The 288,358-nt window shown below is 41.8% G+C and overlaps 2 protein-coding genes, 4 long non-coding RNA genes and 2 pseudogenes across 22 annotated transcripts; 6 read left to right on the top strand and 2 right to left on the bottom strand.

The window, feature by feature from the left end:
- The first annotated feature begins 26,026 nt into the window (after positions 1 to 26,026).
- LOC134220974 (histone H3-like) lies at positions 26,027 to 26,602 on the top strand (annotated as a pseudogene).
- A 21,387-nt stretch (positions 26,603 to 47,989) lies between these two features.
- On the top strand, positions 47,990 to 179,091 carry LOC134219594 (tyrosine-protein phosphatase 10D). Of its 11 annotated transcripts, none has more exons than XM_062698370.1 (14): positions 47,990 to 49,122; positions 148,505 to 149,030; positions 149,501 to 149,545; positions 155,479 to 156,579; positions 156,645 to 157,076; positions 157,687 to 159,117; positions 159,326 to 159,343; positions 168,516 to 168,753; positions 168,879 to 169,065; positions 169,130 to 169,387; positions 169,452 to 169,710; positions 169,772 to 169,891; positions 177,550 to 178,377; positions 178,552 to 179,091. In XM_062698370.1, exons 1-13 carry the CDS (start codon positions 49,033 to 49,035, stop codon positions 177,972 to 177,974), a joined length of 5,130 nt encoding a protein of 1,709 aa, XP_062554354.1. In that variant the 5' UTR covers positions 47,990 to 49,032; the 3' UTR covers positions 177,975 to 178,377; positions 178,552 to 179,091. The 11 variants fall into 11 exon arrangements, with proteins under 11 accessions (XP_062554354.1, XP_062554353.1, XP_062554358.1 ...); XM_062698369.1 differs by having other exon boundaries at positions 159,323 to 159,343; XM_062698374.1 differs by lacking the exon at positions 178,552 to 179,091 and adding an exon at positions 177,225 to 177,335 and having other exon boundaries at positions 159,323 to 159,343; positions 177,550 to 177,568.
- A 53,838-nt stretch (positions 179,092 to 232,929) lies between these two features.
- Positions 232,930 to 269,418, bottom strand: LOC134220733 (GTPase HRas). Of its 5 annotated transcripts, none has more exons than XM_062699832.1 (6): positions 269,212 to 269,361; positions 268,673 to 268,935; positions 266,130 to 266,691; positions 240,246 to 240,386; positions 240,067 to 240,182; positions 232,930 to 240,006 (listed from the first exon to the last, which is right to left on the bottom strand). In XM_062699832.1, exons 3-6 carry the CDS (start codon positions 266,266 to 266,268, stop codon positions 239,830 to 239,832), a joined length of 573 nt encoding a protein of 190 aa, XP_062555816.1. In that variant the 5' UTR covers positions 266,269 to 266,691; positions 268,673 to 268,935; positions 269,212 to 269,361; the 3' UTR covers positions 232,930 to 239,829. The 5 variants fall into 5 exon arrangements, with proteins under 5 accessions (XP_062555816.1, XP_062555817.1, XP_062555818.1 ...); XM_062699833.1 differs by having other exon boundaries at positions 268,765 to 268,935; XM_062699834.1 differs by lacking the exon at positions 268,673 to 268,935 and having other exon boundaries at positions 269,302 to 269,418.
- A 2,405-nt stretch (positions 269,419 to 271,823) lies between these two features.
- On the top strand, positions 271,824 to 273,075 carry LOC134225730 (uncharacterized). 2 transcript variants are annotated; one of them, XR_009983314.1, is made up of 4 exons: positions 271,824 to 271,901; positions 271,966 to 272,196; positions 272,261 to 272,820; positions 272,912 to 273,075. It is a non-coding gene; the product is annotated as an uncharacterized LOC134225730 (long non-coding RNA). The 2 variants fall into 2 exon arrangements; XR_009983315.1 differs by having other exon boundaries at positions 272,261 to 272,838.
- Positions 273,076 to 278,754: 5,679 nt separating this feature from the next.
- LOC134223249 (uncharacterized) lies at positions 278,755 to 279,803 on the top strand. Its single transcript, XR_009982494.1, has 2 exons — positions 278,755 to 279,489; positions 279,621 to 279,803. It is a non-coding gene; the product is annotated as an uncharacterized LOC134223249 (long non-coding RNA).
- Positions 279,804 to 281,620: 1,817 nt separating this feature from the next.
- On the top strand, positions 281,621 to 282,240 carry LOC134226801 (uncharacterized). Its single transcript, XR_009983560.1, has 3 exons — positions 281,621 to 281,763; positions 281,856 to 281,964; positions 282,040 to 282,240. It is a non-coding gene; the product is annotated as an uncharacterized LOC134226801 (long non-coding RNA).
- Positions 282,241 to 284,002: 1,762 nt separating this feature from the next.
- Positions 284,003 to 285,538, bottom strand: LOC134221245 (uncharacterized). Of its 2 annotated transcripts, none has more exons than XR_009982283.1 (5): positions 285,445 to 285,538; positions 284,904 to 285,363; positions 284,530 to 284,839; positions 284,337 to 284,470; positions 284,003 to 284,248 (listed from the first exon to the last, which is right to left on the bottom strand). It is a non-coding gene; the product is annotated as an uncharacterized LOC134221245 (long non-coding RNA). The 2 variants fall into 2 exon arrangements; XR_009982284.1 differs by having other exon boundaries at positions 284,904 to 285,345.
- A 1,001-nt stretch (positions 285,539 to 286,539) lies between these two features.
- LOC134225967 (ubiquitin-like protein 7) lies at positions 286,540 to 287,826 on the top strand (annotated as a pseudogene).
- Positions 287,827 to 288,358: the final 532 nt, after the last annotated feature.

Below are 288,358 nucleotides of genomic sequence, written 5' to 3'. Positions count from 1 at the left end.
TAATTCCGGGATTAACATCCGCGGAACTTCCTGGACAATTTTTCGGAAGATTGATTGAGGGAACTTCTGGAGGATTTCCTGGCGCTTCCAAAATAATTGCTGGAGGTACTTGCGAAACAATTCCTGGAGGAACTTCCGGAAGAATATCTGGACTAACCTCTGGAGTAACTCCTGAAGTAACTTCTGGAGGAATTCGTGGCATAATTTCCGGAGGAATTCCTGGAGGAACTTCCGTAGGAACTCTTTAAGTAACTTCCGGAGGCTATTCTGGAGGTACATCCGAAAGACCTTCTGGAGAAACCTTCTGGAGGATTTCCAGGAGGATCTTCCAGTGGAATTCTTGGCAGAACTTCCGAGGAATTTTTGAAGGAACTTCCGGAAAAATTTATGGAGGAACTTCCTGAAGAATTTCTGGAGGAACTTCCGGAGGACTTCTTTGCGGAAGTTATCGGAGAAATTCTATGGAGAATTCCTGTTGAAACAACCAGAGAAATTTCTGAAGCAACTGTCACAGGAATTTCTGTAGTAATTTTCAGGGAAATTCTAGAGGAATTCCTTGAGGAACTGTCCGGAGAAGTCCTGGTGCTATTTCCGAATGAATTCATGGATGTACTTCCGAAACAATTCCTGGAGGAAATTTCAGAGGACTTCATGAAGAAGCTTCCGGAGGAACTCCTGGAGCAACTTCCGTAGAAATTCTTCAAAAGAATTTCTGGGGAAACTTCTGAAAGAATTCCGGGAGGAAGTTCCGGCGGAATTCCTGGAAAAACTTCCTTGGAATTCCTGAAAATTTTCCGGAATAATTCCTGGAGGAACTTCCTGAGGACTTCTTGGGATTCCTTCCGGAAATTCTTCCAGGAATTCCTCCGGAAGTTCCTCCAGGAATTCCTCCGGAAGTTCCTCCAGGAATTCCTCCGGAAGTTCCTCCAGGAATTCCTCCGGAAGTTCCTCCAGGAATTCCTCCGGAAGTTCCTCCAGGAATTCCTCCGGAAGTTCCTCCAGGAATTCCTCCAAAAGTTCCTCCAGGAATTCCTCCGGAAGTTCCTCCAGGAATTCCTCCGGAAGTTCCTCCAGGAATTCCTCCGGAAGTTCCTCCAGGAATTCCTCCGGAAGTTCCTCCAGGAATTCCTCCGGAAGTTCCTCCAGGAATTTCTCCAGAACTTCCTCCAGGAATTTTTCCAAAAGTTACTCCAGGAAGTTCCTCCAGGAATTTCTCCGGAAGTTGCTCCCGGAATTCCTACGGAAGTTCCTCCAGGAATTCCTGCGAAAGTTCCTCCAGGAATTCCTCCGGAAGTTCCTCCAGGAATTCTCCCGGAAGTTCCTCCAGGAATTCCTCCGAAAGTTCCTCCAGGAATTTCTCCGGAAGTTCCTCCAGAAATTCCTCCGAAAGTTCCTCCAGGAATTGTTCCGGAAGTTCCTCCAGGAATTCTTCCGGAAGTTCCTCCAGAAAGTTCCTCCAGGAACTCCGCCAAAAGTTCCTTCAGGAATTCCGCCGGAAGTTCCTCAGGAATTTTCTCCAGGAATTCCTCAGGAAGTTCCTTCCAACATTCCTCCGGAAGTTCCTCTCGACATTCCTCCGAGAGTTCCTCCAGGAATTGATAGAACTTGCGTATTTCGTGAGAACGGCACAGCTGTTCCATCTCCTCCTAGCTTCTTCCAGGTGGCGTTTCTTCTCCTGAAAAAGGCGGGTTTGTTTTCTCCGCTTTCGTCTATAACGTTCCACGTTCTGCCGGGTACTTTGCTGCAGGGCGACCGCCCGCACTGCGTCTTTTTCCTTCAGAATCTGTCTGCACTCTTCGTCGAACCAATCGTTCCGTCGAATTCGTCCCATTTATCCGACGTTGTTCTCCTCTGCGTCGTTAATGGCTGCTTTGACTGTATTACAGCAGTCCTTAAGAGGGGCCCCATCGAGCTCACCCTCTTCCGGCAACGCTGCCTAGAGATAAGCCGGTGTGCGCTGAACTTCCCAATAGTTGGTCTCAACTCCTCCTCTTGGCCAACCTGAGCGTTCAAATCTCCTATGATGATTTTGACATCGTGGCTTGGGCAGTTGTCGTACTCACGTTCCAGCTGCGTGTAGAATGCGTCCTTAACATCATCAGTGCTTCCAGAGTGTGGGCTATGGACGTTGATTATACTGAAGTTGAAGAACCGGTCTTTGATCTTTAACCTGCACAGTATTTTATTGATCGGCCACCACACGAACACGCGCCTTTGCATATAGCCCATCACTATGATCACTATGTACTTACGAAAGGCGGAGACGAGCCAGCCTTGGGTTGAAAGTCTCCCTAATAAAGACACACACAAAAAAACTTACTTATGAATCCCTGGAGGAACTTTCGGGAGGATTCTTGGAAGAACATTCGGGGAAATTACTGGAAGAACTTCCGTGGATTTCTTGGAGGATCTTTCGGAGGAATTCCTGGAGGATCCTCCTGCACTATTCTGGTGGACTAGTTGGCGAAACTTCCGAAAGAATCCTGAACAAAACTTTCGGAGGAATTTTCTTAAAACACTTTAGAATGTTTTTTGCAGGAATTGCTTATGGGACTTCCAGGCTTTCTTGAAGGAAATTTCAGAGGACTTCCCGGAGGAATTTACGCAGGAATTCCTGGAGGCACTTTCGGAGAAACTCTTGGAGAATCTTTCGGAGGAATTCGTGAAGAAATTTGCGGAGAAATTTCTGGAGAAATTATTGGAGAAACATCCACATAATTCCTGGAGAAACTTTCGAATGAATTCTGGAAGGAACATTCAGAGGATTTCCTGATGATACCCCCAAAACAATTTCAACGAAGAAATTCTTGAGGGAACTTCCGGACGAATTCCTGAAGGAACTTCCGGACGAATTTCTAGAGGAACTTTCGTACGAATTTCTGAAGGAACTTCCGGAGGAATTCCTGGAGGAACTTCCGGAGGAACTTTCAGAGGACTTCATGAAGAAGCTTCCGGAGGAACTCCTGGAGCAACTTCCGTAGAAATTCTTCAAAAGAATTTCTGGGGAAACTTCTGAAAGAATTCCGGGAGGAAGTTCCGGCGGAATTCCTGGAAAAACTTCCTTGGAATTCCTGGAAATTTTCCGGAATAATTCCTGGAGGAACTTCCTGAGGACTTCTTGGGATTCCTTCCGGAAATTCCTCCAGGAATTCCTCCGGAAGTTCCTCCAGGAATTCCTCCGGAAGTTCCTCCAGGAATTTCTCCAGAACTTCCTCCAGGAATTCCTCCGAAAGTTCCTCCAAGAATTCCTCCGAAAGTTACTCCAGGAATTTCTCCGGAAGTTACTCCAAGAAGTTCCTCCAGGAATTCCTCCGAAAGTTCCTCCAGGAATTCCTCCGGAAGTTCCTCCAGGAATTTCTCCAGAACTTCCTCCAGGAATTCCTCCGGAAGTTCCTCCAGGAATTCCTCCGAAAGTTACTCCAGGAAGTTCCTCCAGAAATTCGTCCGGAAGTTACTCCAAGAAGTTCCTCCAGGAATTCCTCCGGAAGTTCCTCCAGGAATTCCTCCGGAAGTTCCTCCAGGAATTCCTCCGGAAGTTCCTCCAGGAATTCTCCCGGAAGTTCCTCCAGGAATTCCTCCGGAAGTTCCTCCAGGAATTCCTCCGGAAGTTCCTCCAGGAATTCCTCCGGAAGTTCCTCCAGGAATTCCTCCGGAAGTTCCTCCAGGAATTCCTCCGGAAGTTCCTCCAGGAATTCCTCCGGAAGTTCCTCCAGGAATTCCTCCGAAAGCTCCTCCAGGAATTCCTCCGGAAGTTCCTCCAGGAATTCCTCCGAAAGTTACTCCAAGAATTTCCTCCAGGAATTTCTCCGAAAGTTCCTCCAGGAATTCCACCGGAAGTTCCTCCAGGAATTGTCCCGGAAGTTCCTCCAGGAATTCCGCCAGAAGTTCCTCAGGAATTTTCTCCAGGAAATCCTCAGGAAGTTCCTTCCGACATTCCTCCGGAAGTTCCTCTCGACATTCCTCCGAGAGTTCCTCCGGAGGAATTCCCGGAGGAACTTCCGGAGGAATTCCTGGAGGAACTTCCGGAGGAATTCCTGGAGGAACTTCCGGAGGAATTCCTGGAGGAACTTCCGGAGGAATTCCTGGAGGAACTCTTGGAGGAATTCCTGGAGGAACTTCCGGAGGAATTCCTGGAGGAACTTCCGGAGGAATTCCTGGAGGAACTTCCGGAGGAATTCCTGGAGGAACTTCCGGAGGAATTCCTGGAGGAACTTCCGGAGGAATTCCTGGAGGAACTTCCGGAGGAATTCCTGGAGGAACTTCCGGAGGAATTCCTGGAGGAACTTCCGGAGGAATTCCTGGAGGAACTTCCGGAGGAATTCCTGGAGGAACTTCCGGAGGAATTCCTGGAGGAACTTCGGAGGAATTCCTGGAGGAACTTCGGAGGAATTCCTGGAGGAACTTCCGGAGGAATTCCTGGAGGAACTTCGGAGGAATTCCTGGAGGAACTTCCGGAGGAATTCCTGGAGGAACTTCCGGAGGAATTCCTGGAGGAACTTCGGAGGAATTCCTGGAGGAACTTCCGGAGGAATTCCTGGAGGAACTTCCGGAGGAATTCCCGGAGGAACTCTCGGAGGAATTCCTGGAGGAACTTCCGGAGGAATTCCTGGAGGAACTTCCGGAGGAATTCCTGGAGGAACTTCCGGAGGAATTCCTGGAGGAACTTCCGGAGGAATTCCTGGAGGAACTTCCGGAGGAATTCCTGGAGGAACTTCCGGAGGAATTCCTGGAGGAACTTCCGGAGGAATTCCTGGAGGAACTTCCGGAGGAATTCCTGGAGGAACTTCCGGAGGAATTCCTGGAGGAACTTCCGGAGGAATTCCTGGAGGAACTTCCGGAGGAATTCCTGGAGGAACTTCCGGAGGAATTCCTGGAGGAACTTCCGGAGGAATTCCTGGAGGAACTTCCAGAGGAATTCCTGGAGGAACTTCCGGAGGAATTCCTGGAGGAACTTCCGGAGGAATTCCTGGAGGAACTTCCGGAGGAATTCCTGGAGGAACTTCCGGAGGAATTCCTGGAGGAACTTCCGGAGGAATTCCTGGAGGAACTTCCGGAGGAATTCCTGGAGGAACTTCCGGAGGAATTCCTGGAGGAACTTCCGGAGGAATTCCTGGAGGAACTTCCGGAGGAATTCCTGGAGGAACTTCCGGAGGAATTCCTGGAGGAACTTCCGGAGGAATTCCTTAAGGAACTTCCGGAGGAATTCCTGAAGGAACTTCCGGAGGAATTCCTGAAGGAACTTCCGGAGGAATTTCTGGAGGAACTTCCGGAGGAATTCCTGGAGGAACTTCTGGAGGAACTTCCGGAGGAATTCCTGGAGGAACTTCTGGAGGAATTCCTGGAGGAACTTCCGGAGGAATTCCTGGAGGAACTTCCGGAGGAATACCTGGAGGAACTTCCAGAGGAATGTTGGAAGGAACTTCTTGAGGGATCCCTGGAAAAAAAATCATGAGGAACTTCCTGAGGAATTCCTGGAAAAAAATCGTGAAGAACTTCCGGAGGAATTCCTCCGGAAGTTCTTCCAGGAAGTTCCTCCAGGAATTCCTCCGGAAGTTCCTCAGGAATTCCTCAGGAAGTTTCTTCCGACATTCCTCCGGAAGTTCCTTCCGACATTCCTACGAGAGTTCCTCCCGACATTCCTCCGGAAGTTACTCCAGGAATTCCGCCGGAAGTTCCTCCAGGAATTCTTCCGGAAGTTCCCTCAAGAATTTCTTCGAATAAATTGTTTCAGGGTACCACCATGAGATCCTCTGAATGTTCCTTCAAGAATTCATTCGAAAGTTTCTCCAGGAATTTATGTTAATGTTTCTCCAATAATTTCTCCAGAAATTCCTCCGCAAGTTTCTTCACGAATTCCTTCGAAAGATGCTCCCTCCGAAAGCTCCTCCAGGAATTCCTCCGCAAGTTCCTCCGGGAAGTCCTCTGAAGTTTCCTTCAAGAAAGCCTCGTAGTCCTGTAAGCAATTCTTGCAAAAATCATTCTAAAGTGTTTTAAGGTCACTCTGGACGGAATCCAAGTTTAAAAGTGCTCGCGTTTTCGGGGGCACACCACTCGATACGGAAGCAACTCACAACTGTCATTTTTATTATTTCACGCATGCTGCGACGCAGCAAGACTAAATCAACAAAAATGACAGTTGTGCGCCGCCTTCGAATCGAGTGGTGTGCCCTCGAAAACGCGAGCAGTTTCAAACTTGGATACCGTCAGGAGTGACCTTAAGAAAATTCCTCCGAAAGTTTTTTTAGGATTTATTCGGAAGTTCCGCCAACCAATCCCCGGGAATAGTGCAGGAGGATCCTCCAGGAATTCCTCCCTAAGATCCTCCAGAAGATCCTTCAAGAAACCCACGGAAGTTCTTCCAGAAATTCTGCCGAAAGTTCATGCGGGAATACTTTCGTATATACATAGTGATCATAGTGAAGGGCGATATGCAAAGGCGCGTGATCGAGTGGTGGCCGATCAATGAAAGAATGTGCAGGTTGAGAATCAAAGGCCGGTTCTTCAACTTCAGCATAATCAACGTCCATAGCCTACACTCCGGAAGCACTGATGATGATAAGGACGCATTCTACGCGCAGCTGGAACGCTCAGGATGGCCAAGAGGAGGAGTTAAGACCAACTATTGGGAAGTTCAGGAAGGAAGATCTCGAAGCAGCGTTGCCGGAAGATGGGGCCCCTCTTGAGGACTGCTGGAATACAGTCAAAGCAGCCATTAACGACGCAGAGGAGAACAACGTCGAGTAAATGGGACGAATTCGACAGAACAATTGGTTCGACGAAGAGTGCAGGCAGATTCTGAAGAAGAAGGACGCAGCGCGGGCGGTCGCCCTGCAGCAAGGTACCCGGCAGAACGTGGAACGTTATAGACGAAAGCGGAGACAGCAGACCCGCCTTTTTCAGGAGAAGAAACGCTGCCTGGAAGAAGCGGCGAGGAGATGGAACAGCTGTGTCGTTATCAAGAAACACGCAAGTTCAATCAGAAGCTCAACGCATCCCGCAAAGCCGCGAGCCGAAATGTGCAGGGATAAGGACGGGAGCATCTTGACGGACGAACATGTGGTGATCGAAAGGTAGAAGCAGCACTACAAGGAACATTTGAATGTCGCTGAGAGTACAGGCAGTGAAAGTCAAGGCAGCGGAGGAGATGACTACGTCAGTTCAGCGGACGATGGAAGCCAACCAGCCCCTACCTTGAACTGGTAAGCTGGTAAGGATAGTATCGGAGATGAGCTCATCAAGATAGGCTCGGAAAAGCTAGCCACTTGTCTGCACAAACTGATAGTCAGAATCTGGGAAACTGAACAACTAGCGGAGGAGTGGAAGGAAGGGATTATATGCCCCATCTACAAGAAAGGCGACAAGCTAGAATGTGGGACTTTCGAGCGATCACATCCGTAATGCCGCCTACAAAGTGATATCCCAGATCATCTTCCGACGTCTGTAACCACTAAAGAATGAGTTCGTGGGAAGTTATCAAGCCGGCTTCGTTGACGGCCGCTCGACAACGGACCAGATCTTTACTGTACGGCAAATCCTTCAAAAATGCCGTGAATACCAGTTTCCAACGCACCATCTGTTCGTTGATTTCAAGGCGGCATACGACAGTATGGACCGCGTAGAGCTATGAAAATTATGGAAGAGAACAGCTTCCATGAAAAGCTTACCAGACTGATCAAAGCAACGGTGGATGGTGTGCAAAACTGTGTGAAGATTTCGGGCGAACACTCCATTGCGTTCGAATCGCGCCGACAAGACAATATTGTGTATCCGGAATAAATTTATACCGCTTTTTATACCGAAGTTGGATTTTTCTCCAAATACAGGCAACTTTCCCAACTTCGGAAGTAGTGCGCTGGATTCGCCTAAAGATGCGCTAAACAACGCATCAATTAGTTTGGCAAATAAAACTTCGGAAGAAAGTTCGGTTCGGAAGTCCCGACTTCCGAATTCTAACTTGGTGCTACGCCGACAATACAAGGTGATCGACGTTCGTGCACATTGCGCTAGAAGGTGTCATGCGGAGAGCCGGGGTACGATTTTCAACAGATCCAGTCAATTTAAGGTTCCCCCAAACACACGCGACGCGACAGTCGCCACGCGATTCTATCGCTTGGCGACAGCGATTCTGTCGCCGTTGGTATGGAAGCGTAAATAGAACATTGCCTGCAGCGACCCAACGATAGAATCGTGGCGACTAGTTGTCGCCGTCGCGGCGATGGAATCGCTTAGGTTTGGGGGAGCCTTTATTTGGTTCGCCGATGACATGAACATTGTCGGCCGAACATTTGCAAAGGTGGCAGAACTGTACACCCGCCTGAAACGTGAAGCAACAAAAGTTGGACTGGTGGTGAATGCGCCAAGACAAAGTTCATGCTTGTGGGCGGAACCGTGCGCGATTTGTAAGTATTCCGCTCGGTGCTCCGGACGACGTTTCCCGCTATTTTTATAATCACAAACATCCGGATTGCACCCGGAGAATGTGCGGGTGACCCTTCCCGTGCTTCCCATAATCCTAAACATCCGGATTGTCTGATTCCTGCAGCGGAACAACAAATGCATTTTTGGAACTAACAAATTCCTGCTGAAAACATTAAAATTAACGCGAGCGGATTCCCCCTCCGTCACGCAAACTAACCGAGTCTTTTGGAGTGCTTTTCCGGTCTTTCCATACACAAATCCATCCAGATCGATCTGCCCCTGCACCGGAACACCGATCGCCTTCTGGAGATCAACATTTTTTTGTCGAAAATGAGAAAAAAATCCCCCCGCGATTTGTAAACAAAATGTTCCGCTCGGTGTTCCGGACGGCGCTTCCCGCTATTTTTATAATCGTGCGGGTGACCCTCCCCGTGCTTCCCACAATCCTAAACATCCGGATTGTCTGATTCCTGCAGCGGAACAACAAATGCATTTTTGGAACTAACAAATTCCTGATGAAAACATTGAAATTAACGTAAGCGGATTCCCCCTCCGTCACGCAAATTAACCGAGTCTTTTGGAGTGCTTTTCCGGTCTTTCCATACACAAATCCATCCAGATCGATCTGCCCCTGCACCGGAACACCGATCGCCTTCTGGAGATCAACATTTTTTTGTCGAAAATGAGAAAAAAATCCCCCCGCGATTTGTAAACAAAATGTTCCGCTCGGTGTTCCGGACGGCGCTTCCCGCTATTTTTATAATCGCAAACATCCGGATTGCACCCGGAGAATGTGCGGGTGACCCTCCCCGTGCTTCCCACAATCCTAAACATCCGGATTGTCTGATTCCTGCAGCGGAACAACAAATGCATTTTTGGAACTAACAAATTCCTGCTGAAAACATTGAAATTAACGCGAGCGGATTCCCCCTCCGTCACGCAAATTAACCGAGTCTTTTGGAGTGCTTTTCCGGTCTTTCCATACACAAATCCATCCAGATCCATCTGCCCCTGCACTGGAACACCGATCGCCTTCTGGAGATCAACATTTTTTTGTCGAAAATGAGAAAAAAATCCCCCCGCGATTTGTAAACAAAATGTTCCGCTCGGTGTTCCGGACGGCGCTTCCCGCTATTTTTATAATCGCAAACATCCGGATTGCACCCGGAGAATGTGCGGGTGACCCTCCCCGTGCTTCCCACAATCCTAAACATCCGGATTGTCTGATTCCTGCAGCGGAACAACAAATGCATTTTTGGAACTAGCAAATTCCTGATGAAAACATTGAAATTAACGCAAGCGGATTCCCCCTCCGTCACGCAAATTAACCGAGTCTTTTGGAGTGCTTTTCCGGTCTTTCCATACACAAATCCATCCAGATCGATCTGCCCCTGCACCGGAACACCGATCGCCTTCTGGAGATCAACATTTTTTTGTCGAAAATGAGAAAAAAAATCCCCCCGCGATTTGTAAACAAAATGTTCCGCTCGGTGTTCCGGACGGCGCTTCCCGCTATTTTTATAATCACAAACATCCGGATTGCACCCGGAGAATGGGCGGGTGACCCTCCCCGTGCTTCCCACAATCCTAAACATCCGGATTGTCTGATTCCTGCAGCGGAACAACAAATGCATTTTTGGAACTAACAAATTCCTGCTGAAAACATTAAAATTAACGCAAGCGGATTCCCCCTCCGTCACGCAAACTAACCGAGTCTTTTGGAGTGCTTTTCCGGTCTTTCCATACACAAATCCATCCAGATCGATCTGCCCCTGCACCGGAACACCGATCGCCTTTTGGAGATCAACATTTTTTTGTCGAAAATGAGAAAAAAATCCCCCCGCGATTTGTAAACAAAATGTTCCGCTCGGTGTTCCGGACGGCGCTTCCCGCTATTTTTATAATCGCAAACATCCGGATTGCACCCGGAGAATGTGCGGGTGACCCTCCCCGCGCTTCTCACAATCCTAAACATCCGGATTGTCTGATTCCTCCAGCGGAACAACAAATGCATTTTTGGGACTAACAAATTTCTGCTGAAAACATTAAAATTAACGCGAGCGGATTCCCCCTCCGTCACGCAAATTAACCGAATCTTTTGGAGTGATTTTCCGGTCTTTCCATACACAAATCCATCCAGATCGATCTGCCCCTGCACCGGAACACCGATCGCCTTCTGGAGATCAACATTTTTTTGTCGAAAATGAGAAAAAAATCCCCCCGCGATTTGTAAACAAAATGTTCCGCTCGGTGTTCCGGACGGCGCTTCCCGCTATTTTTATAATCGCAAACATCCGGATTGCACCCGGAGAATGTGCGGGTGACCCTCCCCGTGCTTCCCACAATCCTAAACATCCGGATTGTCTGATTCCTGCAGCGGAACAACAAATGCATTTTTGGAACTAACAAATTCCTGCTGAAAACATAAAAATTAACGCGAGCGGATTCCCCCTCCGTCACGCAAACTAACCGAGTCTTTTGGAGTGCTTTTCCGGTCTTTCCATACACAAATCCATCCAGATCGATCTGCCCCTGCACCGGAACACCGATCGCCTTCTGGAGATCAACATTTTTTTGTCGAAAATGAGAAAAAAATCCCCCCGTGATTTGTAAACAAAATGTTCCCCTCGGTGTTCCGGACGGCGCTTCCCGTTATTTTTATATTCGCAAACATCCGGATTGCACCCGGAGGCTTCCCACAATCCTAAACATCCGGATTGTCTGATTCCTGCAGCGGAACAACAAATGCATTTTTGGAACTAACAAATTCCTGCTGAAAACATTGAAATTAACACGAGCGGATTCCCCCTCCGTCACGCAAATTAACCGAGTCTTTTGAAGTGCTTTTCCGGTCTTTCCATACACAAATCCATCCAGATCGATCTGCCCCTGCACCGGAACACCGATCGCCTTCTGGAGCTCAACATTTTTTTGTCGAAAATGAGAAAAAAATCCCCCCGTGATTTGTAAACAAAATGTTCCGCTCGGTGTTCCGGACGGCGCTTCCCGTTATTTTTATAATCGCAAACATCCGGATTGCACCCGGAGGCTTCCCACAATCCTAAACATCCGGATTGTCTGATTCCTGCAGCGGAACAACAAATGCATTTTTGGAACTAACAAAATTCCTGCTGAAAACATTAAAATTAACGCGAGCGGATTCCCCCTCCGTCACGCAAACTAACCGAGTCTTTTGGAGTGCTTTTCCGGTCTTTCCATACACAAATCCATCCAGTTCGATCTGCCCCTGCACTGGAACACCGATCGCCTTCTGGGGATCAACATTTTTTTGTCGAAAATGAGAAAAAAATCCCCCTGCGATTTGTAAACAAAATGTTCCGCTCGGTGTTCCGGACGGCGCTTCCCGCTATTTTTATAATCGCAAACATCCGGATTGCACCCGGAGGCTTCCCACAATCCTAAACATCCGGATTGTCTGATTCCTGCAGCGGAACAACAAATGCATTTTTGGAACTAACAAATTCCTGCTGAAAATATTAAAATTAACGCGAGCGGATTCCCCTCCATCACGCAAACTAACCGAGTCTTTTGGAGTGCTTTTCCGGTCTTTCTATACACAAATCCATCCAGATCGATCTGCCCTGCACCGGAACACCGATCGCCTTCTGGAGATCAACATTTTTTGTCGAAAATGAGAAAAAATCCCCCGCGATTTGTAAACAAAATGTTCCGCTCGGTGTTCCGGACGGCGCTTCCTGCTATTTTTATAATCACAAACATCCGGATTGCACCCGGAGAATGTGCGGGTGACCCTCCCCGTGCTTCCCACAATCCTAAACATCCGGATTGTCTGATTCCTGCAGCGGAACAACAAATGCATTTTTATAACTAACAAATTCCTGCTGAAAACATTAAAATTAACGCGAGCGGATTCCCCCTCCGTCACGCAAATTAACCGAGTCTTTGGAGTGCTTTTCCGGTCTTTCCATACACAAATCCATCCAGATCGATCTGCCCCTGCACCGGAACACCGATCGCCTTCTGGAGATCAACATTTTTTTGTCGAAAATGAGAAAAAAATCCCCCCGCGATTTGTAAACAAAATGTTCCGCTCGGTGTTCCGGACGGCGTTTCCCGTTATTTTTATATTCGCAAACATCCGGATTGCACCCGGAGAATGTGCGGGTGACCCTCCCCGTGCTTCCCACAATCCTAAACATCCGGATTGTCTGATTCCTGCAGCGGAACAACAAATGCATTTTTGGAACTAACAAATTCCTGCTGAAAACATTGAAATTAACGCGAGCGGATTCCCCCTCCGTCACGCAAATTAACCGAGTCTTTTGGAGTGCTTTTCCGGTCTTTCCATACACAAATCCATCTAGATCGATCTGCCCCAGCACCGGAACACCGATCGCCTTCTGGAGATCAACATTTTTTTGTCGAAAATGAAAAAAAAATCCCCCTGCGATTTGTAAACAAAATGTTCCGCTCGGTGTTCCGGACGGCGCTTCCCGCTATTTTTATAATCGCAAACATCCGGATTGCACCCGGAGGCTTCCCACAATCCTAAACATCCGGATTGTCTGATTCCTGCAGCGGAACAACAAATGCATTTTTGGAACTAACAAATTCCTGCTGAAAATATTAAAATTAACGCGAGCGGATTCCCCTCCATCACGCAAACTAACCGAGTCTTTTGGAGTGCTTTTCCGGTCTTTCTATACACAAATCCATCCAGATCGATCTGCCCCTGCACCGGAACACCGATCGCCTTCTGGAGATCAACATTTTTTTGTCGAAAATGAGAAAAAAATCCCCCCGCGATTTGTAAACAAAATGTTCCGCTCGGTGTTCCGGACGGCGCTTCCCGCTATTTTTATAATCGCAAATATCCGGATTGCACCCGGAGAATGTGCGGGTGACCCTCCCCGTGCTTCCCACAATCCTAAACATCCGGATTGTCTGATTCCTGCAGCGGAACAACAAATGCATTTTTGGAACTAACAAATTCCTGCTGAAAACATTGAAATTCACGCGAGCGGATTCCCCTCCGTCACGCAAACTAACCGAGTCTTTCGGTTCCCTTTTCGGTCTTTCCATACACAAACCCACTCATATCGGTATGGCCCTGCACCGGCACATCTATTGTATTTTGGGAATGAACGAATTTCAGTTGAAAACAATAAAATAAATCACCGGTCAAGCCATGCGCCACTTTCTCACCCATGAACCATCTTGGTGCGATTTGACTATTTCTTGCACCACCCAGGAAAACCGTGCACCACTTTGCCATCCCATCCACCATCTTGGTGCAGCATGCGCCACCGTGCAGAACCATGCACCATCTGGTCAAACCGTGCACCACTTTGCCATCCCATCCACCATCTTGGTGCAGAATGCGTCACCCTGCAGAACCATGCACCATCTGGTCAAACCGTGCACCACTTTGCCATCCCATCCACCATCTCGGTGCTGCATACGCCACCGTGCAAAAACATGCACCATCTGGTCAAACCGTGCACCACTTTGCCATCCCATCCATCATCTCGGTGCTGCATACGCCACCATGCACCCCATCCACCATCTCGGGGCTGCATGCGCCACCGTGCAGAACCATGCACCATCTGGTCAAACCGTGCACCACTTTGCCACCCCATCCACCATCTCGGGGCTGCATGCGCCACCGTGCAGAACCATGCACCATCTGGTCAAACCGTGCACCACATTGCCATCCCATCCACCATCTTGGTGCAGCATGCGCTACCCTGCAGAACCATGCACCATCTGGTCAAACCGTGCACCACATTGCCATCCCATCCACCATCTTGGTGTAGCCTGCGCCACCGTGCAGAACCATGCACCATCTGGTCAAACCGTGCACCACTTTGCCATCCCATCCACCATCTTGGTGCAGCCTGCGCTACCCTGCAGAACCATGCACCATCTGGTCAAACCGTGCACCACATTGCCATCCCATCCACCATCTTGGTGTAGCCTGCGCCACCGTGCAGAACCATGCACCATCTGGTCAAACCGTGCACCACTTTGCCACCCCATCCAAACCGAGCACCACTTTGCCATCCCATCCACCATCTTGGTGCAGCCTGCGCCACCGTGCAGAACCATGCACCATCTGGTCAAACCGTGCACCACTTTGCCATCCCATCCACCATCTCGGGGCTGCATGCGCCACCGTGCAGAACCATGCACCATCTGGTGAAACCGTGCACCACTTTGCCATCCCATCCACCATCTTGGTGCAGCCTGCGCCACCGTGCAGAACCATGCACCATCTGGTCAAACCGTGCACCACTTTGCCATCCCATCCACCATCTTGGTGCAGCATGCGCCACCGTGCAGAACCATGCACCATATGGTCAAACCGTGCACCACTTTGCCATCCCATCCACCATCTCGGTGCTGCATGCGCCACCGTGCAGAACCATGCACCATCTGGTCAAACCGTGCACCACTTTGCCACTCCATCCACCATCTCGCCACCGTGCAGCCTGCGCCACCGTGCAGCCTGCGCCACCGTGCAGAACCATGCACCATCTGGTCAAACCGTTCACCACTTTGCCATCCCATCCACCATCTTGGTGCAGCCTGCGCCACCGTGCAGAACCATGCACCATCTGGTCAAACCGTGCACCACTTTGCCACTCCATCCACCATCTCGCCACCGTGCAGCCTGCGCCATCGTGCAGCCTGCGCCACCGTGCAGAACCATGCACCATCTGGTCAAACCGTGCACCATTTTGCCATCCCATCCACCATCTTGGTGCAGCCTGCGCCACCGTGAAGAACCATGCACCATCTGGTCAAACCGTGCACCACTTTGCCATCCCATCCACCATCTCGGGGCTGCATGCGCCACCGTGCAGAACCATGCACCATCTGGTCAAACCGTGCACCACTTTGCCACCCCATCCACCATCTCGGGGCTGCATGCGCCACCGTGCAGAACCATGCACCATCTGGTCAAACCGTGCAGCACATTGCCATCCCATCCACCATCTTGGTGCAGCCTGCGCCACCGTGCAGAACCATGCACCATCTGGTCAAACCGTTCACCACTTTGCCATCCCATCCACCATCTTGGTGCAGCCTGCGCCACCGTGCAGAACCATGCACCATCTGGTCAAACCGTGCACCACTTTGCCATCCCATCCACCATCTCGGGGCTGCATGCGCCACCGTGCAGAACCATGCACCATCTGGTGAAACCGTGCACCACTTTGCCATCCCATCCACCATCTTGGTGCAGCCTGCGCCACCGTGCAGAACCATGCACCATCTGGTCAAACCGTGCACCACTTTGCCATCCCATCCACCATCTTGGTGCAGCATGCGCCACCGTGCAGAACCATGCACCATATGGTCAAACCGTGCACCACTTTGCCATCCCATCCACCATCTCGGTGCTGCATGCGCCACCGTGCAGAACCATGCACCATCTGGTCAAACCGTGCACCACTTTGCCACCCCATCCACCATCTCGGGGCTGCATGCGCCACCGTGCAGAACCATGCACCATCTGGTCAAACCGTGCAGCACATTGCCATCCCATCCACCATCTTGGTGCAGCCTGCGCCACCGTGCAGAACCATGCACCATCTGGTCAAACCGTTCACCACTTTGCCATCCCATCCACCATCTTGGTGCAGCCTGCGCCACCGTGCAGAACCATGCACCATCTGGTCAAACCGTGCACCACTTTGCCATCCCATCCACCATCTCGGGGCTGCATGCGCCACCGTGCAGAACCATGCACCATCTGGTGAAACCGTGCACCACTTTGCCATCCCATCCACCATCTTGGTGCAGCCTGCGCCACCGTGCAGAACCATGCACCATCTGGTCAAACCGTGCACCACTTTGCCATCCCATCCACCATCTTGGTGCAGCATGCGCCACCGTGCAGAACCATGCACCATATGGTCAAACCGTGCACCACTTTGCCATCCCATCCACCATCTCGGGCTGCATGCGCCACCGTGCAGAACCATGCACCATCTGGTCAAACCGTGCACCACTTTGCCACCCCATCCACCATCTCGGGCTGCATGCGCCACCGTGCAGAACCATGCACCATCTGGTCAAACCGTGCAGCACATTGCCATCCCATCCACCATCTTGGTGCAGCCTGCGCCACCGTGCAGAACCATGCACCATCTGGTCAAACCGTGCACCATTTTGCCATCCCATCCACCATCTTGGTGCAGCCTGCGCCACCGTGAAGAACCATGCACCATCTGGTCAAACCATGCACCCCATCCACCATCTCGGGGCTGCATGCGCCACCGTGCAGAACCATGCACCATCTGGTCAAACCGTGCACCACTTTGCCACCCCATCCACCATCTCGGGGCTGCATGCGCCACCGTGCAGAACCATGCACCATCTGGTCAAACCGTGCACCACTTTGCCACCCCATCCACCATCTCGGGGCTGCATGCGCCACCGTGCAGAACCATGCACCATCTGGTCAAACCGTGCACCACTTTGCCACCCCATCCACCATCTCGGGGCTGCATGCGCTACCCTGCAGAACCATGCACCATCTGGTCAAACCGTGCACCACATTGCCATCCCATCCACCATCTTGGTGTAGCCTGCGCCACCGTGCAGAACCATGCACCATCTGGTCAAACCGTGCACCACTTTGCCATCCCATCCACCATCTTGGTGCAGCCTGCGCTACCCTGCAGAACCATGCACCATCTGGTCAAACCGTGCACCACATTGCCATCCCATCCACCATCTTGGTGTAGCCTGCGCCACCGTGCAGAACCATGCACCATCTGGTCAAACCGTGCACCACTTTGCCACCCCATCCAAACCGAGCACCACTTGGCCATCCCATCCACCATCTTGGTGCAGCCTGCGCCACCGTGCAGAACCATGCACCATCTGGTCAAACCGTGCACCACTTTGCCATCCCATCCACCATCTTGGTGCAGCCTGCGCCACCGTGCAGAACCATGCACCATCTGGTCAAACCGTGCACCACTTTGCCACCCCATCCAAACCGTTCACCACTTTGCCATCCCATCCACCATCTTGGTGCAGCCTGCGCCACCGTGCAGAACCATGCACCATCTGGCCAAACCGTGCACCACTTTGCCACCCCATCCAAACCGAGCACCACTTTGCCATCCCATCCACCATCTTGGTGCAGCCTGCGCCACCGTGCAGAACCATGCACCATCTGGTCAAACCGTGCACCACTTTGCCACCCCATCCAAACCGTTCACCACTTTGCCATCCCATCCACCATCTTGGTGCAGCCTGCGCCACCGTGCAGAACCATGCACCATCTGGTCAAACCGTGCACCACTTTGCCATCCCATCCACCATCTTGGTGCAGCCTGCGCCACCGTGAAGAACCATGCACCATCTGGTCAAACCGTGCACCACTTTGCCATCCCATCCACCATCTCGGGGCTGCATGCGCCACCGTGCAGAACCATGCACCATCTGGTCAAACCGTGCACCACTTTGCCACCCCATCCACCATCTCGGGGCTGCATGCGCCACCGTGCAGAACCATGCACCATCTGGTCAAACCGTGCACCACATTGCCATCCCATCCACCATCTTGGTGCAGCATGCGCCACCGTGCAGAACCATGCACCACCTGGTCAAACCGTGCACCACTTTGCCACCCCATCCACCATCTCGCCACCGTGCAGCCTGCGCCACCGTGCAGAACCATGCACCATCTGGTCAAACCGTGCACCACTTTGCCACCCCATCCACCATCTCGGGGCTGCATGTGCCACCGTGCAGAACCATGCACCATCTGGTCAAACCGTGCACCACTTTGCCACCCCATCCAAACCGTGCACCACTTTGCCATCCCATCCACCATCTTGGTGCAGCCTGCGCCACCGTGAAGAACCATGCACCATCTGGTCAAACCGTGCACCACTTTGCCATCCCATCCACCATCTTGGTGCAGCCTGCGCCACCGTGCAGAACCATGCACCATCTGGTCAAACCGTGCACCACTTTGCCACCCCATCCAAACCGTGCACCACTTTGCCATCCCATCCACCATCTTGGTGCAGCCTGCGCCACCGTGCAGAACCATGCACCATCTGGTCAAACCGTGCACCACTTTGCCACCCCATCCAAACCGTTCACCACTTTGCCATCCCATCCACCATCTTGGTGCAGCCTGCGCCACCGTGCAGAACCATGCACCATCTGGTCAAACCGTTCACCACTTTTCCATCCCATCCACCATCTTGGTGCAGCCTGCGCCACCGTGCAGAACCATGCACCATCTGGTCAAACCGTGCACCACTTTGCCATCCCATCCACCATCTTGGTGCAGCCTGCGCCACCGTGCAGAACCATGCACCATCTGGTCAAACCGTGCACCACTTTGCCATCCCATCCACCATCTTGGTGCAGCATGCGCCACCGTGCAGAACCATGCACCATATGGTCAAACCGTGCACCACTTTGCCATCCCATCCACCATCTCGGTGCTGCATGCGCCACCGTGCAGAACCATGCACCATCTGGTCAAACCGTGCACCACTTTGCCACTCCATCCACCATCTCGCCACCGTGCAGCCTGCGCCACCGTGCAGCCTGCGCCACCGTGCAGAACCATGCACCATCTGGTCAAACCGTTCACCACTTTGCCATCCCATCCACCATCTTGGTGCAGCCTGCGCCACCGTGCAGAACCATGCACCATCTGGTCAAACCGTGCACCACTTTGCCACTCCATCCACCATCTCGCCACCGTGCAGCCTGCGCCATCATGCAGCCTGCGCCACCGTGCAGAACCATGCACCATCTGGTCAAACCGTGCACCATTTTGCCATCCCATCCACCATCTTGGTGCAGCCTGCGCCACCGTGAAGAACCATGCACCATCTGGTCAAACCGTGCACCACTTTGCCATCCCATCCACCATCTCGGGGCTGCATGCGCCACCGTGCAGAACCATGCACCATCTGGTCAAACCGTGCACCACTTTGCCACCCCATCCACCATCTCGGGGCTGCATGCGCCACCGTGCAGAACCATGCACCATCTGGTCAAACCGTGCAGCACATTGCCATCCCATCCACCATCTTGGTGCAGCCTGCGCCACCGTGCAGAACCATGCACCATCTGGTCAAACCGTGCACCATTTTGCCATCCCATCCACCATCTTGGTGCAGCCTGCGCCACCGTGAAGAACCATGCACCATCTGGTCAAACCGTGCACCACTTTGCCATCCCATCCACCATCTCGGGGCTGCATGCGCCACCGTGCAGAACCATGCACCACCTGGTCAACCTGTGCACCACTTTGCCACCCCATCCACCATCTCGCCACCGTGCAGAACCATGCACCATCTGGTCAAACCGTGCACCACTTTGCCACCCCATCCACCATCTCGGGGCTGCATGTGCCACCGTGCAGAACCATGCACCATCTGGTCAAACCGTGCACCACTTTGCCACCCCATCCAAACCGAGCACCACTTTGCCACCCCATCCACCATCTTGGTGCAGCCTGCGCCACCGTGCAGAACCATGCACCATCTGGTCAAACCGTGCACCACTTTGCCATCCCATCCACCATCTTGGTGCAGCATGCGCCACCGTGCAGAACCATGCACCATCTGGTCAAACCGTGCACCACTTTACCACCCCATCCAAACCGTGCACCACTTTGCCATCCCATCCACCATCTTGGTGCAGCCTGCGCCACCGTGCAGAACCATGCACCATCTGGTCAAACCGTGCACCACTTTGCCATCCCATCCACCATCTCGGTGCAGCATGCGCCACCGTGCAGAACCATGCACCATCTGGTCAAACCGTGCACCACTTTGCCACCCCATCCAAACCGTTCACCACTTTGCCATCCCATCCACCATCTTGGTGCAGCCTGCGCCACCGTGCAGAACCATGCACCATCTGGTCAAACCGTGCACCACTTTGTCACCCCATCCACCATCTCGCCACCGTGCAGCCTGCGCCACCGTGCAGAACCATGCACCATCTGGTCAAACCGTGCACCACTTTGTCACCCCATCCACCATCTCGGGGCTGCATGTGCCACCGTGCAGAACCATGCACCATCTGGTCAAACCGTGCACCACTTTGCCACCCCATCCAAACCGTTCACCACTTTGCCATCCCATCCACCATCTTGGTGCAGCATGCGCCACCGTGCAGAACCATGCACCACCTGGTCAACCTGTGCACCACTTTGCCACCCCATCCACCATCTCGCCACCGTGCAGCCTGCGCCACCGTGCAGAACCATGCACCATCTGGTAAAACCGTGCACCACTTTGCCATCCCATCCACCATCTTGGTGCAGAATGCGCCACCGTGCAGAACCATGCACCATATGGTCAAACGTGCACCACTTTGCCACCCCATCCACCATCTCGGTGCAGCATGCGCCACCGTGAAGAACCATGCACCATCTGGTCAAACCGTGCACCACTTTGCCACCCCATCCAAACCGTGCACCACTTTGCCATCCCATCCACCATCTTGGTGCAGCATGCGCCACCGTGCAGAACCATGCACCATCTGGTCAAACCGTGCACCACTTTGCCATCCCATCCACCATCTCGGTGCAGCATGCGCCACCGTGCAGAACCATGCACCATCTGGTCAAACCGTGCACCACTTTGCCACCCCATCCAAACCGTGCACCACTTTGCCATCCCATCCACCATCTTGGTGCAGCATGCGCCACCGTGCAGAACCATGCACCACCTGGTCAAACCGTGCACCACTTTGCCACCCCATCCACCATCTCGCCACCGTGCAGCCTGCGCCACCGTGCAGAACCATGCACCATCTGGTCAAACCGTGCACCACTTTGCCATCCCATCCACCATCTTGGTGCAGAATGCGCCACCGTGCAGAACCATGCACCATATGGTCAAACCGTGCACCACTTTGCCATCCCATCCACCATCTCGGTGCTGCATGCGCCACCGTGCAGAACCATGCACCATCTGGTCAAACCGTGCACCACTTTACCACCCCATCCAAATCGTGCACCACTTTGCCATCCCATCCACCATCTTGGTGCAGCATGCGCCACCGTGCAGAACCATGCACCATCTGGTCAAACCGTGCACCACTTTGCCATCCCATCCACCATCTCGGTGCAGCATGCGCCACCGTGCAGAACCATGCACCATCTGGTCAAACCGTGCACCACTTTGCCACCCCATCCAAACCGTGCACCACTTTGCCATCCCATCCACCATCTCGGGGCTGCATGCGCCACCGTGCAGAACCATGCACCATCTGGTCAAACCGTGCACCACTTTGCCACCCCATCCAAACCGTGCACCACTTTGCCATCCCATCCACCATCTTGGTGCAGCATGCGCCACCGTGCAGAACCATGCACCATCTGGTCAAACCGTGCACCACTTTGCCATCCCATCCACCATCTCGGTGCAGCATGCGCCACCGTGCAGAACCATGCACCATCTGGTCAAACCGTGCACCACTTTGCCACCCCATCCAAACCGTTCACCACTTTGCCATCCCATCCACCATCTTGGTGCAGCATGCGCCACCGTGCAGAACCATGCACCACCTGGTCAACCTGTGCACCACTTTGCCACCCCATCCACCATCTCGCCACCGTGCAGCCTGCGCCACCGTGCAGAACCATGCACCATCTGGTCAAACCGTGCACCACTTTGCCATCCCATCCACCATCTTGGTGCAGAATGCGCCACCGTGCAGAACCATGCACCATATGGTCAAACGTGCACCACTTTGCCACCCCATCCACCATCTCGGTGCAGCATGCGCCACCGTGAAGAACCATGCACCATCTGGTCAAACCGTGCACCACATTGCCATCCCATCCACCATCTTGGTGCAGAATGCGCCACCGTGCAGAACCATGCACCATATGGTCAAACCGTGCACCACTTTGCCATCCCATCCACCATCTCGGTGCAGAATGCGCCACCGTGCAGAACCATGCACCATATGGTCAAACGTGCACCACTTTGCCACCCCATCCACCATCTCGGTGCTGCATGCGCCACCGTGAAGAACCATGCACCATCTGGTCAAACCGTGCACCACATTGCCATCCCATCCACCATCTTGGTGCAGAATGCGCCACCGTGCAGAACCATGCACCATATGGTCAAACCGTGCACCACTTTGCCATCCCATCCACCATCTCGGTGCTGCATGCGCTACCCTGCAGAACCATGCACCATCTGGTCAAACCGTGCACCACTTTGCCATCCCATCCACCATCTTGGTGCAGCATGCGCTACCCTGCAGAACCATGCACCATATGGTCAAACCGTGCACCACTTTGCCATCCCATCCACCATCTCGGTGCTGCATGCGCCACCGTGCAGAACCATGCACCATCTGGTCAAACCGTGCACCACATTGCCATCCCATCCACCATCTTGGTGCAGAATGCGCCACCGTGCAGAACCATGCACCATATGGTCAAACCGTGCACCACTTTGCCATCCCATCCACCATCTCGGTGCTGCATGCGCCACCGTGCAGAACCATGCACCATCTGGTCAAACCGTGCACCACTTTACCACCCCATCCAAATCGTGCACCACTTTGCCATCCCATCCACCATCTCGGTGCTGCATGCGCCACCGTGCAGAACCATGCACCATCTGGTCAAACCGTGCACCACTTTACCACCCCATCCAAATCGTGCACCACTTTGCCATCCCATCCACTATCTTGGTGCAGCATGCGCTACCCTGCAGAACCATGCACCATCTGGTCAAACCGTGCACCACTTTGCCATCCCATCTACCATCTCGGTGCAGCATGCGCCACCGTGAAGAACCATGCACCACTTTGCCATCCCATGCACCATCTTGGTGCAGCATGCGCCACCGTGAAGAACCATGCACCATATGGTCAAACCGTGCACCACTTTGCCACCCCATCCAAACCGTGCACCACTTTGCCATCTCATCCACCATCTTGGTGCAGCATGCGCCACCGTGCAGCCTGCGCCACCGTGCAGAACCATGCACCATCTGGTCAAACCGTGCACCTCTTTGTTATCCCATGCACCATCTTGGTGCAGCATGTTTCATCTTACCATTTCATGCACCTTGTTGCTACGTTCGCACGTTGGTAAACTTTGACACGCATTTCTATCACACGACTTAATACCCAACATGTAATTTCCTCTGATGAAGACACAATCCCTGTGTCGGAACGTGGCACAATATACATTTTTCGTAACTCGTCCAAGGCTGCGTAGCCTTTTTTTAAAATAATTTTTTTATACATATCTTAAACTATTTTATTATTCCCAATACACTCTTCGGGTAATTTTTTTTAAAATTATTTTTTTATAGAACGGGGCAAGTGCCCCCTTGCCCCCCCTGTGCACGCCAGTGCTTGACGATGAAGGGAAATGCGTGGCAAACAAATTGAAGACGAGCTCTGTTTTGGCGGCAAACTGTCAATAGTAATGCCAACGGTTGATGCGATTTCGTTGTACATTAAGCTATATGATTTAAAGGGTTTGTACTGTGGCCAGTGGCTATGCAGTTGAAGCAGTATGAAACAGATTTATACTGACGATGGAAAATGCTACACTGTTAAAAATTCTGAAAATTACACGCTGTGGAAATATTGGAACTCATATTTTTGTGTTCAATAGCCTTTAATTTCACATCCAACTTTTTCTTGCACGCAATATTGGATACAAGCTCCATAGTAAAGACGACCTGTGATTTTAAAAAGTGATGGAAAAATGAGTCGAATGGAATGGAGCCTTTTTGTTACATCATATATGCTGTAACATTTTTATACTGTGTAGTTATAAACCGACTATGCGTAACTGTAGGTACAGACATCTTACAATGCAAGTGCCAATTGAAAATTATAGGATGTTGTTACAAATTGAATGTTGAAATGTACGATGTTGTCGACAATAAGTAAACTGCTGTTTCAAGCTTACCATATCTGTTAGTCTATTCGAGATTGGGAAACACTTTTATCAAAATGAGCTATAACACATGCATATAAAATTTCTGTAAAAACACAACATTTAGAAGAAGACAATACCTTCAATAGTGTATGTATATTGTTACACGAATCTAACACTTTCGGATGTTCCAGAATTTCTTTCAAAATACGAATACTGACTTATTTGAAATGCAAAGATGTTCCCTCCCTTCAAAATTAGTCTATCAACAATTATTGCTATTAGTTTAACAATGTCTTTGCCATTAGATAGCTTTCTTGTACAACTAAGTTCTCTTGTAGGCAGTTTAGTTTCGTAGAAAGTTTATTTGCCGAAGGAAAAAGTAAAGACGGAGATGCTATAGTTTATATACACTCCCACCATTTGCTACCTACGAAGTTTTATGTTTTTCTTTGCTCTATTTTAATTTTTGCTTTTGTAAAAATATGAATGTATGGTGCACATCCAGTCTATGACAATAATGTCCAAAATTTAGCATTGATGCTCACATTTGAGTGAAAAGCATGATACATTTGAATCATTTCTTTGAGAAATTGCATTTATCCAATTCATTTCACACAATTCCGAGAAAACTAAAAACTGTTTTAGAACAATTTGGTATCGAATCTTTTGATTTCAGCTGTATCACTGATCAATAATTTTAGACAAAACGCCCGGGGTATTTTCAGTTCGTAAACTGCAAGTAGTACACCATAATTGATCGTCAAAGTGAGTGTACGTATATAGTTTCTCAAACAAACGAAAAAAAAAAATCATACGTTCTCGAACAAAAAATTTAATTTCGTATTTTTTTGTCAGAATACGTATTTTTGAACGAGGATTCAGAACATATAAATATTTCATTTTGGCCAAAAATGTCACATATGCAGTTTCTCAAACAAACGGTTCATTTTCTTTTAAACTAGATGAATACTAGTTTAGTCATCTAGTTTAAACGAAAATATTTCTCGCTTAACTTTTCAAAAGGACCTAAGTAACATTTTTTTCATGAATTAATTTGAATAGCGCAATCAACAGAACAACATGAAAGCTATTGATTGCGCTATTCAAATTAATTCATGAAAAAATGTTACTTAGGTCCTTTTGAAAAGTTAAGCGAGATTTCATGATTTTTTCCAAATTTGTTAATCAATACTAAACTTTGGGTATCACTAAAATCACAACTTTCTAGTGAAACTGGTATATTTTGCTGAAATTAGTCAATAAAATCTTGAATTAAAATCATGTGAGACAAAATAAATAAAAAAAACATTATAATTTTTAAATGAGTGAGCTTGAGAACGTATTATATGTGCTAGAATGGCAAATCAATGAACAATATAACATACCAATCTTTCGCAGTCTTCTTCCAACTCATTTTTTTGGATGTGTGTCTTCTACCTAATCTTCAAAAATAAATATACGAGAAAGGATCATTCAGGTAACTAGTGTTCCCTTTAAAGATCTTCTGCAGTAGGGAAGAGTGTACATAAGGCAAAGCAATGCATCTGCTTTGCAGCTGCACAAATCGCACAGTTCGTGCCCCTTTTTAGATCCTTCCAACAAACATCGAAAATCCTTATAAATACCGACACATCTTCCCTTCAGTGTCACTATATTTCTAAACTTCAGTCAGGATAACACCACTCCACCAAATCAATACGGAAAATGGCTCGTACCAAGCAGACAGCACGTAAATCCACCGGAGGAAAGGCTCCCGCAAACAGCTGGCCACCAAGGCAGCCCGGAAGAGCGCTCCCGCTACCGGAGGAGTGAAGAAGCCACATCGCTACCGCCCTGGCACGGTGGCACTCCGAGAAATCCGCCGCTACCAGAAATCGACCGAGCTGCTCATTCGCAAGCTTCCTTCCAACGGTTGGTCCGCGAGATTGCCCAGGACTTCAAGACGGATTTGCGCTTCCAGAGCTCGGCTGTTATGGCTTTGCAGGAAGCCAGCGAGGCCTACCTGGTGGGACTCTTCGAGGATACCAACTTGTGCGCAATCCACGCCAAGCGAGTGACCATTATGCCAAAGGATATTCAGCTGGCACGTCGCATCCGTGGCGAGCGAGCTTAATCAGGCAAATTGAATTTATTTTACAACCAGAAACAAAATATCGTTTTCTTTTTCAGGTACTTTTTTGCAAATGGTCCTTTTAAGGACCCCGATTTAATGAGCATAAAAGAGTTATTTTTAAATAATAATCGCTTTTCCTAAAATGGAAATTGAAAAGTCAAATGTAATATAGGTAATTACCATCAGAAATGTTTTAAAAAAATATTTTTTTCGGGATACGCGTTAATAATTTCTCAACACAACTGCACCGATTTTGTAAAACATTTGTATGTGTTTGATTAAATGAATTTCAAATTTATCAGTGAGACTCGTCATTCCAATAGTGACTTATGTTATATTTAAGCAAAAACATTTCATTGTTAGAATAATCGCTTTATCATTTTTTTAATTTGATCGTAAACTAGTTCATTGAACAGAACTTATCGATTACAAGTTACAAACTTAAATTCCATTCTAGTAATTCAGCTGGATTTATTTCTGGCTTAAAAACAAAAAAAAACTTAGGAATATTCGATAAAATAATTAATCAGTTATCGAAAAAACTAAAATGTTGTTTTTGAAAAATTCAATCTCTGAATTTCTTATTTCAAAACTTAAAATGATAATGAATCATAATCATGAAAATCAGATTTTGCTACAGATTATTACAATCACCATTAAAAATTACAATCACAGGAAATTTGTTATATAGTAAATCACTACATAGGCACATGGATTGATTCTCGATATTCAAGTCCACCAGAAGCAATATTGATTATGGAATATAAGTTTTTAAAACGTGTTCAGAATGTATAAATCGAAATAACTTTCTGTAAATATTAATATATAACAAATTAGTCGTAGAACGACACATATTGAGCGTTTTGAATGCTCCACTTTGTATCGAAAATAATTACCATCGTAACCCGATTCCATAAAATACACCGTTTTCTAGGATGTGTATGTCACCTTTTGCAATCATATACCTACACGAGAGCGTTAATGAATACAATCTCAAATTGATGATTGAATTCAATATGATTGAATCATTCAACTACAAGATTAAAGATTATGTTTAGGGATTAAATTAATTTCTGACAATGATTAACGGTCATGACCAAGCTACCAAATTGGGTTATTCAAAGGTAGAAAAGTTGTATGAATTCAAAGCAGAATTTTCATAAATTAGAATTGCAATAGGGAAACAGCAAATATTCTCGGCAAGCTAATACCGTGAACGGAGTCCCTACCGGAAATTCCTATCGTTACCCTATTAAATTTAAAAAGCTAGGGGAAAAGACGGCTTTGGCAGGTTTTGTTCTATTATTGTCAGGGGGGTTTTTGTTAACCAAATTTTATGGAATTTAGCCACAATATTCTTTTATATGCAGAGAATGTTTAGACCAAATTTGAGCATAATCAGTCATAAAAAAAACCCTGACAATAATAGAACAAAACCTGCCAAAGCCGTCATTCCCCCTATATCATGTTGCGATGAAATCATGTTTGGTTCCCTCCAAGCACTAAAAGCTTAGGAACTCTACAATGTCTACACCGTAGAAGAGCTGTAGGAGCTATCAAGCTCGGTTGGAAACTCAAAACGATTTATTGAATTCAATGTTTGGTGCAACATCTTCGAATTCATAAAACTTGATCACGTGTTCGTTTTTATGGCAGATTTCAATTGCATGCAATATAACTCAACATGTATATGCTGTAAGATATAAGGAAGAATAGTGCAAAATGAGCATCACAAAATAAGCGTCAACTACCTTCATGTGTTTGTTAAGGCTTCATAAAGGTGGCCATGCGTCTTTGGATCTACCTTTGCTACGATGCCTTGCTAAATTCCTATATTAAGCATTTGCCTCCATATTTTGTGTTTAGAGTACTAGCCACTTGACTCGCGAATCTTTATTGGCGAATAAAGATTACATGAAGATAAAAGATAAAATTTGGAGAAAAAAATGACTCCGAAGCATACGGAGACACTTTTGAAACTCTTCTAAATTCTAGAAGCGATTTGATAAAAAAAAAAAGATTAGCAGTACGGGGTAGGGCTTTGCTTATATTGTGTGATAAACGCATTATTTCCATCTTGAATTTTATTTTGTGATATTGATTACACTGCGCAACACTGGATCGCTCTTCAAGATTAAACCAAAAATTAACTGAAGTTTGGGGTATCTTGTGAACCCTCAAGGGTCCCCTGGGCAGAGAATTTTAAAAAAGGAGCACGGCTTCAAAATCCAAGACGCAATTTGTATATCGGGGCAAGTTGAAACGGTTTTTTCAAAGTTGAAAACAAATATTTTGTATATGGATATTTTATATGCATCCTTTCAACTTGCCCCTCATATCGGGGAAATTCCAGAAAACCAAACAACGCACTACGCTGAATAGTTCCCCGATTGGTTACCTCTGAAGGAAGACCACTCGGATGTCTTTTCAGGATGATTCATTATTTGTGCGCTTGATAAATCGGGAGGCCAACGGATATCATAAGTTAGTTTCAATATATTCTGGGCAATCCAAACTGTCCTTGAGTTCAAGACTTGAGATCTACAGCTGCAAAAAATATTTTTTTCTGTACTGAAATCTTCAATATTCATTCAATTGTATCCATTGCATCTCTTGGGCGGTCGACAGATGTCGTAAAATAGTTTTGTGATATTCTGGACAATCCAAACTGTCCTCGAGTTCGGGATTTGAGATCCACAGCTGCTAAGAAGCTCTTTTCGGCACTCAACCTTCAATATGAACTCAATTATATCCATCATACTTCCCTGGAGGTCAACGGATATCGTAAGTTAGTTTTAAGATAGTCTGGGCAATCCAAACTGTCCTTGAGCTTGGAACATGATATCTACAGCAGCAAGAATATCGTTTCTCAGTAATCAAAGCTTCAATTATATCCATTACACGATTACACCTCTTGGGTAGTCAACAAATATCGTAAGATAGTTTCGAGATAGGGGCCCTCCTTAGCCGTGCGGTAAGACGCGCGGCTACAAAGTAAGACCATGCTGAGAGTGGCTGGATTCGATTCCCAGTGCCGGTCTAGGCAACTTTCGGATTGAAAATTGTCTCGTCTTCCCTGGGCCTTTTATGCCTTATATCGTCGTGTTTGCCTGATATAAGAATGCAAAAATGGTAACTTTGCTTAGAAACCTCGCAGTTAGTAACTGTGGAAGTGCTGAATGAACACTAAACTGCGAGGCGGCTCTGTCCCAGTGTGGAGATGTAATTCCAATAAGAAGAAAGAAGTTTCGAGATATTCTGAGCAATCCAAACTGTCCGTGAGCTCGGGACTTTGAGATCTACAGCTCTTTTCGGTACTCAAAGCTTTAAAATGTATTCAATTATAGCCATTACACCTTCTGGGAAGCCTACGGATATCGTAAGATATTTTAGAGATATTCTGAGTCATCCAAACTATTCTTGATTGCAAGACTTAAAATCTTAATCTGCTTTTTCGCCACACAAAGTTTCTAGATGTATTTAATCATGTGCAGTACAGCTCCTGGATGGTCAATATACATCGTAAGATAGTTTTTATCTATTCTGCATCGTCTGAACTTTTCAGGACCAGCGACGTGAGAGGCTCTTGTTTACAAAAGCAGTTTCGCACTTTTGAATTGTTGGTGCCGATATATTGGAGCTTTGAGTGACGAAAACCCCAAGTAACCATTAGCACTATATTTCACCTTTTCGGCAATATAAAGCTATATAAGTCAGGCTCTATAAGCCAGTATAAAGCATGTTTGCACTGTGACAGCGTTATAGTCGCACATATGAGTTTTTTTTATATGCTTGTGGCTACCTGGAAAATCTGCTGCTGTGGATCACAAGTTCTCCATTCAAAGACGGTTTTGATGACCCATGATGTCCCAAAACCATCTGATCATATCTCCTGGTCTTCTGGAATATGTTATGGACATGCTTGAATACATATCCAAGCTTATAGTGTCGAGAAAAGCTAGTGTCGTGGCTGTAGATCGCAAGTTCTGAACCACTCAAGGACAGTTTGGATGACTCAGGATATCCCAAAGCCATCTAACCATGTCCCCTGTTCTTCACAAATATATGATGGATGTGATTGAATACATATACAAGCTTGAAGCGACGAAAAAATCTAGAGTGGTGGCTGTAGATTGCAAGTTCTGAACTTAAGGACGGTTTGAAAAACCCAGGATGTCCCAAAACCATCTGACCATGTTTACATACTAAAGCTTCTAGTGCCGAAAAAACTAGTTTCGTGATTGTAGATCACAAGTTCTGAACTCAAGAACGGTTTCGATGACCCAGGATATCCCAAACCCATCTGACCATGTCTCCTGATCTTCTTGAATTTCAGAAAAAATATTTAGGCTCTTTTAGTGGAATGTATTCAATCGTCTAAGACGAGTTAAGTAACTCCTTTTAATTCCACCAATTATTATAATGGTGGAATTAAATGGAGTTACTTAACTCGTATTAGACGATTTCTTGAATTTGTTATTGATATGGTTGCTATATCCAAGCTTGGAGCGACGAAGGAAGCTAGAGTGCTGGTTGTAGATCGCAAATAATGAACTTAAGGACGGTTTGGATGACCCGGGATATCCGAAAACCATCTTGCCATACATCCTGGTTTTCTGGAGATTGTATGGACATGGTTTACCAAGTAATATTTTTCGGTTTATAACGCTCTTGACGACCATTATGTGCTCTACAAGAGTGCCTTAAAACCTTTGTAAAACCAAAATATTACTGGGTGTTCGGTTATTAGATCGACGCACCCCTCGGCGGAGCATGCACTGGGTGGTTTGCGTAACCACCCATCTTGAAGAGGTTTCGGCGCAGCGACGGCGCCATCCTTTGAGGGAGAGTTTCCTACTAGCCATTGAATGGATCGGACAGGGTTCGAATTTCCGAGGAAATAAATCCAAAATATATGTGTAGTGTTTAAGTAGAATAAATGTAGTTTCTGTTAAATAAAGTGTGTTTAATAAGTCAATGTAATGTGATGTGTAATGTGCTATGGACCTAAAGCAAATAAATGTGGAAATGTGTAAAAGACGAAGCCAACCCAAAACCCACGAATAAAATCCTAATCCGTCGCCCAAGATTGTGTCCATCTCAGCCCTCAGGATCGCTTTGACAAGCCACTAAAAAGATACAGTCCACATCGGAGGTGGAGGGCCAGCTCCCAAACACTGGGGTTAATACATATCCAAGCTTCTAGTGGCGAAAGAAGCTAATGCCGTGGCTGCAGAATGCATGTTCTGAACTCAAGGACGGTTTGGAACCCAGGATATCCCAAAACCATCTGACCATGTCTCTTGTTCCTTAGGAATATGTTATGGATATGGTTGAACATAATTCCAAGCTTCTAGGAGCGAGAAAAGCTAGTGCCGTGGCTGTTGATTGCAAGTACTGGCCTCAAGGTCAGTATGGATGATCTAGTACATCCCGAAAAAATATTTTTCAACTTGTCCTGTCATTTCTCCATTATTAATCACTAAAACAAATGGAATATATCAAACTTACTGGGTAATACTGCTTAGGAAAATTTGGTCCTGGAAGGGTTAATTTATCGATATTTTGTGAGGTGGACGGATTTCGGTTAGCATCCTATCATGGCTATGCTGTTCAAACGATATGCTTTACAATACAAATATGCAAGAAAGGGTGTTCCAGATCAGTTGTTCCCAGCATGCATACTATCATGGGCTGCACAGCTACTTTGATCTTTTGAAGCAGGCCGCAGAATATTAGCAGCATTTAGTTCTTATTTCATATTGAATCACTAGTCATTAGATGAGTTAGTACTATCCCATTTAATTCCATCACATGATTATAACTTTACAGATACGTATATCATCCTCAACAGAGAGGCCGTCTTCAATGTATTGTACATGCTTCTGCTTTGTTCCTTTAGGGACCCCAAACTCTTGAAGCACGAGCTAAAATAGAAGCTAAATAGAGCTAAATAGAAAATTTCGATTCCGATCAATTTCTTTCAGACTGACCATTTCCAGAACGCCATACAAACTTTGGTTTTGGATTGAAAAGCTGCTTTGAAACAGGGTTTTGCAATCCAAAACTAAAGTTTTTTTGGAGTTTTTCCAAAAACTTCTTCACTCCCGATCATAAGGGACCACAAACTTTATTTTTGGTTACATCTTGAAACGCGGTCTAGGAAAAAGAAAAATCAGATTTTTCAAAACTGATCAATTTCTTCTGGAGTAAACAAAATTTTGGATTACAAAGCCGGGTTCCAATTTTTTTTCATAAAATTCTTCTCTTTCGATCATAAGGGACCACAAACTTCAGTACCTAAATTTTGGTTGCATCTTGTACGTTCCAGAAAAAAAAATTTTAAACATCTTCAGGACTCCAAACAAACTTTTGGATTACAAAGCCACGTTCCAATTTTTTCAAATATTTCTTCGCTTTCGACCATAAGGGACCACAAACTTCAGTTAATTTTTGGTTCTTTTCTTTCGATCATAAGGAACCACAAACTTCAGTTAAATTTTGGCTGCATCTTGAAGCGCGGTCCAGGAAAAAGAAAAATGAGATTTTTCACAATTGACCAATTCCTTCTGTATCAAATTTTGCAAGAACTGAATGAGCATAATAGATCTTCATCGTGAATGGTGCATCTAAATGCACATTACTGTTTTTCGATGTTCCTCCATATATTTTTCCATATAAACTTCCAGTTTTAGCACCGCCCAAACGTTGACCGATTTGGCTGAAATTTCGTCCAGAGCTTTAGGGCATCAAATAGAACGGAATAAGAGGGCGGCCCATTAAAAAAATAAATATGTTTTTTCCATACTATTTTGAGCCTCCCTGAAAGTTTGCAGAATTCTAATTGTTTTCGACTTTAACTCGAAGAGATTATTTCCACTACTTTGAGTTTATGCTCTTGCTAGGTTTACTTACATTTGAACACAAAATATCAGCTTTATCTCCGGATTTCTCCATTGAAAGGAAACAATTGTAACTGCTCAATTGAATTGAACTCCAAAAGTGTAACAACTTTGAGAAGTAAATGTTAACAACAATAAAGATTCAGGAGGATACACTCCATGATAAATTCATTTTCGAAAAGCTCCATTGCGGGGGTACTGGTGCTGATTATGCATTTTGACTTGTTTTACAAAGGCTTTCTTTGTCTCCAACAAATGAGCAAATGGGCTTGTCTATGTGGGCTGCTTCTCCGATACTTTCATCGCACTTGTATCAGGTCGTGATGATCTTCGTGGCTTGTGGCTTCGTGGCCGAAACCTATATAAAAGTTCATTTAATCATCATACAATGTTCTGTGAAAATGTTCTGTAGCATACCAACTGCCGTTTTTGCAATTCTGAGGTCAATCGAGCAATCAGAACCAATTTCCAGATCGCATGAGTGACGGATGTGCATTTTCCTATACATTTTGGCTGAAATCCCCATACAAACTTCAAATCAAATGCGCCAACTTATGCAACAAGCGATTGAGCTGAAATTTTCAGAGATTGATTTTCTCACCCAAAGACACAATCCTGGGGGGTGCCCCGTGGAATTAGACAACTTTTTGTTTCCTGGGCCAGTCTACTGACCACGTAGGAAACATGCTGCTTAAAGGTGAGTTTTGAATCTAGAATAACTCCCAGATCCTTAACTTGATTGACTCGTTCAAGTTCTGTGTCATACAAGATATACTTGTGAATTATTGTTTCCCTTTTTCCGCGAGAAAGAGATTACTGAACATTTAGATGGGTTAACATCCATTCGGTTACGCACGCACCAACTTGCAAAGGCATCCAGTTGGCGTTGGAGAGAGTGACAGTCTTCAATGGAACAAATTCGGAGATACAGTTTGAGGTCGTCTGCATAGCAGAGCCGTGGTCCTTTGATTGTTAGAATGGCGTCGTGACTACCCTGAGGAATGCCTGAGGTAGCGGCAAAATGGTTCGACTGATGATCTCCAATAACCACGGTAAGGCTGCGACCGGTTAAATACGACTGGAACCATCGCAAGAGAGAACCATTGATTCCGAGGTGATCCAGTTTAGCAATAGCTATGCGGTAATTCAATTTGTCAAAGGCTGCTGTTAGGTCGGTATAGATAACGTCCGTTTGACTGCGATCCACCATGCTGCTATTGATGTAGGACAGCGGTTCTCAACCTTTTTCTTGAGAGGTACCCCTTCATGTGTTTGTATTCATTGAGGTACCCCCTATTTTAATAACCGTAACTCATAAGATTATCTCATAGAGTGCTTTCGAACCTATTGAAAAGAGACTTTTGAGCTTCTTGAAATGAAGTTTCTGACCCTTTTGAAAGTAGGCTTCCAAGCCTTTTGAAAGAATAATTCCGAGCCCCTCAAAAGGGAGTTTCCGAGGCTTTCAAAAGGAGGCTTCCAAGCCACATGAAAGGGATCATTCGAGCCTTTTGAAAGGAGGCTTTGAGGATCTTGAAATGACGTTGCTGAGCCGTTTGAAAGTTGACTTCTTGAAAGAAGAATTCCGAGCCACTCGAAAGGAAAATTCCGAGACACTTGAAAGGGGGCTTCTGAGCATCTTGAAATTGGGCTTCCGACCCCTTTGAAAAGCGGCTTCCGAGCCACTCGTGATTGTTGGCTAAAAGGATTCCGAGCCCCTCGAATGGAGGATTCTAAGCCCCTTAAAAGAAGGCTTCCGAGCCTCATGAAAAAGGGTTTTCCCAGCCTCTTGAAATGAGGCTTTGGGCATCTTGAAATGACATTTCTGAGCCTTTTCAATGCAGGTTTCTAAGCTTCTCGAAGAAAGAATTCCGAGCCCCTCTAAAGGAAGTTTTCGAGTCACTTGAAAGGGGGTTTCCAAGCCCTTGAAAGTGAGCTTCTGAGCCTCTTGAAAGAAGGCTTCCGACCATTTCGTGAAGAGGCTTTCGAACCACTTGAAAGGGGTCTGACTGAAAGAAGAATTCTGAGCCCCTTCGAAAGGTGGTTTTCAGCCGTTGCTGAGCCTTTTGAAAATAGGCTTCAAAGCTTCTTGAGCAAAGAAACCCGAGCCCCTTGATTGGGTTTCTGAGCCACTTGATAGTGGGCTTCCGAGCCTCTTTAAAGGGGGCTTCTGGGTATTTTGAAAGAGGGCTTCAAACCATCTGGAAAAAAGGGGATTGTGACCCTCTTAAAAAGAGCATCTGAGCCTCTTGAATGAGGGCTTCCTATCTGGTTTGAAAGGGAGCTTCCGAAAAGAGGCTTCTGAACCACTTCAAAGGGGGCTGACTGAAAGAAGAATTCGGTTTTCGAGTCTCTTCAAAGGAGGCATAGAGCATCTTAAAATAACGTTGCTTAGCCTTAGGCTTCCAAGCTTCTCCAAGGAAGAATTCTGAGCCCTTCGAAAGGAAGTTTACGAACCACTTGAAAGGGGGTTTCCGAGTCTCTTGAAAGTGGGCTTCTGAGCCCTTTGAAAAAGGGGCTTCTGAGCCTCCTGAAACTGGGTTTCCGACCATTGTGAAAATAGGCCTCCGAACCACTTGTGGGCTTCTCCAAGGAAGAATTCCGAGCCCTTCGAAAAGAAGTTTCCGAACCACTTGAAAGAGGTTTTCCGAGTCTCTTGAAAGTGGGCTTCTGAGCCCCTTGAAAAGGGGCTTCTGAGCCTCTTGAAACTGGGTTTCCGACCATTTTGGAAATAGGCCTCCGAACCACTTGTGGGGATTGGCTGAAAGAATTTGGAGCCTCTCTTAAGTGGGGGGGGGCTCTTAAAAGGAGGCTTTCGAGCCTAATGAAAGGGGAATTTCGAGCCTTTTGAAATAACGATGCTGAGCCTTTTAAAAATAGGCTTCCAAGCTTCTCGAAGATAGAATGCGGACCCCCTTTAAAGGAAGTTTCCGAGCAACTTGAAAGGCTGCTTCCGACTCTTTCGAAAAGAGGCTTCCGAACCACCTGAAAGGGGGCTGGCTGAAAGAAGAATTCTGAGCCCCTCAAAAGGAGTTTTCCAAGTCTCTTGAAGGGGTCTTGCAATGAGGCTTTTGAACCGCGTAGAAGAAGACTTCCAACATTTTTTTTTTTTTGATAAAAGCCTTAATCCTAAACTACAAATTTAATATTGGAAGAATGGAAGAATGGAAGAATGGAAGAATGCTTTCGAACCGCGTAGATGAAGATTTACGAAGATGAAGATAAGCTACCAAGATTTCTTTTTGAAAAAAAAAATCCTTATGCCTCAAGGCTTCTGAACCTTCAAATTTAATATTTTAGTTAAGAAGTATATAAGTAGATTGTTTTTGAAGATATCTTTGATCTTTTGTACCACGGTCCTTCATACACTGTGTTGGCTGTGGTGGACATGGTTCGATATGTTTTAATTTACTAATTGCTATGCAAATTATGTTCAATTTAAAGTCTTGGAATATAAATTTATACAATTATTAAAATTTTACCAATAGTTTTTTTTAAATTAGAATTGTAGTTCGTCCGCCATTACGCAATTTCGTCCGAGGTACCCCCTGGGGTCAGCGAAAGTACCCCCGGGGGTACATGTACCCCAGGTTGAGAACCGCTGATGTAGGAGGTAAGGCACAAAAGATTTGTAGCAGTGGAACGTCCGGGCATAAATCCATGTTGGTCGTCACTAATGTATGATTTACAATGGGCGAGTAGACGTTCCATGATGACTAGCTCGAACAACTTAGCAACAGCAGACAATGAGGTGATACCACGGTAATTTGCAACGTCCGGTCTGTTACCTTTCTTATGAACAGGGAACATGTGCGCTATCTTCCAACAAGACGGAAAAATTCCTAACGTAATCGAAAGTTGGAAAACATGGACTAACGGAGTAATAATGCCATCGATGTGCGTCTTCAGAAATACGGAAGGAATTCCATCTGGTCCGGGGTTGTAGGATGCTTTCAGTTTCAATGCAGCTTCGCGAACTATTTCAAAATTGATATCAACCATGCTCATAGCTTGGCCGGAGATAGTAACGGAGCTCATAGCATTTCGTATTTGGTCTTCTGATAATCTTTCATTGCTGAAAACACTGGCGAATTTTTCTGCAAACAGTCTACTGATGTCCTGAGAATTAGACGCCAAAATTCCGTTAAGCGTCATTCGCGAAGGAAGGCCAGATTCATTACGTTGCTCTTTTACGTACTTCCAGAACTTTTTAGGATGTGTTTTCAACTTCCTTTGCAGTCCACGCTGATACTGCGAGAAGCAACTTTTGGCAGTCCGTTTGTATTCGTGATTGATTTGTGCATAGTGCCGTTTCAGTGACAATGTACGGTACTTTGAGAACTTCCTTAACGCTGCTCTTTTATACGACTTCAGTCGTCGCAGACCACTTGTTTGCCACGGTGCGTGGGGAGGGTTATTCTTCACTATTTTGGGAACATGTCAAGACAAAATTTTCAAAACGACTTATCTGCTTTTGTAAACAAATATTCAAACGACGATTTGACGAATCTGATAGCTTTCCCACGCAAACCAACACCATTAACAGGTAGCGGAAGCCTTCACCTACCTATTGATGGTGATAGTTTGCGTGGGAGAGCTATCAGATTCGTCAAATCGTCGTTTGAATCTTTGTTTACAAAAGCAGATAAGTCGTTTTGAAAATTTTGTCTTGATGTCTGTCAATGATATACAGGGGATGTCCAAAATAACTGGGATAGGCAAATTTTGGGCATAATTAGATGTGTTGTAACTATGTCAAATATTATCCGATTTGGACAATTCAGGGATGCCTGAACTAGAAATTTAATGTAGTTTCACCATATTTTCATGGAACCGACCATGGCCATCGGATACCGGAGATATTCCGGGTTTTTCGAAGGTAGGTTCAGAACCGTAAATTTGTGGTGGGTATTAGGATAAGTGGTGGTTAGAAACAGAATAATATTAGTAACCACAAATAAAGTAGGTCTCTTTCTGATTGGAACCATATGTTGAAATTCGAAATCGGACCAGTATCAAGTGAGATATGGCCATTTGTTTAGAATCGGTGCCGATCGGGAGTTTTAAAAGGGACCAGGCCACAAATTCATCTGAATCAAGCTTTTTGACCGATCTTCCATTATGATTACATTCCAGAAGTCTTCTGTCACGTCTAGAATGAAAAACCAACCAAAAAGACGGATTCTGAAGTCGCTGTGGTGCCCCCGGGGAACCCGTAGAGGGGACATTTCAGTTTTGGTACCAAAGCTAGCCATTCGACGGTTCGTTTTTCATGGTTTTCTATCAGGAAGTGAGATATGAGTATAAAATGGATCATTGATGGCTATGACCGCTTCCGGGACCTACGGATTGTCCCCGGGGAACCCGTAGAAGGGGACATTTCTGTTTTAGCGGCAAAACTGGTCGTTCGACGGTTCGTTTTTCATGGTTTTCTATCAGGAAGCGAGGAATGAGTGTAAAATGGACAATTGATAGCTTTGACCGCTTCCGGGACCTACGGATTGTCCCCGGGGAACCCGTAGAAGGGGACATTTCTGTTTTAGCGGCAAAACTGGTCGTTCGACGGTTCGTTTCTCATGGTTTTCTATCAGGAAGCGAGGTATGAGTATAAAATGGACAATTGATGGCTTTGACCGCTTCCGGGACCTACGGATTGTCCCCGGGGAACCCGTAGAAGGGGAAATTCCAGTTTAAGCGCCAAAACTGGTCGTTCGACGGATCGTTTTTCAAAGTTATCTATCAGGAAGCGAGGTATGAGTATAAAATGGACCATTGACGGCTTTGACCGCTTCCGAGACCTACTGATTGACCCCGGGGAACCCGTAGATGGGGACATTTCTGTTTCAGCGCCAAAACTGGTCATTCGACGGTTCGTTTTTCATGGTTTTCTATCAGGAAGCGAGGAATGAGTGTAAAATGGATAATTGATAGCTTTGACCGCTTCCGGGACCTACGGATTGTCCCCGGGGAACCCGTATAAAGAGACATTTCTGTTTTAGCGGCAAAACTGGTCATTCGACGGTTCGTTTTTGATGATTTTCTATCAGGAAGCGAGGTATGAGTATAAAATGGACAATTGACGGCTTTGACCGCTTCCGGGACCTACGGATTGTCCCCGGGGAACCCGTAGAAAGGGACATTCCAGTTTTAGCGCCAAAACTGGTCGTTCGACGGATCGTTTTCATGGTTATCTATCAGGAAGCGAGTTATGAGTATAAAATGGACCATTGACGGCTTTGACCGCTTCCGGGACTACGGATTGTCCCCGGGGAACCCGTAGAAGGATACTTTTCTGTTTTAGCGCAAAACTGGTCATTCGACGGTTCGTTTTTCATGGTTTTCTATCAGGAAGCAAGGTATGAGTATAAAATGGACAATTGACGGCTTTAACCACTTCCGGGACCTATGAATTGTCCGTGGGGAACCCGTAGAAGGGGACATTCCAGTTTTAGCGGAAAAACTGGTTAATCGACGGTTCGTTTTTCATGGTTTTCTGTCAGGAAGCGAGGTATGCTTATAAAATGGACAATTGACGTTCTTGACCGTTTCCATGGCCTACGGATTGTCCCCGGGGAACCGTCGAATGACCATGAAAAACGAACCGTTGAATGGCTAGCTTTGGTGCCAAACCTGGAAAGTTCCCTTCTACGGGTTTCCCGGGGACAATCCGTAGTCCCGGAAGCGGTCAAAGCCGTCAATTGTCCATTTCAAACTCATACCTCGCTTCCTGATAGAATACCATGAAACACGAACCGTCTAATGACCAGTTTTTCCGCTAAAACTAGAATGTCCCCTTCTACGGGTTTTTCGGGGACAATCCGTAGGTCCCAGAAGCGGTCAAAGCCGTCAATTGTCCATTTTATACTCATACCTCGCTTCCTGATAGATAACCATGAAAAACGAACCGTCGAATGACCAGTTTTGCGCTAAAACAGAAAAGTATCCTTCTCCGGTTTCCCCGGGGACAATCCTTAGGTCCCGGAAGCGGTCAAAGTCATCAATGGTCCATTTTATACTCATACCTCACTTCCTGACAGAAAACCATGAAAAACGAACCATCGAATGACCAGTTTTGGCGTTAAACAGAAAAGTCCCCTTCTACGGGTTCCCCGTGGACAATCCGTAGGTCCTGGAAGCGGTCAAAGACGTCAATTGTCCATTTTTTACTCATACCTCGCTTCCTGATAGAAAACCATGAAAAACGAACCGTCGAACGACCAGTTTTGGCGCTAAAACAGAAGTGTCCCCTTCTACGGGTTCCCCGGGGACAATCCGTAGGTTCCGGAAGCGGTCAGAGCCGTCAATTATCCATTTTATACTCATTCCTCGCTTCCTGATAGAAAACCATGAAAAACGAACCGTCGAACGACCAGTTTTGGCGCTAAAACATAAGTGTCCCCTTCTACGGGTTCCCCGGGGACAATCCGTAGGTTCCGGAAGCGGTCAGAGCCGTCAATTATCCATTTTATACTCATTCCTCGCTTCCTGATAGAAAACCATGAAAAACGAACCGTTGAATGACCAGTTTTGGCGCTAAAACTGGAATGTTCCCTTCTACGGGTTCCCCGAGGACAATCCGTAGGTCCCGGAAGCGGTCAAAGTCATCAATTGTCCATTTTATACTCATACCTCACTTCCTGACAGAAAACCATGAAAAACGATCCGTCGAACGACCAGTTTTGGCGCTAAAACAAAATGTCCCCTTCTACGGGTTCCCCGGGGACAATCCGTAGGTCCCGGAAGCGGTCAAAGCCGTCAATGGTCCATTTTATACTCATACCTCGCTTCCTGATAGAAAACCATGAAAAACTACCCGTCGAGCAACCAGTTTTGGCGCTAAAACAGAAATGTCCCCTGCTACGGGTTCCCCGGGGACAATCCGTAGGTCCCGGAAGTGGTCAAAGCCGTTAATTGTTCATTTTATACGCATACCTCGTTTCCTGATAGAAAACCATGAAAAACGATCCGTCGAACGACCAGTTTTGGCGCTAGAACTGGAATAGTGGAATGTCCCCTTCTACGGGTTCCTCGGGGACAATCCGTAGGTCCCGGAAGCGGTCAAAGCTATCAGTTGTCCATTTTATACTCATACCTCGCTTCCTGATAGAAAACCATGAAAAACGAACCGTCGAATGACCAGTTTTGGCGCTAAAACATAAATGTATCCTTCTACGGGTTCCCCGGGGACAATCCGTAGGTCCCGGAAGCGGTCATAGCCATCAATGATCCATTTTATACTCATATCTCACTTCCTGATAGAAAACCATGAAAAACGAACCGTCGAATGGCTAGCTTTGGTGCCAAAACTGAAATGTCCCCTCTACGGGTTCCCCGGGGGCACCCCAGCGACTTCAGAATCCGTCTTTTTGGTTGGTTTTTCATTCTAGACGTGACAGAAGACTTCTGGAATGTAATCATAATGGAAGATCGGTCAAAAAGCTTGATTCAGATGAATTTGTGGCCTGGTCCCTTTTAAAACTCCCGATCGGCACCGATTCTAAACAAATGGCCATATCTCACTTGATACTGGTCCGATTTCGAATTTCAACATATGGTTCCAATCAGAAAGAGCCCTACTTTATTTGTGGTTACTAATATTATTCTGTTTCTAACCACCACTTATCCTAATACCCACCACAAATTTACGGTTCTGAACCTACCTTCGAAAAACCCGGAATATCTCCGGTATCCGATGGCCATGGTCGGTTCCATGAAAATATGGTGAAACTACATTAAATTTCTAGTTCAGGCATCCCTGAATTGTCCAAATCGGATAATATTTGACATAGTTACAACACATCTAATTATGCCCAAAATTTGCCTATCCCAGTTATTTTGGACATCCCCTGTATGACAGTATAGAGTAGAGTGGGGCAAGAGTGCGCGTGGGGTAAGAGTACGTTTTCGATTTTTTGAAGTAATGAAAAAAGATAAACTAGCAGCACTGCATCAGTTTGATAGGTTTTCTGGCCAACTATTATCATGTGTAATTGTAAACGATTTGAATAAACAACAAGGGAGATATGGAGTTAGATAACTTTTTGATCATTTTTCTAAAAATAATTGGATTTCCGCAACTAGTATTTCATTACCATAAATACGTTCAATCAGGTGAACATTATACCATTTCGATAACCTATTGTATAGAGTACTTTATGCTACAGAACACCAATCCGGTTGGTTTTCCAAGAAGTCAAAACCATTACTTGAAAAACTTTTGGGACTGTGGGGTAAAAGTACGCAGGAGCCGGTGGGGCAAGAGTACGCATATGAATCTTCAAGTTATGATGTCAAACCCGTATCTCTGGCCGAAATAAGACTTCTTCCAAAGCGTAAAGATCCACAACTAAGAAAAAAGGGACAGAATTTGAAATTATCACAAGTTTTTAGGATAAGTTGAAGTAATTCGGTGTTAGAAAGGACTTGGCGAACAAAGCACTGAAGCGAAATAATGAAATTGTATTAGGACTTGTTGTACACCTAAACATAGTACGAAAACACAATTTCATCTAAATGATAATTTCATTTAATCAAAAGTAGCATTCATAAATTACGCAACGTTTAACTGGGAGGGGTTGCGAGATGTGTGAGGATCCATATAATTTTTAGAGGATTCATACAAATAGTGTAAGATAGGGGGGGGAGGGGTGAAGAAATAGCCAAATTTTACGTTACGTGATTGGTGGACTTTCTTTAAGGAAAATGCCTCTGTATACGCCACGCGTAACCTGATAAATATATTTTTACCTCTGTAGTTTTTTGTATATATGAAAAACAATGGTTTTTCGTATGACATTGCACATTTTTAGGACCCCCTCCCCCTTTAAGAGTTACGTAATCTTTAAACATTCCCTAATATATGTCCATTAAACGTCAATTAAATGTTATTAACTCTTATTTGTGTTAATATATACTTTAAGCACATGATTGGAAAAATGCGTACTCTTACCCCACCCGATGCGCACTTTTACCCCACCGGTGGGGTAAGAGTGCGTTTTTCACTTGTCTTAAAATAAGGGTTCTACTAAAACGAATCTCAATAATTTCAAAAAAAATTCCACTGGGCAACATAAAGGAAGAGTATATGAATCATCGACACTGATTTGATATGCAGAAGCTTGATTCATAAGGGCCACATGATCGATTGAAAACTAAGTGCGTACTCTTGCCCCACTCTACTCTATGAGAGAACGTTTCAGCTGCTCGGTCGACTTCGTCATTGTCCAGAATATTCGCGAAGTCGAAGCAAATTCTGCTCTTCCCTCCTATGGGAAATCCCATTGCTATCTGTCAGAGTTTGAGTGAAACATGGCCGCCATCTCCTCCTCTCTGTTGCTCTACTGTAAAAACCCATAAAGAACTGTCATTGTTTGTGTGAAGAATTTTGCTTCGACTTCGCGAATTACCCCAGTCTAAACTAGACATGAGATTTAAAATACTGCGATGATCAGCTTTTCTGAAGTCATAGAAGAATGAAGCGGAGGAGGTATCGACATAGTTTTCTAAGTTTCGGTGTAGAGAAACCAGCAGAGGAGGATGGTGGTTAACTAGTTTTACCAGTGGTGATGTATCCGTGTGTTGCTCTTTTATTGATATTATTATTAATGAGTGTCCTTATAAGCTCATAAGCTACCTATACATCGACTTTTAAATAAAATTATACTTAATTTGAAATATGTCATTCCCAACATTTGTCGTTTCTGTATGTTTTCATCATTTACCGACTGAATTTCCCCAAATGTATCGTATGTTTCGCTCTATTTCTATAATCTATCATATATAAGACACGATGCCGGTGAAATCCATATCATAAAGCATCAATTTTGCTCAGCAGCATTGAATTGTTAAATAGCATTTTTTATACATCTTACTTGTTCGCCATTTTGATTAAAACATGGTTTAATTTCAAAACATTGAATGTTTAAGTAGCGGATGATTATTATTATAAATATTATCATGACAAAACAATATTAAAATACGTTAATCGTGTTTATAATAAGAAATTTTATAGAAAAAAAATTCGCTGTACGCTCAATTTTGTCACATCTAATAGACGTATTTTGAGATTGTTTTCAAATAAATGAACTTTACAAAAGGAAATTCAACCATTTTATGTACGCATACATTGAATGAAGGGATGAATATTGAAATGTATTAAAAACAACCGAGCCAACAATTAAAATTCCTTTGAATTTTCGAATATATTCATCTAATTCATGCTGTACGCTCAATTTTGAGAGTGACTGTATATCTTTATCGTCTATCGTTTTCAATTGTTATTAAAACTAATTCTTAAAACTCTGCGTTTATTTCTATGATTTGATGAGATGATGAGCTTTTCTTGCAATGTTTTTAATTATCTTATTTATCAATTTGAGAGGCCATTTAATTGTTGGCGACATTTTCAATCCATAATCAAAGTTTATATTCAAGCTGTTGCAACCAGCGGTGTTAGAAAATCGCTTCTAGCGACCAACGAACATGTACACAGCTTATGTGAGATATATTAGCATCATGTTCGTTCGATTGCCATCGCTGGTTGCAACATAAAACATTGCCAAATTCAACGATTTCGTAATTTTAAAACCTTCGAACCACGTTGGAGATAATCTTCATCACCTCTATATAAAAATGAGTTTACATTTCCTTATAACTCACGAACGGATGAACCAATTTGTAAGATTTCCCCACTAATAGATTCTTTTTGTGATGAGTTGTGTTCATGTTCTATGAAAACAAAAAAAAATATGGAAAAGTTGAAAAAAATGAAAATTCACGATTTTATCCTAGGATTTTATGAGTTCTAAAAAAATATGGATATCAAACTGAAATCGATCTAAAGTGCGACGCTGCAATCAAATCAACTAAGCGATTGACAGTCAGGTCGAGCAAGATCGGGCAGATTTTTCTAGGATATGATGAAAATGCTGTTTCACATTTTAAATGTTGACATTGAAAACAAATTCAGAAACGAGTGCATTGAAAGTTAACAACATTGAAATGTTTTTATCTAAGTTAAAATAAAAACTAAATTGAAATTTGCTTTCCAAAATAATTCCCTGATTTCACTGAAATTTCCCTGAGGATTCCAGGTTTTTCCATTTTGATAGAAATCCCCTGAGTATTCCCGGTTTTCCAGGTTTTTCTGAAGAGTAGACACAGAGTACAGCAATCCATACAAACTTTGGTTTTGGATTGCAAAACCCAGTTCCAACGAAGCTTTTCAATCCATGATAAAAGTTTATATGGAGTTCTGGGAATAATCAGTCTGTAAGGAATTGATCAATATCGAAAATTTCTCTTCAATTACTTCACTAGCTCGTGTTTCAAGATGCAACCAAAGTTTGAAGTCCCTAATGAGTGAAGTAGAAGTATGTACAGGACATTGAAAACGGGCCTCTCTGTTGAGGCCGATATGCGTATCTGTAAAGTTACAATCATGAGATGGAATTAAATGGGTTAGTACTGACTCTTCTTATGACAGGTGATTCATTATGGAATAAGATCCAAATTCTGCAGATATTTTGCGGACTGCTTCAAAAGATCAAAGTAGCCGAGCAGACCATGATAGTATGCATGCTGGGCTGGAAGCAACTGATCTAGAATATCTTTTCCTGGCGTATTTGTATCGTAAATCATATTTTTTTAATAGCATAGCCATGATAGAATGCTAATGGTTCAACCAGATGTAGATGACTACCAACGGTATGAGCTCCAGAACAATTTGGAGTGCCTGGAACAATTGCGCAAGGCAAAACTGAACTGTAAATAAGTAATTGCACTTATTCTGCGTCTCGTATGAGGTTAGGCGTGAAGCGAAAATTGTCTATACCCCCATTTGAATAACACAGTTGTGTCACGCGAGGCGCGCCAAATTCTACAATTCTCGAGTCATTCGAGACGCAGAATAAGCACAATTATCATGCTAAATCATTTTGTCCCCCGACCAGTGGCGTAGCCAAAAAATTGGTCTAGAGGGGGTTTTCTGAACATTTTCTTTTCGAAAAAAAAATTCTTCTAAAAATTTGGTCTCTGGGGGGGGTTTTATGCCCAAAACCACCCCCGTGGCTACGCCACTGCACCCGACAATTACCTAACGTATTCGGCTGGTTCCCTTTCCGATGTCACGAGGACACACAAGTTTTTCATAGAATGAATTATGAACGAGACTCTTTACCTCAAAATTATGATTGAAAATGTGCAAAATGTTGTGGGATGTTCTGAAGAAATGGACCCTGAGCATGAAATCCGAAACAAGCACCAATTGAAGGTGGCTCTAATGGACGAATGGAATAAAATATCATTCAAATATACATAATAGTTGCCATATTCAATTCCCAACTACATAAAAGATGTTGTTAATGCCAAAGAACTGACTACGGATTACTAAAAATTAGTTTATGAAACATTCTGTGGATTAATTGGCTAATCCGCGAATACTTTTTTCTAAGCCTTTTTGACACTTTTTATGTTAATTGCTGTTTTTTTGTACACATAAACATAAACGAGCCTGGTGGTCTAGTAACTACCGTTTCTGCCTTATAAGTAAGGCAAATCCTGACCCAACGACAGTACATATACTGGATATACAAAAAAGCGTGACAGAGGGGGAGGGGGGTTCTAGAAATCTCGAAAAATAGTGGACGTCATATTTGAATCGCCCTTAGTTCTTTCTGTGTTTCACGTTCTACCAAAAAGGATTCATACTGTTACAGCCCTCAATACTAACAATTCCAAAAACCTACCGTGGCACCTATGAGATGTCGTAGAGTTCTCTGCATCTTTCTTAAGTATACTCCTATAGAAGGTATCTAACTAACCATCCTTCCCCTTCCTCAGCATTCGCAAGGTCGTGGCCAGAACAGATCTCGACTATTAGAGAGTGCATTGCTGATAAAGTGATGCTACTCTCATACAATAGTCCAGGCTTATACCACCACGAATTTGTGCGAATTGCTCAATGCGTGGTGTACGAATAAACCAACAACGTTATAATCTATGTGGATCAATAATACAAATAAGGCACATTGTTAACTTTGAACGGAGGAAAAAATAGTGAAAAGAAATTGAGATCTCGTGGGTTTTGTTCATGAACCTCCTACCGCGAATACTTTTTTCACGTGTTAGATTTTGATAAATTGCCAATTGAATAGGAAAATAAGAAACATCTAGATTTGTTTACCACTGAAATGTTACATTATACCACTTTACTTCAACAAATAAAAGAAAGATCAGAAAAAATGTTTATGGCTCTTTTAGTGGAATGTATTCAACCGTCTAAGACGAGTTAAGTATTCTCCATTTATTCTCCAATTATTTTCGATATCTCTGCAGATACGTATTTCGACCACACAGTTGTGGTCGAAATACGTATCTGCAGAGATATCGAAAATAATTGGTGGAATTAAATGGAGAGTACTTAACTCGTCTTAGACGGTTAAAAGAAAGATGTTTTAATTTTTTAATATAAAACTTGGTTCAATATGGTTTAAAGCAACTTGCTCACATGGTGAGACAGAATAGAAGTGAGAAATGAGCGCGAGACAAGTGTCATTCACGATTCACGAACGTCAGCTATGCAACTCCTACAACATGTTTGACGTTTGCACTTGGCTCGCTGCTGCTCGCTGTATCGCAAACATTTGCAGCGAGCAATCTTCAGTATGAGAGTAGCACGAGAGTCGAACTGAGCAGGTCCGTGTTTCGTCCGTTCGTCCGCCGTCGTCGCGAAGAAATCTATCTGTAAGCCCTGTGGAGGTGCAGAGTGAAATCTACATCTGCTGGCACACACATTGAATTTTGTTTTATGTCGTTTCGCTGCCAGTTGAAAAATTGTGTGTATCCAATTCGTCACCGTCGTCATCAACATCTATATGTGATATGCTTGCGTGTGCCAGCTAAGCGTTTTCGTCCTTAGTGCATACAATTCTTCAGTGAATCTCTGTTCATCGCTTTAAGCGCCATTAAAGCACCTTCGGATAATAGTTTTTGCACAAAATACTCATGGATATAAGTACGTGACCCCATATGTAGACAACAGGCCCTGCCAGTCGTCGAATAGGAGTAACTGTGAGGAAATTATGGCCCAAGGCAATTACTCTGCGTGGCGACACATCGAATAGGTTGAGGTGACGGATGTGTGTATGAAATGAAGCAAAAGGAAAAATGAATGAAATATCAAATTTCAAGCTGCCTGTGTGCTACTATAAACGTAGTTATATGTTCAAGTGACGGGGCCGCAGGGAGCAGTAAGTGAGCGAAAAAATAGTGCGAAACAATGAGCGCCACAATTGCTAGCACGATGATGAAGAAAAGTGAAAATTCATTAAATGGAATTCGCATGCTAAATCGTTTTTACGGGCAAAATCTGTGCAGCTAGCTAATGCTTTTGGCGTAAATAGTGAATCCCCTTCTCCTTTATGTGTTTTTGCGAGTTCAAATCTTCCCCACCATTGCGTATCTCACGCATCACCATCATTCGTCGTATCGCTCTACAGGCAAGGTGCATTGTAAATCTGTTTGAATCAATTTACAAGCATATTTTGTAATCAATCGGAAAAAAGAAGTTATCACACGGAAAATCCAAGGGAAGGAAAGTGGAAGTATAGAAAAAACAAAAAGGAGAAACACAATTCCATCACACATATACACGCATCTCTAAGTCGCTGTACAGATCTATATATAGCAACCGCATAAACATGTATTCAACTGCTGCCATATTTGGATATAAAACATCGGGTATCTCGCTCGCGCTTCTGCTAACAGCATTGATTTCCACGCTGATACAGGTAAGGTGTTCATACCATCTATCTACCATTCGGTTTCGCATTCTGATATAATTTTTATTGTTGTTTTCAAATCGATCGCTAGCTCTATAACGACAAGTTTGGTTTGGCTTTTATTGCCTTTTGTATTAGACCGTGATTCAATATTAATTAGGGCTTTTAGTAAACCAGTCATTTTATTTATGAATACGGAAGGTAATGTTAGTCTAGAATGTAAAGTTGGCTCATCAAAAAGCTCAGCAGTAATACATCGTTTTGTAGAGAAACATTTATCACTGCTTCTTTAAAAAAGTGTGTCTTGCATATTTTAGTTACTCTACTCTAGATTCATGCACTTCTTCAACAAATAAGCACGATAACCTTGCGTGAAATATAACTTTGACATGTTTTTTTAGCAATCACATAGACTGGCAGGCTGTACAAAAGTTTATTTTTCGCTTTTTTTATTAAATATTTTTTTATTAAATATTTTAGCATTTATATTAAATTTAACTAAAACTTTTTGGGACAATATTAGGAGCACTTGTTGCACAATTTCATCATACGCTATTAACTAGAAGCCTACCTTACGGCTTTTACAAACGATTTATAGTGAATAATGCAGCCCTTTCACGGACTGAAAACCATCCGCCACCAGAGGTTAGATAAGGAACATTTGCCGAATATAAAGTTCATTTAACTCGAGACTTTTGATGGCTTATAAAAGAGATTGTGCACAATTATTGTTGTTTTGCCTTTCGCGTATACGTAAAGGCTATAAGATCATTTCAAAACAGAACTTTTGCTAGAAGGCTTGGAGTCTCATAGTGTTATATACCAATCGACTCAGCTCGACGAATTGAGGTGATGCCTTTGTTTTTTTACAAGGGTTAAAGGCATTGGCGTAACTACAGGTGGGGCTAGGGGGGGCTATAGCCCCACCTAGAACTAAATTAGCCCCCCCTAGAATTTTTGCCACTTTGCACGAATATTGTACTTACTAGCTCTCTGATCATATATAGGCGTAACTGACAGGAATAAGTTTTCTTCATTCACATCTCTCTCTTTACGAAACATTGAATTTATTTTAACAAATTTTCGAACTTCAAACAATGTTACATCTTTCGATTGGAATGTTAAACACGAAAAATAGTACGCTCCCTTGATTCTCCAGCGCCAGATATCATTACTTTGGAAAATTGGAGTAGAAACAGTGGTTCCATGCCGATGCAATGCTGATTGAATAAATAATACAATAAGCAACAGACTAAGAAAACAAATACAATTTCTAAAATTTGGATTGGATAAAGAAAGTTCTAGTGGCATACTGAACTGTCTGTATGATCTTAATATAGACAGAGCATAAAATGCTGGACAAATAGTTTATGGAACACAGGATGCTTAGCTTATCGGCATATTTCTAAAAAATCTTGATTTAAAATTGGTTTTCTCAACAAGTATTTATTCTTTAAAAATTTTAAAGTTTTTACAGAGTTTTGCGAACCTAGCGTGTTCATAGTTTTTAAAGATGCATGGCCTTTCTGAAAAAAATATCTAAAGAATCCTTCCGCAAAAGTGAGAGCCAAATACTACGTATCATATGTCTGTATCGATCCAGATATTTTTAAAGCATTTCTTTCTGTAGCTTTGAATGGTAATTTGGGAGATTTTTCTGCTATTTCCAGAAAATCAATTAAAAGATTCCAGATAATCTTGAGTTTTCAAGAAGAGGTAATAAAAATTTAAATAAGAAAGAAATTGAAATTCTTTCGGATGGATAAAACTCTACAGGCGTCTCACTACCCAAAAAGCAATTTAAGTTGAATAAGCTAGTTTTTTAGCTGAACAAGCCAAATTGTGGCGAAACAAGCTCTTTATCAGCCTCCAATGCTTGTTGGGTAAGCTCATATGTCTTTCTAATTGCATAAAGTTTTTCTGGAATCTGACTACAGCAAATTCGTCACTCACTCTCAACCTCCTGTGAAATGATGGTTCTGAGACGAATCGACAATGTACCTTTCCAATCACAATCAAAATTTTGAGAGAAATAGTAGTTTGTGCAACAAGTTGCAAAAAGATGATTTTTTCAGCACGAGTTGTACGTTTATCCAACGAGGCTTGCCGAGTTGGATAAATACTACGAGTGCTGAAAAAATCGAGTTTTGCAACGAGTTGCACACGCTATTTTTTGCAATTACGAAAAATGGACTTTAATTTGATAAATCTGTTCCAAAATTGTAGTCAAATTTTCTCCTTCTTGCCAATAAATTATGTTGCTGCGGAGAAGAATCAGATTCCATGTTACCGTGCCGCATTGCAAAGTTCAATGAGCCGTGAAGCGATAGATGTACTTGCCTTTGGAAATTTTGGATGTCATGACCGCCAAACTATTTAATTTATTACGGGGCGCATAGAATACTCCATTTGAGCACTTACCCAAGCTAATTTAGCAAAATTTAGTCACGTAACGACTGTTCTGGTGTTGGTTTTCATTATAGCACCCAAATGAGTGTTATAATGAATATTATGCAACCCATTTGAGTTGCATAATGTTCATTAAAGCATCCATTTCGTTGGTATGGAAAAGTAGGCCGTTTTATCACTCAAAGACGAACTGTAAACCAGATATTATGATCAGGAATTGCAAAAATATACTTTTTGCAATTCCTGATCATAATACCTGGTTTACAGTTGACGTTTGAATGATAAAACGGCCTACTTTTCCACACCAATGAAATGGGTGCTTTATTGAACATTATGCAACTCAAATGGGTTGCATAATATCCATTATAGCACTCATTTGGGTGCTATATTGAAAAAACCAGCATAAGATCAATAGTTATATGACCAGATGTAGCTTAATTAACTTGGTTGAGTGTTCAAACAGTGTATTCTCTGTGTCACGTAATTAATGGAATAATTTAATGGACATGACATCAAATTCTCTAAAAGCAGATTTATCTATTGCTTTATGGCCTGTCGAGCATACAATGTGGCACGATAACATGGAATATGTTTGTTTTCTGCAGCAGCATGACATTTTGGCAAGATTGATCATGTGAGTTAAATACAATTGTAACATTTTGGTACAGATTTATCACATTAAAGCCCATTTTTCGTCATTGCAAAAAATAGCGTGTGCAACTCGTTGCAAAACTCGATTTTTTCAGCACTCGTAGTATTTATCCAACTCGGCAAGCCTCGTTTGATAAACGTACAACTCGTGCTGAAAAAATCATCTTTTTGCAACTTGTTGCACAAACTACTATTGTCTATTCTGACATCAACGTCAGATGATTTGCCATCCATAGAGAAAAAACTTCTGCAGCGTCGCCAAGCGATGATAATTTGCACTTTTGAGTATGTTCGTATCGGCTCAACCTACTCTAGTGTATCTGAGAAAAACCGATTTGTTTTCAATAATGTTCCTTTCCAATTATAAACAATCAGGATTTTTTAAATAAAATATCACTTGACTGCTACTGACGCCAACGTTTCTGCAGCGTTGCTCTCCGACGAGCGTTTGTGATTCTGATACTGACGGAAACTTCCTTCAGTACCGCGGGAATGCAACCGACGCCTTTGTTTGCTATCAACCCTTTCTTTTCATAAAATGCTGGTCCTGAAAAGAGTCGATTTTCAATCCACAATTCGTCTTTCGAATCACTCACAGCAATTAAACGTTAATCCGAACCTTGCGTTAAAAATTCCTTTCTGCTGCTGTCTGATGGTCACTCGATGATTTTCCGCTAATACGCTAAGATTAAAATTTCAGCACCGCCACTGATATCCCGAGACCGCAATCGACGCCTAAGAAAAACAGATTTTCTTTTCACAAAGCGCTTTGCAAATCACACTGATAGAAGCAGATACTTTTCGTGAAGGTCTCAAATTTGAATATGCAAAATTACCTATCTATCTTCGCAAAGGACGTAATCCTACCTCAAAAATTAGCCCCCCTAGAATTTTTCGTTAGTTACGCCAATGGTTAAAGGCCATCAAAAATCTGCGCGACAGACACCTTAAAGGCGAACAGGGATGGGCTCCTCCCGCCCTGCTAAAAATGTGCCTCCCGGATAAACCGGATCCCTTATCCTCCTTGCCTCGATCCCCCCCGGGACCACGGGATGCTGCGACTACTTCGGAGGGGGCTGTGCTCATGCACTTCTTCTAAAATTCCGGCCCCTAGCTTAGGCTAGTTCGCCGACTGGCTTGCTGAGATCCACTGCTACGTTGTCTAGATCTCTCGGCGGTTGTGCCATAAACTTCTTCACTCGAATCCTCCTGACTTCCCCCGGCGTCGAGGGTGGTCCACCAGTTCCGGTGAAGGAAACTTCCGCACTGATGGTGCCCCGACTACCGGCGGCTATCGCAAGGGACGCTTTTGCGCATTGCGCCGTCTTCGTCTTCGGGTTGCAGAGGTGGTCCGACAGTTCCGGTGGTGGATGACGTCCGCACTGGCGGTGCTCTACATACCCGAAGCACTTCCTTCTTCTTTCTTCTTTCTTCAGCAGGTTGGCGGTTCGAGTGCCGAGGTCGGTCCAACGATTCCGGTTGGCAGAAGACTTCCGGTTCGTTGGCGCCCCGACGACCCGAGACCAAACACTGCTCACTGTGCTGGATTTCCCTCCAAATCGACGCTTATTTACTGGTCCCTTCTCCATCGATGCTGCAGCTCTGACAGTATTTGCGTCACGACTCTGCTTACCGCATTCCACGTACCTTCATCGCGACACATTCGCTCTGCGATGTTGTCCGCCCGTAAGGCAGGCATTCCTCTACGTACTTCCGTAAACCTTGGGCAATCGAATACCACGTGTTCTGAAGTCTCCTCTATGTTGATTCACGCCGGGCAGAATGGCGATGACGCATGGCCACACCGATGCAGATAGTGGCGGAAACAGCCATGTCCGGGCAGGAACTGTGCGAGGTAAAAGTTCACCTCTCCATGCTCCCTATACACCCACGTCGACATATTGGGGATGAGCCGGTGGGTCCACCTTCTATTATCCGCATTGTCCCACTCCTGCTGCCACTTCACCATAGAGTCCAGTTTCACCGTCTTCCTCACATTTCTGGTATCTCTCCGTTGGTAACACTCGATATCCTCTGCTAGGGTAATGCAGATTGGAATCATCCCTGCGATAACGCAAACTGCCTCCGAGGAAATGGTTCGGTACGCACTCGCGACTCGAACGGCCATTAGGCGAAACACGCTGTTCAACTTTCTGCGGTTACGTTTCGTCTTGAGCGCAGCTCCCCAGGCTGGAGCTCCGTACCTCAGTATCGAAGATGATACTGCTGCCAGAAGACGTCAACTGCTGCTTTTAGGACCACCCACGTTCGGCATGATCCTTGCAAACGCACTGACAATTTTAGAAGCCTTTTCGCAATGGGTGTCCACATGGGTGTTGAAATTCAACCGGTCGTCGATCATCACTCCTAGATGCCTCAAAGCCCGCACGGACGGTATGTTTTGCCCTCCTACGTTAATCTGGATCCGCTGGATCTCGCGGCAGTTGCTAACCAGCATCACTTCTGTTTTGTGGTGAGCAAGCTGCAGCTTGACTCCATTCATCCAGTTTTCAACTGCGTCGGTCGTCTCCGCCACCAGCATTCCTACCTCTTCCAGCGACTCTCCGGTTATCGTTAGAACGACATCATCCGCGAATCCGAACGACATCATCCGCGAATCCGACATCATCCGCGAATCCTTCACGCCTTTGGGCAACTTCAGTTTTAGAACTTCGTTGTACATAATGCTCCACAGCGTTGGGCGGAACACCTGCCGTAACCCTAATCGACTTCTGCCCCGAATTGGTTTCGTAAACCAGGATCCGGTTCTGGAAGTAACTTCAATGATTCTACACAAGTAGTCAGGAACCCGCATACCGTGCAGCGCTGCGGCGATAGCCTCCCAGCTGGCACTGTTAAAAGCGTTTTTGACGTCAATCGTTACTGAGGCATTCCACGGGGGCATGTCAGTCGATCCTGAGCGACCATTTCGAAAATATTTGAAACTCTGCACAGTTTTTCAATTTCATCTAAATCGTCATTTTTCGATATCAAATCTTCATATTGAGTCACGACTAACTTTTCAAAAGGGTGTATGTGAAAATGGTTCAAAAATGTTTAAAAAGCTGCACAGCAAAAACGGAATGTTCGATTGTTATGATTTTTTCAGCAAAGTTAGACAACTAAATGGTGATTCTTAAGAAAATGTGCACAGTAAAAAAAATTTTTTGCCTTTAAAATATCATTTTGTCACAAAACTCAAATATCTCAAAACCCTATCTTTTTTCGAACGTAATTTTTTAGGAAAACGGTCCATTATATTAGCTATCTACCATAAAAATTTGGTGATGGTAAACTAATAAACAAAAAAGTTATGACATTTCAAACATTTCACAATTTTCACATTTAGTAAAAAAAATTTTTTTCTGTGTAAGTTATTTCGAGAATTGCAGTTTGATGCAGATTTTATTGTTAAGGGACGTGATTTAAACAAGTTGTTTTCATGATATTTTGATTTAATTATTCATAGCATCTATAAGAAACTTAGACACGATCCAGTGTTGTGATCAAAAGTATTGATAGTGTCATAATTTTCATTGCACGTGACTGGCGAAAAATTCTTTTAATAGTGTTGAAACCTGTTGATAATAACGTTGATAGAAACATATCAGAAATGTTATTTTTAAGACAAAAGCTGCAAAATCAAAGATTTATATACACGTTTATATATATAGTTTACCTGCAAAAAATATACCTCTTAGAGAATAGACTTTATGATCGGGAGGAAACGGGTATCTTCAACAACAACAAATGCATGATAGGTACATACCATGACAATGCTCACGAAAAAGCAAAAAAAATACTACTACTAAGGTTGTTAAAGATCTTATAGTAATTTTTTCTTCAGTCAAGCAAATGACATCAAACTAGTCAGTAAAAACTTAAAAGTGATTTTGTTTATTGAAATATTACGAACAACATGAGTAGCCGCTTTCTCAACTGTTGTAGGCCGTTTGATGGAAAAAAGTGTTCAAAAGAGTTACGAAATCTCACCGAAAGCACCATAGATAAACTGAAAGCGACTGGTTATGCTCCAATGTCCACATTGAATACAAATTTACGCATTTGCACGTCCTGCCGTCTAAACGTTGACAAAAGAGCAATCTGTATATCATCGGTTGAGCAGAGCGCAGGAAGTTCGAAAACGACAGCAACTGAGGAATTGCCAGATGTATCGACAACAACTGAGGAATTACCAGAAGTATTAAGTGCTGAGAGCCTTGCCACCGTACCATCAGCGAAATCTGTTTCAACAAATCAATCGGAAGATGAGTGTATCCAAAAGGTCAACATCGAACGCTTTAACGAGGGCATAGCTGGGATAAAAGTGACTCTGATTAAATGGAGTAAGATGGACTACGTTTATTACCCGGAGAAAAATACCGTGAAATAAACGAAGCTGTACGAAGAAACCTCTTCAAATTAGGACCTGATGATGTGGAAAATACAGACTACGATGAGGTAATTATAAATATGAAGGAAAGGTTCTCGAATGCAGCCACGACAAGGAAAGAAAAATTATTGATTTTGTCGATGCTGCCAAGTTCGTGGTCTATTCAGGATGCCATTGATGAGTTCAAAACCAATAGAAATACAGTAAAAGAGGCAAAACAATTGAAGAATAACTGTCTTTCAACCAAAAATACTAGGTCTAGTACTGCATTAACAGATGAGACAAAAGAAATAGTAGTTCAATATTTTGAAGATGATGAAGTAAGTCGAGCTATGCCTGGTCAAAAAGATTATGTATCAGTAAAAAAGATGGAAAGCGTCAAGCAATCCAAAAACGATTAATGATGACGACTTTGAAAGAAGCGTACACACGCTTCAAGGAAATTCACGATAATATTAAAATAGGTTTTTCCTCATTTGCTAGCCTTCGGCCAAGGCAATGTAAGCTTCTTTCCAATTCAGGAACACATAATGTGTGTGTGCACAACCCATGAGAATATTAATCTTATTTTACATAGTTTGAAAAGAATCAATTTAACAAAGGATATTAAAATGTTAACTGGTAGTCTTTTGTGTGAAAATACAACATCAAATTGCTATCTACGATCTTGAAAAGAAAAAGATTTAACCAAATTATCATTTTGTTTTACTACTACTGAAGAGTACGAAATAAAGGCTTCAGAGCTCAGCGAGCAATTTAATAACGCGAAAACGATCCAAGGAACCCAAAAATTTCACTGTTTCATTCCATTGTCGGAAAATAAAATTAAAGCAAAACTATACTCAAACTGTGCTGATGATAATTCAAAAGTGTTCGATATTTTAAAAAATTTGAATAAAAATAAATAAAAAATAAGTATTAATAAACTGTTTTCATGATATCATAACCCATACCAAAATTCAAACCCAAAACTCGTAGAGTTTCTATAACAACATTGTGTAACTGCCACATTTAATTTAATACTTAGGATAATATTAATTCATTTTTATTTATTTATACATATAATATTTATACATATAATATACATAATATCGATGAATACATAAATATGGAATATCATACAAACAACTTGTTTAACTCACGCAAGGCCCTTAACAATAAAGTCAGCATCAAACTGCGATTCTCGAAAAAAATCTCATGGCAACTTTTTTTTTACTAGCTGTGAAATGTTTGAAATGTCATAACTTTTTTGTTTATTAGTTTACCATCACCAAATTTTTATGGTAGATAGCTAATATAATGGGCCGTTTTCCCTAAAAAAATACGTTCGTAAAAAGATAGGGTTTTGAGATATTTGAGTTTTTGTGACAAAAATGATATTTTTAAAGGCAAAAAAAAATTGGCAATACTGTGCACATTTTCTTAAGAATCACCATTTAGTTGTCTAACTTTGCTGAAAAAATCATAACAATCGAACATTCCGTTTTTGCTGTGCAGCTTTTTAAATATTTTTGAACCATTTTCACATACACCCTTTTGAAAAGTTAGTCGTGACTCAATATGAAGATTTGATATCGAAAAATGACGATTTAGATGAAATTGAAAAACTGTGCAAAGTTTCAACTCAATAGAAAATCATGAATTAAAAATTTTCTTAAATTTTGATGCTGTTGCTTGGAATCGCTCTACTACAGCGCAGAATCGATTGCCGCGCCTCTTCTTCTTGGCCGCTCTCTATGAAACTTCAATGACCGTCCTGATTGCATCCACCGTCGATCTGCCTTTTCGGAATCCAAACTGCTTTTCCGATAAGCCGGTCTCGCCCTCAGTGAACTGTGTCAGCCGATTAAGGATAATCCTTTCCAGAAGCTTCCCCAGTGTATCAGGCGTCGCTGGAAACCTGATCTTCGCTGCTACGACCCGATAAGTGTTGCCCCGAGGATCAGCGTCAGCTTCTCGGCATAACTCCGTGAAGCAGTTGGATTGGCTGACTTTAATCTCTTGTTTGAAGGCCGATCTAGCTTCACGAAGATTATCCTACGCTCCTCTCTGACTGTTTCAGACCTTGCTCTCTGAAAGCATCTTCTTGCTCTGAGACACGCAGCACGAAGACTAGCAAGAGTTTCGTTCCACCAGTAATTTAACCGCCGGCTTTATGTCAGCTCTTCTGCATCGAGATTTGTAGCGCCGCTGTCTGCTCGAAGTGCTTCGATAAAAAGATCCTTGTCGAAGTCCTTCGCCTTCCATTTACTCCCGCTATTCCTAATCTCTCGCCGTACCGTCGGCATTCGTGTTCCAACACTATACCGGATCGCCTGATGATCACTATGTGTATAGTCCTCACTAACTCTCCAGTTCATGTTCCTTACCAGCGACGGACTGCAGAACGTGACTTCGCAGAACGTGACTTCTCTGCGAAATGTACTAATGGTACCTTCGTTGCACAGCCTGACGTCCAGCAAACTGTAACCTCTGGGGTTAGTCAGCCTGCTTCCCCACTCCACTGCCCAAGCGTTGAAGTCGCCACCGATGATTACCGGTTTTCGGCCGATCAGCTTCTCCGTGAGTGAGTTCAGCATCCGGTTATACTGCTCCAAAGTCCATCTTGGGGATGCGTAGCAGCTACACACGAAGATTCCGTTGATTTTGGAGATAACGAAACCTTCACTTGAGCTGTCTAGCCTTTTTTTTACAAGGGAGAATGCATTTACACACTAACCCAGTACACGTGCATTGTAGTTGCCAAACTACCACACGGAAGTGTACTGGAGTGCCGGACTCGACCATACCGGTAATACCGACTAAACTCCCTTGGGCTCCGCCATCGTTTCCCCCAGGAACTACCTCCCAGTACTACTTCTGGGGGATGGCAGTACTAAACGTACTCCCTCATTCTCGCTCACACATGCACCCGTCCCATGCGAGTCTGACTTGGGTGCTCACTCTATCGCACCCTCAAACACACCCTACATACTCTGTTGCACCTCAGTCATGCCGTGTGGGTCTGACTTGTGTGCCCACCCTTCTCATGCCATGTGGGTCTAACTTGTATGCTCACCTCTCTCATACCGTGTGAGTCTGACTTGTATGCTCACCCAAACCTTTGATTCACGCTCATGCAATTCATGCTTGCACACACGCTAACGCTCCTATGAGTCTGACCTCTATCATGCCGTGTGGGTCTGACTCTTGTGCCCACCCTTCTCATGCCATGTGGGACTGACTTGTATGCCCACTAGGGTGGTTCAAAAAATCGATTTTGCTCCACAGTGCTCATCTGATTCTTTGCCATGTTCTGAGTGTCCTCTGAAAATTTGAGCTCATTTGGATTAAAACTGATTTAGCACAAGCCGTTTCAAGTTTGCATGCAAATTAGTATGGGGAAATTTATTTTTCATTATACTGTTAATGACGTTTCCCCATTAAGCGCAGGTTAAAAGAAAACCTACATAGCTAAAAGGGATACTCAACAGCTTTCACCCAACGAAAACCGCATGTTGATTAATCGTCCCAATAATTAGTGGAGCAAAATTGATTTTTTGAACCACCCTAATGCCCACCTTTATCATACCATGTGAGACTGCTCACCTCTTTCATTCAGTTCGCGCTGACACATACTACTCGAGTCATTCGACCTAACACTCCCTCTGGCATCCCTTGTGGGACATTTCGCTTAGGTTCCCACTTCTGACATACCATGTGAGTCTGACTCACCTCGTTCATGCCATATGAGACTAGCTCCATTGGCGTAGCCAGGATTTCGAGAAGGGGAGGGCAACTTTTTTGGTCTTCCAAATCGTAGTTTTATAGTAGTTTTATAAAAACACATGAATATTAACACATGAAACCAAATCCAAACCAAATCGAAACAATAATGATTAAAACAATAATGGATTTTAAATTGCGTGATTTATTGCTCATCAGATATTTTTAAATAAAGTGAGATAAATATTAACGAACTTAGTATTCAGAAAGAATATTAAATTGGCTATAACAATTATTATAAAAATCCTGCATTCTTCCATAAGTTTAAGAAAACTAGAACCATACATCTGAATTTCTAAACAAATCCTCTCTGAAATAATATTTATTATAAAATAGGCAGAAAAATCAATATGCAAGCTTTATCCAGGAATTCCTTCGACAATTGCTCCTGGCATTCTATCCGAAATTCTATCAGGGATTCTTTAGGGGAGCGGGCCATTTGGCATAAAGCCATTTGGCATAACGCCATTTGGCATAACGCCATTTGGCATAAGGTCATTTGGCATAAAGGCCATTTGGCATAACGGTCATTTGGCATAACGGACATTTGGCATAATTGTGACCAGCGTCAAAAGTAAGGGTCTTTTGGCATAACGGACACTTGGCATAACTTTTCTTTGCGTTCGCTGAATGGTGACTAAGTGGTGCGGGAAACACCCCGGAATAGTAAATATAACACCCGTCGATAACAATATTAAAAAGACATTATCCTCTCGTGGAAAGAATGCATTTGCAATGCAATGCAAAAGTAGGCGCATGCCCGGATTAGAGCAATGGTGGATGTAATCCCTTCTTTAGAAGTAGGCGTGTGGCCGGATTATGGCAATGGAGGATATGATTCCTTCTGTACAAGTAGGCGCTTGCCCGAATTAAGGTCATGGTGGATGCGATCCCTTCTTTAAAAGAAGGCGATTGCATGGATATTGATTCCTTCTTTAAAAGAAGTCGCTTGCCCGGATTGCGACAATGGCGGATGTGATCCCTTCTTTAAAAGTAGGCGCATGCTCGGATTAAGGGCATGGTGGATGCGATCCCTTTTTTAAAATCAAACGCTTGCATGGATTATGGCAATGGTGGATGTGATTCCATTTTTAAAAGAAGGCGCATGCCCGGATTGAGGCAATGGTGGATGTGATCCCTTCTTTAAAAATAGGCCCTGCCCGGATTATGGCAAATGGTGGATGTGACTCCTTCTTTATAAGTAGGCGCTAACCGGGAATAAATCAATGGTAGATGTGATCTCTTCCCCGAGTAGCACAATTCAGATTGATTTGGTTGCATTTACTCATTTTATTTTTATTCCTTTCTTTATTTGGTAGGCACTCTGTGTTACTTAACCGCTACTGTGCCGAGATTTTTTTTTATTCTTTATTATAGTGATTTTTAAGTGTAGTACAAAGTTCATCACTTAACTGTGCCGAGAGCTACTGTGGTATTCTGCAGCCAGAATCCACACAGAATCTATTTTTAGATCTTCCATTATTCATTGTTGTTGTCGTTGCTGGTCCATCTCACCGGTAGTCCATTGTGTCCATTTGTCCGTGTCGTGAATCCAATGATCGTTGCATTGTTCGGTTGCCATTTATCCGGGTACGTTGAAGGGATGCCTCAGAGAAGAACAATTTGCCATTCGTCATCAGGCAGTCGTAACGGTAAGGGCGCTTCCTAATGTCACCGCATAGGCTGCGCATCCGGCGACTGACGAGGGTTTGATGGAGGGGCTGGGAATCGAACCCATGACCATTCGCCAACTACACTACGGAACCCCCTCAACAGTTACTCATATGTGACTTGATTGGTTTTAGTAACTCGTCTACGACAAGTGTATTGCTTGAGTTTTCAAAGTTAGGCGCCTGCCCGGATTAAGGCAATGGTGGATTTGATCCGGTATTATGGCGCATGCCTGGATTGAAGCAATGGTGGATGTAATTCCTACTTTAAAAGTAGGCATGTGGCCGGAATAAGTCAATGATGGAAGCAATTCTGCCGTTTTGTTATTTCATTCTTCCGGAAAATGTCAACCATCATCATCAGTCTAAGATGCATCAGTCTAAATTTATCAGAAAAAAGCCTCGACCTAATTTATCTACGCTAAACATTGCATGAAATATCCCTTTCGCTTTCACAGTTCAAAATTATGCCAAACGTCCGTTATGCCAAATGACCCACAATTTTCTTGCAGCTCTAAATTATGCCAAATGTCCGTTATGCCAAATGACCATTATGCCAAATGGCCTTTATGCCAAATGACCTTATGCCAAATGGCGTTATGCCAAATGACTTTATACCAAATGACCCAGACCCATTCTTTAGGAATGCCTCCAGCAACTTCTTCGGCAGTGTCTTCAGGAATTCCACCATAAATTTTGCCGGGAATTGATCCGAAAATTTCACCATTATTTACTCCAAGAAAATCTTCACGAACTTCTTTATAAGTTCTGCAGAATTCCCTGCAATAATTCAAATAATTTCGTGCTGTTTCCCATAATTTTTAAGAATAAGAATATTCCGTGAAAATTCCGTAGAAAACATTCCTAAGAAATTCACGAAAAATCTTCGAATTTCTTGTGTAAATTCCATAAAATTTTCCGTGAATTGTTTCGAATAATTTCTTGTGAAAATTTCAAAGAATTTCTCCAGAAATTCCACCGGAAATTTATACAGAAATTATACCGAAAATGAAATCAACAATGGAATTTTCGGAGGAGTTCCTAGATTAATTCGCAATGAAATCCTGAAAGAATTCCGGTGGAAACTTCAAGATTTCCACTGGGAGATCCTCCAGGAATTTCTCCGAAAATTTCTCCTGAAATTCTTCCAGGAGTTCCACCGGCATTTCCACCAAGTATTTCTCTAGGATTTCCTTCGAGAATTATTCCGGTAGTTCTATTGGCAGTTCCTCTGAAAATTCTTCCGGGAATTTCGGCAGAATTGGAATTTATTTAGGCTTCTTCAGGAATTTATATAGATTTTCCACCAGAAGCTCCTCCGAGAATTTCTCTGCGAGCTCCTCAGGGAATTCTCCGGGAGGTCCTCTGATGATGATGATGGTCCAGCTACAAACCCCAACAAAGGTTTCAGCTAGACGAGATTTGTCTATAAGATGAATTCTCTTGTTTCCGAGAATGCTTCTGGTAGTTTCCTCGGGGTTCCTTCGAAAATTCTCCCGGGAGTTTCTTCAGAAATTCTTCCAGAAAACTCCTTCGAGAGTTCCTCCGGGAATTCTACCAGCAATTCCTCCGGGAGTTCCACCAGAAGCTATTCCAGGAAATTATTCAGGCTTTTTTCAGGAAATCATTTAGGCTTTCTTCAGAAATTAAGCTGGAAATTCCTCCCGAAGTTCTTCCGATAGTTTCTCCGGGAGTTCTTACAGGAGACCTTACGGGAGCTCCTCCGGCAGTTCCTTCGGGAATTCCTCCGGGAGATCCACCAGCAGATTCTACGAGAATCCCTCCGGGAGTTTCACCTGCAGTTTCTCCGGGTGTTTCTCTGAAAAGGAACTCCCGGAGGAACTCCCGGAGTAATTTCCGGAGGAACTCCCGGGGGATTTTCTATAAGAATCTCCGGAGAAATTATCAGAGGAATTCCCGGAGGAACTGCCGGTTGAACTTTTGGAGGAATTTATTGAAGAACTACAGGAAGAATTTCCGTAGGAAATCCTGGAGGAACTCTCGTAAGAATTCTAGGATGAACTCCCAAAGGAACTTCCGTAAGAATTCCAGGAGGAACTCCTGGAAGAATTCTTAAAAGAACCTCCCGGAGGAATTCCCGTAAGAACTCCCAGAGAAATTCTCCGAGGAACTTCTGGAGGAATTTGTAGATAAATGCCTAAAGAAATGCTAAATGAATTCCTGGAAGAAAGCCTGATTGAATTCCCGAAGGTTCCTACTGGTGGAACTTCAGAGGAACATCCGGTGGAATACCCTAGAGGAAGAGAAAAAATATTTCTGAAGGAACTTCCAAAATCCCATTTCCCGTGCAATTCCTGTCAAATATCGTCCAGGAATTCCCTGTAAAGTTCCTGGAGGTATTACCGGAGAATTTCTTGGAAAAACTCCTGGAAGAACTCCCGGAGGAACTCCCATAAGCACTTCCGGAGGAATTCCCACATGGAAGTCCTGAAATAATTCTTAGAGAAGTTCCTAAAGGAATTTCCGAAAAAAATATCAGAAGGAATTCCCAGAAAAATACCAGGAGGAATTAATGCAGAAATTCCTAGATGAAATCCTGAAAGTATTCCCAGATTCATTGCTGAAGAAAATCTCTGCAGATTGTTCCGAAGAAATTTCTGGAAGAACTCTTGGCAGATATCCGAGTAAATTCCGAGTGAAGTCCGGAAGGAATTCTAGTACACTTTCGCGGAAAATCTCCCGGAGAAATTCCTGAAGGAATTCCTGGAGAAGTACCTGAAGAAATTCCCGAAAAAAAATACTTGTAAGAATTTCTGGGGAAATACTTGGACGAATTCCAGGAGAAATTCATGAAGATATTTCTAGAGGATTTCTTGAAGGATATTCTGAAGTAATTGCCAAAAGAATTCCAGATTGGAATGCTAGATGATTTTGCTATTGAATGTTTGGAGGTATTCCCGGAAAATTTCCTGGAAGTAATCCCGTAGGAATTAAAGGAAGAGTTCCGAGAGGAATGCCCGGAGAAGTTCCTAGAAGAATTTCCGAAGGAATTTCGGATTTTCGAACGATTTTCAGAGGAATTTGTGGATAACTTTCCGGAGGAATTCAGAAGTTCCCAGGGGAGCTTCTAGAAGGATTTCAAGGAGAATTTTTGAGCCTGAAATGTTTCGAGTTGTTTTGAACTTTCATATATTATGGATCCTGGATGCCCTAATAAGTTTTGGGAATCTTTTGAATTTCAACCACCTCCCTAGCAGCACACATGCTTCACATAGGTTGCTGTGTCTAAATCTGATCACTCATATGTGATCAGATTTAGACACAATCAAGTTGCTGCAACCATTTTTGTCTAACTTGTGCTGCTCGGGCTATTTCTGTATATGATTGGATCGTAAAGTGCACATGTTTGAGGGAATTCATTTCATAACCCGTTCAATCTTTCCACACTTTAGGGGAGGGGCGACGGCCCCCCTCTGGCTACGCTCTTGACTCTAATTGACGAGTAAATCAATGAACGATGAAAATTTCAAAAGTGTCATGTCTGTTTGTCTGTGATACAGTCTTAATTATATCAAGATTTTTTGATCACAAATAAAGATGAAAAAGATTATACGCCTGAAAATAAAGGTGTGGTTAGAAAAACACTGAACACGCGTTCGAATAATCGATAATCCTAAATTGGTTTTATCTCATAAATCAAAACGCCCCGCAACCAACGAGGAAGAGGTCCCTACTGACCAATGCAGTATTAACTCCAAGGATTTAGAAGTTTCCGGTGATTCTTCGGAACAATCCTACGGAAATAAGATTAAGCCTAAACAATTTGTTTTCAAAGTTGTCCATAGTGGTCTTCACAACAACGATTCTGAGTCCATCTATGTAACTTCAACTTCCCCAAACGTTTTGCTGCAACTCCAAAACTTGTGTGGAAACAACAGTTCTCTTAACGATTACGGACGTTCAGCGAGGGCTGTTACGACATTTATGCATCTCCTGAAGCATGGCTCAACACTTTATCGAATTTGTTATTGTATGTTTTATACTCCGTTTACCGACAAGATCTCTTGCCGTTAAATAAAAAGAAAACTCACCGGAGGCTGCGTTCTATTAGCTGTTCGTTCAGGTACTAAGTGCCGTATACTGGATCCTCCATCCGGCCCACAAGTTGAGCAAATATGGGTCGCTATCCGTTGATGCCAAATCTGTAGAGTTTTCTTCCCGCCTGATGGAGTCAACGACAATAACCAAATTAATAAGTAGTATCTTTAGACCCTCAGCATTCTTTTTCCGATTTCCTTTCGATCTTTCACTAGTCGTACATTCCGAGAGATGCTTGCTGCATTCAGTATACTGCTGATCTCGGACACATGATGGACATAAAAAACGAAAAATATCACATTCTTGATTGTAGCTTATTAGAGAATCAAGACTTTTAAAACCGTTATGAAATCAATAATATTAAAATTAGTCCCAGATAGGACTATCGTTTACTGTGTTCATAAAAGTAATGTATCTAAATTTACGAATCTTTTTGAGCTACCAAATATTCGTATTGTAATGAATTAGTAGTCTGTGTTTAAGCAACTTTGATGGCGTTTTAAAAACTTTGAATTCTATATTTGTGTACAGTGCAATCACTTTGCTATTATGCATTAGGACTACGTACTTGTTTTATAAATGCTAACGATATGAATAATATGAACGAAAACATATTTGTCACGACTAATTAGATGTACGGCGTACTGACACATAATTACATCTAACATCTGTCATCTATTATTGTTAATCACGCTCATATCGCTAGTAAAGCGTGTTATTTCCACCGAATCATTAGTCGGTTCACTGCTTTATTAGTACGGATAGTGTCTGACTGAAGGCACATTGGTGGAAGCCACCCGTTATCTGTAATCAGAAGTAGTAAGTCGTTTGACGAGATTATTCTGCACTCAATGCATTTGTTCGGCTAATATTATTCTACTGTTATCAGCACTTACCAGACAGCCTGGAGCGGAGCGCTTCTTGGGAGCTTAGCGAGGTGGAAAGAGGTTGACCTTCAGCGAAGTATCGTGCAGGGCTGTTTGAATGCGTGGATGAGCAATGAAAGGTACCCAATTCATATATTGCCGTTGACGAGCTATCAATACCGGGTATTTTCATAAACACCTGTAGCAATATGGCACATGAAGTTATTTTATTTGCTGATATCGTTGTTATCATTTAGCTAGCAAAGGCAAATAAAACAGTCGTTATGATTTATTATGCCTACCATACGAACTGCTGTGTAATCATAAACATTGACATTGAACATCTACTTCTGGAAACCACTATTTTCTTAATATAACTCACCAGTAATTTCCCTTAATGGTAAATCTCAATATATTTATTTATTTACTAGCAGACCCGACAAACTCGTTTCGCCTAAAATTAATTTATTCTCTGGTTAGATCTCGAGTTATAAAGAAATTGGTATTTCATTTGTATGGGAGCCACGCTTTCCAAAGCGTAGAGGGGTCTCGAACCATCTTAAGAACCTTCCCCGGCCCAAAGAAGTAGTTTCGGTTCAGTAGTTTCCGAGTCTATAAGGTTCAGATAGACAGAAATTCATTTTTATGTCTATAGATTTGTATGTATTTATTTCTTAGTCAATCAGCGGTTGACAGGAACTAATGATGACATTGATGATCAGATTTCAAGCAAATAAGCATATAAACATAACATTTCACTTGAAGCAATTAACTTTGACCTCTAATTTTTCATTCTAAATAGCTGAATACGTCCGGTAAGGCTTTGTATTTTTGTAGATCTAATATGTGCGACAAAAAGTACCCCACAACCTAACTTACATGACCTCAAGGTGTATTCAACCCATTCAACCGGATTCTGTGTGCAGCACAGAGCGAGCATAGTCGGCATCAGGTTCAAATGCAAACAAACCATGCATGATATGTTTTACGCTGCCAGCAGCATGGTCTAGTCGACGGTTGTCGTTCAATATTCGTTACTACTACTGCGCTGCCGTCGTCGTACCGACATACTTCGGCTCAACAGCGCTGAACTTGTTGCACGCATTCTTCAGCTTTTTGATTTTTATCCGACTACTGCTTACAGTTTCAATAGGTTAGATTTACTTATGTGACTAGTTCAAGCTGCATACAGCGCTTGCTATTACATACTGCTAGTTTGCCCCTGCACCAATCCAATAGAGTGTGTTAGTGCGAGTGCTCTAATTTACGTGGCCGGTAGCCAATGTTTGGAAAGTGGTTCCTAATCGTATATGGTTGCAACACCGATTGGCAACTAATTTAAGTAGATGCTGTTTTGTAATCTGAAAAACTTCTTGAAGGTAAAACATCATACCAATTTCCCTGCTTTGCCATCAAAATGTCAGCAACGAAATTTTTTGAATTGTGCCCGTAGTGCTGGGACCCGTCGATATGTGTATGGTTGCTAGTGTTAGCAGTGTTGGGAAAAACATAAAATCTCAAAATCGGTAATGATCGATTCAAATCAATCATGAGTTGAAATGCACCCAACTGAACACCTGTAAAAACTCATGACTGAGATGGATCATTCATTTGAATAATCGTATTTTTTCTTTTGTTCTCCCTTGTTAAACAGTGAAAATAGTGAATTAACGTTCGTCGCATAGGATTCTTGCGTTTGTATACAACAAATTGCCTCCAAATTGATTTTGAATAATTTTTGGAACGAAACAATTTTTTGGCAAATGACTGAAACGATGCGATTTAGCATGAAAAACACTCGCTTGATACATTCCTTCAAATTGATCTTGCCTACGCAATGCGGTCGGGTCTGAGCTTGACGACCGAATGGCAAATAGCTCACACAACCTCACTTGATCAGTACACTTTCTGATGAAGAATGTGTGTAGCCGCCAGACATTCTAAATACTCACGCTCCTGTAATGTGAACGTGTACTATACACATGTGGAAGTGTTGGCTTAACAAATGGATTGCGAGTGATTTGACTATGCGTCCAATTTGGGAATCTCGAGCTCATTCAGTAGCCTCTAGGCTGCGAAGGCCGACGGAGATCCTTCGTAGCTTAGTTGGTTAAAGCACCAGTCTAGCGTACTGTAGGGTCGTGGGTTCGAGTCCCACCGAAGGGAAAGTGGTTACCTCCAATACATTTTTCAAAACATTATCTTCCACATGTACATTTTCACATATGAATTTTCATAACATTGTAAATTAATGTCCAAGTCGGGTAGTTTAATCCCCGGAATCCCCTTTTTAAATACCCCCTGAATTTTCTTCGATTTTTTGTGAATTTTTTCGTGGTGTTAACTTATTGTTTCCTTGACGCTGAAGGTCTTAAACGACTAAAACCAAAACGTGTAAAAAAAACCTGGATGTACTAGATTTCTGCCAAGTTGCTTAGCATAATTTGGCAAGAAATCATGAAATTTTTTTACACGAGTTTTCGTATTTTGAACAGAACTTTTTTCATACGGAACGCATCCCCCGTGTAGAAAAAGAATACGGTCTTTACTCATCTGAGAAAATTCCAATTTGCTAAATAAAACATTCCACAAAACGGCTTTCTGTGAAATGGGACTTCCGCCAAAAATAATTCTGAAAGGGTATAATTCGCCAAACGTCATACCACGAATGTTATATACCGCCAAATGTTATTTCCCGAAATGTTCGATCGCGAATATTTTTCAGATGCATTTTTGTTTTGAAGAAGGAATCACATTCACCACTGCCCTATTTCGGGCCTTTTGGCCTTTTTTCTCAAGGATTTACATCTCCCATTACCTTACACTTCTCACGAGAGGAAAGACCTTATATATACATACAAGACAGGAGTTCGATTTAAAATATAGACTGATGTTTACTCGCCCAACTCTACGGCGAACCCAGTATCCAGAAGGTAGCTAAAGCCGGAAGGGTACGATGGGCAGGACATGTTGCAAGAATGCCGGACAGCAACTCTGCAAAAATGGTGTTCGCTTCCGATCCGGCAGGTACGAGACGGCGTGGAGCGCAGCGAGCGAGATGGGCAGACCAGGTGCAGAACGACTTGGCGAGCGTGGGGCGTATCCGAGGATGGAGAGATGCGGCCTCGAACCGTGTATTGTGGCGTCAAATTGTTGATTCAGTGTTATCTGTTTAGATGTTAACTAAATAAATGAAAAATGAATAAATGAAATTGATATTTACCAAAACGCTTTCGATTGGAGTAGCTGCTCCCGATTCTACTAAGGAAAAGCAGAAAAACGTCCAATATTATCGAAAGATCTTCAGTTTATTATGTTCAGTATCTCCAAGAAGACACTCTTCAACGATTTTTTGAACGTTCTTCTGTTCGGACGTATACAGTCGATCGCAATTGAGGGAGTTAGAAACAGAGGGGTGTAAGTCATTAAGTAAGACATTTTGGTCAAATTTGAGTTGACTATAGCGAAAAACGCTCTGGTTTCAAAGCTTTGCGACAATATGTTGATATAGTTTGTACGTTATTTATAAAAAATGTGAAAATTTACAGAAAATTAGTAATTTCTTCTTCTTTCATACGATTTATATGAGACGACAAAATATTGAAAACCTTTGCACCCGTTTTTCCTGAAAACTTTTTACCACTTACACCCCTTTGCGTTTGACACCCTCAATTATGTGTTTGCAAGACTTATTTTTTTTCCAATATTCCATTTACGCTTCTATACCATACCAACGACGACAGAATCGCAGTCGCCAAGCGATAAAATCACGTCACGATTGTCACATCGCGTGTGTTTGGAGGAGCCTTAAAAAATATTTTTTTTTTTTTGCTATACTGGTTAGGTTCTAGTAATTTGTCTTTCTCTGTGTTCACGATCATGTGATCAAATAGGTTAGGAGTCCCTGTTTTATTTGATGACTTCAAAGTATGTTTTGTTTGCCTCTACTGAATGTTTATTAATTGCTTCCATGTGAAGCAGCAGCTGTGCGGCCATGGGCGTCCAACATGCAAGGTTTTTATTTTGCGTGCTAGACTCGAAACAGTATCGGGATGAATCTTGCATTGTATAACACTTTCTTCATCTTTTTATCACTTTGATGTACGTCCCTCGCAGGAATTTGGCCAGCCGTTTAATTTTAATGTTCTAATTCGTATTTTAACCATTATTATTTGATAGGCTTTCTAAACCTGTTTTGGTATGAAATTGTTTTGAGTTGTAAACGCATCGAAACAAATCGCCCAATGAGAAAGGTTCTCACCAGAAAAGAACCTAGATTGGCAATCAATCCTTACTTGCAAAGTGCACTGGAAAACCCCAACGCCACCAACCAGTAAACTTCTGTTTATCTTTTAAACTTTCTCCGCTGCCAGTCAATCAACATGTTTTGCGAATCAAACTAATATTTTCTACGCTGCGTGCCTTTTTCTTGTATGATTTTACATGAATTCTCCAACTGAACTAAGCTCATTGGTATGCCCCTGTGTAGAAGTGCTCGCTCGTCATAGCTGAAATTGAAAGCTGCAGTAAAGCACGCACGATTCGTTTATTCATGCATAAATACATTCATATGAACCCATATGATCCAACCAAATAGACATTGAGCGAAAGACTCGAAATCAATTGATCAAACTGATTTACCAAACACTCTTTCATAATAGAATAAGAACGACATCAACGTCACTAAACATCATAGATTGGTATATGAAACAAGGGTCATGTTTCATATACCAATCTATAATAATTAGTGACGTTGATGTCGTTCTTACTCTATTATGAAAGAGTGTTTGGTAGATCAGTTTGATCAATTGATTTTGAGTTTTTCATTCAACGTCAATTTGGTTGGATCAATGGTATCCGTAACACATATAACAAGAAAGGTGAAAGAAACACAGAAACATCAACCCCTCTCAAATTAAACAAATGTTCAGAAACCAATGTTGGTCTATCATGGAATTGTTCTCGTTCAAACTGAATACAGTATCAGACGCAAGCAGCAACAGAAAATTACACACTCGTACAATGTTTTTGAGCTTAACATAGCTAAATTATATGAATTCATTAATGCTAACACTTATGAGTACATCCGAACAATGAGGATTCTTTGTGAACATTCATTCATTATTCATTCATGTGTCCGTCGCATCGCTAGTCGCGTTTACTCTGTCTTGCCCCTTAGGGGTACATATGCCCATCGTAAAAGATCTTCATCCTGGGCGGCTGCTCGCTTTAGCCTTGACCGTGGCCCAGGTTAGATTTCTGTTGACGTCCCTCATTATCGTTAATAATCTTAAGCTACAATGAAATAGGCAAATTGCTAGAGAGTGTCCGAGTCGATTGATATATAAATCTTAAAAATCCATCGAAAGATAAAGACGCTAGTAACGTTCAAAATCTTCCCTTCCAGCGTAACGCTCTCGATTTCCAAAAATCTAAATGACACCCAGCATAGTAAAGAAAGACGTAAGTCCTACGTCAAAAATGTTCAGAAACCTGGTCTATCATGGAATTGTTGGTTGGTCTATCATGGAATTGTTCTCGTTCAAACTGAATACAGTATCAGACGCAAGCAGCAACAGAAAATTACACACTCGTACAATGTTTTTGATCTTAACATAGCTAAATTATATAAATTCATTAATGCTTACACTTATGAGTACATCCAAACAATGAGGATTCTTTGTGAACATTCATTCATTATTCATTCATGTGTCCGTCGCATCGCTCGTCGCGTTTACTCCGTCTTGCCCCTTAGGGGTACATAAGGCCAACGTAAAAGATCTCCATCCTGGGCGGCTGCTCGCTTCATCCTTGACCTGGGCCCAGGTCAGATTTCTGTCGACTTCCTTTATTTCTTTGTTGAGGCTACGTCGCCACGAGCCCCTGGGTCTGCCTCTGCTGCGATGTCCTGCCGGATTCCAGTCCAGCGCTTGCTTGCAGATTTCGTCTTCGCTTTTTCGTTGTGTTCGAGCCACCTCCATTTACGATTTCTATTTTTTGTTGATATCGATTTTGATTGCATCATCGATGGACGATGGAGCTCAGCATTCAAGATCCGAGGCCACCAAGTCCGATATGTGAAACCTTCTTCTTCTTCTTATTGGCATTACATCCCCACAGTGGGATAGAGCCGCCTCGCAGCTTAGTGTTCATTAAGCACTTCCACAGTTATTAACTGCGAGGTTTCTAAGCCAGGTTACCATTTTTGCATTCGTATATCATGAGGCTAACAACGATGATACTTTTATGCCCAGGGAAGTCGAGACAATTTCCAATCCGAAAATTACCTCGACCGGCACCGGGAATCGAACCCAGCCACCCTCAGCATGTGAAACCTAGACATCGGTTGATAAATACTTGCAGATACTGCGTTATCTCTGCTGATACACACCAAATCTCACTGGCATATAAAAACACAGATTTCACGTTCGAGTTGAATATCCGGAATTTGGTGCGTTTACAAAACTGACTGGATCTCCATATATTTCGTAAACTTTCAAAAGCAGCCCTAGCTTGATCCGTGCTCCTATGTCGATTCTGTTCCACCGTCTGACACTAACTGGCTGCCAAGATATTGGAAGTTTTCGACAAGATACAACAGTGATAGTGGTTCTAGTCCTGCTAATTCTCAATTATTATATTGGCAACTGTGAACCAATTGTTCATTAGATAGTTAACAAAATTCCCCGTAAATTATAATAGTGATGAAAATATGCGCCAACCTGATAAATTCTCTTAGCTTCATCGTGATTTCATTAAAAAATGTATTTTCGAAATGTTTATCAATAAACCAATATATCATGGTCTAAAAATTTTAAAGAAAAACCAATAATATTGCAAGAAACCAACCATCTAACCAACCCTACATGTTTGTTTGTAACTTGTTGCGAGAAAATCGATAGAAAACACACACACACTGTTTCTTATTGAAAATTGACCAGATCGGACTATGAGATCAAAAGTTTCGGCCAAAATACGATTTTCATACAAATAACACGCTAAGAAAAACTCAATCATTTTTTAGTATATCTAATGAACGAGAAAGACATAATCATTGCTGTGTGGATCAATCAGGGTTTTTTTTATGTAAGGACACACAAATGCTTATAACATTTTTTTCGCCATTGACAGTTGCATAAAACCTCCTCATATCGTTTCTATCCATGAGATTCAATGTATAACTTTTGTTTAAAAGCTGAGTGATTTTAAATAAATTAAAGCGTAAATTTGATGATTTGTATGATACAAATGTGACAGAAGGGTCTCCAGTTAGAGGTGTGCGCCGCCGCGCCACGCCGCCGCCGCCGACAGTTTTTGGCACGCCGCCGCCGCCGGCATTTTTGCATCGGCGCGCCGCCATTTAAAATTTGTCACGCCGATTGTCTATAATTTTCCACGCCGATTCAAAATTTGAATTTTCGAAAAGTCGTATAATCACTTAAGGCAATTCATTGCGGATCAATCACATAGTATCAAAGTATGTTTGTTTTTACAGATAATTGCTACAACGACTCAAATTGTTAGCGTTTGGCTTTGCGTCTAGGTGTAGTAGCGCTCGGCTTTGTTCCGCACACTGAAAGGACAATATGTGACGGGTCATCATCAGGTTCCTACCGGTAGGCAGTGGAAATTTCTGCATAATTATAAATATTATCTATGTATCTCAAATGGAAAATAAAAATGCAACATTCCTCCAGAGATTTTGATGAGAATCTTTCAAGCATATCGAAGGGAGCCTTCAGGGATTCTGAAGGCAATCCACCACGGATTCCGACAGGAATGTTCCAGGGATTCCAATGAGAACCTTATGAATATACTCCATCCTTTCAGGAATTTCGACTTCAAGGAATATTCCAGAAATTTGAACGGGAATGTTCCAGTGAATCCGACGGAAATGTTTCAGGGATTCTAATGAGAATCTTTTAGAGATTCCGAATGGAATCCTCCAGGAATACCGACAGGAATGTTCCAGGAATATTATAGAGATTCCGTCAGAAATCCTCCAGGAATTCATATTTGAATGTTCAGGAATTTCGTAGGTAATGTTCCAGGGATGTAGAAGCAAACCGTCGAAGAATTCCGGAGCAAATCGTCGAGGGACTCCGAATCAATCGTCCAGAGATTCCGTAAAGAATTCTCAAGCGATTCTGCTAGGCAAGTGGAAGTCTGCTGGAAAACTGTCACTCAAGTCTCTGATGGTTGACCACATTTCTTTGACTGCTGGGTAAGTTTCACATTTGCTTTGATTGATATTTTAGTGGCCCTCCGTTGTTGTTCAAATCAAGTTTACTTTTATGCTTTCAATTCATTTAGAAATTGCCTTTTCATAATTAAAAACAAGTGCAATTTCACTGCCACACAGGAATCATTCTCAGAAATGAAATAAAAGCTCGCTTATCTTCAACTCATTTTATATGGTAGGCTGAATATGGGAGATAACTCTTTTGTCTTCAAACTTTTTCAGTAATTTATTAGGGTATATGCTGAAAATTTATATCACTGCTAACTAAATTTTCAAATCCTAGGAGAGCTATTTTTTTCTAGGGAGGGCTATGCCCCCCATTTGTCTATTTGGTTATTTGGCGAGTGTCGTTCGGCTGAATTGATCATTTTGCCAAAAAAGCCGTTAAGCTAAATAGGTTATTTGGCATAAAATGCCAAATTATCAATTTGGCCAAATGAACTTTTCGGCTGTTGGTCGCTCTCCCATTTTCGACCTGATACAGTTTCGGCCAAACGTTTATTTGGCCGCAAATGTCGGTTTGTCAAAAAGTTGTTTGGCCGAAATGGTCGTTTGTCAGAAAGGCCATTTGGCCGAGAATGTTATTTGGCTAAACAGGTGGATATTCTTGACCATACTACCCGCTCAGTAATCATCATTTGGCCGTTTAACCAAATGACATTTTCAATCAAATGATCCTTTCTGTCAAACAACCATTTTTGGCCTTGCAACCTATTCGGCCAAAAGACCATTTCAGCTAAACGACGTGTTTGAAAAGAGTACTTTTTCGGCCAAATTCTCAGCCGTACGTTGCTTTGGCCAAAAGAAATTTTTGGCCAAACTGTTTTCCGTTGTATAACCGTTTCGCCCAAACCTTCATTTCGGCCAAATACAATTCGGCTTGATGATTTTTAACTTAACGTATTATTCGGTCTAATGGCTTTCTGGTTTTCGGATAAATGAGCCTTCTTCTTTATTAAGAATTTTCCATTGAATTTCCAAAGAATTTCATATGCACAATACAAAGAATTCCCTGTAGAAATCCAGAGAAATTCCTTCAAAAATCCGATTTTTTGTTGAAATACCGAACGGTTTCAAAGTTTTTTTTTTAATCCCGTTGGGTTCTGAATCATTTTGGTTAAAAATTTTGTAAAATTTACAGTGAAAATTCCAAATAATTTTCCATAGAAAGTTGAAAGAATCACATTCAAACTCCAATGAATTTCCTAGGTTTTTTTTTAATTTGCTGTTGAAATCCAATTTTTATGTTGATGTCCACATTTTAAACAATCTGCCACGGAAAATTTGAAGAATTTTCTGTGTAAAATTCGCAGAATACTCAGGAGCTTGCCATGGATTTTCCAAACATTTTCTTGTGAATACTTGAAACAATTTTCCTTAAAAATTCCAAAGTGCTTTCTTGGAAATTCCAAAGAGTTCATAAAACTTCATAGTAGTTGCCGAAAATAATTTTCAAATGAATATTTTGGAGAAGCGTAGCTAATTTTCGAGAGAATGTCATCAGATTTTACCGTCGAAATTCAAAAGATTCTTCCTATGAAGCCTTGAAAACATCCTGAAAAAATGCAGAAAAAGGTGCAAGAAACAAACGTAAAAAATCTTCATGCCGCCGCCGCAGCCGGCTAAAATGGCACTCGGCGTGACGCCGAAAACGCCGCCGACCAAAATTCTGAGAAACGCCGCCGCCGCCGATTTTTGGACCGGCGCACACCTCTATCTCCAGTAAGCCTTGCAATCAAATTTGTAGGATTACCAATCCGAAGATGACGAGTTCAATTCTCAATCCGGTCCAGGATGTTTTCAAGTGGGAAACATTCTTGACTACCTGGGCATAGAGTATCCATTGTACTTGCCACACAAGATACATATTCATACATTGGCGGGCATATAAAGCTTTCAATTAATAACCGAGGGAATGCTAATAGAACACAAGTTGAAAAGCAAGCCAAGTTCCATTTGGAATTTAGAGCCATAGAAGAAGAAGAAGAAGAAATTTGACAGATTTGATGATAAATCCACTGTGCTGTAAGTAATTGAAACGAAGATATTCATTGGAAAGTAAATTCAAGAGAGCCTTCAAATGAATTTCTAGGCTGATGCCTGCAATTTTGTTAATGGAATACCGAGTGCATTTGTTAATGGAATACCAAGACATAGAGACAATTAAAAACATTCAGAATGTATGAGTTTTCCTAGCAACCTATGCCGTTCAAAAATAATATTGTTGAAACATTTTTCTCTAAGGTTGAAGCCAGAGTAAACGCGACGAGCGATGCGACGCGACGCGACTCACGTAAAAGAATAACAATCATTATCAATAGGCTGTCAAATTGCACTGTCGCGTCGCGTCGCATCGCACGTCGCGTTTACTCTGGCTTGCCCCTAATTCTCATTTTTATTTTCCTTGAGCAAATAATATGCATTAGAAATAGTAAGGTGGACTAAAAAGAAAAACCTTTGTGATACTCTTTATCTAAAAACTTTACTTATGATAACTTCTAGACGTCAATATAGATATTGCTCATTTTCAGTTATTTTTCGTCGTCCAACATTCTGTTTTAATATTTTATTCCCATAAAACTTGTACATATCGGATACGAATTGACATTTATAACCTGCTTTGGCGAAGACTTTTTATACATCAAAAAAACTTTTCCTATATCAAAAGCTAAATTTCCGTTCGTTCAATGCCAATGATTCAAATACTGTCTTATGATTTCCAAAAATATCCCCGCAAACCTGTTCCAACTGCTCTATAGTTTTGCCTTGCCCACTCTCAAGGCTATAGTTTGTGGGCTTTCATACATTATATTGGCAAAGTCGTTGCTGGGGTCTGCTCTGTCAGTGAGTCGTCATTATTGATGCCATAATGTGGAGAACCACACACGTTCGCCACAAACCTCCCATATATGCAACGTGCAATCAATCAGCTCGACCAGAGTACCAGTTTCTCCACGCTCTGCGGTGCCGCGCCATCCTGTCATCGATGGACAGATTGTTCCGAATGATCTCATCCTTGCCTTCTTTCACCTTCCACGATGTCTAGCGGCGGTAGCAGCTAGATAGAGCAGCACATTGCCATTATTGATGCATCTGTGAAAAGTGGCATTGCATCAATGCTTCACGCTGCATTCCCATACGTCATCGCGCTCCGCTGCGTCGATGTTATGCCAGTCAGTCAGTACATGCTCTGGGGTTCGGCATCCATGGGTAAAATTTAATTATGTGAAAATAAAACGTCACATGGGTTGGTCCATTGTTCGTTCGTAGGTTCGTTCGAGGGCTGCTGGCATATCTATCGACGAAGAAATATTGAAAAATTTGTATACTGCGATGATATGATCTAATTTAGCACAGGGCTCATTACGACGTATTTGATTCAGAGCACTGTAGGTAGAATGGAACTTCACACATGATGAAATTCTTTAAATTACTTTGTCCCCTTCCCGTATACCTTTCTATATATATAAAACAAATCTGGCATTTATACGACCGTGCATCACTCAAAGATAAGCAGTTCGATTTTCGCTAATTTATATTCGTTTTATTCTTTTATTTACGGGGAAAAAGTTGGCATTAACATTTGAGATCGGAAAAATCGAGATGTGCTTATTTTTATTTCTTTACTTAATTAATAGGAAAAATGTTTCAAGATCGACTCAGCTCAAAGAATTGAGGTTATGTCTGTGTGTATAGGTGCACAATAAGCCTAGCTCACTTTTTGGTACTTAATATTTCTAATATATTTGTTCGCAACAAGTTATATTTGGCCAAATCAAGCTATGGGCTAAGAAGTTATGGACAAAATATATTTTCTTTAGACAAAAACGAGTTTAGAAGTCTAGCTCACTTTTATGACACTTATCCGTAATCGATTTGCTCGCAATTTGCATGTTTCGGAAAATCCTATAGGTTATAATGATTAATTATTTGCGAGTGTCTTAGGGGAAATGTTACACTGTTAAAAGACTATTATTCTTCCATTTACTTCCACTAATTATTTTTTATGTATCAAACAGATACGCATTTCGATTTCTACTTGACACTGAACATTTTTCAGAAGAAGTTTTCAAGTAGAAAACGAAATGCGTATCTGTTTGATACATAAAAATTTATTAGTGGAAGTAAATGGAAGAATAATAGTCTTTTAACCCTATGGGTTATAGCCAAAGGCGTAAAAACGCGTAAAAAAGTCAAGCTCAGTTTCATAGTACTTAAATATTCCAGTACGAATGCAACAAACTGCATTCGACGCAGAGTCTTTTCCCGTTATTTCTAAAAGAAAATTTTCCATATCTGACTATTGGCTCAAAAATCATAGCCAAAATATAACGCAAAATGCATTTCAAAAACTCATTAATTTTTCTGGCACTTATCCTTAACTGATTTACTTACAATAAGTTGCTTTAACGGAGAGTCCTATTTCATTGTTTCTTATTGAAAATGGGTCAGATTTTATTATGAGTTCAGATGTTACGGCCAAAATACAAATTTTTATTTGCAAAACGCGCATCAAAAAATTACTTGTTTTTAATTGCGTTTTAAAAAATTTTCGAGCACGATCAACTAAAGATCTGAGTAGACAGTATATTTATATGAATATATAAAAAAAATGTGAATCCGCAACTAAGGCTGATACAAACATTTAAAAACAATTATGCCCAACCACCCTACCCACCCCCTAGGATTTTTTTGCCTTAAATTAAAAATTTGAGAAAGTTACATTGGAATTTTCGGGAAATTATATAATATTATTAAATCCAAGGAGTTTTCATTTTAATATTTTTTATTATCCCCCTTGACTTTTCAAAGATCAGTAGGACCAGAAGGATAATTTGTATTAAATATTTGTAACGACCTAATCTCAATAGATTACCAAGTGTCCTCGACAAATACAGATTGAAGATTTTCTTAAGTCACGCTCCCGGCAGATAATTCTGTACTATCAGACTAAGGCCGGAGTGGCCTGTGCTGCACATAAAAGTCTTCTCGTTTCAGCTCGGTCCATGGCTGCACTTCGCCAACCACGCAGTCTTCGGAGGGTCCGCAAATCGTCCTCCACCTGATCGATCCACCTTGCCCGCTGTGCACCTCGCCTTCTAGTTCCCGTCGGATCGTTGTCGAGAACCATTTTCACCGGGTAACTGTCCGACATTCTGGCTACGTGCCCGGCCCACCGCAGTCTTCCGATTTTCGCGGTGTGAACGATGGATGGTTCTCCCAACAGCTGATGTAACTCGTGGTTCATTCGTCTCCTCCACGTACCGTCCGCCATCTGCACCCCACCATAGATGGTACGCAACACTTTCCTTTCGAAAACTCCCAGTGCGCGTAGGTCCTCCACGAGCATCGTCCAGGTCTTGTGTCCGTAGAGAACTACCGGTCTAATAAGCGTTTTGTAGATAGTCAGTTTGGTACGGCGGCGAGCTCTATTCGATCGGAGCGTCTTGCGGAGTCCAAAGTACGTACGATTTCCAGCCACTATGCGTCTTCGAATTTCTCTGCTGGTATCGTTATCGGCGGTCACCAGTGAGCCCAAGTACACGAATTCTTCAACCACCTCGATTTCGTCACCACCGATAGAAACTCGTGGTGGGTGGCTTACATTGACCTCTCCTGAGCCTCTCCCTATCATGTACTTCATCTTCGACGTGTTGATGACTAGTCCAATCCGTTTAGCTTCGCTTTTCAGTCTGATGTAGGCTTCCTCCATCCTCTCAAAGTTACGTGCCATGATATCAATGTCGTCGGCGAAACCAAATAATTGGACGGACTTCGTGAAAATCGTACCACTCGTGTCAATCCCTGCCCTTCGTACTACTCCCTCCAAAGCGATGTCGAACAGCAGACACGAAAGACCATCACCTTGCCGTAACCCTCTACGCGTTTCGAAGGGACTCGAGAATGCCCCTGAAACTCGAACTACGCACATCACCCGATCCATCGTCGTCTTGATCAACCATATCAGTTTATCCGGAAATCCGTGTTCGTGCATTAGCCGCCATAGCTGGTCCTGATCGATTGTATCATATGCGGCTTAGAAGTCGATAAATAGATGATGTGTGGGCATGTTGTATTCGCGGCATTTCTGCAATACCTGAAGTATGGCGAACACCTGGTCTGTGGTAGAGCGTTCACCCATAAATCCCGCCTGGTACTGCCCTACGAACTCTCTTGCAATTGGTATTAGTCGGCGGCATAAAATTTGGGAGCGTACCTTGTAGGCGGCGTTTAGCAATGTGATTGCGCGGTAGTTGCTACAATCCAGCTTATCGCCCTTTTTGTAGATGGGACACACGACACCTTCCATCCACTCCTGTGGCAAAACCTCATCCTCCCAAACCTTGGTAATCACCCAGTCCAGCGCTCTAGCCAGTGCCTCACCACCTTATTTAAACAGCTCTCCTGGTAGTTGGTCAACTCCAGGGGCTTTGTTGTTTTTCAGCCGGCCGATCTTCTCCTGGATTTCCTGGAGATTCGGAGCCGGAAGTCGCATGTCCTGTGCGCGTGCTCCTAGGTTTAATACCATACCGCCACCGTTGCCTGCCATATCGCCATTTAGGTGCTCTTCGTAGTGCTGCCGCCACCTTTGGATCACTTCACGCTTGTTTATAAGAAGGTTCCCGTTTATACCCGTACACATATCGGGCTGTGGCACGTGGCCCTTACGTGAACGGTTCAACCTCTCATAGAACTTTTGTGCGTTATTAGCGCGGTACAGTTCCTCCGTCTCTTCACGGTCTCGATCTTCCTGCTGGCGCTTTTTTCTCCGGAAAATCGAGTTTTGTCTGTTCCGCGACCGTTTGTATCATGCCTCGTTCGCCCTCGTGCGGTGTTGCAGCAATCTCGCCCATGCTGCATTCTTCTCCTCAACTAACTGCTCACATTCGCCGTCATACCAGTCGTTTCTCTGATACGGAGTCACCGTGCCTAGTGCGGCGGTTGCGGTGCTTCCAATGGCGGATCGAATATCTCTTCAGCCATCTTCAAGAGATGCTGCGCCTAGCTGCTCTTCCGTTGGGAGTGCCGCTTCCAGCTGCTGCGCGTAGTCTTGGGCTAGTCTACCGTCTTGCAGCCGTCCAATGTTTAGCCGCGGTGGACGACTCCGACGCGTGTTGATCACCGTCGAGAGTTTTGAGCGCAGACATACTGGAACGAGGTAGTGGTCGGATTCAATATTCGCACTGCGGTAAGTGCGTACGTTCGTGATGTCGGAGAATAATTTACCGTCGATTAGAACGTGGTCGATTTGGTTTTCCGTTACTTGATTAGGTGATTTCCATGTGGCCTTGTGGATATTCTTGCGGGGGAAGAAAGTGCTTCGGACTACCATTCCGCGGGAGGCTGCAAAGTTTATGCATCGTTGGCCGTTGTCGTTCGATACGGTATGCAGACTATCCGGTCCGATGACCGGTCTATACATTTCCTCCCTTCCTACCTGCGCGTTCATGTCACCGATGACGATTTTGACGTCCCGCAGTGGGCATCCATCGTATGTCTGCTCCAGCTGCGCATAGAACGCTTCTTTCTCGTCGTCGGATCTCCCTTCGTGTGGGCAGTGCACGTTGATGATGCTATAGTTGAAGAAACGGCCTTTTATCCTCAGCTTGCATATCCTTGCGTTGATTGGCTGCAACCCAATCACGCGTTGGCGCATCTTTCCCAGCACTATGAAGCCGTTCCCAGCTCGTTGGTGGTGCCACAGCTTTGGTAGAAGGTAGCCGCTCGATGCCCGGTTTTCCACACTTTCTGTCCTGTCCAGCAGATTTCCTGCAGCGCTACGACATCGAAGTTGCGGGGATGTAATTCATCGTAGATCATCCTGTCGCAACCTACGAAGCCTAGCGACTTGCAGTTCCATGTTCCAAGCTTCCAATCGTGATCCTTTATTCGTCGCCTAGGTCGTTGCCGATTGTATCGAGTCGTATTATCTTCTATGTCGTTCGTAATAGTTGTTTTTAAAGGCGGCTTATTGGGCCTGCGCAAACCTCCTGTCTCGTCGGAGGGCCGTCGTGTCAGGGCTGTTTAGCGTCCCACCTAACACCAGGACTTGGGCTTGTGCGCTTTGAGCGGCACACGGTCGCTTAGGCGGAGCCTACTTGCGGATACATGCAGCTTTTTATAGAGGTTTAACAGGGCCCACTGTCAAACCCCACCACATCCTAGGCAGGCGCCACAACTCGCAGATGGCCTGGGGAGAGATCGTCAAGCCCTTGGACATAGTCCCTGCCACCCCGAAATGTTAATGAATGCCAATTAAATATCACTTTTATCAGTCACTTGTTTGAAGCGAAAACTCAATAAAAACTGCTATTTTTGACCAAAAAAAACACTAAAAACGGATCGCGGAGCGAATGTAAACACCGGAACCGGCAGCATCAAACTAATATTTAGGGCGGCTCAAAAAAATTTTTGCTCCGCCACGCTCAGTCGAATATGTTTCATATTCTGGGTGTCTTCCGATGGTTTGGGCTGGTTGGAATAGGGGCTTACCGTGCACAGGTTGTTTCAGGTTTGTATGAGAGTTGATATGGCGAGGTTGAATTTTACATTATTCTGATTGTGGCGCTTCGTCATTGGGCCCTGGCGAGGGGAGTGACCATATGACTGGATGAAATATTCAAGAGCTTTAACTCCATAGACAATGCATCGAGGTTGCGAACCCTTAGCATGAAAATTAGTCTTCTCAGAAAGCATCAGTGAAACGTGTAATTCAACAAAATAGCCAGAATTTGTCTGTGATATCTATTGCACATTTATACAAAAAGTGTGACATGGGAGTGGGCGGGAAATAAAATGCTATTTTCGCGTTACGTAATCAATGGAGCCAAGGTGCGGTTTTCATTCAGCTATGTGGGTTCTCTTTTCGCCAACGTTGGAGGAGAGGCACTGTAGTCAGTGTAATGAAAGGTTTAGTTTTCATACAAACTTTAACCGGCTTGTGCTCAATCAGTTTTTGTTCAAATCGGCTTTTGGAGGACACTCGAAGCATGGGACGGAATCGGTTGAGCATGGTGGAGCTGGGTCGTTTTTTGAACCACCCTACTAATATTCTTTGTTTTTTTTTATAAATACGACACCAATACTATTTCAGTATATGACAGTACAGTACAATAACCAAACAATACAATACAGTAAAATACCAAAGCTTTCAAAGCTTTGGTTTGGTACTCAACCCACCTTCACCTTAATTGCTTTTTATGTGTGCTGTTTGAATGAACTTTTCTCGATATATTTTATGCCGAACGAGAAAGGTATCGTCACCACTAGCTAAATTAATCTAGGTTTTTATATTATTACTAGCAGACCCGTCAAACTTGGTCCCTCCCAAAACTAATTAGTTTGCCCAAACATTTGTATCCACAATTTAAGTTTCAATATTTGCTCTCCGATTCGATGTAATTTGGCAGAGAAAACGTCAAAATTTCTTTATTTCACATGCCATATTGAATTCCATTTACTTGATGAGCTCTTCGAGTTATGCAGAAATTAGTGTTTTATGTGCATAGAAGCCCCCTCCCTTGTAGAGCGGGAAGGGGTCACGAACCATCATAGAAACATTTCTTGTCTTTAAAATCCTCCACGTGCCAAATTTTGTTCCATTTGCTTGATTAGTTTCCGAGTTATGCACAAATGTGTGTTCCATTTATATGGGAGCCCCCCCTTCTACAGCGGGAAGGGGTCTCGACTCATCATAATAGAGACATTTCTTGTCATAAAAAAAAACCTCAGTGGCGTTTCCCTAACCTCAATCTACCTGTGCACTGGATTTAAATTTAAGTAATTGGTGTGCGGAAATGCATAGAATAACTAGCTTTCGATTAGTTGAAACGACTCTGATGATTTTATTTTCCATTTGGGCTGTCAAAATATCAAAATTTTTATTTTTTGGGTCAGTGCACAGGTAAAAAGTGAGGTTACGCGACGCCACTGCTCTACATGCCACATTTGGCTTGATTATTTCCTGAGTTATGTAGACATTTGTGCTTCATTTGTATGGTTCAGGACCCCTTTCTCCTCTGGTAAGGGGGCACCAGAGGGGAAAGGGGTCCTGAACCATCTTAAGAACCTTCCCTGGCCCGACAAACCCCAGTGTGCAAAATTTCACGCTGATCGGTCAGTTAGACAGAAATTTTATTTTTATGTAGGTATACTATATAGATTTTCTTGGACTAAAAAATTCTACCACCAACGCCCGAAAAGACCATTCGCACGAATGGCCCATTCTCTCGAAATATCCAAACACCCAAAAAGCATAATTGTTTTAAAAGGATAATTTCTTATTGAATTTAAATTAGGCGCAAAGTTTTACTACTACATGATTGATTGAAATTCTTTCTTACCATTTGGTAATGGTTATAAAGAAGCTAACACATTCTCTTCGCATAATGCGAGAAATTTCATGATTTATACGAAAGGAATAATACCTAGTATTGTGCATTGATTCGGGCAAATGCGAATTCAGGGGGAATTAACAGTAGTAAAAATTTGTATTGTACTAGGCTAGGTCATTTGACATCACTAATGCCTTCAAGTATGTTGGAAAAGTAGGAATCACTTTTTCTTCGTATTTATCTTTTATCTTTATTATTATTGGGAGTAGGGAAAAGCCCGTTCGAGTATTTTCTGGGAGAATCCGTGCTTCAACAGTAGAATAAAGATATAAAATGCGCCAAAGAACAGCATTCATCATAAAATAAGGCAAAAGTTAGGCATGAAGGTTGTGGCTTCCCCATCTTCACACATGTGATATCTGTGGTATTAAGCACGATTAACTAAAACATCTTAAGCTGGAGTTTCTACTTTCTCAAATACCACCTAAGAAGCACCCAAATCTTATTTTATTGTGGTGGTACACCATAAACATGCTTCATTTGAACCCTTCATACTTATAAAAAAAATCTGTCTACCTACAAATACTTTGTACCGTCGTGTTGTTGTGAAATGAAAACAGTACCGATGTTTTGTTTGTGCACCAGCCTCAACTTGGTAGGTGCATCTTGACTATATGGCCCTGCACTACATAGTGAAAACACGAACGCCAGACATGTTTCGGTACTTGACTGCTTTATTGCGATACAAACACTGTAGGTATGCATGATGCATATACATCGCATACAGGACGTGTACACGAACTCATCATGGAAAGTGGAAAACAAGGATTGTTAGGTGTACGTTTGGCCGGTGCTGTTCCCTTTCTCGGTTGATGATTGACGAACCACGACGCGACACCCGGTATGCTTCAGTCAACCACATCATCAGGGCAATACCGCCATCAATGACGCGACTTTATTTGACGGCTGGTTAATAAAGTTTTACTACGTAATGTAGCATTAGTGCATTTTGACTTAGTACCAAAATGTAAAAACCTGCTGATTTGACACCACAATGTAAAATTGATGCAGTTTCCGACACGACATCCTACAATAGAGTATATATAGTAAAGATCAGTTCACAAATTACGTAACGCATTAATGAGAAGAGGTGGCCCAACTTACGCTATACTTTGTTACACTTAATTCCTACGCATGTTTGCCGATGAATAAATTCACCATTTCTGCGGAATCTGTAATTTTATGGAACGACGCCTAGGGGAGATTCAAATATGACGTCCACTACTTTTTGGGATTTTCAGACCCCCTCCTCCCCCTCTGTCACGGTTTTTTGCATAACTAGTAAACGTACTGTCACAAAATCTTAGACCTCCTCCCCCCTAAAACTTGTGACATCATTTTTGAACGATCCCCTATTGGAATAGTATTTTCTGCTTGGATCTTCCAAACCTAGCCACTCGCAGGGATTAATAGAGGTAAAACATAAACATCTTTATTTTAAGAGACCAGGAGCAACGTAAAATTTAAAAAGGAAACATGGTGAGTGATATGTCGTTCATAGTATTTATTAAATCAAGCACACAGTGGAATTCATATTCGTAAAAATATCCAATCAAATATCGCATTTCTTGCAAAGCAGTGTGATTGATTGCGGATTTTGAGTGTTTGCCCGGCGAATCTGGGATCCTACTGGAATTTCCCGTCATAAATTTTGCACGGGAATTCAAATTTTTTTTTTTGCGTGAAGAGTATTCCCTGAAATTGGATTTATGATTGCCCCCACAATTGGCACATTTAAATTTATTGGAATCTTCTCTCACAAAACAGGCGTCCTTGGTTCCACCACAAATCACGCATTTAACATCCATGTGGCAATGTTTAGTTCCGTTACCCCACTTTTGGGACTTACGGCACTGAGTGGGGTTTTGGAAATTTCCCCAGGCCTGCGGAAATGTTCCCATGTAACACTGACATGGGACAGAATATAGGCCTTTCCAAACTTTTCATATTATTTAGTTTACTTTCGTTAAAGTGACCTAAATAAAATTCTTGAGAAATACCCCTCTGAGAAGTACCAGTGCGATTTCAGAGATTTATTTTTCATTTCAATTACTTGGACTGGTGAAAATCCAAGTAATTGAGAAATTTCAATTTTAATCTCATCCAGTGATTTATCAGCACTGGGGAGACCTTTCAAGACGACTTCGAACAATCGCTCAGTTTTGTCGTCGTATGTGAAGAATTTATGGCGCTTCTCAGTTAAATACTGAGGAAGACGTTTGCGATCGTCAAAGGATCCCGACAAAACGCGGCAGTCACCCTTCCTGGCAATGTGAAATCCCCTGAAGGTTACTCAAAATCTCATTGCTAAAGCTAACAGATACCACAATTGGCGGAATCCTTTGCTTTTTCGTATGAATCGAATCACCTGGGCTAGAGGTATATCCGATTTGGTAAATTTTATCACTTATATTAGAGTTAGAAGGAATATCTGAATTCTCCAGCTTCCTTCTATGTTTTCCGCGCTTTGGCAGGACGGTCTTGAAACCTTGTTTCTTAGAAGGTAGTGCAGAATTCAGCGACTCACCCTCTTGTTTTATTAATGCTCGTGACCTTCTAAGAGTTTGTTTCCCAGAACGATGTCCCTGCAGGATTACCACCGCTTGTCGGAATTTTGCTTCCGCAAACGGGTCCAACGTAAAACGAAGGCAAAGATCGTAACGGGATCAGTGGGTACAAATAGCGGTGAGAAGCACTGAATTCTCCAGCTTCCTTCTATGTTTTCCGCGCTTTGGCAGGACGGCCTTGAAACCTTATTTCTTAGAAGGAAGTGGAGAATTCAGTGACTCCCCCTTCCTCTTGTTTTTATTAATGCTCATTGCTGAGCGGGATTACCACCGCTTGTCGGAATTTTACTTCCGCAAACGGGTCCAACGTAAAACGAAGGCACGGGCCCTTGCAAAGATCGTAACGGGATCAGTGGGTACAAATAGCGCTGAGAAGCACTGTTGAAATTAAAATAGCTTCGGGTAGTATTAAAAACTTCCTTCCGCAAAGAGAGAAAAGAACCGAACAGCACGAAAGCACGATGAGGTCTGATGGATTTTGAAGTTGTTACAGACTTATTAAGATTTGCTTGTAATGTATTCATCTCAACAGATTTCTGCATTGCATTTCTGAAAGTTGCAGAATCTTTCAGATTTTGTCTTTTCCACGAAATGTGATAAAGTTATGTAAAAGTAAAAAGTTAAAAAACAAATTTCTTCACGAAATAAGTTAAATTAATAGTGATAGCCAAAAAGGTACAAATAGTCCACCTGACCTGTAAGGTCGAGAATACTTTTGACGGACATCTCATAAAAATTAGAACTTTTTTTTTTTTCAAAATTACCGAAATTTAAGCTCTCACCGTTTGCTAAGCTAAGTAGAGGAATTGTTCCATTTTGCATCTCGCTGAACATATATTCATTTCACCAATCTTGTCGCCTTTTTTTGCTGACATGCGTGCTCACTGCTGAAAGAATCACAAAACTGAATAACAAATCAAATACCTTTATATTGCTTGGTTTTTGATGGAATGGAAATGGGAGCTATGAGATGAAGTGCCGAACCGTTCCTCTATTTGGTATTTGCATATTATTTGCATATCCTGTCAATGTTTCCCGGAGGAACTTCCGGAGGAATTCCCGAAGCAACTTCCGGAGGAATTCCTGGAGGAACATCCGGAGGAATTCCCGGAGGAACTTCCGGAGGAATTCCCGGAGGAACTTCCGGAGGAATTCCCGGAGGAACTTCCGGAGGAATTCCCGGAGGAACTTCCGGAGGAATTCCCGGAGGAACTTCCGGAGGAATTCCCGGAGGAACTTCCGGAGGAATTCCTGATGGAACTTCCGGAGGAATTCCGGAAGGAACTTCCGGAGTAATTCCCGGAGGAACTTCCGGAGTAATTCCCGGAGGAACTTCCGGAGAAATTCTCGGAGGAACTTCCGGAGCAATTCCTGATGGAACTTCCGGAGGAATTCCCGAAGGAACTTCCGGAGTAATTCCCGGAGGAACTTCCGGAGTAATTCCCGGAGGAACTTCCGGAGAAATTCTCGGAGGAACTTCTGGAGCAATTCCCGATGGAACTTCCGGAGGAATTCCCGAAGGAACTTCCGGAGTAATTCCCGGAGGAACTTCCGGAGTAATTCCCGGAGGAACTTCCGGAGAAATTCCCGGAGGAACTTTCGGAGGAATTCCCGGAGGAACTTCCGGAGGAATTCCCGGAGGAACTTCCGGAGGAATTCCCGGAGGAACTTCCGGAGGAATACCTGGAGGGACTTCCGTAGGAATTTGTCTTGTTTGTCTTATTTGTCCTATTTGTCTTATTTGCTTTATTTGTCTTATTTGTTATATTTTGGTTATTTAACTTATTTATTTTCAATTGTTTATCTCATCCCATTCCTATATTTGATTTCAATTTATATATTTGGTATCCTCGTGTTCACAAATAGGAATACGCTTTTTCTAGTGTCACGCTAGATACAAAGTTGACGAACTTTCTACCGCTCTCATCGCTGCTGCCGTGCGCCACAAGAAAATATGCTGTTGGCTGCTCTCCCGAAATGATAACTTTTGTATTTAATCAAAATGATCGTTGGAAAAATTCAAAACTTTTGTCAGTTGGGTTTTGCAAAATTCGGTTCCTTTGTGCCTCAAATCATCGGAGAGAGGTACTGAGAAACGAAAACTTCAGTTGTACAATAGTTCAGTATTTAGAGCTTAATTCAAATTTGGGAAATAGTACGTCCATGAAATTTTGTAGGAACATTCCTTGATAAATTTCAAAGAGATTGTCAGTTGGGATAAGCGAAATTCGTTCCCAATTCCGAGTTATAGACATTTTAGTACGAAAATAGCGCTCTACCGCGAGAGAGCTTCCCTCAGACCTTAAAGGCCTTTGAGACAACTAGGCATTTCTCACACCTTCTCTCTTTATCAATAATTTCTGCATTCCATGATTGTATTTAAACATCTTTGCTAAATTCTATTTCTTTTTTGTTTTAGGTAATTCGCTACGGATAAATGACGGAACTGGTAATCAACTGTAAGTTTAAATGAACTCGAAGCTATATAAATGTTTTTCCAATAATATTCAGAATCCAGTTGAGGTTGAGATACAGTCCCGAGCAGCACAAGTCAGACAGAAATGGTTGCAGCAACTTTATTGTGACCAGTGTTGGTAAAACCGTTCATAGGGGCCATCCACAAAGTACCTCACGCCTCTAGGGGAGGGGGTTCAGAGCAGCGTGACGATTCATACAAAAATTTTAGAGGTTCGTTACGAAAAGCGTGACAAAGGGGGGAGGGGGGGTTGAAAATCCCCAATTTTTGCGTGACGTACTTTATGGATCTTCCCATAAAACTCAATCATTGAATACTTCCACGCGAACTAACTCGTTTGCGACTTCAAAGGAATGTAGCACGTCTGAGTTTTTCATGCTAAAACGGCTCATTTCACTCATTTCCCAAAACATCATTTCGCTCCAAAAAGTGTTTAAAATCAATTTGGGTACAATTTATTGTTTACACACGCTAGTGTATCTATTTTTCAATGTGTTGAACGTTAATTTACTCTAAATTAATGATTTTGTGTGTGTTACTTCTACGTAAAGTTAAACGATTTACAATAATATGGAAATGCTAATATCATCTTCTAAACTTAGACGTACATGTGTTCATGATAGAATTAGAGGCGAAAGTATAGAATTGATAGTTCCGTTAGGATACGGCAGGCATGAAGAATGTTTTTATAGAAGTCGATTTGAAAGCGAGCGGAGAGCAATATTTGTGATGGCACATATCGCACGACCTTCCTTCTGCCAAGCTCCCGTATGAAGGGGGAGGGAAGAATATCAGTGTGGAAGCTGGAAGCTGATATAATATTCCGTGTATAGTAGAAAATCGAAAACTTGTTTTCAATAAAATGAAATATCTTCAGTTATCAGACGTCGCAACTCATTTCTGATTAGTGCGCATGATAGTACATCCATGCGTGCATTATGCGCACTACTAATGAAATATTTCAAAGTGTCGCGACTCGCCGCGCAGCGCGAGTGCTCAATCGCGCGGTCCGGTTTGGTGGCGGCGCGACAATATATATATTATCTCCACTGGCAAAAGGAAAGTGGTTTGATTTGCTCATATGCCATCGCGTGCGGAAGGATTTTCTATCAACGAGTACTGTCTCCAAATTTCTAATATGACATCAGCATCTAGTCGAATAGAATTTTTATTGAACAGTTCTGTTTTCTCATTGCGTCCGTCTCGTCGCAACCAACTTGGGTGCCTCGGAGAGAACAAAGCACAATGTAAGTTAGGAAGATGATATTAGCATTTCCATATCATTGTTAATTTACTGTTAATTTACGAAGGAGAACAAAAGAAAACCTACGATGATTCAAATTGATGATTCAACTCAGCCATGATTTTTTAGGTGCTGAGTTTGGTGCGTTTCAACTCACGTTTGATATGAATCATTCTTGAGTTTTGATATTTTGAGTTTTTCCTAACACTGATTGTCTAAATTGACTTAATCTAGTCACATAACAGTTGCAGTAACCTATGTGAAACATGTGTGCAACTAGGGGTGCTAGAATGTACAGAAGGATTTTTAAATAAATAATTTTGCTGGTTCATTCAAATAATTGCGCTTCAATTGAGTTTGACGTTAGATTTGATGATTTTTATGCGGAATGATTAAATAAGTGAAACGATTAGAGCGCGATGCTTTCCTGAAGGTTTGTCTAATGCTCTGAGTGTCGGTTTTGTCTAATGCTCTGAGTGTCTTAATTTCTGATAGCATTTTTAGATATGGATTTTAGTGTCAGTATCAGGATTTTAGACTCAGTGTCCAATCTACATATTAAGGTAAAAAATACCTTCATAGCTAAAAGCAAAACTTAAAAACTTAAACTCAACGAAATCCGCATCGTAATTATTCGTTACAATAATCACGCCTTTGCTTGCAATTCAATTCAAAATTTCAAAAACAATAAAAAAAATTCAAGAATACAAAGTATTTCTTTCATCGATGACTCCTTCTTTGAAAGCATTTATTGTTCATGATCAATCTATTCAATTTTATTCCTTTTTAAACTACAAATATTTCACTCTTTATAAAGATAAAGGGGTAACTGTACCAGTTTTGGCCATATTCCTAATTTGGCCAGTTTCTCTCATAACTCCAAAAGTAAAGCAATTTTCGTGGGATTCATTAGCTCTACCAGGAGATATATCCCTTATCTTTCCTCGCTGTTGAAATTGATCGATATTTTTTGCATTTTTCAGGGTTGGCCAAATTAGGCACAAACGTGGCCAAAACCGGTACACTTCCCCTACGAACGAAAGCACGGAGTAACAATAAATTACCCAATTCTTCATATTTTTTAAAAATATTTAGAATTTTGAAAATTACTTCTAAACCACTTTTACACATGCACTGAAGTTTATTTACAATATAAAATAGCCCTGTTGTTAATAGACATCAAAAACTTTTCGAAATCTGAACAATTTAAAATTATTAAAAAAAATCAAAGTACCCCAGTTTTTGGCGTTAGTGGGTTAATGATGTAGAGCTTGCTGACGTTTGATCATCTTTCTCTTGTACGCGCACAGAATAGAGCTTGCTGACGTTTAGTCATCTTTCTCTTGCACGCGCACAGAAACAATGGATTTTGTTTTCATCAGGAAACGCTTCGGAAGCGTTTCCCGATGAAAACAAATCCTACCCCCTCCGTGCGCGTGCAAGAGAAAGATGATTAACGTCAGCAAGTCTTACACGGAAGAAAAAAAGTACCCAAAATTGAGTATTTTTAAACTCACTTTTGAGTTATTTTTTCTCTTCTCCTTCATCCACTCTTTCTTTTGTTGTCAAAAACAAAAGAGCCAAACAATCCAACGACGCCAGTTCAATACGGGAAGCCAATTTTGAGTTTTATTAGCTGAGGTCGAAATTGAGTGAATTAAACTTACATTTGGGTAAATAAATTTTCCGTTGGGTACTTTTTTAACATGGGAGTAAAGGCAAACTACTTCGACCCTACTTACTCAGTTTTGGCTTCCCGTACGGATGTTCGAGGTTGGGTGAATTAAACTCACTATTGGGTAGTTTATTTCTTCCGTGTATACTTAGAGGCAAAGGTATAAATCTCGCGCTTAGTTTCATAGGGTGGTAACTGTATTGATCGATTTCTTTTCGTCGATTTTTTCTTTTTATTATTGTAGCGAATTGCGCTAGTTTGTCGATGATTTAATGGTTTGGTGCGATAAAGGATGAATGTATTTTGCACCAGAATCAATAATCACGGTTGTAGCTTTTGAAATAATTGAGTTATTAACCAAATATAAAATCGAACGAGAGAAATCGATCAATACAGTTACGTCCCTATGAAACTAAGCGCGAGAAATACATATGATAATTCATAACTGGTCAAGATTCTGTAAAATCGCACCAAGGGCCAGTGAAACAATACTCTCGGACACATTTTCATGTAGCAAATTTAGGTTATCGACCTTCAATACATTTTTCAAATCGTAATCTTCCACATGTACATATTCACATCTGAGTTTTCAGAACATTGTAAATTAATGTCCAAGTCGGGTGGTTTAATACCCGGAACATAGACAAATAACTTTGATTGAACTGATGAATAAATTTCCGTTTTCATTCTACAAACGACATATCACAAGTCAGTCAAAAAGGCGCTTGGTGAGGTTTCGCTGAACCCCGACCAACCATATTTCTTTCGGTAAAAAATGTCATAAAAACCAATATTTAAATCATCTCATAAGTCAAAAGCGCAAATCCCAAATCTCTGGAATGTGCTACTTGGTGCTACCGCATTAGTTTGTTTGTCCCTCACAACCAATACACGTTACCATTATTGAAACCGGAAGTGTCGAACGCCTCTATTAGGAAAAACCAATCCCCTGCCAATACCATCCACAGCACCCATTCAATCGTTTACCCATGTATACATTCCATCCGAACCAGAAATATACTAACTTTATATTGTCTCCCATCCCGGATGATGGTTGTTCTGTGTTTATATCGCACAGATTGTGTCCGCTTACCTCGTGGCCAAAGTTCTCTCTTAAATCGTCAGCGGAACAACACTAGTAATAATAGAGCTAAATAATAATGCACCATGCCAAACCTATGCCATGTCTTATCATCCAACTGCCACCAACGCAACCACCCGGCAACCAATGGGTAAATAAGCTCGGAAATGGAGCGAAAATTTTAACACTTTATGGCCCCGTCCGCACCTACTTCACAATGTTTGATATTTGCTGGAGGAACATGCGCAGTACGTACCGGCCGGGAATGCTTTCCCATCCGGATATAATGTTCAAGTTTATCGTACAAACTTGACAACCCGTCAAGAGACGTCAAGTGGAATGTTGCTAGATATGATGTCACATGCACTGCTCGGTACATAAAGTTTGTTGAAATATTTTGAAAATGTAGTTGTTACGGTTTATGAAATGATAAAAAATATGTAGTTGATGTCTGTAAGTTTTTAGTTTCTCTTTTTCATAAACTCTCAATGAAATAAAATAGGTTTTCTTCTAGCCTTACAAAGACAATTGTAATTTGGAGACGACGAGTTTATCTCATGATCAGAGTTTTCGCGGATAGGAAAGATTCTCAATTTCTTGGACATAGTGAGCCAATCTCATATATCTAGAACATATATAAAAACCCAGATTAATCCACCTAGCGTTGGTGATGCCTTTCTCGTATTAGTTATATGGGGCTTATATGGTCCGATGTACCATTTTCTTCATAACTTGTAACCGCAATGACCAATCGTTATCAATTTCAATAGTGATCAACAAGGCTTTGTCCCCTGTCGAATAAAACTTGTTGCGAGATAATCGGCGAAGGATTACTATACGAAAAGTTGTCTAATGTTTTTTATAGCTTTTGTGCACACACATACACACACATACATACACACGGACAGACAGACATGTGCTCAGTTTGTCGAGCTGAGTCAATTGGTTTATAACACTATGGGTCTCAGAGGCTTCTATCAAAAGTTCGTTTTCGGAGTGAAATGATAGCCTTTCGGTACAACTTCGTTGTACGACAAAAAACCGTGATTTAGGTATACTAAAAACGTTATTGGAAGTTCGCTTTGAATCGCTTGACCCATAACCATTTCTGAAAGTCAATAAAAAAGCAAAGAATTGATTGAAACCATTGAAGATTTATACAAATTTCTGTCATTCAATACTTCTGCTGGAAGCTTGTAAAAATATTCGATAATCGTAAGAACTTAAAAGTGTATGTCATGCTTCTTAGCAATCTATAAATATTCTTGGAAAAGCAATATTTGTCCTGTAAATCGTTGAAAATTTATCAAATTATGTGAGTATTCTGTCCCCAAAGATCTTTTCAAGATCTGATTATTTTTAGAATTGATTAAGTTGCAGTCGTCTGTCACCATTAGTGAATGAGTTCGTGGGAAGTTATCAAGCCGGCTTCGTTGACGGCCGCTCGACAACGGACCAGATCTTTACGGCAAATCCTTCAAAAATGCCGTGAATACCAGGTCCCAACGCACCATCTGTTCGTTGATTTCAAGGCGGCATACGACAGTAGGGGAGACTGGGTAGACTTGATCCTCATTTCTGATTTCCGATGTATCACAACCAAAAATAAATAAACATACGCGATTTCCACACAGACTCGCTAAGAAATATAGTATTTAACTTTACTGATGTATGACAGTCCTTAAATTATTGTTGTTATTGATACACAATCGATTTTTTGGAGTGCTGTCAAAAACCGACTTTGAAAATATTCGGGGGAAATTGATCCCTCTCCAAGAACTTGAATGATAACATTAGAAAGGTGCCCTCAGATTTTTTAAATATTTTCCCTTCAAAATACGTGGAATTATTAAATCGCTGTGCGTATACATGAACGATTTTTGTTATTGAATTCGACAGCACATGCAATTTTAAAATTTGGGGAGACTTGATCCCCTTTCTATGAGATCTACGCAATAAATATTTTTTCCTGCCAACCCTTCATCAAATCCGTCAAATCTACAAAAAATTAGAAGCCTAAGAACAGATTTAAATTTTTTTGAATTTTTTCGTCAAATTTCTGTATGGGTGACTAACGGGGGATCAAGTGTCCTCATATTGAGGCAATAACTTCAAATTCAAATATCCTAAAACTTTGATGGAATGTTGACATTTTCATCAGTACAGATCAATAAGCATATTTATGGCTTGTTGCTGTGAAAAAACGAAAGACTTTGGTCATTGTTATGAAAAGTTATTCAAATTTTGCGTTGCCAATAAAAAAATCTTTAGGAAGGTCAAAACATACAAACCGCCCTGCATAATAAATAAGGTTGTCAATCCAAAAAATAACTCACCACATAAAGGTCATTTGTCTAGAGGATCTATACTAAAAAATACGCTAGAACAAAACTACTTTAGTTCTCGATAAAACAGGGGGTGATCAAGTCTCCCCGGGGATCAAGTCTACCCACCTTCTCCTATAGACCGCGTAGAGCTATGGAAAATTATGGACGAGAACAGCTTCCCTGGGAAGCTTACCAGACTGATCAAAGCAACGGTGGATGGTGTGCAAAACTGTGTGAAGATTTCGGGCGAACACTCCAGTTCGTTCGAATCGCGCCGGAGACTAAGACAAGGTGATGGACTTTCGTGCCTGTTGTTCAACATTGCACTAGAAGGTGTCATGCGGAGAGCCGGGTGTAACAGCCGGGGTACAATTTTCAACAGATCCAGTCAATTTATTTGCTTCGCGGATGACATGGACATTGTCGGCCGAACATTTGCAAAGGTGGCAGAACTGTACACCCGCCTGAAACGTGAAGCAACAAAAGTTGGACTGGTGGTGCATGCGTGAAAGACAAAGTACATGCTTGTGGGCGGAACCGAGCGCGACAGGGTCCGCCTGGGAAGCAGTGTTACGATAGATGGGGATACCTTCGAGGTGGTCGACGAATTCGTCTACCTCAGATCCTTGCTAACGGCTGATAACAATGTCAGTCGTGAAATACGAAGGCGCATCATCTGTGGAAGTCGGGCCTACTACGGGCTCCAGAAGAAACTACGGTCAAAAAAGATTCGCCACCGCACCAAATGTGTCATGTACAAGACGTTAATAAGACCGGTTGTTCTCTACGGGCATGAAACATGGACAATGCTCGAGGAGGACTTGCAAGCACTCAGGTATTCGAGAGACGGGTGCTTAGGACCATCTTTGGCGGTGTGCAAGAAGACGGACAGCAACCCTGCAAAAATGGTGTTCGCTTCCGATCCGACAGGTACGAGACGGCGGGGAGCGCAGCGAGCGAGATGGGTAGACCAAGTGCAAAACGACTTGGCGAGCGTGGGGCGTATCCGAGGATGGAGAGATGCGGCCTCGAACCATGTATTGTGGCGTCAAATTGTTGATTCAGTGTTATCTGTTTAGATGTAGACTAAATAAATGAAATGAATGAAATAAAATAAGTTGCATTTGGGACTGTAACTGTTATGATTTTCGCAACAATATTGGTAAGTATTGGTAAGATGTTCATCGATTTCGGAGACAAACTCGCTGATTTAGAGGCTACCGCTTCTACCAATAATCAGGAGGTCGTGGATTCGATCGCAGGCTCGTTCCTTTCCTATATTCTGTGTGTTTTTGCTACTACTACTACGGTTCCTACGATTATACCTTTCACACTGACAGCTCCAAACCCTCTCGTGAATATATGACAAGGTTGAAAGCCAAAACGTCGAAAGGGACATAAGGTCGAAAGGAACATAAGGTTGATAGGACAAAATGTCGAAATGGACAAAATGTCGAAAGGGACAAACGGTCGAAAAAGACAAAAGGTCGAAGGTTGAAAAGTTGGGTGAAATGCTTTTAACTTGAAACAGAAGTACACTCATCTAATACACATACACTCATCTAATCAATCAAAGTTGAAGAATGAGCAATTTTCAAAGAAGAAGTAAATACTATGAAACAATATTATGAATATCTAAATAGTTCTGTTAGAGATAAAAAAAGTTTGTTGATTTAAGAAATGAATAAAACTTGTATTGTGCGAGATTGATTATCTCGATTTCACTTTCTTGTCAATCTCGACCTTTTGTCTCTTTCGACCATTTGTCCCGTTCGACGTTTTGTCCTTTCGACCTTTTGTCCCGTTCGACGTTTTGTCCTTTTTTGACCTTTTGTCTCTTTTGGCCTTTTGACCCATTCGACGTTTTGTCCTTTTCGATCATTTGTCCCTTCGACTTTTTGTCTTTCGACCTTTTGTCCTTTCGACCTTTTGTCCCTATCCCTCCTCTCGTGGCACCTATGAGAGGCCACAGAGTTCTCTGCACCTCTGTGGTAACGCCTCCAGCCCAAATCGACATTTCCTACCCACGGCTCCGATGCGCTCTGGTTGCGCCTAATACGACCATCCATATACATAATACTTGAAACCAGTCCTTCTACAGGTAAATAAATCACAACCGATGCTTTCTTGACAATTGATAGAACCCTTATCAGGATGCTTTACTTTATCTAGAAGGGTTTTGAATCCAAAGGAGAATGAGAAAATCTCTAACTTATTATGTCTGTACATATACACTTTCGATAGGTAGCATACCGTGAGAGACGTTGTGCGGTAGCTGTTACGATAATGAACTGATTCGGGGGACTACAACCCATGATAAATTTCTTTTAATAAGCCCCAATTGCGGGGGGCACCGGTTCTGATGATGCATTTCAACTTGTTTTACACAGCTGTGCGAAAAAAATATGGTCACTAACATAAAATGAGCGAGAACAAAACGCTTTATCAAACCCCCTCGGTGGGGGCTGCCTATCCGAATCAGTTTTTCCAACTTGTATCCAAGTGCGTACAACACGCGTCGAAGTCAGACGCCGCGGCTAAACATTGGGTGGCTACAAGACGATAGACCAGCCCAAGACTACGCGCACAGCTGGAAGTGGCACTTCCAACGGAGCGTAGCGTCTCTTGAAGATAGCTGGAAAGATATTCGATCCGCCATTGGAAGCACCGCAATTGCTGCGCTAGGCACGGTGTCCCCAGATCAAAGAAACGACTGGTATGACGGCGAATGTGAGCTGTTAGTGGAAGAGAAGAATGCAGCATGGGCGAGATTGCTGCAACACCGCACGAGGGCGAACGAGGCACGATATAAACAGGCGCGGAACAGACAAAACTCGATTTTCCGGAGGAAAAAGCGCCAGCAGGAAGATCGAGACCATGAAGAAACGGAGCAACTGTACCGCGCTAATAACACACGAAAGTTCTATGGGAAGTTAAACCGTTCACGTAAGGGCCACGTGCCACAGCCTGATATGTGTAAGGACATAAACGGGAATCTTCTTACGAACGAGCGTGAGGTGATTCAAAGGTGGCGGCAGCACTACGAAGAACACCTGAATGGCGATGTGGCAGACGAAGATGGCGGTATGGTGATGGACCTGGGAGAACGCGCGCAGGACATAATTCTACCGGCTCCGGATCTCCAGGAAATCCAGGAGGAGATTGGCCGGCTGAAGAACAACAAAGCCCCTGGGGTTGACCAACTACCAGGAGAGCTATTTAAACACGGTGGTGAGGCACTGGCTAGAGCGCTGCACTGGGTCATTACCAAGATTTGGGAGGAGGAAGTTTTGCCGCAGGTGTGGATGGAAGGTGTCGTGTGCCCCTTCTACAAAAAGGGCGATAAGCTGGACTACAGCAATTACCGCGCAATCACATTGCTGAACGCCGCCTACAAGGTACTCTCCCAAATTTTATGCCGTCGACTAACACCAATTGCAAGGAAGTTCGTGGGGCAGTACCAGGCGGGTTTTATGGGTGAACGCTCCACCACGGACCAGGTGTTCGCCATTCGCCAAGTACTGCAGAAATGCCGCGAATACAACGTCCCCACACATCATCTATTCATCGACTTCAAAGCCGCATATGATACAATCGATCGGGACCAGCTATGGCAGCTAATGCACGAACACGGTTTTCCGGATAAACTGACACGGTTGATCAAAGCGACGATGGATCGGGTGATGTGCGTAGTTCGAGTTTCAGGGGCATTCTCGAGTCCCTTCGAAACCCGCAGAGGGTTACGGCAAGGTGATGGTCTTTCGTGTTTGCTATTCAACATCGCTTTGGAAGGGGTAATACGAAGAGCAGGGATTAACACGAGTGGTACAATTTTCAATAAGTCCGTCCAGCTATTTGGTTTCGCCGACGACATAGATATTATGGCACGTAACTTTGAGAAGATGGAGGAAGCCTACATCAGACTGAAGAGGGAAGCTAAGCGGATCGGACTAGTCATCAACACGTCGAAGACGAAGTACATGATAGGAAGAGGTTCAAGAGAAGACAATGTGAGCCACCCACCGCGAGTTTGCATCGGTGGTGACGAAATCGAGGTGGTAGAAGAATTTGTGTACTTGGGCTCACTGGTGACTGCCGAAAAAGAAACCAGCAGAGAAATTCGGAGACTCATAGTGGCTGGAAATCGTACGTACTTTGGACTCCACAAGACGCTCCGATCGAATAGAGTTCGCCGCCGTACCAAACTGACAATCTACAAAACGCTCATTAGACCGGTAGTCCTCTACGGACACGAGACCTGGACGATGCTCGTGGAGGACCAACGCGCACTTGGAGTTTTCGAAAGGAAAGTGCTGCGTACCATCTATGGTGGGGTGCAGATGGCGGACGGTACGTGGAGGAGCGAATGAACCACGAATTGCATCAGCTGTTGGGAGAACCATCCATCGTTCACACCGCGAAAATCGGACGACTGCGATGGGCCGGGCACGTAGCCAGAATGTCGGACAGTAACCCGGTGAAAATGGTTCTCGACAACGATCCGACGGGCACAAGAAGGCGAGGTGCGCAGCGGGCAAGGTGGATCGATCAGGTGGAAGATGACTTGCGGACCCTCCGTAGACTGCGTGGTTGGCGACGTGTAGCCATGGACCGAGCCGAATGGAGAAGACTATTATATACCGCACAGGCCACTTCGGCCTTAGTCTGAATAAATAATAATAATAATCCAAGTGCGATAGTTTTGTTTTCATGGCTTGTTATGATTCAAAGAGGTTTTTGCCTCTCTTTTATCTTATTATTAATTAATAATTATTTGCGAGCGTCTTAGGGGAAAATGTTACACGGTTTTAAAAAAAATTAGAAAGTAAAAGGAAGACATTTTTTATACCGTCTCTCTTTATCGTTGTTCGTTATCTATTGAGAACGATTTTTTTTGTCTTTATTAGCGAGAGTTTCAGCCCTAGGCTGGCTCGTCTTGTAAGAGCGATTTCTGCAAACCCTGTTATCTAGCAATCTTTTCTTAATATATTCAAGGATGTGTTGTTCAGTTTGAATTGTTTCTAACACAGAAATAAATGCTTATAACTGCTGGCATACAACAGCTTTATAGTAGAAAACTCGCTTAACTTTTCAAAAGGACCTAAGTAACATTTTTTTCATGAATTAATTTGAGCACTGCAATCAAAAGCTTTCATGTTGTTCTGTTGATTGCGCTATTCAAATTAATTCATGAAAAAAAATTTACTTAGGTCCTTTTGAAAAGTTAAGCGAGAAAAGTGTAGACGAAGTGCTTCTTCTTCTTCTTCTTCTTATTGGCATTACATCCCCACACTGGGACAGAGCCGCCTCACAGCTTAGTGTTCATTAAGCACTTCCACAGTTATTAACTGCGAGGTTTCTAAGCCAAGTTACTATTTTGCATTCGTATATCATGAGGCTAACACGATGATACTTTTATGCCCAAGGAAGTCGAGACAATTTCCAATCCGAAAATTGCCTAGACCGGCATCGGGAATCGAACCCAGCCACCCTCAGCATGGTCTTGCTTTGTAGCCGCGCGTCTTACCACACAGCTAAGGAGGGCCCATAGGGGTAGGCGAAGTGCGAAAATTCCGCAAAATACCAAAGGGTATCTGACGTAATATTTGAATTGGCGGTTAAATGATCACGTTGGAATTCGAACTGGTCATCGAGCAAGACGTGACTTTGTTCAATTAAATCAACCATCCAAATCATTTCTTTCCTTCAAACCTCAGCTTTTGAATAGAAATGATTTCAGCTGACGAGGACAAGTGCAAGTATATCTAAGGACATCGATTGAATGAATGAAAAACTAAATACTCAAGTGTTTGGAATCCAATTGACGGAGCCTAGGGCCCCCATGTTCATGACCTAGGATGTGATCTCCAACTCTTCTGAAAAGTCATTCAGAGAAAGATAAAGGTTGATTGCATAGTCATTAACGGCAGCTTCGCAACGGGCTGATAATGTTTTGTCCACGATCATATGAGTTGATGAGGTGAAGTTGTCATGAAGTGTTACGGCAGCCTTCTCAGCAAAGTGGTAAGCACGCAATCATCAGAGCCATATGATACTTAGCGGAATCGTTGAAATAGTCCTGGTTTGGGTTTCAAATTGTTTATCATTTGCCATAATGGCTTGTATTTCTTAGGTGCATTATTTTGATTTGGACAATCTTAGTCATGCAATTATATTCAGTATTGTAGTGTTTCTTCAGCTCAGGCAGACCAGAGCGTTGATACTGCTGGCGTTCGAAATTTTGCAGATGGCCAACGCCAGATCACATGAAGCAAGAAGAATCTCATACTTAATGTTGGAAGCCACACACTATGTGCACACACTGTCACTGGCTGGGGATGTTGTTATGCATGTTGGAGTTGAAGATGGCAATGATAAAATAAGTTCATGATAGTGTAATGAAAATATTTTATAATGTTTTTCATCCAAGTCTTCCTAGGACCTTCGACTGTTTCACCATGCGTCCGTATTGATTTCACCTGCCATGATGTACGGCCCACGTTGTCTGATGACAATTGACGACAAATGAGCCAGATTACAAGTCACACAAGTCAGAAATCGAAAATAAAAAGCATAGGCTTTCGGCATAAGGTGCGTTACTCTTATGGGGGCGATGTCGACATATTTTTTTTGTAGACGAATATGATTAGTTCATAGTTTCTCATTTCACAGTAGTTGCAACGAGAAGCATTTCCCGGGCAGAAGCCACGAACAGAATAACAAAACATGATATGGACTTGATTGATATAAGAGATAAAAGAACAGACAACAATATCAAAAATTTGCACCGAAATATCATTTAAATATCAATATATGCTACGGATAAGAACAAACTAATGGCACATGATATTGATTACTTATTACAAATAGCATAACTTAATCTTCTGATGATATTTTAGTGTAAAATTTTAATATTATCGTCTGATCTTTTATCTCTTATATCAATCATGTCCATATCTCATTTTGCTATCTTATCAACATTTGATATTATTGAGCTATTTTCGTCTACTCGGGTTTCGGGCTTACCATTGAAAAAAAAATCATCAGATTGAAAGTTTCGCAACACGTGGTTTTTTGACTGACTTGTGATATTTTGTTCGTAAAAAGAAAACGGAAACCATTTCATATCTACTCATACGTACATTTGTTGTAAGGTTGAGGGATATCCGATACAAATACAATTTGTGATCAATTCAATGGGATAAACAAAAGCTTGAGTTGAAAAATGGATAATTTTTGGTTGACGCTTGGTGCGATATGGCTGAACTATGGCCAATTGTGACTTCCTGAACATGTATTGTTGCATAAGAGAATTATGATCTAGTAGCACAACGTTATGTTCATCCAATATCCAATTCATCATCCAATATCAAAAAAATCCAATAACATTTTTGCACAACATCCTGAAGCCTGGATGTCTAATCATTCAAATGAGCTGCATCGAATCGGAAAAAGACGCCCATTAGCTACCATGTACACGCAGTGCAGACACACTCTATGTGTGTACACTTCACATTTACAAGTTTTTGCCTTTCTCGAACAACTAAGTGAAACCGAAAGGCCATCATTTCGTGGCTACTTCATGTTTTATAGAAGCCTCGTGTATATACCAATCGACTGAGCCTGATAAGTTGAGCTTTGAGCAAATGTCAAAACAAAAGTCAAACCTTCTTAACCGTGCGTTACCTGAGCAAAGCTTGAGAGCAAATCGATAACTTGTTATGATGTTGTGAAATCGCCGAATATGATTAATAAAGTTGATATATTTTTGGTCGTAATAACAAAACGTATAGCAAAAAAAATCTTACTGTGACATCAAATCGAAAACTAATCATGTTATCGATGAGAGCAAATCGAAAACTAATTTTGATATTGGTTCCGATAACAAAATAAGTACACAGTTTGATGTCAGATCCTACAATTTAGAAAACAACAGCAAAATGGAATCAAAATATGTAATCAGTCATGATGATTCATATTTGACAACAAATTATGATTTCAATTTGATATCAAAATCAAAATATGTTTTCTATAGGCTCTCATTATGTTTTCAGACTTTACTCGGGAGATCATACAATTTAGAAATCAACAGCAAAATGAGATCAAAATATGTAATCAGTTATGATGATTCATATTTAAAAACAAATTATGATTTCAATTTTGATATCAAATCAAATATATCAAAATATGTTTTCTATATGCTCTCATTATGTTTTTAGACTTTGCTCGGGTAAGATGCGTGGCTACAAAGGACAACCACGCTGAAGGTAGGCTGGAAATTATCATCGTGTTAGCCTCACGATATACGAATGCAAATATGGGAACATTGGTTTAGAATCATCGTAGTCAATAATTGGTCGGCAATGTCCCAGTGGATGATGTAATGCCAATAAGAAAAAGATGAACCCAGGTCTGAAAATCTCATTAATAAAGGAAAAGAAAATATAAGTCTGGTTAATTATGAGAAAGGTATTAGTACTACTAGGTGAATGAACATAATTTTCCCGCACGTCTGCATACCCATTAACATACTCAACCCACTGATTCGTGATTGCGTGCGTGTCATTCTGGTGCAACGGAATCTATTGTATATCCTTGAAATGACTTGAATCGCACTCACGAGCCTCCTCGACGGGTAATAAGGAACAATGGCAAAAATCAAATGTGCGCGCTCTTCCTTTCGAGCAGTCTGTCTGTCGGCAGAGCATTATGATTCGTACGTTGGATGTCGTGTGTGGCGCACTGCCACCACCCAGCAAGGCTTTGTCAAAGCCGTCAGGAGCCAGGTTGGCGAATAAATAACGGATGAAATCGCACACAGCATCAACAACGGTCTGCCTAGTAGGAGACGATAAGCTGAAAGCGAATGGAAACGGATACAGTGCGATAATTGTCACCATCATGTGCACTGTGTGTGCGGTTGAAGTGACTAAAACCTGTTTCTGGAAAATTTAAATTTTGTCTCAGCAGCATTTAATACAGTTTGAAGACGTAGCAAAGAGTAAGTTTACCCGATCATCGAAGCATATCAAAATGTTAACTTTATTATTTGTTAATTCAGACTAAGGCCGAAGTGGCCTGTGCGGTACATAAAAGTCTTCACAGGGATTTTTTTCTCGGCTTCGCAGTCTCTATGCAGTTAAACAACTACTTATTATCCATTTACCGACGTTTCGATGTTATATTACATCCCTGAAGAAGATGTAATATAATCGAAACGTCGGTAAATGGATAATAAGTAGTTGTTTAACTGCATAGAGACTGCGAAGCTGAGAAAAAAATCCAAGTGATTCAGTAACTCAGTCGATAGCTACTCCGTCATAAAAGTTTTCTTCATTCGCCTCGGTCCATGGCTACACGTCGCCAACCACGCAGTCTACGGTCTGCAAGTCATCTTCCACCTGATCAATCCACGTTGCCCGCTGCGCACCTCGCCTTCTCGTGCACGTCAGATCGTTGTCGAGAACCCTTTTTACCAAGTTACTGTCCAACATTCTGGCTACGTGAGTTCTGTGCGTGATCTCTCTTGTTTCATACAGCAGAACGATCGCGCGGTCGGACGAATTATTGTGTTCTGCATTGCGCGGCCGGTAATAAAATTAATCAGTTCTGTGCGTGATCTCTCTTGTTTCGGACCGCAGAACGATCGCGCGGTCGGACGAATTATTGTGTTCTGCATTGCGCGGCCGGTAATAAAATTAAACAGTTCTGTGCGTGATCTCTCTTGTTTCGGACCGCAGAACGATCGCGCGGTCGGACGAATTATTGTGTTCTGCATTGCGCGGCCGGTAATAAAATTAATCAGTTTTGTGCGTGATCTCTCTTGTTTCGGACCGCAGAACGATCGCGCGGTCGGACGAATTATTGTGATCTGCATTGCGCGGCCGGTAATAAAATTAATCAGTTCTGTGCGTGATCTCTCTTGTTTCGAAGCGGGCTTGGTAGTCATATGGCTACTGCTTCTGCCTCATACGCAGGAGGTCGTGGGTTCAATCCCAGGTCCGTTCCATTCTCCTACTTTGTATCTTCCTCTATATTTCTCATGTTCTAGCAATCGCTAGAACTGGAAATGGACTTTCATACCGTTTCCATTTTTATTCCTATACCTTCAACTTGAGTATTCTGCTAGAATTGGAAATGAACTATAGAGCTCGTTTCCTACATCCAATTAGAAATTCCATCAGTTACCTTCTCCTATCTATCACATTGGCAGCTCGTTAACCAAGACGGACCTCTGCCTCTCCAACCTAACCCAGAAATTCCAACAAATTCCGCATGAACTCGTGGCAAGTGCAGAGGTATATTCGGCTTGCAGTGGGCGAGTGATTGCATCATCATTTCCTCCCCTTCCCTACATTGACTTGCATTCTGACGTGGCAGGCGCCAGTATGACCTAACAAATGAGATCACCAGTACTTGTACATTGAAGATGTGTGCTAGTCCCAAGCAAACATCTGTTGGTTCCCTGTGCAAGAACAGCTGATCTGGTCATAATGGAGTAGCAACTACGAGCAGTCAATCAAGCTCAAGCTCAAGCTCAAGTTACTGTCCAACATTCTGGCTACGTGCCCGCCCCACCGCAATCGTCCGATTTTCGTGGTGTGAACGATGGATGGTTCTCCCAGCAGCTCATGCAACTCGTGGTTCATTCGCCTCCTTCACTTACCGTCCGCCATCTGCACCCTACCATAGATGGTACGCAGCACTTTCCTTTCAAAAACTCCCAGTACGCGCTGGTCTTCCATGAGCATCGTCCAGGTCTTGTGCTGAGAGGACTACCGGTTTATTGAGCGATTTCCGTGCCGATGGCACCGTGCTTATTGTAGCGGCTGCGTTGCCATCTTCAAGCCATCTTCAAGAGAAGCTGCGCCTAGCTCCTCTTCCGTTGGAAGTGCCACTTCCAGCTGCTGCACGTAGGCTTGGGCTAGTCTACCGTCTTGTAGCCGCCCAATGTTGTACACCGTCGAGAGTTTTGAGCGCAGGCATACTGTAACAAGGTAGTGTTTCAATATTCGCACTGCGGTATGTGCGGACGTTCGTGATGTCGGAGAAAAAATTACCGTCGATCAGAACGTGATCGATTTGGTTTTCCGTTTCTTGGTTAGGCGATCTAGGCGTGCCTTGTGGATATGTTTGCGGGGAAAGAAGGTGCATCGGACTACCATTCCGCGGGAGGTTGTAAAGTTTATTCATTTCTTCCCTTCCTACCTGTACGGTCATGTCGCCGATGACGATTTTGACGTCCCGTAGTGGGCATCCATCGTATGTCGGCTCCGGCTGTGTGTAGAACGCTTCTTTCTCGTCATCGGGTCTCCCTTCCTGTGAACAGTGCTCGTTGGTGATGCTATAGTTGAAGAAACGGTCTTTTATCCTCAGCTTGCACATTCTTGCGTTGATTGGATGCCACCTAAGCAAACGTCTGAGCTCTAGCAATTGCAGTCATGTCTGGTGTTACAAGTTTTAGAAATTCAAACAATATGTTTGGATGGTTTAGCCTTAGCCGTGCGGTAAGATGCGCGGCTACAAAGCAAGACCATGCTGAGGGTGGCTGGGTTCGATTCCCGGTGCCGGTCTAGACAATGTTCGGATTTGAAATCCTCTCGACTTCCTTGGGCATAAAAGTATCATCGTGTTAGCCTCATGATATACAAATGCAAAAATTGTACCTTGGTTTAGAAACCTAGCAGTTAATATCTGTGGAAGTGCTAAATGAACACTTGTCAGGTTAGTTGCGAGGCGGCAATGCCCCAGTGAGGGATGTAATGCCAATGAAGAAGAAGAAGATGTTTGGATGGTTTACTGACAAGACTCCGAAGGTAACAGATTCGTTCATAGGATTTCGGGAGATAAATTCGTCTATTTATGTAATTTAATTAGTCAGAGTTACGTTCATAAGTATAAAAAGGCACTATTTAGTGCAGTTTTGTATATGCACTCGGAACTACTGTCCACTAAGTTATCGTAGCAACTGACTCAGAAGCAACTAAAATATACCCAGTCAACACAAAATCGTATATGATGCAACATAAGAAGCTAAAGTGGAGGCGATATACGCACATATAGTATGGGGAAGTACCTATATCGCCTCCAATATAGCATCTTATACGGCATCATATCCGATCTTGTGTTCACTGGGTACTTAGTTGTAGTTTGAATATTCTTCTTCTTCTTCTTATTGGCATTACATCCCCACACTGGGACAGAGCCGCCTCGCAGCTTAGTGTTCATTAAGCATTTCCACAGTTATTAACTGCGAGGTTTCTAAGCCAGGTTACCATTTTTGCATTCGTATATCATGAGGCTAACACGATGATACTTTTATGCCCAGGGAAGTCGAGACAATTTCCAATCCGAAAATTGCCTAGACCGACACCGGGAATTGAACCCAGCCACCCTCAGCATGGTCTTGCTTTGTAGCCGCGCGTCTTACCGCATATGTTGTTCATTAAACAGACATAAACGAAACAGTTCATCAGTCGTGCAAGGGTAATTTTGTTCATTAATACACTGTCGTAACTGATTCGAAAGGTGGTATGTTCAATTTCCAGTCCATAATTATGTCGAATGTATCGTACGATGTTATTTAATTTTTTAAGATATTTTATGTTCCCTACTGAAACGCGTGCACATTCGTTGTTTGATTGAAATCCCTCAAATTGTATAAATTTAAAAACGCAATCCAAATTAAATGCTCGAATATGTATTAAATTAGATAGAGTTCAGTCGATCGAGAGTATTATTTGAAGGAAAAAATAATCAAGAACGTTAGAGAACAGAAATTATAGAAACCTCAAATACCAAAGGCTGAACACGATCCATATTTGTTATTTCTTGTTCAGGACGCTTAAGTGTTAAGCGCAGATAGAACCATTGAGACCAGATCACATATCCGAGATAATTTACGTTCTATAGAATTTCGTGGCCAGATCACAAAATTTCGCATTAACGCAAAAGTCATCGAATAAACACAACCACTTGTACACGCAGATTCCTGTTTTCCATTTCCAAAGCAGTCAATTATATACCTAAAATCGCAAAATGAACAAAAAGCCACGATGATGGTAAATTCCCATTCCATTATAGTAAAAAATGCAAATTCCCACACTCGAAAAAGTCGTCATGCACTGGGAGATGAGCCTCCTTCCTTCGTTGACCATATTCAGTATTCACAACCTCGACGAGCACGGCGACGACATATTCTGGAGAAAAGCACCGGAAAAAAAACCGAGACAAAACAGAGTCATGTGACGAAGCCGACGTCAATCTTCTGTGTTTTACCCCGATCCCCGGGCAACTCTTGGCCTAATCACTGTGCAGTAGAACTTTTCAATTCCAACGCTTCCGCGTTGAAGTACATATTGGTTGTTATAGGCATCAACGTTTTATAGAATTTCATTCCCCCATAGCGCAGACGGTATTCTGCGATGATATAGGCACAATGCATTACGGTTGGGACGTGTGACAATGACGCTCCCAATAGGTTCTATAGCTTCACGTGCGGAAGGTGTTGTTCATAAGCCGTGTAGAAATTTTTGCCGAGATGGAGAGCCTGGTGAAGTCAATACTCCGTAGCAAATCAGGGGCTCTACCGGGGGAGTATCGGATTATCACGTAGGAATGTAGTTCATGAATAGCCCAGTTATAGTACATGTATTTTACATGTTGCAAGAGGTGAGGTATGTGAACAAACAAAGTTCTACACGAACAAAAATGCTCAATATTCACAACAACGATCCAATCATCGCAACCATTAGTGCTGCAAGATTGATTTCAGTAGACCATACACAGAGCGGTACAATGAAACTGGAGCTTTTCGTTAAGTTTGAAGCACCGTTTGCCTTATTAGATATGTATATGATCTCAACTGTGAAGGTCAAATTAATGCGTGATTCAGCCAACGAGTAATAACGACTGTGGTATGAATTGATTTACGATTGTGGAATGACGATGATTAGTTCAATGTTTGGAACGTGTCCGAACTGACTACTTCAATACGTGTTATCACCTAGAACTACAAGCCATAATAAATTGATTAAATTACATCTTACACATTACAAGTTATAGCATCTACCTTAGGTTACAAAATAATTAAGGTTTGTTTGGTTTGGTTAGGTTTGTCTGAGAATTATGCTTATTCATAATAACAATTGGTTCTATATGTCAAATTTATTAAGACATACCTACTTAGGCCGATACAAACATTAAATTTATTTTATGTCCGACAGCTCTTGGAAAACACGAGGGTGGGGAATAAAAAAAATAACAAGGAAACGAAAAAAAAGTCCAAAATGGGAATAATTGCGTGAAAAATTTGGAATTTTAATGGAAAATGATAGCAAAGAATGTTTAGAGAAAGTAAAGAATATTAATATTTGTAATCATTTATTTATTTAGGCGCCCTCCTTAGCCGTGTGGTAAGACGCGCGGCTACAAAGCAAGACCATGCTGAGAGTGCCTGGGATCGATTCCCGGTACCGGTCTAGGCAATTTTCGGATTGGAAATTGTCTCGACTTCCCTGGGCATAAAAGTATCATCGTGTTAGCCTCATGATATACGAATGCAAAAATGGTAACCTGGCTCTATGGAGGTAGACTGCTAAAGAGATCCATGATTTCGTCGACTACGATGGGAAATAGCAACAGAGGTATAATACATGCACCCTTGTCTCACTCTTGTACTCACTCACGATTCCGTGATAAATCAGTACCAAATGGAGGGACCCTTGAAATTAAATGACCTACTCCAGCATGATGCAAAGCGTGACAGAATGGTTCTCACATGATCGTCCGAGGCGGAATCCTGCCTGCTGCCGTCGGAGAATTATCAACCTTTCCCTATATCAGAATTAGGAGAGGTAATCAAAAAGAAGAAGTTGATCAGCTGGATCGACGAGTGACTGACATGTCGCGTCTTTATCTATCATCATCATATTTGTCCTTGCTCCATTCAGGCGTCATGAAATACCGAAGAGGAATTGAATATCGCCGGTTTTTACGGGTTTCCTACCATCGTAGGCCGGGGAGTCCTCCTGCGCCCGCTTCTCATGTCTGCAGGCAGCAGCATTTGACTTACTTCCCAGACCAGCTTTTAGTTGGTAGGACAAGTATTTAGCTCCTCTGGAAATGGATCAGCTGAAAACGGAGACGATGCTTTCTTGAGGCCGTGATAAACGCAGCGCTGACATCGCGTTTGACTATCATCTTCTAATTGACGACAACGCATTGCTCGGATTCAGCGGTGTCAGAAGACGCTCGGGCGACGAATCAAAGAAGACCGTCCAGAAGATCCAGCTGTGAAGAAATCGTTCGTTGAAGTTCTTAGTACTCGGGTAGTTGATGTTCTGGAAGGTGGCGTAGAAGATAGTTGGGCAGTGAAGAATGCTTTTATCGAAATCTGCGAGAAAAACTTGGGTGAGCTGCTCACTCAGCGGAAATAATGGATTTACAGATGTAACCCGACGGAAGATTGAGGAGCCTAGAGAAGCAAACGGTGAGGAAAGTGAAGAATCAGATAAATAAAGTAGAGTCCGTCAACAGTATGTATTCCTGTAAGTCAGGAGTCGGGTGCAGCTGCAGACAGAACAGGAGGGCATGGGTGGACTTCCTGACCGATGAAGAAAGGATGGCTGCAGCAACCGGAGGTTATTGCCTCATTTGCTCTTTGACTTGGACAGCTGAAGTGTTGGTTCGAGAATTTCGAACAGCGTCTTCAAGTCTCAGCCAGTGTTCTTCAAAAACCAGCCATCCGAGGCATACAATTTGAAGTATTGACTAATGATCACGAAACGCTATATTAAAGCCTGTCCACGTTAAATTTCGGACACTTAGGTACTGTCCAATTGAATTGTCGCCATTTTTATCAATTTGGGCGTGTTCAAAATATCTGAAGGCAGCACATAAAGCAGTAAATGTCATCTAAATTGACCGTCTCAGTGGTTTGCGAAAATTTTCAAAAATTGGCTGATGTAATAGGTGTCTGAAATTTAACGTGGACAGGCTTTAGTACTGCGACGCTCATTCATGCTGAGTGAGCTCAAAGGGCTGACCGTTTGCTTTTTTGCGGCGTCTCACCATCAAAGTCAGCAGGACCATGCGGTTGAGTGTCATCGGGAACAGCACCCCAAACTTTGCAGTAGCCGGACAATTGGAAGATTTAAACATCTTGACAATCTGATATCAGCAGATAGCGAAATTTGGATCGACATGGAACCACGAGCTGGGGATAACTTTGCGAGTTATCGATATATTTGGAAACCATACCGAATGTACCACTCGATCTTGAAACGTGTTGAGTATAGGCAAAGATAACGTAGATGATGTTTAAAATTTCCAATTCGGACGACTATTCAGCCATCAAATACCGATAACAGTATGTAGATGTTCGAGAACATTAGTGAAAATGGGTAGGCCACATATTTCAAGGGAGCTTAGACGGAATCTGTAAGCAGGAGTCCCCTTAATATGCGTGATCTGATAGGATATAGAATATTTATGCAGTCAGATTGTTACTTGCTGTTACTTTCATTTGAAATACTCTTGGTGACAAATGTATGGTATATAAATGACTATTTCGTACCAAGATAAAAACAGTGATGTACATGTTTAAAATTTAAAAAAAATCGCTGAAAAAAGAATTTTTTTTTTCGCCCCCTCAATATTTTTGGAAAGTTGAAGGGGGGGGGTGACATAAAATAAATTTAATATTTGTATCGGCCTTATTAGTGAAAAAAATCAAACTAGAAAAAGGACAACAATATTAATTTTCTTTTAAGAATATTTTGAAGGACATTTAAGCTGAATGCAATCAATATCTCAATCAATATAGTGTTATCCCTCTATCGTATACAAAAAATTTCTAAAGGATAGGGGAGAACGATTTAAAATGCCCCCTTTGGACATTTACGATGTGTTAACCAATATCAACCAAAATACCGAATCATTTCGACATGCAGATATGAAATTCGCAAAGCTAGTTGCATATCACAATGGTCTCCTAATCGAAATAACCAGGTTTTCATGACTTTGAGTATACTATGCTTAGTATACTTTGAGTACTTTGAGTATGAGTATTTGAATATTATTTTAAAAATGAACCTGGGGCAAAACACACTAGAGGAGGTGCTGAATGACACTCTTGTGAACGCATGGTTGTTTGTAAACCTTATTTGATTGAACGACAATCTTATGGGCAAGTAGAAAAAAACAACACAATGTTGACTTCACTGAAAATCAAAGGATGTTTCTAAATATTTGCGCTACGTCTGAATAATGGATATGTAATACCGAAATATCCCGATTTTATCACCCTATTTGTGAATTTTGGAGTAGTAAAATAGGAAATGTGACAAAATCGGACTTTTTTTTATTACACAAATATGAGTAAGGTTACCGTTATTTCTTGTCAAAAGAGTTAACAGAATTCTTGACAGGTACTCAAAAGTGATTCACAGACGGTGAAAGTTATTTAATGCCAACCATTGTTATTTGCGGTATTACTTACACAAATCAAAAGAATGACTAAAATTTCACTCTTTGGGAGTTTACAAATTCGGATAAAAAACGTGATAAGATCGGATCGAAAACATAATAAAATCGGTGTTAGACCAAATCGAGGAGAGACAAAATCGGGTCAATTGTGATAATAATTCTCTCTCAGAAATGTACTACAATCGATTATATGAGTAATTTTATGAGTTGGACCATTTAGCCACATGCCTGCGTTGTGCACTGTTCTCCCCTATTGGTCCGAATACCCATAGTGTTTTTCGTTGTTTTTGATGAGGAGCATCTTTCACACATCACTCTACGTGTATTCTCTAGAACAGCGGTTCTCAACCTGGGGTACATGTACCCCTGGGGGTACCTTTGCTAGCCTCAGGGGGTACCTCGAATGGCGGATGCATTACAATTCCAATAAAAACTTAAATATTGAAAATTTCCTGTTCCAAAAATTTGGGAAAAAAGATCAAAAAGGTGAAACGTCGAATGATCAAATTTAAATCTTCAATATAATCTACCTGATCGACACAAAATATTAAATAATACGCTTCAAAACTAAAATCAAGAATCTAAAGGAAGCATCCAGTTGAGAGACATGAAGGTCTTTTTTCCGAAAAGTTCAGTAGTTTCGTTGCAAGAGGCTTGGAGGCCTTCTTCCAATAAGCTCCTTCCGAAGCAGCTCGTAAGCCTCTTTTCAAAAATCTTCAAAGGCTCCTACAAATAGGCTCAGAAACCTCCTTCTCGGCAGTTCAAGACGTTTATAAGTCTCCGTTCAAGATGCTAGGAAACTTCGTTTCAAGAATTTTTCAGGAATTCTTCTTTCAAGGGGCTTGGAAGCCTCGGAAGTTTCCTTGCAAAAGGTTTGATGTGACTAGGATTTTTTTTTAAAACGCCTTCAAGATGCTGAGAAGCGTCCTTTCAAGAAGCTAGGAAGCCGCCTTTCAAGAGGCTCAGAAGCTTCCTTTCAAGAAGCTTAGAAGCCTCCTTTCAAAATTCTCATTCCATAAGGTTCGGAAGCCTCCTTTCAAGAGGGTCGCATGCTTCTTGAAGCTCAGAAGCCTCCTTCCAAGAGGCTCGGAATCCTAGTTTCAAGAGACTGTCTCCTTCGAAGAGGTTCGGAAGCCTCCTTTCAAGATGCTCGGAATTCTTTCAAAATGCCCCGAAGCCTTCTTTAAAGATGCTCAAAAGTCTCTCTTCTAGAGATTCGGATGCCCCTACTTTCAAGAGGCTTGGAAGCCTCCAAAAGTCTTGTGGGAAGCTAAGTGTTGTTTTTAATATATCTTATGAAATACGCTAGGGAGTACCTCAATGAAAACATAAGTCTAAAGGTTGAGAACCGCTGCTCTAGAAACTTTGGAGCTACTTTGGAAGATGAACGAAACCCGTGGCTGTTAGTTGAATTTTTTTCCCGTTTCTTCACTTTTGTTTTTTTTTATTCGTGTGTTTATTTGGTAGGCACTCAGTGTTCTTAACCACTACTGTGCCGGGAGATCTACTGTGGTATTCTGTTGTACAGAGTCCACACAGAATCTATTTTTAGATATCCATAATTCGTTATTGTTGTCGTTGCCAGTCCATCTCATCGTGAGTCCATTGTGTCCGTTTGTCCATGTCGTGTATCCAATGATCGTTGCATTGTTCGGTTGCCATTTTTTTAATCCGGGTAACAATGGAGGAATGCCTCTCAGAAGAACAAGTTGTCCTTGTCAGTCGTCATCATGCAGCCGTACGGTAAGGCGCGTACCCCAAAACGCCACCGTATGGGCTGCGAATCTGGCGACTGACGAGGGTTTGGTGGAGGGGCTGGGAATCGAACCCATGACCATTCGCTTATACGGCGAACGTGTAGCCGACTACGCTACGTGACGCCACACTTTTGTTTACTCACTCATTTTTCGCGAAAATTATCGTCGATCAATTGAAAAAAAGGTTTGACCGCCACGCGAAAGTACAGGGCGGACTCGATTATCTGGAGTGTTGAAAAAATTTCACTCCGGATAATCAAGCCATTTTGACGTAAACTACGTCTAAGAGGAAGACTCGGATACAGGGTGTAAAATGAAAATTTCCAAATTGAGGACCGTCACGAAATCATGTAAGATTTGTAACATTAATAGGTCCTTTATCTTTCAATGGATTTTAAAGATTTATATATCAATCAATTCGCAAACTCTCCACCAATTTGCCAGTAGTATTGAAACCTTTGATTATTAACACTAAACTATAGAAAATTTTAGTTCTTTCATGTATCATACATCTCCTATTCAGCTCGTTCCAATCCTTTGTAATTGCCTACTTTTGGGGTATTATCAATTGGTGTAGGAATGGGGTGCTCTAGCTGCTAGACAGTGAGGTCCCTACTCCTTTTTAGAGTGGGAGGACTGCTAAAGCTGGGTAGTAGAGTCGGTGGGATGGTTCCTTCTCTTCTATATAGAGCGGAATGATTGGTTCAGCGTACTATATTCGGTTTTACGTAGTTTACGTCGAGCGGTCGTGTCTAGTATACAACCCTTAAATTTTTTTGTTTCAGAAACTATAACTTTTGTTCAAATAATCTTTATTTCAGTCAAATAAAAGCATAGAAAATATCGCGTTGGTTCGTGCATGGGTTATGAGTATGACGATTGTGACCACCGTTAGAGGGGTTGGGCCAAGCGTTACGGTCCATACAAAAAAATTAAAACTTTCATACAAAAAGTGGTACGAGGAGGGGAGGAAGTCTAAAACTGTCTAAATTTGCGTTACGTAATTTGTGAAAGGCCCCAAAGCAGATTCTATAGAATTTCCACATAAAAACGGTATTTCTAAGGGATTTTTTAAAATTTTCACGGGAAATTGTTCCAAAATTTGAAGAGAAATGGTTCAGATATTTTTTGGAATTTCCACAGATTTTTTTAAATTCTTTATTAACGTGTGTTTTTTTTTTAATTTTAAACTAAGTTTAACACGGAAAAATTTTCACAGAAATGTTTTCGAAATATCCGCGGAAAATGAGTGTTCACAAGAGATTCCATAAAATTTTCACAAGAAATTCTTTCTAAAAAAAATATGAGAATTCCCCAAGAATTGAGTCTCCGTGGAAAATTGTTCAAAGTGTAGTTTTCAATAAAAAAAAAAACTCTTTGCATTTCATCGGAAAATTGTTCAGAATTTTCTTAAGAAAATTCTTCAGGAGTTTCACAGGAATCTCTTCGGAATTTCCATAGGAATTCTCTTGTCATAAGACGAGTTTGTACAATCCCATTGAATTCCACCACTTAATTGTATCTTGACAGATACGTATTTCGACCTCAACAGTAAGGCCGTCTGTTGTGGTCGAAATACGTATCTGTCAGTCAGTGAGTCAATGTAATTAAATCTTATAAAATCGAAAGACCTGAAACTCTAATTTTCGGAAATTTCACTATTTTTCATCAGAATTTCTGCGTGAAATTTTTAAGTTTCGCGAACACTGCTACTAACGCAATTTCCACTGGATTTTTTTTTGTTTCGAAATTCTAAAGGTTTTTTTTTTTGTATTTCAACGTAGTCCATAAGTCACTCATCGGAAATTCAATTTTTTTTAAAGACAAAGAATCGTTTGGCCGAAAGTCATTCGGTGGAACGTCATTTGGCCAAAAGCCACTTGGCCGAATAATCCGTTAAGGCGAAAGCCATCTAGCCGAACTACTTTAAATTTCGACGAAAAATTCTTCGGAAATTCCACTGAAAGCTCTTCCTAGTTTTCGCGAAAAGCTTTTTCGAAATATCAACGGAAAATTGTATGGAAGTTTCAAAAGAAATCCCCTGGAATTCCAATTTTGTTTTGAAAACATAAATTAGGAAATTATACGGAAACTTCACTGGTTCTTCGGAATTTCCACGGTAAATTCTGCGGATTTCTGTAAATTTTAATCGGCGTGGAAAATACAATCAGCTGCGTGATACTTTTTAAACGGCGGCCCATCGCAAAAATGTCGGTGGCGGCATGATACCGTCAACTGTTGGCGGTGGCGCACACCTCTAAGAGGAACTAAGCTACGAAGGACCTCCGTCGGCCTTTTCGCAACTTAGCGGCTACTGAATGAGCCCGAGATTCTCAAATTGGACGCATAGTCGAATCACTCACATTCCATTTGTCAAGCCAACACTTCCACATGTGTGTTGGCTTGACAAATGGATTATAAGTGATTCGACTATACGCCCAATTTAGGAATCTCGGGTTCATTTAGTAGCCTCTAAGTTACGAAAAGGCCACATGTGTGTTGGCTTGACAAATGGATTATGACTCATAACTGTTGGATGAGCTGGTTTTCCGTTTCTTGGGTAGGTGATCTCCAAATGACCTTGCTAATATTCTTGCGGGGGATGGAAGTGCTTAGGAATACCTTTCCACGAGTAACTGCAAAGTTTATGCATCGTTGGCCGTTGTTCCATTAATCGAGAAGCACACTGTATTTATTATTCCGCATAAGCAACAATTTTTGTGTGATTGTTCAAATCATACATCGAACCAACACATTTTGAAAAGGGCAAATGGAAACATTCATCGGCGAAAACATATTTTTATAAGCCAAATATAGCCAATTGAGAAAGTATCTTAGGCTGTCAAATCTCAATTAACTATAATGCTGATTTTTTTGTGCAGCATGGAATACACTCAATACCTTGATGACCCCTCCCGTGGCCACCTACGAAGCGACCCTGTGCTGCTTAACGCACTAGCCCAAGCACTGATGTTGATGTGTGACTTATCACCCACAATGGCGGAAACCCGGACAAAACCTCAAAAAAAATTTCGTTCGTTTCGCAAAACTCGTATTTTTTAAATTTCACACATATATTAAATGAACATTTGGTTTTTTTTTTTAACTAATTTTATTTGCTAATTATCTAATACATGCATTCATCTCTTAGACTAGGTGTTCCGTGTTTTCTTAACACTATCATCCTTATTTGCTATGTTTCTCTTTTAGTTATTATTAATACATTTCTATTGCCTCTGGCAGTTAGAATTTTTCCTCTGGTTGAATTGAACCATGTAGGAATTACAATGTTTTCAACTTAAACTAAACTTAACCTATTTTATACTAAGGGTACAAGGAGTTAATCGTTGCAATAGAAGATTGCAACGATTTTTGTCTAAAATTGGAAATTATTTTGTTGGACATTTGTTGCAATGTCTCAATATTAGAAATTCTATGAAGTTCATTGATACTATACCACGGAGGCAACTTCAGAATCATTTTCAAAATTTTATTTTGAATCCTCTGGAGTGCCTTCTTTCTGGTATTGCAGCAATTAGCCCATATTGGCACAGCATACAACATGGCAGGTCTAAAAATTTGTTTGTAAATCAAAAGTTTGTTCTTAAGACAAAGTTTTGATTTTCTGTTTATAAGTGGATATAGACACTTAATATATTTGTTACATTTGGCTTGAAGGCCTTCAATGTGATTTTAAAAGTTAATTTTTGATCTAGCAGAAGTCCTAAATATTTAGCTTCGCTAGACCAATTAATTGGAACCCCATTCATAGTGACAATATGTCTGCTAGAAGGTTTCAAATAAGAAGCTCTCGGCTTATGTGGGAAAATTATAAGCTGAGTTTTGGAAGCATTCAGGAAATTTTCCATTTTTGCAAGTAAGTGGAGAAAATATCCAAACTTTTTTGCAATCTACTACAAATGACACGAAGGCTTCGCCCTTTGGCTGAAAGGCCCGTGTCATCTGCAAACAAAGATGTTTGACACCCTGGTGGTAAATCAGGTAAGTCAGAAGTAAAAATGTTATACAATATGGGCCCCAGTATGCTGCCTTGGGGGACACCAGCCCTTACAGGTAATCTATCAGATTTAGTATTCTGATAGTTTACAGTTTAACAGTTTTACAGTTTAATGATGTACAGAGGAAAATTAAAATTCATCAATTTTACAATCAAACCTTCATGCCAAACACTGTCAAATGCTTTCTCTATATCAAGAAGAGCAACTCCAGTCGAATATCCTTCAGATTTGTTGAGCCGAATTAAGTTCGTAACTCTTAATAACTGATGAGTGGTTGAATGCCCATGGCGAAAAGCAAATTGCTCATCAGCAAAAATAGAATTGTCATTAATATGAACCATCATTCTATTTAAAATAATCTTTTCAAACAGTTTGCTTATTGAAGAAGGCGAACTGATTGAGCAATAACTAGAAGCCTCAGCTGGATTTTGTCCGGCTTCAAAATTGGAACAACTTTGGCGTTTTCCATTTATCTGTAAAGTATGCCAATTGAAAACATTTGTTAAATAAATTAACCAAAAAGGATAAAGAGCTTTCAGGAAGTTTTGATAAGTATGTAGAAAATACCATCATCACCAGGGGCTTTCATATTTTTAAATTTTCTAGTAATAGATCTCACTTCATCCAAATTGGTTCCCAACGAAGGGTCAAAACATTCTCTTGATTGAGAATGTCTTTGAAGCTCCGTGTAACCTGATCCTCAATTGGACTAGTGAGACCTAGACTAAAATTATGGGCACTCTCGAACTGCTGAGCAAGTTTTTGAGCCTTTTCGCCATTTGTTAATAAAATTTTATTTCCCTCTTTAAGCGCTGGAATTGGCTTTTGAGGTTTTTAAGAATTTTGTTAATTTCAAAAGTGTTTCGAACTGGGATCAACTTCGAGACATTATTCTCAAAGTTGGTATTTCTCAGAATAGCGAAACGTTTTTAATTTCATTTTGCAAATCTCGCCAAATAACTTTCAACGCGGGATCGCGAGTTCTTTGGTATTGCCTTCTTCTCACATTTTTAAGACGGATCAGTAGCTGAAGATCGTCGTCAATAATAATGGAGTTGAATTTAACTTCACATTTCGGAATTGCAATGCCTCTGGCTCCGACAATTAAATTTGTCAAAGATACGAGAGCATTATCAATATTACTTTTGGTATCGAGAGGAATATCAACATCAAAATTCCTATCGATATACGTTTTATATAAATCCCAATCAGCTCTATGATAATTAAAAGTAGAGCTGATTGGATTATCATCTTCTTGTGATATTTCAAATGTCACAGGAAGGTGATCAGAGTCAAAGTCAGCATGAGTTACCAATTGGCCACACAGCTGACTTGAATCCGTTAAAACTAAATCAATTGTAGAAGGATTTCGACTGGAAGAAAAACAAGTTGGTCCATTGGGATATGGCACGGCAAATGCTGGGTAAAGCGTACCATTGGTACTTCGCGTACCTGAAGGAATAAAATAGACTCCATCTCGCGGTCCTTAGCCTCTTACCCAGCAACTCCTATCCCTACCTCCCCGCGGTGCTGGCCGGGATACGAGCAACCTTAGGGAAGATCGGGTAACCAACCCCGGTGGGAACTATGGTCGTATGCTGACAGGGAAGGGGGTTTGCTCCTCTCCGGAGGTGCAAATCTTATTGAGCGTCTGTTCTCCATGTCAGGATCGGCTCACAACAGCGTCTGTTCTCCATGTTAGGGGCGGCTGATCATCGTCCGAGTGCCAGCGAGGGACTCTAAAGTGAAACTGTGCACCATGGTCCACCGGAAATAAGGAGGAATGGTCCTCCGGAAATTTAGGGGAGTTTGGTGTCAGGCCCTGCAAGCCAGCCTTTAAAAATCATACGCAACGAACAGTCAACAAGAGAGTACGGACCGGAACCATAGGCGAAGACCACCGCGACGAAAAGGGACTAGCGATTGGAAACTCGGTTCGTGGAACTGCAAATCTCTCAACTTCATCATACTCGCCGATGTGCTCAAGGACCGTGGATTCGGCATCGTAGCGCTGCAGGAGGTTTGTTGGAAGGGATCAATGGTGCGAACGTTTAGAGGTAATCATACCATCTACCAGAGCTGTGGCAACACACACGAGCTGGGAACAGCTTTCATAGTGATGGGCGATATGCAAAGGCGCGTGATCGGGTGGTGGCCGATCAATGAAAGAATGTGCAGGTTGAGGATCAAAGGCCGGTTCTTCAACTTCAGCATAATCAACGTCCACAGCCCACACTCCGGAAGCACTGATGATGATAAGGACGCATTCTACGCGCAGCTGGAACGTGAGTACGACAGCTGCCCAAGACACGACGTCAAAATCATCATAGGAGATTTGAACGCTCAGGTTGGCCAAGAGGAGGAGTTTAGACCGACTATTGGAAAGTTCAGCGCTCACCGGCTGACGAACGAAAACGGCCTACGACTAATTGATTTCGCCGCCTCCAAGAATATGGCCATTCGTAGCACCTACTTCCAACACAGCCTCCCGTATCGGTACACCTGGAATCACCACTGCAGACAGAATCACAAATCGACCACGTTCTGATTGATGGACGGCACTTCTCCGACATTATCGACGTCAGGACATATCGTGGCGCTAACATCGACTCTGACCACTATCTGGTGATGGTTAAACTGCGCCCAAAACTATCCGTCATCAACAATGTTCGGTACCGACGACCGCCGCGGTACGACCTAGAGCGACTGAAGCAACCTGATGTCGCCACTGCATACGCGCAGCATCTCGAGGCAGCGTTGCCGGAAGAGGTGAGCTCGATGGGGCCCCTCTTGAGGACTGCTGGAGTACAGTTAAAGCAGCCATTAACGACGCAGCGGAGAACAACGTCGGGTATATGGGTCGAAGTCGACGGAACGATTGGTTCGACGAAGAGTGCAGACAGATTCTGGAGGAGAAGGACGCAGCGCGGGCGGATGCGCTGCAGCACGGTACCCGGCCGAACGTGGAACGTTATAGACGGAAGCGGAGACAACAGACCCGCCTTTTCAGGAGAAGAAACGCCGCCTGGAAGAAGCGGAGTGCGAGGAGATGGAACAGCTGTGCCGTTCTCAAGATACACGCAAGTTCTATCAGAAGCTCAACGCATCCCGCAAAGGCTTCGTGCCGCGAGCCGAAATGTGCCGGGATAAGGATGGGAGCATCTTGACGGACGAACGTGTGGTGATCGAAAGGTGGAAGCAGCACTACGAGGAACATCTGAATGGCGCTGAGAGTACAGGCAGTGAAAGTCAAGGAAGCGGAGGAGATGACTACGTCAGTTCAGCGGACGATGGAAGCCAACCAGCCCCCACCTTGAGGGAAGTTAAGGATGCCATTCAACAGCTAAAGACCAATAAAGCAGCTGGTAAGGATGGTATCGGAGCTGAGCTCATCACTTGCCTGCACAAACTGATAGTCAGAATCTGGGAAACCGAACAGCTACCGGAGGAGTGGAAGGAAGGGTTATATGCCCCATCTACAAGAAAGGCGACAAACTGGAGTGTGAGAACTTTCGAGCGATCACCATCCTTAATGCCGCCTACAAAGTGATATCCCAGATCATCTTCCGTCGTCTGTCACCATTACTGAACGAGTTCGTGGGAAGTTATCAAGCCGGCTTCGTTGACGGCCGCTCGACAACGGACCAGATCTTTACTGTACGGCAAATCCTTCAAAAATGCCGTGAATACCAGGTCCCAACGCACCATCTGTTCGTTGATTTCAAGGCGGCATACGACAGTATAGACCGCGTAGAGCTATGGAAAATTATGGACGAGAACAGCTTCCCTGGGAAGCTTACCAGACTGATCAAAGCAACGGTGGATGGTGTGCAAAACTGTGTGAAGATTTCGGGCGAACACTCCAGTTCGTTCGAATCGCGCCGGGGACTAAGACAAGGTGATGGACTTTCGTGCCTGTTGTTCAACATTGCGCTAGAAGGTGTCATGCGGAGAGCCGGGTGTAACAGCCGGGGTACGATTTTCAACAGATTCAGTCAATTTATTTGCTTCGCGGATGACATGGACATTGTCGGCCGAACATTTGCAAAGGTGGCAGAACTGTACACCCGCCTGAAACGTGAAGCAACAAAAGTTGGACTGGTGGTGAATGCGTCAAAGACAAAGTACATGCTTGTGGGCGGAACCGGGCGCGACAGGGCCCGCCTGGGGAGCAGTGTTACGATAGACAGGGATACCTTCGAGGTGGTCGAGGAATTCGTCTACCTCGGATCCTTGCTAACGGCTGACAACAACGTTAGTCGTGAAATACGAAGGCGCATCATCTGTGGAAGTCGGGCCTACTACGGGCTCCAGAAGAAACTGCGGTCGAAAAGATTCGCCACCGCACCAAATGTGTCATGTACAAGACGTTAATAAGACCGGTAGTCCTCTACGGACATGAAACATGGACAATGCTCGAGGAGGACTTGCAAGCACTCAGGTATTCGAAAGACGGGTGCTTAGGACCATCTTTGGCGGTGTGCAGGAAGACGGTGTGTGGCGGCGAAGAATGAACCATGAGCTCTCCCAACTCTACAGCGAACCCAGTATCCAGAAGGTGGCTAAAGCCGGAAGGGTACGATGGGCAGGACATGTTGCAAGAATGCCGGACAGCAACCCTGCAAAGATGGTGTTCGCTTCCGATCCGGCAGGTACGAGACGGCGTGGAGCGCAGCGAGCGAGATGGGCAGACCAGGTGCAGAACGACTTGGCGAGCGTGGGGCGTATCCGAGGGTGGAGAGATGCGGCCTCGAACCGTGCATTGTGGCGTCAAATTGTTGATTCAGTGTTATCTGTTTAGATGTTAACTAAATAAATGAAATGAATCCATTGGGATATTGAATAGTATAATATCCCGCAGAACAATCTTCAAATAAAATTTTACCATTGGAATTGCTTTGAGCATTATTCCATGAACGGTGTTGGCATTGAAGTCACCAATTACGAAGAATTTTGATTTGTTGCGAGTCAGAATTTGAAGATCAGCTTTCAACAAATTCTTTTGCTGCCCATTGCATTGAAAAGGCAAGTAGGCTGCAATGAAGGAAAATTGTCCAAAATTTGTTTCAACAGAAACTCCCAAGATTTCAAAAACTTTGGTTTCAAACGAAGAAAATAATTTATGTTTGATACGTCTATTAATGACAATGGCGACCCCACCACAGGCGCTGTCAAGACGATCACACTTAGTTCAGCTCGGCATTTTTTGATTCTTTTGCCGAGATCCGCACAGCCGACCGCTCGGTTGCTGACTTTTTGCTGATATCTCAGCTGAAAAAGTAATTTGTTTACTGCGGCGCTCGAAGAAGCCGCCGTAATCAAACGTCCATTCAGCTGATATTTCAGCAAACGAACTTAAACCGAGAATCGCACAGCCGAGATCAGTGAAAAAAATTAAGTGTGATCATTTCTGTAGATAAAATAGTTTGGATCTCTTTTAATGGAGAGTCCTGGTTTTAAATACGTTTCAGTTATAATGGCAATATGCACATTATGAACTGAAAGGAAGTTGAATAATTCATCTTCCTTACCCTTTAGAGGCAGGCATTCAATTTAGAACTTTCACACAATTATTTGGATCCATTGAAACAGAGTCCGATAACAATTTTTGTGTGTACTTTATACCAACCTGAACAGCTTCAGGAATGGTATTTGCTTTGAACATTGCATCAATCATGTGATGCAATTGTTCGATTAAAAATCAAAATCGGAAGCAGTCATGCTACCTGAATCAACAACATGACCATTATTTTCCGTTGGGACATGGGTATAAACCTCATTTTGAGAAGAGAAATTTTGTCTACCAGCAGCGATGTTTGCATACGTAGGTACATTCGAAAAATTGGAATTTACTGAAGTGCTTGCTACCCGTTGACGAGCAGCAAAATTTGTTTGTGAATTGTGGTGGGTATGAATTGCTCGACCGGTAACCGGTTTCGAAATTTGAGCGTTTGAAAAATTTCTTCACACTCAGTTTAGCTCGGCATTTATTCATTCTTTGCCGAAATCCGCACAGCCGAGCGCTCGGTTCCTGGCTTTCTGCTGATATCTCAGCGGAAAAACTAATTTGTTTACTGTGGCACTCGAAGAAGCCGCCGTAATCATACGTCCATTCAGCTGATATTTCAGCAAACGAACTTAAACCGAGAATTGCACAGCCGAGATCGGTGAAAAAATTTAAGTGTGTACCCGTCGAATCTGGGATCCGATTGGAATTTCCCGTCATCAATTTTGCACGGGAATTCAAAACTTTTTTGCGTGAAGGGCATTCCCAGAAATTGGATTTATGATTGCCCCCACAGTTTGCGCACTTAAATTTATTGGAATCTTCTCTCACAGGACATGCGTCCTTGGCGTGAGAGGTTCCACCACAAATCATGCATTTAGCATCCATGTGACAATGTTTGGTTCCATGACCCCACTTTTGGCACTTACGGCACTGGGTAGGGTTTTGGAAATTTCGCCCAGGCCTGCGGAAATGTTCCCATGTAACACGGACATGAGACATAATACAGGCCTTTTCCAAACTTTTCATATTATTTAGTTCACTTTTGTTAAAATGAACTAAATAAAATTCTTGAGAAATGCCCCTCTGGGAAGTACCAGAATGGGATTTCTTTTTCATCTTAATTACTTGCACACTTAATTTTTTTCACTGATCTCGGCTGTGCGATTCTCGGTTTAAGTTCGTTTGCTGAAATATCAGCTGAATGGACGTTTGATTACGGCAGCTTCTTCGAGCGCCGCAGTAAACAAATTACTTTTCAGCTGAGATATCAGCAAAAAGTCAACAACCGAGCGGTCGGCTGTGCGGATCTCGGCAAAGAATCAAAAATGCCGAGCTGAACTAAGTGTGTGGACTGGTGAAAATCCAAGTAATTGAGAAATTTCAATTTTAATCTCATCCAGTGATTTGTCATCACTGGGGAGACCTTTCAAGACGACTTTGAACAATCGCTCAGTTTTGTCGTCGTATGTGAAGAAATTATGGCGCTTCTCAGTTAAATAGTGAAGAAGACGTTTGCGATCGTCAAAGGATCCCGGCAAAACGCGGCAGTCACCCTTCCTAGCAATCTGAAATGAAACCTTGATCCCCTGATGGTTACTCAAGATTTCATTCCGAAAGCCAGAAAACTCGGCAACAGATACCACAATTGGCGGAATCCTTTGTTTCTTCGCATGAATCGAATCACCTGGGCTAAAGGTAGATTCGATTTGCTCAATTTCATCATTAATCAAATCGAACTGATTGCTCAGTTCGATAGGAGAAAAACAATGTCAACATTAGATTTAGAAGGGATATCTGAAGTCTCCAGCTTCCTTCTATTTTTTCCGCGCTTGGGCAGAACGGTCTTGAAACCTTGTTTCTTTGAAGGAAGTGGAGAATTCAGAGACTCCCCTTCCTTTTGTTTTATTAATACTCATTGCTGAGCGTGGAGACGTGACCTTCTAAGAGGTTTTTTCCCAGAACGGTGTCCCTGCAGGATTACCACCGCTTGTCGGAATTTTACTTCCGCAAACGGGTCCAACGTAAAACGAAGGCACGGGTCCTTGCAATGATCGTAACGGGATCAGTGGATACAAATAGCGCTAAGAAGCACCGTTGAAATTAAAATAGCTTCGGGTAGTATTAAAAACTTCCTTCCGCAAAGAGAGAAAGAACCGCACAGCACGAAAGCACGATGCGGTCTGAACATTTTTGGTTGCTTGTTGAAGTTAATCCTGTAAAGCATCTCCCGAACAAATTTGTATGGGAAAAGAAAATTTGACTAAAGTTTTTTCGGGAACGATTCGGAACGATCTGGTATCATGGTCTATTTTTGGTCTACTTTCCGGTGTTTAGTGTGGTGAGTTCAGTGCGAGATTTCTCTTGTTGCGGACAGCAAAACGATGGCGTGATCGGCCGAAATATTGTGTTCTGCTTTGCGCGGCGGATAATAAAAATCAGTTCAGTGCGAGATTTCTCTTGTTTCGGACAGCAGAACGATGGCGCGATCGGCCGAGTTATTGTGTTCTGCTTTGCGCGGCCGGTAATAAAAATCAGTTCAGTGCGAGATTTCTCTTGTTTCGGACAGCAGAACGATGGCGCGATCGGCCGAATTATTGTGTTCTGCTTTGCGCGGCCGGTAATAAAAATCAGTTCAGTGCGAGAATTCTCTTGTTTCGGACAGCAAAACGATGGCGCGATCGGCCGAAATATTGTGTTCTGCATTGCGCGCCCGGTAGGCCGGTAGTTAGTTTGTACTACTTTTCGCGTCCGATTCATGGCTAGGTAAAATCACTGTGTATAAATAATGGAACGGTCGTTTCGCTTTTCAGAGTGAATCCAGATCCAACGATGCCTACCATTTAACTGATAATCCTTCCTGTGGTTTTTGTGGAGACGCAGAGGTAAACACGGTCTTCAAATAGCAAAAACCACCTACTAATATTCCTTCCTTCTTCCTAACTGACTACAAGGACGTGGCCGGCGCCGTTATTGATCATTTGAATTTTAGAGTCACTGAAACTTGCACACTGAGAATGCTTGAACAATCCCAGTCAATCATTCAGTTGATTCTTTGTGCAATTTCACTGATTCTGGTCAATCACGGAGTAGCAACCATAGATATGTGAAGTCAGTCAAAGCTAAAGCTAAGCTAAAAGCTACTTTCCGGTGTTTAGTGTGGTGATTTGCTCCTAGCTGCTCCAAAGCTGGAAATTAGCTGCTCAGATGTTAGAATGAGGACGCTGTTAACGCCTCCAGAAGTACTCGTACAATTTTAACCTCAAAATGAATTTAGCGTCCCAAAATTACTCTTTGGTGAAAAATCATAGCAACATATTAGGTTTTGTCCGGAATTTGTAAGGGGGCCCGAACAACTTCTTCAAGTTTCGACGACAGATAAACCAACATCCAGCAACATCTCGGCATAAGCCGCCAATGGTGTGATGTGACCCATTACCAGGGCTGGTAGCGATGAATGCCGTTCAAAATAGTGACTTTAGTGACCAACGATGACGAAAAAAGTGACCAAATAGTGACTTTCAATTGCAGAAAAAGTGACCAAATAGTGACTTTTGTATGAAGTTTTGAACCGGGTATAGAGCAACAAATTGCATTAGCATTGTTTCGGTATAATTTGTAGATTGCAAACCAGTGTTTAACCCTTTATAAGGCAGACGAATCTAAGCAATAAATTAACAAAAACAACAATAGGACACAAAGTTGACATGGTATTTAACTCAAATGTATGTTTGTTATACATTAAAAAGTTCAGAAACATTGAAAAATTGGTGGCAATATAGTTGCCACTGCCCGGCAAGCGGGACAACATTGGTGGCAATATAGTTGCCACTGCCCGGCAAGCGGGAAAACAGGCAACAACAAAAATAAATAAAAGTTTTTTTTTAAATTAGGTTTTGCGTATAATCAGTCAATTCAAGGCACGTTTTATTTTTTGGTGAAGAGTCCTAGTCGGAAAACGCCTTATAGGTAAGTGAAAAAAAAATTTTTTTTGCGCTTTTGTTCCCAAGGGGGGACCCTTGGGAAAAAAAACACAATTTCGTCAAAAATCCAAAAACCAAATATACCGAAAGGCAAAGCTTTTTTCACGCTAATCACGTAATAATCTATCACAGGAGATTCAAAATAATTAATACCAACGGAAAAATATATCTCTGTCGTTTTTTTAACGAATTATAACTCAAAATCCTTCTTCCACTCGAAACTTACGATATGTTTGTAAAAAAACTGTTCTCAAATTGACATTTCAATTTTTTCATGGCTCAAATTCATCTGGGGTATTACTAGGAAGCAAATAAAGCCCCTACATGGGAAATAATAAGTAGAGCTCTTGTTAATAAATAGAAAAACATATAATTTGTTGGTGGCAATATAGTTGCCACTGCCTTATAAAGAGTTAATTATTGAAATGCTTATCTAGAATGAATAATATGAATGAATAATAAAAGGTAAAAACAACAAAAGCATGAGGATTACTGCTACTGGCCACGCCCATCTTCATCATAAGGAGTGAGAGGATGGAAGCAAGAGGCTAGTGATTGCGACACTCTCATAAGTACCTCGGAGTTAGATATAGAGGATGGTATTCGTTGGATCAGCCAGAAGCTAGCAGTGTGGTACCTCATATTTCGTAACACACCACCCGGCGTCATGGGAATGGGTAGTTAGTAACAAGTTGTGTCACAAAATTATGTTGATAATTACAACAACTTTTTTTGTTTAATGTGAGCTCAAAGTTTTCTGTATAACAGCCAACGAATGATGTAAAATGATTTAATTGATTCCTAGACGATGAACAATTTGGACTCACAAATCTTATAAATCTTTGGTAGGACCATTTGTTTGAAAAATATAAAATAATTAAAATAATGCCTGAAAAATACGATTTTACCTGGTTTAACTGGTTTTACTATGATTTAATAACAAATTTAAATGGAGTTTTTAGATTTTAAACTCTGAATTTTTATTTCTGAGGAAAATTTCAAAAATCCAATAAAACCATGATCTCTTATTAGCAATCCAGCTATTCTAATGAACTTTAAATTTCTAAACGGCAGAATTTGGTAATAAAGTTGATGAAAAATGTGTGAGTTAAAAAATCTTTTAAATCTAATTAGTTTTTTGTTTTATTTTAGATTTTAAATAATCGATAAATTTATTCAACTCCACACTAGTTTTTCGGGTATCTATTCTTAATTTGTTAATAAACATAATCTTGTTATAAAAATGTGATGTTTCTGAAATAATTTCAATCAAAAAGTTTTGAATTGAAAGTTTTAAATTTAGTGGCTTGTGCCAGATTTACTTCTGACATAACTTGTTCAGTACCGGTTGATAACTGCAACATGTTTACTTTTCAGTTAGCGAATGCCGTTCGATAACTGCAACGTATTTTAGATGTCAAACGGTTGTCAATCGACGTCAGATGCACTAAAAGTGAATCTGATTGGGCAGCGCAATGCAGCTGTCATAGAGGTTGACTTTTTCTTTTTTTTTAAGATTAGCAGTTCGATAACTGCAAAACTATCGAATTGCAATTAAAAAGCATTTTAGTTAAATGACTTGCAGTTATCGAACGTCTACTGTTATTTAACATTCATAAACGGATTTAACAACCATTTAACAATCATAATGTACTTTCTGTCATTGACGCCATTGTCGTTCATTACTCTCCCTGACGTTGAGATACATCAAACATCATTGTCATGTGATGAAACTGAGGCTGTTCACTATCTTTGTCACCGGAGGGTATTAACGCGCACCAACAGACGTGGTTCTGGTTCCGCTACTCCTCAATTCTTTAATTGATATTAAACTTTCGCATTTTAATAAATTCCATTCGTGAAAAAAGATTTTAGTTGATGTGAATCGGAAACAACCTCACAACACACTTGGAACTTTTTTGATGCTTATTTTCCAAATTTAATATATTGCTATCAGATTCACGTTTGATTTGGTTGATGATAATAATGAAAGAATTAATATTGAGCGTCTTAGGGGAAAATGTTACAAGGTTAAAATACCTCAAATTTCCATTTACTTCCGCTATATTCACTTATGTATCATCAGTAGGGTGGCTCAAATTAGTATGGAAAAAACTTTTTCAATTTTTTCGATGGGCCGCCCTATTATTCTGTTCTATTTGATGCCCTGATGCTCTGGACAAAATTTCAGCCAAATCGGTCAACGTTTGGGCGGTGCTAAACTCATTGGAAGTTTATATGGAAAAATGTATGCAGAAACATCCAAAAACAGTGAATTGCAGTTGGACGGCACAACTTACGATGAAGAACTATGATACTCATTCAAATCTTGGAGAATTTAATACAGAATGTTATGCAGAAAACCGCGAGAAGATTAGAGTTTGCCCGGATAAGTTATTAGCATTTCTCTGAAGTGGGGTTTGACCAAATTTCGTTTCTTTTACCTTTGAAAAGAAATAAATTCACACCTACAACACTCCAGTAAAATGCTAATATCTTTGCCTAATAAACTCTAATCTTCTTGCGGTTTTCAACATAACATTCTGTAAGAACTGAATAGTATCATGATCGTATTAGTAATGCAAATCAGATGTTTCTGCATACTTCCATATTTCATTTAACACAGTCAAATAGAACCGAATAAGCGGCCATCAAAATTTGAAAAAGTGTTTTTTGAGCCACCCTAATCATCAGATACGTATTTCGTTTTCTACTTGTATTACGTTTTCAAGTAGAAAACGAAATACGTATCTGATGATACATAAGTGAATATAGCGGAAGTAAATGTAAATTTTAAGTATTTTAACCTTGTTGATGATAATAGTTAAAAAAGATTTTTATTTTGAACTTTTTTACAACAGGCAATGCAAAAATAGTGACTTTAGTGACCATTTTCCAAAAAATAGTGACTTTAGTGACTTTTGGTTGCAAATAGTGACTTTTTAGTGACTAGGCTCAAAATAGTGACTAAGTCACTAAAAAGTGACTCACTACCAGCCCTGCATTACCCATGTCAACTCCGAAGCCCCATCAATGCAGAAGATGCAGTAACTGGGACAACGCGACTTCTCCGGCCGACTAAACAAGTAACGAGACATCATGTTGCTTTTCCTTACTCTCAATGTCATGTACAAAGTAATCCCAAATCGGATTCAGGAGGAGTCATGTCTATCGAATCTCCGACGGCAGCATGCAGGATTCCAACCCGGAAAATTGTACGGACCATATTGTCACGCTCCATATTATCCTGGAGCATGTCAACAAACTTCAACAAATTGGTATTTATTTTATTTATTATTCATTCATACTAAGCCAACCACGTAGTCTACGGAGGGATCGCAAAACGTCTTCCACTTACCCGATCCACCTTGCTCGCTGCGCATTTCGCTTTCTTGTACCCATCGGCTCGCTCGTGAGAATCATTTTCTCCGGGTTATTGTCCAATATTTTGGTTACGTGCCCGGCCAACCGCAGTCCTCTGATTTTCGCGGTGTGAACGATGGATGGTTCTCCCGACAGCTGATGCAAGTCGTGGTATCGTCTTCCATCTGCACCCGCCACACTTTCCTCTCCAAAACTCCAACATTAAATAATATATAATATATAAAAAATATTCTATTATAATATTGAATGCATAAGATTAGAACATAAATCAATGGTCCATATGATGCAAGCACCGTGTCAGGGTCATTATGCCGAACGTCCGTCATACCAAACAACCGTTATTCCAAATGACTTTTTGTCAAACGGATATAGTTTTGTTTACACATACGAACTTTTATATAGACAGAGTGAATTGGACGATCTAAGGCGATTAATATACATCACAATCGGCTCTTTGGGTTACAACCTTGATGTACGAAAAAACTGTACTGAACTGTACAGTCGATTTCGGAAAAAAATCAATTGATTGCCAGACCCTCAAAATATTGCTCCAAATATCGCCACACCATGAATAATTGAACCCCTCCAAAAGACTTCAATGATATAACATCATCTGGCAATTGCTAAAGCCCTAAATCACCTACATTAAAATTATTATGACGCACATATACATGTCTCAAAGCAACATTAACATGATGATTGGGTTAAAACGCTAATAAGTGTGGCATAACGATGATCATGCCGAACAACGCAACCAAAGCGATATCACTCTTATGATCCGCAAAACGGCCAATAAACCGAGCAGCGCTGCACTTCCAGTTGAAGCACCTCCAAAAATGCTCACTTTGATGTAATAAGGTGTTACAATACCAGACCGGCCTCCATCCGCTACAATCGCCAATAATTGTTGTTGTTCATCTTTCTCGTTTGAGTGTCTTTCTACACAATTATTAAGTGAGAAAACAAAAATCCCAGCCCCGCCAAAGCGTATTGGATCTTTACGGCGGTTATAGCCGTTGATGCTTTGTTTCTTTTGTGCGTCGATGTGGTATTCGATTTCGAGACATGGCTTCACTGATCAAGCTTAATTGCTTATTAATTGAAACAGGAGGACAACAAGCAACTGATTCAATCGGCCAATGGCATTCGGTGCGGATTTTGTTTTTTTTTTCGTATGCGGGTTAGATGAAAATTCATGATGTTGCTCGTTAGGAGGTCACTGGTGAAGAGGTCGCTCATCGAACTTGTATTGCAATTTTATGAGAGGGAGTTGTTGTGCTAAATATGATGTAATATATTGTAGCGTGAAAAGTGTATATTAAATCTACGACCATTCATTCAAAATCGAATAAAAAACCCTTATTATTCCACCTTGCTGTGTTGATCTCGTTTTCGTACGTTTGAAAGGGTTAAAAAGCATATGCGGTCAAACAGGATGAGTATAAGTGCCAACAAAAGTGATTTTGCCTGTTATACACGTTGTAAAATTAGTGTTCTTTCCCATAACTTTTGAGACCATAGACCAATTTGGCCAATTTTCAATAGGAAAAAAAAGGACAGGATTCTCCGTGAATATTATTAGGCATCTGCATACACAGACGATTACTGTAACGGCAAGCATAGATGAACTTTCAATCAAAACCTGTGGAAATGCTAAAAGAATACAAAGTTTAAGAGCAAACCACGATTAATTAGTCCAAAACCTTTTTTGTTTTAACGTAAAGTGATTTATAATGTTTGATGAATTTATAGCGTTTGAGTAGTCTTTTGTTTTTTCCAAAAGATGAATTACTCTAAATATAACATCTGCAGCTAGAAAATGGAATCCCTCCTAAATGTCACGTGCAGTACTGAGAAATGATAATGATAAACCAGAATTCTTTAATGTCGAGTCTAGAGCTCTTCTCGGTAGTGATGATTGAAAGCAACATGCCTCCTATGCTTCAGGAGTTTGCCAAGATCAAGGATATCTCCGAGAGTCCATGAAAAAATATAATCAGTATTATGATGCAGCTTGTGGATTCCTGAAGAAGATGCTTGATCGATATTCGCTTGAAAAGGACTCGAGTTTTGTCTGGAGACTTGTCGACAGTAGTCCAGTATATCCAATTATGTTCAATTCCACACATCTTAAGAATCTCTGGGCATTCGTTGTTATTATCTTTATTTAGTCACATGGTAACGCTGTACACGAGAAGTGCTTTAGATGAATGGACAAAGTTTGATCGTGAACTAGCTTAAGGATGAAGGAAGGACTGGCATGAATAATAAATTATAATGCCATAATAAGATCAGGATGTGGCCTAGACTGGTCAAGGTAGAATACGTTTCATGAACTGAAAATAGATTGAGGAAAAATATAGAGATAGGTAACAAGCAATGAAGAACATGAAGGTTATTTTTATTAATTTTTAATAAAGTGATTTGCAACAGTTTAAAAGATGAATCTCTACATATAATAAAGATAAACAAGTATTTGCAGCCCTAGGCTGGCTTATCTCTGAAGTTTGAAGGTGTTGGAGAAGATGGATGCCAACATATTGGCAGACGCAAAAATGTTTATTTTCTTAACGGATTCATCAATATATTTTTCAATTTATATTAACGAACCATCTCAAGAACCTTCCCATTTTTTACGCCAATCGGTTCAGTAGTTTCCGAGTCTATAAGGTTCAGACAGACAGGAATTCATTTTTATGTATATATAGATCTTCAAAATTATATCGGGAAATAGTCGGAAAATATGCGGGAATTTTAAAAAGGAAGTTAAGTGGTCACCCTGTATTCCCCTTACTTATTTCAGAACAAGCTTGAAACGCGATGAGGAAGGAAGCATCGCAAACAATCGGGCTCAGATTCAGATAAGTAGTTTGGGACCCCAAATGGTTCTGAAAACAAATATTGATTCGAAAAAATGATCATGATGCCCGACTGTAAGCTAGTCTAGTATAATCTAGTCTAGTCTACATATACACAGCCAGTTCGAGAAAGAATCCTGGAAAGCGATAGATTCGACTACATCTATCACTTTTCTTGTCAATATTTATCTTTGAAGCACATCATAAATGCAGATCAAACTTAAAAGTGGCCAGGCGAGACGAGCTCGGTATAGTGGCTACCGCTTCTGCCTTATAAGCAGGAGGTTGTGGGTTCAATTCAAGGCTCGTCCCTTCCCTACTTTGTATTTCTATCTTAGTTCTTTCTGTCACGTTCTACCAAAACGATTCCTACTGTTATAAACCTCCTCGCTAACAATTCCAAGGCCTCCCGTGGCACCTATGAGAGGTCGTAGAGTTCTCTGTATCTTTCTTAAATAGGTGTCCAACTAACAATCCTTCCTCTTCTTCAGCATTCGCAAGGACGTGACCAGGACAGGACTATTTGAGAGTGCATTGCTTCCATCTAAGAGATAGTGATCAGTCCCAAATTAATATCTGTGGTAACGGATGAAAGTGATGCTACTTTCATACAATAATCCGGGCTTGTTCTTCTTCTTCTTCTTATTGGCATTACATCCCCACACTTTGACAGAGCCGCCTCACAGCTTAGTGTTTATTAAGCACTTCCACAGTTATTATCTGCGAGGTTTCTAAGCCAGGTTACCATTTTTGCATTCGTATATCATGAGGCTAACACGATGATACTTTTATTCCCAGGGAAGTCGATACAATTTCCAATCCGAAAATTGTCTAGACCGACACCGGAAATCGAACCCAGCCACCCTCAGCATGGTCTTGCTTTGTAGCCGCGCGTCTTACCGCACGGCTAAGGAGGGCCTCAAATCCGGGCTAGTACCACCTACGAATTTGTGCGAATTGCTCAATGCTAATGCTAATCAAACTTAAAAGCGGCCAGGCCTACTGTGCAGCGTTGTTGAACGTACTTGTGATAATCAATTCTTAACTTGCCCGACTCTAATATTCATAAATAGGTATATGAGGAAGCCAAGCCCACATTCATCCCATTCCTCCATATGTTTAAAGCAGCCAGCGACCTCCGTCATCTCCAATATCTTGCAAAAACAGAAGAAAACTCTTATAACATGATGTGTAAGGGTTTGTATTTTTTCCTATTTCGACGCATGTCTCTAAATACCTAGGCGTAAATCACATGATTCCACGTGTAGAAGGAAAAGGGAACCTAACAGAAAATTGAAAAAAAAAAACGAAACTAACCCAAGCACTTTCACTCACCCGACGAATGCATCATTTTTCGATTGATTTCCAATAACACCTCAGCCAAGACGGCATCAGACTCGGCTGGTGCAAGGGTGTGTGTTTAAATTTTTACGTTATGCCAATTCCAGTGGTGTATGATGTGAATGTCTCATTTTCACTTTCAATTGAAAGAGAAGAGAGATAATTAGTTCAAATTGTTATGGATGCAACACTTGTTTGTAGAGTGGACTGTTTGGTTGGGAATTTAAATTTAACTAAATGATTAGAGTGGTATCTGTTATGAAATATATGGAAGAAATGACGGATAAATTATCACACTATTACAAAACATCCAATACAATAAATAAATCTAAATAATTGCAGGCAATAATTTACTATGCGTTCCTATTACATAATATATAATATTTATTAACAGTCAATTGAGGAGGGCATTTCCTTTTCAAGGAAAACCTTAGGTGAACATCGTCTTAGCATGAAGCCACGAAAGCGAAGCTTATCACGAATTAGTCTTCAAATATCTTTTTACAGTGCTAATCAATCTGTTGTCAAGCATCATCTCAACATCTAACATCAAAGGCTTTACCTCATCATTAACTTTTACACTCGATCAAGGCATCCGTGCACGAGTTACTATACGATATCGTGAAACTCGAAGTAAGTTCCTATCAGTTAGTCTAAAGCACGTAATCACTTTGCCATTATTCATATTTGGTGGGTAATAAGAACGCCTCCTCATATCTTTATGAAGCACATATTGTTTCCTTGTAGCGACGGACGCTGAAGTAGTTGCGTGTCGAATCACCATACAAGGCAAAACTCTCAATGTAACCTCCATATATTGGTCGTAGATACATTGCAGAGATTTTAAGGCCATTTTTCATTGCAATGCCAATGACAGATGCGATCATTATAGAGTTTGATTCACATGTTATGGGAGATAATTGTATACAATTATATACATATTTGTATACAAACGCAGAATCAGAAATGCCGTGCCTACCTCATCGAAACAAGATTACATCTCGATTGAATTATTTGGGCATCACAAGAAACCTATAAACGCAACCCTTGCATTTTTTTCAAACAGTTCGTTTATTTAGCAGACTCAGTTATGTGTGACATTTGTAGAGCATTTTCAAGTAGGGGACCAAATTTTATGAAATTTGGCCACAATATTCTTTGATAAGCAAAGAATGTTTAGTCCAAATTTGAGCATAATCAGTCATAAAAACCCCTGACAATAATAGAACAAAACCTGCCAAAGCCGTCATTCCCCCTACCTACATATGATTTTTCGTAATTTATATCATTAGGATCTAGTATGGGAAATCAACAAAGTGGTCTATCATTTCATTACAAAATCCTACCTAATCCACCTAACGGCGATGATGCCTTTCTCGTTCGTTAAAAAGTTGAGAGACATATAAGAAAAGTCTAAAATAACACTAATAGCACAGAGAACAGACGTTGAACCTGCACTCGCCATGTTGTGATAACTTTTTACTGTTCATTTTGAAATAACTTTGGAATGTCGCCGTTATCCCGTGCATAATCAGCGCTAGCGTCATCAAAAAACGCCACTATGCGCTAGTGTCGTTATGCATGCAAGAGCATACCAGCGCCATCGTGTTGTCAGAATGAGATTGTGAGTTGCAATGTCGACGTGGATGGCGTTGAGGTTCCTTAAACAGATAACACTGAATCAACAATTTGACGCCACAATACACGGTTCAAGGCCGCATCTCTTCATCCTCGAATGCGCCCCAAGTCGTTTTGCACCTAGTCTGCCCACCTCGCTCGATGCGCTCTACGCCATCTCGTACCTGCCGGATCGGAAGCGAACACCATCTTTGCAGGGTTGTTGTCCGGCATTCTTACAACATACCCTGCCCATCGTACCCTTCCGGCTTTAGCTACCTTCTGGATACTGGGTTCGCCGTAGAGCTGAGCGAGCTCGTGGTTCATTCTTCGCCGGCACACACCGTCTTCTTGCATACTGCCAAAGATGGTCCTAAGTACCCGTCTCTCGAACCCTCCGAGTGCTTGCAAGTCCTCCTCGAGCATTGTCCATGTTTCATGTCCGTAGAGGACAACCGGTCTTATTAGCGTCTTGTACATGACACATTTGGTGCAGTGGCGAATCTTTTTTGACCGCAGTTTCTTCTGGAGCCCGTAGTAGGCCCGACTTCCACAGATGATGCGCCTTCGTATTTCACGACTAACATTGTTATCAACCGTTAGCAAGGATCCGAGGTAGACGAATTCCTCGACCACCTCGAAGGTATCCCCGTCTATCGTAACACTGCTTCCCAGGCGGGCCCTGTCGCGCTCGATTCCGCCCACAAGCATGTACTTTGTCTTTGACGCATTCACCACCAGTCCAACTTTTGTTGCTTCACGTTTCAGGCGGGTGTACAGTTCTGCCACCTTTGCAAATGTTCGGCCAAAAATGTCCATGTCATCCGAGAAACAAATAAATTGACTGGATCTATTGAAAATCGTACCCCGGCTGTTACACCCAGTTCTCCGCATGGCACCTTCTAACGCAATGTTGAACAACAAGCACGAAAGACCTTGTCTTAGTCCCCAGCGCGATTTGAACGAACTGGAGTGTTCGCCCGAAATCTTCACACAGCTTTGCACACCATCCACCGTTGCTTTGATCAGTCTGGTAAGCTTCCCAGGGAAGCCGTTCTCGTCCATAGTTTTCCAAAGCTCTACGCGGTCTATACTGTCGTATGCCGCCTTGAAATCAATGAACACATGGTGCGTTGGGACCTGGTATTCACGGCATTTTTGAGGGATTTGACGTACAGTAAAGATCTGGTCCGTTGTCGAGCAGCCGTCAACGGCTTGATAACCTCTTACTTTACTTACTTACTTATGGATCCTGTACACCTCCGGTGGTGCAAAGGCCGACTTGAAGATCTCCATCCTGAGCGATGCCCGGCTATCGCTTTAACCTGTGCCAGGTTAGATTTCGGTCGACTTCTTTTATTTCTTTATTGAGGCTTCTCCGCCATGAGCCTCTGGGTCTGCCTCTGCTGCGATGTCCCGCTGGGTTCCAGTCTAATGCTTGCTTACAGATTTCGTTTCCGCCCCTACGTAAAGTGTGGCCGACCCAGCCCCACTTCCGATCCCGAATTTCTGTTGTTATCGGCCTCTGGTGACAACGACGATGGAGCTCGTTGTTTGAGATCCAGTTGTGAGGCCACCAGGCCCGAATTATATACCGCAGGCATCTGTTAATGAACACCTGCAGCCGTTGAGTGTTCTCCACTGATACACACCATGTTTCGCTAGCGTATAACAGCACAGATTTCACGTTAGAGTTGAAAATTCGTATTTTGGTGCGTTCACTTATCTGCCTGTTTTCCAGATATTTCTTAAACTCGCAAAGGCAGCCCTTGCTTTCTTGATCCGTGCGCCTATGTCGATCTTGGTACCGCCGTCTGACGCCATTTGGCTACCAAGATATTGGAAGCTTTCAACATTCTCCACTGGTTGCCCGGCTACTGTGAAACTGGAAGGAGTCACCGTGTTTACATCCAACGATTTGGTTTTGTTGACGTGGATGACTAAACCTGCCGAGGAGGAGCGATCGGCAAGGTCGTTGAGCTTACTCTGCATATCAGAGCGCCGTTGCGCGAGTAGTGCAACGTCATCCGCCAATTCGAAGTCGTTTAGGTGCTCCATGGTTATAGGCTGCCATAACAGCCCGCGGTTTGGTTCACGGTCAATCGCATCTACCAGAATCTCATCGATTACGATGAGGAACAGTAACGGTGATAGAATACATCCTTGCCTCACACCAGCTACGACCCGGATAGGGTCGGACAGGACCATTGTGCAGCACTCTACACGAAAAGGCCTCGTACTGTGCTTCGATGAGGCCGATGATTTTCTCAGGAACCCCTTGCGTCTCAGGGCGCCCCACATATTCTCGTGATTGAGACGGTCGAAAGCTTTTCGTAGTCAATGAATACCAAGTAAAGGGACTCTTGGAATTCGTTGACCTTCACCAAAATGATGCCGGGCGTGACAATATGGTCCACACAGGATCTTCCGGCACGGAATCCGGCTTGCTGCCGCCGGAGAGTCGCATCGATCTTCTCCTGAATCCGGGCTAGGATAATTTTGCACAGAACTTTGAGAACGGTACACAGCAACATAATGCCTCGCCAGTTATCGCATACAGTCAGGTCACCCTTTTGGGCACCTTCACTAAGATACCTTGCATCCAGTCGACCGGGAAAGTTGCGGTGTCCCAGATATTACGAAATAAACGATGCAGTAGTTGAGCGGATGTCATGGGGTCAGCTTTGAGCATCTCGGCTGATATGCGGTCGACCCCTGGGGCTTTATTCGATTTCATGCTTTGAATGGCTGTTTGAATCTCTAGCAGTGATGGAGCTTCGGTATTGACGCGTGTTATACGTCGGATCCTAGGCAGATCATGCCGAGGTGGTGATGGCCTGGCTGGCACTTGAAAAAGTTGTTCGAAGTGCTCGAACCAGCGTTTCAGCTGGTCAGTTAGGTCAGTCAATAACTGATCATTCGCGTCTTTCACAGGCATCGTTGCATTCATCTTCGCCCCGCTTAAGCGTCGTGAGATATCGTAGAGGAGGCGAATGTCCCCGGTTGCGGCGGCTCTCTCTCCTTCGTCGGCCAGAGAGTCTGCCCACGCTCGCTTGTCCCGTCGACATGAGCGTTTTACTTCCTTCTCAAGAGCCGTGTATCGTTGACGGGCTAAGACTTTGGCTCCTCTGGTTTTCGATCGCTCTATCGCGGCTTTGGCTTCTCTTCGCTCCTCTATCTTCCTCCAGGTCTCATCGGTGATCCATTGTTTTCTCTGGGTGCGTAGTTCGCCCAGATTGTTTTCGCTGGTGGCGATGAAGGCATTCTTGATGGCGGTCCATTGGTCTTCCACGCTGCCACCTTCCGGAATATCTGCAGCACGCGTCTCCAGTTCTTCAACGAAGGACCGTTTCACCGTGGCATCTTCCAGTCGGCGTGTGTTGAATCGTCGTCGAATCCGCGCAATGCGCAGGCGTATTTCGCCGATGAGGAGGTGATGATCAGACGCGATATCGGCACTACGTTTATTCCGTACATCAAGAAGGCTCCGTTTCCATTTTCGGCTGATGCAGATGTGGTCGATTTGATTTTCTGTAAAGCCGTCACGGGAGACCCACGTGACCTTGTGAACCGGTCGATGAGGAAGAGCGATCCCCGATCACCATGTCGTTATTACCACAAAATTCTGCGAACAGCTCTCCGTTTCCGCTCATTTCTCCGAGACCATGGACCATGGCGTCCCATAATGGGCTCATGGTTCGAGTTATCGGATCCGATCTTCGCATTGAAGTCGCCCAAACAGATCTTGATATCACCCTTCGGAATTCTATCTACGACGGCATTGAGTTGACTGTAGAAGTTCTCTTTGTCTTGCAGATCGGCAGCATCGGTTGGCGCATAACATTGGCTTATAGTAAGGTTTCGGACCCGTGTTCTAAATCTGGCAACGATTATTCTTTCACTTATAGGTTCCCACTTCATAAGCGCAGAGTGTGCCTGAGCGCTTAGTAGGAAGCCAACTCCGCGATGCCGGGGAGCGTGTTCACCTCGTAAACCAGAGTATAGCAGAACTTGTCCCGACGGCGTTCTGTGTTCTCCAAAGTTTGGCCAACGGACTTCACTCAGTCCCAGGATCTCAAGCTTCATGCGGCGTGCCTCATTGGCAAGTTGTGCCAATTTACCCTGCTGGGCTAGGGTTAAAACGTTCCATGTTCCTATTCGTGTCCGTTGTTTCGCGCTAAGAGTCGTCGCCGTAAAATCAGTCCGTATTCTTTCATTATCGGATTCTCGAACAAATTGATGTTTCGGGAACAGTAGGTTGTTGGCCCAAGGTTCCCTATCCACCGGGATGGGGCTGCCATCTTAGGTATAGCTTCCGGGAATAGCATTTCATACTCAGCCGCTGGATGCCAGAACAGACGCTGTTGGAGCCGCACCTCCTTGGTGGACAGACGCTCGATCAGTCGGGTCAAATTTGTTTAAAGTCCCACCCAACACCAGGACTAGGCTAGTGCGCTTTGAGCGGCACACGGTCGCTTTGATAGGGCCTGCTTGGGGACACATGCAGCTTTTTATAGAAGTTCAACAGAGCCCACTGTCGAACCCCACCACATCCTAGGCAGACCCCACAGTACGCACCCTCTCCCTCTAGCTGATGTCAGAAGGACAACAGTGCCCAGGCTGCACTACCAGCTAAGTACGCAACCCTTAGCTGGCGGTCAATTGTCATCGGAAGACCCGTGGAAGCGTGAGTATTGGAACTTGTGAGGACCAGAGCTATGTTAGGCGCCTTCCCGGATGTCAACTCACCATTTCGCTTGATAACCTCCCACGAACTAATTCACTAATGGTGAAAGACGACGGAAGATGATCTGAGATATCACTTTATAGGCGGCATTAAGGATGGTGATCGCTCGAAAGTTCTCACACTCCAGCTTGTCGCCTTTCTTGTAGATGGGGCATATAACCCCTTTCTTCCACTCCTCCGGTAGCTGTTCGGTTTCCCAGATTCTGACTATCAGTTTGTGCAGGCAAATGGCCAGCTTTTCTGGGCCCATCTTGATGAGCTCAGCTTCGATACCATCAGTACCAGCTGCTTTATTTATCTTTAGCTGTTGTATGGCATCCTTAACTTCCCTCAAGGTGAGCGCTGGTTGGCTTCCATCGTCCGCTGAACTGACGTAGTCATCTCCTCCGCTGCCTTGACTTTCACTGCCTGTACTCTCAGCGCCATTCAAATGTTCCTCGTAGTGCTGCTTCCACCTTTCGATCACCACACGTTCGTCCGTCAAGATCCTTATCCCGGCACATTTCGGCCCGTGGCACGAAGCCTTTGCGGGATGCGTTGACCTTCTGGTAGAACTTGCGTGTTTCTTGAGAACGGCACAGCTGTTCCATCTCCTCGCACTCCGCTTCTTCCAGGCGGCGTTTCCTATCCTGAGAAAGGCGGGTCTGCTTTCTCCGCTTCCGTTTATAACGTTCCACGTTCTGCCGGGTATCTTGCTGCAGCGCGACCGCCCGTGCTGCGTCCTTCTCCTCCAGAATCTGTCTCACTCTTCGACGAACCAATCGTTCCGTCGAATTCGTCCCATATACCCGACGTTGTTTTCCGCTGCGTCGTTAATGGCTGCTTTGACTGTATTCCAGCAGTGCTCAACAGGGACCCCATCGAGCTCACCCTCTTTCGGCAACGCTGCCTCGAGATGCTGCGCGTATGCGGTGGCGACATCAGGTTGCTTCAGTCTCTCTAGGCCGTACCGCGGCGGTCGTCGCTACCGAAAATTGTTGATGACCGATAGTTTTGGGCGCAGTTTAACCATCACCAGATAATGGTCAGAGTCGATGTTAGCGCCACGATATGTCCTGACGTTGAAAATGTCGGAGAAGTGCCGTCCATCAATCAGAACGTGGTCGATTTGTGATTCTGTCTGCAGTGGTGATCTCCACGTGTACCGATACGGGAAGCTGTGTTGGAAGAAGGTGCTGCGAATGGCCATATTCTTGGAGGCGGCGAAATCAATTAGTCGTAAGCCGTTTTCGTTCGTCAACCGGTGAGCGCTGAACCTCCCAATAGTCAGTCTAAACTCCTCCTCTTGGCCAACCTGAGCGTTCAAATCTCCTATGATGATTTTGACGTCATGGCTTGGGCAGCTGTCGTACTCACGTTCCAGCTGCGCGTAGAATGCGCCCTTATCATCATCAGTGCTTCCCTTATCATCATCAGATGAAGTTGAAGAACCGGCCTTTTATCCTCAACCTGGACATTCTCTCATTGATCGGCCAGCACCCGATCACGCGCCTTTGCATATCGCCCATCACTATGGAAGCTGTTCCCAGCTCGTGTGTGTTGCCGCAGCTCTGGTAGATGGTATGATTATTCCATTCCTCCTTATTCCCGGTGGACCATGATGCATGGCATGGCATGGCAGGGTGATCGTGAGTGGAATTCACGCAGGTGACCCCCCGGAGAAAGTACGACCAGTTGTTCAACAGCTACTAGCTTCCAGGTTCCACCACTCGACAATTATATACACCGACGGTTCTAAGGGTGAAGATGCCGTAGGAGCCGCATTATACAACACTGGGTTCACAAGGACGTATAGCCTCCCGAAAGAGTGCAGCGTTTTCTCTGCGGAAGCATACGCCATTAAGATGGCCGTTTCGATCCCAAATATTGAAGATGTAGTGATCCTTACGGATTCGGCTAGTTGCTTGCTGGCTTTAGAAGCAGGTAGATCCCGACACCCGTGGATCCAAGATATTGAAAACGTCATAAAATATAAAGCTGTACGATTTTGCTGGATTTCAGGCCATACTGGCATCACTGGAAACATGGAAGCCGATCGCCTAGCTAACGAGGCGAGAAGCCAACATCCTATGAATATACCCATTCCAAGCGAGGACTCACTGAAAGTTGTGAAGCATGCCATACGTCGTCACTGGGACAACGGTACCATCCAGAGATGCAAAATAGATGCAAAATACCTATAGATGGACAGACCACAATATCACGATGGATCAGCGCGTTTTAACGCGGTTGAGAATCGGCCATACCGGGTACAGCACTCGTTTCTTCTGAAAAAGGAACCCCCGCCAATTTGCGAATGCTGCGGAACCGTGCAGAACAGAAGCACGAAAAGGAAAGACGGGAAAATAACATCGGCGATAGTTTACGAGAGGCCCTGGGTAATGCAGAAACTTCAACTGAAAGCCTATTGAATTATTTACACCAAACACAATTGTACGAAAAACTTTAGAATTGTAACAGAACCTATTTTTTGAAACAAATGCACCCCTCTGGTGTAACGTGTCAGTAATAAACAAACAAACAACAACCTCCCTTCCCTGTCAGCATACGACCATAGTTCCCACCGGGGTTGGTTACCCGATCTTCCCTAAGGTTGCTCGTATCCCGGCCAGCACCACGAAGAGGTAGGGATAAGAGCTGCTGGGTAAGAGGCTAAGGACCGCGAGATGGGGTCTATTTTATTCCTTCAGTTACGCGAAATACCAATGGTACACTTTACCCAGCATTTGCCGTGCCAACATGCATATGAAGTGAAACAATGGCAGATCATTTCTCGCTTAACTTTTCAAAAGGTCCTAAGTAACATTTTTTTCATGAATTAATTTGAATAGCGCAATCAACAGAAAAACATGAAAGCTTTTGATTGCAGTACTCTAATTAATTCATGAAAAAAATGTTATAGAACCTTTGAAAAGATAAGCAGATTTATTCACTTATGCTGCAGTACTGGCAGTTTTCGTGATCTTCACGTGAAAGCGGAAACAGACGCATTTTCATTTTCAAGTAACCCAATGAGGCAATTCTTTGGGGACCTTCTCAGCCTATCGGTAAGATGCGCGGCTATAAAGCAAGACCATGCACGGGGTGGCTGGGTTCGATTCCCGGTGCCGGTCTTGGCAATTTTGGGTTTGGTAATTGTCTCGACATCCTTGGGCGTAAAAGTATCATCGTATTAGCCTCATGAAATATAAATGCAAACATGGTAACATGACTTTAAAAGCCTTGCGGTTAATAACTGTGGAAGTACTGAATGAACACTAAGCATCGAGGCGGCAATGTCCCAGTGCCAATAAGCGAAATGAAGAAATGAAAATGTAGGAGGCTCCCGGTAATCCGTCACATCACGAGCGCTCATGATAGGAATGTGCTTTGTTTTGACATCTAAGATTTGAGCAAACAGCGATGACTAGCCGATGAAATGAATATAGCGTTTTTTGATGTTTGAGTTGGAAGTGGAGATAATAACATTATTTAAGCAGAGACAGTTTGTTTGCTTTCTACTTAAAAGCTTATTATTGTTATTGTCTTTATTTAAGAGGCTTTCAGCCCTTGGCTGGTTTACTAAGAACTATGTACTTAGCAGCTTTTTCATGAAATATTAATCTTTGGAAATATGGTGCAATTCCTTTCATTGTTTATGTTTTCTATGAAAGTGTGAAATATCAGTACTGATGCTAAGTAATCGACTTAATTTTCAGAACTGTACAAACATTATTACGCTAGATTTGGAATTTTGGCAACGGGAGTAGAAAAACATGTGGTAAATTTGAAATTCATCACGGGATCAATTGTATAATCACCTTAATGTATGGAGAATCATCGAAAATCAATGAGTTAGATGGCACCATTTACGATGAAGAACTATGCTGCCGCTAACCGCAAGTCGAGCACATGTGTATATGGATCCCGGCAGTATAATACTCATTTTGTTGTTGCAGAATTAATTACAGAATGTATGCTGAGAACCCGGAAAAGATGAGCGTTTATCCGGCGACGCTATTGGTATTTTATTGAAAGCCCGTTTACAATATAAAACAATAGGGCAGGCATCCCCGTCGAATGCAATTTGTTATCATTTAGTGATAAATGACTTAGAAATTAGTGAGTTCTTGTTTGCGCACACACATACATACAGACAGACCTCGTCAAGATGTATATATCAGTCGTCCATTCGAGCCTCCTATCAAAAAGTCATGGGGGGACATATAGCGTTCTCGTTACACCTTGGTGTAGGAGTGGTGGGGGTAAATTGAACACCCTAAGACCTGCTACTGTTTATCAAGTGGCTTTGTTCAATGCAGGTGTGTCGAAACTTAACTCAAGCCTGTTGTAAAAAAAATGACAAAAAATATTCAAATATGTTTATTTTGATCATTTAAAATAGTATAAAATAATTCAATTTTGTTTTGGGCAGGGTAAAATGGTCAGGCGCTGGGGTAAAGTGAACAATCTTGTAAATAAAGCAAATAAGGTAAATATTTTAAACCAAAAACCTTTGAACCCACACTATCCCATTGAGTACACGGACGTATAACCAATTATTTAACAGCTGCTCTTGCGAGAAGTTGTTCCATAACCAGCTAATAACAATGGGATATCATGGATACAGGGAATTGACTGATAATGACAATGCATTGAATTACATGTCTATTTTATACAGTCATAACCCACTTAGGTTTCATTGGTCAAATTCTTCAATACATTATTGTATAAAGGCCTAAAACATTAACGGTGAAATTTCCCTCTACTTAAGCGCGTGCTACACAAAAATTTACGTCGTAAAATGTTTGATTTATTGTGTTCAGCTTGATTACCATTTTATTATAATTTGAGTGCATTATTTTTAAAATTGTACATTTTCTTTCCTGTTGCAGATTTGTCTGGGTGCCGATCTTGTGATAGAAATTCCCGGGAATCTCGGTCAAGATGGTTCGTACTACCGTCTCGACTATTACCCACCGGTTGGAAACCCAGCGCCGAACGCAACGATCGCGTCTCGAGACGTCGGCGACGAGATTCAGTTCTCCAACGGACTACCCGGAACGAGGTACAACTTCTGGCTGTACTATACCAATTCGACACACCATGACTGGCTCACGTGGACTGTGTCGATAACGACGGCGCCAGATCCACCGTCAAACCTATCGGTTGCGGTACGGTCTGGTAAGAATGCCATCATCAACTGGAGTCCGCCATCTCAGGGCAACTACTCGGCCTTCAAGCTGAAAATCCTCGGCCTGTCGGACAGCTTTGCCACTAATCAGACGATTGCCGTCGAAGATAATCAATTCCAACATGTGCTCAGAGATCTGACACCGGGTGCGACCTATCAGGTTCAAGCCTACACCGTTTTCGATGGCAAAGAATCAGTTGCCTACACTAGTCGCAACTTCACAACAAGTGAGTTATCGTTTTTTTTTTATTTCAGCAACATTCACATTTTTGGGACCATTGCTACACAACTAACCTAGTTCAGTACAAACGTGGTGAAAGGAAATATAACAACCGGTAACTAACTTCGCTTTAACTCTCATTAAGCTTTCAAGGTTAGTCCAGAGTGCGGTGCAGAGCAAAACATATTTCAGTGACACATCGCTTGCGGAACATCAAGAAGAACCCGGACAATGAACAAACCTCTTCAACGGACAGCGGATATTTCAATTGAAATGCTTATGCACAAATTTATTTACACTATAATATGCGTATCACGCCGTAAATCCACATAAAATGCCACTCCACCTCCACTTGGCTATAATATTTGTTTCTTTTCTCTTTCTCTCTTCTTTTCCTAATTCGTAACGGGTTGTCAATGCTAACACTAACACATTACTCACTCACGTACTCTACTATGGGGACAACTTTTTCCGCAGAACGTTATCGGCATAAAGATCTGTTGGACATAAAGATTCTGCGAGGTAATAGTAGTTGCTAATCAAACTGCATGTCTACCATAATAATAATCGTTGAGTGTCGCGACGCGGTAAGCGCTGATGACATTCGCATAAACACTCTGATTAAACGGAATTTAATTTTGTACATAGTTGCATGTCTGCATACGGTTACTCGTTAACGTTGATTCACACGGAATTATGGTACATGGAAAGTTTTGAGTTTTGGTTTACGATGTTTGTAGGAGGAAAGCCTAAGTATGCGCCTAGTGGCAAATAATGTTTGAAATCGATTTAAAAGAGTAGAGTAAAAATAACATAAGTTAGGAAATGGAATAGAAAAATCTGTATCTGTAGAGGAAGAAAAGTTTAAATTTTAAAAATGTATGCGAATGGCCTTGTTTAAAAATTATAGAAATTTGGCGTGATAGCCTATGATAGCAGACACGTGATGGGGCCCTCCTTAGCCGTGCGGTAAGATGCGCGACTACAAAGCAAGACCATGCTGAGGGTGGCTGGGTTCGATTCCCGGTGTCGGTCTAGGCAATTTTCGGAATGGAAATTGTCTCGACTTCCCTGGGCATAAAAGTATCATCATGTTAGCCTCATGATATATGAATGCAGAAATGGTAACTTGGCTTAGAAACCTCGCAGTTAATAACTGTGGAAGTGCTTAATGAACACTAAGCTGCGAGGCGGCAATGTTCCCAGTGGGGGATGTAATGCCAATGAAGAAGAAGAAGAAGCAGACACGTGATGGTTTTGTCGCTATGCATTTCCGGAAGCAGAACTATTTTAGAATGCAAGAATTATCATCTGAATTTTACATTATAAATTTTAAATGACATTTGATTGCTTAGAATGTTGAGCTTCAAATGTGGAAGAAATACATAAGAAAATCTAAAAAAGTGAGAGATTATGGCGACATTTGCTTAGCTAGAGCATATTGGATCACTCTCCCGTACAATGTGATGTCATCACCCATTAGACTTTTGGGCGTCAATATACCCACCACGGGATAGACACGGGCGACAGAACGTGCGAAAAACAGGAGATTTATTCCATCTTTTCATCATTTAGCCGGCATGCGCTAATTTGATAACGCCTTTTGAAACATCTGGAGTCTGAGATGTGTTTCTGCATCTGTTTTTTCAAAATTTATATGTTCAAATAAAATTTCAATTTGAATTTCATATAAAGTATGGTATATGTTATACAATTGATAATAGATATTAGCAAATAGATGATTGGGCTGATTTTTCAATTAGTATTAGACTGCCGCTGCAAGCATCACTAGCCCATCTTTACTAAATTTTCTATCCATATGGGACAGATATGCTTTTATAGGCAGTACATATACCATTTAACTCATCTGCTTGATTATAACTCTACCCATGTGTATTTCGAACTTAACAATAAAGCCCCCTTCAGTATCTAGTCGCGTATTTATATTTTCTTTATTGCACTTTCCGATGTGCTGGGGTTAGGTTAGGGACAAAAGGTCGAAGAAACAAATGGTCGAAATTGACAAAAGGTCGAAAGGGATAAAAGGTCGAAAGGACAAAACGTCGAATGGGACAAATCGTCGATCGATATAAAAGGTCGAAGACAACAAAAGTTCGAAATAGACCACGGTGTGTTTGTCCGAAGAGGCTTATTTTCAAAAAATCAGTATCTCTAAAACACTCACTACACGAAAGTATAGGTTTTCCTTTTTCACGTAGGTGCATTTTTAAAAAAATGTTCTATCGGGAGTATTTTTTCCATACATTTTTGGGGGGGTTAAATCGGCTATCATTTGAGATTTCTATGGAGTTTGCACCAAAAATAGTAAAAAAATAAAAATTGTTCTAGATACCCCGATAGAACATTTTAGTTTACCCACTATATGAAAGAGGAGAGCATCTACTTTCACGTGGTGGGTGTTTCAGAGATACTGATTTTTGAAAAATAATATTTCCCCATAGACACACCGTGAGACAAGAAATTGAAACGGAGAGAATCAATCTCGCACAACACAAGTTTTATTCATTTCCTTAATCAAAAATCTGTAAAAAATAATTATCTTTTACAGAACTATCTAGTCATAAAACTGTTTCATAGCAATTACTCCTTCTTTGAAAACTGCTCATTCTTTAACTTTGATAGATGAAATAAGTGTATTAATTCTGGTTGAAGTAAAATGCATTTCACAAATTCCTTTGGAATACCCCCAACTTGTTCTTGATGGACCTTTTATCCCATTCGACCTTTTGTCCTTTTCGACCTTTTGTTTCTTTCGACATTTTGTTCCTTATTTTGACCTTTTGTCCGTCCGACAGCCGGCCAGCCAGCCGGGTTCCAACGTCCCTCCAGCTATTCCGTTGGAGCAAGGCCTCCGATGCCCTAACGACTCGCCACTCTCATCGCAATCTACACGCTCTAGTCTCCGGTGAACATTCGAAGACCACATGCTTCGACGTCTGCACACTCCGTGATCAACGGTAAGGTTGCGTGAGCGAACCGATGCATAAATACATGCTGAAGCAGCCGTGGCCGACGAAAGGTGCAAGTTTGTTTTTAAAGGTTGAGTCCACCTTCCTTTCCCCGTGGACTATCGGCAGCTTAGCTTCATTCATCTATCTTTAGATGGCGCCTAACGTCCTTCGAGTATCTCGCCGAAAGTGTCTCGCTCGTCATCATATTTGACACGTCGTCAGCTGACCTAACACAATACACAATACGCGGTACGAGGGTACATCTCTCCATCACGCCCTGCCCATACTGGTTTCGCCGAAGAGTTGGGCGAGCTCGTGAATCATCCTTCGCCGCCACACATTGTTCTCTTGTGCACCACCGAAGAAGGTCCTAAGCACGCGTCTTTCGAATACTCCATGCTTGATACATTTGGCGCGAGTGTGAATCTATTTTTACATCAGTTTCTTCTGGAGCCCGTAATAGGCCCGACATTCACAGATAATTTGCCTTCGAATTTCATGATAAATATTATTATCAGCCGTTAGCAAGGATCCATCGAAAGCATGTGCTTTATTTTTGAAGCATTTGCCACCAGTTCAACTTTTGTTGCTTCACGTTTAAAGCGGGTGTATCGATCTGACAAATGTTCCACCGACAATGTCTATAATATCCACGAAACAAACAAATTGACTGGACTTGTTGAAAATCGTACCCCGACTGATATGCCCGGCTCTACGCATGCCGCCTTCTAGAGCAATATTGGACAACAGGCACGAAAATGTCAATCACCTTGCCGAGGGATGCGAACAAACTGCAGTGTTCACCCGATCTTTTACCCAATTATGCCCACCATCCATCGTTACTTTCATCAATATTGTAAGCTTCCCGCAAATACTGTTCTCGTCCATGATTTTCCATAGGTCAACATACGCGATCTACACTGTCATATGCCGTGCAGTAAAGATCTAGTCCGTTGTTGTTGGTCACAGAGGCTGGAAGGTGATCTGTGATATCACTTTGAAGACGGTATTCAGGATGGTGATCGCTCAAATGTTCTAATGCTTCAGTTTGTTGCCTTCATTGAAGATAGAGCATATGAATCCTTACTTCTACTCCTCCAGTAGCTGTTCTGTCTCCCAGATTCTGACTTTTAGATTTTTCAGGCCTAACTTGATAAGTTCGGTTCCGATGTAATCCTTACCAGCTTCTTTGCTGTTCTAAAGCTGTTGGGTAACCTTCACTTCCCTGGGGGCTGGTTGGTTTCCATCGTCCGCTGAATTGACGTAGTCGTCTCCCCCGCTCCATAATTCAAGTGTTCCCCGAAGTGCCACTTACACCGATCACAAAATCCGTCAATATGCTCCCATCCCTGCATCTCTCGGCTCGGGGCACAAAGCCCTTGTGGGATGCGTTGAGCTTCTGTTGGCACTTGTGCGTTTCTTACGAACGGCACAGCTGTTTCATTTTCTCGCACACCGCTACTTCCAAGCGGCCTTTCTTCTCATGAAAGAGGGGTCTACTGTCCCCGTTTACGTCTATAGCATTCCAAGTTCCGGTCCCTTGCTACAGCGCGGTCGTCTGCGCTGTGCTTTTCTCATCCAGAATCTGTCTGTATTCTTCGTCAAACCAATGGTTGCGTCAACTTCGTCCTACATAGCCTACGTTGCTCTCCCCTGTGCCGCTTGGCTGTTTCAACTGTACTCCAGCAGTCCTCAAGGTGAGGGGGTGGGGGTGCATCGAGCGCACCCTCTTCCGGTAACGCTACTTTGAGATACTGCGCGTCTGGCAGTATGCTGGAAGTAGGTTCTGCGAATGGCCATATTCTTGGAGACGGTAAAATCAATTAGTAATAGGCCATTTTCGTTAGTCAGGCGGTAGGCCCTACACTTTGCAATAGTCGGTCTTAACTCCTCCTCTTTGCCAACCTGAGCGTTTAAATCTCCTATGATGATTGTGACGTCGTGGCTTACGCAGTTGTCGTACTCCCGTCCGAACTGCGCGTAGAATACGTCCTTATCACCATCAGTGCTTCCGAACTGTAGGCTGTGGACGTTGATAATACTAAAGTTGAAGTACCGGCCTGTGATTCTTAACTTGTACATTCTTTCAATGATAGGCCAGCACCCGCTCACGCACATCATCATGTAGTGGTACGAGGCCGAATACGCGGTCCTTCAGCATATCGGCGAGTTTGTGTGTGGCCCCGATGAAATTGAGAGGTATGCAATTCCACGTTCCTAGCTTCCAATTACAATTCCACGCACTAAATCCAAACATCGCTGTGGTCTTCGCCGATTGTTCCGGTCCATATTATGTCGTTGAGTATTCGTTGCATAGTTTTTTAATGGTTGGTTTCCTTGTCTTGACACCGAACCCCTTGAATATCCGTAAGACCATAGTGCATTGCTTAAAGTCCCTCGCTGGCAATGGAACCATGATATTAAGACACTGTTGTTTGCCGCACCTCCCTGGTGGACAGACGCTCGATCATAATTACTCCTCCGGAAATGAACAAACCCCGTTCCCTGTCAGCATACAACCAAAGTTCCCTTCGGGGTTGATTACCCCATCTTCCCGAAGGTTACTCGTACCCCGGCATGTACCGTGCCCGCCTCGTTTTATACCAAGACAAACTCGTGGTGGATGGCTAACATTTTCTCTCTTGAACCTATTCCTATAATATGTTCTTTGTCTACGACGACGTGTTGAAAGTAGTCCTCTCAAGTGTGATGTGAGTTTATTCCATCTTCTCAAGATTATGTGCCATAATATCAATGTCGTCGACGAAGTCCAGTATCTGAACGGATCATGTAAAAATCGTACCACTTGTGAGAGACCCTGCTCTTCGTATTTCCCCGTCCAGAACGATGTTAAATAGCAGGCACCAATTATTATCATGTTTCCATAATCCGTTCGCATTTACGCAGTATTTTCTGTGGAACATATGCACTATTCTTATTACCGTGCTTATTATTACCGACCGAAAAGTATTGATTTTCCATTTGATTTTGCTAGCATAAATAAGAGTGCCATTCGAACGCAAACGGGAGTACGGGGTAAGGGTTCTTTTGCAAATTACGTAACACAACATTTGATGATATTGGATCCCCTCTCTCCCCTCGTAACACTTTTCGTATGGAAGGTTTATTTTTGTTTGTATGGATTGTAACGCTCGGCCTAACCTCTCCCTCCTTCTAAAGCGTTTCGTAATTTGTGAAAGACACTAATGGATATTCTGCATTAGATCATGAATGTTTAGTATCATGGGTAGAACTAACACTAGTAAAATTCTGTACTTTCCGGGTTGACTGTGGAAGCTTCACTTAGTTATTAGGTATTCCAAAAAACATCGAAAACTAAGGTTAGAACTTGATTTGTACCACATAACTTCTGTAATAATTAAATAAAACCTCAAAGTTAACGAGCCAACTTATTGCACTATTTTAATTGCATTTAAAACGTTTTTTGAACTGTACTAATTTATCATCCTGTTATTTTCACAGAGCCCAACACGCCGGGGAAATTCATTGTGTGGTTCCGTAATGAAACCACTCTGCTGGTACTGTGGCAGCCACCGTACCCCGCTGGAATATACACGCACTACAAAGTATCCATCGAGCCACCGGATGCCTTGGGTAGTGTGCTGTATGTTCAAAAGGAAGGCGAACCTCCCGGACCTGCACAGGCAGCCTTCAAGGGACTTGTGCCCGGTCGGGCCTACAACATCTCGGTGCAGACAATGTCCGAGGATGAAATCTCTCTTCCTACTACGGCGCAGTACAGAACGGTACCGCTGAGGCCACTCAACGTCACTTTCGACAAGAAAACAATCACAGAGAACGCTTTCAAAGTCATGTGGGAAGCTCCCAAAGGTATTAGCGAATTTGACAAATATCAGGTCTCAGTGGCAGCAGCGCGACGCCAAGTTCAGGTGATGCGCAATGACAATGAAAATATGGCATGGTTAGAATTCAAAGACAGCTTAGAGCCTGGTAAAACATATCAGGTGGTCGTGAAGACCTTATCTGGAAAGGTCACGTCATGGCCCGCAACGGGTGAAGTCACTCTCAAACCATTGCCAGTAAAGAATCTCTACTCTTACACTGACAGTAAAACAGGAGTAATAACAATTACATGGAGCCCAGACGAAGCTAGTACTCAAGACGAATACAAAATCACCTATCATGAACTGGGCACAATCAATGGTGATTCAAGCACCATGAATACGGATAAGACCACCTTTGCGCTTGAATCACTACTACCTGGTCGAAATTATTCCATAACTGTGCAAGCGATTTCCAAAAAGATGGAATCAAACGAAACGACAATCTACGAAGTCACAAGGCCTTCGTCACCAATCATAGAGGATCTTAAATCTATCCGCGAAGGATTGAACATTAGTTGGAAGAGCGATGTAAACTCACGCCAGGAAAAATACGAGGTTACCTACACTCGCAACGATACCAACGATGGCAAAACTGTACTTACCACCGAATCTAGGCTAGTCTTTACAAATCTCTACCCTGGGGCTGGCTACGAAGTCAAAGTGTTCGCCGTGAGTCACGGACTCAGAAGCGAACCGCACTCATACTTCCAAGCAGTTTGTAAGTATCCAACGTACGCATTTTCTAAATAAAGTTTTAAAGCTAAATGTTTTGTCCAACCGTAGATCCAAACCCACCGCGCAACATGACAATCGAGAAAGTAACTAGTAATTCCGTCCTGGTGCACTGGAAACCACCGGAACGATCCGAATTCACCGAATATTCCATCCGCTATCGCACCGAGAGCGAAAAACAATGGATTCGACTGCCATCGGTAAAGGCAACCGAAGCGGACGTGACGGATATGACCCCGGGTGAGAAATACACCATCCAGGTCAATACCGTCAGCTATGGAGTGGAAAGCCCGAACCCCCAGCAGGTTAATCAAACCGTACGGCCCAATCCGGTGTCCAACATTGCACCACTGGCTGATTCCAATAATATTACGCTGGAATGGCCCCGGCCGGAGGGTCGCGTGGAGACCTACATTATACATTGGTGGCCCACGGAGTTCCCGGATCAGATTTTCGACAAGAATGTGTCCGAAGTCAACACAAGTAAGTTTTCATTATATCGATTAACACTAAAGATATTTCCATCGATCAGAAAATTCAACGGTAAATTTGAACTAAATTAATTGAGAGTTCCTCGTATGTATATCTTTGCGTTTTACATTTCACACTAGCCTCACTGAAGAGACGATTTCTTGTTGTGGGGTTCGGGATGGAATAAGTTGCATGTTCCACGAAATCCTGCATTCCCGTTTTTTGTTAGGAAAATTATTTAAAGCTTTTTTATTAGTGGAATGTCTTCACTTGTCATAAAACTAGTTAGCAGCCCTTGGCTGGGTCGTCGGGTTAGAATTTCAAACGAATGATGTCTTTCGACTCAGCGCCACCCTCATGAGTAACCCGGAGTTAGATATGGGGAAGGTATTCGTTGGTTCAGGATTCGGCTGTAATTTGGCCAAATCAATTTTCTCACTTCACAAGATGCAGCTAGCGGGGTATCTCGTTCCAGTGCATCATCATCGCCAAAAATTGTCTTCTTCAGCTAAAAAAGATATAAATCAGCTAGTTTTTCTCTAAAGTCTAGATCGTATAAAACAATTTATTTTTTCCCTAATCTATAAGCCTTCATTATTAACCAGCCTACCCTCTTTTTCAGTTTTCCCATACCCGGGAAGTTTGGGCGACGACGACAAACTCTCGGAAGAACCACCTACTGTTCGCATTCTGATTGGAGATCTGATGTCCGGTGTCATGTACAACTTTAAAATTCAAACCGTATCATATGATTTGACGAGTGATGTTACCAAGCTTCAAACGCGCACAATGCCGCTTATCCAATCCGAGGTGTTGATCGTCAACAACGTGCAAATGCGTGATACAGTTACACTGAGCTACACACCCACTCCGCAGCAGTCATCCAAATTCGACCTCTACCGGTTCTCCCTCGGTGATATAAACATTCCAGACAAAGAAAAACTGGCCAACGACACAGACCGAAAGGTTACTTTCACCGGCCTTATACCCGGTCGATTGTACAATATTACCGTTTGGACAGTCAGTGGAGGCGTTGCAAGTCAACCGATTCAGCGGCAAGACCGAATGTATCCGGATCCGATAACCGAACTCAATGCCAGCAACATCACTGATACGGATATCATGTTAAACTGGGACATACCGAAGGGCGAATACAATGCGTTTGAAATCCAATACCTCAAAAACGATTCTCATTATGTGCAGAATTTTACCGTGAACAATCACATCACAATTACCGATCTTAAGCCGCATCGTAACTACACATTCACCGTAGTGGTCCGTTCTGGGACCGAGTCAAGTGTACTGCGGAGCAGTCTTCCAGTATCCGCCAACTTCCAAACCAAGGAATCGGTTCCTGGACGAGTAGATAAGTTCGCACCCATTGATATACAACCTAGTGAAATTATGTTCGAATGGTCTCTTCCGTCGAACGAACAAAACGGAATAATCAGACAGTTCACCATCACTTACGGGCTGGATGGGTCACAACACACTCAAGCAAAAGACTTTAAACCTTCGGAATTACGTGGAACAATCAAAACGTTACTGCCAGGAAAAACTTACATTTTCCGCATTCAGGCAAGAACCGCCATTGGGTACGGCCCAGAACAAATGTGGAAGCAGAAGATGCCTATTTTGGCTCCACCGAAACCGGAAACGCAGGTCGTCCCAACCGAAGTCGGTAGCAGTGCAACCACCATCGAGATCCGCTTCCGAAAGCATTATTTCAGCGACCAAAATGGAGTGGTTACCACCTACACCATCATCATAGCCGAGGACGATAGCAAGAACGCATCGGGCCTGGAGATGCCCAGTTGGTACGATGTGCAATCGTACAGTGTGTGGCCTCCGTATCAGGTGATTGAACCGTACTACCCCTTCAAGAATAGTTCGGTAGAGGACTTTACCATCGGTACGGAGAATTGCGACACTCGGAAGTCGGGGTACTGCAACGGGCCGCTAAAGTCAGGAACTACATACAAAGTGAAGGTTAGGGCCTTTACCGCACCGGATAAATTCACCGACACGGCATATAGCTATCCCATTCGAACAGGTAAGGAAACCGCTTATTTATTTATTTAATTTGTAAACAGAGACAAATTAAATCAAGATTTCATGTCAATTTGATTATTGGAAAATGATAAAGATAAAGATATACATATTTCTAATGCTCATCGGTTGACGCGAAATCATTTCATTTCGACAAATGAATAACGTTTTTGAAATATTTATCCTATGCTTTCGACAAAAAATAATAGCAGGATTGCTATCAGCAAACGGTAAGCACCTAAAAAATCAACCTTATTCTGGTTTACGATGAGTTCAATTAGTTTGAATTCTTTTCCAACAAAATTTTACTTCATCCCAACGTAAACGAAAATAAGGTTAAATGTGTTGACTTGTTTTTGTACCATTTCACTACAGCGCCAAATAACAACGCATGAAAGAGTCACCTCATAATTACAATTCAACTAATAGGGTGTTAATAGCTTAATTGAGGCTACGAGATTTATCACTAGAAAACATATATCTTGAAATAATTCGTCAGATCCATTATTCCCATGGAACAAATCTCAAATCTTGTAAGTCATATTTTTAAAACATACAGGGGATGGACAAAATAATTAGGATAGGCAAATTTTGGGTAAAATTAGATGTGTTGTAACTATCTTAGTTATCATCCGATTTTGACAATTCAGGCATGCCCGAAATAGAAAATTAATGCAGTTTGACGGTATGTCCATGGAACCGACTATGGCCAACGGATTCCGGAGATATTCCGGGTTTTTCGGAGGTAGGTTCAAAACCGTAAATTTGAGGTGGATATTAGAAGAAGTTGTGGTTAAAAATTGAATAATATTAGTAACCACAAATGAAGAAGGGCTCTTGCTGATTGGAACCATATATTTAGATTTGGAATCGGACCAGAATCAAGTGAGATATGGCCATTTCTTTAAAATCGGTTCCGATCGATACTTATCAAAGGGGTCAGGCCACAATTTCATTTGAATCTCGTTTTTTGATAGATGGTCCACTATGATTTTATACTAGAAGGCCTCTAATGTGTCAAGAATGAAAAACCAATTGAATAAACGGATCCTGGAGTCGCTGGGATGTCCCCGGGGAACCTGTGAATGGGGACATTTAAGTTTTAGCACCAAAATCAGTCATTCGACGGCTCTTTTTTCATGGTTTTCGATCAGAAAGCGAAGTATGAATATATAATGGTCTGTTGACGGATCTGACCGCTTCCAGGATCAACAGATTGGCCCCGGGGAACCTGTTGAAGGGGACATTTTAGTTTTACCACCAAAACCAGTCGTTCGACGGCTCTTTTTTCATGGTTTTCGATCAGGAAGCGAAGTATGAATATAAAATGGTCCATTGCCGACTCTGGCCGCTTTCAGGATCTACGGATTGGCCCCGGGGAACCTGTGGAAGGGGACATTTTAGTTTTACCACCAAAACCAGTCATTCGACGGCTCTTTTTTCATGGTTTTCGATCAGGAAGCGAAGTATGAATATAAAATGGTCCATTGACAGCTCTGACCACTTCCAGGATCTACGGATTGGCCCCGGGAAACCTGTTGAAGGGGACATTTTAGTTTTACCACCAAAACCAGTCGTTCGACGGCTCTTTTTTCGTTGTTTTCGATCAGGAAGCGAAGTATGAATATAAAATGGTCCATTGTCGTTTCTGGCCGCTTTCAGGATCTACGGATTGGCCCCGGGGAACCTGTTGAAGGGGACATTTTAGTCTTACCACCAAAACCAGTCGTTCGTCGGCTCTTTTTTCATGGTTTTCGATCAGGAAACGAAGTATGAATATAAAATGGTCCATTGTCGGCTCTGACCGTTTCCAGAATCTACGGATTGGCCCCGGGGAACCTGTGGAAAGGAGACATTTTAGTTTTAGCACAAAAACCAGCCATTCGACAGCTCTTCATTCATGGTTTTCGATCAGGAAGCGAAGTACGAAAATAAACTGGATCATTGACGGCCCTGACCGCTTCCAGGACCCAAGGATTGCCCCCGGGAACCTGTGGAAGGGAACATATAAGTTTTACAGTCAAACCTCCATGAGTCGATATTGAAGGGACCATCGACTCACGGAAATATCGACATGTGGAATAGGCAATCTTTGGAAATCTGTTTTAAGGGACCATCACAGTAACCAAGAAAATATTTTTTAATATGGGATAATTTGCTTCCATGAGTCGATATCGAGTCATAGAGCATCGACTCATGGAGGTTTGACTGTAGCACCAAAACCAGTCATTCGACGGTTCTTTTTTCATGGTTTTCGATCAGGAAGCAAAGTATAAATATAAAAGGACCATTGACAGCTTTGACCGCTTCCTGGACCTAATGGTTGCCACCGAGGAACCTGTGGAAGAGGACATTTTAGTTTTTACACCAAAATCAATCATTCGACAGCTCTTCTTTGATATAAGCAAAGTATGAATATAAAATTGACCATTGATGACTCTGACCGCTCTCAGGACCTACAGATTCCCCCCGGAAAACCAGTGGAAAGGAACATTTAAGTTGCAGCACCAAAACCAATAACTCGATGATTTTTTTTTTCGTGATTTTTGATCAGAAAGCGAAGTATGAGTATAAATTGAACCATTAATGCATCTGACCGCTTCCATGACTTACGGATTGCCCCCGGGGAACTGTGGAAGGGGACATTTTAGTTTTAGCACAAAAATCACCTACGGATAGCTCACGGGGAACCTGCCTACTTCATACTTCGCTTCCTGATCCAAAGCCATGAAAACAGAGCTGTTGTATGACTAGTTTTGGTGCTGAAACTAAAATGTCCCCTTCCACAGGTTGGTCCCTTTTATATTCATTTCTCGATTACTAATCGAAACCACTATAAGAGAGCCGACGAATGACTGGTTTTGATGCTTAAAATAAAATGTCCCCTTCCACAGATTCTCCAGGAGCAATCCGTGGGTCTTGAATTCATACTTCACTTCCTGATCGAAAATCGAATGACTGGTTTTAGTGCTAAAACTAAAATGTCCTCATACACAGGTTCCTCGGGGGCAATCAGTAGGTCCTGGAAGCGGTCAGAGCCGTAAATGGTCATTTTTAATTCATATTTCGCTTCCTGGTCGAAATCCATGAAAAAAAGCATTCGAATGACTGGGTTTGATGCTAAAACTAAAATGTCCCCTTGCACAGGTTCCCCGGGGCCAATCCGTAGATCCTGGAAGCGGTCAGAGCCGTTAATGGACCATTTTATATTCATACTTTGCTTCCTGATCGAAAACCATGGAAAAAGAGCCGTCGAATGACTGGTTTTGGTGGTAAAACTAAAATGTCCCCTTCCACAGGTTCCCCGGGGCCGATCCGTAGGTCCTGGAAGCGCTAAGAATCGTAAATTGACCATTTTATATTCATACTTTGCTTCCTGATCGAAAACCATGAAAAAAGAACCGTCGAATGACTGGTTTTGGTGGTAAAACTAAAATGTCCCCTTCCACAGGTTCCCCGGGGCCAATCCGTAGGTCTTGAAAGCGGTCAGGGCCGTCAATGGAATTTTTTATATTCATGCTTCGCTTCCTGATCGAAAACCATGAAAAAAGAGCCTTCGAACGACTGGTTTTGGTGGTAAAACTAAAATGTCCCCTTCCACAGGTTCCCCGGGGCCAATCCGTAGATCCTGGAAGCGGTCAGAGCCGTCAATGGACCATTTTATATTCATACTTCGCTTCCTGATCGAAAACCATGGAAAAAGAACCGTCGAACGACTGGTTTTGGTGGTAAAACTAAAATGTCCCCTTCCACAGGTTCCCCGGGGCCGATCCGTAGGTCCTGGAAGCGCTAAGAATCGTAAATTGACCATTTTATATTCATACTTCGCTTCCTGATCGAAAACCATGAAAAAAGAGCCGTCGAATGACTGATTTTGGTGCAAAAATTTAAATGTCCCCATTCACAGGTTCCCCGGGGACATCCCAGCGACTCCAGGATCCGTTTATTCAATTGGTTTTTCATTCTTGACACATTAGAGGCCTTCTAGAATAAAATCATAGTGGACCATCTATCAAAAAGCGAGATTCAAACGAAGTTGTGGCCTGACCCCTTTGATAAGTATCGATCGGAACCGATTTTAAAGAAATGGCCATATCTCACTTGATTCTTGTCCGATTCCAAATCTCAATATATGGTTCCAATCAGCAAGAGCCCTTCTTCATTTGTGGTTACTAATATTATTCAATTTTTAACCACAACTTCTTCTAATATCCACCTCAAATTTACGGTTTTGAACCTACCTCCGAAAAACCCGGAATATCTCCGGAATCCGTTGGCCATAGTCGGTTCCATGGACATACCGTCAAACTGCATTAATTTTCTAGTTCGGGCATGCCTGAATTGTCAAAATCGGATGATAACTAAGATAGTTACAACACATCTAATTTTACCCAAAATTTGCCTATCCTAATTATTTTGTCCATCCCCTGTAGGGTATGACGGGCCAAGATGGGTCGCCTTAGGCGAAGCCTCAATGCCTCAAACCAAAAACATTTTCATTTGCCTTTTTAACAAAGATCTAGAAAAAGGTTAAATCTGTATGCCAAGGTTATAAAATAACGAAAATTCCAATTTTTACTTTTTGCCTTTCTCGTACAACAAAGTTGTACCGAAAGGCTATCATTTCACTCCAAGAACGAACTTTTTATAGAAGGCCCGGAGACCCATAGTGTTATATACCAATCGACTCAGCTCAACGAACTGAGCACATGTCCGTCTGTCCGTGTGTATGTATGTGTGTATGTGTGTGTGTATGTGTGTGCGTATGTGTGTGCACAAAAGCTAAGAAAAACATTAGACAACTTTTCATATAGTAATCCTTGACCGATTTTCTCGCAACAAGTTTTATTCGACAGAAGGCAAAGTCTAGTTGATCACTATTGAATCACTATTGATAAAGATCGACCGTTGCGTTTGATAGTTATAAAGAAAATGGTACATCGAACCGAACTATATAAGCGCCATATAAGGTTGGTGTCTTGACTAAATACGAGAAAGGCAGTATCACTACTCGGTGAATTAAGTTGGGTTTTTTATCTTTCTTATTTCATTTCACCCATTTTTACAGCTAAAAAAAAATATTAGCTAGGGTGCCAAAATAGCATCTAATGTTTTTATCAGGGTTCGGATTTCTCACTTACTCACGCGACAACAGTTCTTTCCACCATCCATTTTATCCGGATAAATAACAGTGCGATAAACTCCGGCACAAGCGGTGGTGCGAAAAATTGTTATCCTTTTTTGCATGTTTCGCGAAAATCAAATGCTGCTTACTTTGCCTCTCCAAACTGATTGAATCTGACGATGCGCCACTAGAGGTAGAAGTTTCAATACAGCAGTTTTTCTCTTCGTTTCCAATTAGTTCAGGTGGTGACGTGTTTATAGTGGGCGCTCTAAACGGTTTTGGGTTCGAATCCCATTGCGGTCCTAAATTTTTATAAATATGCTTTGTAAAACGTGTGTGCACGAATTTAATCACCCGCCATTCCCAGACCCCAAAATAGATGGCTAAGGGCCAATTTCTTCACCTTCGCTTAACTCTTAAGCGGTGCTTACCCATACGTTTAAACCTGGTTTAAGGCTTAAGCGGAGGTGAAGAAATTGACCCTAAGAGACAAATCTGCAGTAAGCGGAGGATTTTTAGTGTTTTATAAGAGCCAGAGATTAGGGTGGCGTAAAGTATTTGATAAATCATGGAAATCGTCCGTCAATATTGTGAAGTTGCAATTTTCCCAAAGAAATGGTTCTTCATTCAGTGCCTATGCGAAACGGCATGCCTATACCTAGCTATGATGGTCGTTGACTCAAAAACAAAACCGAATGTAGTGTCAATTGCTTCCGTGGGACCCGATCAATTGCGTGGGACCCGACAAAATAGCCTGTTACACTGACGCCTAACGTGGGGCGCCAATGTAACAAGATTTCATTCAAATATTGAGATACACAATCAACATGAAACAAATAGCAAATTAGTCGTGAGAGTAATGTGACCAGCAAACATCCTGCGAAACGCGAAACGCCTATCTGGATTGCGCCAGTGCACAATGGTTCGAGAGCAGCCAAAACCTCAAAAATCGAAATTCGTGTTTCCGTCGGAATTATATTTTTCTCATTTTATAGAATACTTACGTGATTCAAATTCAAAATTTGAAGTAGTTTTGTTGAGTTTTGACTTTGTTACATCATTTTGAATTCAACATGAATGCTGAATTTCGAATAAAAACGCTGTTTGACAACGCGTTCGCACGGCTTCAATTACATCGCTAACCCCACTATTATTTCAAGACTGCATTGTCAGGGTCTTAAATAATATGTCTATGTCAAATATAGGTGACAGAACTCAACTTAAGTTAACTTTAAATACAAAATTAATTAAAATACTCCCATTTTTCAGATTGAAGTTCTTCAAAAGTATAGGCGCCGATGAGTGCTTGCAATGATTCTATGCTCATTACAAAGCTTAAAGCAATAGCTTTCTATTAATCACTATTTTGTTTTGCGAAAAGTTGCGATAAGCTGTTTTTTTAACCGTTTAGTTCGAAATGTACATAGTATTTTTGATCTATTTCTAACTAAAACCTTACAAATGCGCATTTTTTGTTCACAAGAACCTTAAAAATGCCTTTTTTTAATTATTTGATTGAAGTTGAAACGTTTGATATAATTATATAACATTTAAAACATGTGTAATGAAAGCGATAATTCAATGACGGAATCATTTGTATACTTTTATTTGAATATTTTTATTGCTGTAAATGAAATGATTGAGTAGTTTTCTTCCCAAACTGCTAAAAGACAACACACAAAATTTCTTACTTCCAAAACTTTCTCCTGACATCCGCGAATCTACGTATTTTAGATTTCTTTCAAATGAATTTTATTGTCTGGATTTTGTTTATGTCTAATAATCCGAATTGCGTAATCATGCTGAAAACTTTTCTAAAGCAGAAAATGAAATGAAAATTCTTAGTATTTTTCAGCAAATTGGCATTGTTCAATACTTTGCCATTAAAGTGATTCTACATATCAAGAGTTTCAAGTTTAAATGTTTGAGCTGTAACACACTCTTCTTGGCAGCAATAGAGAATGTTTGCACTGAGCAATAGAGTATGTTGGTACTGAGATTTGAACTGAAAAGCAGTCATATTTGTGAAAATAGTTATTCTACTAGTGCTCATAATTAAAGAAAAGACAGATACCTTGAAATGAGCAAAAAAGAAAGCCTGTTTCGAATCAAGATTATAAAGAATACAAATGTAAGTATACAGTTGCAATGAAAGCTGTTCGTTTGTCGTTCAAATTAATTGATTCAATTCAAATACAACATTTTGGCAAAAATATTCCATAATGGAGGATGTTCCGAATAAAATTATTTGTTTTGTCCTAGCACAGCATAAAATTATTTGTTTTGTCTTGTCTTAGCACAGTATTCAGCAAATAAGACTTTCGATAAGAAAATTATTAATAGCTTTTTTGTGGAATATCTTCACTTGTCATAAAACGAGTTAGTACCGCTTAGTACTATCCCATTTAATTCCACCACTTGAGTCAAGTGAGAGACACTGAAGACGGCCTTACTGTTAAAGTCGAAATACGGTTCTGTAAAGTAACAATCAAGTGGTGGAATGAAATGGAATAGTACTAACTAGTTTTATAGCAAGTGAGATAGTCTTTGTTGCGAAACGATCTGTTTTCAAAAGGCGAATTTAGCAGTAAAATGAAAGTATTCACTACCCCAGGGATGCCAAAAACACGGCTGTATATTGCCAAAGTAGAGCTCCAACACCCATCTTTAAGTCTGGATGTGATAAAGATCATCAAAAAACCGCAATACAAACATAAAACCTATTTTTAGGGACATTTTGAGGTTTTGGCCAACCTTTGTTCTGGAGCGAACCACTGTGCAGTGGCTTGAAAATGGATCTTCCAAAAGTGCATCTCGCATAGATTTTGGCCCGAAAAATGGGAAAATATTTGTAAGGCTGTATGAATTGTAATAAATTTGTGAAACGAAGTTGAAAAATGCAGCGGGACGCCTGGTCACATTACGTTAGAGCAGCGGTTCTCAACCTGGGGTACATGTACTCCTGGGGGTACCTTCGCTGGCTCTAGGGGGTACCTCGGACAAAAATGCGTAATGGCGGACGTATTAATTCCAATCGAAACTCATTAATACAGTTTCGATAATTGTGATTTTTTTATTGTAGCCTCCGTTTAAGACGCATGAAGGCTTTTTTTTTCAGATAAGCTCAGTTGCTTCGTTGCAAAAGGATTAGAAGCATCCTTCTACGCTTCTTGGAAGTCTTCTTTCAAGCAGCTCAAAGGCCTCCTTTCAATAGATGGAGAACAGCTTTCAGGAGACTTGGAAGCCTACTTTCAAGTGGCCTGCAAGCCTCCTTTCAAAAGACTCGGAAACCTTATTTCAAGAGGCTCGGAAGCTTTCTTTCAAGAAGCTCAGAAGCCTCCTCTCAAAAGGCTCGGAAGCCTCCTTTCAAGAGGCTCGAAAGCCTCGGAAAGCTCCTTTCAAAAGGCTCGGAAGCCTCCTTTCAATAGGCTCGAAAGCCTTCTTTCAAGAGGCTCGAAAGCCTCCTTTCGAGAGGCTCGAAAGCTTCCTTTCAAGAGGCTCGGAAGCCTTCTTTCAAGAGGCTCGGAAGCCTCCTTTCAAGAGGCCCGAAAGCTTTTTTCAAAAGTCTCAGAAGCGTCTTTTCAAGATGCAAAGGCCACCCTCTTTTTAAGTGGCTCGAAAGCCGCCATTTAAGAGGCTCAGAAGCCTCTTATCAAGAGACGCGGAAGCCTTTTTTCATGAGGAGTACCTCAATTAATGAAAAAGTTTGAAGGGGTACTTCTCAAGAAAAATGTTGAGAACCGCTGCGTTAGAGCAGCCCCACGTTAGGCACCAGTGTAACAAGTTTTCATACAAACATAAAGATACACAATCAACATGAAACATTTAACGATTTAAAAAAATGCTTTTTATTTCTTGGTGCCCTGAGAGAGACGGCTGTACATTTTGGAGCCTCCACAAACTGTCGGCCTCAGGGCCCCCTTTCGGCTAAATCCGGCCCTGCCCGGAACATAGGCAGTTACCTTTGATTGGACCGTAAACTATATGTAGACTGAATGTTTGATTGATAAAATCTTCGGTAAAACTTAAATATCCACTGTACCCTTCGTAACTACGCAGTTAAATCCTTTTTTTGTGGACCGTTGAACCATATTATTTATTGTTGAAGTTCCTTAGTCAAAATGTGTGTAAGTTTCATTATAAATGGGTTCCCATAATAAAATTATCAAAATTAAGATACTGCATAAATCCATTGCAACTTTATTGCATATGTAAATGTCTTCTTGTGTTCTTGAAAAACTATCAAGCATGAATTGAACCAAATTCTACAATTCCAGCACAAGACAACACATCATTGATCGTTTCGATAACGGTTCCATTGTTCATCATCTTCCTGCTCGTTGGCACCATTTTGTTTCTACGCCGGCGACGCCACTCGGGCCGCAAGAAAACCACCGAACAGCGTGCAAATGACAATATGTCTCTACCAGATAGCACAATTGAAACAAGCCGTCCAGTACTTGTGAAGAATTTTGCCGAGCACTATCGGATGATGTCGGCCGATTCTGATTTTAGGTTAGTAGATTTAAAAAAAAAAACTTATTATTTATTGAGCACAATTCTGACTCAAGTACTCTCAGCAAATGGCGATCTCATAAACTCTTGGTGTTAATAGTGACCTCCATTTTCCACTTTTGCAGATTTAGTGAAGAATTTGAAGAACTGAAACACATTGGAAGGGACCAACCATGCACATTTGCGGACCTACCGTGCAATAGACCTAAGAATCGTTTCACCAACATTTTACCATATGACCACTCTAGGTTTAAACTTCAACCCGTGGACGATGAAGAAGGGTCTGACTATATCAACGCAAATTACGTTCCGGTATGAACAATTGGATGTTCAGAATAAGTTAACTTGCTAAAAAAAACTCTGATCATTTTCACAGGGTCACAATTCACCACGTGAGTTCATCGTTACGCAAGGGCCCTTACACTCGACGCGGGACGACTTCTGGCGCATGTGCTGGGAGAGCAATTCCCGTGCAATTGTGATGCTAACGCGAACCTTCGAAAAAGGTCGTGAAAAATGTGACCACTACTGGCCACACGATACCGTACCAGTGTACTACGGTGACATCAAAGTGACGCTGCTTAATGACAGTCACTATCCGGACTGGGTCATCACGGAGTTCATGATGACGAGGGTGTGTACAACAAAACGCTCTTCAGTTTGTATCACAGTTTTTAATGATTGAACTTTTCCGGCAGGGTGACCAGCAACGTATCCTCCGCCATTTCCACTTTACCACGTGGCCAGATTTCGGTGTGCCAAATCCTCCTCAAACCCTCGCTCGTTTTGTGCGTGCTTTCCGCGAGCGGGTTGGACCTGATCAACGCCCGATCGTGGTGCACTGTAGTGCCGGGGTTGGGCGTTCCGGTACGTTTATCACACTCGATAGAATTCTTCAACAGATTCAGGTATCGGACTATGTCGATATCTTCGGTATTGTCTGGGCTATGCGAAAAGGTAAACCAGAGTTTTCTTTGTGTGGAGATACGGTGATCGAATGATTGATAATATGTTTCAGAACGCGTCTGGATGGTACAAACCGAGCAACAATACATTTGTGTCCATCAATGTCTTTTGGTGGTATTAGAGGGTCAGGAAGGTACCGAGCGTGAAATTCACGACAACCAAGGTTACGAAGGTAAGTCATTTTGTTCTCCAAATTTAAATATTTTACTTGTGGTGGCTACCTGTCTTTGATAATCAATCTTTCGAGCCAAAATTACTACAAATGGTAGAAGAGTGAATAATCACGATTCCTAACTGGAAAGTATTCGCTTACATCTTTTACTACGTACTAATAATGATGGGCTTTCGATTTGGTTTAGTGGTGTTTCGTTCTTTAATTTAATACTAACATGTGTTTTTTCTGAATCACGCTGTTTTTTATATTTTTTTTAACTTTTGTGTCATGAGCTTGGACCGGACGGAGTTGATCTGTTTTTTTGTACATTTTGGATTGTTTTGGTAGGTATTATAATATAGAATCACTCTAAAGATGTAGGACTGCTCACTTATCATAACACAATGTATAGACTACTATAACATTTAAAAGTCATCAACTCGTTACTCGTTAGAGTTGGACAAAGGCATCTGTATAATAGAATTAGGTTCGCAGCATCAAGTACGAGTAGTAGCATATAGAAAACAGACTAATTTACTTAGGGGTCCTGCACGCCCCGAGTGGTGCAAAGGGCTGATTGGAATGATCTCCACCCTGAGCGATTGCTCGCTATCGCCCTTATCTATTGCCGTTTAGGTGTTCCATGATTATAGGCTGACGTAGCAGACCACGGTTTGGTTGACGGTCAATCGCACCTACCAGAATTTGTACTAGGCGGTGTCAAATTAAAGGCCATTTGGCATAACTTGTATGCTGTGTCAAATTGAGGGCCGTTTAGCATAATGGTCATTTCGCATAATTCATATGAGTTGCTCAATTAATGGCCATTTGGCATAATTTAAATAATTTATGTATGACTGTTTGGTATAATTCTATTCTGCGTTTTGTATACCATTCAACAGTTAATAATATGTTTGTTGAAAGCCTTGATAGCAAAGCTTTTATTCATTTTTCCTCTAATTTACATTCTTTATTGTATGTGCAGTTCGTCAATCTTTAGCTTTTTATTTAATAATTAACCATTACGTAAGAAGGCTAAAGTGTTTTCAAAAATAGATTAAAGTGCTGAATGCAAGGAATGTAATTGTCGCTGAAAAGTGCAAAAAACAAGCGACAAAAGATAATAGTGATAACTCTTTGTCCTCATCTGCAGAAGATAAAGACATTGTTGTGTTCCATTTTATTTGCAACAAACATGGAGAGGTAATTGTTGTGAACTTTTCAAACTGCGATAACTTGTATATTTCAGAACCTAGCCTACTCCGATTAACCGATTTTCCATGCACTTGAGCCATTCGGCTTCTTGCTTAGCCGTTGAGCCAATCATCTCGCGTCTCGATCGCGGACTACTCAGATCCAAAGATTCTGTTCTGCGGCTACGCGCTCGCCGCAAGCTGACAACAGTTGCGACGTTGATAGCTGGCGCTGGCGTTCTTATTCATTATCGAGATCTACCTTCCGACGTGTCCATCCCGCATGTCTCCAACATAGCATTCCTCTCCGTTTCGAACCGAGAACATGTGCATTGAGCGCAGTCGGGGGAAGCCGCATGTCCGATCCTATGCAGATACCACCTGAAGCATCCGTGGCCTGTTAAGAACTGGATCAAGTCAAAGTTTAGCTCTCCATAAGATCTGCTAATCCATGTCGACACACTTTGGACTGGGTGATACCCTTAGTCAAGTTGTCCTACTCCCTTTGCCATTTGGCTGCCGTTGCAGTTTTAATATTCCTTCGGGCATTACCAGTGCCCCTGAGAGCGTAGCAATCCTCGTCTTCCTTCACCACCAGTTTATTGGGCATTATGCCCGCGTATACACATGCTGCCTCGAGAGGTATGGTGCGATATGCACATCAGCCTATGAGTAATCTCCAGCTTTCGAATGTTGCAGTTTGCGCGCAATACCGACACTCAGACTGGACCTCTGTACCGCATTATTGAAATCGCCGTGCTTGCCAACAGGATGCGCTTGTAGGAGCACACCCCAGAGCTCTTCGCCATCATCCTCGATAGTGCCGTTGACGCGCTCTTGCAGACGTAGTCGACATGACTTATGAAGCTCAACTTATCGTAGAACATCACCACCAATTGCTTAAGGGATCTCTTGGAGGTGATGTCGCAGCTGTTGGCTCTAATTATCGCAACCTGCAACGATCTCCTGTTGTTAATGACTATCATCTCCTGTGGCTTCTTGCCGCGCAACCATTCCTCGACTAAACTGATCCACCTCCTCGATGAACTCCCCGTACACAGTCATCGTTACGTCATCGGCGAAGCTTCGTCATGGCGGAAGCTTCAACCTCAGCACACCATCATACATCACGTTCCACAGCAGTGGACCCAGGTTTGATCCCTGCGGGACACCTGCTGTAATGGGGGTGCTAGCCAAACATTCATCTATCTCGTAGATTAATACTCGATTCTGAAAGTAGCTTTCCAGAATCTTGTACATTCCTACCGGTACTCCCAGCCGAAGCAAGGAGTTAGCTATCTCCATGCAGCACGCACTGTTAAACGCATTCTGCCTGCCGAGGAAGTAACGCGCAGTAACGGATACTGCGCCGCTTGCATTCTATATCGAGCTCTGCAGTATTACCCAACCACCGATTTAATGGCTCGACTTCCGCTTCCTCCATGTACGGCGACAACCTGTTCAGGATTAACTTCTCTAGCAGCTTCCCTTCAGTATTTATTAGACATATTGGTCTGTACGCTGAAAGGTTTCCGGGTGGCTTGCCAGGATTTGGTAACAGAACTAAACGCTGTCTCTTCCATATATCCGAGAATGTCCGCTCGTCCATGCACTTCTGCATGACTGACCTGAACTTGTCCGGATGTGTCATTATGGACGCTATTAACGCCATTTTCAAGATCTCATCCGGACCAGGTGCTTTAAAGGTCGAAGGACTTTACCACCGTCATTAGTAGAGGGTCACCCTCGCCGTCTGCTCCTACCCTCGCTGCTGCCGGCAATGTATTTGTCCGTGGTTGTAGTTTTTTCTAGCCCTGAGGCAGGTTGCTCAAAGGGCTGCAATTTACCAGTATACCTGTGGCCTGCAATTCCATGGTTACGTTTTTCTCGGCATGGTAGCGTCAGATGCTCGTGACAGAACTGAACCAAATTCGTCACCGCTCAAATTTCACGTGTTTTCTACCTGAACCATACATTCGCTGAAGGGCTCACCATCGAAGAGGCGACCTTTCATGGCCGGGTTGTAAAAGTAGCTCCCCGGCTTTTTCTCCTTGCCTCACTGGGTTTCGAAGACTTCCTTCGAGTGTGGCGAGAGCTCGGTGCTATTCAAGTTCTCGAGCTCTCGATCACACCTCGTATTGCTGCGTTGGTTCTATAAAGTTGCAAAATCTTATGCTTACACAAGACGCATCGCGCATCTATAAAATTATCATACTTTCCTGGGAGCTGCGCTCCTTCCCGCTGCCTCCATTGTAAGTCTGCCTTGTAGAGTCTAGAGTCTTGTGGCTCTATCCTGTAATTCACCTTCTCCTTCGCACAATCGTCGTAGTCGACTCCGCCGTGTTAGTCGCCGTCAATGACTTCTTGCTGAGCAGCTTCAAAAACCATCGGTTCACCGGTTGAATCTGTTCGACCTTGGAACGCTCCGAATATCCAATTAGAATACACGGTGACTTGGCCTTCGGAACATACGATATTGCTCTTGCTCCGAAGACGCGTAGATTCGATTCAGGCTGATCGGGATACTCTTCATCGGCGATCGATTGTTTATGTAGACCGCTGTCAACGCTTTTATTTATTTATTATCAGAGTAAGGCCGGAGTGGCCTGTGCTGCACATAAAAGTCTTCTCCATTCAGCTCGGTCCATGGCTGCACTTCGCCAACCACGCAGTCTGCGGAGGGTCCGCAAATCGTCCTCAACCTGATCGATCCACCTTGCCCGCTGTGCACCTCGTCTTCTTGTTCCCGCTGTCAACGCTGCTTCTACCCAAAAACGTTTGTCCATCTTGCCGTCGAGCAATGGACGTCTGGCTCGCCCCTGAAACGTCCGGTTCATGCGTTTTGCTCTGGATTGTGAGGTACAGTTGTCTCGTGACGAATACCGTCCGTCTTGATGAATTTGACGATATGCTTACCGATATACTCTCTGTCGTTGTTAGTCCGTAGAAGAGAGAAGGTTCACTGCAAGATATGGAATACATAAAACGTTAGTGACATCTAGGCTACAGCATTCTCCATCTATTTCAGCATCTAGCTCGACGTTGTCTCCGACTACAATCGCTATCTCGGATGCGTCTGCCACGTAGATAGACACCTTCTGAGCGCCTACAAAAGCAGCCTCGTTATTTTTTAAATTTATGGATCCTGTACACCTCCGGTGGTGCAAAGGGCCGACTTCAAAGATCTCCATCCTGAGCGATGTCCAGCTATCGCTTTAACCTGTTGCCAGGTTAGATTTCGGTCGACTTCTTTTATTTATTTATTGAGGTTTCACCGCCATGAGCCTCTGGGTCTGCCTCTGCTGCGATGTCCCGCTGGGTTCCAGTGTAATGGTTGTTTACAGATTTCATGTCCGCCCCTACGTTGAGTGTGGCCGACCCAGTCCCACTTCCGATCCCGAATTTCAGTTGCTATTGGCCTCTGGTGAACGACGATGGAGCTCGTTGATGAACACCTGCAGTTGTTGTGTGTTCTCCACTGATACACACCATGCTACGCTAGCGAATAATATCACAGATTTCACATTAGAGTTGAAAATTCGTATTTTGGGGCGTTCACTTATCTGCCTATTTTTCCAGATATTTCTTTAACTCGCAAAGGCAGCCCTTGCTTTCTTGATCCGTGCGCCTATGTCGATCTTGGTACCGCCGTCTGACGCCATTTGGCTACCAAGATATTGGAAGCTTTCAACATTCTCCACTGGTTGCCCGGTTACTGTGAAACTGGAAGGGGTCACCGTGTTTACATCCAACGATTTGGTTTTGTTGACGTTGATGACTAAGCCTGCCAAAGAGGAGCGCTCGGCAAGGTCGTTGAGCTTACTCTGCATTTCAGAGCTCCGTTGAGCGAGGAGAGCAACGTCATCAGCCAATTCCATGGTTATAGGCTGCCATAACAGCCCGCGGTTTGGTTCACGGTCAATCGCACCTACCAGAATCTCGTCGATTACGATGAGAAACAGTAACGGTGATAGAATACATCCTTGCCTCACACCAGCTACGACCCGGATATGGTCGGACAAGACCCCATTGCATTTCAGGGCGCCCCACATATTCTCGTGATTCAGACGGTCGAAAGCTTTTTCACAGTCAATGAATACCAAGTAAAGGGACTCTTGGAGTTCGTTGACCTCCTCTAGAATGATACAGAGCGTGACAATATGGTCCACACAGGATCTTTCGGCACGGAATCCGGCCTGCTGCTACCGGATATAGGATAACTAGGATAGATTTGCATAGAACTTTGAGAACGGTACACAGCAACATAATACCTCGCCAGTTATCGCATACAGTCAGATCACCCTTTTTGGGCACCTTCACTAAAATACCTTGCATCCAGTCGACCGGAAAAGTTGTGGTGTCCCAGATATTACGAAATAAACGATGCAGTAGTTGAACGGATGTCATGGGGTCAGCCTTTGAGCATCTCGGCTAATATGCGATCGACCCCTGGGGCTTTATTCTACTTCATGCTTTGGATGGCTGTTTGAATCTCTAGCAGCAATGGAGCTTCGGTATTGACGCGTGTTATTCGTCGGATCCTAGGCAGATCATGCCGAGGTGGTGGTGGCCTGGCTGGCACTTGAAAAAGTTGTTCGAAGTGCTCGAACAAGCATTACAGCTGGTCAGTTGGGTCGGTCAATAACTGATCATTCGCGTCTTTTACAGGCATCGTTGCCGACGCTCGCTTGTCCCGTCGACATGAGCGTTTTACTTCCTTCTCAAGAGCCGAGTATCGTTGACGGGCTAAGACTTTGGCTTCTTTGCTTTTTGATCGCTCTATCGCGGCTTTGGCTTCTCTTCGCTCCTCTATTTTCCTCCAGGTCTCATCGGTGATCCATTGTTTTCTCTGGCTGCGCAGTTTACCCAGATTGTTCTCACTGGTGGCGATGAAGGCAATATGACGATGACGGTGTATTGGTCTTCTACGCTGCCACCTTCCGGAATATCTGCAGCACGCGTCTCCAGTTCTTCACCGAAGGACCGTTTCACCGTGGCATCTTCCAGTCGGCGTGTGTTGAACTGTCGTCCAACTCTCTCCTCCTTCGTCGGCAGGAGGCGCAAGCGTATTTCGCCGATGAGGAGGTGATGATCAGACGCGATATCGGCACTACGAGCAGCCTCGTCCCTGAAAATCGTTTTGGTTTTTGAATATTCGATTTGAACCAATCTGCCATCCACTGGACCAGTGTTGGTAAAATCATTTTCGAATCCTAATTCACTGTTTTAACAAAGAAGAACAAAAGAAACCCTACGATGATACAAATGGATGATTCAATTCAGCTTGAGTTAAGGTCAGCCGAACCATAAGTTCATCACTTGACAAAAGTTAATCATTCATGCATAAAAACCCATAACGCTGGGTAGTTACATTTACATGTTGTGTTACGGAGTAAGATTGACCATGGCCATTGGCCATATTGCCAGCTTAAGGCCAATTCTGACCTAATTAATACCTTCCCCTATATACAACACCGTGGCACTTATTTCGATATCGGCGTGTTGAGATCTTTTCATGAAGTACGACATCAGCCATTCTTTTCATTTTCCTAATTACTAGGTAGATAGGAGTGGCAGTGTTGAGTTTATGAATTATCAATTCTTAAAAAACATGAAAATACGATAATAATAGCTTTCAGGCAGGGCTGACAATAGTCATCGACGCTGAACAAAATGTACAGTAGCGACGAGTTGTAGTGTCTTCATTGCTATTCGACGCATCGTTAATGTCGTGCAACCAATCCTTTGTAATAATGAACGTCATTATGTTTTCAACTATTCCGTCTTTAACGATGTGCAATCAATTATGTGAAGAAGTGACGACGGTAATCGTCATAAATTGTGGCTGCGCGACTATCTTCGTCGTAGGCATGCGGTGCGAAAAACCGAATAGGTATTGTGTCGTGCAATGTTATGACCAAGACTATATTTTTTCGCTTTCTTTATACGACGAGAATAACTATTGTCAGCCCTGCTTTTAGGTTTCAATTATTCTGCAATGTCAGTAATATCATAATAACCAACGTAGATCGTCACATTCTTCTCAAATCAGATCTTCAAATTGCATGGTGTTTGAAACGTGTGTTGGGATTAGTTTTGTTTATTATTTGAAAATACCTGCACATTTTCTTATATTTTTATTTCTATTTCTTTCTAAGTTCCCGACGAAAGCACACTAAACCAAACCGAAGAGAGCCATCTTTTAGGCAATTCCAACACCAAGCTTACAGTAGTATAGAAAAAGAAACGAAAGATGTAAATTTAAAAAAGTAACCTCAAATAAAACATTATTTCAATGTAATCAACCATTCATGTTTTTACTATTCCCCTCTTTTATTACAATTACACTTGGATTCAATATGCAATCAACCTGTTTTACGGTGTCGGAAATGCAAACGATTAACTTATGTACTGCACTTTGTATATGGAAAAAACTCTAACAAAATGGTGGCTTAATTGGTACTTGCTAAATAACATTACCAGAACCAGGTGAACAAGATGTTTCTGAAGAAAGACAGCTAATTGAATCTGAGGGAGGGAACATCAATAACGAAGGCGAACTGATCAGTGAATCTAAGGACAACGAACTTGTTGGTAGCACCCTCGGTGAGGAAGAGCAAAGCAATAATCTTAATAACAGTACGACTGACGATGCCAAAACCGACGCAAATTATTGCCAAGAAACAGAAGTGATAGCCGTTGAAGTACAAGTACCCAATAGAAATAGTAGTAACGAACAACTGCAACAGGCAGCCGAAGATATAGCTGATAAGAGTAACAGCAACAGTAATGACACTAGTCAAGACGGAAGTAGTCGTTTGATCGAATCTGTCGAAATCAAGCCCGAAGGTATTAACAGTAGCGACCAGCAATCGATTGGTTGCAAGTTATGGAAAGAGGAAAGATGACAGTTAGAGAACGATAGCGATAATCGGAGCAGTGGTCGAAGCAGCATCGTTATCGCTATCAACGACGACAGTCACGCAAACAGCGCGCACATCATTATTCGAGTTGATGGTGACGATGCCGAGGATAAGAAAGACGACGAAACAGAAATCGACGTCGGCATCGACTCCGATGAAGAGGACGAAGATGATTCAAATGAGCAGCGGGAGCTATTGTTGCACAAAAACAATGAGAAGAATAATCTCAGCATGGACGGCGGTATCGAGCGAATACGATACAAGCACCATTTCGTCGAAGACGAGGAAGATGAGCAAGACGATGACATCATTGTTATCGTAGACGAAGATAATAATCTTTGTGGTGGTGGTGTTAATGATGAGCTATATTTAAAGCTTAGAGAAATGGGTTGGTAGATTTCTATTTAATTACTTTGTCATACTAACATAAACATAAACTTTTGACAAAAAATCCAAATTGTTCTTTCACTCTAACACTCTTAAGCGTTCATTTATCACACCAACGATGGTTGCATACAATGTATAAATGTTAACTATTTTCATTATATTTCATTTCCAACAGATGACGAAGGAATCGCAGAGTCAGGAATGTAGACAAAACAAGAGTAGATGTCATTCACCATGATCTTCGAAACTTTTTTTTTATTTCGTTAAGCGGCCAAATCTCAACAAAATCTCGTCATTAGCAAATCGATCCTAGACAAGAAAATAAAAATTCAAAACCACGTAAAGCAAAATTGAAAAGCTGTAAATAGCAATCAACTTTCGGCTCCTTCTTAGACCTGGTAAAAGAAAAACAAATGTTATCAATGTACTACTGTGTATTCCACCTTTTAGATGTTGGTGAACAAATTTGAAACTGCATGTGCTATTATGTGATCGGGAATTATTTTCTTGATCCCATTGGACGGAAAATCAAATTATGAAAAATAACGAATCGCAGAAATTTTTACTGTATTTATGCATGTGCAATGGACGTAGAATCCATTTTTTTAATTCTTTTTTGTTGTAAATAATGTAAGTTGTATCATTGCAATTTTAGTTACACGATATTTTAAAAGCAAAACTTACAATAAAAGAGAAAAGTATCATATCAATCAAACATTTGTTATTTTTTCACTTCAGTAGTATAAGTAGAAAGAAAATCTTCAGAGATCTATAATAAAAGGCAGTCGACCTCAATTTCGCAGTATGTATTGACGAATTCGACCAATAATAAGAAGGGCGATCTTGATAGTTCAATAACAAATTTTGAAAACGACTTACACATCTGCTGTTGTAAACAAAGATTCAAGTGTTGATTTGACGAATTTGATAGCAAATCCACGCAAACCAACACCATCAACAGGTAGCAGTAAGCCTTCATCTACGCATTATTATCACTGCTAGGTATTACTTCGGGCACAGCAAATGCTGGGTAAGGCGTACCATTGGTACTTCGCGTACCTAACCGATTCAATACGGATTTTTATTTGTCGTATTTCAACATAAATTTTGGACATTCTGCTTCAAAAACGTATGCAAACCTTGAAAAAGTAGAAATATGGGGTAGATTTTTTTTAGATCTTCTAGGGCTTCCAAACCTTTCTTGAGTTCAGATCTTGATGATCTACTAAACAACAAAGCGTTTTACGGGGCCTCAATCCTAATTTGAAGTTGGCATTGCTACTTGAGACATAATTAAACTATTTTTTATCAAATCGCAAAATGGCAGTTTTACCAAAACATAAACGGTACTCCAAACTATTCTTGAGTTCAGATATTGGAGGTCTACAAGATCAACAGAGCAATTCATAGGCTCCCGAGCTGGTGTAATAGTTGGAAGAGCCCCATGGAACATTAATACAGCAGTATATACAAAATACAAGACTCCCAGAATATCTACGGTACTCCAAACAATTCTTGAGTTCAGATCTTGGAGGACTATAAGACCAACAAAGTGATTGATAGGTTCCTGAGCTTGTGTGTTAGTTGTAAAAACCCCATGGGACGTGATTGTGTCAGTATATAAAAACATCCACATTCCCAGAATAGCTACGGTACTCCAAAACTTTCTTGAGTTCAGATTTTGAAGTTCTACAACACCAACAGAGTGATTCATAAGGTCCTGAGCATGTATGTTAGTTGGAGCAACCCCTTGGGACATCATTACACCAGAATAAGCGAATCACAGCATTCCCAGAGTTCCTGGGGTAATCCAAATCATACTTGAGTTCAGATACTGGAGGTCTTCAAGCCCAACAAAGTGTTTCATTGATTTCGCTTGTGTGTTAGTTGGAGAAGCCCCATGGAACATCATTACACCAGTATATACAAAATACAATATTCCCAGAGTATCTACGGTACTCCAAATCATTCTTGAATTCAGATCATGGGGGTCTACAAGACCAACAGAGTGATTCAAATGCAACTCAGCTTATGTGTTGGTTGTAAAAACCCCATGAGACATCATTACACCTGTATATGAAAATTGAAACATTACAAGAATGTCTACGGTACTCCAAACGATTTTTGAGTTCAGATATTGGAGGTCTACGAGGCCAACAGAGTGAATATGGGAGTGGGACATCAATATACCAGTATATACAAATCATAACATTCCCGGAATATTTACGGCGCCATACATGAGTTCAGATATTGGAGGTCTAAAAGACCAACAGAATGATTCATGGATTCTGAAGCTTGTTTGTTAGTTGGAGAACCATCATGGAACATCATTACACCATTATATAAAAATCTTATAAAAATCGTACAAAAAAAACGTGTTATTGTGATCACAAACATCGCATCCACAATTTTTTCGTTCCTTTTATCGTCTATAGTGTTATAGAATAAAGCTTGGTCTACGAGTACCACGGCGTCTCTTGATGACCGGCTGGGCTATACATGTGAATTATTGCTACTCTATAATCGATCAGAATTAGAGTAAGTTGCACCCTGAAGGCATTGGTACTCTCATACTTACTTGTTTAATATTTATTATACATATTATATATTTTATACGATATGTTTACCCAGTAGCGTAGCCAGAAAATTGCTCTGGGGGGAGGGGGGTTTCTGAACATTTGGTTAATTTCGAGAAGGTTCGAAAAAAAATGTTTTTCTAAAAAATTTGTCCAATTTGTTTTATGTCCAAAACCACCCCCGTGGCTACGCCACTGTGTTTACCCAAGTGTTTACCATTTTTATACGTATTGAAAACACCAAGGGGTATCATGAGATGACAGTCTAACCAATAAATGAGGATTGCGTACCAAGAACTGAATAAAGCTCGCAACACATTCAATCGACAGTATAATTGGTTTCAGTATTGCACGGAAGTGGATGTTACTAAGACTAACATTTATATGTAAGAGTAATCTAATTTACGTTTAAATAGTTTCATAAAATTTCTTTTCAAACACTTTTCACCATTATCCCAAAATTAATTAAATGTAATATCTGAAACATGTTGCTAACAAAAATCTCTCTCAGTTCCTCTGCAACCATTTAATGTGATTCTGTGAGATCGTCAACAGAAGGTAAAATTTTCGAATCGACATGTTAAGCTCTGGTGCACTGCTGCAAACATGCACCACACTAGGAGTAAACTTTTTGAAAGCAGTGTACCAAAAGAAATCAATAGTTAAGTACTGTACTCAAGGATAGTTTGGAGCGTCGTAGGTGTCGAACGAATTCTGTGGAGTGTCTGAATTTGTGTTGCGATGTATCCTGGAGCTATTCCAACTCATAAAACTAGTAGGGACATCAAAGATCTTCATGTTGATCGATTTGAATATTAAGACCTGTACTCAAGGATAGTTTGGAGTGCCGTAGATGTCGAACGAACTCTGGTGTGCCTGTAATGGTGTTGAGAGGTATCGCGGAGCTATTCCACCTCATAAAACTAGTGAGGACATCGAAGATCTTCATGTTGTTCGATTTGAATATTAAGATCTGATCTCAAGGAGAGTTTGGAATGTCGTAGATGTCGAACGAATTCTGTGGTGTGTTTGTAATGGTGTTACGAGGTATCCTGGAGCTATTCCAACTCATAAAACTAGTGGGGACATCGGAGACCTGCATGTTGATCGATTTGAATATTAGGATCTGTACTCAAGGATAATTTGGAGTGTCGTAGATGTCGAACGAATTCTGTGGTGTGTCTGTAATGGTGTTACGAGGTCCTCCTGGAGCTATTCCAACTCAATTTGTGTTGTTGCTTTATCCGACGATACTACTTCGTACCTGTGCTCGCTAAAACTGCAATTTTTATGTGAAAAGCTCTAATTTCGGCTACGGATACAGTTTCATCGATTCATTTACTTCCTCCGGCATCCAAAAGTATTGAACTTGGAAAGTTTCTTCATTTCTATCCGTTAAAAAGTAACATTTGTTTGGCGTACTTTTTCCATTCACGGGGAGTGCTAAATCTTCATCGCTATTGTTCACTGCCGGCTGTAGCTCATAAACGTCACCGCTTTGCACCTATATCGAAACATGGCACGAGAGTGTAACAAATGCAAAAACCAGAGTCTATTATATAGAGTTGCGCAAAGAGGATCTTCTTACACTTATTCTGAATAATGGTCTTGTTATTATGTTGGCAACTTTCATTTTTGTTCAACCCTTCAAGTGACTTCACTCTAAAGCTTTTTAATTGGATAACCAAGTTACCAACAGAGTGCAAACACATGAGTTCCTTGTTGCTACTTTATTGGGGGATGAATTGAAGTTTTTTGAAGCTGTTTCTAGAACAAATCTAATAGATTTCAATTCATGCGTTTAAATTCGCCATAATACTTATTAGGCGATAACAATACTTCCGCCTTACCAAAAAGCATTTGTTTACTTTGCTCGATAGGTAGACGGTTTGACAGTTCAATAGGTAGATTTGGCTTCACTCTTTGCGTAACTCTATATATAATAGACTCTGGCAAAAACGAGTGTCTGCAGAACGAAACAACGGTTGTGTGTGAAGGTTTTTTCTACATTTTCTTTTCTCCACCTTCTACATTGAACGTGGATTTGTCCAGTGTATCGCATGAGCACTCGCTTTAAAAAATACCGCCGTTGACTTCTACAATGATTGCTTCGCCGTCTCCTGTTTGCTCGGATACTGCTACAGTAAAACTGCATTTATCGAACATCGCTAATGATGTTACCGAGGACGAAGTTTTGCAGATGATGTACGACTCTATTGGTATCACGGAAGTGATAAAAATTAAATGCTTAAAACCTGCTTGGAAAGATGCCGCTACGATGGATTTTATATCATTCAAAGTTGAAGTTGCTGATTGCTACCGTTCGAGCACCATAAATTCATCGAAATGGCCTAAAGGAATCCGATGTCGTGAGTTCAGGGACTTCTCAAACACAACGTGGAGGCCAGCCCGTTAGATCTTTCATGTGTAGTCATGTCGTCATGTGTAGTTGCAGAGAGTATTTGTTAATGTTATTATTATTGATGTGTAAGGCTTGTTTGTTTTTGTTGTTGTATATTTGAATACTGCTTATCCGTTTTTATGTAAAGTTCCATAGATATAAGTTTTCAATAAGACAACATCATGTCAGTTGAAATAAATAATTACAAATAAATAAACAAATTAATAAAACTAGTGGGGACATCGAAGATCTGCATGTTGATCGATTTGAATATTAGGATCTGTACTCAAGGATAGTTTGGAGTGTCGTAGGTGTCGAACGAATTCTGTGGAGTGTCTGTTATGGTGTTACTAGGTATCCTGGAGCTATTCCAACTCATAAAACTAGTGGAGTTATCGAAGACCTTCATGTTGTTCGATTTGAATATTAAGATCTGATCTCAAGGAGAGTTTGAAGTGTCGTAGATGTCGAACGAATTCTGTGGTGTGTCTGTAATGGTGTTACGAGGTATCCTGGAGCTATTCCAACTCATAAAACTAGTGGGAACATCGAAGACCTGCATGTTGATCGATTTTAATTATTAAGATCTGTACTGAAGGAGAGTTTGGAGTGTCGTAGATGTCGAACGAATTCTGTGGTGTGTCTGTAATGGTGTTACGAGGTATCCTGGAGCTATTCCTACTCATAAAACTAGTGGGAACATTGAAGACCTGCATGTTGTTCGATTTAAATATTAAGATTTGATCTCAAGGAGAGTTTGGAGTGTCGTAGATGTCGAACGAATTTTGTGGTGTGTCTGTAATGGTGTTACGAGGTATCCTGGAGCTATTCCAACTCATAAAACTAGTGGGGACATCGAAGATCTTCATGTTGTTCGATTTGAATATTAAGATCTGTACTCAAGGATAGTTTGGAGTGCCGTAGATGCCAAACGAATTCTGTGGTGTATCTGTAATGGTGTAATGAAGAATAGTGGAGCTGTCCCAACTCATAAAAATAGTGGGGACATCGTAGATCTTTTTGTTGACCGATTTGAATATTAAGATCTGAGTTCAAGAACTGTTTGGAGTATCGAAGGTATTGGAAAAGATCTGTTATACTGCTGGACAGGCGCGGGATATTATCATAAAGCATTTCAATTTCAATTATTTAATCAGAATGTGGTAAAAATGGTGTTGATTCCTTAGAACATCAAAATTAGAACTCAAGGATAGTTTGGATGCTCTAGATCATCCTAGTGACCATAACCTGACCTGGGTAATATTTTTCCTGGATGGAATAGTTAATTTTGAACATTTTTGCTGAAGAAAGCAAGGCTCTATCTCTTAAAACTGATTTTCGTCTTGGGTCATATATGACCCATCCGTATTGAATCGGTTAAGGGTTAAATCTTTATTAGATTGATTTTTCAGTAAATTAAAGCTGTGGTTCATCGTAAAACGAATAATCAATCAGAAACTGACGGCGAACCTCTCCTTCACCCTTGTCCAATGGATGCTCAAGAGTGTAATCATCGCATTCAACAAGGGCTTGTGAATATCCGAAAAATAATGTGAATAATTGACTGGAAACGTAAATTTTGTTCCCAACAACATTTACTAACGAAAATAAAGCCCATCTCGATAGCTTGAGCTTGAGCTTGATTGACTGCTCGTAGTTGCTACTCCATTATGACCAGATCAGCTGTTCTTGCACAGGGAACCAACAGATGTTTGCTTGGGACTAGCACACATCTTCAATGTACAAGTACTGGTGATCTCATTTGTTAGGTCATACTGGCGCCTGCCACGTCAGAATGCAAGTCAATGTAGGGAAGGGGGAGGAAATGATGATGCAATCACTCGCCCACTGCAAGCCGAATATACGTCTGCACTTGCCACGAGTTCATGCGGAATTTGTTGGAATTTTTGGGTTAGGTTCGAGAGGCAGAGGTCCGTCTTGGTTAACGAGCTGCCAAGTGATAGATAGGAGAAAGCAACTGATGGAATTTCTAAATTGGATGTTTGGAAAGGCGCTTTATAGTTCATTTCCAATTCTAGCAGATTACTGTTAGAATATTCAAGTTGAAGGTATAGGAATTGAGATGGAAACGGTATGGAAGTCCATTTCCAGTTATAGCGATTGCTAGAACATGAGAAATATAGAGAAAGATACAAAGTAGAAGAATGGAACGGACCTGGGATTGAACTCACGACCTCCTGCGTATGAGGCAGAAGCAGTAGCCATATGACTACCAAGCCCGCTACGAAAATAAAGCCCATCTAGATAGACAAAAAACTAATTATCAAATAAACGTACTCAGATCCAGCATTTTATTTGTTAACTGAAACTAAATCCGCGCCAAATCCACGCAATGCCCCAAAATCGTTAGGTAAGTCCGCGCCATATCCGCGATAATTGCGAAATTCGCGTAGTCGTAACACGCCTGCACTAGTTACTCTCGTATGTTCTTTTACCCTTCAATGAATTACAATGTTCAATCATCCGTTACAATAACGAGACAAATATAGCTTGCGAAACCGTTTAATCAATGGCCGCAGAACCACAAACTCGGAATTCGCGAATGTTCTGCGTCCTATACCTGAAACACGTCCGATCGCGTGCCAATTAGTTTAATCACTCCACTTCGCTTAAGCGCCAAGCAAGCTAAAAGTATCAGTTGCATAAAGAAGCATCGCATTCCCAGCGAGACTACTCAAGGCGAGTCCTTAAAAAAAACCTTGTCAATCATAACGGCAAAGGTGCCTTTCCCGTTCTCCATAAAATGTTATACGAAAAGCGAAAAAAATGGGAGATAGAACCCATAATTTTCCATCAATTGACATTTATTTTCATTCATTTTAAAGTAATGAAACAACATCTGAACAAATTATAGGATATAAAAAAAATCTCAATATTGGGATAGGAAAATCTCTCACGACCGTAATAAGCACATTTTGCTTTACTTCAATCGTTTCAATAATCATCATAGTAAATGGCGTTTAATGGTATGATTGTTTGCCAGGGGCTTTTTCTAATCTAGCAGCTAATGGATTGATTTTTACACATGTTTTCCTCAAGATTATCATATAATAATCATCAATCATCAATAATAAATCGTAAATCGTCCATCATTGTCACTAGAAGCCAATTAGGCTATCCATGAGGACATTCAGCGATGGGACTGACAATCGAAATCAAAACAAAGTGTGTATGCAGTTGAATGGAACTCACTTCTGGTGTAAACCGCGCTTAACATTTTCCTTTGTATTGTTCTGTCAGTCCGGTCAGAATCTGTCAAAAAATCAAGGTAAACAAAATTCGTCAGCTGATCGCAGCTGTCTTATGGATTGCTTTATAGCCAATTTGGGTACGACAGTAGGGATGGGTCGGCCACGCTTCACGCAGGGAAATCAAGACAAAATTTTCAAAACGACTTATCTGCTTTTGTAAACAAAGATTCAAACGATGATTTGGCGAATCTGATAGCTCTTCCATGCAAACCAACACCATCAACAGGTAGAGGAAACCTTCGCCTACCTATTGGTGGTGTTGGTTTGCGTGGGAGAGTTATCAGATTCGTCAAATCGTCGTTTGAATCTTTGTTTACAAAAGCAGATAAGTCGTTTTGAAAATTTTGTCTTGAAATGACGTCTGTAAACAATTATTACACTCTAACTTCCATCTAATCGGTGACTGAGTAAAATTGTATTGCCGTCTCTTTTCTTTCCACGGAAATTTTACTCAATTTCCGTCAAAAGCAGGATTACTCATAGTTTTGGGTTGTTCTGCTCAAGATTTTTTTTAATCCTACAGGTTATATGACTTCGTCAGTAGATGGGAATAACCTGCGCGGAGCGGGGGGACATACATTTTCAGTGCAAAACGTAAACAAACGAGCATGATTTCCATACAAAAATCCAAGATGCAAAGATGCATACAAAAATCCCAATAAATGCATCCTGGTTCTGCTTTTGACGGAAATTGAGTAAAATTTCCGTGGGATAGAAAGAAAGAGCAATACAATTTTACTCAGTCACTGAGTAGGTGAAAGTTAGCGTGTAGGTTGCAACTCAGCCGGACATCGCAGCAGAGGCAGACTCAGAGTCTCATGGCAACGTAGCCTCCACAAAGAAATTAAAGAAGCCGATCGAAATCTAACTTGGCAACAGGTTAAGGTGATAGCTACAAGAGCAAAGTCTGAAAACATAATGAAAGCATATATAGAAAATAGATAGAAATACGTAGAAAACACATTTTGATTTTGACATCGAATTGGAATCATAATTTGTTTTCAAATATGAATCGATTGATTACATATTTTGTTCTCATGTTGCTGTAGATTTGCTCTCATCGATAGCAGGAATAGTTTTCAATTTGATGCCTCAGTAAGATTTTTCTGCTATACATTTTGTTATTATGTTTTGTTATTAAAACGACCAAAAAGATATCAAATTAAATAATAAGTAAGTAAGTGAGTAAATAGTAAAGGATTCTTCATATTGTTTCTACTGATGTATTGGCCTGGGGAAATTGATTCCGTGTTTTCTACATGAACTATTTCTTCTTCTTGTAGACACTAGTCTTGGATGGAACTATATGTATTATCTTTCGCTCCTTTATGCGATAGAATTGACGGCATTTGAAATTCGACTAGACAAAACACAATTAAAATTAATTCATACCAAAACAAGTATTATTCGCCAAGCCAAATTATTTGGTAGCCTCGAGCCTTCAGTCAAACGAAGAAGATCAGCAACGATTAACGATAGAAAAACAGGTAATTTCACCATTGCTTGGGGACACTTTTTGTTCGCTCTTGCACTAATTGATGAGCTTCCGAGGATTGCTGATATTTTTCTTATCCCCCCAAGTGCAGTACACGCGTCGAAAAAGCGTGTTTGTCGTGTTATTTTTCATTGAAATGTGGGATGTGCTATCAAATGCTGCTTTCCTTCCAAGGAATTATGTCTGGGATTATTTTGCTTCGACGTAGCCTCCCTACTTTGCAACAAACTTGTGAAGCACTGTTACTAACTGTTACACTCCATACTTGCAAATTGGGAAGTTTTTTCTAAATAAAGCGGTTATTCCTAAAATATTAAGTATAATATGTAATAAGTTAATTGATTTGGAACAGGTAAGTCCTAATTTTTGCTTTGGTACAAACGCACTTGGCATTTTCTAAGGTGAAAAATGTCTGGTCACGCCTTCCCTCGGATAAAAAGTAAACCCGTAGGTCCCGGCCTTTGCATTGATGGCTACGATATGTACACTGTACAGTCCATGTGGAGTCGTCTTCCTGTGTCGGTAATTGTCTTAATTAAGAAACCCTAATTAATTCACCAGGCGGTGTTAGTGCCATTCTCGTGCGATTAAAAGGTAAGATGCAAATGAGAAAAATCTAAAAAAACAAGTAGGATAAATGTTGCATTTTGGACCCCTAGAAGAAGTGCTTACCGATATCTTTATTTCTTTATTTTGTAACTATATTCATCTGACTGTTGTCTACATGAATTAAAAATTTTAATCTATATGCACGTGGATCTTTTCAATCTGGACATGAATTAGAAGAAACATCAAAATCGTGGAGTTCCTCGACAGCCGTGAATGTACGAATCATTGAAGTCATCGGCGCATGGTATCCAGAACCAGTTCGGTGAAACCCAGACCGCATCGTGCTTTCGTGCTGTGCGATTCTTTTCTCTCTTTGCTTAAAAAGTTTTTAATACTACCCGAAGCTATTTTAATTTCAGCAGTACTTCTCAGCGCTATTTGTACCTACTGATCCCTTTACGATCTTTGCTTGGACCCGTGCCTTCGTTTTACGTTGGACCTGTTTGTGGAAGTAAAATTCCGACAAGCGATGGAAATCCTGCAGGGACACCGTTCTGAAAAAAAACCTCTTAGAAGGTCACGTCTTCACGCTCAGCAATGAACATTAATAAAAAAAAAAACAAGAGAAAGGGTGAGTCTCTAAATTCTCCACTTCCTTCTAAGAAACAAGGTTTAAGACCGTCATGCCTAAGCGCCAAAGACCGTCCCAAAGAAAAAAAAATAAAGGAAGCTCCTTCTAACTCTAACATTGAAAATAATTCTTCTCCTATCGAACTAAGCAATCAGTTCGATTTGATTCATGGCGAAATTGAGCAAATCGAATCTACCTCTAGCCCAGGTGATTCCGCCAATTGTAGTATCTGTGACCGAGTTTTCTGGCTTTAGTAATGATATTTTGAGTAACCTTCAGGGGATCAAGGTTTCATTGCAGATTGCTAGGAAGGGTGACTGCCTCGTTTTGCCGGGATCCTTTGACGATCGCAAACGTCTTCTTCAGTATTTAACTGAGAAGCGCCATAAATTCTTCACATACGACGACGCAACTGAGCGATTGTTCAAAGTCGTCTTGACAGGTCTCCCCAGAGATGATAAATCGCTGGATGAGATTAAAATTGAAATGTCTCAATTACTTGGATTTCTACCAGTCCAAGTAATTAAAATGAAAAAGAAATCTCGCTCTGGTATTTTCCGTAGGGGTATTTCTCAAGAATTTTATTTAGTTCATTTTAACAAAAGTGAACTAAATAATATGAAAAGTTTGGAAAAGGCCTGCATTATGTTCCATGTCCGTGTTACATGGGAACATTTCCGCAGGCCTGATGGTAATTTCCAAAACCCCACTCAGTGCCGTAAGTGCCACATAGATGCTAAATGCATGATTTGTGGTGAAACCTCTCGCCAAGACGAATTATTCAACTTCCTATTAGTTCATAATGTGCACATTGCCATTATAACTGAAACATATTTAAAACCTGGACTCTTCATCAAAGGGTCTGTGCACAAATTACGTAACGCAAAAATCCAAGTTTTTGACCCCCTCCCTCCCCCTAACAAAAAGTAACATTTTTGGTACTCCCTCCCTCCGCCGTATAACGCGTAACTATGATTTTTTTTTCCTTTTCTGAAGCATATGGGTTTTGGTATTTTTTGAATAAGTACCTACTGTTATAATAGGAATGGCACATGACAAAAAAGAATATTAAGAATGCAGCTAGTAGAAACGCAAACAGAATTTGCGACTATGACCATTCAAATAGTTAAATTGAACTGTTTACATGGTTGAAGTGGTTGAGCTGCCTCTATTAACTTTGGATTTGGTTTGGAAGATTCAGTCATGAAATACAATACCAATAAAAGCGTCGTTTTCGAGGTCGTTCTATAAAATAAATCTGTAGAAATCGTGAATATTTATCGTGACACAAAAATGTCTAGAAAATTAGCAACAATGTTTGAGCATGAGCATGATTGACCGCCCACGGTTGCTACTCCGTTATTGCCAGGTCAGCTGTAGTTACACAGAGAACCAACAGATGAAGTTTGGGACTAACATCATCTTCAATGTGTAAGAACTGGTGACCCAAAAAATAAGCAATACCAGCGCCGGCCGTGTCCGAATGCAGGTCAATTAGGGAATAGGTAGGAATTGTTGACGTGATACTCGCTTTGATAGAAGCCGACGAGTCATCTGCACTTCCACGAGATATCACTGGGATGTTGGATATATGGGGTAGGGAGTGTGGCAGGGTTCGTTTTGATAAACGGTATGCCGTGTATAGCGTGTAGTTTGTTTTAAAGGCCGCACAAAGCAGAACAAAATTTCGCTGATCGGCTGATAAATCTGCTTACCGCACAAAGCAGAATCAAACTATGATGACCGGCCGATCGTTCTGCTTACTGAAGAAAACATGTCTAGACGCGATAATTAATTTACACACACGCACGAAGCAGGACAAAATTTCGGTTACCGGCCGATCGTTCTGCTTACCGCACAAAGCAGAACAAAATTTCGATGACCGGCCGATCGTTCTGCTTACTGAAGAAAACACGTCTGAACACGATCTCCGATCGTTCTTCGTCCAATTAGGCTTTCAGCGATCGTGTACGTACACGCACGTTTCACTCACACTTTTACTCGGTTTGTTTGCAACCACGAGCAGCTGTCACGGCAAAATCAAATGGGATTGTTTGCAACCACGAGCTTGCGTTCGTGTTGGTGATAAATGTCGGCGAGACCCTAATACAAAGCACGATCAAATCTGCACTCCACAGAAAAAAAAGTAATGAAAATCAGATGAAAGTTAATTAATTGACATATTTTTCCATTCATTCATTCAAAATAAATTTAAATTTCATCAAGATTAGCTTTCTACTTTTTTTCATGCTCGTGATAAATTTGAATTAATTTAATTTGACCCGATTAAAGATGAAGCGAAACCACTAGTGTTCTATTTATTCGCTGAATGAATCAAACTCATGCTGTCGCAATTTGCAGTAAATGAATTAAATCTCGTAAAACTAAAAAAATAATGTTATTTCGGCCGTGCACTAAACGCAGAAAACTGACGAAAAACTTCACAGAAGTAACTTCAAAATATATAGTTATGCAAAAAATAAATAGACAGAATGAATTAAATTTAGATAATATGTGAACATATGGAATAAAGATAATATCTAAAAAAATGTTTAAAATATATTAATAACAAAGCATACTTTCCTTTCTTTTTTTTCAAATTATCATGAATATGAGTCTTCAATAAATTAATAAATTATAGCCATGAAGCATAAACATCATAGAGAAGAAAGATTATCAGTTCTTTAGTGTGATCGAGGTAAAAAGCGTATAATACTTTTGTAGGTAACGATGAGGGGCTAGACACATGACTCATGAACTGTATTAGGCTTATTTGGTGGCCGAATACGTGTTTAGGCTTGTATGAAGACATGTGCACAGGAAAGGGATATTAGCAATACTTATATTCAGCAGGAAAAACGGTCGCGAAGGATCCTTCCAAGTATGTGGTAATAATATTTTGTGCTCACCTTGTTGTTGAAACCCTTTACCTTATGACGGTTATCGCCTGTTTCATACCAAAAATAACGAGCGAACCGTTGAATCAGCTACCTTTATGAAAAATCACTGCTGTGGAATTGACGGCATTGCGCCCACACTTCAGTTTTTCAGATTGTCCTGCGCGGGCCTGCCCTGTTCCGTTTTTCATCATTGTCGTATTGGTCGTCCTCTTCATTTTTCCTTTAGGCCGTGAAAAACGTCACTCTTAGCCACACTCTTTCGGGGAGCCAGCCAACAGTCTGGAGCTGGTGGACATTCATCCAGCATATTCACTTGCAGCCGTCCTTATCAATATTAATTAATTAGTTATCACTTTTTTATCAATGAAGTACAAATAAGAATGAGACAAATAATTCGGAAATTTTGATAAAATATTTGACAGCATGAAAAAAATTGCGACCGGTAGCAATCGAGGCATGCTTCGACTCCCATACTGCAAATGCATGGTTGAATTCTCTAGAAAATTAGCAACAATGTTTCGAACAAAACTAGCTGTCTTTTAGAATCACAAAAAAAGAAATACACCAAAATAGTCTGCTCTGAGACAAAAAGTAAAAAACTACAAAGACTAACATGGGACAATTATGGGTAGTATGGTAGTGAAGAGGATAGGTTAATGCGTACTCATCGTCTTGATGAAGACATGTCAACAATAATTATTAGATTATTATCAACAATAATTATTACTGCAATCAGTGGGGCCCTCCTTATAGCCGTGCGGTAAGATAAAACCCTATTGGAAATTAATGAAAATTCTTTTAAAAAAACCTCAAAAGCCTATTCCAGCGCTTAAAGAGGGAAATAAAATTTTATAAACTAATGGCGAAATAGCTCAAAAACTTGCTAAGCAGTTCGAGAGTGCCCATAATTTCAGTCTAGGTCTCACTAGTCCAATTGAGGATCAGGTTACCCAAAGGATCGTAGACATACTCAATCAAGTGAATGTTTTTGACCCTTCGTTAGGAACTAATTTGGAAAAAGTGAAATCTATTACTAGAAAATTTAAAAATATGAAAGCCCCGGGTGATGATGGTATTTTCTACATACTTATCAAAAAACTTCCTGAGAGCTCTTTATCCTTTTTGATTAATTTATTTAACAAATGTTTTCAATTGGCATACTTCCCAGATAAATGGAAAAACGCCAACGTTGTTCCAATTTTGAAGCTGAACCAAAATCCAGGTGACGCTTCTAGATAGCTCCTTGTATACCCTTAGCATAAATTAGGTTAAGTTTAGTTTAAGTTCAAAACATTGTAATTCCTACATGGTTCAATTCAACCAGAGGAAAAATCCTAACTACCAGAGGCAATTGAAATGTATTAATTATAACTAAAAATGTAACATAGCAAATAAGGATGATAGTGTTAAGAAAACACGGAACACCTAGTCTAAGAGATGCATTCATGTGTTAGATAATTAGCAAATAGAATTAGTTAAAAAAAGATTAATAAAAATGTACCACAGCAAATATGGATGATAGTGTTATAAAAAACACGTAACATCTAGTCTAAGAGATGAATTTATGTATTAGATAATTAGCTAGCTTATAAAACTAGGTAAAAAAAGACATTATTGCCTTTCTCGTACAACGAAGTTGTACCAAAAGGCTATCATTTCACTCCGAAAACAAACTTTTTATATAAGCCTCGTAGACCCATAGTGTTATATACCAATCGACTCAGCTTGACGAACTGAGCACATATCTGTCTATCCGGTTACTGTGTATGTGTTTTTTTTCTTCCTAAGCAATGGAGGGGGAATCTGCTCAACAGACATCCTGGATTGTCCAGGAAGTGCGGGGTTAGGGGTCACCTCCAACAGCAAACGAGGGAGGCAGGACTGCATCCCCGACCCGCTAAACCGTCTCCATTGCCGCCAAGCCCATCGTCCCTTCGGTATAACCAGAAAGTAATGCTTTAAAGGGGGGCCAGTGCAAAACGCACCCTCGAGGTTAGCTGCGTGTCCTTGCAGCACCGAACATCGTGACTCGCTTTTTTAGAAGAACACCATGGTATCGTGCCAGCGCATTGCCGGCTTTCCAGGTGGCCTTACCACGCCCTATGTCCTCGGAAGGTGGGAAGGGTCGACTTCGCGCCTGCTTCCCTCTGCACGACTGGTATCAAGAATGATGATGCCGCGTGATGATGATGATGATGATGATACTACCATCTATTGTAGCAAGGCACCTGCCGATAGCACTGGCCATATCTGACAAACGATTTGATCATGATTATGCTATTGTTTGTATTTCATCAGACTCCTGTGTGAAGGGCCAAAAATGGGTGGGGTGGTTCCATAAGCAAAGACGCTTATGCGAATCCACGGGATGAATAGAGAATCTCTTTCCAGAAGAAAGTTCATACATGCAATATTATAATCTAGCCTTCGTTTCCCAGATTGACCCAATAGATGGGGAGAAGAGCCCGCCCTTTATCCACGAGATGTTAACAACAGGAAGTTGGCGATTCCACTCTTCCTATCCAAATCGCTTCAATCGGGTGCCCTGATGGTTCTTTTTTATATAATCATTTGCGTTTAATATAATTTATCAATATATATATAATGGAATTTTCTCACCAAATTCCTGTCCGAGAAAACTGCAGCTCCCTCGTTTGACCTGACTGGGCGAGATCCTTTCTTGAATATCAGTATGTTTTGGAAATGAAATTACTTTCAACGGTATAATTCTTGAATCCTTAAAAGAGGTGATGAAAAAAAGGAAAGGCAGTATCAAACATAACATATATGGTATTATTTTTTAAATGTTGAAATGGACCATCATTTCGCACGTTGCGAAACATAGCAAGTACATAAATATCGCAGAATCGGATAAAAAACTAAAAACTTATTGAACCATATTAAATTTTTATCATAGAAGACCATTTAAATGACTCATAAAGCATAGCGCACCTAGAAAAAATAAGATAAATCCGATAGCAGGGTGACACCAAATGCAAATAAATGAATGGCTTTTATAGTCTCTTTAGAAGCCAAGCTTTATAACATAACAAAGGGTATGTTGCGAGGTGAACCATATTCCTACTTGTTGGATTCCATATCTGTAATTTAATGTCAAACGAAGCAAAGATTGCAATTACAAATAGGTCCTCAATTCACAGCAATACATAAATTATGAAAAGCTGAGGAGAAATAATGTTGTGAATTCGCGCCATCGTTGACTTAACTGATTTACTTCAGGTGTGATACAATATACAATAATTATTGGACGAAACTTAAGTTTCCTCCAAACGGGAAGTGTTACTGGTTGTTTTAAATCACTTCGATCCACTGAGTTTCATCTTAATTTTTCTAAACAATGAAAAAATATCATAATTTAGAGCTTTGTTTGTTATGATCCTATCAGAAATAAACTGTGCGATAGGGGAGGCTTCGATTTGGAAACATGGTTATTGAACAGTGCCATTGACATGCATGGGTTAAGCGTAAACACTAAACAGGCATATTCACAAATTGTATTGGCGTGACTATATACCAGGTATATGGTTAGTCTTGCAAGCAAAGGCGACGGTCAATACAGAGACGGCAAGTTCGATTCTCGGTAATGGCCTGATAAAATAGAGAAGGGAGTAAAAACACACACCCATGAAAACGAATGAAATAGAGAATATAAATAAATATAAAGTGATACGTGATTGCTTGCAGTTGCCCCACGTTTTCGTTTTCAGCCGGTGAACCTGGCGAGGGGAAAGGGTTGTTTTGGATCTGCTACTGGATACGGTACCACTTTTGCTAACCAAGTCCTACGTTGAAAGTTATCTCTGCATTTCTGCTACCTTCCCCATTGCCTCTCATGCTATAGATAGAGATGATTTTTTGTCGTTGTTCCTCTCCTACTGTGTCTGACGTTTGTTCTTCGAAGAAGTTCTTGATTTCCAAAAGTGACCGCTCTGCCATATTTCCACAGCATGTAGTCGTCGTGGCCATTTCATGATAATTGTTGTACATTTTAAATTCGCAATAACTTTTCTAAACTTCATTCAAAAAGTGTAAAATAATGAAAAATTTAGTTGTTTGACGGAACGAGGGATTTTTCCATCCGTTTTCAAGCAGCGCACACTGTGATCTCATCAAGAATGATGATGCCGCGTGCACCCCAAATTGACCTTTCTGCGATAGGGCCTATTCGCCAGCACACAGGGACTTGCCGACGCGGTGCCTACGTCTGCCCCAGCCTTGACGAGGACCCCTTTCCGTCCTCGGGCTCGAAACCCGCCCGGTTGACCGACGCCGCGAAAGCGACGATACCATGTTGTTCTTCACGCGGCCACTTGTTCGATAAAAGGATCGAGTTCGACCACAGGGCACCGGTATGACCCATGAAGCCGACTCCAAACCCTTGGACCACCTCTTATTTGCGCCTGAACTAGCCATTCCTCGAGTCCACGCGCCACCTTCTGTGTAGCTCCGAGACGATTTGGACGATATCCGATAAAACGGCGTTCCAGCCATTTTCATCTTTACACATCTTTCGAACTAGGTTGTCCGGGGTAGTGTCCAGACCACATGTGGCAAGCATGTGGTCACGCATTATGCGAAAACGCGGGCACACGAACAACACATGTTCCGCTGTTTCCTCTAAACCTGCGCACACCGGACACTCGGGCGAGGCCGAGTGTCCGAACCAGTATAGGTACTGTCTGAAGCAACCATGGCCTGTAAGGACCTGGGTCAGGTGGAAAGTGATTTCCCCATGGCGCCTCTTGACCCACGTACCTATCTCCGGTATCAACCTATGTGTCCAGCTACCCTTAGTGGAACTGTCCCACGCACGCTGCCATTTGACCATTGAGGCCTACGGATGCCTCTCGTGCCGCGCATTTCGAAGCACTCTATGTCTTCACCGATAACGATGTCAATAGGCATCATGCCGGTGATGACGCAAAGTGCATCGTGCGACACGGTACGGTACGCTCGCAACTCTTAGGCACATGAGCCTATACGTACTTTCTAACTTCTTTCTGTAGCAGTTAATACGCAGGGCCGTGCCCCAAGCTGGCCCCCCATACCTCAGGATGGACAGAGCAACGCTAGCCAGAAGCTTGCGCTTGCTAGCATAAACCGCACAGCTATTGGACATCCTCCGGGACAATGCCACTATAGCTGTGGAGGCACGCTTGCAGGCGTAATTGACGTGGCTACCAAAGGTGAGCTTATCGTCGATCATTACCCCCAAGAGTTTGATGGAGCGTTCAGAGGTGGCCGTGCAGTTGCCTGCCCTTATCACCGCTTGTTGCTCCGACTTTCGGTTGTTAACAACAACCACCTCAGTCTTGTGGTGAACCAGTTCTAACTTCCTGGAACTCATCCACTCCTCCACAATTGCGATCGAGTGGGCTGCAGTCAACTCCACCTCTTCGATCGTTTCGCCGTAGACCTCCAGCGTAATATCGTCAGCGAAGCCGACGATTACCAAACCCACCGGGAACTTCAACCTCAAGACACCATCGTACATGACGTTCCATAACACCGGACCCAGTATGGAACCTTGCGGAACCCCTGAGGTTATGTCAACACACTTCCAACCCACCTCCGTGTTGTATACCAGTACTCGATTCTGGAAGTAGCTTCCGAGAATCTTGTACAGGTACTCGGGAATTCCAAGACACAGGAGCGCATCTGCAATAGCTGCCGAACTGGCACTATTGAAAGCATTCCTCACGTCGAGAGTCACTACTGCACAATAGCGAACTCCTCCTCTTACGCTGGATAGCTATCTCCGCGGATTTGGTAACCGACAAGATAGCATCTACGGTCGACTTACCCTTTCGGAAGCCAAACTGGTTACTCGATAGACCATCCGCACCCTCCGTGCGTATCAACAACCTGTTGAGGATGATCTTCTCGAGCACCTTCCCCGCCGTATCAAGCAGGCATATTGGTCTATATCCCGCCTTTGGCAATAGGACCAAGCTCTGCCTTTTCCATGCTTCAGGGAAGACTCTCTCGTCCAGGCATCTCTGCATGACAGATCTGAACATCTCGGGTGCCTCAGCAATGGCCGCTTTGATGGCCAGGTTCGGAATACCATCCGGTCCTAGCGCCTTACCTACACTAAGGGACTGTGCAATCCCCGCAAGTTCCGCCACAGTTACTCTTCCCTCGTCGGTTTTCCCTCATTCCCTGGCAGCTCCACAAAGGGAGGCCAGGGACTTGGGTCGTGACGTGGGAAGAGCCTCGCGATGATCCTCTCCAGAGGCTCTGTAGGGGCCATCGCCCCACGTGTCTTGGCCATTACGACCCTATAGACGTCACCCCATGGATTCGCGTTGGCATTTTGACACAGGCCCTCGAAACAGGCTTTTTTGCTTGATCTAATCTCAGTCTTCAGAGCGGCTCTAGCAGCCACAAACGCTACCCGTCGTTCAACACGCTCCTTTTCTGTGCGTGCTCGCTGCATCCGCCTCCTTGCCCGTAGGCAGGCGCAGCGCAGGTTCGCAATTGCTTGAGTCCACCAGGAGGCCGGTGGCCTCCCATTCCTAGGGTGGACTTTCCTAGGCATGGTGGCATCGCATGCACGCGAGAGTATTGTTACCAGCTGCCCCGTTGATTCGTGGATCGGCTTCCCCATTCCACGGCCCAAGCGTTGAAGTCCCTCGCTATCACCACCGGCCTACGCCCCATCAAGTTAGCCGTCAAACAATCTAGCATTCGACCGAACTGCTCGATCGACCATCGAGGAGGCGCATAGCAGCTGCAGAAGAAGACCCCGTTGATTTTGGCAATGACGAAGCCCTCGTGTGTCGAAGACACCAACTCTTGGACTGGGTATTTCCCCGTTGTCCATATCGCCGCCATTTTGGACCCATCGGTTACCCAATTACCGTTCCTGGCGGGTACCCTGTAAGGATCTGCTATGATGGCGATATCCGTCCCCCATTCAGCAACTGTCTGACACAGCAATTGCTGGGCTGCATCACAGTGGTTCAGGTTTAGCTGCGTTACCTGCACTGTGATTTTGCAGCACGCTTAAACGCCGGGCACTTCGAACCCCCCATGGGGTGCTTTGCTGGAACAAATCAAACAATTGGGAGGGTTCGTGCAGCATTGTGCCTTATGTCCCTCCAATCCGCAGCGTCGACAGAGCTTGCTTCTGTCAGGGCCTTTGCAGTCCCATTGCTTGTGCCCCGGTTCCAGGCACTTGAAGCAAACTTCGGGTTGCTCGTATATGCCCACAGGGCATACCGACCATCCCACCTTGACGCTCCCTAACTTGACTACCTTGGAGGCGTCCGCTGCCGAACCAATGCTACCTGCGTCCCTGCCGGACCTTTCCGTAGCCGAACGGCTGCGGTGGGCGTCTCCACTTCACACTGTCGCCGCAGTGCCGTGACGAGCTCTTCGACTTCGGTGATCTCGTCCAAGTCTTTAACCCTTAGATTCACCTCCGTCGTGAGTGCCCTCACCTTGACCGTCTCGCCTAGGACTTCCTCCGCCAACTTCTTGTAGGCGGCGCCCTAAATCTGTGTACTGTGTATGTGTTTTTTTTTTCTTCCTAAGCAATGGAGGGGGAATCTGCTAAACAGACATCCTGGGTTGACCAGGAAGTGTGGGGTTAGGGATCACCGAGGGAGGCAGTACTACATCCCCGACCCGGTAAACCGTTTCCATTGCCGCCAAGCCCATAATCCCTTCGGTACAACCAGAAAGTAATGCTTCAAAGGGGGGCCAGTGCACAACGCACCCTCGAGGTTAGCTGCGTGTCCTTGCAGCACCGGTACTGTGTATGTGTATGCGTGTGTATGTGTGTGTGTACAAAAGCTAAGAAAAACATTAGCCAACTTTTCATATAGTAATTCTCAGCCGATATTCTCGCAACAAGTTGTATTCGAAAGGTGGTAAAATCTTGTAGATCACTATTGAATTATAACGATCGACTGTTGCGTTTGAAAGGTATGCAGAAAATAGTTAAGGTTCAAATGTCATACATCAAATCGACTTTTTTTTCTTGCTGTTCGCTTCTTTTTCTTTGCAGAGAGCCTACTCATTCGCTCAGATCTGATTTTGAACAAAGTACACAAACATTTCATAAGGTATCAAACTCTATATAATTCAACAAAATATTACCGTCCTTTTCAATATCTGTACAGCGCATAGATTATGGCGATATGCATAAACAACCTCAAAAATGCATCTGAGATTGATTTGATGTGCATCCTTCTCCTAATTACAAAATTTTCTACATGCATTTTACATGAATGTAAAATTCTGATGTAGTTGACTACCTTCTCAAATGTTCGTCAAGATTCAATGGATTGTTTACATGACCATATGATCGGTCTTCTCTCTGTGTACATGAAAAGTGATGCCGTTTTAGCAGCACTAGATTTTCAACACTTGAATTATGAAAAAATAAATAACCTGCGTTGCTTATGAATGCTTGCGTTTCCACAGTTCTAGCTCACATCCAATATTTAGTGTCAATGTATAGCATGAAAAGCAACATTTTCATAGATTATTGCTTGATGTTTACGTACATATTCGAGAAAACAAGCATAATAGGGACACGGCAGGTATTTCCGTCCATCGTCGTAGGGGCTAAAACCAACGAAAGCAACGTACATTTGCTAGAACTCCACTATAGCAGAACGTTTCTCCTGAGCTTACGATTTGGTACGCATGAGCTTTACAAAAAAGCGTCTCTTTTATTGGTTTTCGAGACTATGACGAACAGACGAAAATACCTGCCGTGTCCCTATATAGAACAAATCAACACGCAACACTGAACGATGATTTTCGAGTATCTGCAAAGTATAAGAGAGCGTGAGAGTAAATCGATGGTTTCCCCTCCTGGAAAAATATTTTTTCAACTTTGCAATATTTTCTGGAAAATGCAGTTTTTTTCGAATAATATTACGAAATTCATCCAGATGAAGCATCCCACCGATGTATTGATGTCACCACTATATGTTGATGTAGTTTTAACACGAGAATGCTTCCCCGATTCAGCTGGGGAATGCATTTTCTCCTCGGTGGGCGGATTTTTTCCTGGGGGTGGTACAAGCACGTGGCTGGTTTTCTTGTCAATGACTGGATGTCGGTAATTTGGGCCTTTAATCGAACCATAGAAGGTTGCAACCATATAAGCTAAATGAGAGAAAGGCAGTATCACTACTCGGTGAATTAAGTTGGGTTTTTGTTATCTGACCTCTAGACTGTCGGTGAGAGCGCGACCCATTCTCACCCCCAGACCCATTCTCACCCACGACGACGGTATTCTTTTTCATTTCTTGACGACATTTTACATTCGACTAGACAAAATGAGCGTATCATTCGCGAAGCCAATTATTTGTCCGCCTCAAGCCTTCAGTTGAACGAAGAAGATCAGCAACGATTAACGATAGAAAAACAGGTAATTTCACCATTGCTTGGGGGCACTTTTTGTTCGCTCTTGCACTAATTGATGAGCTTCCTAGGAATGCTGATATTTTTCTTTTTTCCCTAATCCCACACGCGTCGAAAAAGCGTGTTTTATTGTGTTATTTTTCATTGAAATGTGGGATGTGCTGTCGAGTGCTGCTTTACAAGGAATTATGTCTGAGATTGTTTTGCTTCGAGGTAGACTCCCTACTTTGCAACATACTTGTGAAGCACTGTTGCTGACTGTTATCATTCCTAAAGTTTTTTTTTAAATTTGAATTTTCAAAATTTGAAAATTTGAATTTAAAAATAGGAACATATTTGTCCTTATTTTTCGCTTTTGGTATGAATTAAAAATGCAACAGGTATTTTTTTTGGAAATTGCTGCAATGCACTGAAATGAATGCTAATAAATGAGAAATTATGAAAATAATGAAATCTATTTCCCTAAATTGCTATTTTGACCTATCTTATGTGTTTTTCTTATTTCATTTTATAACACAGTAAGGCATCACCATCGCAAGGTGAATTAATCTGGGTTTTTTAATATATTTTCGAAATAATCAATGTGTTTTCTCATTTTCCCAGATTGACTAAAAAATTCTTCAGAGAAAAACTAGACACTATCTTGTAAAAATAGTGCGATTTTGTTTCGAAGAGAATAAAATCTCTCAAATATATCGACATTGTTGTTTCAAAAGGGCGAAAGTCGCAAACGTAAACATTGACTTCTTCTGCTGATTTCAGGAAGATTAGAGACTTCTGACGGTCTTTTCCACTTCCGCTCTATAGAAGGCGTGGAGCGCCACCAGTTCCAAGTGGTTGTTAGCTGGGAGCGGTCCTAGTTGTTGAGGAATTTGCAGGAAAAGGCATTGTTTACGTTTGCGACATTGGCCCTTATGAAACAACCGTGTCGATATGATCTATACAGCAACACTCGTAAATACCATGTTGTACGCATACAGCCGCAGGACGACACACATATAGGGCTTCCAATTTTCCCGGGAATCAACTTCCCGGGAAACGGGAAATAAAATAGAAATTTCCCGGGATTTCCCGGGATCCCGGGAAATAAATTTGAGCGTTTCAATCTACAGAAATTTTTTCGAAATTATTGTCAAAAATAAATTTTGGAGCTCGGTATATTCGCCTTAGAACTGTTTTGAAATAGAATTTTGTTGCATGCAGCTCAAACAAAAGTGAGAAACCTGCCAATTTATTTTTCATGCGACTTTGTCTTTACTTCGTTTTAATTAGGATGAATAACAATATTATTAAAGTATGTCGTATGCTTTGTCTCCAAGTTATAACAATAAATTTAAATATTTCTATCCTTCAATAGATGCTTTTAGAAGTCTGAGAAGACACCAAAAACATAAAATTGGTATGGGCCACTTCGAATTTTTTTCCGATTTAACTGAAAATTTTGTGAAAAGCATATCTCATTATGCGGAAGCGATTATTAGTTGGCCGGTATTTTTCGAAATCATAAATACGTCTAACAAAAATGAAAGCTTTGAAATAAAAAACCGAAAAATTAATCTTATGGCTTAAAAAACACGAAACATAGACTTCAACGACTTTCACAGCATAGAATTGCTGAGAATGAAAATAAGCGATCACTTTCATTAAATATAGCCTCATATAAACATAGAACTGTTGAAGAATGAGGTTTGCAGTGTCCTGATTAGAGCATCTCTCAGGCCCATTGTCGCCTTCTAAAGCATGGCGTATTGCGATATTGCCAACATGCCACTCTGCACAAGCATCTGCGGTCTTAAAGACACTATTGCTTTATTCCGATTCTGCCTAAAATCTTTAGGATTGCATCGCAAAATTCAGTAGCCACTCTACTTATCCATGACTTCATTTCTTATCAATATGTGGATACAGGATAACTGTTCATCTCAATGCTAACATGTTCATCCCAGGAAAAAAAGAAATGAAAAGTATTTTGGTTTGTTTATTGGAAGAGGACATGTCCCCTATCAATTTTTAAAGCAAAATTTTATTATGAGAACAAAGAGCAAATATTAGTAGAAATATAATAAATCAGTACCTTAGATTTAGTTAATAAGAATATTTTATCTAATTAAAAAAAACTGTAAAAACATTTCCCGGGAAATTCGGGAAACTAATGTTCATATCCCGGGAATCGGGAATCCCGGGAAATTCCATTTCCCGGGAAATCCTTCCCGAGAATGGAAGGCCTACACACATATATATAAGGGGAATGACGGCTTTGGCAGGTTTTGTTCTATTATTATCAGGGGGGTTTTTTATGACTGATAATGCTCAAATTTGGCCTAAACATTCTATACATATCAAAGAATATTGTGGCCAAATTTCATAAGATTTAATTCGCAAAAACCCCCCTGCCAATAATAGAACAAAACTATAGATAGTAGAATCTATAGATGAGCGAAAGCATGGCTGAGTCGATTTTTTTGCCCGTGCACACGCGCATATGACGTCACAGCCCTTAACGTTTCCATTGAAATCGTGACGTCATGCTCGTTTGGAGACACGTTTGACAGTTCGTTTGGAGACAGAGGATTTATCTTCGCTCATCTATATATTCCACTATCTATAAACAAAACCAGCCAAAGCCGTTTTTTTCCCCTATATATATATTTTTTTTACTATTCGCGCGTTACTATCGTATTATTTACGTTACATACAGATTTTTTATCAATATAATAACTATTTTTTCTATTTACACATGACCTTTAAATATATAATACTAGCGCTCCTACATTCAGAGACAAGGATTGAATTCTAAAAAGAATGAACAAGTCTTTTACTTCTAGACCAACATTTGAAAAGGGCGTAACAGCCAAAATTTATTCCTTTTGATTCTTCGTCCACATATATAGCTATATATGTAGACAAAGAATCAGAAGGAATAAATTTTGGCTGTTACGCCCTTTTTAAATGTTGGTCTAGACTTATCATCTCTGTTTACATATACGATATGTAGCATACCGCGAGAGACTTTTTTCACAAGCTGTCATGATAGAGAACTGATTCGGGAGGCTATACCCCATGATAAATTTCTTTTAGAAAGCTCCAAATGCGAGGAGCACTGACTCTGATGGTGTTTTTCAACTTGTTCTACACAGCTGTGCAGTAACCAACACGAAATTAGCGAAAACAAAGCGAGAATCACCATTTTTCTGTGGGGGCTGCCTATCCGATTTGTTTTTTTGCACTTGTATACAAGTTTGATTAATTTGTTATCATGGCTTGTTATGATTAGGAACAGTTTTTGCCTCTCTTTTATCGTTATTCGTTATCTATTGAGAGCGATTTCTGCAAACCCTGTTCAGAGATATGCAAAAGCGGCCATCTTGAGCCAATCGACCATCGAGAATTGTCAAAATCTGAGCAAAATGAATATTGTTATTGTTGCAGATTGAGAAGTATTGCGATAGTGACTAAAAAGGAATTATGTAAATTTGACCGAGAAACAATTTATATACTGCAGCAAGTGCAGGCAGCGTTTGTTTACGAAAGTAACAGCGTTGCTAAATCGTCTTGAAAATTATTCGCCCATCTCTTAATATAGGATATGCATTTATTTAATTTAAATTCGGCCTTCTGGTAATTATTTTAAACCTTGATATTGTTATTGGAAAGACACTGTTACGACGAGGTCCAAAAAAAGCGCGGAACTATTCACAGCACGGACATTAACCGGGGAGATTTCGAGATGTGGGAAAGACTAATAAACGCGTGTGGTTCTCAATAATTCAGGTTATACTACTTCTATATTCGATTTCAGTTCATAGGGATATATATAACCAGGTGAACAAAGGGCAGAAGGCTCATAATGAAATTCAATCGTGCTATGAGGAGAGATACAGGGTTTTTACGTAATCACTAGCGTCGCTACACGGAAGAAAAAAAGTAACCAAAATTGAGTATTTTTAAACTTACTTTTGAGTTATTTTTTCTCTTCTCTTTCATCCACTCTTTCTTTTGTTGTCAAAAACAAAAGAGCCAAACAATCCAACGACGCCAGTTCAATACGGGAAGCCAATTTTGAGTTTTATTACTTGAGGTCGAAATTGAGTGAATTAAACTTACATTTGGGTAAATAAATTTTCCGTTGGGTACTTTTTTAACATGGCAGTAAAGGCAAACTACTTCGACCCTACCTACTCAATTTTGGCTTCCCGTACGGATGTTCGAGGTTGGGTGAATTAAACTCACTATTGGGTAGTTTATTTCTTCCGTGTATGGTGCGGGATAGTCAATCGATGGCTTGTGATTGCGTCGACTAGGGTAGAGCTCCTCATTCTGGTGCCAACATATTCCGCCCACCAAATTACGAGTAGGAATTTCCGACCCGTTTCGTCCTGTTACATATTCATCGTTGTCGAGGGGGGATCGTCGAAGCTTCCTGATGTCCCGACGGAAAATGTCCTTGGCTGTCTTCGCCGCGACAACTCGTACACGTCCGTCCTTTCCAGGAAAGAGTTCCAAAACACGTCCTAGGCCACAGCTGCGGCTTTTCGTTCTCTTCGACGAGGAGCACAAAATCGGGGTCGATGATTGCCATTTCGATAGTCTTTGAAGTGTTAACACATACTCAAATTGCCACCGAGCACAAAAATCCCTGGGCAATTCGCTGGACGTAGCTCCATCTCGATAATGAACTTATCTGCCGTTCGATCAGATTAACCTCCGGAAGAGCACCCATAGAACGTCCGAACAAGAAGTGTGCAGGTGTTAGTGCATGTGGATCGTTGGAGTCATCCGAAATCGGAGAAATAAGGCGAGCGTTCATACAAGCTGATACCTGCGATTTAGAAAAGGGAAAGGAACAAACGATTGTCTAGCGTTGCTTTCTTCAGATATACAACTGGCCTTTGCGCACAAGGAGCAATTGGCTTCAGTATTCTTGGACATTAAGGGCGCTTTTGATTCAGTTTCCATAGAAGTACTGTCAGGCAATCTGCACAGTAGTGGATTACCCGTTATTTTGAATAATTTCTTGTACAATTTGTTGTCAGAAAAACAAATGAACTTCACACTCGGCACTCTGACAACTTCCAGAAATAGCTACATGGGCCTTCCCCAAGGTTCGTGTTTAAGTCCCTTGCTTTATAATTTCTATGTTAAAGATATTGACAATTGTTTGGAAGGACAATGCACGCTCAGACAGCTTGCAGATGATGCCGTGGTCTCTCTAAGAGGTCCATGTGCAGCTGTCTTGCAAGGACCATTGCAAAGTACCTTAGATAATCAAACACCAGACATTTAGGGATCGAGTTTTCACCGCAAAAAACTCAATTGGTTGTGTTTACTAAGAAGCGGTATCCTGCTCAACTGAAACTCAAGCTGTTGAATGATGACATCAACCAATCTTTATCTTCTAAATACCTTGGGGTCGTGTTTGATTCTAAATGTACCTGGAAGCTCCACATTGAGTATTTGATACAAAAATGCCGGAAAAGGATCCATTTTCTACGTTCTATCTCCGGAACATGGTGGGGTGCTCACCCGGAAGACCTCATCAAACTCTATAGAACGACTATTCTCTCTGTTTTAGAGTATGGCTCCTTCTGCTTCCTCTCAGCAGCTGATTGCCACCTGATCAAATTGGAACGAATTCAGTATCGTTGTTTGCGTATTGCCCTTGGCTGCATGCATTCAACGCATAACATGAGCCTGGAGGTGCTTGCTGGAGTCACTCCTTTAAAGCACCGTTACTGGGAGCTCTCACTTAGAATACTCATCAAATGTGGAACAAGTAACACACTTGTTCTAGATAATTTCGATAATATGCTTGAACTAACTTGTCGTTCAAGATTCCTGAGAGTTTATCTCAACTACATATCGTCAGATCTTTGTCTTCCGTGTTATAATCCCCCTCGAGTTCACTTCACCAACGACAGTTCCTCAATTGTATACGATCTGTCCATGAAACATGCTATTCAAGGAATACCAGATCATCTTCGACAAATATCTATTCCCTCACTTTTTCTGAAAAATATGAACATGTCAATTGCAACAACAGATATTTCACTGATGGTTCTCGCATCAACGGATCCACTGGCTTCGGTGTTTTCAATGTAACTTCAACCACCTTCCAAAAACTTCAGGAACCGTGTTCGGTTTATGTTGCTTAGCTGGCAGCAATTAACTTCGCTTTGGGGATAATTTCCAATCAGCCCGTAGACCATTATTTCATCTTCTCGGATAGTCTTAGTTCTATCGATGAAACCTGTTAAGCACGCATCTTACTTTCTTTCAAACATAAGAGAGCAGATGCGTGTTTTGGTCGAAAGATCATTCAAGATTACCTTTGTTTGGGTCCCATCTCACTGCTCAATCTACGGCAATGAGAAGGCAGACTCGCTGGCAAAGGTGGGCGCACAGGAAGGTGAGGCTTATGATAGACAATTCTCGAGCAACGAGTTTTTCCCATTAGTCCGTCAGAGTACTCTTCAAAGTTGGCAAAGAAATTGGACACACAACGAACTTGGACGGTGGCTATTTTCCATAGTACCAAAAGTTTCTGGGCGAGCGTGGTTCAGAGGTGAGGACTTAAGTCGAGGCTTCATTCGCGTGATGTCGAGACTTATGTCCAATCACTATTCACTAAACGCACATCTGTACAGAATAAACCTTGTCGATAGCAACTTATGTAGGTGCGGAGCCGGTTATGATGACATCGATCACGTAGTTTGGTCCTGCTCGGAAAATGACGCCTCCAGAGAGCAATTATTGGATACCCTTGTGGCCCGAGGTAAACAACCCTTCAGGGAAGTTCGAGGTGTTTTGGGAGATCGTGATGTTGTCTATATGCAGGCCATTTATAGTTTTCTTTGTGCTTCTGACATCAAAATTTAATATTTTGTTTTTTTTTTCTTCTTTTTTCAAAGTTTTTTTTTGTTTAGTCTCTGCCTTTTTGTTCCGTTGAGCTCCATAGCTCTTGCCATCCGGAAGATGCTCGCAGTCGAACCATTCCTCGAGCATGACGACACGCCACATCGTCACTGACGCCAAATGCCCGGATGAGAAGCTGAAATTTCCTTAACCCAAATCCTAAGCCCCGTCCATCCTTAAACATTGTAAACTAACCTCTAGTCACCACGAGTACGCTGGCTCCTTCCCCTCTCTTATTAACTGTATAATAAAATGATATTGATTGTATATATCACAAAGAACCATGGCTCCGTAAAGTGTTATACACGCCTGAGCCTACCAAATAAACGAACTTGGAAAAAAAAGCTGATACCTGCGCAAGAACTGTGCTGAGTAGAGATGGGCAAAACAGCTCATTGCAGTGAGCGGATCTGATCCGTTCAGCTCATTGAAAAGAGTCAGCTCCTTGGATCAGCTCTTCAGTTCTTTAAGGTGACTTGCGGTGGCACTCCAATCTCTTTGTAGCTGTACCACAAAAATCATCAACTTAAGATTAGTAGTCGTGAGAAACTTGACTACCAACACCTACCAATCCACAAGGCAGACAAAAATAACCACTTTTTTGTTAACATCCGATTAATGTAAACATTGCATTAATGTGAACGATTTCAGTCTGAGTTGTACGCAGGATTACTCAATACGGTTTAACTATGACATAAACTAACGAAATGTGTCCGAAAATCAATAGATTAGCTTTGATTTACGTTGATATTTATGTTTTATTTTTGCTTGATGCTAGCTGTTTATGTTCACATCTCGTGACATTGTTTCCAGCTGTTCAAACACACCAATAGCATTATTGAAATTTACTGCGTTTTCTGTTTAATTTTTCAAGCCGTTCTAAAGTAGAATAATGAAGATATAATTATGACATTAATAGATAACAGGTTGGAGAGAGATTTATCATTTTTTCGATATATTACATGTTTTCACTCTGATTTCACAGAATTTCATGTTGACATCACTGCCTGCTGCGATAGGTAATGATCAATGACTGCTTGCATACGACGCTGCCGACGACGTCGTTGGCATGCGCGGTGGGAAGAGAAATTTTTTTCACTTAATTTTATTTTCATTGAATCGACGTCGAATGTGCACTAAATGATTCGATTATTTTGTCAATAAGTAGGTTTAGGTTCAAACTTAGTTCTAATACTTTTTCTTGTTAAATGGTGGTAAGGTTTGGTTCTTTATAATAAAACTAATTTGATCGGTGCTATTCGCAGTGAGGAAGTGGGTAATTGTAAGATTGTGTTGGTGAGCCGTAGGGTAGCCATTCTGAATGACACCGTAAGAGGCCTTAATGCTACATATATTAAAATATAATTGTTAATATTATTATTGTAATTATTGTTCAAAAATTTGAAAAATTTATGTCATTCATTAATTTATTCATTCATTCATCATTCATCTATTTACCTCACTTTGAAATTTTTAAAATGTTAAGCTACAGTGAGGTAATAATTTCTATTGAAAACCCGACAATTTTAAACTAATAACATTTATTACGCTTTTTCTGACCGTCTAAATTTGAAGTCTAGGAGTTTATTTCGAACCATCACATTTATTTCTATACAAAAACTAACTCAACATTATTTTCTATTCATAATTCTAAGTTACATTTTGTTGATAACGTTTCTCAAATCGTTAATTTGAATAATTCAGTCCATAGTCTATGATATATGTATTATGTATATGAACCATATCACGTGTCATAAGTTTTCTCTTCATACTGGGTGCAGTAAATCAATGCCTTGTTTGCGCACGCTTCTAACCCTTCTAACCATGTGTAGACGACATTTTTATACAAGCGAGCCCATTCATCTAGGGGGAAAGACGGCTTTGGCAGGTTTTGTTCTATTATTGGCAGGGGGTTTTTTGTCGACCAAACTTTATGAAATTCGGCCACAATATATGGTAAATCACTACTTGGGCCTATGGACCCGGTTCCCGGCTCACTGCACAGAAAACTAATGATTTATACTGTTTGAAAGCCGTAGGTTCATGATTGATAATTTTTAAAAAGTCCCCCATTTATTTTTCACAATACTCAATATTTTTCAATCATTTGTTTTACTCCTAATTGATCCAATTGTAGAAAATAAAAATGTAGATTTCAAAATTTCGCTCTCCGATGCCACACCACTGAGCCGGAGTGATGCTTTCCACTTTTACAAAACGGTATCATCAAATAAACACCTACCTGAAAATCGTCACAGTGCTCGATACAACCATTGCTTGAAGCTGTTAATCACCACACAATAATTCTAAACACACGCGCTTCAATGCTTCCTAATTTTTCGTTTCACTTGAACTTAGTTAAACACATTAGAATACATTTTAAAATGTATCCTCAAACCGAACAAAAAATCACCTCGGCCCAAGAACTTCTTGCCGCACCGTGTTGCCAACAAGTTAGCAGTATGAAAATGATCCTTCATTGTTAATAGGAAAACTGTCTATTTCGTTGACGCTATCATGTTATTTATAATTCTCTCGATTTCAAAAGGTGAAAAAAATATTGTTTTTAAGTATTTGGAAGAAATTTGGATGAGTAAATATATCTTCTCAACCAAATAAAAATGATTATGAATAATACCATCTGGCATCTTGTTGTCGTGGAACGTGCATATTTTTGTTTACGTCGCATTTTCTACCGTCCCGAGAGAGAAAGAGAGTAATAAGTTGAGAGATTGAGCGAAATTTTGAATAGGCCGGGAACTAGTTTGGAAGTGGGCCGGAAATTAAATCGCTATGACTGAAATGAGTGCTGCACCTAGTTAATTAAAATCAAATAAAAGTTTTTTTTGAACGATATTTAGAAGGGTTAGCTATTTTTTAATCAGAAGTGAACCTCAATGCAGTATTATACAGTCCACAAAATTCAGGAAAAGTTGCTTCCTGTTATAAATATCAATTAAATAATGCAGTCGTATGCAAGTTAGGCCGGGAATGGGGTAAGAAACCCTACTTTGAGATGCAAAGAATGTTTAGGCTAAAGCCGTCATTCCCCTATATTGGTTCCCGAAATGCGAGAGAAATAAAAACAAGAGAGTAAAAAAATACAGAGCACGGTGCTACAAACAAACCGAGTGCACATGTAGCAGTATGCTGGCGGGAAAACCCGTCGCAAGTAAAAGATCCGCTCCGTGCAAGACACAGCTCCCAGTTCGGTTCGTTTGAACCACACGGTTCGCTCGCTAGAATCGGTCGCGACCGTCGCGACTGATCCGGATCGAGATCCGTGTCGCACGGATCTGAGCTGGTGGCGCAGCTTTCGCTTCCATGTCACAGCAATTTCGAGCTGGACGACGACATGAGCGGAATTGAGAGTTGTTCGGATCTTCGGATCTTTTGCTTGGTACGGTTCATTCGCTACCACACTACTAGGTATCTTTTGTGTGTCCGTTCATAGCGCCAAGTATGTGGGTATGGGTTAAGAAATAGACGGCAAGCTAGATTATTTTTGCTTGTGTATTTCTTTTTCCTCTCTGCAGCAGAAATGATTTCTGTTGCTTGGCTAGATGGTGCTGTCGCTTGGCTTGATGGTACTTGAGGTGCAAATAATAAACGATCAGCACCTGAGACGAGACCTGCAAAGACGCTGCTTCTTTTCTCTTGTTTTGACACTTGTTCTTCTTTTCATCACAGTTGACCATCGAGTTTCAACTGTTTACTTGACTGTTTCACCTAAGCCCCAGGTGGACCCTTCTGAGCACAATAAAAGTGTATCCAATTCACGAAATAGTTAATTCATTTTCATAAGGATTTTTATACCGGGAACAAAACACAGGTTTATTACTGATTATTAACAAGCTAAACGGAAGGTTTGGAATACTCGTTAAAGTAAAAAAGTCTTGGTAAAACAAAAATGATGTGGAATATTTTATTTGGGATACCAATACTTTCACTCAAAAAGCTGCTGGTTGCACCTGACAGTTCGTGACAGCAGTTGGCTGGCAGCAGCTGAAGTTACATTTTTTCCTCTTTGCAGGTCTCGTCTCAGATCAGCACGTGCGTGGTACTGGACTGCAATGCTCATACAAGCTCGATTGTGTTGTGTACCGCGAGCGTGGTATTTTCGTTTCTGCTGTACAAAATACAACAGCGCGCGTACTCGTACTCCTCCGCGTACAGCAGCGGAGGAGATGACTACGTCAGTTCAGCGGACGATGGAAGCCAACCAGCCCCCACCTTGAGGGAAGTTAAGGATGCCATTAAACAGCTAAAGACCAATAAAGCAGCTGGTAAGGATGGTATCGGATCTGAGCTCATCAAGATGGCCCCGGAAAATCTGGCCACTTGCCTGCACAAACTGATAGTCAGAATCTGGGAAACCGAACAGCTACCGGAGGAGTGGAAGGAAGGGGTTATATGCCCCATCTACAAGAAAGGAGACAAGCTGGAGTGTGAGAACTTTCGAGCGATCACCATCCTTAATGCCGCCTACAAAGTGATATCCCAGATCATCTTCCGTCGTCTGTCACCAATAGTGAACGAGTTCGTGGGAAGTTATCAAGCCGGCTTCGTTGACGGCCGCTCGACAACGGACCAGATCTTTACTGTACGGCAAATCCTTCAAAAATGCCGTGAATACCAGGTCCCAACGCACCATCTGTTCGTTGATTTCAAGGCGGCATACGACAGTATAGACCGCGTAGAGCTATGGAAAATTATGGACGAGAACAGCTTCCCTGGGAAGCTTACCAGACTGATCAAAGCAATGGTGGATGGTGTGCAAAACTGTGTGAAGATTTCGGGCGAACACTCCAGTTCGTTCGAATCGCGCCGGGGACTAAGACAAGGTGATGGACTTTCGTGCCTGCTGTTCAACATTGCGCTAGAAGGTGTCATGCGGAGAGCCGGGTGTAACAGCCGGGGTACGATTTTCAACAGATCCAGTCAATTTATTTGCTTCGCGGATGACATGGACATTGTCGGCCGAACATTTGCAAAGGTGGCAGAACTGTACACTCGCCTGAAACGTGAAGCAACAAAAGTTGGACTGGTGGTGAATGCGTCAAAGACAAAGTACATGCTTGTGGGCGGAACCGAGCGCGACAGGGCCCGCCTGGGAAGCAGTGTTACGATAGACGGGGATACCTTCGAGGTGGTCGAGGAATTCGTCTACTTCGGATCCTTGCTAACGGCTGACAACAACGTTAGTCGTGAAATACGAAGGCGCATCATCTGTGGAAGTCGGGCCTACTACGGGCTCCAGAAGAAACTGCGGTCGAAAAAGATTCGCCACCGCACCAAATGTGTCATGTACAAGACGCTTATAAGACCGGTTGTCATCTACGGACATGAAACATGGACAATGCTCGAGGAGGACTTGCAAGCACTCGGAGTATTCGAGAGACGGGTGCTTAGGACCATCTTTGGCGGTGTGCAAGAAGACAATTTGTGGCGGCGAAGAATGAACCATGAGCTCGCCCAACTCTACGGCGAACCCAGTATCCAGAAGGTAGCTAAAGCCGGAAGGGTACGATGGGCAGGTCATGTTGCAAGAATGCCGGACAGCAACCCTGCAAAGATGGTGTTCGCTTCCGATCCGGCAGGTACGAGACGGCGTGGAGCGCAGCGAGCGAGATGGGCAGACCAGGTGCAAAACGACTTGGCGAGCGTGGGGCGTATCCGAGGATGGAGAGATGGCGTCAAATTGTTGATTCAGTGTTATCTGTTTAGATGTAAACTAAATAAATGAAATGAATGCGTACTCGAGTGCGTACGCTCGAGGTAGTTTCTCTAGGCGCGTGTTTGACAATGATTTCATCAATTTAAAGTGAGCTGCTGAGCTGGGCTTCTTTAAAAAAGATCCATGGCTCATCAGCTCAATGTAAGGAAGCGAATCTTTGGAACAGCTCCTGAGCGAAGCGTTTATCTCTAGTGCTCAGTTCTTCGAAGGTGTAATCGTAATTACCTCCGATTTTGTTGAGAAACCCCTTTGCCACCTTGATACCCGCCTCCCACAAACCGTCATGGTGTGGAGAGCGAGCGGGTATGAAAAGCCATTGCACTCGTTTGTCGGTGAAGAATCTGCTAACCTCGTCGCTATGATCGTTGGCATCGATCTGCTGGTATAATTCTCGGAGAATTTCCGCAGCTCCTCGCAGATTTGTAGCATTATCCGAATACATCTTGCGACTCGTGAATCTTGTGAAGGCCGCAAGAAAGGACGATGTACTGCGATCGCCGACCGCCTCCATGTGCTTTGCTCGTGTTCCGAAGCCAACAAAAAGGGCAATGTATCCTTTAGAAGATATTGCTCCGCGAGCTCGTCGCCCAATGATGCTTACCGGGCCGGCGTAGAGTAGGGGCAAGAGTACGCACTTAGTTTTCAATCGAACATTGGAACCTTTTGAAACAAGCTTCTGCTTATCAAATCAGTGTGACGATTCGTATACTCTTCCTTTATGCTATCCAGTGGAAAAAATAAAGGATTTAAATAAATTCGTTTTAGCAGAACCCTTATTGCAAGACACCTAAAAAACGCACTCTTACTCCACCGGTGGGGTAAGAGTGCGCATTGGGTGGGGTAAAACTGTTTTTTACACCCAACCGGCGGATGTTTGATTTCCTAACAATTCTGTATAAGAATCTACCAAAACCTGTATAAGAAGTGGGCATATGCTAAATTGTTAGATTCTTATACAAGTATTGTATAAGAATCTAACAATTTTGTAAGCTTTTCTAGCAAGTTTTGTTTGAGAGCTTACATTTTTTGTATAAGAATCTAACAATTTTGCATATGCCCAGTTCTTATACAGGTTTTGGTAGATTCTTGTACAGAATTGTTAGAAAATCTAACAACCGCCGGTTGGGTGTAAGTATTTATTAACACGTAAAGGATCTAATAACATTTAACTGATGTTTACTGAAAGTATATTGTGGAATGTTTAAAGTTTATGTAACTTTGAAAGATGGAGGGGGTCCTAGAAATATGAACTTTCATACGAAAAGAACATTGTGTTTTTTTAAATATCAAAAAACTATGGAGGTTAAAATATATCAGGTTTCGCATGGCGTAAACAAATGGATTTTCCTTAAAGAAAGTCAACTAATTACATAACGCAAAATTTGACCAGTTCATCACCCCTCCCCCCTATCTTACAATTTTTGTATGAATCCTCTTAAAAAATGCATGGATCGTCATACATCTCGCAAACCCCCTCACCCCATCCAGCTAAGCGTTGCGTTATTTATGGGTGTTGCTTTTGGTTTGATAAAATGAAATAATCATTCAGATGAATTTGTGTTTTCAGACTATGCTTAGATGTGAAACAATACCTAATACAATTTCATGATTTCGATTCAGCGCTTTGTTCGCTAAGTCGCTTCTAACACCAAATGACTCCAACTTATCCTTGTGATGTCAAACCCGTATCTTCGACCGAAATAAGACTAAGTAAGAAGTACTTCCGAAGCGTAAAGATCCACAACAGTGAAAAAAGGGATAGAAATTGAAAATTATTAATTAACCCTCAAACTGCCGTGACGAATCTTGACAACTTAAAACAGCTCGTTCTCGGTAATTTTTTAACTAAATTGCAATCGGTTTCAACTGTGATCAAGGGGAATAGTAGTTCCAGCATGTAGATGGGTGAAATGCTCAGGATGACCCTCCCTCTTTTAGAGGGGGGAGTTTTGAAGTATGGCATAAATCATTTTTTGAGCAAATGTTTAGTATTTTGAAATTTTTAACGTCGTAACAGGTGTTTTAGTATAAGTAATTAATGGTCAATGTGAATGGTTGACAACAATGGTCAAATAAACATAAATTGACCTCCGGGTGACCTTCCAATAGGTTCCGGAAACCCGGAATATCCGGTATAAAAGGCCAGCATAGAATCACGGAATATATCGGTCTTCCGACACCTCAAACTTCTCAGAAACTCATGGGTAACTTAGAAAACGCCATAGTTTCTTGGTAGGGTAAACTGGTCATTTGATAGCCACGGAAAAGGTTCCGGAAACCCGGAATTTCCGGTACAAAAGGCAAAAATAAAACTTCATAACCAATTTGGCTTCCGACACCTCAATCCTCTCAGAATCTCATAAGTTATCTAGAAAACGCCTGAGTATCTTGGTAGGGTAAAACTGGCCGTGCGGTGACCATGGAACAGGTTCCGGAAACCCGGAATTTCCGGTAGAAAGTGGCCAACATAAAACTACAAAACAAATTAGGCTTCCGACACCTCAAACTTCTCAGAATCTCATGAGTAATCTAGAAAACGCCATAGTTTTTTGGTAGAGTAAAACTGGCCGTGCGGTGGCCATGGAAATTCCAGGTTCCGGAAACCCGGAATTTCCGGTACAAAAAGCCAACATAAAACAACAAAACAAATTAGGCTTCCGACACCTCAAACTTCTCAGAATCTCATGGGTAACTTAGAAAACGCCATAGTTTCTTGGGAGGGTAAAGTGGCCATTTGATGGCCACGAAAAAGGTTCCGGAAACCCGGAATTTCCGGTACAAAAGGCAAAAATAAAACTTCACAACAAATCTGGCTTCCGACACCTCAACCCTTTCAGAATCTCATAAGTTATCTAGAAAACGCCCTAGCATCTTGGTAGGGTGAAACTGGCCGTGCGGTGACCATGGAACAGGTTTCGGAAACCCGGAATTTCCGGTAGAAAATGGCCAACATAAAACTACAAAACAAATTAGGCTTCCGACACCTCAAACTTCTCAGAATCTCATGAGTAATCTAGAAAACGCCATATTTTTTGGTAGAGTAAAACTGGCCGTGCGGTGGCCATGGAACAGGTTCCGGAAACCCGGAATTTCCGGTACAAAAAGCCAACATAAAACAACAAAACAAAATAGGCTTCCGACACCGCAAACCTATCAGAATCTCATAAATAACTTAGAAAACGACATAGTTTTTCAGTAGGGTAAAACCGGCCATGCGATGGCCACGGAAAAGGTTGAGGAAACCCGGAGTTTCCGGTAAAAAAAGGCAAACATAAAACTGCATAAAAAATTTGTCTTCCGACACCTCAATCCTCTCAGAATCTCATAAGTTATCTAGAGAACGCCTTAGTTTCTTGGTAGGGTAAAACTGGCCGTGCGGTGGCCATGGAACAGGTTCCGGAAACCCGGAATTTCCAGTACAACAAGCCAACATAAAACAACAAAACAAATTAGGCTTCCGACACCTCAAACCTATCAGAATCTCATAAATAACTTAGAAAACGACATAGTTTTTCAGTAGGGTAAAACCGGCCATGCGATGGCCACGGAAAAGGTTGCGGAAACCCGGAATTTCCGGTAAAAAACGGCAAACATAAAATTACACAAAAAATTTGGCTTCCGACACCTCAATCCTCTCAGAATCTTATAAGTTATCTAGAGAACGCCTTAGTTTCTTGGTAGGGTAAAACTGGCCGTGCGGTGGCCATGGAACAGGTTCCGGAAACCCGGAATTTCCGGTAGAAAATGGCCAACATAAAACTACAAAACAAATTAGGCCTCCGACACCTCAAACTTCTCAGAGACTCATGAGTAATCTAGAAAACGCCATAGTTTTTTGGTAGAGTAAAACTGGCCGTGCGGTGGCCATGGAAATTCCAGGTTCCGGAAACCCGGAATTTCCGGTACAAAAAGCCAACATAAAACAACAAAACAAATTAGGCTTCCGCCACCTCAAGCCTCTCAGAATCTCATAAGTAACTTAGAAAACGCCATAGTTTTTCAGTAGGGTAAAACTGGCCGTGCGATGGCCACGGAAAAGATTCCGGAAACCCGGTATTTCTGGTACAAATGGCAAACATAAAACTACATAACAAAATTGGCTTCCAACACCTCAAACTTCTCAGAATCTCATGAGTAACTAAGAAAATGCCAAAGTTTTCAGCATAGTTTTTTTGAAAACTCATATGTGAATATGTACGTTATGTGGAAGATATGTGGACGTGTACTATACACATGTGGAAGTATTGGCTTGAGAAATGAATTGCGAGTGATTTGACTATGCGTCCAGTTTGGGAATCTCGAGCTCGTTCAGTAGCCGCTAGGTTGCGAAGACCGACGGAGGTCCTTCGTAGCTTAGTTGGTTAAAGCACCAGTCTAGCGTACTGTAGGGTCATGGGTTCGAGTCCCATCGAAGGTAAAGTGGTTCCCTCCAATACATTTTCCAAATCAATATCTTCCACATAACGTACATATTCACATATGAGTTTTCATAACATTGTAAATTAACGTCCAAGTCGGGTGGTTTAATCCCCGGGAATAGGCAATTAACTTTGATTGAACTGATAGTTTTTTTTTGTTATGGTAGAACTGGTCATGGGATGATCACGGAAAATGTTTCGAAAACCCGGAATCTCCGGCACGAAAGGCCAACATAAAACTACAATACAAATTAGTCTTCCAAGACCTCAAACTTCTCAGAATATCATAATTAATCCAGAAAACTTTTTAGTTCCTTGGTAGAGTAAAACTGGCCATGTGATGACCACGGAATAGATTCCAAAAGTCAGTATCAAGCAGTACAAAAGGCCATTATCTTCTTCTTGGCATTACATCCCCACACTGGGACAGAGCCGCCTCACAGCTTAGTGTTCATTAAGCACTTCCACAGTTATTAACTGCGAGGTTTCTAAGCCAGGTTACCATTTTTGCATTCGTATATCATGAGGCTAGCACGATGATACTTTTATGCCCAGCGAAGTCGAGATAATTTCCAATACGAAAATTGCCTAGACCGGCACCGGGAATCGAACCCAGCCACCCTCAGCATGGTCTTGCTTTGTAGCCGCGCGTCTTACCGCACGGCTAAGGAGGGCCCCTTATAGAACCTCGAAATTAAGCGGTCTTCCCACACTTCAAACTTCTAAGAATCTCATGAGTAGTTTTGAAAACGCTATAGTTTCATGATAGGTTTCGGGAGCCCGGAATATCCAGTACAAAAAGCCACGCTAGGTTATCGGAATGGGCTTTCCAGAGACTCCGAATCTTGCCAGTATTTCTCTAAAAGAACACTTTGGCATTTTCTGGATTACTCGGGTAATTCTCAGAAGTTCAAGGTGTCGGAAGACCGATTTGTACAGATGCTCTGTGTATGTGTCTTTTTCACTGGATATACTGGATTTCTCGAACCTGTTCCGTGTTTTAGTTAAGGATTACGTTACCAATCAAAGTATCTGAAGTATAACTAACTTAACACTTTTCCCTGAAGATGACGCAAATTCTCATTGCAGGACAAATGTTTTAGCTAGAAATGGTTTTGTACATATAGCTAAATCCCAGGTGTGGTGCTCTACTGGTGATATTGTAAAAGCAAGACAAAGAGGTGGCTAGGGCTCCGATACTTGGTCAAATAACAGTATTACGGTTCTGTTTTCTCAAGAAAGGATTGAATTCTTATGATACGGGGCGCACTTTCAATGATATTGCTCTCTGCAAAGGGTCCAAATAGACTATCATGATCCTCTTGAGAGAGAAAAAGCAAGAACTATATCGAAACCGATACTGCATTGCTTATCAATAGTATTGAAGTAATTCGAGATGCACCTATACATTAAGAATACGGGGAATGCTGCGATAGATCTAATAGCTGGTCAAAGTGGTACATCCGAGACTGATTTATTTTGTAGTTCTACTTTGGTCTTCCAGTTTTATCCTACCAAAAAACTATGGCGATATCTGGATTACTAATAAGATTCTGAGAGGATTGAGGTGTTCGAAGACCGACATATTTCGTGATTCTATGCTGGCATTTTGTACCGGAAATTCCTGGTTCCCGGAACCTGTTCCATGGCCAGTTTTACCCTACTGAAAAACTATGGCGATTTTTAAGTTACTTATGAGATTCTGAGAAGTTTGAGGTGTCGGAAGCCTAATTTGTTTTGTAGTTTTATGTTGGCCATTCGTTACCAGAAATTCCGGGTTATCAGAACCTGTTCCATGGCCACCGCACGGCCAGTTTTACCCTACTAAGAAACTCAGGCCTTTTCCAGATTACTCATGAGATTCTAAGAAGTTTGAGGTATCGAAAGGCTAATTTTTTGTAGTTTTATGTTGGCCATTTTTTACCGGAAATTCCGGGTTTCCGGAACCTGTTCCATGGCCACCGCACGGCCAGTTTTACCCTAACAAAAAACTAAGGCGTTTTCTAGATTACTCATGCGATTCTGCGAAGTTTGAGGTGTCGGAAGCCTAATTTGTTTTGTAGTTTTATGTTGGCCATTTTTACCGGAAATTCCGGGTTTCCGGAACCTTTTCCGTGACCATCGCATGGCCAGTTTTACCCTACTTAAAAACTATGGCGTTTTCAAAGTTACCCATGAGATTCTGAGATGTTTGAGGTGTCGGAAGACCGATATATTCGGTGATTCTTTGCTGACCTTTTATAGCGGATATTCCGGGTTCCCTGAACCTATTGGAAGGTCACCTGGAGGTCAATTTATGTTTATTCGACCATTGTAGTCAACCATTCACATTGACCATAAATTACTTATACTAAAACACCTGTTACGACGTTCAAAATTTCAAAATACTAAACATTTGCTCAAAAAATAACTTATGCCACACTTCAAAACTCCCCCCTCTAAAAGAGGGAGGGTCATCCTGAGCATTTTACCCATCTACATGCTGGAACTACTATTCCCCTGGATCACAGTTGAAACCGCTTGCAATTTAATTAAAAATTGACCGAGAACGAGCTGTTTTAAGTTGTCAAGATTCGTCACGGCAGTTTGAGGGTTAATTAATAATTTTCAATTTCTATCCCTTTTTTCACTGTTGTGGATCTTTACGCTTCGGAAGTACTTCTTACTTAGTCTTATTTCGGTCGAAGATACGGGTTTGACATCACAACATGAAGATTCATATGCGTACTCTTACCCCACACGTTCCGGCGTACTTTTACCCCACAGCCCTAAAATTTATACAGTTTATGTTTTTGACCTCTTGGAAAACCAACCCAATTGATGTTCTGCACCATAAAGTACACCCGATTCTTATTTTACACGGGGGATGCGTTCCGTGTAAAAAAAGTTTTAGATTAAAAAGTTTTTTGATTTCTCGACGTATCATGCAAAATGGAGCAACTTTGCAAAAAATTTGTTTGGTTTTTTTTTACACGGCCGTGTAAAAAAAATCCATGTAAAAACAGAATCGGGTGTACTCTATACGATAGGTTATCGAAATGGTATAATGTTCACCTGATTGAACGTATATATGGTAATGGAATACTAGTTGCGGAAACACAATTATTTTTAGCAAAATGACCAAAAAATTATCTTACTTCATATCTCCCTTGTTGTTTATTCAAATCGTTTACAATTACACATGACAATAGTTGGTCAGAATACCTGTCAAACTGATGCAGTGCTGCTAGTTTATCTTTTTTTATAACTTCAAAAAATCGAAAACGTACTCTTACCCCACGCGCACTCTTGCCCCACTCTACTCTAATCAACTCCAGTTATAACAAACGGTGGAAGTGGCAACCTATCTGCTGGCAACGGTCCCATTTGTTGTGTCAATCGTACGGGTCGGGTTCGATTACACTTAATACAATCCCGATACACTTTACGTGAAGCACTGCCACCTCGCACTATCCAGAACTGCGTCGTACGATTACCAATAACGACTTAGGGCCGCAGTGCAACCTTCCGCCCACCCTGACGACACCGTTTTTAGCAAAAAATGGATTCAGCTGGTGTAAGGGTCTACTACGTTCAACGCTGAGATCTCTTCGTTGCGGGGTCGGTTGCTAAAAATAACGTTTTTTTTTTCTTCCAGCTCCATTTTTCGTGGTATTTGAGCTACCTTACAAGAATCACGATACCTACATCGCGCTGGTGGGGCTGCCACCTTAGGTATAGCTGACGTGATACAGCATTTCGTTAATCAACCGCTGGGTACCAGTCAGACGCTGTTTGAGCCGCACCTCCTGGTGAACAGACACACGAGGCGTATGCATGAATCGAGTTCCAGAAATAGTTACATATTAAGGCCAATTGATTTGTTGACCATAAATATTTGTTTTATGCCAAAGACTGAACCGAACATGTAGAAAAATAGTTATTTTTCATATAACAAATATCTGACGAGGATACAAGAAGATACAAATACGATACGAGCTCGGTGGTCTAGTGGCTACCGCTTCTGCCTTATAAGCAGAAGGTCGTGGGTTCAATTCCAGGCTCGTCCCTTTCCTACTTTGTATTTCTATCTTAGTTCTTTCTGTGTTTCACGTTCTATCAAAACGACTCCTACTGTTATAACCTTCCACGCAATCGCAAAACTTCCCGTGACACCTATGAGATGTCGTAGAGTTCTCTGCATCTTTCTTAAGTAGGTGTCCAACAAAGCATCCTTTTCCTTCCTGAGCATTCACAAGGACGTGGCCAGGACAGATCTCGACTATTGGAGAGTGCATTGCTTCCATCTAAGCGTTAGTGATTAGTCCCAAATCAATATCTGTGGTAACGGATGAAAGTGATGCTACTCTCATACAATAGTCTTGGCTTGTACCACCTACGAATGTGTAATTTTGTTCGTAACTCTCAATTTTCCTTCTAACAATTGAAATTATTGTTATGATTTTGTAGTTGATGATGCTGTATTATCATGTGCTGAATAAGTTTCTAGAACATTGTTGACCTCAAAAATTCGACCATGCAAAGTTATTTATTGAATACCAGTTTTTATAGGGTTAAATGACCTATAAACTAAAATTGAGTCCTGTCATAAGACGAGTTTAAACAATCCCATTGAATTCCACCACTTAATTGTATCCTGACAGATACGTATTTCGACCTCAACAGTAAGGCCGTCTTCAGTGTCTTGTACTTGACTCGACTTGAAGAAAATGAATTTATCTAGGTACTTATCTTACTACGGTGCTTATTTCTACTCGCTTGATGCGCTTAATGCTTAGGTATAAACTTGAAGAGCCAGGAGCTACCATTTCCTTGATCTTTATTCAACAACCGCGTTTGTACCTGTCGGTAGATTTCCAAGCTCTCAGCAACATCAAGTTTCCACGGAGAAGAGACATTTCTTAAAATTTTAATGTTTGATGTCGTAATTGAATGATTTTCCTGATATACATGTTCAGCTACCTTAGACCTAAACTCATAATTTAATCCCTTATCAGTTTCCCTCTTAGCCTTACTTACTTCTGCAATATGTTCTTTGAACCTTACATCTAACGATCTTTTTGTTTGACCTACATATACTTTATCACACTGTGAACAATTTGGGGGCAGCAGGGACCTTTTCCAAGGGCTTGACGACCCCTCCCCATGGCCACTGCGAGTTAGACCGGGACAATCGTCCCTAACCCCTAATCCCAAGGCGTCAAGCGACCCGTGCCGAGGGGATGCATGGCCAGGGGGGTGAAATAATAAGCTAGGCCTTTAACGGAGCCTGTGGGGTACCTGGGCACCCTCCACAGTAATTGTCCCTTACCGCGTTATGCTGGGCTCTGGCGTGGTGGAAAAGTCCCGAGCAACTCGTGGGACCAAAATGGAAAACCAAGTCAATTCTTCAATTAGTGGTAGTAGTGTAGGCGACAACCCCTTCGCAAGAGGTGGGTTGTTCAGGTCTCCGCCTAGGAGGCCAGAGGCAATAGTCGGCAGCTCAGTGCGCAGCGCCAGCGTGGGTCACTCAACCTTCCTCACGGCTATAAAAACGCCGGAAGGGGTTATTGACGGCCCATGGCTTGTGAAGGCGATGAACCGCAAACGCGATGGGCTTTCGGCCTTCGAGGTGGCGACGGAACAGCTGGACGCCATCATCGACTTTGCGTCATCGAAGCATAATATCAGCAAGGACCTCAAGAGGAGCTTGCAGAAACTTCGAAAGTCGATGCTGGACGCCAAGCTGGAGAGGGCGGTCGGGACGGCCAAGTGTAAACCCGTGAAATCGGTGGAGTCGAGGTCTACCCAGACTGAGGCCCAAGGATTCGCGGACTCGGGCAAGGTCGAGTCGACCGAAGGCGTGCCAGCTAAGACGGTGGTGCCAAAGTCTACCCAGACTGAGGCTCAAGTATTTGCGGGTACGTCGGGGGTGACTACTCCAATGGAGCAGACACAAAAACGGGGGAGACAGTCTCCAGGGGATGAGCTCCCTGGGGGCCGCTCCAAAACGCGGAGGGTTACTACCCCGAACAAGGGTAGTGGAGCTGGGAAGCTGAACCCCGGTCAGGTACCTCCAAAACCGGGGGAGGAAGGACCTGGAAAGGTCCGTCCACTCAGGCAAGACGGTGGTAAGGGGTTACGGCAGGCTGAAAGTTCTCAGCCGCACCAGACCAGGGAAATAGAGGGGAATGACGCCTCCTGGACCCTGGTCAAGAACAAGAGGAAACCGAAGACGTCAAGGGCCGAAAAGAAGGCCCAGGCGAATGAGGGTAGCAAGAAGTCTAGGGTAGGCGCCAATCGCTCCAGGGGCGATGCCCTAGTCATCACGGCGGACGAGGCTAAGTACTCGGATGTTTTGAAGCCGATGAGGAGTGACGTCAAGCTCGGTGAACTCGGCGCCGACGTACGTCGAATAAGACGTACCCGGATGGGCGAGATGATACTCGAGCTGAAGCGGGGCGTCTCGCAAAAGGGCGCCGCCTACAAGAAGTTGGCGGAGGAGGTCCTAGGCGAGACGGTCAAGGTGAGGGCACTCACGACGGAGGTGAATCTAAGGGTTAAAGACCTGGACGAGATCACTGAAGTCGAAGAGCTCGTCACGGCACTGCGGCGACAGTGTGAAGTGGAGACGCCCACCGCAGCCGTTCGGCTACGGAAAGGTCCGGCAGGGACGCAGGTAGCATTGGTTCGGCTATCTGCAGCGGACGCCTCCAGGTAGTCAAGTTAGGGAGCGTCAAGGTGGGATGGTCGGTATGCCCTGTGCGCATATACGAGCAACCCGAAGTTTGCTTCAAGTGCCTGGAACCGGGGCACAAGCAATGGGACTGCAAAGGCCCTGACAGAAGCAATCTCTGCCGACGCTGCGGATTGGAGGGACATAAGGCACAATGCTGCACGAACCCTCCCAATTGTTTGATTTGTTCCAGCAAAGCTGTGAACAGCAAGCTCCCCAGTGGGTGCTCGATGTGCCCGGCGTTGAATCGTTCTGCAAAATCAAAGTGCAGGTGAAGCAGCTGGTCGTCGCGGCCTCTCCCGAGTGGTTGGTGTTCTCAGGTTTAGAGGAAACGTCGTAACACGTGTTGTTCGTGTGCTCACGTTTTCGCGCAATGCGTGACCACATGCTTGCCACATGTGGTCTGGACACTACCCGGACAACCTAGTTCGGAGGATGTGTAAAGACGAAGTTGGCTGGAACGCCGTTTTATCGGCTATCGCCCAAATCGTCTCGGAGCTACACAGAAGGTGGCGCGTGGACTCAAGGATGGCTAGTTCAGGCGCAAATAAGAGGTGGTCCAAGGGATCGGAGTCGGCTTCATGGGTCATACCGGTGGTCATGCTCTGTGGTCGAACTCGATCCTTTTATCGAACAAGTGGCCGCGCGAAGAACAACATGGTATCGTCGCTTTCGCGGCGTCGGTCAACCGGGCGGGTTCCGAGCCCGAGGACGGAAAGGGGTCCTCGTCAAGGCTGGGACAGGCGTAGGCCTCGCGTCGGCAAGGCCCTCTGTGTGCTGGCGAATAGGCCCTATCGCAGAAAGGTCAATTTGGGGTGCACGCGGCATCATCATTCTTGATACCAGTCGTGCAGAGGGAAGCAGGCGCGAAGTCGACCCTGCCCACCTTCCGAGGACATAGGGCGTGGTAAGGCCACCTGGAAAGCCGGCAATGCGCTGGCACGATACCATGGTGTTCTTCTAAAAAGCGAGTCACGATGTTCGATGCTGCAAGGACACGCAGCTAACCTCGAGGGTGCGTCATGCACTGGCCCCCTTGAAGCATTACTTTCTGGTTGTACCGAAGGGACGATGGGCTTGGCGGCAATGGAAACGGTTTAGCTGGTCGGGGATGCAGCCCTGCCTCCCTCATTGGAGGTGGCCCCTAACCCAGCACTTCCTGGTCAACCCAGGATGTCTGTTGAGCAGATTCCCCCTCCATTGTTTAGGAAGAAAAAAAAAAAAACTGTGGACAATTAATTTGATAAACCCCGGCCTTATTTAACATTTCTACTCTATCCTTTGTGGAGCCCAACAGTGTCTTCAGTTGATTGCTTCTGCTGGAGAATACTAAATCGATGCCGAATTTCCTCAGTCGATGGCGTAGCTGGTGGGTGATGTGTCGATCATAGGGGACTGATACCCTCTTCAGCGGTTCATCGATCGGTGTTAGTGTTGTCAGTTCGTTTTTCCGTAGGTTCCTCTGCTTCTTGTTGATGATTGCTTGTATTGTTCTTTCCTTGTATCCATTGATCCTCGCTGTTTCCAAGATGTGTTGTAGCTCCTTCGTTTTTCCTTCTTTGCTCAGGGGAATCGTCTGCATCCTGTGGATCATGTGATGAAAAGCTGCCATTTTGTGCTGATACGAATGATTTGATGTGTATGGGATGACTCTCATGGTGTTGGTGGGCTTCCTGTAGATTTCGAAGTCTAATGTTGCATTTGTTCCCTTGATAACCAGTAGATCCAAGAAAGGTAATTTACCTTCCTTTTCCTCCTCGTGGGTGAATTTGATGTCTTTATGCACGTTGTTTATCGCTTCCAAAATCCTGAGTAGATCTTTCCGGTTGATGATGCTGAAAATGTCGTCCACGTATCTCCACCACTTCTCGGGTAGTACTCCTTGTTCCTCTAGGTTGTCCTCCAAATTCGCCATGAATAATTCGCACAAAAACGGTGATAGCGGATTTCCCATAGGTGCACCCTTCGTTTGTTTGTAGAAGCTTCCACGGAATGTAAAGTAGTTCTCATTCATGCATAATCTTGCAAGCTTGAGATACATCTTTACCTTTCCTCGCCATGTTGTATCCGTCCGTTGTCCTAGTAGCCAATCCTCCAAAAGGTTCAGAGCATCCTTCACTGGAACGCTTGGGAACAATGCCGCTACGTCGAATGATACCATGATGTCCTCTTCTCCGATGTTTCCTGATTCCAATATCCTCTTGGTGAACTCCTGGGTGTTTACAACTGATCTGCTGGGGAACGGCTTCGGCATACTCTGGAACTCCTTGACTAACCACTTGGCCAAGTTTTGTGTAGGGGATCCCACTGATGAAACTATTTCTCGCATCTCTGTACCTGGCTTATGTATCTTTGGTAGTCCTTTGATCCTTGGTAACACAGGGTTCGTCATTTTAACGCGGGCTTCTCCGATGATCGTCTTGCATTCCTTTATCGTTTTATCCGTAAGTCGGATTAGTCCGGGTAGTGGGTCCACTCTCAAATGCCTGTATGGTCCTCCGTTGATTTTTGTCGTCATCTGTTCATCGTAGTCCTCTTTGTCCATTATCACCACTGCGTTTCCTTTGTCCGCCTTCATGTAGTAAACTGGTTTCTCCTTTAACTCCTTTAAAATCCTCCTCTCGTCTTTGTTCGATGTCCCATGATGTCCTGCTTTGATGGCGTCTGCTACGATGTTTCTCACACTATTCTGGTCCCGTTGGTCAACATTTCGTGAAATCGCTGTCTCAGTATCCACGATTATCTGCTCTAGATCCGCTTTCTGGGTTGTCGCATACCCTAACCCCTTGTTGAGGTGTGCTAATTGTTCCTCCGTAAACTGCTGTGTCGAACGGTTAACAACGAATCCCTCGATCATGTGTACTGTGGGGTTAGTCGTTCTACCTTCCGTCGCTGATTTCCCTCGTAGAATGGTCAATTTCTTCTTGTGCAGTCTCCTCTTCCTGTCCGCTTCACACTCTTCGGCCCGCTGTACCTTCTTTAGGAATATGTCGAAAGAATCTTGGTTCTCCTTTGCCAGCTTGAGGTGCAGGTTGTAGCACTCCAAGTTCAACCTCTCTAGCTTGGCATAGTATCCCTTGATTGACAACTTCAACAAATCCGATTCCGCCCTCTTACTGATAGATTTTGGGATGTGAGCTCTCATCTTAATCCTATGGCTAACAGGAGTCAGCCTCTCCTTTTGGCACTTCTTAAGGAAGGCCACGTCCTTAAGAATACCTGCGATCCTCCTCTTCAAATCTATAAAAGTACTACGCTCGTTCCGCTTGGATGCCATTTTGATAAGAAAATTATTTTGAGCTTTGATTTTGTTGAGTCATATTTTGTTCGATTCAAAAGACAGACCCATAGTGTCTTTGACAAAGTTTTTCTGTATACCCAACCAGCGGATGGCAGATTTTAATACAATTCTGCATAAGAACCGTACAGAAACTGTATAATAATTGGGCATATACAATTTCGGAAGATTTTAATACAGGAATTGTATTGAAATAATACAGATTTGTATTATTTTAATACAATACATATCTGTATAAAAAACTTACGGAATTGTATATGCCCAAATTTTATACAATTATTGTCAGATTTGTTTTTTGGGTGTACATTAGGGTGGCTCAAAAAACACTTTTTCAAATTTTTTGATGGGCCGCCCTCTTATTCGGTTCTATTTGATGCCCTTATGCTCTGGACAAAATTTCAGCCAAATCGGTCAATGTTTGGGCGGTGCTAAACTCGTTGGAAGTTTATATGGAAAAGTGTACGCAGTAACATCCAAAAACAGTGAATTGCAGTTGGACGGCACAATTTACGATCAAGAACAATAGGACTCATTCAGTTTTTGTAGAATTAAATACAGAATGTTATGCTGAAAACCGCGAGAAGATTAGAGTTTATTAGGCAAAGATATAAGATATATATACTGGAGTGTTATAGGGGTGAATTTATTTCTTTTCAAATGTAAAAGAAACGAAATTTGCTCAAACCCCACTTCATAGAAATGCTAATAACTTAGCCGGGCAAACTCTAATCTTCTCGCGGTTTTCTGCATAACGTTCTGTATTAAATTTTTCAAGATCTGAATGAGTATCATAGTTCTTCATCGTAAGTTGTGCCGTCCAACTGCAATTCACTGTTTTTGGGTGTTTCTGCATACATTTTTGCATATAAACTTCCAACGAGTTTAGCACCGCCCAAACGTTGACCGATTGGCTGAAATTTTGTCCAGAGCATCAGGGCATCAAATAGAACCGAATAAGAGGGCGGCCCATCAAAAAAATTGAAGAAAGTTTTTCCCATACTAATTTGAGCCACCCTAGTGTACATTATTTCTGACAACTTTCCCAAAGACGCCATTTGATTTCAACAAATTTTGAAAAAAAAATAAAATTTCTATCTCACTTTTGGGTGGATTTAATCAAATATAAAATTTTCTCAAATGATACCTCTTGATGTATATACTATGCCATTTAAAACACGATTTCATACCAAAAAAGCTGACTATCACGTTTTTCGGGATTTTAACCACTGTTGGCTGGTCGAGTCCGACACTACAGTACACTCCCGTGTGGTAGCTTGGCAACTCAACCTCAAAATCGTTGCTGTCCGCCACTGGCCTGCTTCCATCTAAGGGCCGTTTTCTTCACCTCCGCTTAACTCTTAAGCGGTGCTTACCCATACGTTTAAACCTGGTTTAAGCACTAAGCGGAGGTGAAGACATTGGCCCTAAGTGTTTTTGAAACAGTAGTATTCGCTGACCACTGTGTAGAATCGTACAAAATTATACGTTCAATGCTTTAAAAAAAAAGATCTTCCTTCCTGGATTGATGCCTATTACAAGGCAATACAATAACCGATCAATTAGTAGCCTGACGGCACATAACATGAACCTAGCGGTGGAAGTCAAGCTTTACTGAACAACGCGCATAACACAGCATCGCATGCTTTGCTGTTTCTTTCTTTCGCCTTGGATATACGGGAGTGCCGTTCGTCCATTTTTGATACACAAAGAACCTACTTTGAAAATTGCAGTTTGTTCTATGATGAATAGGGTGGTTCAAAAATTCGATTTTGCTCCACAACGCTCATCTGATTCTGTATCATGTTGTGAGTGTTTCCGAAAATTTGAGCTCATTTGGATTAAAACTGATTAAGCACAAGTCGTTTCAAGTTTGCATGCAAATTAGTATGGGTAAATTTATCATTATACTGATTATGGCGCTACCTCATCCTCATGAGGTTAAAAGAAAACCTACATAGCTAAAAGGAATACTCAAGAGCTTTTACTCAGCGAAAACCGCATCCTAATTAATCGTTCGATAAATTAGTAATCGATTTTAATCTATACCGTAGTTTTCTGGAGCTAATTGCGTAACTCCTAAAAAGGCAACATTGCTGCTCGTGGCGCGAAAGATAGCACACCCAAATTCAGGCTACTATGTTGCACTGCACGTTTCAGTGATGCCCTCAAAGAAGTTTAACGATCATGACTCTTTAGTCAACCTGTACCTATGCAAATCGATTACCTACTAATTATTGGAATAATTAATTAAGATGCGGTTTTCGCTGAGTGAAAGCTCTTGAGCATTGCTTCTAGCTATGAAGGTTTACTTTTAACCTGCGCTTATTTAGCAAGCGCCATAATCAGTACAATGAAAAAAATTAATTCCCCTTACGTATTTGCATGCAAACATGGAACAGCTTGTGCTAAATCAGTTTTAATCCAAATGAGCTTAAATTTTTGGAGGACACTCAGAACATGATACAGAATCAAATGAGCGTTGTGGAGCAAAATCGATTTTTGAACCATAGATGATATCTATCTGTTATGTGCTGACGGATTACCGATTTGTAAAGCACTTGTAAAACGATGGTAGAGATTAGGAGAATACTAAATAGCGCACATGATATGGATGAAACGTGTACTATGGAGTTATAGTAATATTCTTACATTTTTTTTCTTTTATTCATCTTTTATTTTGTCGATAGATATGAAACAAAAATACTGACAATGATATGGAAATGCTAATATCATCTTCCAAACTTAGACGCATGACAGAATTAGAGGCGAAAGCATAGAACTGATAGTTCCATTAGGATACGGCAGGCATGAAGAATGTTTTATAGAAGTCGATTTGAAAGCGAGCGGAGGGCAATATTTGTGATGGTACACAGATCTCACGATCTTCCTTCCGCTAAACTCCTGTATGAAAGGGGTGGGGGGGGTGGTAAGAATATCAGTGTGGAAGCTAGGGCTGTGCAAATATCGATAAAATCGATAATATCGATATTATCGGATGAAATTTATCGATACGATATCCGATATCATTGAACTCAGATATCGCCGATATCGATAAATTTTTGTAATCGATGTAATGATGATGCCCAATTAAATCAACTACATACACTGGCTCACTTACTACATCCTTTAAAATATATGTAGCCAGCCAATCACATTTTTTAAATGTCCATTGAGTCTGGTGTTGAGAAATTGGGCCCATCAGTACCCACTAAGACGAAAGGCAAAACGCATGAACGATAAAGCTTACAAAACCCTCGACAGGAAATCTAAAATCATTCATAATAAACCACAGGCGGTGAAAGTTATTTCATGTAAATATTTGTCGTTTGCGGTGTTTTACCAAGATGAATAAGAGCGACTAAAATTTTCAAATGGTTTTGGAGTGACAAATTAGAGTTAGAAACGTGATAAAATCGATAATAGACAAACTCGGGTAAAACCTGTATTTTTTTTATTTTATCGGATATCGATCCGATATCCGATATTTTCAAACCCGATATATCGCCGATACCGATATATCACCAAATGAATATCGTCGATATCGATAAACCTCCATTGTGCACAGCCCTAGTGGAAGCTGATATGTATATCTCCACTTATTCTTGCCTGTCGTATCCTAACGGAACTATCAATTCTATACTTTCGCCTTTAATTCTATGATGAACATGTACGTCTAAGTTTGGAAGATGAAATTAGCATTCCCATATCATTGTAAATCGTTTAACTTCGCGTAGAAGGAATACAGAAGAAGTAATCATTAAAAAAATACTGAGATTTCGCATTGATGAAACGTGTTTTGAAGTGAAGTTACCACATTTTTATTTATCGCGGTTTTGGTTTTCAGTGAGTTTGAGCGAGCGTTAACATCAAGATACTATTTGTCATGCCATAGAGCTTATAATCTAAATAGGAAGCAGTTTTTTGAAACATAAAGTTGCAATTGGTGATTTAAAATGGAATTTCGTCAAACGATAAGTGTTTCAGTAGTCAATTTGAAGTGTTGTATAGGTCCAAATATAACGTGCTCCAAACTATGTCGACTGATCAACTTGGAAAATGAGCATTATGTTTCAATTCCTTTTTATTTCTATACAAACAACCTCCGTTTAAAAAGCTTTTTTTTTATTGTCTTTATTAATGAGGTTTTCGGCCCTTGACCGGTTCACCTCAACAGTTTAAAAAGCTGTATAAAACATTCATGCTTTCAAAGCTGTCATCATGTATTTAAAATGAAAATCATAATGTTAGATTACATACGTTTCATAAATTTTATTTATTCAATATTTTTCTACATTCGGGTCATTAGCAATGAATATCTTATTCATTAGTAGGCTATCTTTCTTAAGCGCACTGAAAATTTGTTTGAGCACACACTTGTTCACTACTAGAAAAATGAACCTAGTTTTTTTTGTTGCACTCTGATAAACCACTAATGCGTAAGCATTCACTGTATTCTTCTTCTTTACGCTACTTAAAAGGATTTAACTAAATAATTTTAAAAGGACTCTGTTCTTTATTTTATCATAATATTCTAAATCTCATAAGGGGATATCCATAAATTACGTAACGCTTAGTGGGTGGACCTCAAGTGTGACGAGACGGTCCATATAAAATTTTCAGATGCTCCATACATAAGGGAGAAAGAGGGAGGAATTGGAAATGGTATTTTTTGCATTACGTAAATAATGGATCTTCCCTAAGCATATAATTTAAATGGTACTTAGGCGGTGAGTTTATATGTGCATATGTTCCAGCACAATTCCTGAACCTTTTGACCTATTTTAACCAAGTTTGGAATACATTTTCTTGTATGATTTCTGAAAACGTCGTAATGCAAACAAGAGATTTTTGAATATTTCCTTTCGATTATGTACTACGAAGCTGTACTATTGGTTTCATCGAATTGAGTGGCGAAGGCCAAATAGCCGCAGATTTCTTAGCGAAATGAAAAGTAAACAAAGAATAATTCATCTTTTTCAAACTTACGGACTTTGAAAAATTGTGCTTTTTAGCATATCTAAAAACTTGCATACCACAAAGAAGTTTCGTATTTTTTAAACTGATAACTAATGTATTTTTATACTGCAATTCTTGCCTTTCGTTCCTATTTTTTTTACAATAAAGAGATATTTTTCTTCGTGAGATCTCTTTTTTGTTTTTAGTACTGGGTGTCATTCCCTCAATTGAGCTCAAATAAACCATTTTCCCCACAAAGGAATAGGAAGGAATAACCTTTGGGAAAAATGCTAGAACAAAAGTTTTCTGACATACATAGCTGAAATTAGTTGAAAACTAAAAGAAAGTTTTTGATTGTAAATCAATTGTTTAAAATAGTTTCACTATTTTCACTTACGCATTTTTTTATGTAAGCAGCTTGATAAAATTACAAAGATAAGCAAAATATTGATTATCGTTGAAACAATTTGATGAAAGTTGGAAGGTGCAATTGATGGGGCTTTACTACAGCTACCATGGGAAGTAAAGGGTTAAACTTGAAAGTGATAGTTAAAAAAAACTTGGTCGTGAGAATTCGCGAAGTCGAAGCAAATCCTGCTCTTCCCTCCTATGGGGAACCCCATTGCTATCTGTCAGAGTTTGAGTGAAACATGGTCGCTTTCTCCGCCTCTCTGTTGCTCTACTGTAAAAACCCATAAAGAACTGTCATTGGTTGTGTGAAGAATTTTGCTTCGACTTCGCGAATCGCTGTGGTTACCAATAAGACAAATAAAACATCTATCAAAAACGATTCGATGTCTTTCAATGGTAATCTTGCATTGTGTGCAGGGTTATTCGGTAATTACAAAACTGTTAATTTTAAGTTTAGTTTGAGCTTAATTCAGGAAACGAGACCCAGCCTTCATGTGTTGAAATAAAACTGTATTTTTATTTCCAACACATGTTGAGACATACTATTTTGTTTTGTTTTCAATACATAGATGGCAAAATCAAACTAGTTCTTCCGAGCCAAGCCGGGTACATACAGCTAATTACCAATGACGCATGTCTGTATAACCATTTTTGAAATTTTTACAATATATATATCGGCGATTACTTCTAGATCAATCCTGCTACCTTACTCTAGTTACTCGCTGCTTAGTTTTCAATGCGGTTTATGCAGATTGTGCAGTGCAAATTATCTGCTCAGTTCGTATTGGATTGTTAACTGATTAAACCAACAAATTAATATCGATGTTTCCTGAATTTCAGTAATAGGGCTGGGTTTGAGACTAATCAAATTGAATGTTGGAGATACTAGTAATGTAGGCGAATATTCCTTCAAAGATAATACACTATTAGAAGAACTGGTTCTCAATGTTAATATAGATTGATCAATTATTGTTTTCCCTCTTTATTTGACAGGTATACTGAGTACATATAAGTATACTTATTTACGCATAACCGTAATACCTGTAATGGTTGTTGTGTTGTTTGTTTATTTGAGACATTTTACACGTTACAATGTATTCATGTCGTAAAAAAAATCGCACATTTCACAATTCAAATATGTAATGGTGTACTGTGTATGCAAAGTACTGCCACACATAAAACTAACAAGCATTTTGATCAAGAAAGGCCTTAATATGTATCATTGCAATTAATTCCTCAAATATGCTGTGCATGAAAAATGCTATGCATATATAAAATATGTACGCATGACATGACACGCAAATTGAACTCTCTAGAAATAGGAACTGCTAGCAGCCATAATTAGTATATTAGTATACAATATGATCGTAGCAGAAGAGAATAAACATAAATATTCAATCTGGGTATTGTAACTTTTTCAGGTTTGCCATAAAGTCGTAGACTGCAACCCATCGACACAAAAGATAGTGGCGAAAAGGAACGTTACCACATATAACAGACAACTAAATAATTTTCACAAAATGTACATTTCTTGAACATACTCAACAAATGACGCATCTTCTTATATCTTGTTTAAGACTTTGAAAATGAAAACAGGCTCTAAAGACTTGCCTGTAATTTTAAGAACTATCCATGAAATCGGAGGATATTCCAGAACCTTCAAGGGAACTAATGCGGGGTTTTTGAATATTTATGAAAAATAATTTAGGTTGTCAAATAGCAGAAGTCCCTGAGATTAAAATTTAATTGTTGTACCCAGAGCCGTATCGGACTACCAGCCTTCTTGGCGATATCCTTACAAAAGAAAATAAAAATGCAAAAATTTAACATTTAGATAACAAATTGAATCTCATCTAAAAAAGTAAGGTTAGATGCTTTAAATGTCATTCAATAATCCGAAGAGTACAAGAACCTTGCTCCTGAACGTTCATGTTGGTTGCGCAAAATCCTCCTGATTTTTTTTTCAATTTGGTGATGTTTTTTTTTCTATTTGACAAATTATGTAAGGGACATTCCAGAGCCGTGTCAGAAGTTCAGAAGGTTTTTTTTCAGAGCCTACGCACTGCTAGGTCTAGCAGAGTCAATAAAATCCAACGCTGAAATGCGACGATCGATGATCGGAATCGTTATCGGGCCCTATTCGGATCAAGGAAAATCCAATTCTGGAGTGGGTCTGATGGTGGTTTGAAACCACTACTGGACCTCGTTGGGTTAATAAAATTCCTATTCTTGTGTGAGATGATCGATGATAAGAATTGCTATCGAATCTAGTCGAATCAGGGAAAAAACATATTTTGGATTGTGGTTAAAGGCCGGAATTTCCATTGGACCTATTCGGATAAATAATACAACTTTAAAGTGGGTCTTTCGATGAGTTGGTTGTGTTTGGTTGATCGATGTTCAAATCTGTAGTGATTGGATTGGTTGGTGGTTAAAATCACCAACGGATCTACTTGGATCAAGAAAAATTCAACTCTAGACTGAATCTGTGGCTGGTTTGGAAGCACTTCCTGCACATAGTTCGGTTAATCAAAATATTTAACTCTGTAGTGGGTTAGCAGGCTTCGGATTTCTCACTCACTCACGCGACAACAGATCGCTCCACCATACATTTTATCCGGATAAATTACAATGCGATAAACTCCGGCACAAGCGATGGTGCGAAAAATTGTTATTCCTCTTCCCATGTTTCGCGAAAATTAAATGCTGCTTACTTTGCCTCTCCAAACTGATTGAATCTGACGATGCACCACGATAAGTAGGAAGTTCAATTTAGCAGTTTTTCTTTCTATTTTCAATCAGTTTATGTGGTGGCGTGGTTATAGTGGGCGTTTTAAACATTTTAAAATTGTTTTGGGTTCGAATCCCGTATCGGGCCTTAATCTTTGTAAATATGCTTGTAAAATTTATCTGAAGGAAGCGACGAGAAGGAAAAAATTGGGTGGATCAAAATTAAATTATCAGGCGAGCTGGCACTCACGAACTTATCACCCGTCATTCTATCCGGATAAAAATGTTGTGTGAGAATACTTTCTCACAGGGGAACATGAAAAATCACACTCCGCTAAAGGGATTAATTCTAGGTTTTTATTCATTTGAGTGAGAATTCCGAAGCCTGTGGGTTTAGTAGTCAATGGTCGGAAATCGCCGTCTACCTCAGGGCCAATCAAGATTTGAATATTAGAAGAAAAAACACGAAAGAACCGGAAATTTGGAAACTACACAAAACCCTCTACTCCCAGGTGTTAGACCAAAAATCATTTCTAAATTTTTGGTGTTCGGTTTATTGTAATCCTTTAAAGATGTAATCCTAAAGAAATCCACTAGAAAAAAATTGAATAAATTCAAACCAATGAATTTGAGTGTAAATTGACCCCCCTGCTATTGAAACATTTCGGTTCTGGACGTCTCTCGGTGGCCCAAATAATGGCTAAAATCACAGATAACAGATATTCAGGCTGGTATACCATACGTGCGTAAATAACCGCAACCGTTGATTCAAATGCATCCAACTTTCCAACACGTTTGGCAATCGTTTGGAGATGGCGCGATGATCATTACTGTGTAAAATGCAGCCTAAATATAAATGTCACACGTATTGGCTTCGTTCGACGGTAACTTATCAGTTGCGTCCATATGTACTTCTGCAATCAGTTGAGTAGATGGCAGTAGTGAGTCAACGTATATCATTTCAAAAGTTTACACAAGATTTCCAATAAAATTTGTTCTAGCTTAAATATCTGTTATCTGTGCTAAAATTTAAAAGAATACGATGCACGCATTGTTGGTATTAAAGTCCATGATTTCCAAATACCTTTTTCAATATGATATTTTTGGACTTTTCCTTATTCAACTGACCGACTTAGGAAGTTTCTAAAAAATCTGAATATAGCAGTCAAGACTAAAACCAATCCATAACATATTGATGTGGAAATAAAGCAATATTTTTTTGTTTAATCAACATATATCTACCATTGGACCAACTCATAGTCAGTTGAGTTATTAAATGGCCTTAAACTAATTAAATTTGCCTATTTCTTATAGCGTAATTCTTGATTTCAGCGCCCCCTCAAGACCGACGCCCTTGGCGGGGGCCAACCTAGCTAACCGCACGCTACGTTGTACCGCTGGTTATACCTTTCTTATCTTATGCAACCTTTTTATCATTTGCGGCTAGCAAAAATATAGTTGTTATAGCTTTGCTTCCTATACTAATATAACGCGCTTGTTTGTGATTGATTGAGATCAGTACCTAAACAGCTGAAAACACAAATAAATGACATAAATATGACATAGTGGTGTTTTGGATTCTGGCACGTTTCTTATTCAGCGCTGGGGTCAATCGTTTCGATCCTAAAATCCAATCTATCTCAAGTGTATTAACAAGACTTCAGGTAAGTTTGTTATAACAATATTTAACCCTACACACAGCGGATGTAGAAGTTATATATTTCGTAGTAATGCTTGTAATTTAAGCAGATCGTAGACACAGAACAGAATCGTTTAGCAACACAAGTTCTTGTGTTGTTGTGCGGTCGTTGAAGGGATAACAAATACTTTCCCATGCGTAGACAAAGTTAGGGTCGATGTATCGGTAATAGTGGTAATAGTGACAGGTCCAAGTAAAAATTATATCTAACGAAGGACAAGTAATTTAATTCTAATGTACATCTGATAAGGTCCAAGTCAAAACAGATAGCAATACATGTTTTGTAATCTAATTACATCGGCAGCTAGTCTTCCTTCTGGACTTTATGGAAGAAATAGTGCCAGTCGTAGTGAAACTAGCTAACATCTGCTCCTATAACAGTGCATATCATTGGATTCTATTGATATTCACTATTACAAGTGCCAATATGATTGGTACAAGGCAGTCATACAGTTGAGAGTATAAGTTTGTCTTTCAATATTTTCCCGGAAAACTCGTTTCGCCCATTCGCCTATTATGAGATAGTGCTGTGCTATAAACAGGGTGCCATCGATAAAATGACAAACTTTGAATTTGACAAAAATAAGTTTAAAACCCTGAATTGGAACACCTTTCTTACTCTTAAATTTGATACATTTGGAAGTTCTATTGTAACTATGTCAATTTGAGTAGCTTGCAATCAGAAATTTTAAAAAATCGAAAGTCCGCACGCTGCTGTATGTTATCCAAAATCTAAATCCTATTTTTTTTAAATATAAACGGTTTATTTCTCACGACTAAACTTTCAACATGTTATATCTTTGAAGGACACAAGAATTGGGCTATTGGATCGCAGAAATAAGAATTAGATGTCTCTGAAATTACTGGGTAAAAACGATAAAAGCATTGTTTTTTTTTTTCATTCTTGTATCAGATAGTTCTTATTCCTGTAATACTGGCCGTTACTCTATTTCCTCTTCAAAGATATAAAATGTTAATAGTTGAAATGCAAGAAACAATCCGTCAATTTTCTAAGAAATTAGAAATCCAAATGATTTTGATTTCGAATGAAATACAGGATACTGAGATGCGTGCGCAACTCAGAAGCTCCGAGACACAAATGAGAACCACATCAAAAAACAGTTGCAAACTACTCAAATCAGCTACTACTTTACTAGTTCAAGTTTTAATCATTATTTCTAGTGCATCATCCTATCGTTGTTACCCTGTAGAATATATCCCCGAAACGAATTATTCAAAGCCAACCACAGTCAGACTTTCATTATTGCTGGTACACCACTATCACCGGTACAACCACCCTAATAGACGACAATGAAAATACGGGCAGCGTTCGTTTTTTTATACAAACTTACAACAATCGACACTTGAATCGGCGACTAGAACCGAGTTTATTGTGCTTCCGGTTTTTCTTCCCTCTTTCTTTGTCCTTGCGGATCTCACGAACGAGGGTGTAGAAGGCATCATCAACTCCCATTCGCGTCTTGGCGGACGTTTCAACAAACGGTACACCGTACTGCTTGGCCACCTGAAATCCATTACGAATGAAACGATTTTCATCACCTCTTTCTAAATAATATGATCATACATCTCTAGCTTGGTTCATGTCGACGGCCCACGCCTGCAAGTCGCATTTATTTCCGACTAGAACCATTGGTACTTCTTCTGCATCTTTGACGCGCTTGATTTGCTCACGATAAGTTCCTGTTCATAAAAAATATGTTGGTTTAACTACCGTATACAATTTAATTAAATACATTTGTTTACCTATATCTTCGAAACTTTTGGCACTGTTGACAGCAAAAACAAGCAGAAAGCCTTCGCCAGTCCTCATGTATTGATCTCGCATCGCGGAGTATTCTTCTTGCCCTGCTGTATCTAGAATATCTAATAAACACGTTTCGCCATCTGTAATTATTGAAAGTAAAAAAAAAGTTAATTCTCCAATCGAAAATAGCCTTAAGGTCTTGTCTCATATTCCAAATTAAACTTCAAAGTATAGATGCAACGAATATAGGAAAAAAAATGCCGCATAGTAATCTCCATTGCGGTCTTTCTTTGGCCTAGTGGTATACTGGGGCAGCAGGGAATATGTCCAAGGGCTTGACGATCCATCCCCAGGCCATCTGCGAGTTGTGGGGCTTGCCTAGGATGTGGTGGGGTTTGACAGTGGGCCCTGTTAAACCTCTATAAAAAGCTGCATGTATCCGCAAGTAGGCCCCACCAAAGCGACCGTGTGCCGCTCAAAGCGCACAAGCCCAAGTCCTGGTGTTAGGTGGGACGCTAAACAGCCCTGACACGACGGCCCTCAGACGAGACAGGAGGTTTGCGCAGGCCATAAAGCCGCCTAGAAAACCAATCATTACGAACAATATAAGAGATAATGCGACTCGATATAATCGGCAAAGACCTAGGCGACGAATACAGGATCACGATTGGAAGCTTGGAACATGGAATTGCAAGTCGCTAGGTTTCGCAGGTTGCGACAGGATGATCTACGATGAATTACATCCCCGCAACTTCGACGTCGTGGCGCTGCAGGAGATTTGCTGGACAGGACAGAAAGTGTGGAAAAGCGGGCATCGAGCGGCTACCTTCTACCAAAGCTGTGGCACCACCAATGAGCTGGGAACCGGCTTCATAGTGCTGGGTAAGATACGCCAACGCGTGATTGGGTGGCAGCCAATCAACGCAAGGATGTGCAAGCTGAGGATTAAAGGCCGTTTCTTCAACTATAGCATCATCAACGTGCACTGCTCACACGAAGGGAGACCCGACGACGATATCCACAAGGCCACATGGAGATCACCTAACCAAGAAACGGAAAACCAAATCGACCACGTTCTAATCGACGGTAAATTGTTCTCCGACATCACGAACGTCCGCACTTACCGCAGTGCGAATATTGAATCCGACCACTACCTCGTTGCAGTATGCCTGCGCTCAAAACTCTCGACGGTGTACAACACGCGTCGAAGCCGGACGCCGCAGCTTAACATTGGGCGGCTACAAGACGGTAGACTAGCCCAAGAATACGCGCAGCAGCTGGAAGTGGCACTTCCAACGGAAGAGCAGCTAGGCGCAGCATCTCTTGAAGATGGCTGGAGAGATATTCGATCCGCCATTGGTAGCACCGCAACCGCTGCACTTGGCACGGTGCCCCCGGATCAGAGAAACGACTGGTATGACGGCGAATGTGAGCAGTTAGTGGAAGAGAAGAATGCAGCATGTGCGAGATTGCTGCAACACCGCACGAGGGCGAACGAGGCACGATATAAACAGGCGCGGAACAGACAAAACTCGATTTTCCGGAGGAAAAAGCGCCAGCAGGAAGATCGAGACCGTGAAGAAACGGAGCAACTGTACCGCGCTAATAACACACGAAAGTTCTATAAGAGGTTAAACCGTTCACGTAAGGGCCACGTGCCACAGCCTGATATGTGTAAGGACATAAACGGGAACCTTCTTACGAACGAGCGTGAGGTGATCCAAAGGTGGCGGCAGCACTACGAAGAACACCTGAATGGCGATGTGGCAGACGAAGATGGCGGTATGGTGATGGACCTGGGAGAACGCGCGCAGGACATAATTCTACCGGCTCCGGATCTCCAGGAAATCCAGGAGGAGATTGGCCGGCTGAAGAACAACAAAGCCCCTGGGGTTGACAAACTACCAGGAGAGCTATTTAAACACGGTGGTGAGGCACTGGCTAGAGCGCTGCACTGGGTCATTACCAAGATTTGGGAGGAGGAAGTTTTGCCGCAGGAGTGGATGGAAGGTGTCGTGTGTCCCATCTAAAAAAGGGCGATAAGCTGGATTGTAGCAACTACCGCGCAATCACATTGCTGAACGCCGCCTACAAGGTACTCTCCCAAATTTTATGCCGTCGACTAGCACCAACTGCAAGGGAGTTCGTGGGGCAGTACCAGGCGGGTTTTATGGGCGAACGCTCCACCACGGACCAGGTGTTCGCCATTCGCCAAGTACTGCAGAAATGCCGCGAATACAACGTCCCCACACATCATCTATTCATCGACTTCAAAGCCGCATATGATACAATCGATCGGGACAAGCTATGGCAGCTAATGCACGAACACGGTTTTCCGGATAAACTGACACGGTTGATCAAAGCGACGATGGATCGGGTGATGTGCGTAGTTCGAGTTTCAGGGGCATTCTCGAGTCCCTTCGAAACCCGCAGAGTGTTACGGCAAGGTGATGGTCTTTCGTGTTTGCTATTCAACATCGCTTTGGAAGGGGTAATACGAAGAGCAGGGATTAACACGAGTGGTACAATTTTCAATAAGTCCGTCCAGCTATTTGGTTTCGCTGACGACATAGATATTATGGCACGTAACTATGAGAAGATGGAGGAAGCCTACATCAGACTGAAGAGGGAAGCTAAGCGGATCGGACTAGTCATCAACACGTCGAAGACGAAGTACATGATAGGAAGAGGTTCAAGAGAAGACAATGTGAGCCACCCACCGCGAGTTTGCATCGGTGGTGACGAAATCGAGGTGGTAGAAAAATTTGTGTACTTGGGCTCACTGGTGACTGCCGAAAATGACACCAGCAGAGAAATTCGGAGACGCATAGTGGCTGGAAATCGTACGTACTTTGGACTCCACAAGACGCTCCGATTGAATAGAGTTCGCCGCCGTACCAAACTGACAATCTACAAAACGCTAATTAGACCGGTAGTCCTCTACGGACACGAGACCTGGACGATGCTCGTGGAGGACCAACGCGCACTGGGAGTTTTCGAAAGGAAAGTGCTGCGTACCATCTATGGTGGGGTGCAGATGGCGGACGGTACGTGGAGGAGGCGAACGAACCACGAATTGCATCAGCTGTTGGGAGAACCATCCATCGTTCACACCGCGAAAATCGGACGACTGCGATGGGCCGGGCACGTAGCCAGAATGTCGGATAGTAACCCGGTGAAAATGGTTCTCGACAACGATCCGACGGGCACAAGAAGGCGAGGTGCGCAGCGGGCAAGGTGGATCGATCAGGTGGAAGATGACTTGCGGACCCTCCGTAGACTGCGTGGTTGGCGACGTGTAGCCATGGACCGAGCCGAATGGAGAAGACTCTTATATACCGCACAGGCCACTTCGGCCTTAGTCTGAATAAATAAAATAAATATACTGCCCCCACTCGTATAACAGTCCCATTTGACTTTTCATCACTTTTGAGTTAACCCATGAGTGAAAAAAATACCATGTCATGTGCGTCCCATATTAAAAATATGTACTCACATAACAGTCCCACCAAGAATTTTCATGACCTGATTACACAAAACTAAACAATGTTTCAATCAAATTAAATCTATCGAATGATAAATTTCAACAAGATCCGATAACGTAATGAAAAAAAATTAGGCCCTCATCAAATGTTACTCTTGACAATTTTTGAAAAACTAAGTATGCAGAGTGGCTTAGAAATACCATATCTTTATGCCCTCCAAGTTTTATTCGATTCTGAGATGGTGCTGCCAACCGCTGGTCGAGTTAGCGCAAAATTCGTCAATAATGCAAAAATGGTAACACGACTAAGAAATTTCGGACTGAATAACTGTTAAGTGCTTAAGGTGCTAAGATGCGAGGAGGAAATGTCCCAGTAGGGGATGTAATACCAGAGATGAAGAAATCGTCATGTTCGGCCGAATAAGCCAAATAATGCGCCTCTCCCGAAATTGGACGTAATTGTGTACTACCATAGTGTTGACGGAATGAATGAACTAGTGGAAGAGTAGGTATCGACTAAAAGGTTGTGGATCATTGCTACGATATCATAGTTTTGACCGAGACTTGGCTAGACTCTGGCAAAATTTCAAGCTACGTTTTGGGAAATGAGGGATGAGGTTTTTCTATGTGGTCGAAATTCGAATAACAGTATCAAAGCGACAGGAATTGACATCAAAATCGCTGTAAGTTCCACGATGAAAGTAACAGTAATCGAAGATGATTTGTTTAACACAGTGAAGCAAAGTTGGGTAGCTATTCAGCTCGGTGGTCAGAAACTGTTTATTTGTGCGGTGTACATTCCTTTGGCACGGCACATGCTGGGTAAAGCGTACCATTGGTACTTCGCGTGCCTGAACTCCTATCCCTACCTCCTGGTGGTGCTGGCCGGGATACGAGCAACCTTAGGGAAGATCGGGTAACCAACCCCGGTGGGAGCTATGGTCGTATGCTAACAGGGCAGGGAGGGGTTTGCTCCTCTACGGAGGTGCAAATCTTACTGAGCGTCTGTTCTCCATGTCAGGATTGCCTCAAACAGCATCTGTTTTCCATGTTAGGGGCGGCTGATCATCGTCCGAGTGCCAGCGAGGGACTTTAAATGAAACTGTGCACCATGGTCCTCCGGAAATTAAGGGAATTTGGTGTCAGGGCCTGCAAGCCAGCCTTAAAAAAACATACGCAACGAACAATCAACAAAAGAGTACGGACCGGAACCATCGGCGAAGACCACTGCGACGAAAAGGGACTAGTGATTGGAAACTCGGTTCGTGGAACTGCAAATCTCTCAACTTCATCGGAAGCACACGCATACACTCCGATGTACTCAAGGACCGTGGATTCGGCATCGTAGCGCTGCAGGAGGTTTGTTGGAAGGGATCAATGGTGCTAACGTTTAGAGGTTATTAATCATACCATCTAACAGAGCTGCGGCAACACACACGAGCTGGGAACAGCTTTCATAGTAATGGGCGATATGCAAAGGCGCGTGATCGGGTGGTTGCCGATTGATGAGCGAATGTGTAGGTTGAGGATCAAAGGCCGGTTCTTCAACTTCAGCATAATCAACGTCCATACCCCACACTCCAGAAGCACTGATGATGATAAGGACGCATTCTACGCGCAGCTGGAACGTGAGTACGACAGCTGCCCAAGCCACGACGCCAAAATCATCATAGGAGATTTGAACGCTCAGGTTGGCCAAGAGGAGGAGTTTAGACCGACTATTAGGAAGTTCAGCGGTCACCGGCTGACGAACGAAAACGGCCTACGACTAATTGATTTCGCCGCCTCCAAGAATATGGCCATTCGCAGCACCTACTTCCAACACAGCCTTCGGTATCGGTACACCTAGAGATCACCACTGCAGACAGAATCGCAAATCTACCACGTTCTGATTGATGGACGGGACTTCTCCGACATTATCGACGTCAGAACATATCGATGCAATCAAATTGGAGAAGAAACTGAGCGGCATATGCTTTTCGCGTAACATGCGAAGATGGATAACAGTTTTTCGCACCATCGCTGGTGTCGGAGTTTATCGCACTGAAATTCCTCCGGATAAAGTGGATGGTGAAGAAATCTGTTGAGAGGTGAGTGAGTGAGAAATCCGAACACTGACTGCGAGATTTCTAAGACAAGTTACAATTTTTGCACAGAAATTGAATGCGCGATTGATTGCTATGAACCCTTCAAACAACCCTTCTTTAAATTGTAGAATTGAAATCTTACCACCGATTCTAACTGAGGTCTTCTAATTATTGTGCATGTTTATTCATACCGAAATCTTAAAACAAAGATAATCTGTAGGGGTAGCGGGGGTAAAGTGAACAGGCGGGGTAAAGTGGGTAACTGCTTGTTTATCCCCTATTTATGGATTTATCGTATAATTTTTCACCATGCTACACCATAAATTAAGCATTTCATGCTCTCCGAGCTATTTCAAATCATGAAATATCTATTTAATAGCTAGATTTTAGCTAAATTCTGCGCGCTTTCGCAAAATGCTTGTTTGATGTAATTTCGGCACTGTTGCATTTAAGCCATGAAAACTCGGAGTTGGTAGTTCTAAACCAAAATATCGTTCACATCGTTCATTTTGCTTGTTATGAAGCGGAACTGGTTGATGTAAGATAGTTTTTTAACTTTTTTCTTAGTTTAGGTGTTATTTGAAAAACATGTAGCTATGGGGGGGGAAATGCTTATCTAATCTTCCGGTCAATGTCATCATATAGTGCATATACTCCTGTATATATACGATTGTGATGCATCACCAGTGCTACGATGTGCACGTATTACCTGGCAATCTAACTGCATTGATTGTCTGCCTTTTCAGAATTCCCAATAAAATTCCGTTGAAATATCACAAATGATGGTAATTGTTTGTGGAAAAGGAAAGGAAAGTGCAGTGGGTACTGGCCAAGTTCCCCCTGGCGGTGCTAAAATGATAAGCGGGAACAATGCCTAATTTCATTTAAATCTTTTAGTATCATTAGTGATTAGCACACGTTATTATTTTATGTGGGGGGCAAGCATGGAACATATTTTTCAACGCGGGTGTCAGGCGGCTGACCCATGCTCGACCAAAATAGTAAAATTTAGCTAGAATATTCAATTTTGTTTGATTGTTTGCTATTGAATTTTATATCAGAAATCGCGAAAATACTTGAAATAAAACTTTGTCAAATGTTTAGTATAATTATCTTTAAAAGGCATGGTTTGATTTTTGTATTCGATGAACCTAGAAGAATCGTTTTGCTCACGATTTGTTCAACGGATATTTGTTGATAGATTGAGGTTAAGAAATCGTCTGTAAATTATTTAAAGAATAAACTGTAAATAAAATTGATATTAGCATACTCTTTCGACAGCCGGCTGGCAAGAGTTTAAATAAAAACAGGTAAACAACATAGCCTGTGGGTCGAATTGCCAGCTTGAGGCAAACCTCCATGACCTACCTTACCCTACCAAACCACCAACTCCGTAGAACTTATGAGGGCGTCGCCAAGTCGGGGGCCTCTCGTTAAGTAAGCTCTACATCAACATTTCCTTTCCTATCCCTAGTTACGGTAAAGATGGGCGTGGCCGGGAGTAGTAATCCTCATGCTTATACCATTTTTATCTTAGATTGGAATCAAGGGTAACTCCCCACCTTGATTTCCGATAGCAATCTGGATAAGGATTCCGTAAGAAACATGAGTATCACTAGTGTCCAATCTACGAAGTATACCGTAACAACGCTAACGCTAACGCTAACGCTAACGCTATTTGAAAAACATGTAGCTATGGGGGTAAATTGGTCATGTCGCCTGGGGGTAAAGAGAGCAATGTTCTGACAGAGAAATGGAGATAAACTAGCTCAAATTTCAACCTCAATCGGTTCGGTTGATAGTGGGATAATCAATCAGGGGTGAAGAAAAGGGGGATCTGGTCATTTACGATCCACACACACATTTTCGCACAATTTCTACATTCCTGAGCGAATATTTCCAACGCACCTCATTCATGGAAACATCCATATCTCAGATGATTGTCATCCGATCTGTGATATCTATATATCAATCAACTCAGTAAAAGCTCTAGTTTCTGTAAAAGAGTATAACAATGGCCAACATTTCATCCATTTTAATAATATAGGCGCACAAAATCTAGCATTTTTGCCCTCAAATAATCCGGAATTTATCCTGCGGCCAGAACATGATTTTTAACCCATTTTTCAAAACTAACCAAAAAATTCCCTGCCAAACCATGCCAAAACCAAAGGAACCTGGTAATATTTCACTGAGCAATGATGAATTGAATATTTAAAACAATCCCGCCCTATCATTTTGACCAAGCCCGGTACGTCTGCTTGTCTGTGATAAAATGAAGGGTTTATGCCTGCCAGGTGACATTTTGAATATTATTGAGAATATGTATTTGGTTTAAAATATGTTGATCGACTTATTTGCTTTATTTACAATATTGTTCACTTTACCCCACCGTCTGATCATTTTACCCCGCCTAAAATAAAATTGAACTATTTTGGACTAATTTTAAATGATCAAAACAACATATGTTTTCAAATTTTTTTCACAACAGGCTTTGTTAACCAATAAGATAAGCTTCGACACACCTGCATTGAACAATGCAATTTCTTAATAGCCACTTGATAATCAGCAACAGTTCATAGGGTGTCCAATTTACCCCCACCACCCCTACCAAATATTTCAAAACAGTTAGCTTATCTTCTTATATATAAAAATGAAATGGTCTGTGTTCGTATCCGCATAACTCAAAAACGGCTGGATGGATTTTTTTCATTTCTTCAGCAGAAACATTCGTTATAGTTTCCGACGGGTTTATATGATATTTCCTCATGCGAAAATTACGAGTAAAGTTTAGTAAATCGTGAAAAACTGAAATGAAGATTCGTATGGAAATTTGGCATGGGAATATTCGCCTACTATGCAGGACAACGTCTGCCGGGTCGACTAGTTCCTACTAAAAATCAGGAATAACTAAAAAATGGTCATGGAAAATAATTGAATTGAACAAAAAACCTCCGACCTTCAATACAATTTACATATAAGGAAGGTGGCAGTCAGTAACAGTGCTCCACAAGTTTGCTACAAAGTGTAGCTCTCCCGGGCATCGTTCCTAGGAAAGCAGCATTCGATAGCACATCTCACATCTCATTGGAAAATAACACAATGAAGCACGATATTTCGACGCGTGTACTGGACTTGATTGGGGAAATGTTATCGAAAAAAGAAATATCAGTAATTCTTGGAAGCTCATCAAGTAGTGCAAGACCGAACGAAAACTGTCTCTAAGCAATGGTGAAATTATTTCTATTTCTATCGTTAATCGTTGCTGATTTTCTTGGTACAATTAGAGACTCCAGGCTACCAAATAATTGGCTTTGCGGATGATATACTTATTATGGTGTGAAGTAGATATGTATAATCGAATGGAAATTTTCCGTAAATTCCATCGTATAATGGAGCAAAAAAGATATTTCTCGGGTACTTTTTCAAATCGGCGTATGTAACATTTTGATCAAGCTGAGAAAATGGGCTTGGAAGTTTTCAGATTTTATTTTTATTCCTATTTAGAGACTAAACATTTTAATTGCAATTGAATTCACCTCAACGATACATTATGAAAAGGTTCATCGTCACTGACTCTGACATCTGCACTGCGTGTGAACATTTCAGTTATTTTGATAAAAATTTATGTTACAACGTTCTGCAACCGATAAATACACATACGTCGTTTTGATAAGTCAGCATGACCGAGGTCATGCTACTTTCGTCGAAATGTTGCTCCGTCAGCTGCATTGTTGATACGTCGAAATGTTGCGTCAAGTTCAAACGTTTCATGCACATGCGACAAAAATGTTGCAACACTTACAACACGACGTAACAACATTTGATGCAGAAAAACAACGTAAAATGTTTTTCTTAACGAAAATCTTGATATACAAGCAACAAGCTTAATTTTGAAATCAGTGATGAAAAAGTACAAACTTTTTAAAGTACATTTTCTGCTAAGCGGTGTATGTGCAATATTTTCAATAATGATGTTACACCGTTTTGCAAAAAATTGATTTACATTTTTAATAACACATTTTCATGTAGCTTTGAAGATATACACATTTTTAGATGTATTTTATACCATATGCTGTTGAAAACGGGTTTGTTTACAATTTGCGACATACGTCGTTTTGAAAAAGTACCCGAGATTTTATCCTAGATACTTCCAAGACCACTGTCTACAAAAAAAAAACAAATTAATCCACCGTTGCGATGGTGGTACCTTCCTCCCTTGAGAAAAACACATTAAAGAGGAAAGAGGTCAAAATAGCACTTTAGGGAGATTGATTTCATTATTATTAATATCTTTATTAATGAGGTTTTCGGCCCTGGACCGGTTCGCCTCGTGTTGATTTCATTATTTCCATCATTTTTTTTTTATTTGCATGGATTTTAATGCATTCAGCCATTGCACGGTGGGCCACGCCGGGAAATTAGGAGGAAAAAAATATGTTCACCTTGAAGATGATATTTTAGGAACAAAGTGTCTTCAGCAAAGTCAAAGTTTATTATTTAAGCTTTATTTTGAAGTTTGTTACTATAGGGTGGTCCAACTACATTTTGAGATAAAATTTTTAACTTCTATATTTTATTTTAGCATTGTACGATGATCCTTATTTAATTTTGAGGCACTTTGCTAAAGAAACCATTGTTGTTCGTCGTTTGTATCATTTGTTATGATAATTTCATATAATAATGTTAGGGTGACCCTGAAAAATCAATATTTTGATTGTAACTTTTTAGTTTTAATGTTTATTGAAATGACTTCTTCTATAAAGTTTTAAAGCAGGGCTGCCCAACGTACGGCCCGCGGGCCGGATGCGGCCCTTAGCTCCATTGTTTGTGGCCCGCGACGTGTAACAAAAATACTTCATAACCGGCCCTGAAGTTTTTCTATCTGGCTCGAGAAGCTGCTTCATATTAACTGTAAGTTATTACTAATCAAAAAATTAAATCCGTGCTAGCACGGAGTCGAATAATCCAGCACGGGCCAGTTTTGTTGTTAATGAGATTTTGGCAATACGGATGAAACCTTTCCAGAACGGAGAACTTGAACTTGTTGAACTTGCGATATCGTGTGCTCTAAAGAAAAAGCCTCCTTCAGTAGTATAAGTTTCTTGTAAAGCACGATAAAGAGTTAAAGTTCTCACAGAAGATTTAAATATTACGTTTCGTTTAAAATCTATTTGCTTATGATTCTACCTGTTCGTAAAGACTACCGGTATAGACCTGAGAAAAGCTGTTATAAAGGAGCTTGAACTCTTCTTTGAAAACTTAAGGCCAAACAACTGGCAAAGCTCCGGCAATGACAAGAAAAAACACGGGCGTTGTGACATTGTTAATTAGTCACAAAAGTTATTCTGTGATTTTTCTCTGTAAGTTGATTTTTTCATTTTCATTTTTCCAGAAAAGATCTATGTGTAAAAACGATCAATATTCGTGATGTAGCGACGCTCGTTATTAAGATAAGAAAATCAGATTTACCTAAGCGAGGAAACTCAACCACCACTAGTTCCAAATTATGTTGACGGAAATGGAAACAAAATACAGTGATATTGATAATGCTCTCGTATCTTTGACAAATTTAATTGTCGAAGCCAAAGGCATTGAAATTCCTAAATGTGAAATGAAATTCAACTCCATTATTACTGACGACGAACTTCAGCTTCTGATCCGTATTAAAAATGTGAGGCGAAGGCAATACCAAAGAACTCGCGATCTCGCGTTGAGAGTTATTTGGCGAGATTTGCAAAATGAAACGTTTCGCTATTCTGAGAAATACCAACTTTGAGATTAATGCCTCGAAGTTGGATCCCAGTTCGAAACCCTTTTGGAAATTAACGAAAGGCTCCAAAACCTGCTCAGCAGTTCGAGCGTGCCCATAATTTTAGTCTAGGTCTCACTAGTCCAATGGAGGATCAGGTTACACGGAGCTTCAAAGACATTCTTAATCAAGAGAATGTTTTTGACCCTTCGTTGGGAACTAATTTAGATGAAGTGAGATCTATTACTAGAAAATTTAAAAATATGAAAGCCCCGGGCGATGATGGTATTTTTTAGATACTTATCAAAAAACTTCCTGAGAGCTCTTTATCCTTTTTAAACTATTTATTTAACAAATGTTTTCAATTGGCATACTTTCCAGATAAGCTTGAGCTTGAGCTTGATTGACTGCTCGTAGTTGCTACTCCATTATGACCAGATCAGCTGTTCTTGCACAGGGAACCAACAGATGTTTGCATGCTAGCACACATCTTCAATGTACAAGTACTGGTGATCTCATTTGTTAGGTCATACTGGCGCCTGCCACGTCAGAATGCAAGTCAATGTAGGGAAGGGGGAGGAAATGATGATGCAATCACTCGCCCACTGCAAGCCGAGTATACCTCTGCACTTGTCACGAGTTCATGCGGAATTTTTGGGTTAGGTTCGAGAAGCAGAGGTCCGTCTTGGTTAACGAGCTGCTAATGTGATAGATAGGAGTAGGCAACTGATGGAATTTCTAATTGGATGTAGGAAACGAGATCTATAGTTCATTTCCAATTCTAGCCGATTACTGTTAGAATACTCAAGTTGAAGGTATAGGAGGAATAGTAATGGAAACGGTATGGAAGTCCATTTCCAGTTCTAGCGATTGCTAGAACATGAGAAATATAGAGAAAGATACAAAGTAGGATAATCGAACGGACCTGGGATTGAACCCACGACCTCCTGCGTATGAGGCAGAAGCAGTAGCCATATGACTACCAAGCCCGCTTTCAATTGGCATACTTTCCAGATAAATGGAAAAACGGCAAAGTTGTTCCAATTTTGAAGCCGGACAAAAATCCAGCTGAGGCTTCTAGTTATATCGCTCAATCAGTTTGCTTTATTCAATAAACAAACTGTTTGAAAAACTTATTTTAAATAGAATGATGGTTTATATTAATGGCAATTCTATCTTTGCTGCCGGGCAGCAGGGACTATGTCCAAGGGCTTGACGATCCCTCCCCAGACCATCTGCGAGTTGTGGCGCCTGCCTAGGATGTGGTTGGGCCCTGTTAAACCTCTATAAAAAGCTGCATGAATCCGCAAGTAGGCTCCGCCAAAGCGCACAAGCCCAAGTCGTGGTGTTAGATGGGGCGCTAAACAGCCCTGACACGACGGCCCTCCGACGAGACAGGAGGTTTGCACAGGCCCAATAAGCCGCCTTTAAAAACAACCATTACGAACGACATAGAAGATAATACGACTCGCTACAATCGGCAACGACCTAGGCGACGAATAAAGGATCACGATTGGAAGCTTGGAACATGGGACTGCAAGTCGCTAGGCTTCGCAGGTTGCGACAGGATAATCTACGATGAATTACACCCCCGCAACTTCGACGTCGTAGCGCTGCCTGCTGAACAGGACAGAAGTGCTGGGAAAGATGCGCCAACGCGTGATTGGGTGGCAGCTAATCAACGCAAGGATGTGCAAGCTGAGGATAAAAGGCCGTTTCTTCAACTACAGCATCATCAACGTGCACTGCCCACACAAAGGGAGACCCGACGATGAGAAAGAAGCGTTCTATGCGCAGCTGGAGCAGACATACGATGGATGCCCAATGCGGGACGTCAAAATCGTCATCGGTGACATGAACGCTCAGGTAGGAAGGGAGGAAATGTATAGACCGGTCATCGGACCGGATAGTCTGCATACCGTATCGAACGACAACGGCCAACGATGCATAAACTTTGCAGCCTCCCGCGAAATGGTAGTCCGAAGCACTTTCTTCCCCCGCAAGAATAACCACGAGGCCTAATCACCTAATCAAATAACGGAAAACCAAATCGACCACGTTCTAATCGACAGTAAATTCTTCTCCGACATCACGAACGTGCGCACTTACCAAAGTGCGAATATTGAATCCGACCACTACCTCGTTGCAGTATGTCTGCGCTCAACCATTACGCTCAAATTTTTATATCCCACAAAGACTTTTGCGAAATCGAACTTTATTTGCCTGTAGTAGTCATCGTACAAACTATGCGAAATTCGGACCCATAAATCAAATGATGGCTGCTTATAATAAACATTGCAATGCTATTGATTTCACTACATCTAAGACTAAATTGAAACAATACTTGCGTACTCAGTAAATGCTTGGTGTGTATAATTTTCATATCGGATAAAAGTGTTTAGTAATTTTAAGTAACGGGGAACTATATTATAAGACTAAATCTGTATCAAACGGTCTACAAACATGATTGACGACAATAAACAAAAAAAAACTCTCGACGGTGTACAACACGCGTCGGAGTCGTCCGCCGCGGCTTATCATTGGGCGGCTACAAGACGGTAGACTAGCACAAAACTACGCGCAGCAGCTGGAAGTGGCACTTCCAACGGAAGAGCAGCTAGGCGCAGCATCTCTTGAAGATGGCTGGAGAGATATTCGATCCGCCATTGGAAGCACCGCAACCGCTGCACTAGGCACGGTGGCTCTGGATCAGAGAAACGACTGGTATGACGGCGAATGTGAGCTGTTAGTTGAGGAGAAGAATGCAGCATGGGCGAGATTGCTGCAACATCGCACGAGGGCGAACGAGGCACGATACAAACGGGCGCGGAATAGACAAAACTTGATTTTCCGGAGAAAAAAGCGCCAGCAGGAAGATCGAAACCGTGAAGAGACGGAGGAACTGTACCGCGCTAATAACGCACGAAAGTTCTATGAGAAGTTGAACCGTTCACGTAAGGGCCACGTGCCACAGCCCGATATGTGTAAGGACATAAACGGGAACCTTCTTACGAACGAGTGTGAGGTGATCCAAAGGTGGCGTATGGTAATGAACCTAGGAGCACGCGTGCAGGACATGCGACTTCCGGCTCCAAATCTCCAGGAAATCCAGGAGGAGATCGGCCGGCTGAAAAACCACAAAGCCCCTGGAGTTGACCAACTACCAGGAGAGCTGTTTAAACACGGTGGTGAGGCACTGGCTAGAGCGCTGCACTGGGTGATTACCAAGGTTTGGGAGGATGAGGTTTTGCCGCAGGAGTGGATGGAAGGTGTCGTGTGTCCCATCTACAAAAAGGGCGATAAGCTGGATTGTAGCAACTACCGCGTAATCACATTGCTGAACGCCGCCTACAAGGTACTCTCCCAAATTTTATGCCGCCGACTAACACCAATTGCAAGAGAGTTCGTGGGGCAGTACCAGGCGGGATTTATGGGTGAACGCTCTACCACAGACCAGGTGACCAGACCAGCCGCATATGATACAATCGATCGGGACGAGCTATGGCAGCTAATGCACGAAAACGGATTTCCGGATAAACTGATACGGTTGATCAAGGCGACGATGGATCGGGTGATGTGCGTAGTTCGAGTTTCAGGGGCATTCTCGAGTCCCTTCGAAACGCGTAGAGGGTTACGGAAAGGTGATGGTCTTTCGTGTCTGCTATTCAACATCGTCGGGATATATCAAGGGCTTTATTTATTTCCGATCTTCTTCAATCAAGAATTGATTCCTCCTATTTGCTCTCTCTTTTGAACCTTAATGCGCCATGTCGTCAGCTTAGGTCCAGTTCTTTTTTGTTCCTCCAGGGTGCTCGTACAAATTATGGACATAACGAGCCATTCACTAGTATGAGCCGTATCTTCAATCGATGTGCTACTGAATTTGACTTTCACCTTTCTCGTCCCAATCTTCGGAAAAAGTTTTGCCGAATACTTGCCGCTTCTAACACAAACACCCTTTGATAAATAGTTAGTCAGGATAGACATTAAGTATTCTTTGATTGTAAAATTGAAATAGTCTTAAGAAATATTGTATCTGTTGGAAATTGTAATTTCTGTTGATATAAAAGAAGAGGAGGTTTTGCGCCCGCTTGAGGAAGGGATTTTGCTCTACTCCAGTGGGCTTTCCCTGCTCCAAATAAAGAATAAAGAATAAAGAATCGCTTTGGAGGGAGTAATACTAAGGGCAGGGATTGACACGAGTGGTACGATTTTCACGAAGTCCGTCCAGTTATTTGGTTTCGCCGACGACATTGATATCATGGTACGTAACTTTGAGAGGATGGAGGAAGCCTACATCAGACTGAAAAGCGAAGCTAAACGGATTGGACTACTCATCAACACGTCGAAGACAAAGTACATGATAGGAAGAGGCTCAAGAAAGGTCAATGTAAGCCACCCACCACGAGTTTCTATCGGTGGTGACGAAATCGAGGTGGTTGAAGAATTCGTGTATTTGGGCTGACTCGTGACCGCCGACTGGAGTTGCTCTTCTTGATATAGAGAAAGCATTTTACAGTGTTTGGCATGAAGGTTTGATTGTAAAATTGATGAATTTTAATTCTCCTCTGTACATTATTAAACTTATCCAAAATTATTTATGAGATCGCTCACTGCAGGTAAACTATCACTCAATAAACAATTCTAAATCTGATAGATTACACAGGGGAACAAAATTTAACCTTTTGCGGGTCCTCAGAACCAATCGACGTGTCTTCAGTAGATTTTGGCTCGCTGAATCCGAATCTGTCCTCAGGTATGCTCTAACACGTCCAAATTTTGAGATATAGCTAGATTAATACCGCTAATTTGAATAAATTGGCATTTTTCGAAGGACTTTCATGAAGTATTTAAACATAATTTTAGGTCAATCAATACCCGAATCGGTATTTTCACGTTACAATTGTTTTCTATTCGGTTTTCCTTGAATTGAGGTTCGGTGAATTTAATTTAAAAATATTCCATGCAAGTCCGTTTCAAAAACTTGCATGCAAACGCCATCACCACCAGTTCGAAGCCACCAAAAATTCAACAACATGCGGCCAGAGGAACTGGGATATGAAAATGTTGAATGAAGTAAAGAGATACTAGTCAGTTTGTAAATAGGATATCTGTTCCATTATTAATAACATGCTCCTATATCAATAACATTCGCAAAACAGGCAATTTAGGCTCAATTTTTGCCGTGTTTTGTTGTTATCCGGCGTGCTACTGCTAAAAAAAATCACAAAAATGAGAAATAAAACAATTTGCGCACCAAATCTTTGTTTTCGAATGGTATTGATTTGGGTACATGGTATGAATTCAAGGAGCGGTTCCCCTATATGTTTCATTCGACTTTTAATAAAATATCCCTTTTTTTCATTTTATGCTCAACATTGCTCCTCCTCCTAAAATGTTATTCTGCTCGATTTCTGGTTGTTTTTTGCCTTTCTCGTACAACTAAGTTGTACCGAAAGGCTATCATTTCACTCCGAAAACGAACTTTTTATAGAAGCCTCTGAGACCCATAGTATTACACCCAGTTTTTTTTTACGCGGTTGGATTTCTTTAATTTCTCGGTTAACCCGAACTTCCACAGCTTTTTAAATACCACCTGAATTTTCTTTGATTTTTTGTGAATTTTTTCGTGGGGTTAACTCATTGTTTCGTTGACGCTGAAGGTCTTAAGCGACTTAAACCAAACCGTGTAAAAAAACCTGGGTGTATATACCAAACGACTCAGCTCGACGAGCTGAGCACATGTCTGTCTGTCCGTGTGTATGTATGTGTGTACGTGTGTGTATGTGTGTGCACAAAATCTATAAAAAACATTAGACAACTTTTCGTATAGAAATCCTTAACCGATTTTCTCGGAGTGCGTGTCGGCTCTTGTTTCGGACAGCAGAACGATCGCGCGATTTGCCGAAATTTTGTGTTTTGCATTGCGCGGCCGGTAATAAAGTTAATCAGTTCAGTGCGTGTTGGCTCTTGTTTCGGACAGCAGAACGATCACGCGATTTGCCGAAATTTTTGTGCTTATTCTGCGTCTCGAATGACTTGAGAATTGTCGATTCCGACACGTCTCACGTGAGACGACCGTGTAATTCAAATGGGAGAAATCGACAATTGTCGCTTCATTCGAAACGCCTCACCTCATACGAGACGCAGATTAGGGGTGTTTGTGTTTTGCATTGCGCGGCCGGTAATAAAGTTAATCAGTTCAGTGCGTGTCGGCTCTTGTTTCGGACAGCAGAACGATCGCGCGATTTGCCGAAATTTTGTGTTTTGCATTGCGCGGCCGGTAATAAAGTTAATTAGTTCAGTGCGTGTTGGCTCTTGGTTCAGCGTCAGAATTTTTGAGCAGAGGTAAGGTTTTGATAAGTAAATTTATTTAAATACGCACGCACCCACACAAAAGCACACACACATTCACTTCACATATAAACTCACATACACACTCATATACACACATACATATATACACACATACATATATACACACATAAACAAACTTATATACATCATACATAAATACGCACACGATTTTTATTATATACTAGCGAAAGAAACCCAGCTTTGCTTGGGTGTTGCAAATGTCACAATGTACTATTTGCAGCACCGCACTCTAGATCAATTTCCGTGCGTTTGTTTTGTTTTCCTCAACAGCTGACCCAAAAGTGTATTCTAATGTTTTTTCACATTTTCCCGTCAAATCTATACCAACTATTTGTATATACAAACCTTGCGGATCCCAAAACGAATCGATCAGGGAAAAAATCTTGCAAAACGGTCAACCCGTTCGCGAGTTAAATCGTCAGGAAGGAAACCTCAACTCATTTTTATTATATAGATTAGGTATGTATATTATTGGAAGCGTTTGGTACGGGAGGTCCACGCTTTCTTCCTTTCCCCTCCATTCCAAGCTATTAAGTGACTTTAGGTATTCCTGAAGTCGCTCAATATCTAGGAGTCATCTCTGCGGTACATACTATGTAGTTGGCCTGGCCATATGAAAAGAAATTTGAGATTAGATTAGATTAGATTAGAAATCCTTAACCGATTTTCTCGCAACAAGTATCATTCGACAGGAGACAAAGCCTTGTTGATCTCTATTGAATTTTATAACTATCGGTCATTGCGTTTGAAAGTTATGAAGAAAATGGTACATCGAACCATATAAACCCTATATAAGGTTGGTGTCTTAACTAAATGCGAGAAAGGCACCACCAACGCTAGGTGGATTAATCTGGGTTTTTTTATCGATCAACTTCCAATAACCACACGTAATCTGTTATCATGTTGCAATTGTGTTGTGCTAGAATATAGTGCGAACATGATGATCCAGTAAGTTCCTTTCTTTTAATCAACAAGGAAACAGATCGGATTGCAATTTGAAAAAAATCAAATCCTCTACTAGATCCCCTACCAGAGCATTCAAACCACATTGACTAATAAAATACATTCCAGCACTCGGAAAATAAGTTGAAACTTAAACATTTTGTAACTTCATCGTAAATTTTCTCATTCATGCCGTTGTTTTGTTAAATTAGAGAAATATCAGAGTGCAGAATTGGCGGACCATATGCTCAGGAAACTGTAACATGTTGAACAGCACACAAGTGGAGCGGGGCACAAGTTTTTTTTTCTGGCGCATAACTTTGCGTCTTAGCACATAACAAAGCTTGATAAAACTAGTGAACTTTTTCCCGTTTCACTACATTATAAACTGATCATAGATAAAAGAAATTGCATTGGAATTATTGCAACATCCATACAGCATTTTTAACGCGAATCAAATCAAAAGTCCCCCACGCACGAGTAGCCGTCATCGTCGCTTCAGCTTGTATGCAATCATACACAAGAACGATCGAATGCAACTTATCGATTCGTTGATTGATTCTGCTTATTGATATCAATGCCAAGACCAAAGGGAGCTACACCACCCCCCGAACGATCCCCGAATAAGTTGGCAAGGATTATCGAGGTACTCTTCCCGTCCCGAGCCACAAGTCCCTGGCCTTCTGCACCGCAAGGCAATATGGGTGCAACCGAAATGGTGGCTCCGGTGACGAACGAAGAGTTACTCGCGGTGGCCAAATCCCTAGTAACGAACAAAGCTCCAGGACCTGAAGGAGTTCCGAACAGCGCTCTCCAGGTAGCAATCATAGCGAACCCGAACATGTTCAGACTAGCTATGCAAAGATGCCTAGATGAGTGTAGATTCCCCGAAAGATGGAAAAGACAGAAACCCATCGGCGCATAGACCAATATGTCTTATAGACACGACGGCCAAGTTGCTAGAGAGGATCATCCACAACAGGCTGACCCCGTACTCAGAGGGTACGAACGGCCTGTCAAGCAATCAGTTCAGTTTTCGCAAGGATAACTCAACGTTGGACGCTATTAACTCGGTGGTAAAGACCGCCGAGATAGCGATTCAACAGAAAAGGCGAGGTATTCGATACAGTGCGTTTGTGACACTTGATTTGAAGAACGCATTCAACAGCGCAAGCTGGGATGCCATCGCGCTCTCGTTACACCGGCTTAGCCTGCCGGTGGGCCTGAACCGGAGCTATTTCCAGAACCGTGTACTATTATATGAGACCGATGCCGGTCAGAAAAGCGTACCTATTACAGCAGGAGTTCCGCAAGGTTTAATACTGGGCCCGGTATTATGGAACCTTATGTATGACGAGGTTTTGAAACTAAAGTTCCCTCCTGGTGCTAAGATCGTCGGCTTCGCAGATGACGTAACCTTGGAGGTATACAGGGAGTCAATTCCTGAGTTAGAACTGACTGCAACACACGCGATAAGCACGGCGGAGGATTGGATGAGCGCTAGAGGCCTGCAGCTCGCTCAACAAAAGACGGAGGTGGTTATCGTCAACAACCGCAAGTCGGTTCAACATGCAGTGATTCACGATGAAGTCGCGATCGCATCAAAGCGGAGTTTGAAGCTCCTTGGAATCGTAATAGACGACATGCTGACCTTCGCCAGCCATGTCGACTATGCGTGCAAGAGGGCTTCGACTGCTGCTGCGGCATTATCGAGGATGATGTCCAGCAGTTCCAAGGTGTGTGCCAGTAGACGTAGGCTACTGGCAGACATTGCCATATCTATTCTTAGGTACGGCGGCCCGTCCTGGGCGAGGGCTCTGGGGGTAACTAGTTACCTGCGGAAGCTGGAGAGCACGTACCGCTTGATGTGTCTCAGATTGATATCTACCTCCCGCACGATATCACACGATGCAGCCTGCGTGATTGCGAGCATGATGCCAGTCGGGCTGGTTATCCGGGAAGACGAGGAGTGTTTTGAGTTACGTGGCACCAGAGGAGCCCGCGATCGTACCAGGTTGACTTCTGTTGCCAGATGGCAGCGCGAGTGGGATAACTCTTCTAAAGGTAGGTGGACCCACCGGCTGATACCTAACATATCGAGGTGGGTGGGGAGACCCCATGGGGAAGTTCACTTCCATCTGACACAATTCCTGTCAGGCCTTGGCTGCTTCCGACCAGTTTGGGCACGCGGAGAGCCCCGTCTGTCCTGACTGCCCAGGTGATGATGAAACTGCAGAGCGCATACTGTTCGTATGCCCTTGTTCCGACGTCGAAAGAAGAGCTATGTTAGACGTTTACGGTCGGAACACAACCCCGGATATCCTTATCCAGTTGATGTGCCAAGCGGTGAAGAAGTGGAACGTAGTTTTGACTGCAACCACTCAGATTGCCTGCAGCTTGCAGATAATCTGGCACGTCAAGCAACCATGACTAACTTGTGATTGGTTAGTTAGAGCGAAAACAGGCTGAGCGCGGGAAGTGAATGAGAGGATTGCACATGTCGAGGTATGAGTGTCGCATCGGGTGGCAACCGCAGTCGCCACCACGAGGCATGGCAGAAGAGTGAGCGCATAGGTGTTAGCAACTACTTGGAAGTAGTGCGTAACGGTTTAAATCCGGCCATATCGTCAGGCTCAGTACAACGCTGAAACTGACAATATGGCGTCCCTAACCTCGAATCCCAAGGTGTCAGGCGACCCGTGCCGAGGGGATGAATGACCTGGGGGGAGAAACAATTAGCCAGGTCGTTAACGGAGCCTGTGGAGGTTCCACAGAGTGAGGGCTGCTTCGGCGGCAAGCGAGTGGCAGTGGGAGGTACCCACACACCCCCAAGTGATGCACATGTGGTGCAAGCGAATGGAAGTTGGGGGTATTACTCGTAATACCCCCACAGAGTGAGGGACCGAGTGTATGGGTGAGCACACAAGTAAGACTCGCATATTACGCATGGTCGGTAGTGACTAAAGTCTGGTGAGGCCTGGCAGGAGTGTCGAATGGCAGATACCTCTGCGGCACCTCAGAAGTAGGGGACACGAAAGTCTCGCTATGACTGGCAGGAGTGTCGGGGGATTGATACTTCTGCGGCACCTCACGAATTGGAGACATGTGAGGTAAGTGGTGCCACCTCGTTGCAGGATGAACACTTAACCAGGGTTCTGGTATTCGGTAATTATTTTTACAGATCTAGCTCAGTAAAATATGATTTTACTGAGAAATCAGTAAACTAAATGTCAAAACTGATATTTTTACCGGTGACTCAGTTAATGGAAATAAAATTACTGACGACTGCAAACAAATTTACTGATTTTTTCGGCAATTATTTTTTGTTCGGCTGTACGGTAGAAAAAAAATACTGACACTGACCGCAAAAAATATATTTTTACCCAACACCCCGTCAAATATGCTTACAAAGTTACCGAACACATCTGTTAATCAGCAACTGCAACTTGATAGGGTAACCGTACCATTAGTGGAGGTAGCACCAATAGTGGAGGTAGTGGGGTTTTAATTGGATTTATCATATTTATACACTTTACGATGGTTTCAGTTGATTCACCGTGCTTTAAATATTCTGTTAAATGCAACTTATCTTAAGATTTTGTTTGAAAAACTATTGAAAACAATGATTTACCTTAACAAAATTGACTCCCTTGCACCTATAGTGGTGCAACTGTACCAATAGTGGCGAGTATCATAAGAAACCAATGGATAGCACCACTATGGGAACCAAAATTAATTTTTACCGTTACTAAAGGAACAGTGTACCCATAGTGGTGCAAGCATTATTTGGTAATTGTTGATGTTAAATTACATCTATCTCATTGTTGTTAGCAAATTTATTAGATTATCTATTGACTAAGATATTAAATCTGTAAATTTCCCATAATTATCAATTTATAAAAAATATTTTCTATTGTGGATCTACTATTGCGAGAAGATAGAAAAATTCGAACGAGGGTCCGACGGTCGACCGTCGGAAAGCTGTTCCGCAAACGTCAAATCACATGATGCACGGAAAATAATGTTGGTTGATTTTTTCGGTGTGAATGTTGATTATTGAAATCAAAGGGAATATGTAACTGTAACACTCGTTACATGCCGCTATATATTTTAAATAAGCTTTATGGTATTTTTAAGGCATTTCGGAACGTATTGATGCGATTTTGAAACAATTTAGACTTAAGAATATTCTTGATATCAAGGAATTTCAACACTTTTCGCACAGTGCATGTCATTTGAAGTTTCCGACACTCAGTCTTCTTCTTCTTCTTTGCTCCGCAAAATTAGAAGTTTTCTCTGTTCTCGCAATAATACCTCCACTATTGGTACCGTTACCCTAACAACTTTAGTCGCCATTTGCATTACTCAAGGTGTTGCGGTTTTATCTCTAGCGTGGTTTTGCTTGAGTGTACACATTTTAAATCAAAATAAAATAATCTGTGGACAAACCAATGGAAACCAGAATAAGACAAATACAAATATTCAGCATAATAAAACAATGCTTTCCAGTATTTTGTGTTAAATAATACTTAAATTAATACTTAAACAAAACACAGAATTACATGATCGCAATTTCTTCTTTCTTTGCTCCTCTTCTTCCTTCCTTCAAAAGGGAAAAAAGTGATTTTATAATCGCTTAATTTCCACCATACGCCAAGTCCAAAAGAGAGGCTCTCTCTGTTTACTTTTTCTTTCGATTATTACGAAACCCTACTAACATTTACATCGGATTTTTAAACATAGATCTGAAGAAAATTGCTTTGTCTAGCATGTTGAGGTGGAAATATTGCAATAAATGCAAAACTAGCTTAGATATTAGTGAAAGAGAGCGTAATGAAAGAGAGTCTCTCATTTGGACATACGACGTTTTCAAAAATCACGCGAGATTTGTTATTACACATAATACTTATTTCCTATTTATAATATTATTTCAGGTATTAGTTTCTATTTTGAATTTTGAACCCAAAAAACTTCTTTGGGCATGGGGTACCCCCTGCAGGGAACCTGTAAGATTCTTGTAATCATTTAAGCGGCATAGGCAGGTGAGTGTTGGGGCACATGTGGTGCCAGTGTGTCTTGTGCAAATGTGTTGCATGGGGTGGGGAGTGTAGGAAAGTCTGAGTTAGGTAGGATGCGCAATGCCCAATAGTCATCCACCGAGGTATTGCTTTATTGCGAGCCGGGAGAATGACTGGAGAGGAAGGAGTTGGTTTTAGTGGATCGGGAGTGGTGATCCCATCCCCACACTACCTGGGTTCGCCTCCCCAGGCGTCTGGTTGCAGATTTCCAGTACCTTCGTTAAAAAAAGGTGTTATCATGGACTAGGACTGCACATGCCGAGGTAGGAGGGTCGTAGCTTAGAACTGTTGGTACCTATCGCTATCGACACCTCGAGGCATGGCAGAGGATAGCATCCAAGTCAGCCTCACGTGGGATGTAAAGGGCGAGCACCCAAGTCAGCCTCGCATGGCATGTCAGAAGTGAAAACCTAAGTAAGTCCCACATGGTGTGTCAGAGCGTGTGTCAGGAGAAGTGGCAGGGTGTGCTAGAGCGTGAATCAGGTGGTAGGGTGAGCATCCAAGTTAGTCTCACATGTTGCGTAAAGGGTGAGCACCCAAGTTAGACTCACATGGTATGTCAGTGGTGAGCACCCAAGTAAGACTCAGATGGTGCGTCAGAAAGAGTGTCAGGGTGTGTCAGAGGATATGTTAGCGAGAGCACCCAAGTAAGCCTCATACGGGATGAGTGCCTGTGTGAGCGTGAATGAGCGAGTACATTTAGTACTGCCTATCCCCCAGAAGTAATGCTGGGAGGCAGTTCCTGGGGGAACCAGGGTATTAGTAGAGAGGGTAACTCATTCATCCATCTACAAAAAAAGAAGAAAAATACTCTTGCATGTGTAAACATAAAATTGCCTCCAAATTGGTTTTAAACGCAATTTGGAGCGACATGATTTTCTGGCAAAGTAGTGAAACGATGCGATTTGACATGAAAAACTCTACCATAATAAATTCCTTTTAATTCGCAAACGAGTCGATGATTGATATTTGTTAATTATTTTACCAACATGGTCAGTTGCAGCGGAAGAGACGCTCTTGCAGACGATACAACCGCCAGTACCGTCTGTATCGTCGTCACAACCGTCTTTTGCACCTCCTCAGTAGTACTCCGTGTGTAAGATTCACTATCTGAGGCTCACGGGCACTACTTGGCTTAAGCCAAGGTTGTAAGTAACCAACCACCCCTTGCCACCCCCTTCCACCCATGAGCGGGCATTAGCATTGTTACGGTGTAATTCGTAGATTGGACACTAATGATACTCATGTTTTACTTTTGAGATCCTTATCTAGAATGCTATCAGAAATCAAGAAGGGGAGTGGTCCTTGATTCCAGTCTTAAACAAAAATAACAAAAGCATGAGGATTACTACTCCTGGCCACGCCCATCTTCACCGTAACTAGGGAGAGGAAGGAAGTGTTGATTTAGTACTTACTTAACGAGAGGCCACCGACTTAGCGACACCCTCATAAGTACCACGGAGTTGGATAATGAGGAAGGTATTCGTTGGGACAGGATTTGCCTGTAGCTGGTAATGTAACCGTGGTAGATCTTACCCCGTAACACACCACGTAAAGGTGTCTACCCAGCATTATGGGTACCTTCCACCCATGAGCGGGCAGCCCAGAAACCTCAATACGGATCTAAAAAAGTACCATATTCCATTCCATTCCAATAAGGTTAGCTGAGAGATTCCCAAAACCTGTTCCTGTTTCGACCAGATTTTTAATTTGTTATTCGTTTTAATTCGTAACTGTTGAAATGTGAAACACCTTGCCCAGAGACGGTCCCTGAGTTGGACCTGAGGGTGATTTCTTTGAAACCATCATCTTAATGTGTGTGTTTCTTATATGATTCCTAATGCATAAACAAGTACCCAAACAGAGGGGTTGCATCGTCTATCGATTACCCATTTACAGACCCATTCGAAATTTGTATGTTGCCAAAATCGAATGGTTTTTGTTTTCACATCTCTTCACTTATTGTGACACTAGACATTCTGTGACGAATTTTTACGCGGATTTAGAGATCCAAGCGTTCTATCTGGATTTTTTACACGTTTTTTATTACGATTTTTTGTAATAATGTCTTCAAATTTTTAATGCAATTGTAACTAATCCAAAATAACATCCCAAATAATAAAAAATGTTTATGTATGGTGATTTAAACATAATTTACTTACCAATTACCACCTGTTTTCGGTACGAATCTTCGATCGTGGGATCATATTCATCCACAAAATGATTCTGGATGAGTTGTATCGTAAGCGCCGATTTGCCTACGCCTCCAGCACCGACCACCACAAGTTTGTATTCCGTCATTTTTTGTTGTGACTAGCTACTTCTGCTGCTGTTGTAAAAGGGTTTCGACGTTCGTCTTACGTCGACTGGAAATAGCAATCAGCTTGTTGCTGCTAATCGATGTATTGCTGCTACAGCATACACCACCTTGTCAGATCTGGAAACACCCGGCAGCAGGATAAAGAACTTTTCTTCACAACTCAACAACTGCTGCTGCCGTTGCCACCGCAGGCACCCGCTGCTGTGTGATTGTTGTTTTACTTATTGGAATAGCTGCTATTTTTTTCAAGTTCTCTTAAGATGACGACGATGATGTTGATTATGTGCACGCCCGTCTTTACGATCTCCTGGTTTCTCTTTTCGTATGTCTGATTATTCTCGGACGCTCTTCATCCAACGAATACTGTTCGTTGTACGCACTCATACAATTTCAAGAACACAATCCTATACGATAAAAAAAAGTTTTCTAGTACAGAGGGTTTTCAGGTGACCTAACAAACGGATCACAATTAGAATTGCAATAAAATGCATAAAATTTGCATTATGAAATGATTTCGAATAAAGTTAGTTGGTATAACCACTGATTAATTGTATGCAGTAGTATCTAGGTACAAAACGCTATAAAAAGGGCGTTTTGAATCGAATCAGCCATCTTTCTTTCATTCTAAGACAGGGAGCATTCTGAAAATGATTTTAATTCACGCAATTATGGCTTCGATCATTCAATAATTCGTGTTAATAGAGGTAATAAACTATAGAGGAAGATTGTCGCTGTCGTCACTGGCGGAACATCTTTTGCTGGCGAGGATAGGGCACTAAATGTCAACAAAGGAAAAATCAGTACGTTTTGACAGATAGGTACCCAACATGTTTGGGGACAATAACAAAGGGAACCGCAGCGACAATCGTCCTCTATAGTTTATTACCTCTATTGTCGTGTTCTATCGTTTAGTAGTTTGCCAATACCTAAATCTTTTCAGAGGCTGGGTTTCAAAATGTGTTGTATGTTGGATCTAAGAGTGGCGTTTTTTCTACATTACAACTCTGCTTTACAGTTCGTTGTTTGCATTCTACTACATAGTAATGGATTTGAAACGCTTGTTGCAGTGATATGTACTAAGGCTGTGCACCATTTCACCGATTCGTTTACCTTTTAGTTAAAATTAGAAAGTTTGATGGTTATTTTCCCATCGTGATCGAACAAAATTTAACTATCAAACTGTCAAATCTAACCATAACCATACTTCGGAGATATTTTTAGTCAAAGAGAAATAACTATCGAGCTGTCATATTTTGACTGAAAGTTAAACAAATCAGTGGAATGGTTCGCAGCACGATTGAAACATGGTTTTCATTGACTATAACCGCAACGAACACTTCAACAGCCTCTTGAATGAGTTATTGACATAATAAATTATTAATAATGATCTTAACCCATATGAGAAAATAATAAAAACTAGTAATAAGAATACGAAAAGCTATAACTGATAGAAGGGCGAATATCGCAATAGAGAATTCTCTTCTGTCGATTTCCCCTCATTTAAGTGACAAGCAGAGGATTACTTTACGGCTTATCACCTCAGAATGCAAAAGTTATAATTTTTTCTCTATAGTTCTGAGGCGGTGAAGTTCAAACAAATTCTCTGCTTGTTGTTGTTATAAAAGGAACAATTTCCAGATATAGCATAAACTGCCAAATTGCTTCTAGAAATGAAACGACTCAGACTTATAGCCTATTCAGATTACGCTTTTTGGTGAAATAATTATCGAGTTAAATATTAGAGAGAAGATTGAATGTATCTTTATATTCCTTATCATAAATGGCATATCTTCTTCTTCTTATTGGCATTACAACCCCACACTGGGACAGAGCCACCTCGTAGCTTATTGTTCATTAAGCACTTCCACAGTTATTAACTACGAGGTTTCTAAGCCAGATTACCATTTTTGCATTCGTATATCATGAGGCCTATTCACGATGATACGCTTTTATGCCCAGGGAAGTCGAAATAATTATCAATCCGTTAAATATGCCTAGACCGGCAGAATCGAACCCAGCCATCCTCAGCAATGGTATTGCTTTGTATCTTACCGCACATAAGGAGGCATATGAATAGGCTATAAGAATGATCTGGCAAATGACATATGTATTTATATTCCAATTTAGAACTACAAACAGAAGGTTGTATGAATTGAATCTTCCACTTCCATAACCTAATGAAAGTATCAAAATGTATGAGTGCTCCGCGAAGGGCTATGCGAAAACTCCATCTGCTAGCGTATGAACATTGTGCATCAGTAATGTCTCTCCATCTATTAGCCGAGGCCGCGAGTGGGAGTGTATTATTAATTACTGAGGCAGTACCGCAGTACTCTACATCAAATGCAAACGAAGAAACCCCTGGACACAAACTGTTCCGAGTACCATCTGAAATCATTTTTTGTTGGTTCTGGAAACAACTTGGCACTGTCACTTGTTCCCAAAATGTCCGCTTTGTTTTTTGCACTCTTATTTACGTTGTCACTTGGAAGTTTAAAGAGTATGATGATGATTGTTCGCAGATTCGTCGTCGGAAGGCTGCTAATGAGAGATCTTCTTGATTGCAGCCTTGTTTTCTCGCTAATGACTCATCATCGCACTTCTTTACGATTCATCACAAATCTGAACACGGCAAGTTTTTAGCCGAGCTACAAAAGATTCAATATCAAACACTTTCAGAACAAATCAATTGAATGAGGAAGAGCCAACCAAAAGCAAAGCACAAAAACCCACTCCACTTGTTCTGTTCACTTGTGCCTTTCTTTCGCGACGGAAAATTTGTTCAACCAACACCACTGCACGATACTCAAAACTTGTCACTTGATGCGTTGGAGTAGGTATGCAACTAAGACCATTTTTTTTTCTCCTAAAAGCACTTCTCCATCGAACTTCAAACATAGTCCTGCACAAATCTAATTTCTCACCGTTTTTGTTTTTTGAATTATTTTGCTAAACTTTGCAAAAAAAAGTCTCATTCTCTACTACAGAAATACAGAAACCGGACGCGAACCAACCTTCCTCACCCGGACCGAACGGACGACAGCGAGCGACGATCCCTTTTTCTCCGGATTTATGCGGGATTTTGCTCTTTCGATTGCAGTACTTTTATATACTTTTGTTATGAGGGTATTGCGAGAAGATAGAAAAATTCGAACGAGGGTCCGACGGTCGACCGTCGGAAAGCTGTTCCGCAAACGTCAAATCACATGATGCACGGAAAATAATGTTGGTTGATTTTTTCGGTGTGAATGTTGATTATTGAAATCAAAGGGAATATGTAACTGTAACACTCGTTACATGCCGCTATATATTTTAAATAAGCTTTATGGTATTTTTAAGGCATTTCGGAACGTATTGATGCGATTTTGAAACAATTTAGACTTAAGAATATTCTTGATATCAAGGAATATCAACACTTTTCGCACAGTGCATGTCATTTGAAGTTTCCGACACTCAGTCTTCTTCTTCTTCTTTGCTCCGCAAAATTAGAAGTTTTCTCTGTTCTCGCAATAATGTTTACTTTTACTATACTATCGCACGTATAAAATACGGATGTATATGAGGGCACTATTTATTTTTCGTTGAAAACCTCATCAACAGCTCTGTCAACTCAATGACCGATCATCACATCGCACTGTTGTCAGTGCTGGTCACCGCTGCCACAGTTTATCGTTTTCTTCCTTTTCTTCGGTAAACTGTAAACTACACTGAAAACCAAAACTACCCAAGAGTGGGTTGTTTGCACTCAAAACCGTGGTTTGGGCCAATAACCCAAATTTGAGTAAAATGACTTTTCTGGCCTACACTCACAAAAAACTCCGCATTATATTCATGAGTTTACACATGGATTTTTGCAATGGGGGTTGCCAAATGCATTCCATATTTTTGACACATATATTTCATGCGCCCGCATGAATTACATGAGTGTTCATACATACTATCTATGTGGGTCATCGTATCCATGTGTGAATTTGTATGCAATTTGGTATGTGCCGACACATGATATGCATATTTCAAAATACATGGATTTTTGCCATAAAGTATGTGTCGATTTTCCTGAGTGTATGGGTAGTTTGCCTTTAATCACATGTAAACAATTTGATTTGATTTATTGGACCTGGGTGGTGCGATTAGAATCGATTTGGTTGTCAAACTGAAGCCAAACTTTTCTATTGTGCCGGAGCCAAACATTGAAGATTGTGGTTATGTTAGTTTCTGATCTAATATCGAAAAGTATTGTTATTATTTGAGGAAAAATTAAAAATAAACTTTGTTTGAGTTTTGTAATCTTTATAACAAATATTTTCACATTATATTTCTAGTGGAAAATTAGTAGGAATGCAATTAAAAAGCACTCGTTACGAAATTTCACGAGATTCAGCAGCTGATTGGAGCATGATTGTATGTAAACAATCGTTAAGTCATGTAGATCCTAGCGCATTTGTGCGCCCTCATGCAGCGTGGAAAGAGAAATTCGAAGAGCGGGAAATGTTTGACAGCCAATAAATAATTTTGTTCATGGAAGTGAGTTCAAAATATCCCTCTACTCGCTTGAGCGCAGAAAAGCGGCTCTATCCGCAGCACCCAGTATTGGACTATAGGCTGTAAGCCCGTTACCCTACTTATACATTATACAAATAATTATTGTCACATATACAATTGTCCTCTTAAAAATAATCTTAATCTATCACGAATTAAGCCCCAAACGCAATACAACGGAACGGCGACGGAAACGGAAAATTTGACAGTTAGCCCATATATTTTCTGTCAAATTTTCCGTTTCCGTCGCCGTTCCGTTGTATTGCGTTTGGGGCTTTACTTCTGTTGTCATGTTTGTAGAAATTACATCATGTAGTCTGTTAAATTCAGTCGTGAACCTGCTGGTAGGCTCGTGCTGCGTGTAGTTCCTTGATCTAAGTGGAGGATCGAAGACCCTTCGACGACGAACAGTAACCGGGCTAGTGTTGAAGTTGAGCCGGTTATAGAGATATGGGCTACTAATTCGCCCTCTCAAGATGTTACAGAAAAAGACGATGTCAGCAAAATCTAGTGTCTGCTACTGATGGTGTCGAGGTCAAATAACGAGCAGAGATTCTCATACACCGGTAACTCTTCTCTCCATCCAAGGTTTCTCACAGCCAATCTTAAAAACTTTCGCTGTACTGCCTCCAACCGTTGAATATGAACTTCATATTGTGGTCGCCACACCACACTCGCAAAACCCAGTTTAGTCCTTAGGGCATCTTTAGTAATGTTACAGTTGTAGTTACCCGCATATAAAAAAACCATCTCGCTTATTATACAGATTATAAACTCCTTATAATACACACAGTTAACATTTACGTTGCTGTTCATTTACATTAAGACCATAATTGCTTTTCAGTATTGGATTATAAACTACATCATTTGCACAACAATACATATGGTTAAAGTTCAGAGAACAGTTGATGAATGATTGTATATAATCCATCTATCAACAAATTTTGACATTTTCCATTCCGTGCACCGTATTTTTGTTTAAATATACGAGAAAGGCAAAAAAGTTCAGTTCAAGTAAACCCGTGTAGATAGTAGAAAAGTGTGTTATAATTTTGATTGGGACCATATGAAATTGGTAAGTTTGATTCAATATAGCATATATTATTCTCTTGCTGATTATTCATTAATTGTTTTTCAAGGCTGGCTAGCAGGGTCTGACACAAACCCCCTAAATTTACGAGGCCGTTCCGCCTAGGGATCCTACATTCAGAGATATGCGAAAGCGGCCATCTTGAGCCAATCGAGCATTGAGAGCTGTCAAAATCTGAGCCAAATGAACATCGTTATTGTTGCAGATCGAAAGGTATTGCGATTTTGGTGAAAGAGATTTTATGAAAAGTTTTATCGAATAAACAATTTGTTTTGCTTTCGTAAGTAAAAGTAGTCTAGTTTATGCGTTATATCGTGTTCATTCGTATTGCTCTTTAATTTTAGCGAAAATGCACTGCTAGAGGATAGACAAAATAATCAAAAGGTGTCTTCGAATGTAAAGTCATGTGCAAGCCTAAACATTTTTCACTGCGGCAAGTGCTGGCAGCGTTTGTTTACAAAAGTAACAGCGTTGCTAAATCGTCTGCAAAAGTATTCGCACATCTCTTAATATAGGATCCCTAGTTCCGCCTATATTTTCGGTAAACTATGCTGCACAATTTTGCTAAGAGTAACTCGCTGGCCCTCGGACGATTATCAGCTGCCCCTAACATGGAGAACAGATGCTGTTGTGAGCCGCTTCTAACCTGGAGAACATTCATTACATTCATTACAACCTGGAGAACAGACGCTCGTTTAGATGTTCACCCCAAGAGAGGAGCAAACCCCCTTCACGTTCCCTGTCAGCATACAACCATAGTTCCCACTGGGGTTGGTTACCCGATACTCCCTAAGGTTGCACGTTCCCCGGCCAGCACCACGGAGAGGCAGGGATAGACGTTGCTGAGTAAGAGGCTGAGAACCGCGAGATGGGGTATATCTCGGGGTATATTTTATTCCTTCAGGTACGCGAAGTTCCAATGGTACGCTTTACCAATGATTTGCCATGATTTACATTTAAATTTTTAATATTTTATACGTTTGGTTAAATTTCAGTGAACCAAAATGAGAAATAAAACTTTTGGGTACAAGGTAACACCCTTTAGTATGCGACACAAACGGATGATCGGAAGGATCTGCAAAAGCTGCCTAAAATACAGGTCTGGAATCAAGGAAACCGTCATCATGTTGCGTATTCAATCGACTGGATAGCGATTTTATGTTTGCTTCCATGGTCATGTTCATTCTGCTTTCTGATATCTATCATTCTATTTTTTTTTAATTTATAATTAAATCGTTAATATAGCGAATTTGAAAATAATCTGTAAATAGATGTAATATAATAATAAATTGAAAGAAATTTAAAATAATTATCTAAAGCAATAATTAAACGCAAGGGGTACCGTTGCTCAAATTCTCCTGATATGCTCCGATTATAACTTCAACATAAGACTTATTGTTCGAATGTCCTAAAGTGGATGATATCTCAACATTATGTTGTATAATATGTGGAAAATTTTGTTCGAGAAAATGACCGATTTTTTATAGTAACATAACTTAACCGCCCTTTCTACACATTGTAAATTGGTGAAATACCATTTATCATACTGTTGAAACAATCTGGGGTAGTGTAGACGTATTGTTGCGATAGGTTATTCGTACTGTTGTACAAGTATTGTTTGAAATGGTTTTGAATTATATAGGAGACAGTCATGTAATAGTTCAGAACTATGCGGGTATACTTCTTCTTCGAATTAAAAATTTTACAACTGTCAAAAATATGAAACTGGAGATGCATCTTCAGTAGCAGTTATAAACGACACATGTCTTATATCGAAAAACAAAAACATAATAATCCGAGGCTAATTAAAATGTCAAACTGCTGTGATGTAGATGAAACTGAATTTTTACAAGCTGATGAAGAGACTTCTTTTGTTTTGAACAAAATATAACTCAAGTAAATTCTGTTGCACATTTGTGCAAAAATACAACTGAGCAGTATTCTAGTTATAATTTTGCTCACGAAACTGTTCGAATTTTTAAAACTATAACGTCTGTTGAAGATGGCATTTTTACAGTTTCGATTTCATTTCCTAACTCCCATACAATTTATAACTCTAATAAAGATGCCCTTACGAGGCTAATATAAATTGTGAGAATTGCATGTGGATCAGTAAGCTCACGTCCAAACCGTCGGGTGAGAGCAAAAAGTTGCAATGTATCCTTTATGAGTATGTTTATGTGTTCCGAGATGTGTTCGTTAAATGTCAGTGACTGATCCATTTCCAAGTAACCATGGAGCTATACATGCTTGCAAACAATAAAGCCATTAAAGTTGAGTTAAAGTGGAAAAAGGCCCTTTTACGACCGAAATAGTGCTTCATTACTTTAACATGTTGAAATAAAATATAAGTAATGCATCGCTGCATTTGTGATGCTGAACTAGTGTATCGTTGCTTGACAGTTAATTAATAAATGCATCTTTACATCTTTAAAACTGATCTAATGCAATTAGCATTTAATATTGTCAGATTTTTTTGGATATGATACACTGCGCGGCGTTTGTAATGTTCCCAAATGGGTACTTGCCAAGGTACTTGCACAAAACTTCACGCGGCGAATGACTGTCGAAAGGTACGGCCGCACCAAACGATACACCGCAATGCTATTCACCCTTAAAAATCAACTAAACGGGGTGCAGAAAGCGCTGCGGTACCTTTCATGAAGGATTCGCCGCGTGCAATTTTGAGAAAATCAGGCAATATGCTGATCTGTGATTAATTACATGCAATAATTAATGCTTGGTGGTTACTTGGGTTGTTACGCCCAAATCTCGAACACTATCTACTTGTTGCAGGATTGCATGACCTAAACTGTAGGTAAATTATATCGGCCGAACTCTTCTGGTGTAGGTAATGACCGAGCATTTGCTTGCATTGACGCTAAGTCCATTCCCACTAACAAATCTTTCAAAATTGCAAAGATCTTTTTGCAGCAAGACACAGTCATCAAGGACTTTTACTCCCAGGTAACCATTAAGCACTTTAATAAGCCTTATTTAAACCATATAACAACATTTCAGTGCCTAAAAGCTTTATATATAATTTTCAAGTGCTAATTAGCAGTATATAAACTTCAAGCTGTAAAAGAAGCCGTATATCGGTATACAACGCTCCGATATAAGCCCTGTGGATTCAAGCCGAATAAGGGAATTATTATTACCAATTTAGAGCTACTATCTGTGACGTTTGGGTAGAATCAATAACAATAGCACCTAGAATTTTATAACCTGTCTCTTTTACTCGCATTCTAAATATATATATATTATCTTTATTAATGAGGTTTTCGGCCCTTGACCGGTTCACCTCATACATTGGAAATATTATTTTGTCAATCTGTCGTGTATGATAATGATAATAATATCTGCATCACATTGCATGAAGAATGCCAGTCTGCCAGATTAATATTTCATGATCAGTGAATTTATTCTACGGCAGCTAGGTATTTATTAATATTCACCTGAAAGATACTTTTCAGATGGGTTTCTTGAATGTAAAAAAATTCAGTCTATAAATAACTGCAGATTGTATCATTTTCAATGCTTCTCGCCCTCGATACAGAGGCAGATGACATCCTTCTGCTTTTTATCCCTTCCCAACAATACATCCAAACAGATCCGTGGTGGATCAGATGGTAAACTATGCGACCAACCTAAATCAAAAGCAACAAACACCAGTTCAAGTTCAAGTCCAGAGTTAAATTTAATTGGCAAAAAAATCATTGAATCACCAAAGGGAAGAAAAGAGAAAAAACACATTAAAATGTAAATAAATATTTTCCATTTCATTTTTTTTTCGTTCCGTTCCAACTCGTCTAAAAATTTTGACATTTTGGCATGGGCGTGGAAAAATTGAGGGGGGCAAGCACTATATCGGCCAAATAATTCGCCAAAAGCGGCTTTTGAGCAGCACTGATGCATAATTTAAGTCTTATTAGCACTGTTAGCAGGTTTTTAATGCGACTATAGAACCGAAAAAATGTCGATTTTAACGGCTTAATGGTTACTTGGGCTGGCATAAAAATGTTTACGTCGTCGGCATAAATCAACACTATCGCGTTGGTCATAAATGACGGGCGTTTATTCATGACCATGACCAATTTACCCAAAGCTAAGTTTAATTTATCCAAAGCGGACCTTGATCAACTCAAAATTGAGAATATTGAATTTACTCAAAATTGGGTTATTGGGCTGAGCAACCCCGATGAGGTGTTTGCATCTTGCTCTAGTTTTGACAACAATCATACAAAGAAAGGGGAAACTACCCAATTTTGGGTAATTTTTTTCTGCGATATTCTCAACAGTGCGTACACGCAAAAAAATGTTGCGGTCGAAACTACCATTCCGAGGGTTAATTTAAGAATACGCACCGACGATTTTCAGCAGACAACAAACCCGTTTGATTTTACCATGCGCGCAGTAAAAATCAACTGTGGTCCTGGTGGAATGTTGTTACATGAACTGAATCAGTGGTGAATTTGTCCGAATGCATGGTTAATTTAACTGAAAATTTGTGGTTGTTTTAAAAACATGGCGTAGTCTACAAAATAGTAATTGTTACCATGGAATTTTTTTCTGTGTATATTGAACTCAAAGTTTGGCTTGATTTTTCGCTCCGTGTATACACTGAAATCAATGTTGCAGTGATTTTATCTATGAAAAAGAATTTAAAATTACTATTTTCCTATGTTGTTGCAATAAACAAATAAGCTATTGAAATAACAACACTGTTGTTTATTATTATCATGCGCATGTTTAAAATAAGGATGATCCATATAGGCTCTTTGTGTATCAACAATCTACGAACGACACTGCCGTATATCCAGCACGCAGAAAAATATATTGTAGAAACAACAATAATCTGGATCAAATTCAACAATAAATATTGTTAACTCAGGGCTAATAATATTTATCGTTTGATTCAATCCATAATATTGTTGTTTTTACAATCAAAGCGTTTCATGTTTTGATCTACATTATTGTAGAATCAACAATATTATTGTTGATATAATCATTCGTGCATTATTGTTTCAATGATATATACAGATCAATTCAACAATACAATATTGTTGAAATAATAATGCATTCCATTTGAGAATGTGTTTTTATTTTCTTTTTCATTTTCAATGTGAATAGATAAAAACAAGATAATGGAAAATTCACATGGGTACTTTATTTCATCGTACTATGCTCGGTACTATGCATGTTTATAATAAGAGAATTGCACAAAACTGCACCGGTTTTCAATTTACCGCAGTTCCAACCGGCATGGAACATGATCTTTCCGGCTAACTCTATTGGTTTTCTTCATGATGGGTAACGTACTGTAGTTCTGCGAAGAAACAATATATTTTCAAACGATTTCAATTGATTTTTACTATCCATACATACGTGTCTTTGGTGTTAAACGAAATGCCTCCTTGCCGCATCAGCACTAGATTGTTTCCACGTCTCTACTCCCGTCGTTTTTTTAAATTAATTAATATACCCAAGTAACCATGAAGCTATATATACTTGTAAAAAATACAGCCCTAAAAGCTGACTTAAAGTGGAAAAGGGCACTTATAAGACCGAATTAGTGGTTCATTACTTCCACATGTTGAAATAAAGCATAAGTAATGCATCGCTGCATTCGTAATGCTGATTTAGAATATCGTTGTCTGACAGCTGATAAATAAATGCAACATCACATCGTTAAAACTGATTTAATGCAATTAGCATTTAGAATGCCGGTTTATGATTGATATATGTGCAATATTGTAATGCTTGGTGTTACTTGGGTAATCCACTGTGAAACTAACGAGAGAACTAAATTTTAAATCGTGGGCTTGACTTTTTGTTACACATAAAAAAACACACACTGATTGATATTCAAGCACGTTTAGAACAAAAAGAAATATTGTTGAAATTAAAATAATATTGTTTTTTCAATCAGAGATTATTGTAGGAACAACAATCAAATTCTTTTGATTCAACAATAAAGCGATTATTGAAATCAATAATATTTACCTTTAGTTTAATCATACCAAATTTCGCTGCGTGAGGGCGAATGAAAGAGACAGCAAAGCATGCGATGCTACTCTGTCTAATGCGCGTTGTTTAGTAAAGCTTGACTTCCACCACTAGGTTCGCTACACAGAAAAAACAAACGTTGTTTCATCAAATAGAATGCACTTTGTGTTTAAAAAGTGCATTTTTTTCTTTAAAATAAAAGTAAAATATTTTACAGTGACAGTGATCTACTTGTTCTGAAAGTCATTCTCTCCGATCCAGATTGTAAATTTAAAAGTTCTTCTTTTCAATACAACAATTGTAGAACTGTCAAATCGGTGCACCAAACACTTACTTCTTTTGACATCGCAGGGACATTGGTATAATAAGTGGCAAGAACCTTTTTTTTTTATTCTTAATATTTTTAGTAGCAACATATGCTGGGAATAATCTGAAGTATTAAGCATTTTGTTTCAATGAGCTTATGAAAAATTCGACAAAATAAGGCATTAATAAACATAAATAAACAAATATATATGAAAAAATCAGCAAACGGAAATGCTATTTTAAAATATTTCAGTTCGTTCAAATTACACATGTAAAGCATTTGCGTGACATATTTATTTTGAACTGTTACGATTTGCTTCACTGGCAAAGTCAGGATTGGTCACGGCTTGACATTAATTCTACCTTGACCAACAAATCTAAAAGTTTTGGATTTAATTTTATCAATAATGGTTCATTAATTAAAATTATTAATTTTTCATTTAAATATTATTTATTTTTGATTTAGTTATTTTGGTTTTTGGTCTTTAGCACATTCCCATAGTTCGGACGGAACAGCATTTTTTTTCTCTGCGGTTTTGTTATGATTTCGCATCCTTCGATTTGCTTCGATTGTGATAAAAGAAATCTCATCGCGATCGCGAGTGCGTTCAACCGTTGCTACCCGCGAAAAAAGTGGAAGCCGCTATATTGCAAATTGGTCACTAGGCCGATCGTCCCTGTGAACAAGTGTTCTTGAACCGTTTCTGGGAGCAGTACGTACAACAGGAACGAATAAATCGCTTGTTGGTCGGCGTAGATGGCATAAAAGATCAACCTTTTTCCTGTCCCAGATTGGCGCAGACGAGCTGCAAAGGACCGAGGGCCGCCATGAACAACCCGCAGGTGAAACGTTACGCATTTGAAGTGGGACTGGATACGATCGATAAATATATGGTCTATGCGGAAAGTCCAGTGTCGATTAACAAACTCCGTAGGATGTTTTGGATGTGCCCAAATTGGCCTCTTGACGATGCGCTGGTCCTCTGGAGGAAAGGGTTTTCCTTTGTCAGTACAGCATACGAAACCTTCGGTGGATTTTAGTTTTATCGAAACAAGCGAAGATGGAAATAGAGTGATCATCCGACGTTCAAATGAAGCTCCGTAGGATGTTTTGGATGTGCTCATATTGCCCTCTTGACGATGCGCTTTAGGAACGAGCATCAGCAGCAAATGCAGTTGGTCTACTTCGTTCGTAGTTGTTTCCAGCATCCTTGAGCCAATTGTTTTGGCTAAATTGAACGAATGTCGCTGAATATAGGTAAGTCTTTTCATAAGAATGGATTTCAAGGAATTAAGCAGTAATGAATACTAGCTAATTCAATTAAAAGTTGTTCAATGAAAAATCCAGAAAAAATGATAGCTAGAATGAATTTCCTTTCTTTTTTATAGCTAACCGACAGGATGATTATTCTGCAATGCCAACAGATTGCTACGATGCACACCATCACCATGGCCACCGGCTGGATCCTGGGCTGAACTAGAAAAAAGGCCACCGTGCTGCTAGAGGTGCTGCTGCTTGCATCTTCGGTGTAGAAAAAATCCAAAAATAATGCAATAAAAAGTATAAGTTTATCATTGCGATTTGTTTATTTGCTTTTAAAATGGAGGGATAAAGGGTACGAGTCTTTTCTGAATGACAGTTCGACAATTTAGTTTTGAATGTTCAAACTTTTAATTTTAGAGCGACATGTCACTTTTGAACCATGGTTGTTGCAAAAGTTGACGTACTTTTATTTTGAACCTATGCAACTCTCTACGAAAAAGAACCAACGCAACTTTTTAAAATTACCAATGGTTTTTTTAATTTTATTAATGATTTTTCTTTCTGTGTAGTGTTCCAAAATTATGGAAGGGTCACATTCTATGGCTAAGATGTCTATACACGCAGTTAAAAAGACGCAGGTGTGCATCGAAAAAAAAGCGTTAACGCAGCGTCACCGCGCCGATGCACACCTGCGTTATTTTAACGCTGTGTGCACGCTGCGTTGAAAATACGCTACGTGGACATTGAGCCTAAGAACTCATTTTGGTTACTTACCGATTTTGTTGCAATGAACGGAGTATTCCGATCCCTGCCGAAAGATATTTATATATTCGTTTACGCGGATGATATTGTGCTCATAGCTGTTGGAAAGCATCCGGTGGCAATTAGACGAAAACTACAGGCAGCAGTTAATGCTGTTAAGAAGTGGGCAGATTCAGTCGGCTTTAAATTATCTGCCGAAAAAAGCGCCAGGTCTCATATATGTTCCAATAATCACCGTCCTCCAAAAAAAGCCGTTACGGTTCACGGTATTCCCATACCTTTCAAAAAATCACTACGAATCCTCGGGGTACGAGCAGATCGCCAACTTTCTTTTAACCCTCACTGCGATGACGTGAGACAGGAGTGCCGTACAAGGCTGAATTTGTTAAAAGTCCTTTCCGGAAAACATTCTACAAACAACCGCAATACGCTCTTAAAAGTTTCCCGGGCAATAATCGAGAGCAAACTCTTATACGGTTCCGAACTAACGTGTAAGTCTTCTGACAATATTAGTGTTAAACTTGCCCCTGTATATAACAAGGCCATAAGAATCGCATCTGGACTTCTACCCTCAACTCCAGCAGAAGCAGCATGTGTTGAAGCGGGTGCCATGCCCTTCTATTACGTACTAGTAACATCAATTGGAAGAAAAGCCGTAAGTTTCCTCGAGAAAACTCGAAAATGCCATACAGAAGTCTATATCCTCAGAGAGGCTAACAGACTTCTAAGAACGGTAGCCAATACATCACTCCCCCCAGTAGCCGAGATTCATTGGGCAGGAGCAAGAAGTTGGCGTTCTCCTCAGCCTAAATTAGACCTCTCAATCAAGAACAATTTCAAAGCAGGTGAAAACACTACAGTACTCCGATCTTCTTTTGCGCGTCTTCTTGCAACGAAATACCAAAACCACACTCAACGTTATTCAGATGGTTCTAAACTTCATGACTTAGTTGGCATTGGCGTCCCGCATACTGAAAAACCGTGTGGAATATATTCCAAACATTAAATTCAACTTAAGTCACATATTAACTTTTTATGTTAACTTTCGGATATGGCTGCACTTCAAATAGTTTTCAATATTGCACTATAGACAACAGTGAGGCTACATTATATCATTATGTCAATTTAACATATGTGGTTGCTTACCTGTGCTTTACAATCTACGTTTGCATGTTTTAGATATACGCACATTATACAAGTATTCATGAAAGATATCACACAAAATAACTTCACGATATATATTTCAAACATTGTTACTTATGATCCTGGTCATGGAAAATGTCACAAATACACTACAAGATTTTATGATTCTAACTTCAAACTATATTAAATGATAAAGTTATGCGGCACATGTGTGCGTACTGATATTTATTCTGTACTTTTTCACTTGTCATTTGCCAGTTTTGATTTCTGCTTCCTCAGTGTTATTAGTGAAAATGAGAAAAAAAAAGCCTAGCGTTACAACCTCGGTTGCAACCATAATAGCTCTGCACACGAATCTATCAGGTACGTCTCTTATAATTCTTCCATGATATCAATTTACAATCCTTTGATATCAATTGAAATTTTATGAATTTTAAGAAATCTTTCTTTCGCAGTGTTTTACAATGAACGAGAGTTCGCAGTTACGAACCTCGAAACGAAACAACCGGAGTGTTATTTTTTCTTCTTTCCCGGGACTCAAACAAGTTGTCCTTCATCAAAATGGTAGGTATATAACAAAGACAAAATCGAAGAAAAGTTGTATTGACATCAAATTTATTTTTCCGCACCCAAATCTAGTGCTGTTCGTTTAGAATTTTCACGAAGCTTCTCGATGCCCCTTACATCTCGGGAGTAAATAGCTATGTGAAAAATGCAACGAGCGGTATCATTGGAGATGCAGCCAGCCATGGTTTTGGCACTCACGCCACAATTGCCTTCATCCTGCATTTCTGTATGTTGAGCATGCATGAATTTACAAGCTTTACAATGCTGATAGAATCTCAGATTGAATAAAAATTATTCTTTAAAGAAACTGGTTTGTTTTTGTTTTGTGTTTTATTACGAAAGGAATTAAACAGGAAAAAAAAAATAAATCACAACAATATAGGTTGCAGTTATTCTCTTTTTCGTTTTGTACGTTCCAATTATAACTGAACTTTGCGATATAATGTTTCACGTGACAGAAATGGATTATAATCCAACCTTATAATATGGATTCCGTTTAAAATTTTGTTCGCGAAAATGTTCATTTTTTTATGGTGACCTAACTTAACAACCCCTTCCACATATGGTTATTTGTCCGATAACCATCTTCCAAATGGTCAAAACCATTCGTGAAAATGTGGGCTTACAGTTAAGACAAATGTTATATCAAATTGTTTAGGAGCAGTTGTAAATCGTTTGAAATGTTAAGATATGGAGTTCAAGAATAGTTTGTGTTTATGCGGGGTATCAGGCTCAAACCTCAACATATCACACCGTCTCAATAGCATATGCTCAGTATTCTCGGCAGAGGCCGCTGCATTGTTCCTAGCAGCATCCGAACATTCCGAAGATCCAATTGTAATATTCACTGATTCTGCCAGCGTAATACTTGCACTCAATTCGTCATCATCTCGCCACCCATGGATCCAAGCGACCCAATCGATACTCGACTCCAACAATAACATCACCTTCGTCTGGATACCGGGACACTGTAATATCTCGGGCAACGAACACGCTGACCAACTTGCATCTGTAGGAAGATCAAACAGAAATGTCTTAACAAACGAAGTTCCGGGAACTGATGCTAAAAAATGGATTACCCATACCGTACGTCTGGCGTGGTCACAGGCTTGGTACAATAAAAGACAGCCATTCATACGAAAAATCAAAGGAGAAACCTGCAAATGGGTTGACACGCCCATATCTAGGGAGCAGAAAATTCTATCAAGACTCCGCACCGGCCATACGAGATTATCGCATAACATGTCTGGGGATGGCGAATTCAAGAGAACATGCGAAAACTGCGGTATTCACAACTCTGTTGAACATTTTATATGCGAATGTCCAATATTTGACTACTTGCGAAAGCTCTACAACATTGGCTCCATAAGAGACGCCCTGAAGAACGATACCACCAGTGAGACCACCACACTATGTTTCCTGAAGGACGCAAATCTATTCAACGATATTTAAGAAACTGTGCTACCTGAAAGAACGCTGTATTACTTTTGTATAAATTGTATTATATATAATAATTGTAATATATCCAGGAGGCGTATTGTGCCTCCCTTATGTATTTATAAGAGGTGAACCAGTCTCCGGCTGAAAACCTCTTAAATAAAGCTATAATAATAATAATACTTACCGATTAATCAATTAACTATTTATTTCGGCTTCTGCAATGGTAAAGTCATAGTGAGGCTGATACTTGTTCTCGTGAAGATAGCAGATTTTTCTGTCTGTCTTTGTTTTTTGCTTTACACACTTAGTTCAGTCCACCCAAATATGGGTGAAGAGTACCTAAAATCGCCAAAAAGTGCACATACCTAGATTTGAGTGAATTGACCATTACCTAAATATGAGTAAACCAATGTTACCCATATGGTAGTTGAGAAAGTGGCGATTTATTGGTAAATTTTACCCATATTTGGGTGATCTTCTCGTCTTTATTTTTGAGACATTGCAAATGTTTTTCTTATAAAATAAATAAATAAGTTAATTTAAGTTTTATAGAAAAAATTATAGTTGAAATTTATTTGAATACCACCTAAAAATTAATTGCTTTTTCAAAATAATCTACGGTCTCGCCGCGGTGTCTGCCTCTCCCGGGGACTACGAGATTGACCCTATCGATCAATCAAATAAGGTCGATTCCATGCGATGAAAGTGCTGTTCCTCCCGAGGTTTCTCTGCTAGCAAGATATCCTAATTGCACCCTAAAGTTTTGATTCCTGATAACAGCATGTACCAGAACAGATTTCTGTAATTAGTATATGGTGGTAAACGCGGTGATGCGGGTGGCCTGTTAAAACACGAATGCATTAAAAAAAATGTTTCGAGGGAAAAGACGCACGGTGCCTTATATGCGGACATCATTTACCAATAGTTACCTGTAGTGGTCGCTGATGATTTGGTGAGCTTCCATGCCCCTGTTCCTGTTGGTCCGTTGGTCCGCTGCTTTTGGAGATTTTCAGGAGCACTCTAACCATGGTTCTGTACATGTTTGCACCACCTTGTCAACCAACTGTTGAAAAGATGAAATTGATAATACTTATTAAAAGAATAATAAATTATATTTATTACGATAATTGTTCATATAAAGCATTTCCGGAATAGTAGCATTGAATGCTTTTTTTCGGCCAAGTTTCAGGTTCCGTTTTCCATGGAATTACAATTGTTGAAGTGCGAATCAGGTCTTAAAATTTTCTCCAACCCCCTTATCACAACGGAATATCGATAATAATCCGGATTAAACGATGAAAGATATAACAGAAGCAGCAAGTCAAATGACTTGTAGAAGAAGCATTCTAGTACGAGGTTCATCAGCAGGAAATATTGGATCCATCGCAAGTCAGGCATCCTCCGACTGTCTTCTCAGGCCTGGATGTGCATGCTGCAGAAAATAAAACAAACAGGGTTGAGCACTTTCTTTTAAACAGTAACATAATCTTACTTACCGTTTGTATTCAACGACTCGGAAGCAATCCGTTTTAGCAATATGTATTAGTCTTTCCTGATTAACTTTGAAATTCGACCAGCTTTCCATAAGCTCTGGAAGCCTGCACGACAAGTCTGGAATCCGCTGATCGTGTCCCGAAACTGTCGTTTGTGCACGGAATCCGGAATTAGCTGTAGTGGCTCACACTATGAAGACGAAAAGCAATGGTTATCGCGGCGGGAGCGATGCCGTATAAAGATTTTCCTATTTGCGATTATGAAATGACCTTCAGATCAGACCAATATCCAATACCACAACGTACTACATAGTTGTACCCGATTTTCTCAGGAATTGGCAGGAATTAACGATTCTGGAGCGACAACCGATGATTCGGGAATTTTTTCAGGCTATCTGCTGTCCCACGAGGCCGATTGCAAACTTGCTGCTACTGGTGGTCAGAACTGTAAACAAGTAGATTACTATTTAGAAGATTTAACGCATGAAGGGCAGGTACAAGGCTAATATTAGCGAAATATAACAAATAACAACAATATAGTTACCTTATTTCACCAATTTTACAAATGGTATTTTTGTTTGCAACTGCTATCACGGTGAAAGAATGAAAACTATAGGGGGAAATTTATGAACTTGTTCAACAACGACACGGTGGCATTTGTTTATGTTTATTTTTTCAACCAAATGTGGGTAAATGCGATCACTCAAATATGGGTAAAGACGGTTTGTTTAGAATATCAGTAAATATTACTGATTTTTTAGGTAAATTTTACCAAAAATATAGGTAAAATGAAATTTACCCATTAGGCTTTCAGCGATCGTGTACGTACACGCACGTTTCACTCACACTTTTACTCGGTTTGTTTGCAACCACGAGCAGCTATCACGGCAAAATCAAATGGGATTGTTTGCAACCACGAACCTGCGTTCGTGTTGGTGAGAAATGTCGGCGAGACCCTAATATGTGCGTACACGGTTAGAAAAAAGTACCTAATATTAGGTACTTTTCATTCAAATCGGGGGTTCAGTGTGGGAACCCAAAATTAAGTAATTTTTTCTTGGAATTAAGTGAAATCTACTTAATATTACGCAAATATTTAATTTTAAATAGAAACTAACCAAAAGTGTAAATTGCACTCAACTTTGTAAACATGAGATTACTCAACGTTGGGTTCCCACACTTTAATGCCCTTGTTGAGTGGTTTTGTCTTCATTTATGACAACAAAGGGAAGAGGAAGGAGATGCAAGAGAAAAAAGTACTAAAATTAGGTACTTTTTCTAACTGTAGAACAAGTACCCATAAATAGGTGAACCAAACTGCGTGTATGGCAAGTTTTAAGGTTTGACTGCAATTATTTTTTTTCGTGTGGGTTTTTGCCGTTTTTGCGGTTTTCACAAACAACCGTGTAGACACGGCCCATAATGGACCGACTTTTTGGTAGTTTTGGGTTTTCGTGTATAACCGATGCGATGCGCGATTGACAGTTGTGACAGACGGTTTTTGTTTTGTTTTCTTGCAACATATTTGACAAGTCATTTCTAATTTTGCTCCGTGGAACTGCTGAAAATAGGCAGACTATTCACAAACTGAGTTTTCTATAAATCGTTTAGTAAATTGCACAAACGTTATCATAGAAAAATGCCGTTTGTTTATCTTGTATCCATTTGCGTTCAAATCGTATAAAAAAATCAAGGTGGATAATTTTGATTTGGACAACAAAACGGGTCAACTACGCGAAGAGGCCAACAAGGCAATCAGTGATTTTGCTGGCGGAGATTTCGGTAAATTAATTTACTTGATATTATCAATAACTTTATAAAACCATGTTTGTTATTTACCCCTATAGATTTAATTTATTGCGGGATTTGCTGAGGAGAAGATGTTCTGAAAGACAAAGGAGTGAAAAGTGGCTCTATGATTCATCTCATTCAAAGGAAATCGGAATCCAATTCCACAAGAAATTCAGTTTTACGGAAGCTGATGTCCAAGAAACATTGGGATTGTGGCGAACGATTCGTCAACTTTCAAAAGTTCGACATCCAGAATTTATGAAGAATGCCTTGGATGCAAATCCTGCCATTCGGAAAGATCTGTGGGCGCTCTCCATTCTCGGATCCCATTCTGTTGTCATCTATGCAACAACCAGAGACAATTCGTCGTAGCTGAAAAGCATTATATTCTAATAGAAGCATCGCGCTCAATTGTCCAGCTGCTCAACTCGAAAATGATATCGAAATCTACAACATTCTCTCCCACTATTGAAAGCGCTCTGGACGACGCTCTTTCGGATTCTTCTTCGAGTGATGATATACATTCCCACTACATCACAGGGCACGTTCCGCGCGTCGCATTACTGCCGACCAGCTGGCTTCGGCGCTGGCTATTGCGGGTTCTTCATCATACAATTCTCTGTCAAACATTTCTCAGAGAGACGCCGATAATCGCGAGGGTAGCACCACCGATCAGGCTAATCAACCCTCCACATCCAGCAGCGCCCGGCGTCAAACGCATAACGTCATCCATGTTCTGAATGCCCTGTCGGACGTAATTAACACATCGACGCCAATCGAGCGCCAATTCAAACGATCCGGAACCGATGGATACTTCTTCGACACCTTTAACTGGGGCTGGCAGGGGTTTCGGGATTGCAGACAACGACGTTGGTGCCAGGCACAGTCGCAACATTCAACGTTGAGCGAGCCTCAGCCAATACAGGGCCGAGCTGGATCAAATGAGAGATGGGACTGACCGATACCGAGACAAATCTACAGGCGCTGATCGTGTGCAACGGAAACGTAGAAGCCGCCGTGAATCTGGTATTCAGCGGAATGGCAAATTAATTTATAATCATATTTTTTGCATTAATGCTTATGGCACACATGTCGTAATTAGTCGAATAAATATTGACTCACGTTCATCTTAAGACATGCAACTTCTTTTGATCGATAGAGAAACTACTCGAACACACAACGCTGGATAAACACGTTAGTGTGGAAAAAGATTTACCATAGTCACTTTGTCAGTTTTAGATAAATCCTACCCCAATATGACACTCAGTGAGGGGTCGATGTTCGGTGGATACATTCGTGTCTTCGATTTACCGTCAGAGACAAGTGATAGAATCTTATCAATGGCACTCGGACGATATGGGAAAGTGGAATGTTTAAGGACGAATATATTACGACGGTCTTCAGGATGTGTTTTCTTTGCCGGGCTGCGGGTCATCGGAAGGATTCTTGCCCACAATGACGCTCCGGAAATCGTAGGAAAGATCAGCCTAAAAACCAATTCCATCCGAGTTCATATGCTGGGGTTGAGTCTGGAGTTGTTCTAGTTGATCGTAACTCAGAATGCGCGGATAAGATCATTGAACAGTTGGTGGAAGATAACATTGTGGAACCAATGGATAACGCAGCTACGGAACACTTGGAGCCGATCAGAAGAGAAGGTCTTGAGA

Source organism: Armigeres subalbatus, chromosome 3 (genome assembly GCF_024139115.2).
Source record: "Armigeres subalbatus isolate Guangzhou_Male chromosome 3, GZ_Asu_2, whole genome shotgun sequence".
Lineage (NCBI taxonomy): Eukaryota > Metazoa > Arthropoda > Insecta > Diptera > Culicidae > Armigeres > Armigeres subalbatus.
The sequence above is the reverse complement of the archived record's forward strand: the minus strand, read 5'-3'. Positions and strand labels throughout refer to the sequence as shown.

Bases quoted from the DNA above. Each gene is read 5' to 3' on its own strand.
- LOC134220733 (XM_062699834.1), bottom strand. From the start codon at position 266,268: ATGACGGAATACAAACTTGTGGTGGTCGGTGCTGGAGGCGTAGGCAAA. The intron at 240,387-266,129 runs GTAAGTAAATTA...CAATAATTACAG, and splicing joins CCGAAAACAGGTGGTAATTG to ATGGCGAAACGTGTTTATTA. The intron at 240,007-240,066 runs GTATGATCATAT...AATGGATTTCAG, and splicing joins ACATGAACCAAGCTAGAGAT to GTGGCCAAGCAGTACGGTGT.
- LOC134219594 (XM_062698369.1), top strand. From the start codon at position 49,033: ATGTATTCAACTGCTGCCATATTTGGATATAAAACATCGGGTATCTCG. The intron at 159,118-159,322 runs GTAAGGAAACCG...AAAAAATAATAG, and splicing joins TAGCTATCCCATTCGAACAG to CAGGATTGCTATCAGCAAAC. The intron at 159,344-168,515 runs GTAAGCACCTAA...CTACAATTCCAG, and splicing joins AGGATTGCTATCAGCAAACG to CACAAGACAACACATCATTG.